Raw genomic sequence first — 283172 nt, 5'->3', positions numbered from 1 at the left:
GTTTTAAGAAAATGTATTTTTTTCATCTAAAATATTCATTTAAAATTTTCTCTTAGAGTATTACTAACATTATAGCAGTAATAATTATAAAAACAAAGCTCTTAACTATAATTTTGTCATGCAATCACAGTCACAAAGTTTGTCCGTGTTGCATGCTCCAACATATTCTTACTTACTCTACAAACATATTGGAGCGCGTTAGAGTGAGTAGAAGCATGTTGGAGCATGCGATGCGAACAAACGTACATACAAATGTCAAATATTTTTTTCTCAATGTACAAACATTGACCGTAACGATTGCAGCACTTATTGCAGCGCTCGGCCGTTATACGATGTTCGATCGAAATTTTTGCGTTCCAGGCGTTCGATTGACACACATAATCGCGGATTATGCACTTGCGAACGAGCGCGATGTTTCTCTTCATTTCGATATTACGATGTTGCGCGATACTATTTTGAACGATGTTTGAAATTTCTTTGGTATCAAGTAATCGCGGTTAATGTACTGACAATGAGATGCATACACTAACCCTATAATAATGACAGCATTGATTCGTCCGACTCTCTCGATGCTCACGGGCGGGATTGATCGAGATTTCTCCACCACGGGTGTTCGGATGACACGAATAATTGCGGATCATCGCGAACGAGACGCGGAGATCGCGAAACATTTCACCTGTCGGCCTCGTCATATCGTCGATCCCATTACCGGAAAGTTCGCACTACGCGAGTCAAGTGTAAATGCCGCGTCGCGTCATACCACGCGAATCAAGCGAGATTGTCAACCCTGCCTCCTGCCGCTTGACCCCCCCTCCCTCCTCCCACTCTTTCGCTCGTTAAACATTATGACGTATCACAAGAATAAGAACATTCTATACTGACCACCATCGCTGGTCGTTAATGATATTCGCGAGACACTCTCTGTTCGTCGCGATTGATAAGATTATGCGGAATTCTCGAAAATACGCTACGCCGATACGTATCCTCTCTCTCCTCTCTCTCTCTCTCTCTCTTACAGCATTGATCGCAGCGTCGATTCGTTCCCAGTGCTCACGGGCAAGATTGATCGGGATTTTGCTCGGATTTCTGTACCATATATGGGCGCCCGGATGGTACGAACAATCGCAGATCAGGGCTTCGGACGAGGCGCGGGAATCGCCAGACCTCTCACCTGTCAACTTTGTCAAGTGCGTCACCGATCCCGTTACTGGAAAACGTCGCACTACGCGAATCAAGTGTAGGTGCCGCGTCGCGTCGTACCACGCTAATCAAGGCTAATCAAGTGAAGTTGTCACCCCTGCCTCCCGCCCCGCCTCCTCACCTTCTCAGGCGAGTTAATATGGCTATCGTGCGTTCCATCTCGTCGTGTTTCGACCGAGTGCTACTTCCCTCGGACATTGTCGCGTATGTACGTATTGCTAGAATAACTAGAAGATTCCACGCTGATCACCGTCGCTGGTCGGCAACGATATTCGCGAGATACTCGTCGCGGTTGACGCTCGATCTCTTTGTCGACGCTCGGTCGCTAGCGATGCAGTTACGCGGGTTCCCAGAAATTGGCGCGCGTGTGTACGCATTCCACCAGCGCTTCGCGACGCAGGATTGCGTGTTTACGCATAACACGACCGATGTTTTGCTCCACGCCTTGTCGGATTCGGTGACCTTCGTGCGACGAAACGCGAAACGGGCCCGGAGATCGTCGCAATTTGTGACCGTCGGAAGGACGAACTGAAAGTTACGTGTGAAGGTTAAGTCGCACGGTGTGGTCAGCACTTGACGAGTGCGCGCCAATATTTCGGTCAAGTGTATACATGGCTGACGGCTCGTGGGCACGTTCACCCGGGGTCTCGCAGAACGACCACGAAAGGGCCAATTGATCACACGATCGGACGCGATAACGGTTTCGAGACAACGCGGTGCGACGACAGCTTGCTGGGCTTCAGAAACGTCGTTCGGATGCACCCAGATATCACTTTATCCTTGTTTAATGCTTTTGGCATGCAACAAGGATGAAATGATGTCTCTAATGTTTCCGAACGCAGCCCTGGCGGTGGCGTCGCGTGTCGTCGTCGTCGTCGTCGTCGTCGTCGGTCCGCGAGAAGAGGAGAGATCGTTCGCTCGCGCTTGCATTCCTCTGTATTACCGGTAACAATGTGACCTGTGGCACACATCACGGATCACATCTTGCTCTTTTTTAATCAGGTATTTTGATTACATTTACTTTTTTGTAATCGGGGCAGAATTTTCAATATTTTGTATTTTATATTTTAAATGTTTTGTGCCAGCCCTGTTTGTAATAATTAGATCTCGATCCACTTGACTATCTCTCAATGATTGAAGGTTTTTAAATTCATCAATTATTTGCACTCACTCTTTTTTAATCTTCAAGTAGATCAGTGCCCAGTTGACACAATTTGTAACTGCTATATAATTTGGGAATACTTTATAAATATTTGATGAAATTTTATCATAATTACATGTATCTATTGCTTTCTCTTGTATAATATAAATTTGAAATGCTACATATTACATAAGAAGTGTGTGATGCTTTGATGCATAGAATTTAAATATTGGATTTATATAGATTTTATATAATACAGTAATTAATTATAATAAAATGATGTACAGATACCATCTTCATTACTTTTGAAAAAGGATGAAATAACTACAATGTTGCTACAATGTTGCTTTTATATTATATAAAGTGTGATGCTAAAACTTATGGTTATTATATAGTGAACACATAACTGTGTCAACTAGGTGCTAACAACACCCCAAAGAAATATTGGTGTCATATTTTTTATTAGTATATAATGTTATATTTAAATTTACATTACATTCTTAGGAGTTAAATTCATAGGAGATAGAGCAATGTAAAAAAAATGAAATTTTAGTCTTGTGGACAATACTTTCTATTTTTCTTTTTCAGAATGAGGTTTCTAATTCTGCATTTCTTCGTTCCCTGAGGTGCTGTGGCTACCCCATCTACCTACTTGAAGGTTAATCAGCTATTTTAATCACATTACCTTCTTAAACAGAACTAGATAAAAAATGTTTCAAATATAAAATATTAGCAATTTTTTAATTTGTAATACAAATATTACTTATTTACAAAATACAACTATTTTTTTTATTTTAAATTCAAATTGCTAGTATTTTTTATTTTAAATATTTTGTGGCCAGTCCTGTTTATAATAATTATTAGATCTTGATTCACTTAACTGTTTTTCGATGATTAAAAGTTTTAGCTTCAATTACACTTACTCCTGCTTAATCAGATATTTTAATGACATTTACTTTGTAATCAGGGCTGAGAAATTGCCAGTATTTTGTATTGTGTAATTCGAATACTAAGTTTTCCGATGTTTTGTATTTTATATTTCAAATACTTGGTGCTCAGCTTTGTAATAATTACTAAATCTCAATCTACTTGACTGTCTCTCAATGATTAAAACTTCAGGTTTATAAATTAATTTGATTATGTGTGACTAATGTTGGATTAATAACTGCTCGACAATTATCTGTAATCATTAGTTGTTAGGATATGAGATTTTTGAATGGTCATAACGAAAACTCATTATAAAGACAATTACACTTTGTTAATGGAATACATTATTGTTTTGTAAATGTCACATTATTGCAATGTTATTATCATTATAAAATATTATGTCAGAAGTACAGAAAAGCAAGTTTGAGCAGTGATTAGTTAAAAAGTTAAATGTTAAAAACTTAACAATTAATTTGGTATGATTTAATTTTTAACTTTAACTAATTTTTGAAACATAAACTTTAATTTAGTAACTTTTCTTAAATTAAAAATTTAAGTTAGAGGGAAAAAATTTAAAAAAATACATTTCTACGTAAAAAAACAATATTTCTTTATTATTTTATATAAACTTGATTTACAAATAAAATATAAAATTTGTTTGATTTATATTATAACTATTTTTTGACTTTAAAAAAATTAAGCATTTCTAATTCAATATGAATAATGCTTTACAAAAGTAACTTGTAATTTTAATTAATTTAATCTTAACTTAACTTTGGAGTTTTTTTTCAAGTTACTTTTAACGTAATTAAATTAATTTTATAAGTCACATTGATTTAATTTAATTTAAAAAATATATTTACTTACCCAACCCTGCAGAAAAGTGTTTCAGTCCTAGTTCAATCATATTCACGAATGCTATTGATAATTCAAATATATTGGAACCATCGAAGGGAGTAGTATTATTCATATCTTCGCTGCCGTTTTATCGCTTTTTATCGTTTTTGAATGCAAGGGTACACTTGCTTGTTTCAGGACGGTTTTCTACCCCCACGGATTTACAGGTATTTCGGCGGGGTTAATAATCCGTAGCTCGATAATAACGATCCCTAGCTGGGGATAGGACCGCGGCAAAAATGCGGCCACCCCCCGCCTCGATCCTCGTGTCGGGACGACGACATCGTAGCATTAGTAAAAACGCGATATTGTCTGACTCAACAGGTTGCCGCCACCCCCGCACCCGCAGCTGGCGGCAGCCGAGTTGCCACCCTGCACGCGCCGTCAGCTTTGTATTAAATAAACCTGACGCTGGGGTGATCTCTCTCCCTTTTGTCGGACTTGTCGGGCGGAGAGAGTCACCCACGTACAGCCCATTAGTGACGTTATTAAGTATCTAATTCAGTGTTTTTTTGTTGATCTTTCGCGAAATGAAACATCGTATTTCCTGAGCGTCTTCGCAATAGTCTCTTCAAGAAGACCGATTCGTCTTAATTTGGGTTACATCAACGTAAAAAAATTTTACTTACGACAGCGGAGATCGCAGTTAGAGACAAGTGGTGAATAGAAATATCCGTGAAATAATTGATCATTAAACGCAAAATCAAATCTATTAATTACTAAATATTGTTTACATATAATACAAAATTTTTTTTACAGATGCAAATGTTTAGAGGACTGGAGCAGTCGTCCATCGTACCGAAAATACAGCGAAAACACGGTAATGGTGCATCTGTCAATGTGAGTACTTATATTTATTTTCTATTTGTTCTTGATTTAATACATGCATTTTAACGCTTTACCATTATGACAAAAAAGGTTGAAAGTTTGGAAAACAAAGAAGAAATAACAATTAACTTTGTCTCAATTGCATTTTATTATTACACTGCATTACATTCACGTTCTTTAACAAATTATATTTAAATTTCATTATTATTAATGTAAATAAAAAGAATATTGCTTTTATTTATTATTTTAATTATGTAAACAGGAAATATATTTCAAAATCAATAGATAAAAATCTTTCAGCCTTTTAAAGAGAAACCGTTCTCTCTCGAACGCTTTTGTGCCTGTTCTCAATCTCGCAAACACGAGAGCAGCATCATTACGAAAGGGACTCGCCATGTGCAATCCACGGTCGACCTGAGTGCTCGAAAATCCCAATCAGCTGCTCGCCAGATATTCGAGCAAACAAGGGATTCGCTCTGACAATAGAACTGTGCTCTTCTCGTCTGCGTTACGTTCGCGCGTGCTCGGTTGCACATGCGTGCGTATTTTCCAAGACGCGTTCTCTGGTATGCATGTGAGATCATGGAAATTTGAGAGCCTCACTAGAATTTCGTGTCACGTCAACACATGTCCTTACAATGTCCGATTTACATAAGAAATTCAGTTATTTAGTGCGAAATTTGTGTAAGTCCATCACTCCATGAAAGAGTCGAAAAATTATTTGCGTTTTATTACTGTTTTTAATTCAAGAAAAATAAAACTTATAATCCGATCCAATTTATATTTAAGATTGCCATAAATACGACTTTGAGACGCTTTCAGCGTTTATTGCTACATAAAAGTTTAAAATCATTCATGACCGGACCTAAAACGAACGAATATAAGAACTACAAATACAAGTGACTACCTTTCTAAAAAAATTTTGTTAGTTACACAAACGTGTGAAAAAAAGTCTTTGAATTCAATTTGTGCTTTAGATCAAAGCACAAAATATCACGTAAATGAAAAATTAATCTCTAATTGTTTTTAAGAAAAGAATCTTGAAAAAATATTTATTAGTAACTAAACAATTCTTTCTATTAAACTTACGCGTTTCTTTTACAAGAAAAGTAGCTAATCTCTTTTTTTTACAGTTTTGTTGTCATTTTTAATTTATTGAACAAAGAATTGTTTGAAGGAGGACAATTGAGCTACTTAAAAAAAAAAAGAAAGTTTTAATTTTCTCAAGAAATGAATAGTTCTATTTTACTGTGAAAGTCGCTCTTTTGAACGTTTGTTAGGATGCCTGTCCATGGCTTTCTGTATCGTATTTCTTAACCCTTTCCTGCCGCATTTGTTCTCCCTTTCATTGTGCCTATGAAAATCCATCGAGAAACTTCTCTCTGCTGTAATTCATCTTTCGAAGCGTCCTGGCGCGCCCCTAACGAAAGGCCCCGTTTCGTTTTAAAACCGTAAAAATCTGCAACGACCGTTTCATTTCCCCTATCCGTTGACGTTATTTCTCTCTCCTCCTCCCTCCCACCGCCTCGATGATCATCCTCAAACACGCACGGACGGTCTCCTCTTCACGAAATCCAACTCTTGCCGACTCTCCCCACGTTCCCACGGAATCCTTTTTCCCGAAAATACGTTCGTTCTTCACTTGCTCTCCTTTCCTCTTCTTTTCATATGCCTCTCGCTCTTTCGTGCACACACATATGTTACCCGAGGGTTGCCTATGCCTGGTTAAAAGAATCTGCGTCGCGGCAAAAAAAAAGACTCGCGCGTATTGTCACGGTGAAATCCGTTTTACGGGCAAATCTTGATGGACGTGAAAACGAAACAGCGGCTCTCTGGGTGGCGAAAACTCCGGCGAGAGGCACGTAAATCTGAAAGTGAAACGACTACGCATGAGAAAACAAAAACCTTTTTTGGAGCAACGAAATTCTGTACTTTATCGTAATATTAATAAATAATAAATAAATTTAAAAAAGTTGCCGCAATATAATATAATCAGGTCTTTTATTGAATTTAATGTTGATTTTTTTCATGGTAAAAATTTAGTCAATTATGGAAATAAATTTAAACTAGTTTTCTTACATAATAGGACACGTGCGAAATTTACAGAATTTTATGATATAACTAAAAATTTCGAGATTGCTTATTTATTTACTTTGCGAATTCAACTTTTCGAAATTTGCTGTACATGTTTCTCAATATTTATATAATATATCTATTATATAAAACAATTTTCATATATATCTATTTATTTGAAGGGTATAATATTTTAGTTTGTTAATATATTTAAAATTTTGTGATAATGAATCCTTGAAATGAAGATAGTTTTGTGTCTAGGTTATCTCTAAATCCGTATATTGTTCCTCTTTACTTGTAATTGTCGGCGCTGCGAACAAAAGGGAAGGAAAATCTTCCCGAAAATTTAAGACGACACTCGTCGGGGTATCCGGCGGTCGGCAAACCCATAAAATCGTCCAACCGGAAGGGGGTGTCTCCGGGAGGGTCGGTGGCGGGGTGCAAGTGCACGGAATCCTGGATAAGGTCCTCGGGGCTCCTCATTCATGAGCGCACTTTGCGCTCCTTCCTCTTCTTCCCGCCAATCTATAGGCAGGATATCCTCGGGACTCTCTGTTGAATCGTCGACCTACATTCCGCGAGAATGCATCTCCTCCCTTTCCTTCTATCATCGTCGGCTGCATGGGAATGCGAACGCTTCTTTGCAGCGCGAGATTTTACGTTAAATCACCTTCTAAAGTACGAAGTTTATTTATTGGAGTATTTTTACCTTTACGGAATATATAACGCGCAAATGCGAAAACATGATTTAGCTTGATGGGAAAAATTGTATTAGAATAAATAACACATAAACTTTATGCAAGTTCAAGTATAAAAACCTTATATAAGAGAATATATTTAGCCCAAGAAGTACATCTAAACCGTATTGTGTTTGAACTCCATTAGAAATACGTTAAAAATAGATTCGTTGCCACGATTGGAGATTTAATAACAAGTTTCTGCCATTTGAGGAAATAAATTTAGTATCAATAACCAGCACAAGTAATATCAAGATATCTTATTTAAATTGCATTTTTATTCTTTGGAATTCTGAAGTTAAATGGGAATAAAACAATACAATACGAATAGAAGTTTTACAATAAATTTTAGAATCTCGTATATAGTCTTTATTACTCGTCTTCAAAGTGGCAACTTTTGAAATTGATCGAACATTAGATAACCGTTCGATAAAGCTGAACTATATCTATTGATCGCTAGCGTATTCCCAAAAGTGGATGAAACACTTTGGCACGACGAAGCCAAAGCGGAAGCAGCCGTCGATGCGGCTCAGTACGACGTATGTGTACCTGTGTTTATCGACAACCTGTCGTTCCGACCTGCGGGCCACGCCGAAGGGCAGTAGCCGCCCTTTTCTCCCTGGAGTTTACGTGAGGCAAACTATCGCGTTACACGTCCGCAAGTGTGTATTCGTATAAAATTAGTATCGTATCAAAGCTTCAATTACGGTATAAAGTTGTGTACTAACTCACGCCAGTAGTCTGTCGGGAAATTACAGCTGCACACCGACGTGAAACGTTGTATACGTCCTTCGTCGACGGTTGCTGAACGGAAAAAACCATGATTATCTATTATGAAAATGGCATTCGCGAGTTTGATGCAACATCGACGATTTAAGCGCAGTTTCGCAACTTATTAGTAGAATCAATTTACGCGTTCGTATTATAAATTTACGTGACTTCTCGTAGGTAACAAATTAATACGCATCAACGTAGATACGTCAAGTAAAGCTAATATCATGTACACGTGAGGATTAATCATTATTATTATACATGTGAATCTAAAATGAAATTCAAACCACGTTTACCGTGCACGTGTTCGCCGCGACATCAAATATTCAGTTACATAAGCGCGATAGGTAAATTCAACGTATTTAGATAAATCGCTTCCGCCCTTTATCCCATTCATTTCTCTACGGCAAACGGTTTCTTTATTACGAATTTACGTCCTCGTCGGATCAGATATAATTTCGATAACGTCGTTATCACATCGAACGATCCGACAACCGCGCGAATCGACGCTCAGGTCGACAGCTCGTAACGGGCTATCGACAACCTGTCGTTCTGGGGGCCCTGGGACTTGGTTAAAGGGCCAAGGAAGAGTCGCTCGTCTCTCACGAACAGGCCCTTACGAAAGGCGCCTCCTCCTCTCCGGAGGAAGTTATGTTAAGAAGCCCGTCCAACTCGCTCACACGCGCTGTACGCTTCTGTATGTGTGACGAGCGACCTTTTTGTCACTGCTCTCTGCGGTTCTGGTCGCAGTGGTCGCGTGCCGGAATCTCTCCCTCTCTCTCTTTCTTTCCCGTATGCTCTCTCCCTCTTTCTTCTTCTCTGTTTATACCTTTCTCTCTCTTTGGGATAGGCCTAACCTGCGAGTGCGAGGGTCAATCGAGGATTAACCTGGTTACCCCCAGGTTGATACAGGAAGTGACCAAAGCCGCAGGTGCCCTCAGATTTTCCATGAAATGGGGACACCACGTGTCATTGAATGAATTGTCGTACGGTAGCGCATTTTTTACAGCACGCACGATTTGATGATCGTGTGGATGCATTTGTTACAGATGAAATTGGAACACAACACGTGCGCCTCATTTTTCTTTCTGATTTATACTTCACGGCGATTCTACTGAATTCTACTGAATTCTACTGAAAAAATTTTGCATTTGAAGAAAAGTTATTATACATTTACATTTGTAATAAGTTTGCTGAATGCGGAAATTTAGCATTGAGTGAATTTTAATTAAATCTCGCAATGAATACATTTCTCCGTTTACTTTAGCGTATGGGTTTTCGGATAAGTTGCAATGTTGCAAGTTTCGTCGGAATTCAGTTATACTTTGAATTTCTACGACTACGGAGAGATACGAGTAAAATTTCACGATCGCGATTTTCTATTTATTCGTCGCAACACCTCGCGGCATAAAATATTCCGAAACGAAATACGCGCGTATTTTCCAATATTTCTATTCAGATTCACATCCAATCTTTTTTTATATATGTCGAATATATATAAAATATGAGATACATATTGCGTCCAAAATACAACTTTTCCCTTATTTAATATATTGAAATATTAAAGATACAATAAAATTATATTTTTATCTTAATCTTCTCTTTGCTTTTTCACTAGCATAAACTTGGCGTAATTTCTGCGCGTACAATTTATCTTTATACGTGCAATCGATTTTCTATTATTATGAATAAACATGCGTATTTATTCTTATTTATTTTCTTTAAAATATAGATTTTTAAATCTGATGATATCATCACTATATATCAGTAATATTTTCCATTCCTTTTTTTCTTTATTTCGATAAATATCGAGAAACGAACGCGTCGCCCATATAGTTAATGTCAAACGATGAAATCTGATAAATACAGTAAAATTTCTAATCAAATATGCGATAGAATTTTTTATTAAATAAAATTCACGATATACATTCCAAAAAGACACCGGAAACTCGGATTGTGTAAAATCCATCGCTGGTATCTAGATTGCCAGTATAATTTACGAGACAACGATCGCGCGCTTGGCTGTGAGCGCGTCTCATTAAGCACTTCCTCGATAATTATTACTTAGGACCCTGTATATCGTTTTCTTTCGCGAGGAAAGAACCAGACTCGAGTATATTACATGCCATGTTCTTGATGCAATGTATTGACGGGTTTCGAAAAATTAATGGAAATTATTAGTAATCTAAATGTTGTTTGATAATTTTTTTCCGTTTTGCTCGAATGTTTTTTTTTTTTTTTCATATATTGTAAAATGTTTTATTTCCAATACGTGAAAACCTTGCTCCCCCGCTGTTTTCAGTTCTCTTTCGTCACGCGTTGAGAATCTGCTGCCACGTTGTTACTCCCGACATAAAGTTTACAAGGGGTTGAAGTAAAATCGGCCTTTATTGGCTTTGCGCTGCGTTTGCCGGAAGTGCCGGGCAGTAAAGCAATTAAATCCGAGTTCTACCTCTCCTTCCCCGTTCTCACTCTTCTGCGGCTTTGTCTCCTCGGAACGGCCGCAATTTCGAGCTCTAAACGGAAAATTGTAGATCGTAAAAACAACAAACACTTCTTTTTTGTAGTAACGCATTTTTTGTAAAAAGTAGTTACAAGTAATATGCGTTTGGAAATTTCTAAAGCACAATAGCATATTTTTTCCTATTGCATCTTTGTGCAATGGACTTGCATTAATATCGCATTCTAGTTTCTCACACAATTAGAGAAAATACGCTAGAGAATTGCGTTACTCGATTATTTGAAATAATGTACGTGTACATGTGTTCGAAACTAGTAAGCGCAATATTGAGATTAAGTTGAGTTGAAATATGATAATCGAGATTTTATAATATCTCATTTCTATGCGATATCGCGAAACGCGTTAATCAATCCTGGCCGAATTAGAGCGTGCAACGGCGTATAGTAATTTATTTTCATCCCAGACGCGCGTCTTCCCGTCTCTGCCGAGAAACGTTACGCTAACAAACATTAATTTGCGCCTCACGGTCGATGTATCGAATTATTGCGGGCTTTCGAGAGGTCTGCCCTTCCCGCGTCGCTTAGGCCAATCGTGAATCAAATCGCATTAGCCTCGCAGATGCATATTCATGGGAAACGTATGGCGGATTACGTAGGTTCCGTTGCACCCCGCCTACCGAGCGACGATGGGGTGTTTTGCATTCCCCCCCTCAGAAAGGGGTTCCCGCGTCATATTTATCGAAGTAAAACGACGCGGTTAGACGGAATTGGTCTTTTCTCCATCGCTTTCTCTCTCCCTTACTTTCTCATTCTCTGTCTCGTTCCCTTTTGATTTCGAGAACGGCGGTCGCGCCCTCGTCGAACGTTCCAACGGACAGAATTTGATCAATTTACAAGCCTTCGCGGTACCGCGCGTGAGGAGATAACGAGCCCTTTTATTTCTCGGCGAGAAAAATTATCTAACGATAGCGAACGTAACTTCGAAATAAATCGTCAAAAACGTTAATTTAATGTGCAAATATTTTGATATTTGTTCATCGAGAAACGTGTGAAAGACTGGAATAATCAAAAGCCTTATGAAAAGATAAAGAAACGTGTGTTTGGTAATTAATAAATATACAATTGACAAAAGTTTATAATATCGATCAAGATATTTTTTTATTATTAGTCTGTAGAGCGACGCATTTCGTATAAAGCTATTGGCATACCGAATTTGAAATTTATTTCATAAGCAAGTAAATTACTCGATAAATCGCTCGACAATATTCCTTGACTAATCGTACACCATAGATGTATCCATTGCCTGCGATAAAATTTACTCGGTTGCACCTGATGATCCATGACAAATTGAAGCCGAGTCATCGCCGCAGATATTCTACGAACTGCGGCGGGCGGCGGGAAGGAGGGGGGGGGGAGGAGAAAAAAAAGGTTGTACGATTATCCGAAGTTCATCGGTTCTCTTCACGAACTCGTGAGCTCGCTAAGCCACGCATTAGAAACATCCGAGCGGAGTTATTCAGGTCGCGCGACTCGTTTTCTCCTTCCTCTGGCTTCTCTTCAGCTCGTGCGAGCACACAGACGCGGAGTGTGTCCTGTCTGATCGCGAATGCTCCCGGAGGATTATGGGACGCCGGAATGACGAGGCGACAGTCCTCCAGATCTTTTTCTCCCCTCTGCTCTGCCCTCCTCCTTACCAGGTCCATTCTTCCGTCGGTTACGCGGACATTGTGTCATCCAAAGGATTAAGCTTGGCCCATCTGGAAGCCACGAGGGTCGCCACAAATGCATCGCGAATCGTGCGAGATTTTATGAGAGATTTTAATATAACGTTTAAATCTCTCTTTTGCAGAGAATATAACGCAAATAGGAACACGCATCAGCTATGATAATGCAGAAGAAATCTTGATACGTCGTCCATCGAATTTTGTACTCTTTATCATTAGCCACCACAAAAGTTTCATTATCATTAAATGTATAATGATGAAACATTGTGTGGATTAAACAAGAATATGGTTTATTCGTCTCATTGTTAATACGTTGGATTGTTTTTACTTTGCGTTGTTATTTAACTTTATATCATTCGAAATTTTATGTTGGGTGGCATTTACTTTCTATTAACGTTTTAGAAAGTTTCGCTCGTAGTGTCGGTCATCAATGACCACTAGGATTCCTATTGAAAAGTCAGTTACTGGTTACCATTCATGTTAACAAAGGACACTCAGCCGTTTTGGGACATGTAACCGCATGAAAGCGTGTAACGTTAAATGGCCGCAAGATCTGAGAATGTATTCTGAGGCGCGTAAAAGCACTCCAAGATTCGTCACACAATGTAGAAATTGAAATTGAGAAAAGAATTAACCAGTCTTGATATTCGTGGTGACGACAGGAGAGAGAACGATGGGATGGTCCCGAAACACGGTGAAAACGCATACAGACGAAACGCGGAGGCACGAGGAACGAAATCCCGACCAGCGACAATCTCCCCCGGGACGCTAATGAATCTTGCCCTTAATGAATCCATTCCGTGGCCGTGTGGAGATCTCGAGATAACGTTGATGGATACTCTCACGTGCGACTCCTTCCAGAGAGACGGCGACGGAGATTGTGTGTCGTCTCACCACGCGACTTCCTCCCGAAAAAACTTGACCATGACGGACGAAAGCCATTCTCCCAAATGTTTAAGAATGCACAAATGTGCTGCATGCTTTCGGAAAACAGGCAGTTCTCGCGAGAAACAAAGTTGCAACGGCAAATTACCTTCATTGATTTTTCGATTCAAGTTCTCTACTCGTAACGCAAATAAGGCGAAGGAATAATAAATATTACGCATATTCATGAGTCTTTCGTGGCATCAAACATTTTATATAATTTCTACAAAAAATATTTTAAAATTTTATTAATATCTTATTAATCTGTTCCATGTTTAATTTATATTGTAATTAGAAATATTAAATATAAATCACACTATCATAATAATGGCGATAATATTCATCTTTTTTTGTAACATTTGTAATTATTTTGTTTAATTAGGCAGTGTCGTATATCGTTAAGCCAAATTAAAATATATGTAAATTTAAAAAAATTGAACTTTGGAAATACAATTGTCTGTTTTGGTTGGCGGGTTCTTGCTGATGGTCCGAACCCTTCGACATGGATGCAGCTTTACGTGTGTGCGTGCAGCCCGTCGAGAAGAATAACATCGGCGCCTTTCGTCATGGGGGATTGGGTATCGGGAATTTTTCTTTGATTTAGTCGAGCCGTTCGAATACATCGTCAAGTATAGGCTGGAGGTTAAACGATTTATAAGACGCTGTTAGAAAATTTATAGAACAAGATGAATAATGTGTGTACGGTTTTTTAAATCACATCTGCTGTCAATTTTAATTGTTAAAAGGAGAGAGAAATTACAGAGAGAAAATACTAACATATCCCGTTTATTAAAAGAAATGTATATATTTATAATTTCAAGAATGATGACTGCAACAAATTACAATAAACGGTAAAGTTTGTTATCATACTGGATAATTGAAAAATTGAAGAAGTCGAAAGATGCTTCTTTCACCAACTGCTACAACAGATAAATAAATAATACCATAAGCTTGAGTAAACGTGTTAAGGGGCACGTTGCGTCAACATTTCATTCCCGAAATCGGCTCAATTTCTTCGCGTGAGTCTAATTGCGCGATCATCGGGAATACCTGCGAAACAATTGTACGAAGGCGCGCGTAGGGAGGGGGCGAGGAGTGCAGGACAGATACAGACGCGGCGAAGGAGCAAGCGTCTCCTGCGAGCTCTCTCGGCCACGTTGCTCGCCGGTCTCTGTTATTTGCCGAGCGATCATCGGGCGAAGTTTCGCGGAGGCAGCTCGAGTGCCGGCTACGAGATTGCTAGCCGTCCGCGCCGCGCGGCGTAATTACCAAAAATCAAGCAAGAAGACCGAAAAGCCATCAGCGGCTACGGCCGGCGTGTTTCTGCAATTTTGGCGCGGGGCCATTGACATGCGCTCGCGCGCACTGAAACTAATACAAAGCCAGGTATATGCCGCATCGCCCGATGAGAGGGGGTGGAAGGGACGAAGGGTCAGCAAATGAAGAAACGAGAAAGATGGGGACGTCTACGCGACGATGTCGTTAGACTTTATGATGTATGCTTTCTCCGCGTGGTTGACGACCGCGCCGTATGTAAAGATCACTGATGTGATCTTTTCCACGCGCGTCTCAATTAACGTTAATTTCTAATTGATAACGCGAGGAAAATCGACAATTTTGAAACGCTTTGAGACACTTACTAGCCCCCTTTCTTCTTTTCTCAATAATTTCTTTTAATATAATTTTTCAATTTTTAATCAATTTTATAAAGAATCAAAAACGTAGAAAATGTAAGAGAAATTATACTGAGATTAATATATTTTATTATTTATTTATTTTGTATACAGAGGTAAGAACTAATGTAAGAAGCAAAGTAGAATATAAATTTTCTGAAGTCAGAGAGGCTCGATACACATCTTCAAAAGGACAATTTGAAAAAAAAAAAGACGTTGAGTTGAACGTTAAATGTTAAATTTAATCAATGTTTTTAATTTGGAAAGAACGTTTACAATTGAAAATTATCTAGACGAAATTATTTTTACAATGTGACTTAGTTTTTTTTTATGTCATATCTTTAAATCGCGTTTGAACGATGGATTTTTTTTTAATATAATGTTTAAATTTTTATGAATTTTTATGAATTTTATAAAACGTTAAAAAAAACAAATGTAAGAGAGCAATTATTACTCTGAGATTAATACATTCTATTATTTATTTGATATGACGTTCAATTCTGTTCAAATTTGCATCGTATAATAGAGAGACGCGTAAAGCATTGAATGCCGATAGGAGAAACAGAGATGGGAGAAACACTGAAAAATTCGAAGAAGAAAGAAACGCAAGAACGTCGGCACAATAATGTCGACACGAGAAGGGGAAGCGTCATCCTTCGAGAAGTTTTCGGCTTAGCCTTTTGCCTCTTTCCTGAGCCTTCCTCGGATCCATTCCTCTTTCTCTTTCGCTTCTCTCTTTCTTCCCTTTTTCGTTTTCCTCCGCCCTCGGGCGAATTTCCAGCGTGCCACCCGCTGCGTTTTTTTCTTTACCTGACGGACAATGGTAGTCCAACCGTTCGCAGTGACAATCGTACGGAAATCGTGACGGTTTTAGTGTCGCCCGAGATCCATCCATGCCAAATGCGTACCGGCTGCATTCAGCTGGCAATGTGTTTCTTTATCTGTCTTTTTGCATCTCACGCCGGTCGTCGCGTCGCCACGTGAAAACCTACGTACGAATTTTCTCGCGATATTTCACCCACGCGCGGACACTTTCCAATGGAACCCGGATCGTTTCTGCTCGGAGATAAGATTTTGAGGAATGGCTATTCTTTCTTGGAACCGGTCAGCAGTCTGGGTAGTTTATTTCATACGCCACTCGGCGGGTGTTCCACTTTTCAAATTTTGGAACTTTGCGCATCCATGACTTTGCATGAGCGCGCTGTATGTAGTCCATACATCTTTAATATTCACTGGATTTGAGTCGTAAGCAATATTTTTCTCCTGGGTAGAAAAGAAAATGGACAAATTTTTGTATAAAGAGTTACATGAAATATACGCCGTATGAAAATCTCTAAGCGACTTTATCAAAACAAAGTCAATTTGATATGCTCCTGGTTTTCACAATTATTATTTAATACCTGTTATTTATGTATCTATCATTCGTACGCATAATACTACTACATCTTTTTCTGAAAACGTATTCCGAATTTTATTAGATATTCGTAATGCGACACATCACACAATTTGCGATTGTAATTTTTAACGAAAATCGCATATCTCTCTAGAGCTATTCTACAAGTTTTCGAAATCAGCGATGTCCGTCGCTCGATATGCTAACGGGAAACTGTTTCGTTTGGCAATTCTTAAATATTAAATTCGTTGAGAATAATTTTCGCTGGACCTTTTCGCCTCGTATCCCTCATTGAGACTCCGTTACAGAAATCTACGTTCGGACTTACAAGCGGCGGGGTGAAAGAACAGGGGAGGTTGAAAAACAAATCCTGGGTTCTTGGCTCTCCTGGGAGCGTCCCTTTTACACGTATATATGTGACACCTCTCTCGGACCCTATCTCTCTTTCTCTTCCCTTTCTCGGTCTCTTTATTCCTTCCTTTCTCTCCTGATATGCCGTACGTAGATGGGCGACGACTGACGTCTCGTCGGGAATAACGTAAATAATTCCGAGTTGAACGCGAGGTACCACCGACGCGAACGACGACGTACGACCGACGCTCGGGAATTTATTCCGCGCTTTCTACGTGGGAATCGAGAGACGCGAGCTCCCGCGACGTTTGACAGAACGAGTCTCATTGTTTCCATAATGAAGCAGCCGATTTCTCCCGTCGCCGTTTGTCCCGCAATGTGATACGACGCGGTGATAGTTTGTATCATGGTATTGCACGCTCTGTGCCAACAATATCGTCACGATTACGAGAGTCGACAAAAATGTTCGAGGAAGGGCAAGAATTCGCTTAAATAAAACTTTCAAAAAACTTAATAGAGCAGCCCATATTTAATTATGGCACTTTTATTCATTATTTTCGTGGAATTATATCTACGTAGAAAGCTAAATTCGTTTTAACAAAAAAAATGACTGAATTTAAGTTACAATCTTCTTACGATGAAACTTGCGAGCGACGAGATTGCGAATAATATTTGTAGCTTTGCGACGTATATTTCTTCTTTTGTCACAAAGTGCCGACCTTATCGCAGTTCTCTCTGACGAATGGTTTTAATTAATCCGATTAATTTACCGTAGCGGCACTACATACGCTCTGCACCTAAGCGCGTCGCTTATCTCCGCGTCATAACCAGGCTTCCTAATTTAATAACATCATCCACCACGACGTATTACGATTATGAGGTTTAATCCTCATCGTTGCGGCCGAAGCGTAACAGCGACTAAAGTCCGGCGCAATAAAAATAAATCAGGCGCAACTCTCCCACTGAGATTTGGAAAATCCTGCCCATTACCGGCGGTCGCTGCTAATCGCGACTTCGAGAAATTTCCTCCGCAAATGTGGGGAAAACCACGAAACGGTATAAAAGCAGACCGGCGAACGGCCGTGCGAAAAAGAGAGAAAGAGAGAGAGGTCGAGAAAAGGAGGAAACGCAGGCAGGATGCAGGCTGCACGTGTTCGCAAAATGTCCTCGCTAAGGTTCTGACGGCAGCTCCCTATACACACAATGCCCTTTACGGCAGCGTCGCGGAGGGTAAAGGGAGAGAGGAAGAGTGGGACGCGTGAGGACGTCATTTTTCTCATCCCCGACGAGCCTTGCGCGCAGAAATATGCTCGCATGGTTGCAATTAGTCGAGCGCCGGGCAAAAAGGAGAACGCCAAGCGTTCGCCGCCAGGAAGTAGTTGTTAATCTTCGTATGTCGTAATGGCGGACGAAGTAATGTCTCTCCTTATGAAAAGTGTATCTCGGCGCACTTAGCCGTGAGCATGAAAAAAAAGCAACCTCCGAGCGGATTTTCCCTTTAACGCGCAAAACGGGGATTTACCCTTAGGTGTTTATGTACTCTTGGACTATACATGCACCGCAATTACAATGTGTGACTTTCATTACACACTTTTAACAGTTTATACATAATTTATACCTAATTTGTATTATATCAAGGCAAATTTCTCAATTAACGTCTTAATTCCTGTCAAGGTGATATGTTCAGGTTCCTTAGTCGCTCAATGTTATTGTATAATCCCTTTCAGGAGGGGAAAGGGTTAATATAGATGTTAGTAAGCATCAAGTATTATTAAATTAATTTTAATTTAATAACAGTGATATTACTAGCTCTTATTCGATCATAACTGTGTTGTATGACCGAAAGTAACGGCGCGCAGTTTGGTTGAGTCTGAGAAAGTATATAAAAATCACACGTATATATAAAGCACTAAGATCTAACTATGACCGAATAGGCCTTCTTATTTGAAATTGTATTATTGCATAATGTTAGTGATCATCTGGAGGCTATATTGAGTTGGTTTTGAATTGTCTAGAAGAATATTGTACAATATTATTGAATTATATAATATATATAACTTGAGATTGTCAATGAAATATCTAATACTAGATATTAAATTATTATTGAATAATTGTAATAAATTATATAAGTATGTTTCAAGTCTAAATGTAATCTGCTGTGACGAGAAAATCCCTCTAAATCGTGCTGTTATGCGATTCCTAGAAGATCGTGTTTCTGTGTGCAGAAAATGGAAATCTGAACATTTTTGAAGTTAAGCTCTAATCCTTAGCGGCCTGAACAAATAGTTCAGGCGTAGGGCCGTCAAAGATGACTAATGATGCGAATCCTCCAATGTAGCGGAAACTTGTACGAGAAAATTATAAAAACTCTCGGTGAGACGACTGTCTGGATATTAATGACGCACGATTTCGACAAACAACAGAAGCCGATACATTAGGTCTGTCATTCTAAAACGCATTTATCTAATATTGATTATGCCAAGAAAGAGGGAATTAAAGGTTTCTTTTTTTTACTCGGAAGAATAGAAACTATTCGCAACAACGAGGATCGTGAGACATTCAAAAATTTCAGATCCTGAAGTACGCTTTTGAAGTTCTTGAAACAGACACGAAAATTTTAAATGCAATAAAATATTTTTACAATTTATTGCTAGAGAATTTCCTCGCCACCGTTTATTATTAATTACCAAAAGCTCAGTGATCTTCCAGCAGCGTTCTAAAATATTTTTACCGCGTTGATTTTTTCTCATAATTTAACGTCGCGTTCTCGTTTATTTTCAATTTATTTACCATATCCTCTTGAATCGAGGAGAACTGTGCGCAATTTGCCAAGCTCAACAATCTTCAACTTGCAAGCTTCGCAAGCCGAGTTACCCGACGTAGGAAGAGTCCAGGGATCTGAAGGTGGTGGTGGCCGAAGTGTGTGGCTATCGATCACCGGTCCACCCCTGTGGGCGATGGTCTCTTCCTCGCTTACTCCCCCGTTTTCTCTTGCCCTTCACTTCCCTCCACCTCAACCTCATCTACAACCTGCTCTTATCCTCATCCCCTCGAGTTACACCGAATTTACCTAACGTAGGCGCGATGGCCTAGCTCCCTTCCTTGTTTCTTCCTCGCTTCCTCCTCTACCCTTCGCTATCTCTCCCTCGTTCGTGGTATACCCTTCTCTGTCTTCCGCGCCGATTCTCTCCCCTGGTGCCAACGTCTCCATAGCCCTGGACCCTTTGAGAACCATCCTCGAGGAGGCCTAGAGTGGTTAGATCGGGAGGGAACGAGAACGGAGGAGAGGGGTATGGACGAGAGGAAGGGAGAAAGAGAGACAGCTTGTTATGGACGTGATGGACCCTTCGCTCGTCGTTGCTCTAAGCGAGCGAGGAAGGGCGAGGGAGGGAAGCTTTTAGAGCTTGGAATATTCACGAGACCAAGGCTTGGACAAGCGAAACACGTCTCTCCTACGCGCCCCTGATATCTCGCTTCTTTCGATGTCGGCGCCACGGAATCAAATCGAGAGGGTCAAGATCGACTAAGCTGATTCCTCATATCCCTGAAGCGCATGCTGATATTTACTTTTCTTCTAGATAAAATCACAAATGCGGTATAATCACAAATAATCGAAATTGTTCTTTATTGTTTCCGGATGTATGCGCCTAATGTGAATCAATCTGTGTATATACGTTTTTGAAATTTCTCTTACAAAAAATATTTTTTAAATTGCTCTTTAAAATGAAAAGTTCTTCCAGAAGAGGATACAAAATTCTCGTGTTTACTCGGATGCGCGCCAATTTTCGAGACGAATCGGCGCGTTGGCGTAAACCGGCTGTCTTTTGATTTCATATTCAGGGAACGTGGTAGTGGCGAGTCGCATCCAGCTCCAGGACACAAGCTCCAGGAGGAAGGACTTCTCTGGCAATCAACAGCGGTCCGCAGGACTGTTTGCCTTCGCGCGTGATTGGCGCCTTGCTTTGCCGCTCCTATTTGGTCCACCGTTAAGGTTCCTTCGCGTCTGCACGTTTATTGACATTTTCTGTCGACAACGCGTAGAACTCACAGGTTGTGTCCGCTACAGATTGATTTAAGTATAGAAATTTTAAAGAAACCTACGTTGGAGTAACAAAAATGCAATTAACATGTCTTTATCGAGTAATTTTGTACACACACGCACGCACACACACATGCATAAACAGATGGATATTTCAATAATTGACAAAATAAAAATTAATAAATATTAAATAATTATCCACAATATATACAAATAAAATATTTAAGTAATATTAAGAACACACATTTTTCGAGTCATGATAAAACAGACATATTACTTCACAAGGAGAAAGAATGAAAAAATTAAATAAAAATTATTACGTCCAAAATGTCTGCGCTAGTTGAATTGACGAAAGAACAAAATACATTATTAGAAAAGTTGTGTGTTGAGAAATATTAAAAAATTATTAATTCATTTTAGTAAATATGTACAATATTTGAAAATGTTTGATTGAATACGTATATCGAATACTAAATTATGCTGATATCAATCCTTATATCTGAGTCGGTATATCTTCTGTATTTAAATTACTGCGTATAACAACCACATGTTTAAAGCTGCGTGCACACACGCACGTGTCACGGATATTTCTCCATGGGGAGGCACGATTGTCTGATATGCATACGATTGTTACGCGAGACCCGCTATTAACGACGGCACACGCTGTCTCTCAGACGCGTACGTTTCAGGCTCGCTGTCGGATGCATTAAACAAAAGGACACATTGTAACGGTTTGTCCCGCAAAACAACCGCGATGTAAAGGCGTATGTGCGCGCAGCTTTAAAGAGACCGGTCGCGCGACACGTGTAGCAGCGTACAAATCGTGCGCGGCCGAAGAAAGTGGCCGCCATGTGTTCCCAGGATTTATAGAGCTCCTTTGGAACTAGCTGTAGCCATCCACGGCGTGCGAGAATTTTCCGAAGCTATATACCATTCCACGCGCGTGTGCGCTCTTCCGTGTGCGTGTGTGCGCGAACGCACGTACTCACGCACGTGTGCACATACGTGTACGCGCGATATGAGGTCCTGTAGGAATTCACCGGGGGACGTAAATTCTCCTGTGTTCTCCGTCTTTCTCTTTCTCTCTCGCTCTCGATCCTCCTTCCTACCCTTTCTCTCTATCTCTGCCCCCCCTCTCTCTCTCTCTCTCTCTCTCTCTCTCTCTGTCGTACACCCTCCTACGCTCGTAGCTACCCTCGGGTGGACTTTAGAATCCACCCCCTTATAGCCGGCCGCTCGACGAGCCGCCCCATCTCCCTGGCCATCGTTGCTGCCGCCTCCAGCGACAACATTCTGCAGTCCGGCGAGGGTGACCACCCCTACGAAGAGCGCCGAACATCGCAGTGACGCTCAAATGTTAAAACGACGAGAAACTGCGAGCCCCGATCGTCTTAGACAAGACTTTCTGAGCTTGTAAACTTACGAGCGTTAGTTACTGCTATCTTGCAAGGTCGTTTATACACAAGACATAAACTGCGTTAAAATAACGTAAAATATTCAAAAACTTCAAGAAATCAATTAATTTAAGTATGCAACACATACACACGCACACATATCAAATAAGTAAATAATATTTACTATCGTGTTTCTTCTAGTGAAGAATTTAACCGAAATCAAACTTGGAGCATGATGCAGTATAACGAATAGATTTTGAGAGAGAGAGAGAGAGAGAGAGAGAGACAGTGTTTAATATTTCTAATCACATTTGTAATCAAATTTGGAAACACTTAGGTGAAATATATTTTAAAACGTTGCTCAAATTCTGTTTGATTTTTGAGGAAGGATCGCATGTATTAGATAATTTGCCAATCTTATTAAATTGAGTACTAAATCAGAAGCAACTATGAAGAGGGGAGGGAATTGCGCATATTCTCGAGATCTTACATGCATTAACAATCCAATTGATGTGAGATAAAGGTAACTGCTATGAATACGGGCCTTAAATTTTCTAACGCTAGCAATCTTTTTTCGATGTTTTTTGAATTTTTGCACAAGTCATTTCCAAGATTGGGGTAGAATGGGGTGAACTGATAGGTCGATGCACACCAAAAAGAGCCGGCGGCGATATTGATAAAAGCTACGTCGCTTAACCGGGTTCATTCCGCGCGCTCGCAGATTCCGTTCACGTACGCGCGGAGAACATCCTGAGCCCAGTAAGTGGCGTATGGAGATATCCAGAGGGGTTCGGATAGCTCGGATGGTTCGCAAGGGTGCCAGCAGGATGGCGCCGGGAGAGGAGAGGGAAACAGGTGGACGGATGTGGGGGGACAGGAAAGACGCGAGGGCGAGGACGACCGGCAAGGACGAGGTGTAGGAAACGGAGAGGAATGGCGCACACGGGAGAAAGGCAAGGGGTGAGCGAGAAAGGGAAATGCGGGAGGTGGAGAGACGGCATCGAGAAATGCGGACTTGGAAGACCGTTCTCTGGACTCTCGTCCAATGCCTCTCCATGTCGCCGCGTCCCCCTCGCCGCCGTTCTCTCGCACCCTGTATTCAAACTACGTCAATACTACGCGCGATTCGGGTGTCCTGATGCGTGGAAAAAGGTAGATTGTCGCGCGAGGTGGACGAAAGAAACACCGGCTGTGTGTCGGAGGCTTTCATCCAAGGCTTAGCGAACGATTGTTTTAAGAGTAGAGTCAAAAAGTATATTGTATCTCACGAGATACGTTCTTTTGCATATATGACGGAAGCTGAAGAGAAAGCTCTTGCATTGAGTAGATGGCTCGTGACGATAAACGGGTCTCTACAAACGATGACGACCGGCAATCTTGCGCGATCTCGTCAAAGATTCGCTGCCGTCGCGGTAAGAAGCTGTGCTAATGCCACAGACTTGTCGCTACTAGTCAGAGTAGGGACTGGCATACTGACACAGTAACGTCCTACATTGTTAACCGACGAGAGAAAGAGAGAGAGAGAGAGAGAGAGAGAGAGAGATAGCGCGCTCAAGGACACACGGCCAGGTCGCGCACGGAATTGACTAGGAGCAAAAATTAGTCGGCTGTCGCTCGAGCGTGGAATTAGTCCGCGACTCGCGATCGGACTCGGCCTTCGGGCCAAATGGGCGTTTCCTTGGCGAGGATTGAATCACCAAAATCGTGAGCGCCGTTGATCGAAAAATTTTCGCTCAATTTAAAATTCACAGCAGAATATTATACTATGACATTGGAACGCCACGAAGAAGCTGACAAGTGTTAGTAATTTTATGAGGGGAGCAGTATTTCGTTTAAAACTGAATTGTACTTCGAATCGATTGTCTAAATATATAAATTCCGAGAGACAATATTTCTTGAAGGATAAGTTTAATACTGTATATTATACAGTTTTAACTTTCATATCTGGGTTTCTTCAAGTTTCAAGGAAACTTATTTTATAATATTCAGAAGAATATATCAAATGTTTCTTTACAATTTAGAATAAAATGCAAAAATAATTGATTATTAAGGATAATATAAAGTCGAACGGAAATGTTTTAAATGCTTGAGACCATTGGGGGAATGCCGATAAATATTTGTGTTATTCTTTTTTTTTTATTGGAATTTCGGTATCGCTACTTGTGGCATCAATTTGTGACGGAGGATGAAAGAGGCATTCAATTGAGACGGAGTTGTTACGTAAAGAAGTACAGCTGTTGCTTTGGTTCTTTTCCTTCGCGAAAGTCCTGAATTTATTTATCTCACGGCACAGCTTCCAGGCAGGATGGGGGTCCCGGACCCCGTTGTTTGCCCGAGACAAAGAAAGCGTTCATTAGGGAAACGCCATTAGCGGCGAACTTCTTTTCCTCCTCCCCCGCCCATTTTTTCTTCTTGTTCCTCATCTTTTTCGTTTGGTTTTCGAAAGGACCCGTCGATACGACGAACATGGAGTTTTTCCGCACTCACCAATGTGAATCTAATAAATTAATATAATATGAAGTTAATATGACTAATATTTTATTTATTATCGCGTATAAAAATGTACAAGTTAAATAAAGCCTCGTGTATTGGATCAATAATTAATCGAAAATCAGAAAACACTCGTGTTTCGCGTGTAGCTCGCGTTCTCACCGGAACGGACGTGGTTCTGCCTTCGGTACTCGCTCATTACTCGCTTCGTATAACGACCTCGACGCGATCGTGCGCCGGCTTTCTTCTTCCTATCTTTCCGCTCGTCTCGAAGTCTTCGTCTGCAGCCGATCGGAATCGGCCGATAGCGGCGACATCGACGCCGTAAATTACGGCGATCGACGCTGGCGTTGCTCGGCTACGTCTACGCGGGACTGAAGAAAGCAGGCATCTCCCGCTAGTACTTCCAGCCACGCGTAGATACCGCGGATAAGGTGAATCCGTGTCGATCCACTCCGTGGCTCGTGTTCCTACCTCGGCCTCGCGAGATGCCAGATAAATCGACGGCGAGCGACGACGTTGCGTACGGCGTGAACAAAGAAGCGAAAATACGCAGCCGAGGGATACACAAAATATGATGCCCTCGTTCTTTACTTTATTATCTTGGGGAAAGAAATACAATTTAAAAAGCAACGTAAATGCAGTTCCGCGCATCGAAACGTTTTTCTCTCGAAACTTATCGCGATGACGCAGTCGACGGCCTGTAATTTAAGCTGGAAGTCGTGCGACTCTCAATTTTTCCTTGGCTACGTCTATTACGTTACGCAAGATGCGATACACGAACGATCTTCGATGTTTGCGTGGCGTCTTACGTGTGTAACGGGGCTGTTCTAATCAAATACGAATTCGTTCCACCTTCGAACGCTACATTACGTGGTGAACTCGGAGATTAGTCATTGACGTCGGGATTTCTCTCTCCTCTTATTTTCGGTGATCGATCATCTGCCTGTGCCATCTGCAACGAAAAATATATCGCCGGCAGGTGAGGCGAGTTTCGTTCTATGAGCGTGTTTCCGCCTACTAGACCGCCCTTGGCGCACGGTGTTGCAGCAAGTGCGTTTTTCACCAAAAACTAGGCAGAAATCATGGTAGCTGTAATAAAGGGCGAGACGAGAAATAGCATTTGCGTTTGTCATTTTTTAAATAAATAAATCAACATCAATTTACAGAAACTTCTGCTTGAATCAACATTGTTTACCGGAAATCAAATAATTTTTTGAAATATATTGAAGAAAAAATATAAATTGAATACTTTTCACGTAGAATATTTTACTAAAAAAATTAAAAAAATATTAATACTAAATATATATTTTATAATTCATTTGTTATAAAAATAATTTTCATGTTTTTTAAATATACATATATGTATAGAATTTTACGTCTCAACGTAGAGAATGGTTACACATATATATAATTCCAAAATTGTTGGAACGAAATGTTATTAGCGTTGGCTCGTAAAATAATTCTGTTTAGGACATTCTTGGTATCTACACAAAAGAAATACTAGAAGAATTTTTGGATTGCTCACTAATGCCAGTCACAGCAGGAGGCACTCCTGCTACGCCCAGATTTCCCAGATTTTCGCAGATTCCACTCGCAGGTAATTAGATCCATGGTATTTTCAGTAACATAGCATCTAATTAACGGTTCCATCTATTTTTTATCTCCAATCTTTTGCAAAAATGGAACATTTTTTATTGCCTACTACTAGTTACAAAACAATACAGAATACAACAGATTATTTATACTCTGAGAGAAAAAATTTCTAATTTTTAATAAATATTTATTCGAATAGTACTAATGAAATATTTATTTACGGTACATAAATGTTTATTCTATAAGAAAAAATGATGCTTAAATTAGTAGTTCTTGTACTGAATAAATATATATTTACATGTAGTAAATATTTCATTAGCACTATTCGAATAAATATTTTTTAAAATTTAGTAACTTTTCCCCTGGTGTATTAAATTTAGCATTGATTTTTCAATGAATTAGCAATTACTTTGTGTTTTCAATTCTTGGATAAGATGTTACTTTATTACTCTTCGAACGTGCACTGCATTTTAAAATGACAATCTTCACAATTTTTTTAAATGCGCTATACTTCTGTGACCTGTTTCTTTAAATATCTGTCTCGGTGCGATTTAATTAAAGTATTTCCCCAAATTGTTCTGATTACGGTCCAATATGGAGAAAGAGTGACCGCGAGCGGCTCGAATTCTTTTTATCCCATTGACTAGCATTTAATTTAGAAACACCGTGCAATTAACGTGCCTCGCTTGAACCGCCGTTGTCAGATACGCGAGGATAGACGATTTCCATGTTTTGTTGCGCCTTTTCGGATCTATTCGGACTATCGAGGGGGTGGGGCGACGCCGAGTGACGTTGACTGACGTCCCGACGGACGTTTCTCATTATTTTGAATAGTAGAAAATCAACGAGCCTCCGGCTCGCACGCGTTGTCGGACCCGGATTCGATCCCGTTTCGAATGGCCAAAGCCGACGGACTCCCATTTTCGACTCCAGCAAACGCACAATGCCTCTTGATCGTGCAAGCAACGCTTTTCCTTGGAAAGACACTTATATAAATGGAAACTGTGTAGAAGCAGAAATGATTGGGCATGCAACTGTGTTTGGTCATTTCTTTCTTTTCGACAATTCGCTACGCACGAAACGATCACCATAATTTACGTCGTTGCGTAAAATTTCATTTTTTTTTTCAAATGTTTGTTTCTTTATACACAAAAGAGACTAGTTATTTAGAAGATGTATGTATTTATTGAGGTGGCGCTATATATATATTTATTAGAAAACTGTTCTTTATGAGAAGAGCACAAGAATATAGAAGAAGAAGAAAACTTCCATCCGTAATTCTGTTAAATTTACGAATCTTACACGCATCTCAAATTATTAACATAAATTACACTTTCATACAATTTTCACAACATTATATTTTTGTAGGATCTAAAATCTTCATTCTTCTTTTTTTATCTTATTGAAAATTTCTGCCTTTGTTAATTAGCTTTAATTAACACAACAGATTATTATAAAAATTTTGAAACGACGGTAAAATTTAAAGAGCAGTTTAATATGGATGAGAAATATGCTACTCTCCGTAGGAAATTATTCCATCGGCAATACATCAGTTTGACTCAAGATGGTAGAAAATTCGAATTCATCCCCGGCGAACGTTAATTGCTTATGGAACGAAGGTGCGATGGCTTTTAATAGAATGGATATAGATGATAGCGATTTGAGCCTCTCATTGATAGAACATAAATTTTCTCAAACTTCCCTCGATGTGCTGCACCCCTTCTCTCCCCACGTGCCCGAGAGAGAAAAGAGAGAGGAGGACTTCTGATAATTATTTCCAACGGCGCGCGCGACGTTCGCAACGCGCGCGGCGACGCGTACAAATCTCATCGGGTCCTTTACATTTTCCCGTGATATTTCAATCCGAATTTGCATTCCCCGTGGAAAATCCGTAGGGTTTTCTCTCTCCCCGTTCCGCCCCGTGAGGCATGAGAAATGTGCCGCTTCTTTTCCGTTGCCCCTACTCGTCCACCCACCCACCCAGCCACCACTCACCTCTCTTGCTCACTCATCTCCCTCCCTTTCGTGCGCGGTCGCTCTCTTTTTTCCTCAAAATAAACCCGAAACCCCGCTTCCGTCTGCGGACCACGAATACTAGGCGGTACATATATTTCTTCTATTGTCTAGCCCCGGAGTTTCCTATTGTTTCTAGAAATTTATCGCTTCACGGTAAGTTTGGCCACGCAGAAGCGGGTGCTTTCATCTTGAGGCGCGGATAAGAGGAAGATTAAGAGGAAGAGAGACCGAGAGACAAAATTGGAAGGAAAGACCGAATAAACTATGAGGGGAAGGGTGGCGGTAGGCGCGAGCGAGGAGCGGGGGAGATAGGAGATAGATCCAACCGGCGATAATTAGTACTTCTACGAAATTATTTATGCCCGGAATAAATCAGGGGAAAGCTTAATTGCTTTCCACCACGACTGACGACGACGACGACGAGGACGACGACGAGGACGAGAACGAGGACGAGGACGATGGCGTGCGCGCGCACCGATACCGGACTCGAGGCGCTTCCTCCAGTTGGATTTTTGTTTTCGTTTCGCCACGCCGAGGCGCGAGAACGAAGAGAAAATCCGAAGAGTTATTGGAAGGGTAATCGTTCCGGGACGATTATTTCGTACGGGAATTTATCTCGCGCGCCCGTTGCAAGGCGCGACGGCGGAGGTATCATATTTTTTTCGTCCTCTCCCTCCCCCTTCGACTATCCTCGAATAGTTTTCTCACTTTTATTCGCTACGGTGGATCCTCGCAGACTCCCACGGCAGCCGCGTGAATATCCGTGACGCATCGAGTCATTAGTGGCCGGCGCCGATATGATATATCGACACGTCGGGTTCCTAATTTCGTTCGGTAATGGGTTACGAATTCATTATCGCGCTGCCCGTTCGCTTGAAAAATAAATTCCATTTCCGTTAATGCTGTTACTGCAATAGTTGAGCAAAGCACAGCGTGAATAACGCAGGCTCTGCAGCAGGATGACGAACGGTCCATTTTGTTTCGTCAGAGATGCTTCGGTGGCACCATTTTAAGTCGCGACTCGGCATTCTGCACGAGCTTCACCCCGTCCCTATTTAAATCAATAAAATTTATCAATTATCGTTTCATTAATAATTAAGCGCGTCGTTCCGTCTGCCGTTGACAAATAGAAACGGTACGAAAGATATTATTTCGGTATAACGGCAAACTTATAGCGACTTATACCGAAGCGATTAGAAACCCCGTTCGTTGAGAGAAACTGATTTAGTGATCTTGAATTTGATAACGATCATAAATTTAAATTTTAATTTTACTCGGAGAAACCTCAATTTTCAGAGACAGAGATAAACGGGAAAAGAGAGACGGAGAGCTCTGACTCAATTGGCAGACGTTAATGAGACTTTCCTATCGGTTCCGAGGTGTGTAATCATCGGTCATAAAGACTTGCTGGCAGCATATTTGTAAAACCGCAAAGAAGCGGGCGAAGAAATGAAGAGCCGAGAAAGAGTATAGAGACTATCTCTTTCTTTCTCTCTCCTTCTCTCTCCCTCTCTTTTCGTCTCTTCACTTTTGTCTTACAAAAGTCGATTTATACATTCTGATGATTTTATTTCGTAAAGTGAAGGAAACGTCTACGTAACTCTTCCACGATGGCGCGTTCGAAAAACGGAGGGGGTGGGAGAAACTCGAAGGGCTCCGTTGCCGCGTCGCGTCGTGTGGGTAGCCAAAGGGAGCAGAGGGAAGAAGCCTTGGCAACAGGTTTCACCCCCGTGGCTGCCTGCGATGCACTCTTCCCTTCTCCCCCTCCCTACGTCCTATGTTCCTTTCGAAAAACATCGCTTTTCCCAACGCCAGGCATCGGCATGCGTCTTTCGCGGGAAACCGGTTTTCCTCCGTTAAATCCGCCGACGAGTTTCCTTGCGAGTTTCCCTGCCTCCCCACCAGTTACGGGTCTTCTCTTTCGACATTTATCTGCGTGCGAGCGTTCTTCAAAATGGTGCACTCCATTGGGATGCAGAATATATCGACGCCACGTTACGAAGGGGAGGGTGGCTAGCACAGCGTGAACCAAACGGTTTTCTAGGATAGATTAATGAAGTTTTTCCTATTTTCAACGTTTCCTTTCTTCCTTCTCTTTTCAAGTGTTCTTTTGTTTTAGAAGAGAATGTGCAAAAGCATGAAAAACCTTGGAAATTTAGCAGAAAAGTAATCCATTTGATAAAAAAGATATCACAATTATACACGATAATAAATATAATGTCACTTCCATGTCGTTAAAATGACACGATGTACACTTGTAATTTCGAAGATATATTCTATACGAACTCGGCAATCGTGCTACATCTGTGATAAAAAAAAAACGTGTTTGCTGTATTAAAAAAAAATAAAACTTGCTTTAGAGAATGTGTAGCCATTTACTAGTATTTTTTTTTTTGCTGGAAAGAGGAAAGAAAAACTGGAAAAGAGACTGAAATAAGTTGACGGGCGATGGAAGAAGGGAGGCATTATGGGGGAGGAAGGTAGAGAAATCGAAGCCGACATTGTGGAAGCCTCCGTTACAAGATCGTAACTTAGCCACTTTAGAGTTTCTCCGTTCGTAGTGCGCCATTAGGCGTTTCTCTCTTCAGAAAAATAAATCTTCTCTGCCAGGAATTCCACGTACCGTCGAGTCGTAGCACGACGAGTCGGCACCCCTACTCGGACAAATGGACTCGTCTAGTGGGGGTGGCTGGCTCGACCATCCCTCCCCTCTTTCGCTTTGCCGTTTCAGGTTCTTCTACGATCCTAGAAAATCTTCTTCGCTAAAAATTTCTTCTCAAAATTGCGCTCACACCGTGAACTCACGTTTGCCGTTCTCTTTTGTTTCATCATTTTTATCCGCTCTTTAATATTATTTGACAAAATTTGATGGTTTTAAGTTTTAACAAATACATTCGTCTGCAGTACGTTTATGCAAGTCTTCGAAAGCATACAATGTCGTTATGTAGATGTTGGCAGACGTGGTGGAAACGTTGGTCGACACGGTGAGAACGTTGGTGGACGTGCGAAGAGCGCGGAACACATTAGGAACGGCATTTATACACATTTATACACTCACGCACATACATAAGACACACAGCACACACAAAAAATAAATTTCATCAAATAATTATTTCAGTTGATTTGCGATAATGCCATTTATCGTTATTTATCTATACAATATCTGTTCATAAAAACATGTTTATTAATACAAGTTGCAAAAATAAAAAATGATTTACATCTATCGTACTTTATTCAAATAACATATCTTGTTTATTAAAATATCTGATAATGCGAATCTTAAAAACAGTTTTTGCAGAAATAATCGGGAATGTTGCAGAACGAACTTTATGATACAATGTATTGTGCGTATTCTGCTATTATTTTCAAGTAGAAAATAAAATCTACCAAACGGAGCGCGCTACTCTGTTCTTCATAAAACAGGGATAATCTGTTAAGACACTTAAAAGTGAAGAAACTTGTAAAGGGCCCGGTGCAGCGTGAGCACCTTTTGCACGATCCGACGCGGCGCGCCAATATGACCGAGAAGATGCGCGAGATAACGAGACGGGCTAGGAGATTGGTTCTTCAACGGAGCGCCTCACACGTGAATGCGCGCGGATGCCCCCGACAAAGGAGAGATGTGGGTGGGGGGGCTTCGCCGGAAAATTTGAAAAATAATCCCGCTGCACATCCCTCCCCGTGTCTCCAGGCTCCAAGGCTCCAGACTCCGCCTGGCGAATATTTTCGTGCGACGCGGCGACGCCTGCGCATCTAGCCGAATGAATGGACGCCAGGCTGCACAATCGCGGCATTGTCCGTGCCTGGGAGTGCACCTCGATGCACCTACGGGGGAATAATATTTACTTCCGGCCGCGCAACAGAGAGGCTCCCTCGCCGACGTCGTTCGCGCGACGCGGGACACCGACGACACCACGAGCTTTTTCCTTTCGCGTAACGTGAAACTCCCCTTCCGTCCTCCTGCGCCGGCAACGCGAATTTCGCTTAGTTTTCACGATGCTGGAACGGCGACGGGCATTCAAAGCGGGCGCCGCGAGAGGGTGGCAAGGGTAAAAAAATTACACGTTCCCGATTTAATCCGATTTGACGGGCACGCCCCCGGTACCCGGCAAATTGCGCGTCAATGCACACTTTTCTCACCGCAACCCCTTTTTCGGTTTGCTGGCTGTTGTCCGCGGGGTGCAACTGTTGCACTACCGTTATTGTATCCCGTGCGCGCCGTTGTAATTTGTACGCTCGTAGCCGTCGAAGCCTTTCACGGCGGATAAGAATAGTGTGATTTATCTGAACGTCAGAACGTCGACTAGACTACGCAATTACATACTTCGAACGGTATTTCTTTAGATTATTGACTGTGGTGAAATGCAAGAAATACGTGCGTCAACAAGTTTGCGACATAAGCTTACCAAGTCTCCGTGTTTTAAAAGCACTAACGTATATAAAAATATGTTTTAAAAAAGATGCGTATATTTTTACTTCAATATTATAAAACCACATTTTCATTTTGGAAAGCTCTTAATATAATACCCCTTCAAATATTGATATTATAAGGCGCATTTACACAAAAAAAATTTAGTATCAAATCAACAATTCATTGTTTCATATAAGCAAGAATATAAAATCTTGGAAAAATTTATAATCTTAAACAGACGTAATGTGCTTACATCAAAAAAGTTTTTCTCTTTATGTAAGCAAATTGTGTCTGTTTAAGATTATAAATTCTTCCAAGAATATTTTATATTTTTGCTTATATATGAAACAAAGATTTTTAATTTGATACTAAATTTTTTTCTGTGCACATTTTTATTTTGGAAAGTTCTTAATATAATATAATACCTCTTCAAATGTTGATATTATAAGGCGCATTTACATAGAAAAAAAATTTAGTATTAAATAAAAAAAATTATTGTTTTATATATGTATAAGTAAAAATATAAAATTTTGGAAAAATTTATACTCTTAAACAGACATAATTTGCTTGCACAAAGAGAAAAATTTTTTTCATCTAAGCAAATTATGTCTGTTTAAGATTATAATTTTTTCCAAGATTTTATATTCTTGCTTATATATGAAACAATGAATTGTTGATTTGATATTAATTTTTTTTTCTGTGTACTCTTAAAAAATTTTTCGAGGAACGCGCAACGGGACCTTGAAAATTTGCAATTCGCATTGGTATAACAGATCTCTACAAAGGTCCGCGATACATCTATATGCGAGTCTTGAAAAGCGTCACTGTGGTAAACGTGGTGGAAACGTTGGTCGACGCGATGAAAACGTTGGTGGACGTGCAAAGAGCACGAAACACAAAGAATGCACGCATACATTCACAAACTTACGAGCATACTCACATGATTACTATTAAACAAAAATTTTACGCGATTATTCCGTATTTTCCATATTTTCGTAAAAATAATTCAGTTTATTGTAGAACAGATTTTATTACGATTCATCCGCATTTTCTGCGTCTGCATGGGGTTCATCATCTTAACCTGTGGATATTTTCAGAGTCTCAAGGCACCGTGATATAATCGCGAGTTTCAGGGAAAAAATGTGCATTATACTATAGTGCGCGAACCATTTTTGCCGACGCGGTAATTGAACGTACGACCTTGACATTAACGCGGCGAAATAATGAGAGTGATTCCGGAGGCGCGTGGAGAGAGAAAGAAGGAGAGTCATACGAAATCGCAAGCATTTATTGTTGTGCGTAAGAAGCATTGATGTACACCGCGAGCATTGCCGACATTGATAGAGAGAGAGAGAGAGAGAGAGAGAAGCTACCGAGCTAAAAGTGCAATCTGAGTTGCAAAACGCAACGGAGGCATGAGGAGGCATTACGCCGCTCGCAAATTACCACGGGAGTAATCATAATGCGATCGTAATGCAACGCGAATGACTTGATTTCCAGCACGGGGGCTTCGACGTTGCGAGACAGGCCGCCGTCATTGCGGACAATTAGCGATTATCGGCGGTTACGCATAATTATTTGTCGCAACGCGAATTCGAAAGTTCGCAATTCGCATCGATTTGATCAGATCGATGCATCGAATGTCCGCGGTGCGTCCATGCAAGTCCTCGGAAGCGTCACTGCCGTGATATAGGCATGGGTAGACGTGATGGAAACGTTGGTGGACGTGCGAAGAGCTGGCGGCACGTCAAGAATGACATAAATTTGTACACTCACGCGCGTACATAAAATGCACGTGTTTACATAAAAATAAATGAATTCAAGAAATTGTAACCAGATATGTGCAGCCATTATTTTTATCTTGTAAGAGTTATATCTCGTAGTTTCTGTTTACAATGTTCATGCCTCATATTCGCGGAGCGAAGTGATTTTTCTTCTTTTGCTCTTTAAAAAAAAAAAAAAAAACTTTGTATTTCTATTTCGGCAATATATCACTCTTAGCAAATAGTAAATATGTCATATTCTGCGCGACAAAAGTTCTGAAAACCGGCGAGTACGCGTTCACCGTGGCTTTACTATCTTACCGTTTTATTGCCATGTTTTATTGTCGCCGGTTGGTCTCGTAAAATAAAACTCTCTGGAGCGTACTGCCACGGGTCCTCCGGGAGTGCATGGAAACACGCACTTTTCGTGCGCACAAACAGTGCGTATTCGTCACATGTTCGTTCGAGCGAACGTTTTCGGGTGGGTTAGTAAAACTCGACGAGCAGAAGAAAAGGAGATGAAAGATCCTCCGAAACGAAAAGAGTGGCGAGGAGAACCGAAAGAAAGAAGCGGGGACCTTGGAGGAGCCTGCGTGCACCTATACAAACAGAGCGCCTCGTCGAAAAAGCAAATATTTTGTTGTGATGCAAGAATTCACGACGCTATAACGGGGGCCTACGGCGAACCGCGGGGGGATTTGCAGTAATTTGAAGAATTATCAGTTGTAATAGCGAACGCAGTTACGTGACTAACGTCTATTTCTATCAATGTAGATTAACTTAATCTCGGTTTAACTTGCTCTTTATCTTGTTCCAATTCTTAGAACTAATTCTTTTTCTAATTCTTAGAAGAAGATAAAGAAAAAGTTGAACCGAGAGATCAACGAAGTTGATCCACGTTGATGGAAATAGACGTAAAGGGGAGCTATAAAGTCGAAAATATCCTTCGGCCGCAAGCCAAAGAGCGTAGAAATTGAAAATTGATATTCCGCTGCATAAATTTCAATATCAGATTCTCTAAACGCCGCCGATTCATATTACAATGTAAGATTCATTGGCAAACATGCCATCTATCTTTTTTTTTAAATAACCTTGGCTGCGCCCAGTCGCGATTATTCAATTTTTAAGAGCGAACGTGCGCGCGTCTCAAAAAACAAGCGTGGGAAATCAGAATCTTTTGTATTACGTTATTTCTTTTTTTTTATATACCGAATTGGTACTCTAATTGGGGTTTTTTTATACGTTGAAGATAATATACGTCTTGTTATTTTGGCTTTTTAAAATTTCCATTGAAACTTCGAGCTCGGTCTACCGTAATTTATTATCGTTCCGCCCGCAGTTACAGCGATTTTGTACAGTTCTATTGCTATCATAATGGCGAGTTCTCATGCTGCTCGCGGTGTTCGACAATAGATGCAACGCTGCGAAATCCCTTACCACCCGCGTCGCATTCTGTGACTAAGCTGGAACACATCGTCCGAAATCTTTAGAAAACTACGCGTTGTTCGCCGGGTATAAATTTCCGCTGTGTCATTCGCTATAATCGCCAAACGATTTTCCCGAGCTCTCCTAGATCTGATCATTTTTTTGCAAAGAAAATTTCTAGCTTGAAAACGTCGAAAGTGATTTATTCAACGAATTTCGATTTCTATTGTTGAATCAAAACCGTTTCAATGTTTTTTTTTTTTTTCCAAATCGATTGTCTACTTTCGCCGGATTAAATGTCCTCTGGTCTAAAATTTACTTTCTTTATGTCTTTTCAGATTTAATTTTAATTTAACTTTGTTTATAAATTATTCTTACGACAGTGCATCCTTACAAAATCATTTACATTTTCACAAAATTAACGCAAAAGGTATAGAAGTTTTATTTATAAAGAGTAACAATAAATGTTATAAAGAATTGCATTTTTTTATTAGAATTACAATTAAACTTGCTATATAAACTAATTAAAAGTATTGGCGCAATTATTCGTGTATATAAAAATTCTCAAGTTTCATAAACGATCTTCGTTCAATTCAGCCATCATCAGCGAGATTCTCTTAATCCGACTTTTTATTAGATTCAACGTTTTCTCCTCGACATGCAAAATGCAGGGCGCTTGGGAAGGCGCCGTTACTCGACGCCTACGGCCGCATTCGTTCGCGTTCAGCCGAGCCGATATATTAAACCGACGTGGCGTTTGCGGTGGCCGTGACCGCGACGGTTACGTTCCCGGTAGGACGAACGGAAAGCGAGACGCCGAAATGATCCCATTTCCGCGGGAATCGCTCCGTTTCACAAAGCGCGACTTATCGGGTGCGCGCTTGCGGTGGTGAATGCAGCGGCAGCGGCAGCGGCCTGTTGCAACCTGTTGCGGGTGTACGGACGGCGGCGGCGGCGGGCGGTGTAAGGACGTCGTAAACGTACGGTAATAACGCGAAACGGGGAACGGGGAGTGCCGTTAGTAATTTTAGCGCTGCATCTGGCGGCGTTTACGGCGCCGCGGCAATGACATTTTTATCGTTCGCACCGCGGGAACGTCTTCATCTGACCGGCGCGCCGGCCGTGGCCGTGGCCGTGGCCGGGGTTGCCCTCGCGTCTCGTGGGGCCGCGATTAAAGTCGCGTAAACGTAATTGCGCCCCGATAATCGGAGACCTCGTAGATCGCCGTCGCGGCCACGTACCGCCGACTCGTTCCACAAGCGAGTTCCATTAGCACCTCCGATACCAATAGCGACGTTCGGGCGTTCGGGAATTTAAGAGCGAACGTTTACGACCTCGTTAACTTCGCGTTACCGCCGTGCACGCATCATAAATTGCAATAATTGTAATGCACCGGATGATATTCTCGATGTATGCTGTTTGCTGCTTATGTTGAAACGTTCAGATGATCCATGCTATCTGTATAGCTTCCCTTTGTGAGATAAAGATAAGTGCGTGTACACCTACGCACCTGTGCACTATTATTTCTGTTGTCTTATCGCATTGAAATTTTTGGATTATCTATTTTCAAATACTTCGGAAAACAGATTTTGTATTACTTTTGTATACTGACTTCGAAATTATGTTATGCTTTCTCAGGCAGTCGTACTTTTTCTTGGAACTTTGCACGTTTATTATCAAATGACACATCTTCACGATTGTAAGTACGATTTTGTCGAGATACGGCTTTTTGGAGAACAAACATTTTCGACGTCTCAATATGTGATTTCGTTTCCGTGTAACCGAGATCTCGTAAATTTTATGTGAAATGTTCGCGTTGATCGAGAGAAAAAAAAACCTGCACCGGTTGCTCCTCGTATTTCGGAGCAACATGAGAGATGTAAAACGCAGCGCCGCTTCTTCCAGTGAAGTGAACAAATAAAACAAAAAGACGAAATAGGAACCCACGTAGTCGTATGAAGATTTTAATCAGCGCCAGCCGCAAGAAACTGACTCATTGACTCGGCATTCGGTCGGAAAACGTGAGATCTTGCGAGACGCGATATCCGATAGAGCCGTGCAGGAATTTTCTATAAGATATGCGGTGCCGAAACGTTCAAGATCATTTTGGACTTAAAATATAGCTGGTAATTCTGGACAAAAAAAAACTTGCGCACTAATTACCGCACAAACACTTTCACGAGTGTTTAACATTATGTACTAGATATACGTGTTTTCGAAAGTAATAAAACAATAAGAAAGGACTGACTACTCCCGATAGTTATGTAACACAAATTTTCTTTATAAGGTACTTGAGCCGAATAAGGCCGACTTTTAAATTTAAAAACGCACTTTATGTTTCAAATATATGTACGCTTAAAAGATGTGTCATAAGAAGTAGATGAAGAGGGACTGGGGAATTAATACCGGTACAACATGTTTCTTCAGTGCAATAAAAACTTGTAACAAAGTGAGTAAATCAGCCGTTTTTATAAAAATTTGTTATAAATTTAATAAGTATACATTATTTCATGGTTTATTACAACATATTATAATATTATTCAACTTTCTAACTATAGAAAACAATTAATATATATATATATTTTTTTAATAAGTATGCTTTTTAATAAAAAATGTATTATTAAATAAGATCTACTTATACATTTATTGTTATAGCCATTGCCATTTCTTTATTATATATGTGGCTTGCAACAGAGAATAACTATTTTCAATGACTAACTTTGTATAAGTTTAAATTGCACTCAAATACCAAAAATTTCTTTTAAAGTTAAAATATTAATTATAGATCAAATTAAAAATAATTGCAACGTTTTACAATAAAATAGATCCTAAAGAATTTCGTGTTTGTAATTAATAATTATTTTAAAAGTGAGTTGGAAAATAATGTTCAATTCCTTTGTTATTTTCACTTTATTTTTAATTCCGGCCTTATTAAAAGCCCAAAAATTTAATAAGGCCCAATGTCAGAGTTTAAAAAATTTCTTTTTTATTTAAAAATGTTTTATATACAAGATAATTTTATTTTGGTGAGTGATTGATATAAACATTTTATTCTCATTTAGTTTATTTCAATATCTTTATCAATAGAATTTATAAAAAAAATAAAATAAGTTAGGTGGTCCTTATTCGGCTCAGGTATCTTATCATCGTCAATAAACGTATAACACTGTCCAATTTTCGAAACATTTTATTTTCGGTCATACATAAAGATTATATTCGTAAATGCGAGAGCGTTTCTTCATATATTTATCGTAAATTTATAATTATTATAGATGCAAAATGTCACCAACATCGATCTCCTACAGCATCCCCTTAATTCTCGGAACTAAACGTTACATATTAATACTGATAAAAACATTATCTGCTTGGATAATTAAAGAAGTAAAAACCTTATATGTTGCATGTTGCATCTTGCTGGAACAGGCATAGTTCGTATAAATCGACAAAAAACGTTTTCCATCGAAGTGAAAGGCTTCTAGAAATCTTCATGTACCTCATCAACTTTGTAATTTGTATATAACTCATGTAAAAAGGAAAGAAAAGGAAAATGTAGCAGTAGTGTTTACTATGTTAGTTTTTAGGGCTCCTTTTGTCAAACGCCATTTTTTGCTTGTCTTATGAAAAACTTGACAAAATTTATTGCACAATTCGAAAGAATATTATAAAAACTGCTACATCATCTGATTGAAAACACTGTTTAATTTGTATTTACGTTTCCAAAATTTTATTTTTAATTTCTATTCAGGAGGTACAACCCAAAAGCAAAGTGATAGGTCGGTATATTGGCGATCTTCCTCTACGCATTAAGATTTTCGTCCGGTATGTCTCCTGCTTGAAATCGTCTGTTCGAGATCGATTCGTCACGAAATCGCGTCCTCGAATGGTATCTCGGGACACGCTGTAATCGATGTCGAGCTTAAGGAAGGCTGAATGAACTTCTCTCTAGAAATAAGCGGCGAGAAAGGGGAAGGGGGTGGGAGGGAAGGCCCAGAAAGGCGCCGCGTGCACGCGGGGAACGCATTATACATGCGATCAAAGAGGGAGCAAGAGCGCGAGTACATGAGAACATGTCGGACAATGCCTGTCATCTCATTCACGTCAAGTGAGCTCGAGGACTACCAACTTCAGCTGGTACTTCGTAGCGTGGATCAAATTGCGTCTCAATTCGTGCACCGACTTTTCTTTTTAGCGCCGCCTTCATCTTCTTCTTCTTCTTCATCTTGTTCCTACCGTCCCCTTTCTCCGGTTCTTTCCTCATCCTCCTTCTCCGCACGCACGCACCGTTCTTTTCGTCTCTAATCTCGCACTATATTGTGGACCGTCCACGAGAAGTCGTTCAACCGTGCGCGATCGAATCGAAAAACGAGGAGGACGCGGCGCGTAGCGTTCGGTGTTGACTCGCCGAATTGCAGAAATCGCGTCGTGTTTTTTCTGATTGATCCGACGAAATTCACGAAGTTGTTTTCGTTCGATTTGATTTTCGAAGATATATTCCAAAAAGTGGATTCCGAAAGATATACTTTACAATATCTTGATATCTCGTTTCGAACAGCACTGATTAATTTCTATTACAATTAATCAGCGATTGTAAAGAATCTGAGGGCCACTTTAACCAAGCTCTGATTAATCTAATCGACCGATCGATCCGTTAAAATTAACTAATCGCATTCGTCTGTTGTATGAAATAACAAATGCGATTGGTCGGTCCGATTAAATTAATCGGAGTTTGGTTGAAGCGACCCTAAAGAATTGATCCCGAGAAATGGAATTGTACGTTGATCATATCGGATTTTTCTTCGTCGCAAAATATTTCGCTTCGTGTTCAGACGTAACTCGATTTGCCTTTCATCCTGCGATACGTTTCGATATCGCGATCGCGCCGTCACGCCATTTACATCGGAATAGCCCCGCGTCGACTCCGATATTAACGCGGGCTCGTATTTCATATTTAGGTTCGAACTTAGGGAAGGCTCGTCTCCGTAGGCCGTTGGTGCATACCGGTCCATCGGAATCCGAAAGATTTGCAGTTTCATGCACCGACGTTGCCACGATCGCCGCCTTTTTTCTCGCTTTCTCCAACACTCGCGCCTCCTCTTCTAATTCGCCGTCCGGCGCACGAAAACGTGTTTCTGATTTCGTTCTCCGTTTCTTATTTCTTTAATTCCGTGCTATACATTTTATACAGGCACGTTACGCATACTCTCACGCGCAGTGATTCACAGTGTATACACATGACAGCATCGTCATTCAAATTCAGAGCTGAAACGACTTGTCAAGTCATTTAATTATCCAATATACTTATGAATTGCTAAAATCATCAAGAACTCCCGCGTAATCCTTTCAGCATCACGCATTAATGCAAAATATCTTAATTGATTCCAAGTGCAACAAGATAATAATGCACCATGTAATTTTAAAATTATTCTTGCGCCATTTGATAAACAAAGAATCAAGATAAAGTTGCTGATGTTAGAAACTTGAGAAAAAAAAATGTGGGACGGATTGTTCAACGTAAAAAAATATTTAATCTTTAAACTATCATGTGAAGAAAAGATATCTTCTCGATATCTATCAATTCCGACCATTTTTTTATTTATTTAAAATGATTAATAAAATCTCAAAAAATTTATGAACATACTTTCAAGTGCCTGGAACAAATATGTATCTATATTTCATTTTAGAAAAAAATTAAATGTAGTATGACTTAATTACCTTGAAAGTTTCGAGAAATTTTCATGGCTAGAAATCGATCGGACACGGAATGTCCGGTAATCTTAAGGGATAATAAGATTTCAGCTTGTATGAAATTTTAGATCAAATTTACGAAATTTGCTGTTTTTTTTTGTATTGAAAATAATATGAAAACATTAACTATAACCTTCAATTATATTGCTCATTTTCTAAGAGCGAGTTGTCAAGTTTTATTTTCCATTTTTAGGTCTAAACATGTACGAGTATGTGTATGTATAAAAAGAATACAAGTAAAATATAGATTCTTCATTCTTGCAAGATATTTTCTTACTAAAATAAAACAAATTTCTTATTAATAATAAGATGACAATTTTTAGAAAACACATTTGCGGAAACACTGGACATTACTTCATTGACCAAGACTAAATTTATGGCCTTTGTATATCTAGTTTATGTTTATTGGTACCCATAAATAGAGTTCTAACAAAAAAAAAGAAACCGTGACAAAAACTTTGGAACGTATTTTAAAAGGATAAGCAAACATTGCCCTTTATTGTCCAAGACAATCGACGTGAGCTATAAACATTTGACTATCTTTAATGATCTCTCTAAACATTATGAGAATTTATGACTTATCAATGTTACAGTTTTTCTGTGCGATTCATTGGCGCGAAGCGCTGCTAGAATGTATGCGCTTAAAATGTTACTACAAATTGAAAGTACGATAATATTTTAACGCTCTAACCTTACGTTGCGACCAAACGTGCACGGGTCTCCGGGATGCTGAGCGCAAAGGGTTAGAACCTGTATTTCACGGTGCCGAGGGAAAGGGAACCAGCGCCGAGCGGCGAATTATTCTGCGACGCCGGCGATCACGATCTATTCCCCGCGGCACGTTAATTCTTTTCTCGGGCCCGGCTATTCTTCTGCGATCGCGGGGCACGCCGCGAGTCGAAACACGTTCCTGGAACGCCTATTCATCGCGCCGGATTTTTCGGACGATGCCGAGTTCGGCGAGCCGGAGAACGCCGGTTCTCCCAATCAGCGTCGATTCAGATTTCCAGTCCCCCGCGGGTACGCGGGGCACGCTGCCGAGTCCCTGCTTTTCCAGGCCCGGTCGCCAACACGCCCGGCATTCATTAATAAAGACATCGATATGGTTGGTGTGGATTTAAGTGGCGGAGACGCGAAAAACCGCCGCAAGGGTATTGTGTTACACGAGTGCGAGAAAAGAATTAAAAAAGGGAAGGGATATACATTCTGTCTTTTTAATCAAATTTGAATCACATTTTTATTTTTAGTATTAAATATAGCTGCAATTACTCAATTCATGATTCAATTAAAACAAAACGAAACTATAAACCGAATATCTATTCGCAACCATCGCTAAATCATTCGTTAGCATTTTTAAGTTTTATAAATTCACAGAGCTTTTCACAATAGGTATAGAAGTGGACGAATATATTTTAACAAAGTTATATAAATTATTTTAAACGAGCTATTGCGAGTTTACAGTTTACAGCCTTGAGAATTGCCTTTGTTCCCACGATGTCACTTAAAATTTAAGATTTAAATCCTATTGTCTAGCTTGAAAGTTATTTCCTGATTTTTTTTTTTAATTTTACATTTTGTGTATACTTAATGATATTATATCAGAGATAACGTGTAAAATAAAAAAAATTTTTTGCATCTTCTATCTCGAATGTAACAAAGCTTCACAAATTTTTACCTAACTTATTATTCCCCAAAAAAAGTACTTGCGCACTAATTACTGGTTAAAAACGCATCGCGTAATTTAGCGCGCTAATAAACTAGCCTGGTTTTTCGAGCCAAGTGTATGCCGCGAGCCGCTTTTTCTCCGGCTACTAATTCTCTAGCCGCTAGTAAAAAAGCATCGTGTACACCGGGCTAAAGCCGAGTCTGGTTCCGCTCGGAAGGAGCTCGGGTTCCTCGAGTCGCCATTAATACGAGAGCTTTTCTGGGAAGCGGGGCGCGAAATTTATCGGGCAATATAATTTTATCGTTTGCTCGCGCCCGCCGCGCCGCTCGCGACGCGGTGTAGCCGCGCTTGTAACATCGCAGTCGATTCGAGCGGGCGGCGCGGTGCGGCGCGGCGCGGCGATGCGAGCGCGGCATTACGCGCTAAATAATAATCGATGCGCGCGAAGTTAACGTCCGAAGTTCGAGAAAAGTCATTAGCTTCGGCCGACCAAGCGTTAGATTATTAATGGAGCGAGTCTCGCGAACTACTGGCGCTTCCCGACGTTTGACGTATTACGAGGGCGCTGAGTTATGAGGGTTGTCGTTTTTAACTAATAAGCAATACCGACCGCGTATTGCGTGCGAGTGTGAGCGCGTTCCTGGATTAACCCTTAACCCGCGCGCATGTCACGAACTATGACCGTCGGGTATCTGAAACCTTCGCAGGCTGCAGTTGCAAATTGCCAGCAAATTTTATTCTAATTAACTTGGAAGGAGAGAGAGAGAGAGAGAGAGAGAGAAATTAAAAATATTTTAAGTATTATGTCTTTGAATAAATAAGAATAAAAGCGAATGCGCCTGGGCAATATTCACATTTTAATCTTTTATGATCTTTTATACGTCTAAGTAGCCAAGTCAAATCTCGAGAAAACACATTATCACTAAATACAACGAGGGGAAAATTACTAAATTTTAATAAATATTTATTCAAAGTATTTAATGAAATATTTATGTAGTAATTAATGTAAATTATATATTTAGTACAACTAACTAATTTAAATGTTACTTTTTCTTATAGAATAAATATTTATGTGTACAAGTAAATATTTTATTAATACTGCTCGAATAAATATTCATTAAACTTGAGGACTTTTTTTCTCCTCAGTGCACATATTGAAATATATACATATAATATTTTACAAAAAAGAAAATATCTTGAACGATTACGGGTGGAAGCAAATGTCGCACTGAAAAGGTCATAAAAATTGATTTCGTAATTAGATTCTTCAATAATTTAATGCACGATGATAATAAAAAGTTTCTAGAGTCAAATTACGATGCCGTATAATCTTGGAGTGCCCGAAAGTATCTTGCTGCTCCGGGCGATAAAATGTCGTGGCTTTAATCGAGGGGAACAAAGGGGACGATAGAAATTAAGAAGAAAGTGCTCCTATAAGAACCCGCGGCCACCACGTCGCGCCGCGTCGCCTCGGCCAAAGGTCGAGAAATAACGATGCTCCTTATGCGAAATTATATTTGCATTTAAGACGATAATATCCGCCGCGCGCGGCGAGTGTGCGGCTCTAAGCCACTCTCCCCGTTATATTAATCGCGACGCTGCTTTCCCGTGGACAGGGGAATACACGCGGTAAGAATTCCAATCCGCGCCATAAAGAGGGAATCCGAAGCTACACTTACGCATAATATTTTCTCGCAGTCGTAAAGTCTCGCGGCCGCGCGATAAATTCCTAATTTTATTCGCGCCGGTCCAAATTCTTATCGCGTCGGCGACACGGTGACAGCTTTTCATTTTAAGGACGGTCCGCCGAATTCCATCCGTGATTTCGACTGCAATCGCTGACTTCATACACAAAATTCAGAATCCGTCTTTCAGATGGCTACGAATTTACCTTTTAAACTGCGGTATCTATCCCACTTAAAGAACATTTGATGGGAGATTGTGTTTAGCGCGTCGTCTTCATCTTTGACTTGATTGCTCTGCAATTCAGTGAGTAAAAAAATTAACGTTTCGATAATGCGAATTTTAAGACTCAGTTTAAAATGTATTAAATGTTTCTATGTCAAAGTGAAATTTTTATATCAGATAGGAAGACTCCTCCATCATCTCTACGTTTAAATGCTGATCGTTCGAACAAAGTTACACATTAAAAAAAAAGTACACTGAGAAACAAATTTGCTGAAATTAAAAAAATACATTTGTAGTCATATGCAAGCCTATAGTTTACTAAATTAAACAAAAAATAGTAAATAAAAATAAGGAAAATGTTTCTTAATTTTAATAAATCATATGTGTTTGCGTACGACTGTAAACGCCTTTTTTAAATTTTAGCAAAATTTTTGTTCAGTGTACTAACATTTTTTAATAGCGCTACGTCGTTCTCCTTTGCTTCCTCGACTAGTTCGAGTTTCACATTCGAATTTTTCGTACGTCGGGATTCCTGACTTTAGAGCATTAAAACGTAACGTCACAAACCGCGTGGCGTAGAAAAAGGAGGTTCACGACGCGACGAAAACTGGTTTCGCTCTCTGAGTCACCGTCTATAATGACGAACCGCAGGAACGCGCTGGAGATTCACTGCTCCGCTACGCGACTTTTCGTATCACAGCGAGAGAAACGGAGATGTGCGTTGCGAGTATCTCTCTCTCTCTCTCTCTGTGTGTGAAAGTGAGAGGGAAAAAAAGCAGAAGAGCGAGAGAGAGAAAGAGAGCCTAGGACGAGGAAGCATGGTGAGAACATGGCTGTGATTTCCGGTCGTTAAGACGTCCGAGCCTGTCGAATAAACGATGTTAACTTCTATACGGAGTCATAAACTGATTTATCTGCCCGATCGATTCAACATTATGACTAACCATTTGCTTGCAGACCTTTTTCGTTCTAATCGAGCCACATAAAATGTACTAGATATACTTGCAATAAGTGTAGGTATTCAGATAAAATAGCGTTGATATGTAAATAAAATATTTTAAAATGGGGTAAAGTTTTTTTAGTTGGATATTTGACAAGTAAGATAAATGATTCAATAATTGGTGTTTGATCTAAAATATTAAAAATAACGAATGCATGAAATTTCTATGGTTTTATAATTTTTTTATAATATCACTCACATTCTAATTTGCTTAAAAATCCAAAGCACATCTGAACTCCGCTATCTATCGCCTTGTCCATAGTTGGAATTTAAAGGAAACATAAGAATATTAATGATATGTTACACATATCTGTTAAATTGATAAATTAAGTATCGGATTAAAAATAAACGGAACTTTGGAGAAAAAGAACGTGGTGAAGAATCATCGACGAAGTTTCTTGATAGGAGATACGATCCTCTTCGAGCGATGAGGAAATATTCATTGCAGAAAGTAACGGTGAATTTCGCCGTTAAAGGCCGCGTAACTAAATAATACAGGGCCGAATTGCCTCGGATCGTCCTGGGAAATGAGCGATTTGACCAAAAAGGAAGGCGGATCCACCTCCATCGAGTTCGAGTTTCATTCCATTCGAACGCCGCGAAGCTCGCTTGATCTTCTTCTTCTTTATGCAGTCTCCCCTACACTTTCCGAAAGATACCCCGTTAGATGGTACGTAAAGAGGTTCTGAATTCAAGGGAGCGCGTGAGAAGAAACGAGGTCCCGTTATCCTTCGCGCAACCCTTCCAATCTCTCTCGTCAAGCTTTCTTTCTTTTCTACCAGCGCGGCAGAATAGGCGAAAGCTGGCACGGGGGGCTTATACAGGCTTCATAAGAAATCCCCGGATTTCTCTTAAGATTACAAATCCGAGTTACTTCCTGTAAATTGACTGTTGGAATTACGGAAAGGCATTTAACTGTTATTCAGCGCCTCCCTTATTATTCACTAAATCGAAACGGGATTTCGGCAAAAATGAGAACGCCGAGAATTAATGAGAACTTTAATGAAATTAACTTAAGCTAACGGGAGGGGGAGGGGAGAGACATTATTATGATAGTACTTTGGAGTGTTTTCTGAATAAATACTACGCACAAATATCCACTTGAAACGCTAATTGCTCTTCAGTCCGTGATAAGCGCTGAATCGCGCTTCTCATATTTAACATCGGGCGCTGATTGCGGAACGTGAATGCTACGGTCTTCGCGTCGTCTTCGCTTCGCAGCTAATCTTTCCGGATTTGTCAAAACGCGATACGACGGCTTATCAGCCGGCCGTATCTCGAACCTGCCGTAATGTGGGCCGAGAAAACGTCGCACATTCCCCCAAGAAGGAAAGATCGCGACGGCGTAATCTCATAATTAAGATAATCTTATTTCCCCGAGTCCCGGACTCGGAGAGCGGCTCCGGGTTGTTCGCGAGGATATTAGAAAACCGCCTAAGCAAGGACATTAAGAATGCGATGCACCTGAGGGGAAATTATCGATAATGGTACGGTCGTTTTCTCTCATTCATTACATGTTATCGTGGAGATAATAACAGTACTGGCCGGCAATATAATGATAGCGGGACGCCGGGGTATTTACCTTATCCTTCCAGTTCCATGCTCGCGTTCGCAGGCATTCATTTTACGGGGCGCAACAATTAAACGATTCCGGGGGTCCGCGGCCGTTTATGTCGTTGCGAATATTAATTATTGTTATTCGCGCGCCCGCGATACCTCCCCGCGATAACAAAATATCGGCTGTCCGCCGGTAATTTATCAGCGGCACGTCAATACGGCGACTTCCGAGCTGCCAATTAGGAGGACATTGTTAGGAATTACAGTCATAAACGTAGCCCCGTACACCGGCCGGCCACTGATTTATCGCACTGATTACCGACGATTATCGACGAATTTCAATCGCGCGCGAACGACCTGACGAATTTATGGAACCCCGATCCTCGACGATTCAGGATTTAGCGATGTACGCGATTATCGAATGGGGGGGCATTGACCTTCTTTGTATTGAAATATCGAAGAATATCTGACGAGATAAAAGCGCCGTTTTAATCAAAGGCGAACAATAGGGACGATAGAAGGACCGCGCTCGCGGAAGAATCATCGATTACGCGTCTGATTAAATGTCTTATTTCATTAACGTTGGCGCTAAGCTGTCTCTTTAAACTCGACTTCTGCTCTCACCGTTCGTACGAAGACGAAGACTGATCTATAAAATTCACAATCGACGACCGGTTCGGGTAAACTCGTTAAGCGTAATCGCGCTCGAACGTGTCGCGGCCGAGATTGATCGAATAAACGAGAACGAGGCCTCATCTCTCCCGAGGTATAAATATGTCGTCGCCGGATTACGTCGAGTAACCGATTTCACGGGTATCTCGCCTAATCGTGGTGGTGTTCCGCGTGCGGTTCATGAATAAAATATGCGGGCGCCAGCGGTCGCCGCCGCCGCCGTCGTCGCCTGTGAGAGCTCCGAGAGCTCTCTGGACCCTTTAAGAGAAACAGAGAAGGAGAGTGAGCGAGAGAGAAGACTATTAACTGATACATCATAAAGTGCCGTTTACGGCGTCGGCACCGTTATTATTCATGAGCGAGCGTTACGACAACGACGACGTGACATCGCGCACCCCGGCGTAATGAATCCCCCGTAATGAGACAGATGTTTGCGCGCGTCGAGCTTTTGCACCTCCCGGAGAGCTCGCTGGATTTACAGGCTGCTGGGTCCCTCCACGTTCGCCACGTTCGGTCCCAGGTGGGACGAGATGGTTGAAAACGACGCGACGGCGCGCGGCGGACGAACGAGGACGGGGAGCAGCGAGCGAGCGTGGAGCGCGTCCCGCGCTCCAATTTGGCGCCAATTTACCATTTCGTGCCGAGATAAATCGTTGCGTAATGACAGGGACCGGGATACGTCAACTTAAACATATTCGAAAATTGACAATGCCAGCCGTCATTCAGAGTCGTTCCGCATCGACTTCAGTATCCGCGCGAGCGACGTCTACCGAACATCGCGGAGGCTCGCGAAGGACGTGCCTCGCGCCGCGCCGCGCGGCTGGATTTTAATCGAATTTATAAATTCGCCGGGAATTATGCGTCGAGTAATTCGTTCGACGTGGAATAATTCATTCTCTGTAATTATGCCCGTACGTTCCGGCGCGAGTTTCCCAGCCGCGGTTGGTCCAGACACGTTCGATTATTAATTGGCTTATAATGTTTAATTACGGGAATAACAGTGATGCGGATAAAATCGATGGATACCTCGAAAACACCGAGATCCCGCGTACGAGATTGTTTGAGCAAGGTAAATTAAACCTGAGGCGGTGCAGAGGATGGTTTTTTGTATCCGATATCTTTTAATTTGCTGAAAACGCGCTTGACAGACACATAAACGTTTAACAAACTGCGACTCTTCCCTTTTCTTTTTGCTTATAATATTGTTTGTATTATAGGAATGTTAATTATAAGTAATGATTTGCGCTTGAATTGGCCGCGTCGATTATCGTTACAAAGAATTAAACATATAATAAAAGTAAACACATTTTGTCTCTTTCAATATCGTACGTTTTCATACTCATTACAGTAATTTATCGTCGGCTGTGCATTTGATCGTTGTTGTTAATCACAAATATTTAAAAAATCGTCAAAACATCGTCAAAACATCGAAGAAAGCAATTACCTGTAATTCGCGACGTGACAAGCGAATTCTCTCTCTCTCTCTCTTTCTATCTCTATCTCTATCTGGCTGTCTTTCACGAGTCCGTCCCACTTCGCGTATTAATTTCCGCAAACGGTTTTAACAATCGCGGCATTATCACGCGGCTTCGGAAGCTACGCGTACATACACGCGATGACGTTCATGAATGAACGAAGCTTACGGTGCAGTATTTCCCCGGCGCGATGAATCACGTCGTAATGAAACATCGGGGCGTCGCGCTCGCAGGTGTTTGCGCAAGGTGAGATTGCGCTTCGAGCCGGCACGATAATAACCGCAATATTATGACGGCGGGCCACCGGGCTACTATGTTTATCGGCGATCTGTCGCATTTGCATGCGGGAACGAGTGCGTACGAGGCACTTAACTCGAATGCCCGGCGATCGGTACATATAATTTTCATCGCAATCGCCGTGCGATCTCGCCAATTTGTATCTCTGGCTGAAGCGCGGGAACATCGGCGCGGCGCGCTCAGTGGACGCACGTACGCAATCGTACGAAATGGGGATTTAGACGTAAGACCCGCAAAACGAGATCTAAATCTTTAACACTTGCCCGGGCGAAGCGCTATTATTAGCGGTTTCGCGAACGATCGAGTCGAACGACTAAAGACCGTCGTTAGCGTTTATGTTAAACGCTATCTGGGAGAATCGAACGTCGAGAATGCGCGTGCTGTTCACCCGGGGCTATGGCTTTCGGGTCGTATTAATATTTGCAAAATAGGTGTTGTTATCCGGATTTTATTACCCGACTTGAAGACTGAGCTTTCGCGTGCCAGGACGATTTGTCGATTTACCACGATATTCGTCGGCATCTATCGATATTTGTTAACTCGAAATTGTCAATTCAGAATTTTTGTAGTATTAATTGTGCGACACATTGTATGAACATTTTTTATGATGTTGCACAACAGCAAATTTTTACACTGTGAATTTGAAAGAATAAGAATATTTTGTTACATGTATTCGGGTATTTTGAAATTTTAAACTTCATTTTGATAAATTAGTCATTAATGTTAAAATAAATTGCTATAAAACGTAAACACGAAAATGTATCTATTATCATTTTACAAGAATTCTGTGTAAAATATCTACTTAGATACATCACCATGTTGTATTTCTTTTTCAAGAAAAACTTTATCGCGACGCCTTCATAGATTATAATTATTCCACATCTTCGAAAAAAAAGCGTATATTTTATCTGAGAATGAAATCTCTTTTAAATAAGCGTGCTCTAAATCAGATAAGAATTATCGCTTGGTAGACCTTGATAAATTGTTAAAGATTAAGTATTGTAAAAGAAATCGTATTAAAATCTCGAATAAGCAAGTGACTCACTGTGAGAGCAATGATTTTACCTCTTCTGACTCATCGACTACCTTCTGGGATACGCAATAAAACGAAGCTACCCTTTGCACGAGCGAATCGCGGCAGGTCGTGGATCCGGGCCGGGATCCCGGTTGCATCCTGACTGCATCTTACTTTTTCGCGTGAGGTGCCGAAAGGGCGTCTGGGCTGTTCGTGGTCGGGGCTATCGAACGGGGGCAGAGGAAGAACCCCGTCGTCCCTCGGCACGTGGCGGTCGCGTATTTCAATAATAGCAGGAATTAAAGCTGGGGCTTCCTTCCTCGACCACGTTCCGCTTTCTTTCCTTCCCAGGCCACTCTTCTCTACCGGGTTCTTCCTCCTAAAGGTTCTTTTTCGGCACATAATCGGGACTAACGCGTGCCCTGTGCAGGCCTGAACCGCGACAACTTTTGCCACACTTTCTTGCGGCCTCCGCACGTTTTTCATTCCTTCTTCTTTTATTTACTTTCCTTTTAAGAGAATTGCTGACCCTCGGTCTACACAAATCATGATCCTGTGCAACTCTCCAACATCTGTTAATTTTACGAATTTAAAAATAATCTGCTATTGTGTAAAAGAAACCAAACCATTTTGTTTTACACATTTACATATTGTATATATTATATATTTTTATATAATAAATAATAAATTTTTATCACAAATATAAATACAAATGGTGAATACAAAAAATCGTAAATCTATTTTAAAGTTTAATTGCAATTTAATATAATTTATGAATCGGTTGACTTTTTAACACAAAAAAAGGCTACATTTTTTTTCTTGTAACCGAGACAAACCTATCTCATTCTTCCATTTCTTCTGCATTGTGCTGCCTATTACATGAATTCCGCAGGTAGCCTAGCATTTTGATTACGCCACAAGTGGCGTCAAACGTTCTGATGAAACTTTTACCTACCCCGTTTCGCTCCCTTGCCCAGGTAGACACGAGAATTTTATTGCAACAGGTTGTATCGTTGGTTCAACGGCCTATTGCATCCACCTGCGCACATCGTGTAGTCAAAAAGATCGTAACGCATAGTTACTTCGATCGTATGACCGGACATGTTGTTTACTAAAAATTACTCGTGTTTTGTATAAAATACAATAGTACAGTCACCTGCGGCAAGGTCACGTGATGACAAGAAAACGAATGACACTTTCACTAAAGAAAATTCAGAGGACTCACGAGATTTAACAAGTCGAGGGAGAGGGCTAATGCGAGTCAAACGTTGTTGTTAATGCGTTTAAAAAAATTCCGTGTCTATTAGATAGCTTCTATTAAATATCGCTAATTTTAATTAAATATTGTATATTAATTCAGTGATACATAAATTATTAATTATCTATCTAAGAAGAAAGCATGCTGCGCCTTTTGCAAAAATCATTCCATTAATATAGATTTTGATAAAGCGCGAAATATAATTTTGAAAAGAATTTTGAATATCTTTTTGCTATCAAGTTTTTTCACGGTAGAATATTCTATAGAAACGATTTTTATATATATGCAGGGTGTTTATATTATACATATATACATGTTTCCAGTAAATCTATTTAGAATATCTGTTGTTTTTAATAATATGGAAAAATTTAAGAGATAAGTTGTTTAATTCAAATATTATTAAATAATAGGCAACATTTTTTCTTATTTATTATTTTACAAGATTTTGAAATTACATTTTTTTTTTTTTAATGAGTATTTGTGTTAAATGTGATTTTTTAATGTTTAAGGTTTTTTTTAAATCAATATATATAGTTGAATTTGTTTTTTTTTATGAACTATAATTATTACATTAACAAAAATGTTGATTTTTAAATGGTATCGAGTTACAGAAAATATTCCATATTACGAAAATTCTAGATCGAATAATTAAGTTCATCCAGACTCGATAATAGCTACGAATTCTCAAGATGCCACAACTGTGCACGCATATATGAACGGTGCGTGTGTGCGTGTACGCGCACACACCCCGCCATGTGATAAGTGCGTAGCGTCGCAACTTCCACGGCGGAAGAAAAATTGAGCGGCCGCCTTCGAGCGTGTTCCTGGAATTGAATCAAACAAGTGTTACCACCCTCTTCGAGTATAATATATCTTCTAACATTCAGCGGAGGGACCGAGACGGATAGCTCCCGTGCCAGGATATACCTGATCCCACGTGGAGATCCCGCGCCGCGCGGCGTCTCGCGCTTTCCTTTTTGCGCCGCCGTACCGTTGCACGTCGCCGAAATTAATGCCCGTACTCCCTCCGAAGTCGCCCGTGGTATGTGGATTTTGATATTGTATTAACGCTTTCCTCGCGAGCGACGGGACGCGCATCCCGCCGCCGGTTCCCGCCGTGTCATCTACAAATGTCCGGAATTTACTTTAGAGATAGTTCGCGAGAAAGACGTATCTGTCCACATTTACGCAAATGCCAAGTATAATGGGCTACGAACCGGCGAAATACAACGACAGATTTAGCGAACATGATGGATCGTGCGTTTCATGGAAAACGAAATTATTCAGCTCTTCGTGCTACAATAAAAATATTGTTGTAAAAATATACGATGAAATGACGATGTTAGGCTTAATTTATGTTAGAGTGCGGCGGCTCAGAAATAAGAAGACTTTTTAATCGTCAAAGTTTTGATGACAATCGTATTCGGTGACGATCGGCAATATAAACGTAAATCTGTGCCCTTAATAAATATTATTGAATCACTTATGAGAGAATCAGTTATTTTCGTTCTTGTAAAAGTAAGCTGCGGACACGGTAGATGTCTTATCTCGCGTCGGAAATTCTTCGAGGGAAGATCAATAAATCGATAGCCGAAGATGAGGAGTAACATCGACGGCGCAGAAGGAACGCAGAAGGAAGCGCAGGGAAGAAGAGGCAGGACGAAGGGATGCGCGGGGGTGTTCCTCGAGAGCTATAATAGCACGAAACATAATCCCCGAGTGAATCTAACGAGTCCTGGAGGAGCGAGCTGAACGCCGAAAAAAGGAACCGTGGAAAAAAAAGGAGCTCTCGGAGGTCTGGAGCGACGAAGAGGAAGATTCTATTTTCGTGCGTTGGAGCGGGAAAGACAACGCGCGTCGTCGCGAGAGGGAGAGGGATGACAGGACAGCGGGGGACCGAGGATGAAGGGAGACAAGGAGAGCAGAAAGGAAAGAAAGAGACGGAGACGGAGGCAGAAAGAGAGGGAGAGCAGTCGAACCAGGTTTGGCGCCTCTCCGATCATTCTTCAGTCTAGCGCAACGACTCACCGGCATTTTTTGCCGCCCCAACAGAGGAGACGTAAAATTGCTCTAATGGCGGACCAAAGAGAAAAGCCCTGCTCCAACAGGTACTTATCTTTTTCCCGACTTCGTGTGTCCCTCCGCCATCGCCACCCTTAATCGCCAGAAACATAGATCCCCGTTAACGACGTCGCAGCGTCGTGATTCTATGTGGAAGAATTCTCTTTTCTATGCCTATTTAGTGTCCTTTAAACTGATAACGTCGCAAGCATTGTTGTTCGTATCCCATGACGATAACGGATGCTATCTCTAAAAGTTCTAACAAAGAAGATGTTATCTGTCTCACAAAGCGAGATTATGCACGAAATGCTTTTTCGATGATTTCATTACTTTAAACGTACCTTTTTTTCATTTTGACAACCTATCAATCTAGCAGCGGGGGAATGACGGCACACATTGTCTAAAATCGACGCATGAAACAGCATTAAGATATCTTGAAGATATTTCATAAAGAACTCCGAAAGATATTTTTAAGTTGTCTTGTACGTCGATTTTAGATACTCTGCTCGCTAGGAAGCTATTCCATTTAATGCGTTTTAATTTAATCGCCGCATAAAATCATTTTAATATCAAATGTGCTTCTCTTATGGACATAAATGTTTCTAGCGGCTGCAAGATGGAAGATTCTATCTCAAAATTATAAACTTTTTTGCTAATCCGCTGGAGATCCGCAACGTGATTTACACGTATGTATTACTATAATGCGCGAGCTCACCGCAATATTACCGCCGAGCTTTTTCCGCTCCCGTTTTGTCTCTTATTATTGTCAATTAACCCGGTCGCGGTGAGGGATCGCTGAGAGATCGGTGAAGCATGAACGAACGTAGCGCAGCAGAGGGAGAACGGTTGAGAGTTATATGGACGAACTATAATCCTCTAAGACCGTCGTCATTATGTCTACATCGTGGGTACGCGAGCGGGGCCCATTATCTCGTTTACGTCACGAAGACATCGTCTCGCGTTCGTGCCCGGTGCAATTCAGAAAATCACTAAGAAATAATAAGTCAGCAAATCTCTCTCTCCCGGGCTGTGCGGTCCTCTCCAGCCGATAGTAATTACCCCGCGGGATATGTACGTAGAAATATCTACATCGTTCACCGGGGAGTCACGAGAGATCTTCATGTGCCGCAAAAGTCTTCCTACTTCGCCGCATGTCCCTTGTGTTTTCAGGGTCGACGAGCGGACTAGCAGCGGTTAGCCAGTGCTTAACTCTTGGTTCCTCGACATGTTGTTGGCTTAAGCTTTTGATATTTATCGGATATCTGAGGATAAAATTACTACTTTTCCTCTGACAATCTTGAAATTTCTCATGGAATTAGAGTTATCGTCATTCAATCTAAATACGGAAATTAACGTCGCGCAATAGCCCAATAAATCGTTGAAACGATCTATTTCTTTACCCAAGTAGTTTTATTTAAATTAAAGTCTTTTTTCATCGTCATTCGCGAATTAATCTCCCTGATAATTTTATATGATTTCGAAGGTTACTTCAAAAAGATTAAAAAGATAAAAATTTGATTATTTTTACTGCGACTATACGGCTGCGTAGTCGGCAGCGATAGATATCTTTTAAACGGGTATCAGCTCTCTCGTGGTGGTACGTAAAAAGAAATCTATAACATAGGTGGCATAAGTGGGTCACTGTCGCTTTCAATTAGGCGCGAAGCGGCGTGCGCGAACGGCAGAGGAGCTTCCTTTCGCACATTTGGCGGCGACATCTCAGACGGGCAAAAAGCGACGACCCTCCGCGAACCGACATCTCGTTCTCCCTTTTTCCATCTCCATTAGGCAATCCCTCGTGTCCCTCCTTCGGGGGATCTGAAACTTTGAGAAAGGTCAGACGAGCTCGCGGCGCTTCTACCTTCCGCTCAGTCCGTGTTCGAGGATGCTGTCGTCCACGATGTCACTGTGTCACACCATGTTCACGTTACAAATGTGTCTATTGCCTTCTGAACTAATTAATGTCCAATCTGACTTTGTCTCACGTGCACGCAAATCCAACAGCATAGTTGCAGCATCATGTTTGGTCAACTTAATAATACATTTCAACATGTTAATTCGCTTAATCATCTTAATCATCTACGTATCTATCTATATCATTGTCCGTTAAGTGTGCAAGCGATATCGATCTTTATTTCTCTTTATCATCTACGTCTCGCTCTTGTGAGCCACACAACGAATCATAAATATTGTTGTATTCTAAAGAAGGATTAATCCTTATTTCTCTTTCATCAGTCTTCGAGGATGAACTCGAGGAGTTCAGTTTACGCGTATCGCACATGAGCATGATTCGCAAGGTAGGGGATCTCGCGAGAGAGGAGAGAGGGAGATTGGAAGAGAGGGAACGATGGAGACGGAAGGTGAAGCTATGGTCGGAGCCCACGACCATAGACTACGGCGATGGTCGTGGTGAAGAGATACACTTTTTGTGGGTTTCTAGGCCGCCAAGGAGCGAATGAATGAACACGGCTCTTCGTAATCCATTCATGCTTCAAGAGGGTTCATTCTCCCTCCCGCCCCTCTAGCTCGTTGGAGATGGACGAGAGTGGAGGAAGCGAAGGAGAGCGACAGTGAGCAAGAAGAAGAGAAGAAAGAGGAGGGGGAGGAGGAGGAGGAAAGAGACCCCTCATCTTGCCGGGATCCTTCCTTGTAACTCGTGCTGTTATATTTTGTTTGTCTGCTTCTGAGGAACCCTCCGGACCTCTTCTTCTTCTCCGTCTCCTTCTTCTCCTCCCACTGTTCTTCTTCCTTCTGTTTCCCCTTTTCTCCCTCGTGTTAGACCTCACTTAGACCCTGGGATCTGGGTCAGATTATATGTATACAACTTGTTGAGGCGTTGGGCTCATCGAGGATATCTAGGGCTATCCTCGCACCTCCTTCATCGGATGCACAATTCGCAAATTGAATTACACGCTGATGCCGTTCCCTGGCCGGCGCATGTTCTTCTCGGAACAATTTACCGAAAGTTTAGTCAAGAAAGATGATTCTCGCAATATTAACGCGTACAAGATCTCTTGTTGATTTCTCGCTTTCTCATTTTGGAACGATCGCCTTTCAACAGTGACTAAATTGTTTGCGATTTTCCTTACGAATAAATTTTTATTGGATGATTAACTACGGTTGTTATTTAGCAGGATTGCTTCCTTTTTAATCTGTATAGTTAGATTGACAAATTTAAGATCACTTTCTGTTTTATTGGCCATTAATTTGATTTTCTTATTCAACTGATAGTGAGTGGATTTTTTCTATTTCTAATTCTAGAAAAAAATTATAACAAAATTGTTTATCATTTAATGCGTGTTAATTATGCTCTAATAAGTCGTATAATTCGATCTCCATATTCATACGAAATATCAATGTTTAATATTTTTATTCGTATTTTATATTTATCGCACATTAATATTTATCATTTGTTATTTACTGTATCCGACATTTATCCCATGCTTCGTGCATTTTTATTATTTTTTATATCGGTCCTTACGGCAATTGGCGCGAGACGCACGCCATTTCCAGACGCGCCCAATTAATTCGGCAAACCCGGCAATTAACGAAATTATTAATAAAAATCCTAATGAACCTAAATCAGCGGTGATAGAAGCCTTCCTGTGCGGTCGGTGCCGAGCCATTGTACTCGTAATATACGCTTTAATAAGCGTCTTTCGAACTGTATGCCAATTGGCGGCGGCACTAAAATTTGACTGATGTCAAAAGAGGCAATAAGTACCTAATATTTCATGATATGCATTTATTTTATGAAAATTTTATGACTGATTAATAAAATAGATGAATTTTAATAAATATATCTATGTTGAAGAGATGTGTATTAAAAATTAAAGAATAAAATTAGAGAAAATATACTAGCTTATTAGAGTGTAACCTTACTTTTTGTAACAATCAATGAAATTAATCCAATTATTATTTAAAATAATATATTGACATAAGAAAGATAACATTATATTTTTACATTGCATTTATTTTTATCTTTATATTTATGTTATGAAAATTAATTTTACATCTGCCGCTTTCGCATAAAAAAGTGATTTAAGAGAAATTTAAAAAGGTGATAATTAATTTAAATCGTTAAATATTTCCATAAATCTTTTATTTCAATTTAATGCTGTCAACGTGCATTTAAATTTATTATCCGTCGAAACGTTGGAATTCGAAATAAATCAGTCACGAAATAAATCACGTGTTAACAGGGTGCATTAATGATGTTTATTGTCGAGGCATTCGTAAAAATGGAAAGCGGGAGTCGGGAGATGCGCAGCGCGCGAACGTTTCTCCGGCTTCTCGTCTGATAGGTTACGGACGATAATAATTCCATGCGACGTCGAGACGAGAGTAATTGCCGGAAGGAAGGACCGGATACCGTACAGAGAATACGGGAGGGTGGAGACGAAGAAGACGTGGAACGCGAAATGGCGGGAACGTCGTCCGTACGGAACGAGTGAGACCACGCACAACTAAGATTATATTCTCATTAACTCGCCTCCGCTGTGAAGCAGAAAATGCATCGAGACGAAAGGAAATTGCTTGAGCCCAGAAGATACAGAATATTCGAAGCTTTTGGGCGTCTTCATTCGATTGTGTGAACCTGTTGTCGAATATCTGACAGATAATAACTCAATTATCTCAAAATAAACGTGAGATTTCTCAGGATAATTTTTGGAATTTGTGTATAAAAGAAATTAGCAATCGAAAATAATTGGAGAAAGAAGGAATAAAACGCAGTTAATTACCGGAACGAATAGATGTATTAGAATCCATCAGAAAATATTACATGCGAAGTAACCATGACCTTTGGAATTTTACTGAAACATTGAATTCGTAGCCGGAAAGTCATCGGAGTTCGTTTTCCACTCGGCTAGCGCGGTCCTGGAGATTGATGGAAGCGAGGTTAGTGACGGGGAAATTGAAATTCTCCCTCCTCCGCCCGGTCGTCCCTCGATCGTGAGAATATATACCGGCGGAATTGTAGAAATGCTTCCGAACAGATCGATCGCATTAAAATAAATGAAACGAAAATCCGAAACGAAAACACGGCTAACCAGCTCACAACGGAAGTGGAGGAAAAAGTCTTATTTCACCGACGATTACGCATACGATAACTTTTCTTCTATTGGATTTGCCCGAGCGAATCTTATTCTTCGCGCTTGCGATACAAATTCATTCGGACGATGCAACGTATAAAAAGATCATTTTTTGAAGCAAAAGTCCGAATGGGAAATTAATTTTGAGTGATTGTACGGCTAGTAGATTTAATTGAAGATACATCACTTGACTTTCGTGGTCGAGCGAAGATTTATATAAAGCGTGAAAAAAGGCGTCGACGCCGGAAACAAAGCGAGAGGAAAAAGCCGCGAGTCTAAGGGGAAAAAAAAATCGGATAACAAGAGAGCCACTGTGAAATCCGTCGGGCCGACACTGGCATAATCGAATTATTCTTCTTATGAATTAACATGTGCGCCGCCGTGACGTCACGTCGTTCCGAGATAAGCGTCGAAAAGGCACTTTGAGATTAGAGGAGGAATTTTTGTCGGCGGTCGAGTCAGCGAGATTTCGTATCGGGGAGAATAAAAAAAAGAAGAGAGGAGGAGAAGAAAAGAGAATTCCGTGGAAGACGCCACGAAATTGGCAGTCTAATAAAAGGAGCCAAGAGAAATCGACTGCCACGGATCGATTCGAGACTGCATTTTCATCGTGATAACGATCGCTCATCAAGGATGTATCTACTACTTCTTTTATCTCTCCTCGACTCTTCCCTCCTCTCCCCTCCGTTTGCCGCTGCTAGATTTCTCGGTGCGATAATCATTTTTGAAGTGTCGTTTTCTTCATTATTTCACCGTCCATTAACGAAATTTGTTTGCAACAGATAAACGGTCGTGCGTCTAATTTATGTACGGCTATCTCGCCAAGATCACTAATTTATTCTGCTTTTATTGAGACGCGATCTATTTAGGGGAATTCACCGGATCCACAAAAATAAAATGCTATATACGATTAATTAGTTCCTCCCAAATAAATATTCTTAATTAAAGTGAGTTATATTTTTAATACAGCGCCAATCAAGAAATTGTTCTCCCAGCTACGAAAAGATTGTTAATAGCACGCAAACGTAAAAATTGGCAGAGTTAACTTTTACGTTTAGCCGACCTAAACAAAAAACCTTATCTTCACAAGTTAGAAATTCACTTAAGGGACGAATCTGGTATCTTAATTTTAAACTCCACGAGCGACGTGCTCGTGCATTCGAACAAAATGCATTTGATAACGATAAATTTAAATAATTCATTTCCAAGATAATAACATCTAATTAAGAAGATCGAAGATTCAAAGGACTGCCCAAACCATTTGTTGCATTCGTGTGGATTTAACGTACGAAAAGTGCAACAATTTGAATGCACAATTGTACGCGCTCGAGAAGGACTGTTGTTAAATTAATTTACAAATCACCTCAACGGAGCTATTTTCATTTTGGCATTACGACTTTAGAGGGAATCCGACTCCAGAGCACGCAACAAGCAAAATCCTTTCTTTCTCCTCCTTTATCTCTCCTCTATCTTTTTTTTTTTTTTTTTCCTAACAACGCGGCACACACAAGCAACGTACCAATTCCCTATCTGACACCCTTCCCTCGCTTCTCTACCTCTCTCGCCCTCGCTCCTCGTTATATCCGACAGAAAAGAAGAGAGAAACGCGATGGTGAGAGGAGGCGTCGCAGTCTCATCAGCGGAGCACAAAGTCCCCTTTGTTTTCCGATTCCGCGATCTTCCGCGAACGTCGATTGCGGTCGGCGCGACCATTCGCGCGTTTTTGCACCCCCGGCCGACCGGGTAAACACCGGGTTAATCGATGCCGAGAATAGGGAGAAGCAGACGAACGAAGGCGGGCGAGAAATAGAAAAGAAAAGCGGTGGAAAACTTGACGCGACCAAGTGAGCGGATGAAAGGAGCAGGACACGCCGCAGGGTGGTAAAATGGGAAGAGAAAGTCGAAGAAATGATAGGGCGAGGGAGAATGGTAGGGCGAGGCGGTCATAAAGGTGGCCGTAGGGTACGAGTGACTATAAATATTGTAAAGGGATCATTATTTATGGTAATTTGATCCAAGGGAAAGGACTCTTTGCGATTAGAACTTACACGCTTTCGCGTTGTTTCACGCTGTCCCTCCGCCTTTCTTGACTCTCCCTTGGCGACACGCAAAGGATAGTTATTTGCGGACGAAATATCGATTGTCATCCTGACTGATCGGATGTGGAATTTAATTAAGCGATAATCGCAGGTAATGAGTTATTCTTTAGGTCAACTGTGCCGCAACCCGCGGAAAATCTTTTCCTTGAAAAACTTGAAGAAATACGTCCTGAGAAGAAAGTGTTTATTGTTGATATTAGATCGGTCGTTTTTATGAAATAAAATAGAATAGAATACGTGAATTTCGGGATTATTGCAGCTTAACTCGAGAATAGTCACTTTACATCCCAGTGTCAGAAAAATAGAACTCGCATCACATTTTTTTTACTGATCCAAAATGCATACTTACCTTTTATTCGAAGATGCCGAGACCCAATCGGTACAATAAAAACAAGTTATGTGTTCTTATATGTTCATAATTAGCGATTTCTTAAAATTAACTAGGGTGTAGAAATTCTAGATTCTAAATAATCGTTTACGTTATTAAAAAAATCAATCAAGTACTAAAAAATTGATATTACAAATTTGAAATAATAATAAATTTGAATGATATTTGAAGCAAGAATATTATAAACTATTAATATCTTTATACAATACAAAAAGTTTATACCATTTTTTTAATAAATGTTTATTTTTATCGAAAAGTAATTTTTATATTTACATAATCTAACAAACAAATATAATAAAAATAAACTTTAATTTCTGCAAGAGCAATACAATATAAATAACTTTATAACGACTTACAATTAGCCTCATTTTAAATTGCTATAAAATGGATATTATATATTTCGTTTTTTATTTCTAATAATGATTCTTTATGAACTTTTAAATATATAACAATCTTAACGAAAAATTGTAATATATAAGCATTTTCTTGACTGATTTATTGAAACATTTTTTAGAAACATTGTCATAATAAGCTACTTCTTGTTTGTTTAATATTTCCATGGTTTTTTTATTTACTTTTTTTCAAAAGATATTTAATTTATATCTTTAAATACTAATAAATCAGAAAATAATCAATAATATACAATATGGGTTATTAAAAATTATTTCAGGTGATCATTTATGTAAAAAAAAAATTGGATGACTATTTCTCGGTTGAATACAAGTATCAATAACACGGGAAAAATATAAAAGGAAGCGGTAATATTATAATAATATCAAAACTATGTTACAATGAAAAGAAGAAGAATAGTCCTATCTCAGAAATAAATTGACATAGTAATTTACATATAGATGTTGCGAAAGATTGCTGCGAAAGACAATGATATTCGCCGATAACTTATACGAGTCATTCATCTTGAAATCATTATAAGTCGTATTGATCTCCGCTGAGAAAATTTATAAGAGTCATTTATTTTAAAGCGATCGTGTTTTGAAAGTCTCGCTAAAGTATCGCATGGATTTGCACACCCGCATCTCATTACTTGTTTATTATATTTCAAAAATTGATTTACGACTCCCGTGATAAACGGCTCCCGCATTGTTCGGCCAAACGCTATTCTACCGGCCGTTATAAAGTAACGAAACTTGGACGGAGGTGAAAAAAAGCCCTTTGAGAAGGTGGTGGTATAATCTAGCCGGTAGAAAACAGAAATTCCATTACGGCGCGTTAAAAAGGTGAACGATGCAATCGCGTGCATAAAGAAAGGAATACCGCGAAGAAAAACCGCGGCGCGACTGCGAGGCGGCCGGAGCGAAGAAGCGTGGCGAATAAAGTGGCAGGACCAGGAGGAGAGACGCAGGATAAAGGGGAGTAGAGGTCGATCCTCCGCGCGCAGGATCCGCGGCGAAATCGGCGCTCAGGAACGGCCATGAACCATTTTCGCCCTACGAAGAAGCGAGAGAGAAAGAGGGAAAGAGAGGGTAAGGGTATGAGAGAGAGAGAGAGAGAGAGAGAACAGCGCAACGCGGCGCAGCACAGACAAAATAAAAATGCGATGGCCGCCTCGTGAGAGTGGGAGGAAGAAGCGAAGGAGGAAAGTAAAGAGAAGATGAACAGAGAAAGAGAGAGAGAGAGAGAGAAGGAGAGGCGAGCCGGCCAACTTCTCTCACCCGGTTTGGGCCCAGCTCTTGGCCTTCCATGAAGTCAGCCTAGACGCGATTCTCATCTCGCGCGCTGCTCCACCACGAAACTCGTACGATGGTCTCTCTTTTTCGGCCCCGCTTCCTCTTCTTCTCGTTCCTCTTGATCGGCATACTGCCCTCTCTTCCTCCCTTCCATCCCTTTCTCATTATTCCGTCTCCTTTTACCTCCTTTTGCTCATCGTGATCGAAGGCGAGAAGAACCGAAACGACGATATTCCACCTTCCCCTCTCCACTCCTCCTTTCCTTCTTCCCCTCGCCCGGTCGGTCGCGATTTATTAGACGAGCTAATTAATAGGCCGCCTCGAAGTATCTGCGCGTACATTTTCTCTCTCTCTCTCTCTCTCTCTCTCTCTCTCTCTCTTGCGCGTGCTTGCGCGCGTGTTCGTAGAAATCGAATCGACGATTGCGATTTATTGCCGCCCGCGAAAGATTCACGATTCCACGGGTGATTTCGCCGACCGACGCGAGCTCGGTCTTCCCACTTACGGTTATCGGCGTCGGAAAAGAAGAGGCGGTTTTTGTGGCGATTCCGAGCGAAACCTAGAAACTCCACGCCGCGATTGTGTGGCATCTTTACCGAGAAGCTCGCGTTTCCGGCTTATGGTCCCTGTTGCTCTGGTCTGCGTTGAGTAAACTGTTAAACGAGACAAATGGCCGCGGAGGTACGTTAAATCCTTCTGAAGAGGACCCATAAAAATAATTATCGAAAAATTGAACCGTCCTGTACAGCAGTTTTGTTTCTCGCGTAAAAAGTCGTATTTACTTTATGTCGTTTAACATAAAATCTTCATTATATTCCGAACAATTTTTATAAAAAGTTACAATAGAACGTATGCGTGTGTATGATAATGACACTGTTAAATATGTAATCATTCAATATTAATTTAAGTTTTATTTTTTTTTTATGGTTACTGTTAGAATTAGGATTTATGACTCGCATCAGTATTTGTCGGTTCCTAGATATTTTTTCGATTAAATGTTAAAAGTAGCAAAAACTAAATAGCTTCTTATTAAGTTTATAACATTCTTGTACATGCTAATGAACTTAATATTCCTTCGCGAAAATTAAATATAGGCAATCGCACAATGTAACAAATTTAAAAATATTTTAGGCTAATTCTAGATTTTTGGCATTTTTGTTTGAATAGGAATTATGAATTAATTTTTTTACAAATTATTGTGCAGAGACTGAATGCTAATTCAAGACTCGATCAAAATCCACTCTCACTTCGGTTAAATTAGTTAAAAAGAAACCAACGGCTCGAGCTATCGTGTCAATTACCGTGAGTCCGATAAGTTATTCTGACGCACACATTTTTTTTTCTTAAATTTTAAATTAAAACTGATGAAATTTACATTAAGATTTCATTCATTATGAAAAGAATTTCTATTATTTATCCAACTTCCAGAGTATTTTATTTATCTTTGCTGCTTAAAAGAAAAACAAGACGGATGCGTTATTGAGTGTAGGAAAAAAAAAGATTGAAATCTCTCAGAGAAAGGATTAGTTCGGGCGCGTGCGAACAGAAACTTTGACAAGCTAAAAACACGAGGGGAGCAGGTAGGGAAATCATCGAGCTATTATGTGCTTTACGATATATGTATATTTAAAGCCACAACGGAGCATCCAGCATGGAACACGGGATCTCGAGCGAAACACTTTCGAGAGGAAACCCACGCGAACTAACTTCGCGTTTCCGGCCGTTCCAGCCTCTCGCCTCTCGACGCTGTCTTCGAACTCGTGTCACGAGTAGTGAGTCGCACGCTATTGCAATTTAGCGTGAAGTCTAACGTGGCGTTCGCACCGACGGCGACGCAGCGAACGTCGTGCTTCACCGATTCCTTCCTTACGTTCGATGGACCTTGAAGATCCTTCTTGCTCCCCTCGTTCTTCGTCGTCCTCCTGCCATTCTCCTCCGCCTCTTCCTCCGCTCGCTTTTCGTTCTCCTCGTCCTCCTCCTCCTCCTCCTCTTCCACTGGACTCTCGTCGTCGCCGACTTTGCATCTCGACCGACCGTGATACTTCATCGCGATCCGAATGGCGTGAGTCACTTCCGGGCTCGGGGAGCACGGCGGAGTACACATGACCTCCTCCTTCCTGCGAATGTTAATTCGTAGATCCTTCGGTATCTCGGAGCATATGCAGTCGTCGCCTGTGTCTTGCGGTCCGGTCTGTCCTTCGCGACTCGGTCCTGAAATTCGATATTGCCATCCGAGAATTTCGACATTTGCTCCTTCTAAGCCGGCTCCTCTCTCTCTCTCTCTCTCTCTCTCGCATGCCAGCCGGAAAAATTTCGACAAATCGTCACGGAATCGCGAAAGGCGCCGACGTGAATTTCAAGGTCCGTTTACGACGATCCTGCGGCGCGCGTCCCTGAAATCCGATCTCGAGCTCTCGCCGGCTAGGATCGATCTTTAAAAGTAAGCGAGCTGTAGATGCTCCGAAAGACCTCTCACGGAGTAAGTCGAGCGGAGATGGATAAAAAAAAAACAAAAAACGACGTCTCTTTCGTCATGGATAAAATGGCGTGAAGAAAAAAGTGGTAATTAAATGTAAAGCCGATAAATGCGAAAATGTGTGGACTTTTTACTTTCGTGTTCCTCGTCGCGTTCTTATAATCCGTAAACACGGTCGACTCTCCAAGGACAATTAAGTCACAATCGACTAATTTGAAGGCGACATCATCCGGGTTACACTTGATTTAATCTGAAAATCCCTCATCTTGTTCTAAAGATTCCGAGCACAGAAATTGTTACAGGGATTGTGTTACGCGTGGACCTGCATCCAGGAGACTGCAACCCTATTTTCTTCTATGCAATGCACATCATATTGTATAGGGTGACACGCTATATGCCCCTCTTACACTTGAACGAATATTTGAATCCAACTTATTTTTAAAAGAAATTTGATAAAATCAATAAAAAAATGTTTAAAATAATATATTAATATTGTGAAAGCCATAGCTATTTGCACATTGAAAAAAAAATGCTGTAACATGAATTAAAACGTAATTTGATTCAACTAAATTTTATTCATTCAACTATATTTGTTACTGTCTCGACTTTTAATCTTTTTGTTTCATTAATGCTGTTATTGAATCAACAAGATATTTTCCATTGAATCGGTGCTGCTCATTCAACAGCATTTTTTTCCGTGTAAAATGACACGCATTGCCGTTCTTATCTTAAAAGAAAACTAGTCTGACCTTCGATAATGTTTCTCGTGCATTCCTCGAGAGTGGCAGGCGCTTTTGTACATTCCAGAGATCCGGTGCCCTTTTTGCTATTGCAACGGTATTTCCGAGACACGCTGCTTCTACACGTGCGTCCTTCCTTCTCTCTATCCTTTCCGACTTCCGTGACCCTCTTCAAAAATTCGTCCAAGATATCATCCTTATCTTTCACAACTTCATTGGACTCGTCACGTCTCGAGCGCGCATTTGCTTGAGACTCTATTAAGGGTATCGGCGATTCCGGAAGCTCCAAGGACACTATTGTTAAAAAAGCCGGGTTCTCCTTTCGGATCCTCTCCAGCCAAGATCTATAGCTAGAGACATAAATTAAATGGTAAAAAGGTTAAAGATGGGTATATGACCCAAATGTAATAAGAATACTATGTTTTAATACTATATAATTTTATAATACAGTACTTTATTTATACTGCGCTTTGTTTAAATCTAAACGTGCCCAAGATATAATTCCAATGCTTTTCATATTTAAGAAACTTGAATCCATAAAAACATTGAGTGAACAGTTGGAAATGTCGTAACTGCCGAGATTGGAAAGTTTCAACGGCAGCATAAGGCATTGAAGAGAAAACGCTATCGTCTAACGTTCGCGAAGAAATAAAAGTGAAGACATGTCTTTCGTGAGATGCCGAGCGAAGGGCCGCAGGGCTCGTGTCACGACGAAGTTAGCAACACTTCTCGCTTCGTTCACTTTGTAATGATCGCTCGCCACGATGATTGCACGTGGACGGCGCAGAAAGGGTTCGTAACGACAACGAGAAAGGGTACTCGCCCTCCTCGACTTCAGACAACTGGATAACTAGATGTGATTGCGGAGCCTGGAGGGCACGACACTTCAAAGAGGAAACGCCGAGAAGAAGGACGTAAATGTGCGGCAACAGAAGAAACAAGACGAATTTCTCGATGGAAGGAACGAGCGAAAGTGAAACGTGAAAAGGAGACCGAAATCGTTCAAAGATAAGACGAAATGAAAAGATGCAAAATATAATAGGGAAAGTAGAAATAATTCTGTAAAATATTTGTACAAGTTCTGTATCAAGAAAAAAAAAGAAATGAGAAAATAAAAGTGAATCGAAGAAGGAGAGTTGTAAAGTTCTCGGAGCGAGAAGCATTTGAAAGAGTGAAAAATGGGAAGAGCAGAAATGAAAGCGATAAGAGAGCAACGAGAGGATGTGGAGGGAAAGTCTTGGGAACAAGTGGAATAAATAAATGGGAAACGAGAGGAGCAAGGTCGAGGAAGAAGTTCGAATGCACGAGGAAGAGGTCGGGAGAAAATATGCAAGAAGAAGAGGAAGACCTTGAACTTCGAAAACGAAGATGCAAGAACGACTGAAGAAAAAGATTAAAAGGGAGACGAAGCGGAGAACTGGTTGAAAGAAAGGAGGTCTCGAGAAGATTACGACCTTGAACCGCAAGCTGAACAAGAAGAGGGGATGAAAAAATATAGCGAGAGCAAAAAGGCGGGCTCGCGCGATGGAGAATGAAGCGCGGGAAGAGCTCGAGGGGAAAAATAATACCCTGGACACCGAAAATAATCATGGCGAGAGATGATTCGGTAAATTTATCAGTGCGGCGCGCTGTTGTCCTTTTTCTTACGCTCGTCCGTTCAGAAAAAGATAAATATCGCAACTGCAAACAAAATATAATGAAAATATAATTTTGTTTTATTGACTACCTAAATTTCATTAAGGATAAATATTAAAGTGAAATCCAAATAGATTTTTATGGAAAAAAAAATCAGAATGCGGATAAAAACCACGAGGGAAATAATGTTGGAAATAACGGTGACAAAAAGTAGCAAGTTAATTAAAAGAAGCGACGATATTGGCTTCTTTAAGAGAACGTAAATATAATTTATACGATATCTCGGAATGCATATATGCATAGGTTTTCATTAACAAACACTTGAGTTTACATTTATTTTGAGATTTTTTCCAATCGGAAATCTAATTAAGTTTGTATATAAACGTGATGACCGTACATTCTTAGTTTTACCCTATTATTAAAGCAATTGGCACACCTCGTTTGTCAGGACAATTCCAATAATATCACGAACAAGAAAAAAAAAACACTTGACGTGATCTGCGATCTGCAAACTGCTTCAGATTACTGAATTGAGCAACAGCTCTAATTGCCGAGAGGGCAAAGATCGTGTTCCATGAGGCGTAGCCGGTCGCTTGGTAAGACTTCCAGGGAAAGGAAGGAGAAAACACGCGGATCAAAGGGAATACAGACGGAACGTGGGAGAATTCGGCGGCGACGGAGACGGGGGGTGGGAGGGGGCGGCCGCTTCGCGGGAAACGAGAGCACGTTCCAAAGTCGCAATAAACCCGAGTAACATTGCCCGGATCTCGCGCGGAGGTCAGGTTCGCCGCGTTACGAGGAAGATCGAAGATCGGGAGGAAGGGCGGCGCGCGAGAGAGCGAGACGTCTGCGGCGAGGGGGAGGAAGATCAAACTTTGATGATAATGATGTACCGATACTGCTCGTATTTTAATGCGAGAACCGCTTTAATAACGTTATGGTACCGGCTCACGGCGATCGCCCGTGAGGCTTTATTAAGTCGCAGCAGCGATCGTCCGTCCGGCGGACCGACCGTTAAATTTTAGTACATTTAATTACGGGGTCCTAGCGAGAGTGTTTATCGTGAACAACGCGACTTCGCTAGACCTCGGCTTGCGCGTACCCGGCCGTCGCCTCGAGAAGTTCGACTCTTTAGCACAACTATGTTAATTCGTACATGGTCAATGTTAATCCTTCGATAACCAGGCAGGATTGATTAGTTATCTCTTCTGCTTTCTCTTCTCCTAGTAGATTATTAAAGTACGTGAGATATTAAAGAGAGAAGAGGGTATGCGAAAAATTCTTTTTCATTTGAGCAATATTTTTCAACTTCTTCAGTGTCTATAAATGGAAATTTAAATGCGAAATTTAAACACGACGTCAATGATATGTTAAACGATCTTCTCTAAATATAGACGAAACCTGCGAAAATTCTTTGAAACCAGTTTCTCGATGGCTTAATTGCCGGTTTGTATTATAGTACAGGTGGTAGAGGAGCTGCAGGTGCAGAGATCTAACTTGTCAATCATCGCCCGTGAACCGATCGCAAATCGCTAGCGAGGTCGGCTGTAAATTTGTCGACGAGAGATTTCTCAACGATCTCGAGCTCGGTGTTAAATCTCGAATATCCGCTCCGATACCTCGAAGATCCTCGCGTCAAGCGGGCGCAACCACTACGAGGATGACAGATATGGCGCGCTGGAGACGGCGACCTTGAACCGGACGGTTCCCTCCTTCTGGGATCCTCGAGCGTTAGGCGCCGAATGTAGAGTCCTGGCACCTCCTCCGCAAGGTGATGTCTTCTCCTGTACGAAGCCACAGTGACTAGCCCAGTCGATTCTCACCATCGATCATCCCTCTTCTTTTTACCGCGGCAACAACGAGCTCCGAACTTGGTCCAGACGAGCGACCTTGAACCGCGGCCGCGCCTTCTTTTTTCTCGGACGAGCGCTCGGACGCGATCTCGCGCGGCATCTTCATCGGGCGAGCTTGACCCTCCGTCGGCCTCGTCGTTTGTCACTGCCGTTTCTCCCTGGAAGTAATTCGGACAATTTTTGACAGACTGAATTAAATAATCGAATCGTATCGTTATTTTATTTACTTGTTAAAAAACTATTGTAACATATATTGCAATAAGTTAATAATGGGTTTCCAATTCGAGTTTTATTATTGAAAAATAGTAGTCATATACTAAGGCCCGGTTTTTTATTATCTAGTTTAACTTATGGTTAAACTTAACTTGAAGTTTTAGCCAATAAGCTTCACCTATGGCATCATCATGGATAAAGCTCATTAGGTAAAACATCAGGTAAAATTTAACCATCAGTTAATCAGATAATGAAAAACCGAGCCTAAGAGTGAAGACCAAAATTGGTATCTTAAAACAAAAAATATTTCCCTGTTTTTTGTTTGCAGAAACAAACTTCGCTGTTGCTTAAATTAAACCCTTAATTATTGGAAATTTTTTAATTTTATATTTTATATTTCTATTGTACATATTTAGCTTCGATTATTGCTGTCCGCTTCGATTTTAAATTGTTATATTAAATTCGTGAGTTTTATAGAGTTTCACTTTTTAAGCGACTAAAAATAATAGATTGCAATACAATTAGCATAATTTCTATTAGCATAATTTCTATGAAAGCAACAAAAAAAAATAATGTGATGTTAAAAAACGAAAGATGAAAGAGAACCGCACGAGAGAGAATAAGAGGAAGTATGTGCAAGATGAAGAAAGGAGAAGTTAACTGTCCCCTGCAATCCAGTCAGTCAGTTAGTCACTCAGTCAGGACCCCGCGGCAAGTAGCTGACAGTCGTGTGAGCGAAAACTAATCTATTCCACACCTCGATTACGTTGCCGACCGCGGGAATTAAAATTCAGAATAGCCTGCTAAACAACGCTTTAATGCTGTCCGATTCTTAATGCGGACCGATCCAGGCTGACGAAGGGGCCCGATCGCCACCTCCCGACCGACAACGCTGGACCACCCGCTAATCCAAAACGATCCGGAATCGCGGCTCAGATCTTACGAGATACGATTGACGAATGCGCATAATTAATTGGCGCTTCGATCCTATTTCTAGAATCGAGGAAAGTTACGATCGCGGAGAAGATTAGACACTCTCGTCGAGCTCTTATTATTTTATAACACGTAAAATATTTGTAGTTTCATAAATTGCATAATTATATTTACATTGCATTATACACGTATGTTAATAACACACCTGTGCGTCTTTAAACTAAAATATATTGCGCCGCCAATAATTTACCTCAGTTTTAAGCTACAGTTTACAACCGAATTATTCGTAAAATCCAAAAAGCTGGACACCAAAGTACTCATATTTTTGTATTAGGTCTCCGTAAATTCAATATCTTAGATTCTGAAAATAACTGGCGTCGATGTATTCATATTGGACTATATTTCTGCTATATTTCGTGCAATATAACGTAACGCTCTAAATAAGGGGATGTCGCAGAAGTATTTACGAGGTGCGCAATTTATGGCCGGGCAAAGGCACAGCGGGCGAGGAGAGGCCGGGACCGTCCTCGCGAGAAAGTGCCGTGCCGTAGCGATCTCGTGCCTAATCGAACGAAATAATCGAGTCCGTGTAACCCGAGCCTCTCACGGAATCCGTCAGTTCGCCGTGCTCGATTAGCGTGGCGAATCGATAATGAGCGCGTTTCAATTTTAATAGTCGTCAAGTTTGTTATCCGGTCGTCGAATAAGGTGAGGCCCGCGGGGGCCGCGTTTCGCGTTTCGATCGAAAGGGGAGAGAAAAAGGACATAAACGCGTGAGCGCCCGCGCGCGCGCGCGCGCGAGGGCAACTCCTCCCCGCGATTCCGCTCGGCTCGCGTAACTCGATCTGCACGAACACCTACGAAATCAAATTATACTGCCTGGACACGCCGTGAATTTTAATCGGCGGCCTAATCTGGCCGGATCGCCCTGTTGCATACCTCGATAGTACGATCGTATATCGATCGTATATTTTCACGATCATAGGCCCGCATTCTCACCGCGCAGTTAGCGCTAAACGCAACCATCTGACTCTCGTCTCGCGCCGCACCGTGGCTGCGCGAACGTGCTGCGATTTTCGTGTGTAGGCAAAATAAAATTCAGAAAGCCAGGCGGCCACATTTTTAGACGGCGAAATAAAACGAGTCTCCTGAATCTCGCGTTTGAAGACGATCGTTTTGCTTTTTATTAAAATAAACCTGGAGCAGGGTATTCGTTATAATAATCTCTCTCTCCTCGAAGAAAAAGAGAACGAAGCGGATGTTTCTTTTGCAATTTAAAGATATGATCGACTTCGCCGTTGTTCTAGATTTAACGACGACTAGAGAATTGTCCTCCAAATTGATACCACCGAGATACTCGCGATCGGCGTGCATCGTGGGTGGACCGAGACACCAGAAACCGGCGCGTAATAAAAAACAAAGACGCGCGGGGGAGGCGAAAGACACCGGTAGGCGAAATAAAGAAGAAGAAAAAGCGGTGCGCGCAGGGAGAAAGATGCTGATCTCTTCGCGGAATATGTTTACGTTAAAGGCGAGCCCGAATGGAAAAAAAGGACGGGACGAACCGCAAACTGCTTAACGAGTTCCGCGCTCCCCCGCGTCGTCTTTTCGCTCTTCTACACGAGCTGCGCTGTACGCATGCACGCACACGACCGTGTACCGACACGCGCGGTAGCGATGGGGAGGTTTGTCTTACCGGTATTTACCTTGTCTTTCAAGCAAACTCGAAATAAAAGCCATGGCTTCTAGTTAGGAAGGATCTGCGGGAAAGAGACTAAAAAAAAAAAACTAGATGTTGAATGAGAACAAAAACGATACTCGTCATTATAAATATTAAAAATAATAAGGGAACGGTATACAAATATTATAAAAATTTCTGGAATAAGAGTAGGTAGAGAACAATTTTCTAAGATAATTATCTAGTGTTTGTTCACGAAGTTCCATGGCGGGGGCATGTCTAATTATATCATTTAAGATTATAGTAGTAAAAAAATAACGGTTGTACGTAAAAAAAAAACTGAAATTTTCGTGAGATGCATTCGAAATGACTCGCGAGAGTATCGGCGCCATCGCTACATCCTGCGATTCCTCACGACCACCTCTGGACACACGCACTCACACGTGCGCGCGGGGCGGGAGACGACCCGGGCACTGTTACGAGAACGTCGTGTACGACCCCCGGGCGAATTTTAATTTTCACGAGCACGGCGCCCGTGTATTGTCATTAGACGGTCCTCGGACGAAGGATCGGCCAGGGTTGCAGGGGGCGAGAGGGTAAGGGGAAGGGGGCTGCGTGGCGGAAAGTCAAGCCACGAGTTATGGCGGGGGTGGGAGGCCACGGTGTTATTAGATTTCTTGCAAATTACTCGCGCGTCCCATTAACGAGTCCCATCTGTCTGGATTACCCGGACGGCTCGGGCGAGCCTCGCGATTTAAAGCGCCCCCGCCGCCCCCTTTCTTTCTTTTCCGTCCCCCGTCCCCCTCCCCCGCGCCCGCCCTTCGCCGGCACGCCGATAACTTCCGCTCATGCGAAGAAACGGGCTAGACGGCAATCAAATTGATATTCGTTAGGAAGAACACAGACGGCAGGGGCAGGGATGAAGGGGAAGGGGGATTATAATCAATTGATGGATAGTTCGACGGGGGTTCCATTGAAGGTTGAAACGATCTCACACTTCGCAGGTATAATTTCCTTACTTTCGCAATATTGATATACCGGGATTTAACGCCGAGTGCGATGTACTTTATCCTTAATAGTCGTGCTTAGAAGATAAATATCCTGCGCTCCAAGCAATTTGACTCGAAATAATAAACGCGCAATGGAAGATTGATTTTGCACGGCGCGCGATGTGCCACGGGAAAGAATGAAGAGAAGCGAACGGGGTACGCCGGACAATGAATCTGCCGGTCGGCAGCGCGAAGCGGCATTAGGCGGTCCACGTAGCCGAATTAAATCAGTCCCAGAAGCCGGTGCTGCGCGCGGAGGACCACCCAGGCGATCGTGAGGTCCGCGATATCGTATCGATCTTCGCCATGACCCGGAGCGCGAGGGCGAGGACGAGGGGGAGAGGGAGGGGGGAGAGGAACGTGAAAAGACGGAGGAGGGAAAAACAAGGCAATTTCCGAAAGGAAACACGTGAAATCGATAGTCAACCGAGTTCGCCTATGCCCTCGGGAATTTTACGACTTTCTGCCGCGCGTGGAAAAGTCACGACCATGCGAAACTCCCTCCGCTCGCGCGGAGAAAACGGCCGAGAAAAATATGGCCGGAAGAAAGAGCGAGGGAGTAAGGGAAGGAAAGGAAAAGGGGAAAGGCGGATGTAAGGAGATAGCGCGCGGGCGAGATTGGAAAACGAGATGGCTCGCGGTTAAAACTTCCGCGCGCAAAACGTTACGATATCCTTCCGAGTTCACAGCGCGTTACCCCGTAACCATTCGCGTGCGCAAGCTCCCTCGGACGCGCAAGCCATAGATTTATTTATTAAATATGTTATTTAACAAAGTATCATTGAAGATATGAGTTTCTTTTAGTTCGAAATTATTTTATTATTATTTTTTTGCAACAATAATTATTTATAAATAATTTATAAATAAAAATAAAAGCACTTGCACAGAAAAAATCAGGGTAAGGTCGCCTATTACGGGATAGGTTCTTAATATGAGGTAATGAGGTTTTTGCTACATTAATAAATGCCTGTGGTTGATACCATCAGAAACTTATTACTCTTGGGGTGAAATTTATTTGGTAGAAAATTTATTATTATTAGATCATGCGTACAGTCGTTGAAAAAAAATTTGTTGAAATTGGATGTTGTCACGTCATTTATTGAGATGAGTTTACTGGTGGTAACGTTCTAGCATTGACAATGCTTTGAAAATTTTATAAATCGCTTTTATTTATTACTTGAACACATGTTTAAAATCTGAAGTCGATCCTCTAACTGGTTCAAGGGTTATTCAACTTTAAATTTTGCATGTGGTCTTATGATGTAGCAATACATTTCCACTTATGTCAACGAAATTATAAAGAAGCAGCATTGCCAATATTCTGAAACTTTGGTTATGAGTAAATAAAATACTAAGCAATATTTCTAAAAAAAAATTTATATTGATTTATTAACTTGTTATTAAGATATCAATGATAACGACGCAAAATTCCGGGCTACATAACCACGCTTCGACCGCTCGCAAATATCATGTTAATGATATTTATTTAAATATCTCATGGATTTTTAGATAGCATCCGATATACATTAAATGTTATCAATATGCGTCTAACTTTTTCATTTCTTACAGTTGATTTCAGGTAAAATTCATATCCAAAAGTTTTTTGCCGACGATCGTAAAAATTGCAAAATATACAAATATATTCATTCGAATATCACGTTAACTGGCATTATTTAAGTCCTATACATGATACGAGCACATATGGTGCACGTCTTTATTATGAGTTATAAAAACATAGAATTTCATCAATTTCTTTATGTAACTTTTGTCTGAGATCGTAAGGCAGAACATCCTTAAAATTTTGTTTATTATAAAATAAACAAATATTGATAATATATTCTGTCTACAGTGATAGAGTAAAGTCGTATTAATAAAAAAAAAAAAAATGGGGTGTGATGGTTTGCTTCATTATAAGTATTAGATTTGATGATCGTGAAACCGTAAAGCGTGTAACTCATAATATGAGACACTCAATAATCCCCATGTATTATTGCGTATTCTTACTGTGAAAGCTTTTTAAAATGCTATAATAAAGTTTTTTATTAAGGATTTTCGAATTATGAGGCTTGAAAGTTATGACTTTTAGCATTAGCACTGAGACTTTAAAATATCTCGAAGAGAATAGATTTTGGAGAAAAATGTTACGTACGAAAGTTTTTGAGTATCAAAAGAGCCATTTGATTGGTCAACTAGATTTTTAGTCTGGAGCCTAATTTGAACTTAGTAAGATCCAAATCGATCAGACTCATCTCATAAAAAAACCTTTGTGTCTCATATTAGGAACCTTTTTTTTGAACTAGCAAAAATCAGCAATTTTGATAAAAAATTTTGTACACAACAAAGTACAACTATTATCGCTAACTTATTGTCAACTTTTGTCGATGGAACTTAAATATATTTACTATAATGTTGATATAAAAATAGGAGTTAATGGTACAAATTAAATAAATTATAAGCTTTTAAAAAAAAGGTATCTCATAATAGGCGACTTAATCTTATTAAATCAACGATTCATTGTTTCATATATAAGCAAGAATGTAAAATCTTGAAAGAATATATAATCTTGAACATACATAATTTACTAGCATGAAGAAATTTTGTTTCTTTATGCAAGCAAATTGTGTCTGTTTAAGATTGTGAATTCTTTCAAGATTTTATATTCTTATGAAACAATGAATTATTGATTTGATACAAATTTTTCTCTGGGTACGTCAGAAAAGTCACGCGAGCACTTACGGGATGATGGGCGGCCGTCCGCAGAGAAGTGAATACAGTATACGATGCATCAAATTGCCGTGCGTTAATGCCGGACATTCCTAATTCCGCGAACATGGAAATTCGTACTCTGCGTTAGTACACAACATTAGCAACAGTGCTAAGCCAAACATGCTAAGTCCGGCAGCGCACGCAATTCTCGTGCGCTCGCCTGAAACGTCGTACCGGGATATTCCGCGTTTGTATGCAACTCGCTTCGCACACGTTGCGATGCTTCATTTCAGAAACGTAAAATTAACTTGTCTTTCTCTCTTTCTCTCCGCTGGGCGCGACGAAAGTGGAAAATGCGTAATTAAGCGGAAAAGCGCAGACAACGTTGCATAAATTATGCAACGTGAAATATAATTACGCTCTTATAACAGTTTTTTTTTTTTTTTTTTTCAACTCTGCAGAGAAAAGAAATTTAAGAGTTTATCGTGACTTCCAAACCTAGTTTATATACCACTCGTATACGTACCAATTTTTATTTCTGTTGATTTTTACTCATTCAACGCTTTGTTCCTTTTCGACTGTGTCTAGATAGAATAATATACCGTTTCGTCCTAATCGATCTCGTCCGGCACTAAGCGCTCGATTTGGACGGTGCTCAGCGCGATGGAGATTCCGGAATTTCGAAATCCCCGTGCGGCTCCCGAATCCGTTGGGCACGGTTTATTTATCGAGACCGAAGGGCCCTCCTCGATCGGTTCCAAAAAGCAGCGATCGTTGGCCGAGAAAAGGAAAGCAAGAGAGAAAGAGAGAGAGACGACGATCTTACACGCTGTGATCCGTCCAACGCGAACTTAGGCGTCGCACCGACTATGTAATTTCGATTCGCTGTTCCGCGAAACTCGCCGGTAATTGAGCAAATTGGCAATCCTGCCAATCAATCGCTAAATATCAAGGATAGCGCGATCGTTCTCGCGTGTGCCCGCTCGCTCACTCACACTCGGCACATACTCGCGCGCGAGTCTCGCGCGCGCCGCCGATCGCTCCTGTCATCCTTTTGCCCAGCAGGCTCTCCTCGACGTCTAACATTTAATCGAGAGATTTCCGGGAAATAAAAAGGCGGCGGCGACAGCGTCTTACGCAACGCGATTTGTCCCGATACTCGACGTTCGCCTTCGCCAGCCGCTTTTGTTTCATCCGCCACCGCCGACCTGCGGTCTATTTCGTAAAACCTGATATGCGGTTAATGACAGTAATAAGAAATAGTTTTTGCTATACGGGTCTTAAAGTGATGGATAGAAGCTATGAGAAGGATGATATACAACACGCTATTCTACGAAAAAATTACGAGGAAAATACTAAAAAAGTCAGACTTATAAAATTAATTCCACTACTTTATTAATTTATGAATAAGTCAGCGAGTAAAAAAAAAGATATTTTAAGTGACTTGTTCCACTTCTTTCATTATTCAGAGCTTCATTAAATTGACGATGGATTTTACAATCAGTCTGATGAGGTAAACTTTTTTTTATTCCAAAAACAATTATGGAATTATCATATTTTTTACTAGATTCTTCAAGATGTCAACGAAAAATTAATTTATATAAGATATACTCAAAGATATTAAATTCCGTTAGTTTATTTTACTTTCTATCGATTTCTTTTTTTATAGAAAGTAAAAAATGGTTCTATGGAAATTATTTGATATCTTCTCGTAGATCCGTTACAAATGTTAATAAATTCGACATCGCTCGATTTCGCCATGATTAACATGGTCTGTCAATTTTTAATTTATTTCGGTCCACAACTCCACACCCATGGCGGTCGCCGCGCCGTTCACTTCGACGAATTTGCAGATTTTGAGAAAGAGACGCGCCTAAGGAGTCGTGTTACAACATCCGAAAATTGAATTGTGAGAGAACGATCAACTTCAGAGAATCTGAAGTGGCTTTTGAAAGGAGAGAATATAGACGTAGACCATCTTACAGACGTAGATTATTCTATTCTATTCTCTGTTGCGCGAGACACGTATTCGAGTGGAACGAACAAAAAAAAGTCGCTACAAAGTACGCAACGATGCTGCTGCATCGAAAATATTTAATAGGATTAAAATTTTTCGGTTTAGCGAACGCAGCCGATCGCATTAACTTCCTCAATGCCACGTCTTGTTTGCTAGCGTGGTCGGTTGATTGTCACGTTTCTTTAGTTGACGTAACAGTGGTTTTGAATAAACACATTGGTAGCGTAACAAAAACTAATAGCGTATCCCCTTCCTTTTTTTTCTGGATTCGCCAGTTTTTTGTTGCTTAATAATTATAGAACTCGCGGCAGCCGTGGAAGCCCATTTTTGAAAGACGCGTTTTTTCATTATGATCAACAGTATCGCTGACAATGTAGAAATCATCAATAACGTCGAACGGTAGACTTGACGTTTTTTCGCACTAACGACATGTAAAAAAAAAATGAGAGAGAAAAGAAAAGAGCCACCAGGAATCGATCCAATCACGCAGACTATGTTGCGCAGATCGATGACTTGCACGTCGCAGATAAAGTCATAATGCAACAGAGCGTTCGGCTATTTCGCTCTTGTTTTCCGAATAGCTGCATCCAGCGGCTGCAATAACAGATGACTCGACGGAATTTTTATGTTAAAAGAATATGTTAACATATTAATTGCGCGCGGCAAGCGATGCCCGCTGAATTTGAAATCGCAGTCAGTGAATAAGAGCGCACGGAAAAATTTATAGCATAAATCGAACTACTATTTACCACGGTATAACATTGTGATAAATTTTCGTGCTAACACTACTCTGTACTAGTAGATATTAATTTAATGGGAATTTTCTATGAAATTAATTTATCGAAAACTTATATGTACATGCGCTATAATTAATGATTACTGCAACTATAAAATTTGTATTCTCTTTAAAATCGATAACTTGGAACGCATCGGCGGAGAACAGTTACGTACCGACGTGATCCATTCGTTTGTTCGTTCACCAGCTGAAGACACTTTTCGATTCAGTGAGGTGTGCGCGCTTTTATTAACTTTTATTGGTTTTTCGTTGTCGACAGGTCAATGTCGACAGTTGATCGACGTGTCGGGGGCGGCTCCAACGAGAGCGACATCGGCGCGCGACAGGTTTACGCACCTCAACACCGATAAGCCGGTCGATATTGGAGACGAAACCCGAACGCGGGAGAACGATGCACGGGGTCGGTCAAAAAATGAGGGTTGCTTCGCGAGTCACGTCTGAGCACGGACTGGCGTGCTCGGCCTTCGCCGTGCGGCCACCCTCGCTCGGGCTCGTATTATCGAATGGTCTCTGTGTGCACACCTGCCCGGCATTTCGATATACCTATATATCCGCCAGTACACACGGATTCCGTATACACAACTACAAACGCGCGCGAACTCGCGAGATTGACAAGGTAACCCTTAGACTCGCCCATTTGTGAAACTCCGCGTTGCGCGCAATTTAAGAATTTAATCAAGTTACACGGTGTAACTGTTGGCTCGTTCTCCATTTTAGTAAACCGCACGTCGAAATATTTCTCATTTAGTCTCGCTGAGAGATAACGAAATGTTTTTGTGTAAATCTACGTAATTCATTCAGGTTATTCGCGAGAGAGTATTCGGACGAGAGTTTATTTATAGCTCGTCACTTCGCGATACTTGAATTGAGAGATTGTCACATCGCCTGGAAGTTCTCGGATCATTTGCCGCCGTTGCCTTCCGTGTTGGCGACCATAAAACATAGCCGCGACATCACGAAATCCGACTGACTTCTCGGTCTCCCCTCGTCACATCCGGCGGCATGATAATAATTAGCACAATTAGGGGTACAGGGTGGGACGGTGCGCGGACCCTGTAAACTTTCGGCAATAATTTACGGGGCTTTTAGCGACTTGGCAGGAAGCAAGCCGCTACCTTGAGACTTACGAAGCCAGGCTTTTCCCAAATTGCACGAGTCGTCGCACGATAGCCCTTTAACATCCTAGAATTAGCTTTGCATTATTCATGGCACCGTGATTTTTGCTCGTCAACGATTTCTGACGTCTCAGACGTTTATCTGAGTCGTGCTGGAAAAAATGTATAACGAAAAAAAGTATTTAAGTATAAAATTATATATAATATTGACGTAGAAAAAAATAAGGCTATTCGAACAAGTGAAAAAATGTTATCTCTTCGTCTTTTAGTAATAAATTAATATTTATTGTTTTTTTTTTTTAATTTTTATTTAAATAAGTAAAAAAATTTTGTTTTTTTATTTTTTAGTAATAAATTAATATCTTTGTATTATTTACAAAAAACAAACGATCGAGATATTTTGACTCGATATGAGCGTCAATGTCTCTCTTGTACTTTTTAACATCGTTTTGTACAGATGCGTGTAATGTGTTTTAAAATAAATAACGTACGCATTAAGAGCTGAAATTTGTCAGTTTCCGAAGAGATTTGCAACTTGCGCGCAATGCGCGCGTACGCACGTGAGCAGTCTCGTGTTCGCGAAGCGAAGGTCCCTGTACTGCTGTCTGCCACCGCATTATATATGTTCGTATACACGATATTATGATACCCCGGGCCCCCGGTAGACGTTGTTATGCCGAGAGACCGAGAGGGTAACTACCGTGCCTCGTGTTCCGCGTTTTTAGAACGCGGGACTCGAATACGCTGAAACACGAGTCGCGTGAGACGCCTTTCCCTCTTTCAATTCGATCGGTTAATTATAATCGCGCGAGTGAGGGTCGGCGATGTTACTGTCGGAATGTCCGAGATGAGCAAGGAGAGAGGAGTGATTATGGCGCGCGTAATTGCGAAACTGAAGAAAATTAACGCCGACGTGTAGTGTACGTTCCACGGCGGAAATGGACTTAATTCATCTTACTCTGTATGCGTTCTCGGTTGTCGATGAATTAAATGAGTATAATGATAGCGTGAGAAAAAGTTCGACTTATGAAATCTTTCATATCTCTCTCTCTCTCCCTCTCTCTCTCTCTCTCTCTCTCTTTCTTTACAGAAGCTAATTTACTATAAATATATTAAATTTAATTAATGCTGTACAATTGGAAAGTATACATAATTAATTCTTTTCCTTATAATTTACAAGAGAACTTCCTTTGAGGGAATCGTGTTTCAAGAAAATCTGCTCAAGACTAGATATTATCTCAGCCATATTCTTTATTATCCGTTATAAGAATGAATATGAAGGATAGAGGTAATGCAGATATAGAGAAGTGAAATAGAGGGCTTGGTTAGGGCTCTTATCATCGATCGCGCCGCAAAGTTCAACCGCGAAATGAGCCAAATGAGATCGATATAGCTAACGCCGGGCAATCTACGTGCTGCCAAGTGGCGCGATTCGCGCGATAATTGCTTGCGAACTGGCGAACCTTATTCCCTTTCACCCGCCTTCCTCCCTCGGCCGCCTGGCTCATTCGGAGCAGCTTTTCGCTCACCCATCACTCACGCTCGTTCGCGACTGCTCGTTTCTACTGACAATCCGAGCCCTCAAGAACCAGAGCCTGGCACGAAGAGCTCCATAACCCAAATCGCTTTCTTCTGAAGCACAGTTTGCTAACACGTCCGCGCGGATCCTTCTTGTCCCGATGTGCCGAACGGAAACTTCGCCCCAACAACAATCGATAATACCTAACGAACCCCGACGCGACGTAGTCTGCAGTTTACTCAACTTGAAAGCAACAGTGATACTGCACAGCTTTTAAAAGCTACAGAGATTCTATCACAGATTCTTTAGCTTGAAAGTATTTAACTGCAAGACTGACTACGGTAACGAAATGTTCTTTCTCCTTGTCTTCGACATTCTTGATGTAGAAATACAATAAATGATTGTAATGATGTAATAATAACTCGTAACTGTTCCAATCACTGCCACTTTTTTTCAATTGTAGCATTGGAATGAAAAGAATGAGAATGTTACGTATTATAAAAATGTTTTAATGTTAAACCTAAAACTATCATATAATCATAAGCAAATGGGAAGGCAATAATCGATATGTGCGATAGTGGGAAAACAATGTTCAGGATAGTAACTCTAAGGCTTATGTTTTACATTTTTATGTCTTTCGTTATATTTAAATAATTAATTTGCTCTTTTGTTTCTTTTACTTTGTGCATATTAAAACTTTTATATGAATAATGATGTAAAAAAATGTTAATATATATATTTTTTTTTAAATTACAAAATAAACACATCAACTGACAGTAAGTATTAAAGTAATTAGGGTAGCAGGTCTGTATTGCTAATTCTTTCTGGGAATTTTCTATTTTACAAATTTTGAAAATCTGAGGAACTCTTCCAAAGATCCCTATTTTTTTTTTCTTTTTCCAGAAACCACTAATACCCTCTCGAAAGTGAGCGATTCGTCTAACACGGTTACAGGTCATTAAATGGCCGTAATCGATGAAACGCCCCTGCTATCTCGTCGTAAATCACGGAAACGACATCGGATAGCCGGCCGGCTGTCATTTCCGACGAGCTCGCGAGTCCGTCGCTCGCGCTTCGTGCGAGTCGCGTGCTCGCCGATCGTAACGACGAGCGAAATGTTCAGCCGTGACGCGAAGTTATGGCTCGGCGCACGCGACAAGACTTCAGCGCGGCGATTTTCTTTTGTCACTCGTTATTACTCCGTGTCGTGCCGTCGTTAAAAGTGACGTGGGTGTCGGCCGTTGGATGACTTTCTGCGTTCCTCTAGCTCTTCGTTTCACCTAACTTTTCAAGCGATAAGTGCAGCGAAATCGATACCGGAACGCGGCGCAACGAGACAACGATAATTATTACTGGAAGAAAACCGTTTTTTTTTTTAAAGGTAACGTTTAAAAATTTCGAAAGGATCATAAAAATTAGGATCTTTAATATTGCTATATGAATACTGTATTCAAATTTTTTTCTCATTCCTCATCAAATGAGGATCTACGCGCTTTATTAATTCTGATCGATGATCCCTGTCGGTGCGCGAAAAGGAACAGCGTAAATTACGCTAATAGTTTCTCTCTTTTATCTTCGGGAAGGAGTATTGCGTCACGTCGACAGAGGTACGATTTACATTCACTAAACGCGGCATCAATTTTAATTACTCAGCCAGGCCAGATTGACGAGCCGGAGCCGAAGACATTTCCTCCTCTGCGGTAGTATCGAAACGAAGTCTGAAACGAGAGGTCGTAAAGTCGTCCACGCGGTCTCGAGACATTTCACGTAAAACTCTACGCGCCCATTAAAGACGAATTCCCAGAACGTTTTCTAACTAACTAAACGAACGAACAGTTCTCTCTGGCATAAACTATTTTTAATAACTGAAAATTTTCTTTTTTTTTTGTATGCATACCGAATGGCCGTTTCGTCGGAATAAAGAAGTGCCACTTTCGGAACAAATATACGAAGAGCGCGTCGTTTAAAGCCGTTGTCGTAAGAGCCAAGTGAATATTTTACTGTTCGCGCTTTTATGGCAGTTCTAGCCAAATAATTATCCGATCTATGTATAATATCTGTTCGATAAGTGTATCGTGACATTCATTGGTATTAACGATTTCGAGACTGGTATAGCGTTACCAGGCGTTGCGGAAAACGAGTAGTAACGGTAAAATACAAAGTCTTTTATAACACTTAGTAATTGGAAATTAGGCTAATGAGAGTCAGCGCGGGTAAAATTGCGCAATCGTATTAATATTATACAAATTATTTATTCATCTTTAAATTACAAATGAACGAACGTTTCGACTCGCTTTGGAGTCATCTTCAGCGTATCAAATATAAAAAATTCTGACCAATTACTAATTGTTTTAAATTTCGAGAGTTTTAAACTAATTTTAATCGTCTCTTGTAACGAGTTTCTCTTTAATAATGTAACTTAGTACGATCGTTTAATTATGACACGTTCCTATTTTTCATCATTGGAAAATTTGAATTCCGTTTCTATATTTTTTATATCTTTATGTGAATTTTTTTTCAGAAAGTATGCGAACCATTTATAAACTTTATACACATATTTTGTCTATAATTGAAATTGTTTGCTTGCAATTATGTATAAAAAATTTGAAATAAATCATCCATATACTTTTCGAAAAAAATTTACATAAAAATATTCTTTTTTTTTCTAAGTCTTAAAATGATAATGTTTCCTTAAGTACGAGATTTCAGTAACCAATAATTTGATGTTTGTTTCTAAGAATTGAATGCTTCGAAGCTGTATCACTTCGGCAAGAATTGTGAAAATACGGATTATATTCGGTCCCAGATGCAACTATTTTCTCGCACATTGAAAAGCAACTGCTTTTCTCATATATTGATCTTGGCAAACTTTACTCGTAACATCGACTTTAGAATCACGAAGCGGGAGTGTCGCTGGAACAACCCTGTCCCCTTCGACCCTCCTGCTCCAATAATATCGCAATTTTTTAACTCACAAACACGTCAAACACATACGCAAAATAATATCGGTCAACTTTGAAATAAAAATCAACACGAAAAATTGCGTATTAAACATTGTATTAAAACAAAAACAAAATTATTGGATCTAATTTTTTGACAGAATATGTTAATTTATATATACGTCTCTGTTATCTCTCTATCTTTTTATTATTGTGTGAAGTCATTCGTCGTAGAAGGAAATCGTAGAAAGCGTACGGGGGAATAAGACTCGGAATCGCAAGTATAACATTTTCGAATGTTTGACAAGCTACCGCCACCGAGGTCAGATTTCTCCCTTCACTTTGACTGAAATACGATTATGTAACTGTCGCATTACATTGACGCGATTTATTGGGCAAATTTATTAAAGAGCGGGACACACGTGCACCCAAGCGTTTATTGGATTATCGCGCGCGTGTGCATTTACGTAACGCGGGGAAGGAGTGAATTATGTTCGCTCTCAGCGAACAGCTTATGGCATTTATTAGAAGTCCGAGGGGTGCTCCAGAATTACGAGCTTCCAGTCGCGGTGCGCGGGACTCTCGCTTTTTCATTTATACGCTCGGTAAACGGCCGGTCGTTATCGGCCGACACCTTGGTCGGTTCTCAAGAATTTACTACCAACCCAGGGGGATGACGGGACTGTAACGATTACGGGGGATAATTTCCTACATAGATACCAGATTCTCCGGGGTTGTCCGGAGAAGGAGAGCTTCACGAAATAATCGAAGTACCATGTAACGCCGTTTCATAACAAAATGATCTTTCGTGACGATATCATTTCTTGTATTTCTTTACGTATACTTTTTGAGGATATACAAGTGTAGTAAACAAAATATAAGAGAAATATTAAGGAGAAATAATAAGTAATCAAAGATAATAGGGAAAGATACTTAATTTTGTTAATTATACCATTATAATTGCCAAAAAGTACAATTTGTATTTAAAAATAATTATTTTTGCAATAAGCAATCGAAGTTGATAGTGAAAAATACTTAATTTTATTAAGTATACGATTATAATTGTCAAAAAATATATTTCTTATTTAAAAAAAATTATTTTTGCAATAAATAAAAAGATTAATTACAATAATGTAATTGAATGAAGGAATTATTTACTACAATTAAATAATAGCAAGTAGTCGTGTACTAAATAAAAAGATATCGATTTAACTCTATTTGCAATGTAAATCGAAAAATTGAAAAAGTGGAAAAGCTGTGTTTATGAGATTCGAGTTTGTCGTCATTCACAATAGCAATCGATGGAATTAATTGGAAAATTTCGCATATAAGACGAATCGCAGAAAACGACTTCGCATGTCGAGGACGTTCAATCGAAAAGTTGGCCATCAAGCGTAATGCTTTTGATCTGCCAAGACTTCGAGAGGGCGAAGAGGGCCGTTAACGGTATCACAAAGAGCATATCCCTCTCTACTTTCTCTTCCCTTTGCTTCCTCTCTTCCAACGTCTCTCTCCCTTGCGAGGTCTCGCACAGAGAGAACCGCCTATAGTCAGCGATCGGATTGGCTCATTGAATTTTAAAATCTCAAATAGAGTTAGTGCAGACATCAGACGATTCGAGAAAGCTCGCGGTTACATCAAAATGCGGAATGTCTTTTAAACGATTTACGACGCGCACATTTTAAGGTTTTCAAATGCAGATTATAAATGCGAAGTAGAAAATCATATAGTTTTGTACGATTTTTTTCATCTCGCGCTAACGTATTTTCAATTATTATGGTAGATAAAAATGGCGCTCGCACACACAAATAAAATTGACATTTTATTAAGCGCAGTAGTAACGATTGATACTATTCAGACACGCGTTTGTCGAAGGCAAAGCTAATTATATAAACGAACTGCTTGACTCTCAGCGAAAAGATGTTTTCAATAAAAATGTTTCGCTTAGTTAATTAGGTTTTGAAACAATTATTAAATATGACTATTCTTTTTTTTGGTAGTAACTTAATAATAACTCGGGTATAAATTATACATTCTTCTTTTCTCGTTGTGTGCTATCTACAACTTCCATATTATTATGGTCATTATTGCTCATTAGTCATCACTACGACTTTGCTCAACATAATTTGTATGGAAAGGAAGAGCTTAGAGTTAAAATTCATGGTGCCACCTGGAACGTTGGTCCCATAAACCCAGCTCCGAAAGCGTACCTGAAATCACAATTATAGGGGTCAGCTCGGAATTCGTGAGGCTGAAGAGTTTATCTCGTTAAGCACGCAGTAGTAACGCATCACCATCGGCCAGACAGCATCAAATAAATCGCCCATCGACCTAGCTAACGACGCCCCGAACATATCTCTCGTTGAGGTAGGGTAGGTTCTCCTCCCTTTTTCTGACGGTGTCAGGAGCGAGGGTGGCCTAATTCGTCATATCGTTCTTCCTATCCCGGCAACCTCGGGACGCCATCAGGAAGCCTTATCTATCCCCACCGCCATCGCCGGACTTTATCGGCTGTTAAATTGCCGTTCCGTTAACGGCCGCGCCGCCGGAAGAAGAAGAACAAGAACAAGAAGAAGAAGCAACGGGGTACCCGGCGGGACGGGGGCGGGACGCGACCGATGGATTTTACGACGCGATCAAACGCGTCCGACGCTAATTGCCTTCTTTTTTTTAACGATCGCCGACGACCCAGCGCCGAACCAGACGGCGGAATTCGCGACGCGGACGCGAGTATCGACGACGGTGCGATTCCGCCGACCGGAAGTGGGGGATCGACTGTGTAGACTCTCCTCCGATCGGCCATTAATCGGTCCGGTAATATTAACGAGCGGGTGTATTTAACCGCACGACCGCTGTCCACGCAAAATGCTACTTCGTGCTTGAAACGGACCATCTACCTGCTAGACGATCGTCGTCGCGCAATAAAACCAACTAATGGATCTAGTAATGCCTCTAATATCGGTACTATGTAACGTTTAGAGTGAGCGCGATCGTTAACTACCGGATAGTTCGTAATAGGTTCCCGACTAGTTTTGGAGATAATTAGGAGGTTAAATTATTTGGGATTACGCAGATAACACTATCTTACGTTCTGTCTGACTTCTTTCTTCGTGAAATACGAACTTCGAGACAAACGAATTTTGTTAAGTACAAAAATCTGCTGAATCACATTCTTTTCTTGATTTTTTTTATTTTTTTTATTTTTTTTATTTTTTTATGCAAAACGTTCTTCGCCGTCACATTTGATTTCTTGTAGCAGAAATCACACAATGCAGTCAAACCTTAACAAAGTCCGCAAAGTAATTATCCTGAACGTATACGTGGAGGATTTTTTTTTCAATCGAACAAAAATAAAACCGAATGGAAAGATAGCGTATAAACCCAGTCACGTAAATGAATCTCACGCGTTCTTTTTAACACGAGATCTTTAAATAGACTTGACGTCAATGAAACAAAAAACTTTTCTCTTCAGTTTTCATTAAAATTGAGTAACTTTTTGCCACGTAGCGAAACATTTACATCTCGCCGATACTAAATGACGAAGTATCCAGGACAAAGTTCTTCACCTTAACGGCGTTTACGTTGCCCTCGCGACATTCTTTCGATTCCCTCGTTAAAATCGATGCCGCGGCATTCCTAATATTCACACGCATTTTCAAGCCGCAAGTGAGAAGTCCGGGTGCCGATGAAAGGGCGCTCGGCGAACCTCGCATGATTCGCCCCAATTATCCCAACATTTACCCGAACTACCACCGCATAGCCACACGCGCAACTCGCAGATGTCGGTTGGCCACACGCGAAAATTCGCACGAAAGTGGCCCGCAACGCCGTTTAATTGCTTTGCCAGAAACAGCCTGCAACGGGAACGCTCACGGCTACTTGCTCATGAATTAGTATATCTGAGAAGTATACATTGTCCGATGCAAGTGTGAGCGCTTTCCGGCGCAATGCATGTCATGAATACAGCAAAAGTTGGTGAATGAGACTACAGAATTTGAAATAGATGGAATTGGATTACGATTCACGGGTCGGAGAAAGTGTAATAATTGTGCATAACGATAATTGCTGTTCGTTCATCATATAAATTGATAGAACAAGTTCAAACGACTCGCGATTTTTAGTTTTGAGTTTAGTCATTGCTTCTTTGTACGATATACAATTCTTATAATTTAATAGAAGAAAAACTTTTCTCCTAGAGAAAGCATTTCTGGCCAGAGAAAAAGAAGTATTGTGCTGTATCCTGAACTCAAAGAATCGAATCTTCCGCGCCTTCCTCGAAACTTCAAGGATAGTCGGTGGCCGAGAAAGAGAAGCGAGAGCCGCGGGGGTGGCTTTAGGTGGCGCTCTCTGGCGTTGCCTCTGCCAATCGATACGAGGTTTCGAGGGTAGACGTATCTTCGAGATGGGGATTAGGGTGCGGCGACGTGCGGAGAAGTCGTCGCCGTCGTCGGTAGTGGCGGCAACGGGTATGGTGGAGCGACGGGGGTGGAAAGGAAGGAACGAGCGGCCGTGGAATCGCGAGGGTGAGCGCGGAGTCAGGCGGAGGTTGCAAAGAGGGTCGATTCAGCGCTGGACCAAGGTCCACTCTCACTTGCCGGCAGGGAGGGGAGAAGACGCCGGGACGAAGCGAGGGTTGATGTAGAAGGGTGCAACGCGGGGTGGCCGCGGCGGAGCCGTAGGGTGGCAAGGCAGGAGGAGGTGAGTGAGAGCGAATCGAGAGCGAGAGTGAGTCGGGCTGCCGAGCCGAGCCGAGCCAAAGGGGGTGAGACGCCAAAGGGTTCTCTCGCCCGGAGAAAGTGAACAGTGGTGGCCAACCCAGCTTTCACGCGAAAATCCCATTCTTACAAAATTCATTTTTCTTATTTAAGCAAATCAGTTTAATATAATAGTCGCGATGATAATAATAATAATAATAAACGTAATATTGAAGAACATTTTCTTACATATATGTGTGTGTGTATTATTTAAACATATAATTTTTGTCGCTGAAAACTAAAAAAAAATAAAACGGCCGTTTTTATTTTACAAAATAATTTAATTGGTATTTTTCAAATTAATTATTTTTGTTTTTATTCAAATTCTACAACCAGACTGAATGAGAAATGCGCGGCACCATTAGTTCGTCAAAATAAATTGTAGACTCTTTTAATTTTCGAGTGTGACTTGGAACGTGCAATTGCACGTCGCATAAATTGCATGAGTACTGCAGAAACGACGTGTCGTTTTACGCGATGCACGCAATTATTCTGCTCGTGCTGGACACACAGATATTCAGGGAATAGCAATTAGCCTTTAGTTTTCTACCTACTGTCGATTTTCACGCTTTTTATCACGTCCAGAACAAACAAGTATATCAACGACCGGATTCTTTTTTAGATGTTATTTTTTTTAATAAAATGTTTCTTGCTTTATATCGGCATGTCTACAATTAAAAAAAAAAAACAATTTGCGTCATATTTAATCCTATCATAACATCTTGCGAAAAATGATATACTATATTAAATTAATAAAATAAGTATTTGAAATGTCTGATTTAAATAATAATAATAATTTTTAAACACAATAATACTGAATAAAAATTTTGGAATGGATAATCTAAAAAGAATTCATTCATATTATTTCCCTGATATCTTAGTTCACCAACATCAAATTTAGTTCACAAATTCACTAATTTTATGTAAGAAGACGCTCAAGAAGTTACATTTAAAATGAAATCCTTTCAGTTTCAAAAAGAATGATGTAGCTCCTTTGAAAGGAACTACTTTATAAAGACGTTTTCAGAATAAGACCGATGCGTTCCAAAGAATTAACGATCTACAATTAAGCTTAATTGAAGTGAAAGGGATTGAGTTTTGGCGGAGGAAACTCGACGAGAGAATCCGATGCTTTTATCGGGCGTGAATAATATTCGGGCACAGAGTTACGCGGAGTGAATATCAGGTCTCTGAATAAGCTTTCCACGAAACGAAGCGATGGGTAGGAGGTGGTGTGAAATTTTTTGGTTATTGGACGACCACATCGTAGGCGGAATCCAAAAGAAGGGAATATTCGAGAGGGATTGGGAAAGGACGAGCATGCAAATGGACCGACGACCGACCGGTCGAATTTTCTCGGGGCACGTTCCCGGAATATACACGCGTGTGCGTATCGTAAGCGTGTGTATACGTAAACACGTAGGGGGTGTACGGATAGCGCGTTCCTCTCTTCCTCTCTGTCTTTCGCGTTCAGCTCCTTGTCCAGCTTCATCGTCCGCTCTCTCTCTCTCTCTTTTGCGTTCGTTTGCGGACACGTAGACCAACGTATTCGAGGAGGCGAGCGGCCATCCTTTCCGTACGAGGCGAAACTAAGGGGAAATTGACCGACGTGCAGTGGTTCTCCATGATCCAGGAAGCTGCGAAGTAACCGGCCTATCTTTGGAGTTACAGAATTTAATCCTGAATTTAGTTTGCAATTTTTAAACGACATGGAAGTTTTAAAAAGTGTCTTGAAAAACTTCTTGATAAATTTTGCCATGACATTGTATGTCAATAATTGGAATAATTTCAATAATTTAAGATTTTGTAAAACGCATTTGAAGAATTAAAAGAATTTTCAAATTCTATCTTAGAAAAAGACTGATGATATCTAGTGTTAAAATAGTTAACGCATTACATTAGTTTAAGGCATTTTATCGTTTATGTTAATATAACAATTTCTTTACATTTTTAAATGTAAAATACACGTATAACTAGAGTCTCGGAATTTTATAGAACTATATTTCTTACATGGAATTAATAAATCGAAAAATTGTAAGAAACGCCCCTGAAACAGAAGAAAAAATTTTCTTTTCTGCGAAAGCCTCAGTTCGTCTCGACGCAATGAGGATGCAAATCGCGAGGGTTTGCCGAGAGAGCTGACCGGCCAAGAGACAGCGGCGGGACGAAAGGAAGGAAGAAGTGTGGACCAGCCGCGGGGGTGCAGGGTGTAGAATGGTTCGTAGGTAGGGTGGCTTGATATCGGCGAGAAGGTGAGCTTCGGAACGCGATGTCCGGCCTGGTCCAGCCGGCAGGAGATGCGAGTATTGATCTAGGCTCAGACCTAACCCCCTCGGCCCTCTTCTTCCTCCCTCCTCCTCGGCAAACCCCGACCACCTCCTTCGTCTCCTCTAGCCTCGTCGCGAAGCCACCCCTGCCTGTTCCTGGAGGTCGCCGAGACCGAGGGAGGAAGAGAAAGTGCGGGAAGACAGGGGTTGGGTGTGAGGGATGGTAGACACGAGGAGGGCCGAAGGGCGGCACGAAAGAGGGTGGAGGACCTCGAAGTCCGGCTTGCCCGAGCTGGCCCCCTCGGCTACGCACGTTCACTCTCACCTCCTCCACCTCCGGCCGCCTACTCTTACGTTAGACACGTTGCAGTGGTGCTCATCCCCTCGTCTTAATCCTAGCAGGAGCGAGCTGAAAGAGCTTTACAAAATGGATTACATAAACAATTTTTATTTTTGTAACTTTTTGTCATTCCTTATCTTGAGAATTTTTAGTGCCGAAGAATAAAAATATACTCGAGTATCTTTACGAATTAATCTTTTAATCTTTTTTTTCCTCTACTATCATTTATTATAATTCTAGAATTTTTATCTAATTAATAAATTGTCTAGTAAATAATAAACTTGTAATAATAACGGTTTTATATACATGACCAAGTATCTTTCTCAACGTTTTCGATTCCTCTGAAGAGTTGTCTAAATTATCTACTTAAAAATGACCACAACACCAGATTTTTGCATCAAGATGCGTTATAAGATTTGTCGGGCTACAGAATGTTGTAACACGACCTTGAACGTGACTCTACAACTCGGAAGCACGATTAGCGATGGCGTTTATGGTCGGTGCACCAGTGGAGCGAGCGATGATAACGTCGCAACGAGTTACTCGAATCCCAATAAATCCAGCCCGCCCTTCGCGGCCTAGGAAGCCTGCATGAGCTCGCTCCGAGATTAGTATTAATTTATAGCGCTGGCAGATAGGATAGAATGCCAGTGGTGGCCGGCGAACGCTGGCCGAGAATGGAAAGGGTGGAAAGTGAAATTTCGCGGCCGCCGGAACAGGTCCGGGCCGCCATTTCCATTTTCCGCGCTGATAATTGCAAGCTGAGGATTCCGCTCTCGCGCGAATAGGCAAAGTTTGTTCCGTTTGCTAAACCGCTCGCACATTTCGTCGAGATAATGGAATAAGATAATCTAGATAATCACTAAAGTATTTGTTATTAATTAAAGTTAATAATTTGGGAATTACCCTTGGAAATTCTTCGTCGAAAAATTCCGCGCACCTGTCATTGAAAGAACACGTTACAAACCGACGATACACTCCTGCCGGTTGCGTGGCATTTTTTATCCTTTGCAATTTCGAACGTGGATTAAAAGATTCGTTCCCCTTTGGGAGCGGGCTTCCGGCTTTATCTTATTAAAGACGTAACAGAGACGCCAGTTAGGGATGGCACGCGGCGAGAAAGAAAAATGAAGAAAAGGCGACAACCTACCCCACGGACCATCGGTCATCGCCCAAAACCTCCCCGTCGTTTTTTTTTCCCACTCTCCGCTGCGCGATATCATCCTGTAATGAATCTGTCACGGAGCTGCGAGATTTCATTTCCTCCCTCTTTCTGGAGAGAACACGGCGAAATCATTTTTGCGACTCTAGACTTTGCAAGATGAATGATATCAATTTTTAGTCTGTTAATTGATAATATTACAGTTGATGAGGTATTCGAATATCACTTTGCACTCGTTGCGTCGTAAAATTAGAGAGAATTAGCTTGTGCTTCGTGAATTTTTTTTTTTATTACACACAAAACTACATTATGCAATCTTGGAAAGTTCTATAGTTTCCTTAAAAGTAAGATGTGAAGTTCTTTGAAAGTAAACGTGAATACAGAAATCTTGTGCTAAAACTCATCTTCACCGCGTATTTCGTATGTCTAATCGCCAGAGAGAGAAATGGAATTCGGTTTCTTGTCCGGCGATAAGAGCGGACTTGCTATTCCATTAATCGAATTACGCCAAGTACATCCTCGGAACTTCCGGCCGCGGCACTGGGGAGGAGTATCGGAAGTCCGAAGTCGTCGTGGGAATTGAAACCTCTCCGCGACGGGCGGCGAGCCGTGGTCGATCCCGAAGAAGCTTGCAAGGGACTCCGACCCACGACGAAGGAACCCAACGGTGGCGACCCAGTCCCGAAGACTTTGACCCACATCATATCGCTCGTTTTTGCTTCTCCGCCTCCGCCACCTTCCGAGTTCCTTCCCTCTCGAGACTATTATCTTAATCCCATACATCCTCTTTAAGAGACCTGCTCTCTCAAAGAGGACCGTCTTCTCGCCTCAGTGCTGATCTTACCGTCTCGCGTGTGACATTCTTTCTTCACTTCTTCGCGGATCTTTGATTGAAACATGGTAAGAGGAAAAACTAATAATACTTGAACAACCGATTGTTGATTTAATTACGATTACGACGCTATTATAATAATTGTTAACGTCATCATTGGACAATAGTCCAATTCTATTTCTCGTTAATTTTGATCGATCTACTCGGATATGTTCGCTGTTAATTTTACAAATACAAACATTGACAAATTTTGTTTTTAACAAAGATGGGTGAATTAATGATTATTGTTTGCACGGTAAACAAAATAACAGCGCCGACCGCAAACAGGTTCTTGAAAACACGTGTTGAATCCGAAGTGCCGCATTACGCACCGGAATGGCATCCACCGTGAAATTTACATTCACACAATATCGTAGGCGGTAAAGAGGAAGTTACCGCAACGAGCGGTGTCGTTTTCAAGGTCGGCGAAGTACAGGCCCGAGAGTGATAGTCGGGGACCACCAGCGGTCCGCCGGGGGCATGCACACTGACCGACATTCCTGTGGTCGCCGAGATCCTTGATGAGAAGGATCCTAGATCAAAAATCACGGCTGTTTCACACGCGTGGGACGATGGGATAAAAAAAAGATGGTAACAATTCGCGGTATTTAACTTTGGCGCCGTCGCTGAAAGGATTTCTTTCTTTTTTTTTTAATTCTGATATTATCTCTAAAAATAACTTGTCGAACCGAATCCATAAAGTTTCATTGATAAAAGTTTTCAAAATTATTACTTGACAGTTACTGTGAGCCGCGCATCGAAATGTGCATGTATAAAGAACGCGACAGTTTGTACCATATGCATTTCCCACGACTACATGTGTATCCGCAAGTTTTATGACGGAATATTGTAAAACGCTTATACCGCTGTAAAATCGGCCTACATGAAAATGGAAGCGTTTATAAGAAGCGACATGCGTCGCGCCGGAATAATTTACGCGTTCTCTCGCGGACTTACGAGACGCTTAAAGTGTCAGACAAGCTCGGGGGGCGCGAGCGTCTTCCCTCGTTCTCCTTTCCGCCCCGGAATCTTAATTCCGGTAAAACGTCTCTCGTATCGGTGATCGTAAAGCCGGCGGCACTTCCGCCGCAGGGATGTAGGGGACGTCGAGAGAAAGAGGGAGAAGACGAGAAGTGGCATGTCGAAACTCCACATCGACGAAGACGTGCGATCGCGACGTCAGGGATCGAGCTAGGGTGCCGCGAATTTATGCTGATTCGGCTCTCGCTGAACTTTCGGGTAATCAAACTTAATTGACTCCCGTCGCCGGATATACGAACTCGTTCGCGAAGTCGATAAAGTCCGGCGGAAAAATGAGCCTGGGCTCCCTCGTTTCCCTCTCCAAGACCTTTCCTAATTCCGTTATTTTGCCTTTTATTAATTTAGCCCTGAGAACTCCTTTAAGCCTTGATTTATGCGGTTTACGATCGAGTCCGGACTAATTGAAGACGTCTTTTGATGGTTCGAATTGCGCGAACGAAGATAATCCATATTATTTCAGAAAATTTTTAATTTTTAAAGTAAACTTCGATCTTTACCCTTTGCACAAATAATTGTTTTCGAAGAATGAAAAAGATTAATGGGAGGATTATAAAAAAAAAGGTGTCGCAGATTTCTCACAGCAATCCACAGTACACACATGACACTACCTAAGATCAGCAAGACACTAATCCTGTTCTTACTGGTTTTTTGTGGTACAGAATGGAATGTTTTGAAAGATCCAACTACCTATGTAAATCTTTTCCTTTAGACGATTTTACTTAACGATTGTTATTTTAGAAAATAAATTTTTAAATTCTTAGGCCAGCTCTCGCATTTCCTATTATACGAACGTTACACACCCGAGTATTAGGAAAGTTTTCAAGAAAACGTGTGCCTCTTTCGCAAGACGCACACTCCAGATATTCTGAAGAAGTAGAAATATAAATGAGTTACTGTATTTCTCGCTCTGAATCTTGCTTTTATCGACCAAGAGAGAAACAAGAAATCCTTTTTCTCTTCTTTTCCCGCTTGGAATAATTGCCGAGATCACCTCATTCCGCGGTCTCGCTGACGATCTTTCGCGGCGCGACGAGTTTGGCACGTTCTTGAGCAAGTGGCGCGGTTACCAGTTTAAAGTAGCTAACTCGACGTCGTCGTCGTCGTCGTCGTCGTCGTCGTCGTCGTCGTCGACGGCGACGACGACGGCGGCGGTGGCGGTTGCGGCGGCGGCGGCAACGGCGGTGTCGGCGAGCTCTACTCCTCGTAAAATTATCTGCAATAAAATCGTGATTTACGCCCGTGTTCCTGGAAAGCGGGCCGCTCAAACGCTTCATTCCGCGCTTCTCTCCTCCTCGCCCTCTCTCTCTCTCTCTCGTAGCTCGCGGGACGCCGAGGTCGAAGACGACGGGAACGACGCCGCCGTCAACGCCTTTCGGCGCACTCTCTGACCTTCCACGAGGATTATATTATCCTCGTGAATTCATCGGGGAACACGTCGGGAGCATCGCTGTGTGCCCGTATTCATTCGCGGACATCGTTTATTTATAGCGATCAGCGAAGAAAAAAAGTTGTTACTTTTATGATAAAACGTTATCGTTGTGCCATATCTTATCTTTGTACGCGATAAAGTTTGAAATTGCATTTCCTCGAGTCTGCCGAGTCTCTGCGGTTTACTCGTTCAAAGCTCGTTTAAAGCTCCTAGATTACAACCCTTAATTGCGCCGTAATACTTTTATATTAATATCGGATTCCGCGCTGGCAATTTGATAGACCGTAATAATATTTTATTAACGCAATTTTATATCGCGCCGCGCCGAAGTTACGGCCCTCGAAAACGCGGACGCGGTGACGCAACGAGGCGCGAGGAAGGAGGGAAACACATTTTATGCGCGCACGTGGGACACTTTTGCAGAATTTGGAAAGCAAGGAAGACGGAAATTTCGGAGGGAGCACACTCGACATCGGGCGAGAGTGTAACAGCCTCCCTCGTCCCTCCCTCCCTCCCTCCCTCGCTCGCCAATACCGGCGCGCGTAAACGCTCGAGGGTCGCGCGCATGACGTAAACGCAAAGGAGAACGCAGGACTGCCGTAAGTCGTAAAAAGAATCCCATAAAACGGTACCCCCCCCCCTCCCCCTCCCCCAGCAATTTCGTATATTTACGTCAATCTTCCTTATGTTACGAAGTAGCACACCAAACGTAATACGTACGATCGCCATAACTTCGCGGAAGAGCCGCCCCACTTGCTGCGAATAATTGTCTCCAGCGATTATTGCTTACAATATTGTACACCGAGTCCCCTATAGGTCACGGATTGGCGAGGCATTACCGATAATACTCTTGCCGACCACACTCTTGAGTTGAGAAGCATTTGGACACGAAATGTTTGACACGTGACACATTTGTAAGCGAGATGAGGCACGTAATCGTATCGATAATCCAGAGTCGAGATGATTGATGCGCTACGGTTTAACAGCAAGATGTCTACCGTGTATAACAACTTCTATGTAATTTATGAAATGATTCAGCGTATCCATGCAGATGTTCCTCGTCTTTCATTCAATCGTGCGACATTGAATTATTTCTATCAAAACTGATTCAGTGGTGGGACGCGTTGCGAGAAAAAGGTCAGATTGCTGAAGAAAACATCAGATGCGATTTACAAGCTTCCTTGTTTTCGTGACTCGTTTGTGAATCAATCTAACAATGAAAGTTCATATAGCTAGCTTAAATTCAGTTAGAAAACGTATTTGAAGTTATATTGTAGATTTATTATGCTTGATACGATATTCTTTTTCTCTCATAAAAATAAATATATGTACACTAGAGCCTCCCATATCCGAAGTTTCATTATTCGAATACTTAATATCCGAACGTTTTACTATCCGAATGTTTTAATTAACATGTTGTGAAATTAATTTTGTTTTTTTTACGTAAAGAATTTTAGTTTTTTTTTTTTAATATATGCATTTATGAAATATTTGAATATATGAAACTTTAATTTTTAACAAAAAGGACGTATATATTCAATATATCTTTTTTTGTTAAAAATTTAAGTTTCTGTTTGAATAAATGAAATTTAATATAAAAATACGTTTATTCTATTATCCGAAAATTCCGTTTTCCGCACAATTTTGTCTCCCTATTATTTCAGATATGGGAGGCTCTACTCTACTGTATGTAATTTTTTTATCCAAAATAGCAAAGTAAGGTATGATTAAGAGTAACAGTAGCATTCAAAATGAAAGCCGAAAATCAAAGCGGAAGTGTAACTTTAATTTCGTGTATTGAGCGTCCAGTGACCAGTCATCTTTTTTTTAGTAGCAACTTCATCCGGTTACGTATGCAGCAATGAGTATCCCATTTATGCGAATGAAATATTCCATCTGCTAATCGATTTTTCTACGAACCGACGTCAAGTGATTCAACATGGTCGCCCTTATCACGAACTTTTATCGGGCCAACTTAATTGCTAGCCGGTCGCGACAAAGAATCACTAACAAAGAACGCGACAGATGAATTATGAATCATGCTTGCTGACGCGAGGGCTATCGTTAATGTATTAGAATAAAAAAGAAAAGAGAGAGAGAGAGAGAGAGAGAAGGAGAGAATGTATCTGAGCGAATATTTGAGCCAGCAGCCACGGCTTTACGGTGAACCTTGGCTTACGCGGCGAGAAAAGCTGGAAAATTCAATACCGCGCAAGTTTATGTGTATCTACGAGCACGTCCCTCACACACGGCTTGAGAATATTAAAAACGAGGGCTTTTTATTAAGGCGCTTTTATGACCGGAAGCGTGCACCTTTTTGCCACTTATGTGCCCGCCGGCAGAAGGGTAAGCACTCGGTTTGAAATTCTAAAGGAGAAAAGGGAGGAAAGAGAGAAAGAAAACAATCATGTTAAAAGAGTTGGTGCGAAAGACGAAGAAGAGTGCAAAATATGTAAACAATAATAATTATAAATAAAGTATGATAGAAAACTTATAAAACTAGAAAAGCAATATTATCTCTTAACAGTTATTTGTTATTTTATAGCGCAATAAAAATATGATTTTTAAAATATAACCAGAGTTGAAAAAATCATATTATAATTTTTAAAGATATAAATATTTTTAACATTTTATTATATAGTAATAAAAGCATGATGTCTTTATTACTTTATTACTTTATGACCAACGGTTAATATTACCGATGGTTAATAAAATCTGAAGATATTTTGAATATTAAATTATATAAACATATAAAACAATAAATAAATTTTCTCTCTCATACATAATGTTATAAAAAAAAATTATAACGAAACATTAAAACTTTTATAAAAAAATATTTCTACGAAATCTTCATTCACTGTCGGTAATGGGAAACGCGCAGAATCTTTATTTATAATTTCTATATTGTAAAAATGTAAAAAATTTTAAGTTGCTCTTAAGAATAGAGATCGCACTTAAAACACAAAATTTCTGTAATGAAAGCGACGGATGCGGCAAAGGGAGAAAAAAGATGGTCATCGACCATTGAAATATACCAAAAATTTATTTACATAAAAACATGAATATAATACCTATAATATTTCAACTGCTGCGCATTTCTTTGTTCGCTCGGTACGCGTTATACCTAAACAACTGGCGTCGGGTCACGAAATAATGTCAGTATTGTCACAATTTTTTTTAAACACACCTGCACAAAGTGTATCCGAAACAACCTGCGATACGACCTAAAGTCTAACTGTTAAGCTACATCGAATCGATCTGACAGCGATGCGAACGCAGCGTCCGAGGTCCCTCGTCCTCGCGATAAATGACCGAAGCGATCTTCTCGAGCCGAAACAATTAAATCAAACGAAACACAGTGAAGCCCCATCTTCGCAAGATTCGTATTTCTTTCAAAGTCTTCGAAGGCTTGCTTTCGTTTCATCTTCACTTCACTTCTCGCAAACAGTGTAAACACGTTTGTATCATTGTTCAGCCGCGCGACATCACCGACAATAATTTCTTCTCGTGATACCATTCGTTACAATATGTACAGAAATATACGAACAACTTAAAGTATTTATTGAAAACAGGGCCGGCTCAAAACGCTCCCTCCTATTCTTATACAAATGTTTTTTAATGCGAGAAAAAATACATTTTTTTCATTAGCATAAACCAACTCATGAAAATTGTTACAGTGAAGGAAAACGCATTTCGCTTGATTTCGTAAACTTCTATAATTGATTAATCTTCTATAAGCCGACCCTTTAAATACAATAATCAAAATATTATAATTTTTCTGTTAGTAACCGATATAATCATTGCTGTGCCTTCGTCCCCTACAAGTTCCACTTGCCGATTGCACTAATCTTAACACGAAAGCTTCAATCAAATTATTGTTCGCTGGAAGTGGACGGTCGATTAACTCATCCATCCCATGAAAATTAAGCGACGGGCAGTACGCGTACATCGAATACTAAGCTACCTACACAGATTGCCTGGAGTGTTCAGCTCGGCGAAAGTTCCTTAAGGAATATAGATACAAAAGAAGTTTTCATCTCGGCACGCGCCAGCATTCCCAACGAGTCCCGTACCAGTCCCTCTTTCAGTTTACTTGGAATAGTCGGCGACGTGATCGCGCAACGAATTCGTGGAAACTTATTTAACGTAAAGAAAAATACAAAATTACATCAGAATATTAAATAAAAAAATTATTGCAGCGCTAGTAAAGAAACGAGTTCATCTCAAATCAGGATGGAAATAAAATTACATTTAAAAAAAAGACAAAATGAAAACGAAATATAAAATCCTGATAAATATAAAATTGACCGTCGAAATGTTTTCGATAAATTTGAAGAATGAGATTTCGCGGGTCGCATTTGAAGCGTGGAGACACTGGTAATCGTACTCGCGGGAAGTATATTTTAGAAATCCGTATGAAAAAGTCTCTGTAATTAATCTCTGTAAAGTCGATATATTAGTCTCAAAAATGTATTTATATTATTGGTTCAGTTTGATTAAACCGCGCGTAAGGCGGGGATATAGTTAAATCGACATCAACGGTTCCACTTTAAGTTAGTCTTTAGCTATTATTATTAAGTAATTCGATTGTGTATAACAATACAGATTCGTGCTCGCTTATGGCGCTCGCTCGAGAGAGCACGTTCCGGTGCGAGATCGTGCGGATCTCCTTGAAAATTGGGAAAATTTTCGCGCACAGGCACGGCGTGAAAATCGTAAAAATTGTACGGTGGCGCATTAAAAAACGACGCGAATTCTTTATAAAATTGGTAAATGCTCACGCACAGACACACACGGCATTTTCTTCCTTTTTGTTTTTTAGTAAATTGGAAAAATTCTCGCGCGCAGGCACGGCGTGAATATTCTTTTTAGAAAATTAGAAACGTGAGTGATGATGAATTAAAAGTGACTACCCAAGGCGGGTCGACAAGTCACTTGCAATAGTATCCCGCACACACGCAACATGGATTTTAGAAAGATGGAGAGACTATTGTAACTATGATCTTCTTGGACAGTTGGAAATATCGAAGAGTTAAAAATTGGAAATGATTGATCGGCTCGAAAACTTTGGTCAACAAACTATAATACTCGTAATGCTGAGCCTTGTAGTTTTCTACCCATATATTCGCGTACAACTACGGCGAAATATTTCTGTATCAAAATTTGTGGTCTTACAAAATACTTTCTACGGGTTGAATATCGCACGAACGCGCTTTCTCGAGTGGCTACAGATTTCGTATATAAAAATTTGACGATACACATGCTCCGTAAATCCGAAGAGTCGTTAACTTTCACATGTAAGTCATGCAAATGCGATACAAATCGAGATATAAAACTACATCAGCTACGCGACCTTGAAAAGGCTCGGCTAGTCGTTGCTGAAGATTCCATTGATGATCACAAACGGGAAGCTACGCACAATATTGTTCCTCGTCATTGGCTAGCGCGACGATCTTCGCGATCGCTCGACGCATATTTCGCTTTTCTCTCCTCTGGTCGGCGATGTGAGATGACCGCACGTATCTGGATCGCATTTTTTTTTTTGGTCTAATTCTAGAAATTGGATACTTGAAATAAGAGGAGTTAAGCAAATCGCCAAGATAAACGGGTATACGTATAACTAGCACATTCGTGCGTTTCTCTCGACAGCTTCATTTAAAGTATCCAAAAAATTTGTTATTATCTATCTAGTCTCCAGAGTTTAGCCGGTACATCGGAGACTCGACGAGAATTTCGACATTATTCTCATTTGATCCGCTTGGTTTTCAGAATGACGTCGTCAGTCTGAATTTCCCTCCGTTATCGAACGAAAAAGAAACGGAAAATGGCATAAACGAGATCTCGCGTCCTCGTTTTACGAGGCGTCACGCGCAGTTTGCTTCGACAACGAGCGAGAAAAGTTATCGTCACATAGTTCGATCGAGCACAGTCGATGAACGTACAAACAACGGACAACCGTAAATCCCGTCATCGTGAAGCGCGTTTCGATTGTATAATACAACTACACATATAGCATCCAAGTCGATATAGCGATGTAAACGCGCGTATATACTCAGTTTATATACATATATACCTATGCACAAGGATGTGATCGCAAAGGACCCTCTAGTCGCATAGAAGACGTCCGACAATGTTAATCTTCTTTGAAACCGTTGAAACAACACTTGTGCTGCGAAAAGGGTCACTTCCAGTTCGAGCTGAGATCAATTTTGCTTCGCGACTTTCTCGAGCGCTGCGGTTTATACGTTACAGAATATGCATTTCTTTCGTTATCATACTCTTTAGGAATACAGTCCGAATCATCAAGCTTTTTATTTCGAAAAATTCAAGAAGTAAGCGAAAACTCGAGATGAAAAATATATAATGTATTTATATATATATTACATTCTTATATTCTCATTTTTATTATTAAAGTATATTATTGTAAAATATTTTTGCGATACTTTTGAAGCAATATTTTTTTTTAAGCAAATGCCAAATGAATCTTGTTTTTTTTTTTTATTATTAAAAGTCGGTTTTGCAAAATTATTAAAAATTATATTCGAACATGATTATTATTTGACCGATTGATTATTTCTTCGAATCAAACTTGAGAATACTTCAACAGATTATTTGCACATATATATATTTTTATTTTATATTATTTATCACATCCAAGTATATTTGAGAAAATCGCAGACGAGGCAGTTAGCGGTTATAAAATTTGCGCGCAAGCAGAACTCTCGATTCTGCATAAAATTGTTAATTAGTCCCTACATTCTGCCTAAAAAAAATCGTGCGTTTTGTTGCGTCGCGTTGCTTCTCATCGCCTCCTTTTCTTCCTCACGCGATCTTCAAATCGCGGAAGAGCTTGGGTATGGTGCTTAAGATTTATATCACATCCTTCGTATGTGCGGCAGTGTTCCTTATGTTGATCGGCCATAACGCCATCGAATCTCTGTCGCGGGCTCGAATTCAATTTAGTTCGTTGCTCGATTCAAAAGAGCGTTTACGTTAGTTATCTTCCTGTTCGTATTCAGCTCCAAACGGCTATTGCGTTACGCAGGTCAAGAACTTCCGGTGAGGACGGTTCGTCAACATTTATGCTCTTGCACATGTAATTTGTCATGATAACCTCGTTTTTCGTAATTTCATTGTTGGTATTTTGAACGATTCCTTCTCATTGAACGTAGATAGGATTCTACGTTAATCTAGTTTTTTTCCAAAACTAAAGAGAACCATCCAGAATATATTTTCTTTTTAATTTCCATGTGCGCACATCCAATTCTTTTCTTTCAACTTCTCATTTGATTCTCAAGATCCAGCACAGAGTCCGGTAACAAAACTATATAAGTTTACCGGAAAAACATTTCTTTTCTCCCATTGATGACAGGGCTTCTCCCTAACAAGCTGGAGCGATGGACTCGATGTATCCGACATCCTGGAACAGTGACGAATCGTCGCGTCGATGGAACCGTCCTCTGTCTCCGTTCTCACTCTTTCCACCAACCGCAGAGACAGCAGTACCATCGCCTCTCGGGATGGGGCTGGATTATCTGCTATTGTCAGTGCATTGCTCTGGTGGTGGTGAGATGCGTAGTCTCGGCCCTCTTGGGCGGTGGTGGTGGCGGTCGTCTCTTTCCAGCAATCGCATTGACGATATTCATGCTACGATTCTCATCGGCGAACCTCACCGTCGTTTGCCTGGCTGGGCTAGATGCATACTCGACCGGCCCATTAGGATCCGTCGCGTATACATTTTCGTACAAGTTATCTGCGCCATAGTGTTCCTGTACCCAATTGGACACATTGGTCTCCCTATAATCAGCCACAGCGGGCGGCGGGTCTCGGAATCCGAGCACTTCGTGCGGCGTTGTCGTCGAGTCTAGCTTGCATTTCTGTGCAACCTGCCACTTCTTCCTCATCACTCTCTGGAGATCCTTGAGGAAATCACCCGGCGGCGCTTGATCAGATGCCGCTAATTTCTTTGGCGATGTAAGCCTAGTGCTGTCAGACCTTCTAGGTGGCGTCGGCTTTCGTTGCGGCAACGCGGGACTACCAGGTTCCTGTTGAGGCGGTAGATTGAATGAGATCTTTTTGCCAGTTCCGGTTTTTGACTTGGGCGACGTCGGTGGTTCTTGGATAGTCACTCGTCGTTGCGGCTGCGGACTGGAAGCGGCCTTCAACTCGGCCAGATAAGGCGGCGCTGCATAGTGACCAGTTCCTTGTTTCATAGCGCTACGTCGGACGGTGTCCATATTAGGATTCGGCCTGATCGGTTGAATCGTGTTATGGTGACCGGTCTGATATATCGATTCAACTTTGGAATTCTGCCGGCATGGGAGGCTCTGGGAATTGGTGAGTGGCGGCTGAGTGCCGTAAGCCGGTGGCGGTACGAAGGGCGGTGGCGATGTGAAATTAGGCGAGGTCGGAGTATAGGTCGGCGTGCTCGCCGTCGATCCTGGATAGGAACTGTGCGGAGAGGATACGGAATTGGCGGTGTTGTTCATATTATGAACGTTTGAAGATGCGTTTGAATTGTAATTCTGGATCGAGTTGCTGTTCAACGCAATACTATTTGTGTACATTTGATTAGATTGCGACCTGGGATTGGGAGTATGCGTGGGAGTGCTCTCAGGAGTTACAGAATTTGTAGGGGTGGACTGCTTAGGTCTAGCGCGACGTATCGTTCCGGTTTCGCCGACAAGCGGACTGGGTGGAGGCGGCAGAGATGCGAGACTCAACGAGGAGCCAGTGAGCTCCGGAGTGTTGCAAACCGGAAGTTCACCGGGCGCCGGTGGCGGTGGCAAAGAGTCCAGCGAGAGATTCGATCGGAACATTTCGGGTGGTGGTGGTGGAAGCGGCTCGCTGTCAGACTCGATTTCTTCAGCGACTCTCGAAGGCGACGGTGGTGGTGGCAGCGAGGTAATCGAATCCATCTGTACGACATACATTCATGTGATTACATTTGTTATTACGTATCGGGAAAACCTTAAATTCGTTCATGTGAAATTCCTTAATAATATAAATTACCATGCACGGTTGTATCGGACTCGTCGGTGTCTTCGAATCTTGATTCTCTGATCTGCTGTATCCCATAGGGCTCGCTCTCTCCCTCACCGGCGTGCCAGGTGGTACCGGACTGACGGGCGTCGCGTTTCCAGATCTGTGATGTCTTTTCAAGGTTCCGGATCCATCGGAATCAGTGCCACTTCGCCGACGACTGTGCCTTCTAGTTAGTGTGCTGGATCCTGAACTCGTCGGACTTGGACAGGAGTCCGGCTCGTCTCGAACAGTTTCACCGACTTCCTTCAATTGCCTCGTAATTGACGTAAGAGGTAATTTCGGATTCATAGACGGTTTTCGCTTTATTGTGCCGGTTGGGAACTCACCGCATTCGAAGGCCACCTGCGAACAATCAATATGTAAGAATTAAATAATTGTGATCTAGCAGTTATATAGAATAACAATGTTTTTTAATCGTATTTACCTCACAACTACTAGGTGCCCCGTCAGACAGGCATCCACTAGAGCTGGAGCTGCTCGCTCTGCTCAGCCTGCCATCGTTATTGTAGCTCTGCCGTTGTTCCGGATTATAACTTTGTCTCTGACCATCGTATTGTCTTGTCGTGGCGATTACCGTTTCATTACTATGCCTTGTGTTCTCCGCGAACTGTCTGGCGTTATCATTTGTCGTGTTATACTGGGTCTGATTCGGTGGCGTAGCAATAGAACTGACCGAGCACGATCTGGCGTGTGCTAACAAGTCCAGGTCTTCCTGTGCCAGTTCGTCCACGAGCGCCCGATAGTTCTCCATCAGCTGCCTACCGTACTTCGCTACGCGAATGCCAACCATCCATCGCTCCAAGGACGCATTGTCCTCCGCGCAAAGGAACTTGATGTACTTGGTGGATTTGGGTTGTTGCAACCGTGGATGCTTCACGGCGAAGCAAAAGTCGGTAGGAGCCTTGTATTTTTTCCGCCAACCAACGCCATAATAAACCTGGTTAACAATTATAAACAATATTCTTTATGAAAATCGATTCGCATGATTGTTAAACGAAGGACTTTATAGCAAATAAATAAAAGGATTTATAATCTTAGAAAAAGATAAAAGATATAATAGATGCAACTGCGATTACACTGCTAAAAACCATCGTAAAGAATAGGATAAATGACATATAGCATATGTATGATCGGCATTATTCTATGATGTATTGCTGACTGAGAAAAGATATGAATGCAGCATAAACCTGATTGACGTCGAAGGTTGCTAGACAGACGAGGTCTCGAGCGGTGCGCGCCTTCTCCTTCGGCCAGTAATAAAGACCGGAGGCTCGTAAGATGAAGTGATACCTCTTCCAGCCCTTCTTACTGTCTGATTTCAAGTACAGCGGACCCTCGACCTGGAAGCGAATGGTAATCGATGCAGAGGAGAAGTGGGATGTGTGTCAACGAACCCGTTGCCGTCGTTCGGTCCGGTTGCCAAGACGCAACGAGATCGTAAACACGTCGTCGTCCCGCCGCTGCTTACCTCGGGTACACCGACATTACTACTCGAAAAGAACTCCTCTAGTAGGATATTTCTCGAGTGGTCGTCGTACTCGCCACCGCCGCGATCTGTGGGACCGAGAAGAAATCGCTCGGGCGTGAGAAATAGCTGTGTTTTATCCGGTCTCTCGACGAAGAGCAACTTGTTTTTGGAGTCCCTGGTCCATAGCAAAAGATTCTCCACCAACAGTTCGTGATCCTCGTAAACTCTCTCTGAAAATTTCATCGATAACGCATTCATTATACATCCTGTCAGTTTGCAAGCCAAAAGTGCGGTAAAATCATCTTCTAAGACTCGCAATGTATTTCTTTCAGAAGAAGGTTCAATAAGTGATGAAAGGAATTAAACTTCATTCGCTATTGTACGTTTGTTTAAAGGCAGGGCTATGTTGTAACATAAATATTACTTCATATAGTAATTTTATAATATATTTTATATCATGTATAAAACTTTATATTCATTTTAATGTTATTTTTAGTAATGATGTATAAAAGGCATTCCAAGCATCGATTAGCAAATATCGATTAAAGTGAGAATGTCAACATTAAAATTTAATGTCGCTTGTAAATATTGCCTATAAGAGGAGAATTATTGCGTCACTAGTCTAGCAATTAGCGGTCGACAAATAGAAGATAATAGGCTCACCCATGAAGAGATCGGGTAAGTGTTCGACCACGGCCCACTTCGGATCCATTGGCACGTGGTTTTTGTCCGCGAGCAACCTACACACGTGCGCGACGCTCATCCCTTCGTCGACCAGGAGGCTTTTACCGCTGCCATCCAACGTAAACGCTTTGATGAAGAGCTTCTGTACGCTCGCCTCGCGCATCTTTTCCAACGCCAGGCGGATCTTCTCTGCCTTTGCTCTGCTCGCTGCATCTAAAGATAATTACAAATAAATTTACTCGCGACGATTCCCCGTTTGGTACAAATATAAATACAAACATAGATATAAATCCAAAAAATAGCTTGCTGTCCAAGTATTTTAAATGGATTGTAAAATAATATATGTATGTAGAACAAACGAAAGTTTAGAGAATCAGGATTTGGCAAAACTTGAATTAATTCCAATTTAATTAAAGTAAATCGATGGCTCAATTGATTAATCTGAAATTATCGATTACATCGCAAAGTGACAAAGACTCACCAACAAGTTGGTGTGGTTGCTGCTGAGGAGCTGTGTGCATGGCGGTCTGAGGTGGTTTGTGTCCGGAACCGCTACTACTCGCCGAACTTTCGCTAGACAGCATAGACACCGTGTCCGAGAATGCACTGTCGTTATCGGGACTATCAGTGCGTATACCTAGAACAAGATCAAATATAAACACACATATGTAATATAAAATAATTTAAGCTATGTACTTACAAATAATATGATTTATAAAATTAAAAATAATATAATGACATAAAGTAAATTGCTATGCATGATAAGCAACAAATTATTTTAATTGCGAATATGTCGCAAGAAAGTTTCTTCGGCATTCATGCACGTACCCCCTTCATTTTTGATGTCAGTGTTGTCGCTTGGATTGATCCTTGCACTGGTGGGTCGTCCTGGCCTTTGTGAATCTGGCGCGGGAGTGGCAGCGATGTCGCCGTCGCAACGTCGCTCCAAGGCGCACAATTCACCGAGGATCGCATCCAGGTCGACATCCTGGGAATCTGCAAAAATACCGCCCACGTGTGTTGTACATTTTATATGACGAAAGAAGACAAAAAGTACAGTCACTCTACATAATTACGGTAGAGAACGATAAAGCTTCGAATTTTTAACATTGAATAATTAAATCAATAATATATATATTAAAAAATTTACTTTGTTGAAATATTGTAGTATCTAGAATCTTTAATCTTTGTTTATACACCTCACTGTATTCTAAGATTGCATCGCCAAATCTGCATGTTAAGATACTTTCTGTTATTCGTCATCATCTTAAATGTACATTATCTCTTTACGATTGATCAAAGACTTCGCCACGCGATTTCTCAGGAAATTGTGAACTTGAGTATATCCCCAATATCCGTCCTTGTGCACGCTTGCACTGTATACACGCCATAATTACCACATATCACTATCAATATGTGATAGCACGCATACACAGAGCTCGTCACAGCAATTAGCGAAATTAGCAGTCTGCAATTCAACCGAGTATTTTGCACGCGAATGTTCAGTGTGTGCTGCACGTACTGTGCTCGAAAAAACGGCGTGAGGTGTGGTGATTACAATTTTTCACCAAGCTTTTATCATTCGAGAAATAACATTATATCATTTCGTATTCACAGAAAAGGCGATTTTTTTTTCGAAAAGACCAATTATTATCGATGATAACACGTACTATTGGAAATAATTAATAATCATGATAATGAAGGATGTAATTAGACTCGTGCAATTACGGTCAATCCAAATATGGGATAGTTCCGCAAATAACAAAGCGTAAAATTGTAAAATACTTATAAAAAAATAAAATTTAAAAGAATTATTTTTAACTGAAATTGAGGCATACGTAATCGCACTTGCTTCGCGGAGTGTTTCGTAATCACGTTGGATCTGAGTAGTAGTATGAATTTGTACAATTCACGGTAGGCGTGACACTTCGTCGAGTCGTAAAAGAGCAAGCGAGGACACCGTCGAAGACGCCTCTTTTGCTTTACTGATATCGCAAGTGTCAGGTTGCTACGAAAAAGTACGGCAGCGCGCGACACGATTAATTGATAACGTGCGAATTAGTGTCAAGACTGCTTTGACCAACGTAAAGTGGCCACGGTGAGACTGTCAGCTTCTCGAGCTCATCAAGGAGATTATGAGTAAACCAGAATCTTTGTGTAATTTTGGAACATTTATCAGGCGTGATGATTTAGTTGAAGAAAATTTATGTGATATCGTAAAATCAATGATATAAAATCTAAAAGCCATCGAGAAAGCGCTCATTGTCGTCATAATTTCCCTTTTTTATTTTTTATTTTTTTTTTATTTTTTTTTATTTTATTTTTTTTTTATTGGCAGACGCGACCGCGCCTCTTGATGACACTGTTAAATAGCAATATGACGATATAAGACATAAATATATCGAATTATATTTACATTTAATACACTAAAATAGGCTTACTCTCTCAGCTTCTATTTAATTTCTTATTCTTCTCATTTTAATTAAAGTAAGTTACTTTGATTAAAGTTTAATTCCCTTAATCTCGATACAGAGCACAATGGCGGAGCAGTGCCTCGCGCTCTTTGACATTCTGTTCTGCGTCTTAATTGATTGCAGGCGATTGTGTTCAACAGACGCGTGCAGTTTAGCGTGCAGTTTTCTGCAACTTTTCAGAACGCAACGCCACGGTCATCGGTGAGTGACGTTCACCCCGTGGAATGCGAACGATATCGCCGCGTGAATCGTCACGAGCGACGGCGACGTTACCGCGAAATCGCCAACGTCGACGTTGCGAATGCGAAGGAGAAGCCGGGGGAATCTTCCGAACGGTTTATCATGCAGATTCGCGCGCTCGTCGTCCGCCTCGAATTTCTCACGCGTTGCCCGCGGTGTCCGCGTTTTGTTCGCCATGGAGAACCGCCGAGGGAACTTGGAATTAATTATGGCATGCAATTCCAGCTGATTTGCGTTGCATAGACGCGTACCTATCATGAATATAGAAGAAGTCTCTCTTATTCCGATATATAACGGATTATATTAAAATTAATATTGGTTTAATCCGCCGCAATTTGCATCTCCTTTAAATACAGGGGCGATGTACGCGGCACTTAAAGCTGTGATCAGATAATCGTTACGCAGACTTTTTGTATTCCTGACGCGTACATTAAGACGGCGAGGTTGCGATTACGCATTGTAACATTAAGCTGCAAATGTGTCAGCTTTGGAAAATTAATAGTTTTGCAAATGACATGTGCGCGGCGTGGGGAATTCGCACCGCGGTGCGGCACGTTCCTGAAACGAGTTACGAGGCGCGGTGAATGAAAATGAAACCGGTATGTATGCGTTGCACTTTCCACGAGGCGCGGACGACGCGCAAGTTGCGAGTCGTACCCGGCGACTACCGTTACGGTGCGGCGCGGCGATGTTACGCGTACGCATCGTGACTCCGTCGTGCTTCGCAAACATCTCGACGTGGATAAACCTAAACCGGCCATCCGCGTTCAGAAGACATGGGCGAGAACATGTGAGTCACGACTTTCCGACACGAATGCTCTTTGACCATTTTCCGACGCGTCATCCATGACGGAATCCGTGATGGGAAAAGTGGGAAGCGTATGAAACTCGCGAGCAAAGCTTTTATCCATTTAACGTAGAGAATTCAGGAGAATAGACTTCAAAATAAGAAAATGTTGAGATACAAAAAAAAAGTACGCATTTTTCTGCAATAATGCAGCCAACTTTCCGTCAGGAAGTGACTAATTTGAATTGGTAATAAAGGAGCTGTGCAAACTTTTTGTAAGTAATCCGCCGTAGTGTAAAAAGTGCGAAATTGTGTGTTAACTCTTCAGACTAAGTTCGTCTTCAGCGAAAATTTAAGTCTTAATTGCCAAGGCTTCGCCGATGGCGAACCGTCCTAAATAATCACAAATTACATTTTCAACTTGTATTCACGCTTAAAATGCAGAAATGAAGATATTCATACTTTTCGTTTTTTTTCCTTTTCCAATTATGTCTATCTATCACCGAAAACATTTATTATTGTTTCTTTTATTTGTCTCACTTGAAAATTACATAAAAGTCTGCAAATTGTACAGATGAAAATTGTAAAGCCTGATCTACAATGTGCTCTTTGCGTTTTGTCTTGTCCTTTTTACTTTTTGTTTTGTGCTTTCTGCTTTTTATTTCCTTGCTTTGTGTATTTTTGTCACACGAAGCCGAGAGACATCGTCATGCACAAAAGGCAAGGATTTTTCTGCACAAAATTGGCAAACAATTCGCCAAAAGCTTCGTTTACTTGTATCTCAGCTTTATTTTCTTTATCAGACATATTTTTTATCAGACTATGTTCGATTCACCACGATACCGTGGTCGTATTTAACCTAACCAACATGTTTCTTTGTCTTTGTTGTCCGAGATAAAATTTGACGAACTTCAGAAAAGACAAGAAACACGTGATAAAAAACACGATTGTCGGTAAAACAGTGCGCGAAGAGACAAGAAAACAAGAGGCAAAAAGCATATTGTAGATCAGGCTTAAAAGTTAAATGAAAACATTTCAAGCGACGTCTTGCATAAACGAATTTTTGTTGCTCTTTTAAGGGCATTGAACTCGGCTGGTGGACTTTGTCCTGCTACTTAAAATGCTATGTAATCATTTTCACGAAGATAAGACGACCCCCTGTTATTTTTTTTTTTTTCTTTTACGTTTGTTTACACGGCTGTGAGATTTGCCGTGACAGTTTGCGCGAAAAGAAATAATACACATCCAGTATCGATCTCCTTTTCTATGATATGACAAGAGGGTAAAGAAAAATGAGAAATAAAGGATTGGGGAAAGGCACAATGCTGGCTTTTACGAGTCTTGTGGCTGCACCATTATCGGAAGAGGGTCGTCGGAAAAAGATAAATGTGTGTATTGGATAAACACGGGAATGGTCAAACGCATCTGTCAGATTTACCTTACACTAAATACATATTTCGGCGGAGAGAGAATTAATTTGTAATAAAAAAGCATTGTGTATTAATGATTAATTTATAATTTGTACGGCATTAATATTTAAACGTCTTAAAGGGTCTCTTAAAAATTTCAAATTTAAAACAATGAACAGAAAACTTACCGCGAAATAAATTAACATCTCCAAGTCAAAGTAAATTAACAATTAATTCGAAAGCTTTTGTACAAACCGCTGGCTTTCCAAAGTTTAATTCGCTAAGTAAACTTGTGGAAAAAAAGAGATTAAATAGCTCGCAATTATGAAAGATGGATTTTCAATCTAAGGCTTGTGAAATTTCTGCAGTTTGGTTTAATCATGAGGAGATTATACATCACTACGTAAGTTAATTAAATAAAATTTTAACTGATCCTATTAAAAGTTAAAAGATTTATGACGGTTACGAACGTTATCGTGCCGTTAATGTTTCTTTGTCGAGAATTCGCTTAAAACGGATAGTTTCCTGTAAAATTCATATTTGTGTATTTAAACGTCTCGATTCTAAAATGTATAAATATAAATAGTTGTAAAAGCTTATAAATAAACGGATTATCGAAAGCAACGAGCAAAATGGCGAACGTGAAACTTTAATCGAATCTATTTCTGCTGCAACAAGAATTGTTTCAATACAAGGCAGCTTTCTAAGTTGGAGTAAATTATCACATAGACGGATGCGTAAGTGTGACTCGGCTCGCCGCTAATTTACGAATTCTCGTCATCGCGCGGCGCTAAATTACAGCAAATTTAGTCGAGCGCATTGTCGAAAGCTGCGCTTTCCTTCGACCTGCACCGAACTCTTACGGCTTATCGAGCATCGCAATAAATTTTTACGATACAAACATTCAGGCGTTCAATCACCCTCCGCGAAATGAAACTGATAATGCGGACACGATTTATTTAAATTCTCGTTACAATCAAAACAACCGCCGATAGAATAAGAAACATCATCAATTTTACTGTTATTATTAAAGAAACGCTAATTTCTCTGCCGACTTCGATAACTTGCATTCTCATTGGCAACTCCGTCTGCTGCAAGTCGATTATTAATCACTGCTGCGGAGAAAATTTTCATTTCTGTACCTTTGACTGTGAGATAACCCAATATGCTCTCGTTGCTACCGAAATGCCCCAGCATCTTCCACCCTGTCGAACAAGGCGTCGATCCTCTCGAGTACAATGCCGTTTTCCGTGCGATCGCAGTTAGGATCGCACCCCGATGAGCCTCTCATCGGAGCGAAAAAGCATCGTCATCCGATCATCGTCACGAACGATCACAACGTCCGCGTTTTGCATAATCACTTTTCCATTTAACCGAGAATTTATTTACCGAATTATCACTTCATAATCGTAGGCGATTTGAAATCGGTGTAACACAAATTTTTACAGCTACATTGAGATCTCTGCTTTCGAAACGTCCATCGTTTGAGTGATTAACAACGCCGTTTTTAATCTTTTTTTCCATTAGCAAGTAATTCTTGAATAAAATACCAAACGTTGAAAGTAAAGATGTTACATCGCGACGAGAAAGTCAGGTGGACGCGGATTTTCATAGGACAAATACGTTCGCGACATGTTCAATTGATAGCTAATCGATGTTAAATAAACATTTCCATTCTATCTATATCAAAGCTGTAATTACGAATAAGTTGAAATTAATTAACTCTCTGACAATGAAATTTTCATTTAACCAAATAGTATTCCAAAGCGTCGCATGAGACAAAAATATTCCCGTTTATAATGTCACTCGTTAATTTTCAAAGAAAGAAGCCGTTAGAATAAAACGAATTTCTGGAATTTATCTGCGGCAAGCACACTATCGCGACGTTCAGGAAAAGTGTAAAGCGCACGGTGGTTTCGACCCTCTCCCCGAAGGTGCACCGGAGGGTTAATCCCGAGTGTCCGATCGAGCAGAGTCACGACGATGCACTGTCGACGAAGGGATACAAGCCACACGGTGAACACGATGCGCACGTCGCGTGCGACGGCACTATACTAAAGGCCTTAAGGTGAATATACTCGCCTCTCGCCGCGAGTTTTCCGCGCGGACGCACGTCGCGCCTGCGTGTGGGTGCCTCGTTGCCTTTGTGTGGCGTGCGTGCGATTTACGTACGTTAAAAAGGGCTGAGAGTGCATCGGTTGACTTACGTAAACGCCTATTGACTATAAATAAAGCTCCCCTTGGAAACTGTGGCGCCGTTTCGCCTCATCAAAAATGTTCCATCGATCGAAGATATGCTTTTTAAATCTTTTCAAACGGCAATCGACGCCTCGTGTATCGGTCATTTCGCGATAAAGGGTTGTCGATGCCTGAAGCATGAGAACCTCTGTGAAAACTTGATGGAATTCATGGAATCCCTTTGAGCATGGCGATCCTGTAGATAATGCAGGATGAGTCATCAAGGGACAGAGTATTCAGATACTTTTATATGATTTATAAAAATATACCAACCGCGATTTGGACTCGAAATTATTTTCTCGGCATAAAAGATTTTATTCTTCTCGAAAATAGCTGACGATATCCTGCGTTTTTAATTATCATTTGCGGACGAAATTTTGTCACGCACACCGGCTACCGAAGCTTACTCGCTTTAATTAACCACTTGCACTCTAAGTGTCACATTTATGTCACGCGGTAGGAACACGCGTATGCACGATTATGCGTGCGAAAGGGTTGAACGCGCCATTGACTTACGCAAGCTTTTATGAACGCCATAAATAACACAGTATATACCCCCCTCCCTCCCTGGACAGTAATGACATAATTTTATACAATATTACGATGTCACACACGCATTGCGTATGTGTGTGAATTTAATATTTTAAATAATATTCTCAAAATGTATTTTTGAAACATAGTAAACGTGCCCGCGATAATTGTGTTGCATAAATTGGATCGTATAGTAATGGCGGGCTTCGATTACGAAACGTTTAACGAGTCGAGCATAAATCGAGCATTGAGCATTGAGCGATATCACAATCGACGAATACACGGATCAGAGAGTTCGGTATTGATTAAAGTCCGGGCGCCAGAATGACGATTTGATAAATGGTAAAGACGACGTCGGCGTATGAGAGTGCATCGAGGCGTTCATCCCACCGATCCGCGTGTCATTGATACGGAGGAGACGTCCATCCGTCGGCGGAGCAACGAATAACGTGGAAAAATAGTGAATTGATGTCGATATATTTATCGGCGCCTCGCTAACGCGATCGCGTTGGTCTTGTACCGAGGGAAAATTCAATGGAAGAGATATTGAAAATATCTATCGCGCGATACTCTTGTTCCTCGAATCGTTTAATGTACCGTTTAGTCGTACGATGTTATGTTATTGTACTGTATCGTTGTCAAAACGTCGAATGACTTCCAGCCGGCCGCAAGTCCCGCATGAGACGGTGTAATAATGTCACTTAATAAATATGCATCATTTCAGTTCTCGTGGACAGCTTCAATTTCTACCTTTCAGCGCCCTTTTAACGCGTCGTGAATCCTAATTTACGCGCGAAACAACGGCCGGCGATCAGCGCGATCGCGCGATTCGACACGTCGCAATTAGTCGAGTAGAACGAATCGGCTCGCGACGATCGGGATCGCTTTTTACCGCGCGCGGATGGACTTTTTTTACTTTCCCCGATCGCGATCGCGAACGAGGAAGGAAGGAGGGTTCGTTCACCCTGCCGATTATGCGAATATACGCAAACGCGCTTGATAACGCAGTAACCTAGATTAATTGAGCTGCATAAATCAGTCGCGCCGCGCCGCGCCGCGCCGCTTCTTCGGCTACGAATATTTTCGCGCTATTTTCGCAAACGCCTCTCTCGCTTCGATAAGCTAGCGCGTAAACGCCAGCTTAGCTGCATAAATCATACTCGACCCCTTCCCTCTGACCCGCGTGTATGATGTAATACGATCGGCAAGTTCCACCGTCCGTCCGGCGTATTAATTATAAACTGATCTTTACACTGTGTACTTTCCCGAGGTGGAATTACGCGGCGTCTCGTTTAACGCTTCGGATCGTGCGCCTACACTTAATCAATGTATTACAAGCAGACTTAATTGTTAAGCGTTAAAAAGAAATATATGTCAGTTAGTTTGTTCGATAGATTATGGTATTGGCGTTTCGTTTCAATATTTCTTAATTAAACGAGTGATATCTTGCTCTCCAATAAACATACTCCGCACCTCGTGGGAAATATCTATTTCAGCGCTGTCGGGCTCTCCAGCGCTCGATTGTTAATTAAAAGTTATGCTTTCCACCGAACGTGATGACTAATAAACGTTCGCACTTCTGAGAATATTTCAGCGAAGTTCGATAAACGTACGCGATCGGAAATTTCTCATCTAATTTAATTTCACGTTCGAAATTATATTAACTGGCTAAAATAATCTTCACATGTTCTCGGCGATTAGAAAGATGTTAGACTGTAATACTGAGTTCACGTGTTGAACATGTTGTGTGCAGTAACTTCGTTTTGCTCGTAATCGATTGCAACCGTAGTTGCTGCAGTCATTGCGCAACTTACTTTCATCGCGTGCTTTCATCTCGGATAGCGATTTTCGCGATAACGCATCGGGAGAGATATTTTTCTGCTTTCTGAAATTTATTATTAATTCCAAACTTTCAAGCAAAGTTTCGTTCTCCCGATAAAACTTTAATTGCACGAGATAAAACGGATTCGAGAGGCTCTTCGAATAGCGGAGGCTGCGAAGAAAAGTAAATGCCCGCGCGTCCTTCCCCGTTTAATTACTCCGCATTCGAAATTCATCAAAATCAAACCGGGACACTTTCAAGCGCCTCCTTCTCCGCAATTAAACGAGCGCAATTACTAAATTAATTATCCGGCGCGTCGGACGCCGAATTTAATCGATCACTCTCCGACGGGTCCCGATCGAGTTTGCCGGACTGCGAAGAAAAAAGTGGAATCGATTAATTAACGATCGCGCGTACACGTGAGAAAATGTAAGTGTTAATGAAAGTGCATGCGGACAAGCCTTGCGTACCTTTTATTGGCACGATGTACGATCGACGCGAGGACGTTCGTACAGTCGTTGCCTCGCGTTTAAGCCGAATTCGATGGTAGGTGGAAACCGGTCTCCATCGCATCGCGCCGCGTTGTCCGAACGACGAGATGACGGATAAAAGCGATTAACCACTCGCGCGCGCGCGCTGCACCGGTTCGTTTTCCGCTCAGGCTGTTTTCCACGCGGCGTGAAATCGGAAAAGTGCCGGATGCCGATGCACGCACTCGCCTGTGGCTAATACATATTTACGCACTCGGTAAACCTCGCACTTTCTACGAGATAGCGACCGTTGCGAGTAGCCGCTGCGAGCAGCGCATTATTGCCCCCTGCACCCAATAGAAAACGCAACGGAAAGATTTGCGAGGAGATTCCGCGAGGAGACTGCCGTAGAAAATTTTATACCTACAAATTTCCACATAGCGATTTTGCTGAAAAGAATTGCAAAATGATTGCTGTATTTCACTTTCTACAATTACAATGGCGCAGGTAATATTACAAGTGCCTGCGTGTAATGTTCGGAGTAAATATATCTTACAATTAATAGCCTGGAGCCTAATAGATTTTTCGCGAGCAACTGACCGACTTTTTGCACTTTTTTTTTCCTCATTCTATTTTTTCGTAAAACGCCCGTGGTGAGATTCCTGCTCGCTTCTAATTGGCAGCTGATACATCGCGGGAAACGAACGACACTTGCAATGGACCTCGCATGTCGTAATTACCGCCGGCAATTTGTCCGAGCTGCCGGCGGGCAGATTGATTTCCGTCAATGTCGATGACGGTTCGATCGGCGTTTTGCCAGCAACGTTTGCGACTCCGTGAAAGCAATCTCGTTCGCCCCCGTGGATCCTGCATTATCTGCTTACTCGCATCTGTTTTTAATGCAATTTTCGTTTGTACATTTCTCCATTGACAAGGTAAAATTGTAAAAGTATTGCGTTCGCAGATCTAACATGGCTGATTGCAAAGCACTTTATGCATCCTTTTACATTTTTACTTCAACTCACGGTAGCTTAATTTCCTCCTTTATTTAGCCGGTCGTTTCAAATTAGCAGAACGTGCATTAGGGAGCGACGATATTTCTATGTTTGAAAGGGACGTAGAAGTTTCTATGATACGGAGCCATGCAAAAAATGGAAGATATGAAAAAATAATAAGAGGGAAGATAAAGAGGGGGAACCCAAGGTCGAACTACGATCGCGTGTCCAAATGGACTTTGTTTAATTAACTAATGAGCCTCGCCCTCCGTGACGTGACTTGGCTTTGGTTCGACAGATGCACCCTTCGTTGCGTGTCAAGTTTTGTCAGGGCACACGTGGATGCGTCGGAACAGAAAATCGCCAGTTAAACATGAAAGAATTACGTGGTAATTGAATCATTTGCATCTTTAACCCGCGGTCATTGCCTAGAGCATTGAAATCTAAAGGAACATTAACAGATGGTAAAAATCCTTCGGTCGATGTGAAGTAAAAAAGCCTGTCAGCGGTTTCTCTATTTATTTTATTATAATTTATGTAGTATTATTAATTCATTGTTGTATTTTAATAATCTTTTTGTTTTAATAAAACAAAAATTTTTTAAATCTCGGAATTAAATTAAGATTATAATAAATGTACATCTTTGCAAATGGAAAGAGAACAAAAATTTAATGAAACTATTATAATTGTGAGAACGTCAATGGTCACTACATGTCGTATTTCTTAATTTCAATGAGAATATCGCGAATTCCCAGATAATTAAACAAACTATCGAGAGTGTGTATTGAATCGCCGGAGAAAGAAACGTAATTAAAGGTTAAACGTTGAATAATAATCTTGGAATTGCTGCCGCGCGACGTGCAGCTCAAGACGCAGTCATACACAACCGTATTGCAATCATTAGAACTGCACCGCCGTGAAACTGAAAGTCGTAATAGCAGTCGTTTGAGTCTGTCGCAACAGTGGTCTAATCCACTGTGCATTTTTCACAATACTCTACCGTTATTACTCTACCGTCTTGATAAAAACGGTAGCAAAGACATTAAACAGAAATATAAACTACGTTCTCCTTTCTTGTTCCTTAAGGAAAACAATTATTAAGTAAAGAGCATAAAATAAAATATATTTCGTAATCTTCATACGTAACTCTCTTCCGCTAAAAGTATCTTGGAATAAATCTTTGTCATAAGTCATGTCATCCTGCCGCTTCCTCGATGTCTGTCTCAATTCTCGCGGGCGGAAGAACGTTCTCGGATTAGAAGAAACAATCTCTCGGAGAGAATATATTAAAGCGTTGAAAGGGAGTCTCCTCTCCGTCTTAGCAAATACGGCGCCGCGGCGGAGACACAGTACCGAAATGGAGAGTGAATTCAACGAGCATTCGCGGAGAAGCCATTGCGACAACTTGAGCTACGGCGAGACTTAAACGAAGACATTAGACGTCGAATGGGGAGAGAGGAAACATCGTCGTAATATTCACAAACCCGAGGAAATCGACGACGCCGTGGAGACACTGCATTTTCTCGCGTCCTTAATAAAATTTTGACAAGCGTGGATAACGTGCATTGGATTAGACAAGGACATGACGAAAGAGGCGCTGTTTTTCAGCGAGACTTTATGAGTCGGTACTAGAAGGAGAGAAACTTGAGTCAAGTTTGTGAATTACGAAACGAAGCAGCGATTGCGGGGAATTCGAAAATTTTCCTCGAATCTCGGTATTTTCGGAATCGAGTAATTTTATTTGAATTCAATATTCTGTAAAATCTTATTGGATTATTTTGCAATTTGTAATCTGCGCGTTTCGTCCTCTTATTTCTGGTAAATCTATTTATTGGTGATCGGCGAAGAAGCCCAAGTCTTTTTTCTTCCTCTTAACTCCCGAATTAAGTCACGTGCAAAATCGTGCCACTATTCTCACCTGAGTAATTTCAGCTGTTCTTTAATTAAAAAGATAATAATATTAAACCGTTCATATCTCAAAATATAAATCTTTTATCTGACATCTTTATCTAACTTAATATGCTTTTAAGACGAAATTCAAGTAACAACGCCTACAAATATCTACATCTCTCAACGAAGATAGCGGAAGAAATAGCACGGTGAAGTCATCAAGGCATCACACAAAGGAAGCGAGAAGGAAAGAACGAAAGGAGGAGAGAAGACGGGAAGTCTCGGTGAATATTCAGTGAGCTGAACAAGGAAGCAGATGATGCGGGGGTGGCTTAAAGAGAGATGACATTAAATGGGAACATTAGTAGGAATGTCAAACGAGGCAATGACATTCTCTTGTTCGCTCATAATTTTCATGATATCCGCTCTGGATCTTATGAATTTATTTATTATTATAATACACATCAACATTTTCTACTCATTTATATTACTTGCTGGCATTATTATTTGCGAAATTTTAGAATATTTTATCATCGCTCGGGACAAGCGTATTGACTTTGTTATAAAATTATACCTATATATTAATTTTGAAAAATATATTGGGATATAGAATCGATTGTTCAATTTGTTAATAAGTCTTGCGCTTACGATCCTAAATTAATTTATTATAATATTAATTCTTCTAGGCAAATAAAAGTAAACATATACAAAACAATTCTATAAGAAATGGAGAAAGAAGTAGAGCGAAAAAAATAAAGATTATATTTATAGTTTCATCGAACATCTCTAGAAGTACCGCGTTCAATCGACGAGAATTATCATCGTGCTGCCCTACGCTCGAATAAGTGGAGACGTTTGACGGTTTGATATGATGATTTATGAGCGTACAAGGAGAATTGATGCGTTCGTCGACATTGATCCCGTTAACGACAACGATCGCTTCTATCCTACGGATTCCTGTAAATCGGCAGGAGCCGTTAAAATAGCATCCGGTTGCGCTCGACACGGTCGCGCGAGATGAAACAGCGAGACGCGTTTCAATGGCGATCGCGAGCTATGAAATTACGGAGAGCACCAAGACAGAATCGTGAATCTCCGTAGAATAATCGAGCGAACAAAATGGTCGGCTTGTAGGTGAAGCTACTTATTACTCTATAATTTCAGCATGACTTTCAGATGCCGAGCCATAGGCATCGGAGCCATAGACGACGGAGGAAATTGCAAGGAAGCGCACTCTTTTGCATTTTTAAGAGAGAAGGAGAATTCAATTAAAATCCGCTGCTTTATTAATTTTATCGATATTGTTATCGATATTCGCTAAAAATTGTATAATGCCAAGTAGAAAATGATTGTGAAAAAGATATCCGATAATGATGATTATGAATATAAAAAAAAAGAGAAAAAAATAAAGAGATATAGTGGAAAAACATGGCGTGAACGATTTTAATGAATTAATTAACTAACTTAACCGACACACTTTGCCTGCTTTTACAATCAGAGCCTGCTATCTCATTATCTTTGCATAATTCAGGATAACCGTTTCCTATTTTCCTACCTTGTTCTGGATTTTGTTCTTTTTTTCTTCCGTCGGTGATGCACTCCGCCGACTTTGTGGCCATTGATACTCTCGGCGTAGCCTCATAAATAATTAAATATTCTGCGCGGCACGCCGCATAAATTACTCTTAGCGCGTTTAACGGATAATTAAGTCTTTCCGCGCGAATAAATTACTTGTCACGCTTGAATTCGAATTACCGAGCATCGTCCGAAAATCTGGCAAATATATTCGTCTACATTTGTTCGATTAATTAATTAATGACGAGAGAGATTTAAATAGAATCGTGGACAGGGGGATTAAAAAAAAATACAGCGAATTCCCGCAGCAAATTTTGCAACAATTACTTTTAGATATTGATAAACGGTGCAAATTGAATTTTCAGAGGCGAGCGTTAAAAAGCGCAAATTAACGGGCGGCAGTTAACATAGCGCGGCCGCGAAATGGTTTCATACGATCGTGCGAGAGAGGAAACGTGGAAACGTGCGCGAGCAATAAAATACCCGCGGGCTGTGCCCAGGGTAAAACCAGCGAAAAGGAACCGTGAATGGCCGCGATGCATTAAACATTCCCGCCTCGTTTCCCGACGGCGTCGTTCACTTCGTAGACGGATTCGTACCACTGGTACGAACCTTCCGCGCCCGATGCCTTATTGATATTCTCGCCGGTAACGACGGTCAAAACTCTCGCAAATAGATTGAGATCCGATTACGCTAATGCACACGCATTACCATTAATTTAACGACGTTACGTGGCCGCTTCGTTACGTCGCTTCGCGAAGCCGCACGCGATACGCTCGTGTCGATTGTATGTATCTTATTCGCAATCGGAATTAAAGAAATTTCACGTCGCAATTAAAGCGGATTTAATACGGTCGGTGATGCCCCGTCATGACCGCACTCGCGGACCAAATCCCATCGCTGGAACTTAATTTCTCAATTCCGCGCTCAAGAGAGGAAAGTTACCTCTGTCAGATTCAGAGAAGGCGACGAAAAAATCCGTTTCGACGCTGATTTCACAGATTTCCCGCGAAACCGCGCGACACTCGCAATTACGTCACGCGACGTATCCATCAGTTTTTCGCCGAGAGCGAACGGTCGTTACGATTTCGTTCGCAACCCTTCGAGGATGCTTTACGAGCGCGATTCACCGGTGCTACCGTAATCGTAATGTTGCGCTTTACGGGCGCTTTATCGCGCGCGCGTGACTTTGCGTCGATTCGCCGTGATTTAAGGGTGGCCCCTCGCGAGAGAATATTGCCGGTGGATTCCAATAGCAGCGGGCCCGTCTAGACTCGGTGTTGCTCACCCAGGATGCACGGGCTTGCAATATCAGTTTAACGATGTCAACGTGGAGCGTAAGAATGTCCTCGAGCTTACGAAAGTGCCGTTGGCTATGGGGACCATAAAGAACCGGCAACGATACCGTACGACGCATCTGTTCAGCTCGTTACAGGTTGATGGAAATTTCGTTTTTATTCAACATATAAAATAAATCTTTTCCAAAAAAATATATACATGTATGTTTATAAAATATTTGACGAAATCGAATGCGAATATTTTTTAGAGAGAGAGAGAGAGAGAGAGAGAGAGATGGGGGAATTTCTTCTCGATATTAGTAACAAGTCATGATGTCGTCTTATCCGAGAAATACCAGAAGTGCGAACAAATTGCGAAAATAGGAAAGACGCGTGCAGTTTAGCAGCGCGGATTGCAGCGACGCCCGTCTGGCGTGCTATTTTAATGCGGGAGATGATCGATTAAGTATTCCACGTGCGGCAAGGCGCGTGGCCGTAATTGAATGCACGTCTCAGGATTTTTCACGCATCGCGAAACCCAAGCATCACGCCCTGAAAATACCGTAACGAGAATTCCGACGACTTACGGTGGGGGTTTGTTTCATCGTGCTTTACGATCTACCGACTACTGCGGGCGTCAGTAGTTCTCAAATTGAAATGCGAGAACGTTTCGTAAACTCTTGAAATCTCCAAAATTGTGAAGTTTTAATTTAAAATGTGTAAAACTTTAATTTGTATCTATTCATATTTCAGGTGTCTTTCAGTAAGTTATTTTGCATTTACAATGCCTTGATACAGAATAATTTTTGGTTCCGGAATTTAATTTCACAACATTGCAAGTTCCCGTTTTCTGTGGTGCACGCGTCAGAGACACGGGTATATCAATATTCACGATTATTTTGGTTAAATCATGAATTTGTGAAAATAACTCTTCCGATGAAACGGAGATATATTGAGTTAACTAAATATTATACCAATTCTGGATGCATAAATAAAATCAAAACGCAACGTCCAAACCCCGAAATGTTTAAAGCGAGAGCAGCAGAGGAGCCTGAGCACCTCTGCCGTACGGTGTGTGAAATACTAAGGCCATACGCGTGTCACGCTTAGGGGCCACAGTTCCCAGATGAATCATTAGCCGGAGAGGCAAAAATAATAATCCTACCTCTGCGATAAATCTACCCCATTATATGTAACTCTCGATCTTTGCATCGCACAACAACAATATATCACCGTATCGATTGTCCGCCCCCAGGTTCTGCATCGAGCGAGTCGAGAGCTTGCAGCGGTAACGACGCAGAGATGAAGAAAGATCGCTATGGCTACGCACGCACGCATGCACGTACGCTCTTTCGCGAATCTTCCGGCGCAAGCCGAACCGCCTGTTCCTCCGCGTGTAATCGCGTTTCGCGCAGTTATACTCGTATGCACGCGTGGGCGAAGGTGAGGTATGAGAACAGAAATCGAGAGGGAGAATCGTGATTGCAACGGCGTATAATGAGAGGGCAATATTCATAGAATCACGAGGCGGATAAAGCAGAATGTTTATAAATGTATAGAATAAAAATATTAAAAAAAAACAAATACATCTCGCTTGTTTTGATTAATCGCGGTATGTTATAACATATACGAATAAATAAAAAAAAAAGGTAGAGGAAATTTATACTCGAGCGCGAACTATTTTCCAAATGAACAATCGGGTGAGTATTATTATCGGAACTGGAAATATCTCAAAGGCAAATACATTGGATTATATGGACGATCAAAGCCGACCGCAAATTAATTTCATGCCGCTCGAGAAAGCAGCAGTCAATCGACCATGGGGGCGGCATAAAGTCGAACCGGTAATAGCCGCCTAAACCGGAAACAAATGGCCGAAATAAATTTTTGCGACAGGAAGATATGTATCCGCGTCTCGTTAGCCGGCTCGCCGATCGATCTTTGTCGCGCGATTAATGTCTCCTCGGAGCGAAATCCGCGTAGAAGCTGTGCAAGAGAAAGAGGGAGAGAGCCGCGCAGGAAGCGTCTGAAAAATTCATCGCAGGAGACGACCGCTTCCTGCCTTCGCGGGAAATCGAGGAGGAACGAACGATGAAACTGGAATGCGTGCGAATATTCAGGGCAACGAAATAACGAAAGAAGAGCTGCCGATCGATCTGCGGGCTTCCACCATCTACTTGTTGGGGCGAGGAAAATCGAGCGTGGAGAGAAAAAAAAGCGGGCGGAAAATCAGGGAGAAGTCATCAGGCGATCCGGACGGCTCGAGTGGTTGACACACACACACACACACACACACACACACACACACACACACACACACACACGTCGTTCAAAGCGACTTTTCGTCCCACGCACTCGGGGGACACGCATCTCTGGCACGTGTGAAGATCGCCGACAGATCGAGTGACTTTTCCGGGAGGAAAGCGGGGTCGATAAACCCCGAGCGAGCGAGTACTTACCTTCGAGATTCGCCATGGAGAACCTGTAGCTGTCGATCCTCGGTGTGTTGATGTCCGAGTTAAAGGGCCTGAGAGTCGCCGAGCTCACATTTTCAAGACCCTGCAACACGAAAGGTAGCAAACACGTTAGCTTTACTCCCATTGCAATCAAGGAATGTGACTTGTCGCAGCGCGTTAAGCAAACTAGGGGCAATGACCGTCTGTCCTCTCAAAGGGATTCGTTGATGGGGAAGATTAAAAGTCTCGCTTCTATCCTAAATGGCCTAATAAATGTAGTAATAGATTTATAAGAAAATACACGAATATTGAAACAGTAACTTTAATGTTTTTGACAAATCATGAATGTAAGATATTTTCTTTTTTTTACGATCAATACGAGTTTCATCTTTAACTTCTTTTTTAAATCAAGTTTGTATGGCGAAGCAGACACGCGAATATATTCTTGGATGCCTGAGTTGCCAGGCACGAAAAATGTGGTGTCATGTACCGCGTAGTGGAAAAAAGTGATATTCAAATCGAATCCGCATCGGGAAGTAACCTCGGAATTTCCCCGACCTTCTCGTCTTAGAAATCCAAGTCGATCCGTCTTAGAAATCCAAGTAATCCTTTCGGAATTCTTTCACATTTCCAATCTCCAAATGCGGATGAGATTCGTTCGATCGAAGTACTCGCGCTCGTAAAGAGACTTCCCGGCACGTGCGACTTTTTTCATTCTTTTATAAAATAAAATGGTTAAACTGTATTTCGTGTGACACATTTTTTTTTTTTTTTTTTTCATATCACAGAGAAATTTCGCTGTAGACACGTGCACATCGAACGCGCGAACATAAATCTTCTAAAAAAATAATAACAAAATTAACCAAGCCAACCATTGGCAATTTTTATATGTTCAAGCAGCTAATAAAAATATTCCGCACTTCAAGAAACAAAACAACAGCTGAGTTTTAAGCAGTTTATTTTTAAAACTGTTGCTGCGCAAAATGTCCCACTTTGGGTCTCGTGATCCTCTCGTATTTTTATTAGAGGTAACTCTTATTAGAGATAGAAACTTTATTTTTAACAGCAACTCTTCCGCAAGATAAAAATAAGTAGCCTTTGTGTTATCGTTAAGTCGGTACGAAGTTGATTAGCGGCCTCTTCCTTTCAACGTGCCGCACGATAAAATCCATGCCAGCGACGAGAACGGAGGAGAACGTTGCTCCTCAGCTTCTGAGGATAGCGTCAACGGATAACGTGCCTTCTATAATCGTGCGCGGGCATGCTTTTATATGGGCGACCTGACTGGGCATGCATCGATAACCCGTATCTAGAGAGGTACGGAGTTATGGTGAACGACCTGGTGGTCACTACTGGGTCACTGAAGTTTAATGCGCGAACTAGGTAGCTCGATACAATGTAAATAGACCGCACTACCACCTTGATGTCAAAAGGAAACTGGCGCGTCGTAAATTGTCTAGAAGAATTTATAAACAGCGGCAATGGAAGCATGAATACACAAGCGCGCATTGTTCTCTGAGCATTGCGAAATTATAGTTAGCAGCCCGGGAGTTCGTTTAGGTATAGACCTGAAGTCCCGTGTGTGTATGTGTGTTAATCACCAGATATTTCAGATGCAGAATATTTGTTTCAATACACAACCACAGAGAATTTCACGATATTATATTATTACAAATTACACGTGCCACACGACCTCAATTGCGGTTTGCAAACGCGCCAGTGTATTTGATATAATTCATAAAATGAAGATATATTTAAAGGGTGAGGGGGAGAAGGATATTCCTCGGCAAATTTTCCAAATTGTTAATCACGCTCGTTTATTATTTTATTATCGTAAATTTATATCATTTTGTTCCTTTGTGAGAAACAATTATAAAATAAAAAGGAAAACCATTTACAATTCCGTTGACGTTTGCATTTAAAGGCACCTATATCGCTATCTGTGGTATAATTTTTTTCGGACTGTCAAATTTTTAATTGCATTCATGGCTCGTGTTCGCTTCCTGGATCCGATACTTGTACCGTATCGGCGATGAGCTCGGTGTGGGTGTGGTGAACGACCCGTTAACCATCATTCGGCCAACCGACGCAACAATTAGATCCGCACGGATAATGCTCTTCCTGTAACGCGAAACCCGCGGACGTTACGCCCGTGTCTCGTTTCGTGCGTATTCACGTATTCCGTACTATCACCGGTTACATTAAACTCTGGAACTCGACAACGCTATTCCATAGTTTTTAATAATATTCTATCGCGATCTTATCGTGATCTTCATTCCAACCTTCCGAGAGAGAGCGAGAGAGAGAGAGAGAGAGAGAGGAAGAGATAAATAAAATTGTTAAAATATAAATGTATAATATAATAATGGTAATAAACTGGAATTTCTGACACAAAATATTATGTGTAGTACGCAGTATTAAAGCCTTATAACAAGGAGATAATAAAAGTTAGGCAAGGTGTGCAGTTGAAAAATTTTACTAAACGACAGAGAATTCCACAAAAGAGAACCACGCGGAAAATTGAGACGCTTCTCGAATGCTTTAAAAATATTACTTTTTAAGCATCGATTCTTCAGTTTATCGCAGCATTATCCAGCAGAAATAGTTGGAAACGAGGCGTCGTTTAACGTTATCGTGAAACTTCAACCGGGCTCCTTTGGGACCTTTATCGCCACATGCGAGCGATTTGCATAGCCAAATGTAAATCCATGAGACGTGCGTCGTATGTATGTACTCACATCTTCCTGCGCCTTATGGCTCTTCCATCGAAATAGCCTGTCCATTTGGCAGGCGGTGGAATCGCGATTATTCCCTCAAACTTTGCGGAAGATTACTTGGCGCCCGCAACTCGTGCGGCTTCATCGACGCCCGGACGTCGCACGTGGACGGCTTCGTTAACACTCGACATATTTCGATTTTGGACGGATCGAGACGGTCGAACGGTCCGCCTTGCAGTTACCCTCTTTCAATAAGCATGGTGTTTCCAAGGATAACAACGTAACGGCACTATTATAACATTTAAATCGCCAAGAAACTAAAGACGGCGTTATTAACACCGCGCTTTCTGCAATCTTTTTTTTTTTCAAAAAGGGAATCGTTTCAAGTGTCTGATCATTTTTTCAATCTTGTAATAGTGGCACTACTCCTCACTATGATTTTATATCGCTTTCGTGAATCTTTTCATAACAGATTTTTTCCATTGCGTAAATATATTCAGACGTTTGAATGGAATTTTAAAATTTAATGAGAAACTTTCTTTGCTTTATTTAATGTTAGAAATTTCCATAGTCAAGAGTAATTGGGTTGAATTAATGAGAGTTCTGTAAAAAAAAAATCATCTTCAAGGTAGAATCTGAGCTATTCTGTCTACAGCCACTATTACTGTTAACCTCGCTGCTGTAGGATTAATTAGATCGCAACGCACGGGTTGAAGGGAACGGACGGCTGGAAACGCGCGGACGGACGCGGTATCGCGGCTGTCGTTGTGATACGAGCACTGGATGCTGATCCGCGAGGGATTCAACGTGGAGGCCGGTCGGTCCACGTCCCACTCGCCCTCTCGATTCCCTCCGCCGCATAGAGGACGGCACCGAGGACCTCTCCGCCTCCCTTTCTCTCTCTCTCTTTCTTTCTCTTTCTCGTTCTCTCGATTCCTGGCATCAGAAGCGCCTGCGCGCCTATCGATTCCGTCGGTTCCCGCAGGAACACCGGACGCAACGCCTTGTTCCCTGCGTATCATTCTAGTCAGAACACTACAGTGTCCTTGGCCGGCGATCCTTTTACCGAAGAATGGAATTTTTTCTTAGCCAAGTCCAAGAAAGCTTTGCGAAACTTGGAAATTGCACGGAAGTTCTTCGAAAACATTCTTAGAGATACGAAACTTCCGACGAGAATGTAATTATTTTCGATTTGTCAAACTCTAAACAAAAAAGAATACGAAATAATACGATCTCTCAAATAATCTTCAAGTAGAAATCTTTAAATTTTTTATTGTATTAATATTATATAATGAGAACAATATTGTTATTAATTTTAGACATCGATAATATACTGTAACAAACCAATTTTCTTATCGTTAAAATAACTGTAATTCTCTGCTGTATTAACAACAAAGGCTTTACCGTATCGTAAGCGTATATTTTGTCTGCTATTTTATCCCGGCGCGTCGGTGAACAAACCGATAGCCCTGTTTACAACCACGATTGCGTGCATTCGCATCCCCTGCGGCAATCACGTTACAAGAAGGTGGGACTTTGAATTAATCCTCGACGAGCTTGCCTCGAGAGGGATGACATGTCGAGCGAAGTGATTCGACGATCATTCAAATGCAGTATTGTCAATCGATACGATTAGTAATAAATACGATATGTAAATATATCGTGTATTTACATTATTAAAATATAATGCTATAGTTGAGCGCGATTTATCTTTATAAATTTTATACAGTGCGATGAACTGTAACTATTTAATTAATTTTTTCCTTGGGACGAAAGAACAGCGCGCCTACTGTCGATCAATTACTGATGGACTACTGATATTTTTGTGTAATTTGCGTAATTAATATATCTGAATCGCAAATGTTTATATATTTGTGTAACTCGCAATTTTTTTAGATATTAAAAAAAACCACTTTTACCTCATTCTCTTTTGCTTTTCCGTATTATAAAACAATTTAATTGTCTCCAATAGTGTATCAAGGTTTGATTTTAGAAGAATAATAGCCGCACTCAGTCGCATTGTGAAGAGCATCCGTGTGTGCGAGCACTTACACGTGTCCGATAAATACATTCATGGAGGCATACGAACCCTTTCACGTCAATCGCTAACGTTGCAATCCGATTCTTCCACTCCGAAAAATATCGTCCGTCTCGCAAACGTTTAACAGAACAAATCGTTTAGAGTTCGGCTGACGAATTCGATGAAATCAACACAATATACAATCGTCTTTAAACTCGAGTCTTTGAACGAAGTTAAAATTTGCTTAGTTGAAAAGTTTATGAAGCTTGCGAAGTTCCTTCACGAGTCCCGCGCGCAATTTCGCCAAGTGGCTGAGAACACGGCGGCGCGTATTCTGGTCTAGAAATCCCAGAAACGTGGCAGAAGCAGAGGATGCAAAGGGAAAGGGTAATTATAGACTCGTTGCCGAGGCCGGCGGTGCTCCCTACGGGACTCTCACACTCTTCGTTTTGCGAGCAACGAGAAAAACGAATCCGATTCGAAACCGAGGCCGCGTGTATCTTCCTCGCGCTTTTAATGCTAAATGTAGCTCTGATTTTTCCCACATCAACATTGAAATATTTCAAGGAGAAACTTTGTTACCGTGTTTCTTCAATGATCTTGCAAATATTGAAAATGAAAAAGTTTTTTGTACCTACGATTGGAATAAAAGAAACCCGTATCTTTTAACAGCATAAAATAACAGCATAATTTGTACGATACTGAACATTTTAAAAAAATTATTCAATGATACAAAAATCTTTGTACATTTTTCGTATTTTGTGGAAGAAATTATATTACATTTCGGAAATGTCAAATGTGCACAAAGTTTAATTCAGAGTTTAATTCAATAATAATATTGGACTCCATAGTGTTCTTGTGGACGGAGCGCGTGTTAGGAGCGCTGCTGCACAATAGCCCGTATTGAATACATACAATAACTTTACCACGGAAGCCCGTGGACTGTTTGAGTGTTCTCGCGATTCAGGAAATCATCTTGTCGTACGTCGTTCTTCGACAGAGAAATATTCGCGATGTTCGAGGGACGTCGTCGGCCGGCTGCGAAACACGTTGAAGAATAAATATGCATCGCGACGACACACTCACGTGCTTCCATCACGTGTTTACATATCCGGTGCAAAGACGCGTCCGCGTCTATACTGGCATTTCAAAGCTATTGCATAAATTTTCATTCAGGAATTTTTCTAATAATTTTGAAAAATCGGTTTACCCTTGAATTTGTGAATACTCTTGAATCTAATTTATTCTCTATATCTGTAAAATTAAAAAAAAATGTTGAGAAAAATTATGCATTTTTATAAATTGTGTTGTATTTAGCACGTCTGTCGTAATGTGATTTTGAGACGATTTCTTCACATTTTTATTAAGTTCGAAATTGAAGTCTGCGCGATGCAGCAGGTTGCCCCGTATGTACACACACCCACATGTATTGATACGAGAAAAACCTATCGTTACTTACGATTCCCGATACAATGCACGCTGCATTAGGGACATGCGCACGCACGATGTCATCGCACCTTCTCGAAGATAAGATGTTACAGCGCGCGTGGCCCTTCGCGCGGACGAGCGTGAAATCTCAACAGACATCGCGAACAATACCCACGTAATGCATAGCCTCCTTTCAGAGGTGCCCATCGGAAAAATAAACAATGAGAAAAATTTCGAGGTCATCTGTATGTGTGGAAAAAAGAAAGGAACCGGTCGTCCTCCGTGCTATAGAGTGAGAATAAATTTCTTTGATTAAAACAACTTGATCGTGTGACACAAATTATTTGCAATGCTAGGATTTTGATAAAGTGATGAGTTCGATGATACATTTCATAAAGAGTTCGTGACAAAATCTTGAAAAATTTTATTATCTATTAATTTATCACTCATTGGTGAAGTTTATGTATTATATAATCTTTTTAATCAAACGTCCTTCAGATTTAGTAATTAAATATATTTCGAAATTATACATAGTCTTTCTATTTCTTAATTTTCTTAGTCCTTCATCAGACTGCGAATCGTAGAAGCGACTGTTTCGACAAATCAGACGCTCCTAATCGGCCTTATAATTCTAATCAAGCAACCCTAGCGTCAAATTCACGGGAAGTTACGGTCCGGAAGAAGCGCTCCTTTCAAGTTCGCCGCTTATCACCGTGCGATCCTTGCGAGGGAACGAGGAACATCCTGCCGGTTCGTGCGGTAAATTAGATCGATCTCGCCTCTGAAATCGTCGTACCGATGCTGGTCGAGGCCTAACCGTGCTACTTACTCACTTCCCTTAGTTACGTGGGTACCAGCAGAGATTCCGACAAGTCTCAATCAAAATAATTCGTTAACATCCGCGTTCGTATGGTCGTCTAACTCGTTTGTCAGTACGCATTGCGGTATCAACAAGAGCTTTGCTGTCATAATTCGTTTCGGAATGTATACAGAACATCGAAATGTATACTGACCAATCAAACTTTTTTGCAACGATAAGTATCACGATTAGCTAGCAATGAAGCGCGTTTATAAGATAGTGCTACACATTTTGATATTTCGCTGGCACAATGTAAAAATATCAATCCAAATATATAATAAATTAAATATCTAACAACAAAGTGCTACAAGATATATTTCTTCGACATTTTTATTCCTAGTTCATTTTACGAGTTTATTTAACGAGATTACGTTGATTAAATGACTTCCTTTTAATGGTAGTTCTCGATAATGGCTTTTTTTTTTATAGAACAACTTTATCGATATTTCTCTATTTTTACCCATTATCTCTAACGTTTTCCCTTCTGTGTGAATGTATAGGGAGACAGTTCTGATGAATGAGATCGAATCTTCAGTTCCGGTAAAAATACTGCCCTAATATTCATCGCGCTGACTCGATCTCGTCTTTTGTAATCTGTCGCGACGAGGGTACCCGCAGTATCATCAATCGCGGACACCCTATCAAGTGTATCAATAGCGAAGTGTTACAAAAGCGCTTGCCAGCATTATCGGGTGTCATTAGCATGCCTTAATGATTGCATCCGGATAAAAAGTTATAACCATTTGTTATTATTAATCATGACAATTATGTATCAATTAAACGTGCTTATTTATTGAATACTACAACGATGTATTACTCGTACGTTAAAAATGCCAGCTAACACAATCCCAACGTATCACGTGTAACTTCAAAATTGTTCAAAGTTCATGAAGACTGATAATACGATAACCTGACAATTAATTAATTTGTTAATGGAATAAGGAGACAAGCGTAAAAACAAACATTCTGTTTGTTGTATCTTGAGGTTATCAAATGTAAAGTTCAACGTGTGAAATAAACATTCAATAAAAACGTAGCGTGTAATTTAATATCGCGCGTTATGGAGCGCTGACCGAGGCTTGCCATTCATCCATTTATATTTTCACGTGTCTCTGCATTTCAATTGAGTCGATTAATTTTGACACCTAATAAAGGTGTCTCTCCAAATCACAGTATCTATAATCAGTGATTTGCAACTTGAAAGTGGATAGCGCAATGCACACACTATTCAGAGATCACACGCGGCGAACTGATATTTCGTGATGAATGCTCCGCACACGCGTTTCTCGCGCGATTGCCGCTGTATACCTTTTTGAAATTGCCGCATCCGAATTATATACGATCAAACTCGCGATAACGCGCGTTTCGGTCGAGCTCGCACTCGGTGATTCGTGCTTTATCTTTGGTTCACCGCCGCGCGACCGGCGAGCCCGTCGAGTTCGCTCGGGTCGGGTATTATTCGTCCTGATAAAACGGTGTTTGAAGAACCGGAACGTAGGGTTCCGGTAACTCCGGTTTCTGGTAACGATTTATCGGTCACACCGGTAGCGAGCGATCAACGCGTTCTGCGCTTGCAAAATACGTCGACAAGATTCATATCCGGCACCACGCAGATGTTTGCAAGCTCTCGAGCTCCCGTAATTTTATTTTGATGAGAAAATATTGCACTTCCTGCTCGCGCGCTAGTAAAATATAGTTCCCATAATGATGTCAATAAAATTCTACGTTTAACCCGCGTTAGATGAGCGATAATGCTCCAATAATGCCACCGAGGCTAATTAATTGAACGACGACGCAATTAACTGATTGATTGTTATATAATAAAATTACGTCTACCTTTAATTTGGACACGTATTCAATTACGTGATTTCCGGATTTGGGAAATCGACTTCGTTATCTTTTGAAATACAGAAATTTAATTTCAACGAGCGTGGCTTAGCTCGACCGGATGTAATCTCGGCCGATACAGAACGCCTTAATAATGCTAATGGACACGCGAATCCACCCGCGTCGGGAAGAGATATAAAACATGACGGAAAAAAAGAGAACTTGGCGAAATCAAGGATACCGCTACATTATTAAAAGAACCACGCATCAGGAAGTCGCCGTCGTTTTTTTTTTTTTTTTCAATCCACTGAAACATCTACAGCGAGCACGTGAAGATATATGTAGTTACTAATCTTGCTCGCTCGCTATTACACATCCGCCTTTCACGATTGTACTCGATCGGACGAATTATTAATCTGATCTAGTTCGCTTACTCGAGCGTTCAAATCGTCGAATTAATCTATTTGTTAGTTCCAATTTTTTACACACCTGACAGATGAAAATTATTGAATCGCAAGAGATGTCCGATAAGAGAATCTCGGAGATTTTCAGAGTGATTTCTAGCGTCGTTAATTTCGATCGTTCGCAAATATTGGTTTTTCTTCGAAGATCGCGTTACCTATATCGCGTTAGATTCTTGTTAAAATGTTTGTCTATTTCCTGCGATAATATCTTCGCCTGATTTTTATTCAGTCGACTATTATCACACCTGAGACACACAATTAGGACAAGATATATCGAGATAGAATTTTTTCGCAGAGAGCAGCGATCGGCGATATATTACGTCGCTTCGACGACTGCGGTGAAATAAAAAGCCAACGGAATCGTCTCGTTATAGAACAGCGTGATAAAAGGCCCGGTTGCCCCTTGAACCGGCAAACCGCTACGCTACCGTCCCTTCGCTACGATTTAACGAGCCGAGCGTTAAGATTGGCTTCGTTGAACGTCGAGTGTGCTTCGCAGCCGCTGCATTTCTCGGCTGCGCGCGCGAACCGTCCGTCGCGTCGGACGCATCGAAAGAAAAAGTGCAAGCGCTATCCGACGACTCCGCGCGTATGCGCGCGCCCTTCCCCGATCCTTCCATAAAAAAAAAAGAAAGGAGAAAAATACGGTCGGAAGATAGAGGCGCCGTTATGCCTAGCGATGGATGGCCGGCGGCGGCTCTGGCGTAACACAATGGGCAAACAGGATGCCGGTTATCTACGCGACGTAGTCCACCGTGATAAAAACGTCCGCGAGTCATCGCGTCCACATGCCCCCACGGCTCCGAAAGCGCTCGATAATCGATATTAATATTTATGAAAAAAGAATGGTATCGCAGCTGGGGAAGACAGGTGTGATGTTGACAAGGAAAGTGCCCTGCGTGTTATCGACGGTAAGAAAAAAAGAAAAAGTGGAAAGGCGCAAAAGGAAGATTGATTTCGTAAAGACGTAATTGCAGCTCACGTAACGCGTAAACTCCGCGCGATGAACACGCTAACGCTGCGTAATTATATTCGATGAACCGTGTGTACGCAAGATATCTGGATACAACGAGTGTTCTATGGTGAAGTGACACGAAATTCTCATCGTGATATTAATGCTCTATATTAGAATTTAATATTGGAAACTGGATATCAATATTCATGTCGTCGTTCATTAAAATTCAACATTGATATCACGCACGAATAATTTATGTACACCCGAAATAGTAATATTGAATAATTATATGTATTTCGTGACGCACCGACGATACTGTCGAGAGATGTATGCTTCGTAACTTTCAACGCAGAGCACTCCCCCCCCTCTCTCTCTCTCTCTCGCTCTCTCTCTCTCTCTCTTCTTAAGGGTGTTCGCTTCCCCGAGAATTGACTTCTTCTAATTACAATTTCGCCTCCGCTCCCAAGCATAAAAACAGAGCAATAACGTCGAGCAATAACGATGAAAAATGTTTCGGTTAACGCTGTTGATGTTGGGCATCAGAGGGCTGGATTTATGACGGTTGCTTAATTAGCAATGACCCAGTAATTAAGCAAGCTCGCCCGGGGGGGCGAGTTGAAAGTTTTGCGATTCGTAATAAGGGATACCGTTATAAAGCCCGTGGCTTCGGGGTATCCGTTGGAAATTAAACCCGCGTCTCCACGCCCGTTGCACGTGGGTATATGTACCTTTACGCGGATGCGCGCATTCACATGAACAGGGCCCTTCCTCTCGCTCCGCTCCGTTAGAATACAGGGCATCTCCGTAATCACGTCTCCCCTTCCCCTGCGCGGACGGGGAAACAACAAAGATGCCATTACCGCAGTAATTGAAGTCGTTAATTATTTTATAAACTACGTCAAATTGATTAGCGGAGTCCCCCACGTCGCTCTTCATGGTTATTCTGCTCCCGTCGCGCTCAGGATCAGCGGCACAAACCGTAGACTCGCGCGAGCGTAATTTTATCGGTCGGATTCACGCCGGTTTCGCTGGCGCGCCAAGATAAAGCCGTGTTTTAGTTGTCGGATCGGACGTTCTAATTCCAACTTCCAACACGTAGAATTCTGCAAGGCAACTGGAACGTCGCTTTCAACGAGAGACCTCCTACCTACGGAAATACTCTATTCTCGATTGTGAACGTTCGAAGGGGGAGGGGGAGGAGTTTATCTTTTGCCACATTGCCAATTAAAATGTAGATCTGCATTTTGTCTGGCAGCGCTACGTGGCTGCATTGTTTCCACGAAAGGTCAACAAGCGCGAGTATAAGTATAGTGACGCAAACGGTCTCTCGCAATTTCCCGTAGTCTCTTCGCGACCGCCTTCGGCAATTGAACGATATTGGATCCGTGCGGAACGGAGAATTGACTCGTTTCGCGGAAATGGCTATTTCGCTCGCGACGCGACTCGCGCTCACGCTCGCGCATAGATGCTCCAATTCGCTCGTAATTGCATCGAACGTCGAGCGGCGAACCGTCTTTTCCGTACGACCTCCTCCAGCTCGTCGACGACGACGACGCGACGCGACGCGATGGTGATCTCGATGGACGCGCGCCCGCGCACTCGTTCTCTCACGAAATGTCATTTGGCATGTCGCGTGCATCGGACGAAGCGTATAATAGAAAACTAACTCACTTTCTCACGTTTCTGTAGAGAGTTAATTTTACATCGTTACTGGATCCGACGCCCAGAAATGTCCTGTTTCATGCATTTGAGATGTTATCTGATTTCACATCGCGATTCCGTATTCACGCCCACGTGATCTCGAACGACCGCTCTCGTTATCCTAATTTTCAGATTGTGAAAATTGTCGTTCGACTTGAGATTGGGAGGCGACACGCGGCTTTAAAAATAACGGTACAGTGTTGTTGGTACTGTCGAAGGCTCGTGTCAAAAAAAAAAAAGTCATTTCGAGTCGCCCACGATTCCCTTTCGCCCACCGCGATGCAACAGCTTACCGTTCCCCTCGCTGCAGCTTGCAATGAACTTCCGTTCGTCAGGCACGTCCCATCGCGTATCCATGCATCCCAATCATAGGTCTGTGGCCCGACGTCGGTTTAAATATAGCAGACTCCTCTATAGCGTCGTCTTACGAAAGATCGGACTCGCCAGAGTACGACAGGAAACGAACGCGAAGTCCTTGCGACACGCTCACAGCTCCAATAATCACAAAGTTTTCAAAAAGATCTTCGAAAAACAAAGAAATCTTACTTTTTTTTTATAAATCCTGAACAATTGCGCTTATGTAAAAATTTGTGGACTGCAAATTAATGTGACATTTTAATTAAAAGAGACAATATAAATTAAACTGTAAATTGACGTAATAAAAATTGTAATTATTATTACATATTGGAAATTGAGAATTATTAATTATCTCTTGTTCGACGAATTATTAAATTTTTGTCGGCTTTAGAGTTCATGTGTACATGAGAAACGGTACAGCTGTTGGTCATACGCGCGCGCACATACATAAAAATAGAGAAGAGAGATTATATATATTCTGTTCCGAATATATACGGGGAACGTATTGGACTTATCCCTTAACAAACGGGTGCCGGAACCAAAAGCGGAAGCGAAAGTATTGGCAGGCTGATCTCGAATTAGGCTCAGACTGCGTGTCACGTGTTGTTTGTCACACGCCAAAAAGAAAAAAAGAATTCAGCCTACAAGCCGTTACAAAAATACAAGCGGATGAATTACAAAAATATCGAGATGGTTTTCCATTCCATTAGAGAACAATTCTCTACACAGCAGCAGAGATTATTTTATTTTTTCATTTACAGCGTGCCTATATTTCTCCTTATAATATCAGGAACGCAATCTTTGTATGTAAATACAAAAATGTTTGAATATCTTTCCTCTTTTTTTTTTTTGTTTAAGCGAATACTACAGGGTAGCCGTAAAGATACGCAAGTTTTCAACTTTGCGCTATTTAAAAACTTGTAATAAAGTAATGCTGTTGCTATGGGAATCATATATAACACGTATGGGATTTTATTAACACCATTTGATGAGTACATTGTCATTTTTAAAATGGCGTCAACTTGTACTGTTCATCTGATCGAGTAAAGATTGTCCAGCTCTTTTACCAAAATGGATCAAGCGGAGCGGCGACAGTTAGGGCATATCGTACCCAAGTGAACCGTCAATCAAGCATTCAGCAATCAACTGTAATGCAACCCCCAAACAGTGGAAGAACTCAAAGAAGTCATTGAACGACTCATTCGTGAAATCCCTGAAGCAACGATGGAGGCCGTTACATGAAATGTTTTCAAGCGCTTGGAGTATGTATCCAGGCCAATGACGGCCATTTTGAAAATATTTACTATTAGGAATAATAAATCCCATACATTTTTTGTCATTAAAAAAAAATTGAATAAATTATCTTGAATAGTTTTGGAGTTATTAAAGTTTTAAAACTTGCGTAGCTTTCTGGCTACCCTGTACGTTCAACGTAGAAGTGTAGAAAAGATTGATATAATTCTCATTTCTTGTTGTCAAATTTAACACAATGTAATCATAGAGGACTATGATTTCGGGTGAATGCGGCATTGATAAAAATTACGTGTCGACGGAGAGAACTCGTGAGGAGAACGAGAGAAAGAGAGAGATCAAAGTCGCCGACTATAAATAGATCGCGGAGCGGAGAGAGACCGATGGAAGAGTCGGCTTCTATTCTAAGCCGACCATAGGTTGGTTACCTCGCTGCCACCCACCGGCCCTGACCGTCAAAGAAACTGCATCCGTTGTTGCGAGTTGCGTTTTCGCAAGAGAGACGAGAGAGAGAGAGAGAGAGAAGGGGGCAGAAATTGCGTTTTTACGAGAAAGGATATAAAAAGAATGGAATGTTGCACTTATTTACTTGCTCTCGTAACTCTCCGGACATACGCAATAATAAAGATAAGCGACACGAAGGACATCCGGTTGGGTTCTAGGTCATCCGAGATAGATCTTCGTCCCATGCTGAACTGAACGTGACGATCTGTCATGCAACAACATTGCTCTTTAGCAAAAAAATAAAAAAAAAACATTCATGGATGCGATCACGGTTGAATGAATAAAACGCAGAACCGCAGTAGTAAAAATGTAAATATGAAATGTGCCTGCGGACATTTATATAATACGAATGTTCATGTCATTATTCAGCTTCGTTAGAATTAATAGAACGTATCCCATCGCGCAATTGACATTTCCCTGATAAAAAAAAATCGTAAAGACGAAAGTTCCAGGTATTCTGTTACTCGTATAATACGGATTCTATCTGTATTCCATTCTATTCTAATGTCCTCCCGCGACAGTACTCTGAAATAAAGCGACGACCGTGTGCACGGAGAAAGGGTGACGCAGAGTAACGTCGCGAGTGCGGATAAATCTTGGCACGGGTCCGCGTAAACGTCCGCGCGACGATGCGGCGTCTGGACGCTCAATGGCGGATTTCGCGCTTGAATCATCGGACATCCGCGACTCGAGAGTACGCCTGCCTCGGCGATGATGCACCGTCCGAGCGTTACGGAACGCACCTCTCCAGAGAGCAGCGATTGTGCCTATGTAAATAAGCATGCCCCGGCACCCCGCTTACCACCGAATAATGAACCGAATGCGTAAGACACAATGAAGAGATAAAATGAGAGGTAAAAAGTTAATTGATCTTTCCGCGGCGTTGAATGTCTTTCTGTCAAATCCTTATTCTACGCAGTAAAAAATTGTGCGTCCATATGTTGAAATTTTCTTGTGTTACCACGTTTTGATTACCACTTCAATGTAAAATTAATATACCACTGATAAGTTATTATTTTGATAACATTCTCATGTGTTGCACTTATGTCAACTTTATAAATTAACACTTTGCGTATGTCTCTTGGAAATGGCATATTATTTTGAGTACTTTTAACACAAAATTATTTTAAATAATTGACATGTCTCAAAATTAATTTAACATGATTATTTGGAGATTTACTTCAACGTTTTAGAATGTTAAAAGTACTCAAAATAATATTCCATTTCCTATGAGTTATTGTAACTACTCTTCCATGTAGTTTTTAAATAATTTATATGTAACACATAATTTATATGTATATCACATTTAAAGTCATAATAACGTAAATAAATGTAAATTATTGTGTCAATTATTTAACATTTTTAATTTGTCAATAAGTAACACAATGAACAAGAGTTCTTTTAACTTAAAATGTAGAGTGGACTTTTTGGGACATGCAAAAAAAGGTTAAAATTAGCATTTTATTTTTAACTGTATATCTATATATCGCGATTTCCTAATTTAAATTTTATGTTTCTCCTTAGCGCCGTTTTAGCTTCATTTCTCATAAAAAAATCTGTTACATTTTCCCAGAATACAGCCTGATTTTTGCGGCCAAGTTTTACGCGCTGGAAAGGACGCATTTGACTTTGATGGGCGGAAATTACATTTATTCTCGTCAGCCTTGTCTTTTTAAAAATATTTCGTCTCTGGTTATCGTAAGGACGGAACTCCTCAAAGAAAGTTTGTTTGCTCTAACATTGCAGTATACGCCGCCTCGACCGCGTTGCTCGACCTTTGAGACTCGACCATAAGTTTCGCCAAGATACACCCTTAATTAGCTTTCTAGGAACTTTTCGCAGTATCCCGCGGCAAGCACACTCGACGGCGTAGCGTCGTAATTTCTATGTCTAGAATAAGCGGCATATTCGAAAGTTATTAATATACGTAAGGAGATACTTCAGAAGTGAATACTCGTTAGTTTTGAGAGAGTTGATAAGAACCATTTCTCCCAATAGAGCAAGTGAGAAATTTATCAATATTACGTTGCAGAAAGTTCAAGTATGGCATGGTATTAGACATCGTTCTTAAAGATTTATAGTCGTATGACTCGGAACTACCGGATCGTAGATCAACGTTCTTTTCGCAATAAATAATTCCTAAGTCGGTCATCTTTTGTAGACTCGTGTAGATCTCGCCGATCTTCAGAACGGGGCCCGAATTCATTATCCACAGGATAGCGAGAAACGACTCCCCGCGACGGACCCCCGACGAATCGTCCGTGAGATTTCTCGAAAGTCGGCTCGCACAGAGCGCGGACCTTGAAGAGCCGCCGCGTGAATAAAACCACGACGATGTAACCGGTGAAGCTACCGCTGAGTCATCGGAAGCGGCAGAAAGGACCAACAAAGGGGCGTTTAACGAAAACGCGGGTGGCCGTCTATTTGCCGCGGAATCCGAAAGCTTTCCTGACGTGGTGAGGTGAGGTGAGGTGAGGCGATCGTATTCTGATGACGAGGAAGCGATTGACCGCAAAGGACCTCCCGTGTCACCGGCCATTGTGGACCACCGCACGTAAATGTATTCTCGTGTCTCCGTTCCCTCGCCGCAAAGAGTAGAACGAAGATTTTGTATAACATCGCGTAAATCTTAGAAATAAATTGCCGCCTGGCGAGCGGTATTGGTCTTCGAAAGCCGCGGCGACGGTAACTCAAACAGAAGTTTAACTGCGACATTTAGAGGTGTTAACAAAGTAAAAGAATTTAAAAAAGAATTGATATTTCTTATTCGGAAAACTCTGTTGCGTCTTTATGGCAGAAATTGTATTTTGTTCTGGTCGTAAATCATGTGTATCACGCTGCACTCTTGGAGAGTGTGGCTGAAGTATAAAGTGATATACTGCGAGATAGATTGCCAGCGTCTCGAAATATCGCGTCTTTTTATTACTACGGTCCGCAGTGTTTCAGGCAGGGACGTAAAATCGAGTGTTACGTAAAGCGATGCATCGACTTTACATGCTTCGTCGTCGTCGTCGTCGTCGTCGTCGTCGTTGAGTCGAGTGCATGGGTGGTAGACGTTTTTACTGCTACCGTAAAGGGCGAAGCCCCCCCAAGGGTTCTACGAGCGGCGAAGGGTCCGGAAAAGCGCGATGTACCATTGCGTAAACGACCAGAAGGGACTTTCAAACACTCGATTTTCTGCTCGTTTCCCCGAGATTCACACCGAAAAAAAGCACATCGTAAACAGTGACGGGAAACTTAAGGAGAAGCTCTAAATAGATCTATGATCAGTGATATCTCAAACTCTCACTAGCAAAAAATGTTTTATTGCTTTCCTTCGTGTTTACGATTTGTCTCGCAATCATATTTGTTTATGGAAATTACTAAGACCCGGTTTTTCATTATCTAGTTAACTTATGGTTAAATTTAATTTGAAGTTTTAGCCAATAAGCTTCATTCATGGCATCATCATGGATGAAGTCCATTGGATAAAACATCAGGTAAACATTCACCATAAGTTAACCAGATAATGAAAAACCGAGCGCCTAAATGTAGGTCTATACCTATGTACGTGCACGTGTGTATTCTTATCGAAGTTCAAATTACGCTTAAAAGCGCAAAATAAAATTCCATCAGCGTCATAATGAAGACACTGTAAAATGTATATCTTGCGTTTTTCTGTCCGCGGAATGCAAATCGCGTTATGCCATCAATAATGTCGAGAATAAGAATAATAATGTTGCAAAAATATCCTTACCTACGACGCGTAGTATCTGCGACCATCTTTCCTGAATAAAATACATTGAATATTCAAAGAGGTTTCCGCGTTCGCTACTGCAACGTGACCGAGCTACCGATAAGGTCCATTATTACTATGCGGTATTAAAGTATCCCATTCAATAATTCGTTGTCTTCTCCCGCGTCATATCTCGAGATCTTTTTCTCCTTTTTTTTTAAACAAAACTTTAAAAGAACTGACAGCGAGAGAGAGAGAGAGAGAGAGAGAGAGATTCTGACGTGCACGCGAATAATATCCGATGGAATGGAATTTTATTATAAACTGTCGTGCACCCTGCGTATAATTATACCTGTCGACTTTCTCTTTTTCCGAAGTAGTTGATAAATGAAGCAATAAGTATTTTTCACGCGAGTGACATGGAAAATTTATGATCTTCGAAAATACTTGTATATTCTGAAAAGAAGAGATTGGGAGACACTGCCCGACACGATCCAAACAAGCCACTCTATTCATTTTCATTCTGATCGCACGCGCGTCACAGAGGCGACAAAAGCGCACCTCGAAGAGGAAACAGCGACGGACTGTCTGGACAAGCGGAAGTGACCACTGGCTGATGCGACACGGTCCTCTATCCGTTTAAACCGTGACCGTACAATACAATCGCTCCGTCCATCTCCAATAATCCTAACTCATCGATCCCAAGATAGCGTGTTGCAAAAAAAAACAAAAATAAATTTTATTTATGTCCGAAAAAATTCAAAACCTTTATAAATGTTACAATTACATAGCCAAACAAAAAAGAAAAAGTATCATGTCCGAGAGATTAGGCCCATGTATCCCTATATGTATTTTGAGGCTCTGACACCGAAATGACTTCAGAATTGACATCAGATCAAGATTTTTTTTATCAAGCTGAATAGTGTGTAATTTTAAGGAATGTTTGGCAATTTTTTGAGGGTAATAAAAATCCTGATCTGATGGCACAATTCTAGGGTCACATTCGGTTTCAGAGCCTCAAAATACATAGGTCTAATCTCTCGAACATGTTTTTTATGTGGCTGTGTTATTAATACTTGTAATTTTTGTTGCGCTTTTTGTAAAGGACAATGTTCCTAGAATAAAAGATAATTACGAAAAACTGCGAGAGACGAGAGTATGTTGAACTTATCTCAATTTTTAAAATTGGAGCGCACTTTAATTTTAAGGAGGAATCCGCAAGTTCGCAGACGACGAAAAAATAAATACCAGCTGCTTAACTCGAACGTATACCGCTCGAGGGCTAATTTAGTGCTCCGTTATTTCAACTTGGCTCTTCTCTCGTACTTACTTCGCACGGAATAAAACCACGTGGCGCATTTCCCGCGAGAGACATACTAATATTGTCACATGCCTGGTCGATGCTATGGCTGCCGTAAAACCCGATATACCTCCTCTCACATGTTGCTCGCTCACTCCACGCGACGGGGACAAGAGACTCCGGTATTCATCGTCTCGTTTCGAGGACTACTAGACGAGGAGCTGGCTAACACGCCCACGGCCCTTGATATTTTTACGCGGTTAGGCGTGGCCCTCCGTCCGACCCCTCTCGCCACCCTCGTCGTGACCCTCTTATATGAGTCCATACGACGGGAACGAGCGAGTAGAAATGCCGTTTGTTATAACTTATTGTGCCGATGCGCGTGGCTCGTCCCTCCGTGTTTACGTTGGCCGTCTCGCCCACACGATGCCCTCTCCGCATTTTTCACCCAGTACATTCCGCCCCGTGTTGTTGTAACGAGGGTTGTTGGCCCGAACAGCCTTTTTTCCCCTTCTCCCTCCGCTCAAATTTCAATGTCCAGTTTTCATTTTTTTCAGAACCGATGCTTAAAACTTTAGACGATCCAGATGCCGTATTGTCTTATTTATTTCTTTGAGAGGATGTCTTTCTCGAAAAAAAAAATTTTTTTAACAAATCGCGGGACACGACAGTTCAATTATTCGATGTTATCAAAAGTAAATGTTTCTGAAAAAATTCTTGTGTAATATTTTATATGCGGATATTTATTAAGAAATAGAAATTGATGTTGATTTCAGAACACTTTATCTAATATATCTAATTGTAAGCTATAATTTGAAACAAGTAAAATATGTTGAAAAAGCGTGTAAATTAAAAATTTTTAATGAAATAAAATTAAAAAAAACCATGAATTTTGCATTGAGCTTCTGTCAGATTTTAAAATACATAATGGGATACGAAATCATCTTGACAATGCCCGATTGTATTGATCGTCCCTTTTCGCGAACCGCGTCAAACGGCCATGTTTCTCCTAAATTTCCAATTAATCTCGGGCCACGAGGGACACACGTCGACGATAAACTCGCATTATCTACCCCCGACAGAGACGCGAATTTATTCCGCCCGACGCGGTCACTTTAACGTCGCAGCCGCACGCAGTCGCCGAGGGAAGGTTGCTACAGACTAATCGCACTATCCTGCGTGCGCAGAGAAGTTGCGTGTCTCTGAAATTTATGCACAGGCACGCACCAATGTTGCCATCGCGCATACTGTTGCAAGAAATTTCTGGAAACATGTTGTCCCTTATTTTTATTATAGAAAGACTTTTCTTCCTCCCAAACTGTGTCGCTTCAAAAATGAGAAAGAATATGTGTACAAGATAAAAATGTATTATACATCTTTATTAAAAATGATTAAAATTTGTTGTTTTTATGTCGAAACGAATTATTTCTTGGAAAATTAGAGGGTAAAGTAATTAAAGTAATACGCAGAGTTATGCGTGCAAAGCGCGCAAGGGTCAAGCGACACGCGTGTCAACGCTCTCGCCGTCCGACAATGTTGGATTATTTTCAGGAAACGTCAAATAATTAATCACTCTTGAATTGTAAAGACTCCGGCGAGACGTCTGTAAACGGGCACCGTTTCACTTCGAGTTCTCTATGCGCAAGTCTAACGGAACGACTCGTGGCGTGGCCGCGGGGCACTCTAGGTCCTTCGTTATGCGCTTCTAAACCCGCCTAATCCGAATATAAGATATTGTATTTTACGGCGTAATCCAGCGGACAATGCGCGCCGCTATCGTGAGGAATAACTTTTAAGCCCGACGAGAAAACTTTTAGGTGGAAGTGTGAAATGAAGCGCGCGCGCGCGTCGTTCGCTTAAGGACTAGCTCCGCGCTAATAGCGTCATCGGCTCTCCTTGCAATTCCTTCGCGCTCGAACGCGCCGCAACGAGATGCAAATCGACAGAGCCGAACGTTAAAATCGCGAGGGTGTGCCAAGATAACATAATCACGCACGCTCAATTATTATAAAGCGAAGTACTCGCGCGCGACAACTTCTTTCTTTTACGTTACGATGTACAGAATATCGTGTATAGAATATCAATTTCGCGCGACTGAGCGATGTGGAAGGTTCTCCGCAACCCTCTTCTCGTGCGCCTATAAATTTCAAATAGGTTTAGCTTTGGCAAAAATGTCAAAGCGCCAATCGCTAGCCCTCGAACTATAAGATCGGCAATGCGAAAAGTTTCGCGGAATTTACCTCGGAAGGAAATACGGGATAGTAAAATCTTTTCATTGATAGGGGGTTACACATAAGAGAGAATGTCCAAAAAAAAAAATGTGGGCTGAAAGACTTTAGATTGGTCAAACGATTTTGCGAACTCGAGACATCTTGTATGTGATGATTGATTAAAATATTGGCGACTATTAAGTGAATTAAAATTAGATCTTCACGCGCAGAGGGTTCTTGAGGTCAATAGGCAAAAACCGTGTCGACCGCTGTCAACACTGTTGTCCGAGACAGCTGCGGGACTTTCGGATATAGGCTTAGCTCGATGGGGCTTAGAGCGAAGACAACCGATCGCGAATTAAATGCAAGCCACGAAGGCAATTTGCCGCGGCAGCTGCTCGACATCTGCCGAATGCATTCCGCTCGTAACCTTCGCGATCTAAGCGTACAAATAGTTATCCAGCGGAGCTAACGCGAGCTCGGCGCTCGATAAAGGATTGCGTGAGGATTCGCGCCCCACGACGGCGATCTCTTATAAATGGACGGAGATAAGGAAACAATCAAGACGAACTAGTCAGAATTAACGATTAGATCTCTACCGGCGAAAATATCATTTCAATGGAGCCTTTCGTTACTGTCATACATTTTTAATTAAATTCTAATTGAACTGCGCGGATCATTTATGTCGATAATCGTGCGTTTAACTTATAAAGCTACTCGTTTATCGTGAGCGCATAGGCTAGAACGAAGATACAGCCGAGCGATAGTCCGATCTGTACATTCTCTTTCAGTTTGCGGAGATTGTGAATCTAGCAATCTATTGATCTACAACAAGTTCCTAACAATTTATAGACCAACAGGTTTTCAGATCAAGCAATCTATAAATTTATATATCTGTAGATATCTGTAAATGCATCTTCTCAAATTTATCGCTGCACACATAGATCCATGATTAGGTCGACCGAATATGTCATCTATTAACTTGGATGTATAACCTTCTATTATATGCAAATGTATAGGCAAAGCCAATTTGGTAGATAAGCAATTAGACTATCAATGTTAAACAGACGGAACGCTCTTGTTTGGAATTTTTTAATTTACTATCGGAAAACTAGTGCACGTCTTATTTCTACCAAAGTTATTGTTTATCAAGATCATTGCAGAAGAATAACTCGCTTCGTGACTCGGAGATTGATTATGCTATGAGCATAATAACACAGTTGACAACGATCGTGAAATCGACCGCGCCTCTGGGCACGATAATATAGTCGAAAGCACGAAAAGATCAGTCGACGTTACGTAAGATACCATCAGCGCGGGTAATGAATATTCCGATGAGGGGGGGGGGACCTTTTTTAATTGGCAGTAAGCGATATCTTCGCGCGTATCGACGATCATAACGCGTCCGTAACGACGTCAGACGATCTCAAGCTCGGTCTCGACAATAAAGAAATTTTTTTTTATCTCGTTTCAAATTAAGATATAAATGAAAAATGAGTTTCAGCTTTCGCTATCTTGTACCATCTACATCAAGCGCGTACATAGTCTTGTTCTTAATCTTGTTCTTATTTTCTTCTTATTATTCCAAATTGTATCTTACTTTTCCTCGAATATTTATTGCGCTATCGCTCATATAAACGCGTGTATATGGGCGTGCGTGACGTGTAAGTGCATGTGAACATCTGCAGTGTGTTGGGAGCTCGCTAAGCCTAAATGACTGCGCGGATCAGTCATCCCTGCGGGAAGGCAATAATTATGCCGTAAAGACAGCGTCGAGGGACGGTTTCGTGTCAATGAAATCGTGTCTCTCCGCCGAAAATAAAAATGCCCTTCGGCGATATATAGGGCGAGGACGATAAAAATAAATGCAGCCGGAGGGTGCTCGGGGCGATAACAGATTGAGCAGTAAAGACAACGTCCAACGACTGCGAGAAATAGATTTAACAGGGGGAAGAAAAGTACGATGTAATTCGATGAATTTATCAGCGATAAGCCGAAAATTATTGATACTTGAAAAAAATTCTAGTGATTCACGAACAAAAGTATACGATATCGATTTTGCATTTAATATCTTAAAACTTTTCACCAAGGCAAATATGTTTTGATCCATCCTGTACGTGCATTCTCCCTGACTCTCTCAAAGGCCAGACACAATGACCGGAATAAGGAATAGGGAACGGGAAATAAGGAAGGTAGTTCGATATGTTGAGTAAGGAACGTTTTATATATATTGAACTGCCTTCCTCATTCCCGTTCCCTGTTCCCCGTTCCGTCCATTGTGTCCGGCCCTTCAATCTTTCCAGGTCGCGATCGGCCGTGCATCGAGGATAGCAATAGCTTATCGGTCGTTCGATCTGCCCGAATCGATTAGTCAGGCTCGCGCTTGCGACAGCAGGAAGTTAAGAGAGCGTGGGAAGCGAAAGCGAGCGGGGCTGAAAATGCAAGCTGGCACGCGGGAGCTTCGTGACTCGGTGCGAAAAGCTCGGCTCGCGGCAGCTTGACGTGACCGAGCACGGTCGACCAGATCGGTTGACCATGACCTCGCAAACCTTTCTATCTCCCATCTCCGGCACCTCGTTCGCTCTCTGCCTTTCCCTTCCTCCTTTTTTCCTAACTTTTGGGTCTCTACCCATCTCTCGAGAGGTTTTTGTTTGATCCCCGAAAACTATGGAAATAATTTTTTTTTCCTTCTGAATTTTTTCCGATGGTCAAACAATGAAATAGAATTTCGTGCATTTTTCTAATATTCTACATGTGTCACAAACATGTAGGACACGAGTGCCTACTCTGTCATTCAATTACATAAATATACCTTCAGGGGCAGATGGAGCTGAACAATAGGCGAACTACGATATGTTAAATATTAAAGTGCCTTCGCTTGTATGGCGCCCATGGGACGCGATTCGCCCTGGCACCCCGCGGAAAAACGCATCATGCGGAATGACGAACGATCCGCGAGTCCGTCGCACTCCGAGGCACTCCTCGCACCACTCGTTTCGGTCGATTAATCCGGCTTGAATGAGGTGCGGCGGCGGCGGCGTCGGTATTTCCGTGCGAAAAAGCACCCCTTTGTCAAGTACGAGCACAACGGCGGAATTGAATGACGGACAGGAGAAGTTCCCGTAATCCTCTTATTGTCTCTTCGTCGTCTTCTTCATCTTCGTCTCCCAGCGACGATGTCGTTCTAATAAATTGAGCGCGATTATTCTGTCGAAGATGTTCGAGGCATTTGAGCGTGGCGAGTGTTCGTGCACTTTCGCAAATGATACCGAACTCGTCATTTCATCACGATAACATTCATTGTGTAAGATTAATCGGTGTAGAAGCGCATGGAACAGTTTCGAAGGCGTTTTGTCGGATGTAACTCACGAGTCATGCGAGCGAAAAATGTCAGCGAACTTATAGCGGTTCAATTTAAACGGAGACGCAGTTTTCGTCGATTGAAACAGATGCTTATTGCGCCGGCCCTGAGCCCGCGTCGGCGATACGGAGGGACACGAGAGGGATCCCGGCGAGAGGAATCACACAAAAGAGCAGAGGGCTACAGAGAGAGAGAGATAAGTACTGCCCGTCCGTCGGCGCACCCATTAGAGACACATGTGGCTTTTCTGAACAACGGATCTGGGGCCCTCGTAATGTTCCCCGGGATAAGAAGAAACGACTCGAGAGGATTAACGCGCTCCCAAAAACGCATAGCGTGATCACGCGGAATGACACCATTGATCAACATTCTCGCTTTTCTGCCCAACAGTAAACGCAACCCTTTAAAGAAAAGAAAAGAGTATTCCGTTCGAAAATTGAATAAAATATATTTTATATTAATTAACCCTCAGCTGACCACACTATATTGGATTCGATATTTTGCCACACATGGGTGTACGTCACCCAACCATTTTCAACTGCGTATATCTCGGTTGAAATGCATAGAATTTGAACAATTTTTTCTTTAATGGATTCGACAGAAGAAAAAGACTAAACAGGTGCGAAAATCGAGAAGTTGAATATATTCGAAATATTCAAAAAAGAAGAAGCAAACGATTTATGAATGCCAAGCATTTTTGTAAAATAACTCGGGTGTACGACACCCAGTGTGTCAGCTGAGGGTTAAATTCGCTAATTTTTAATATGATTATCATGTATGATGATCAACGTCTTCTGTTAACATCTTTTGCGTGCGGAAGTCGATTACATATGTTTCGTAATAACGTAAGTTCAGGAGAAGACATGAAATACACGTGGTTTTAAGCAAAATCGTTATCCCCGAAGAAACCTTGCGCTTCTTCTGCTGACGAACGCAGAACGGCGAACAACGTTAATGTATTCCGATGATACGCGTGTTTTCATAGTTCGCGTTTTCATTTACGCTGGCGCGGCCGGCGCGGCGTCTCGCGTTACGCTCTTATTCCGCGGCGAGGTTACAACGAGAAAGGTGATATCCCCGACGAGCGGGGTTATCTTGGCGATTGTGCCGCACAATGGAGAGAGCACGGGCGCGAAGTGGCGCTCGTTAAATGCAGAATGGCAATACCGGAAAGAGAGACGGCGGCGTTTAGCGTAAATTCTGTTAGGCTGTTTACGACGCGCTCCTCGCCTTATCGGCCAATAACACTCTCGACGCGTGTAGGCAGGAATAATTTTCGCGCGTTAGCGCGACACACGCATTTGTAAAGAGGAGTTAGAAATTTAGTTACTTTCCTCATACCCAGGAAGCTAACAATTTCCCGTCCGCACTTAATTATACTCGTGTGACAGTTCCGAATTGTTCCATGGCTAATTAACGTTAAGGTGATCCTGTAATTGCCGTAAGACGAGTGGGATGATCGTATAATTATAAGGGGGCTTACCGTCAGATGTGTGTTACGGGGTTTTAATTGACGGGGTACCAACGAGAGATAATCACGAGGGCGAGGTTTTGCGACTTGTCGTCGATAACGCGACATTTTTAATTGACCGCGATCGTTCGAAGAAACCTCGCGGGAGCCTTTGTGACGGTGTGGTCTTGCATTGGATCTGGCTGAGCATCGGCTCCTTAGGCACTGGAGCAGTCTCCGCTTGGTGATAAATGGCATTCCGGAGCGAGGAGACCTAATCAGCTCAGGTAAAGGATCCTGCGCCTTATATACGAATTCCTGAAAGCGACAACGGTACCTTCGATTGAATTTACACCGCTGTAAATCAGCTACCTAAGAAATCATCTCATTGTCAGTATGCATAGAGCCGAATCTTGCTTCTCTACTATGTCAACCCGCCATTGTGCAGCTTTCGTCAATTATCTTTGATCGATTGTTGCCTTTCTATTACAAATATGTAAGCCGACAATTAGAATCATCGACATATCGCGTTCGATATATTCTGATAATGTATAAACAATATACTTTATAACTCTTTATTTAATAAAACGTCATTTTACTACTTCAAAAATGCACAATATTTAAGAAAAGTATTTAAGAAAAAGCAGAGAATCAATGTCAAATTTTATGTTGAAAAAAATATGACAATGCAGTTATGAAAATGTTGAAGAATGTTTAACGCAAAACATTATTACTTAATCTTGTTCGAACTTTGTTGCCATACAACAACTAATTTTGAAATAAAATTACAAAATCGACGAAAAACATTATAATCAGCACTTCGAACAGTTCAAACCCGGTCATAATTGGACGAGATGTTTTTAATGCGAGGCTAGCGTTTTTTTGGTATTGCGCGCACGTTTAAATACGACGGGCAGATGTTCGTTTAAGCGATTCGACAGGCGAGAATGGCGTACGTGGAATTGATTCCCCGACTTGTTCGCGTATATTTTGCGAGGCCCGCTCGAAGATTATGCGAGGCCACTACGATGGTGTAAAAACCTCGTCGACTTGGCGTGGGCGAAGGGTTATTATTGCCCGGCGCCAGACATGAGGGATCCCCATGCTAAGAACGATTTCGAATGAAGGAGTACCAGAGGCGCAGAAGACAGACGAATTACGGGACATCGTATAATTCGCAAGACAAGCAAAATCAGGAGAACGAAATGGTCTTACTGAAGAAACGTTCTGTCTTACTGAAGAAATATTATAAAAATTGTAAAAAAAAAAATCATACAGAATTTTTGTTTATCAAAGAGAAAATTCTAAATGTTTCTTGAGTTAGCTTTATATGTTTAAGAAGACTCGAGTAAATTAATATAATGTTCAAGCGACACATATTATACTGTTAATTATATAAAACAATATATTTAAATATTAGGAACGAAAGAAATATCATATCTACGATTCAAAACGTTTGAGATAAATAAAAAGCAGAACGTGCAAAAGACGAATAGGTTTCATTACGAGCTTACGAGAAGCTCGTGCCAATTCCCTATTACAGAAAATAAGAAAATGACATGGAAGGTGCTCTAGGGGCGTATTTCCGTGCGGCATCGATCGATTGGACAATGACGGCAGATAACCTACGCCCTCGCGATCTCGAAGGGATGGACCCGAATCGCGGTCCCCTCGCTGTCTCTGCAATAATAATCACCTGAAAGTGCATTCTCTCGTCTACTCGTGGTCAACACGAAGACATAAATCCATCTTCGAAGGGATCGAGCCACGTAATCTCTTTCCGACATCGAAAGCCGTCCGTCAAATCGTACGGGGCAGATGTGAGGTTTTTTAGATTATATTGAATAGAAAATATTTCGTGATAAAATTCAGAATCATGCTTCAGCGATGTAAAAGCGAATTCCCTTGTATGTCGGCTCGATCGGACGCTGTCACATCTCTGTCACTTTTAAGAATTTCATGGCATTTCCAGGTCGCAAATTAAATTTTAAATTAAACTTCGAATATAATGTTAAGTTTCAATTACAGATTACAATTGCAGATTAAAAATTAGAATTGAGGTGACGCTCGTTTGAATTCGATAAAGGTAAGGTCTTATTATTTATGCATTTGCGCCTCTTCAAGAAATTGGTTCTCCAATGCACCATATGTAAAATACGCATCCTGTTACGAAAGTAAAGGATGAGGTAAAAAGAATAAAAATAATGGGATTAATTCGTTCGCCAAGAGACCGTGATGACACCCGTGCCACCACATGTGGATTAGATCTCTTTCTTGTCTGCACCACGTGTGGATTAGATACTGTTCTTTTTATTTTGATGCCACGCAGCGACGCTGTCTATCCCATTTACCGTGCTAACGAGGGATCTAAATATAGTGGAGAAACACGAATCTTTTAGTGTCGAAACAATACGAAAGTAGTGACAATGCAAATAAGTAGAAAAAGATATTGTATAATTCTCCAATTCATATTCCGAGATACTTTTAATCTTTTATTCTATCGAAAAAATAATATTTGTATTTTTTACGATTTACTTCATTTTTATGAGAATTTTTTTTTAAGTTTCAAAGAAACGAATAGTTATTTCTTAAACAAAAAGAAAAATAGAATTATGTCACTTGGTATTAAAAGGTGAATAAAAATAAATAAGTAAAGAAGAAGAATGCAGAGAAATAAAGACCGCCCTTTGCAGTCAACTTCACTATAATCCCCAAATCACAGGCACGACACGAAGTGTGAACCGCTACTCATTCCCATTATTTCTCCGAAAGCGCACAATAGTTCTTTCTTTCCTAAAATTCAGCCATGACACGGCGACACTGATCGTCCGTGACGACTCGTCGCCCTCAAAAGACAGCGGTGGCTGCAAAGTCGTAACGAGCACAAAGTCACAAACAGTGACGGGCAGGCACCTGAACTGCACGCGCCCGATATGGTGCATCTTTCTTCCCGCTGTCGCTACGGATTATGATAATGCTCGTTTAGTCGCTGGCAACACGGTAGGGTCGACGAACAGATTCGGCGGCCAAAGGGGAGTCACGGGTGGCGAATTTCCCGATGCGAGAGACAGCCGAAAAACAGGGGTGGTGGCAACCCGGATGAGTCATACTTCATCCCCGACGACCGATGGGGTAGAATGATGACTGGTCGCCTATCATCCCCTCTTCCCTTCCCCTCCCCCGTTTGCTGCCTGCGGACGAGCTTGGAGCAACAGACACCCTCGCTCTATTTTCCTCTCTCTTTCTCTCTCCCTCTTCCGACTCTCTCCATCGATTCTACCTTGATATTATTTTATCTCTTTCTCTTCCTCTCTTTACCTTTCCGATTGAAATTATATTTCAATCTCCGGGCAACCCCCATTGTTTCGGCACGCACTGTCTATCTGACGATAACGTGAACTTGTCATTCTGTACAATACGAGAACTTTCATTACTTAATGTAAACTTCCAAGGGATAACTTTACGAATTTTGTTGAGTTCGTGCGATGTTGAGATAAACTTGGATTAGCGCAGGAGGGAACTCAGATATATTTTAATACTTTGAGTGTGTTTAGGGAAACTTTCAGATTAGTTTTCTCGTCTCCAAAAATTTGATGGATTGGATCATCCATTTATAATAATAATATTTGCTTTCCGAACATGTACTTTTGTACTATTATTTATAAAAAAAATTAAACATTTCACTATCACGCGGAATGCTAGTCCGCGAAATCCATAATAAATAATTACATTAATGGGTATTTCTTAACACGCGGTCGCCGAATTTTACGCGATGCACGCACTCGATAAATTCAGCTTTCGTTATAAACTTTCGTGGTAGCAATTTTGCGATGCGTATCGCACGCGAAGCGTTAAAACGCTCGTATCATACTGCCCATTATTCCCGGCTTTTGACAGCATATGCTATTGACCATTTAGTCTGCCGGGCTTATCTACCGCTGCCTACGTTACCGCCTGTCTCCTGCGCCTTCCCGCGATTCACTTCCGGCTGATACGATCGTCCAATGAGATAACAGGAAGCGGATTGACGAGATACCGGCGCATACGCAGCGGAAGACAAGGTGGAAAACCTCGTCGGGTATTCCGCTCAGGAGACGTCTAATCCTACCGAGAGACGAGGGATCGATGTTTCGGTTTTGACTAACAAATTTCAAGTGTCGCTATAGCCGATCCTCTTTTTCCTCCCCCTTCCCTTTCTCCTCTTCCTCTTTCTTCTTCGAGGGCGCAGCTGGCGCTGAATCATCGTGGCCCCTCGAAAACACCTCGGCGTTGCCAAGGTTTCCGAAGTGGCTTCAAGTAACTTATCATCTGCTCTTATCAAGATGGTAGAAAGAAGGTGGAGAGAAGGAAAGAACAGGCGGTCACCGCTGGTCACCAGAAAATACGAATTTGCGCGACTTCCGTAAAGCGCAATCCCGATAATCACTGGACGTTTCGACCGGCCAACTTCCTCCCTTAATTTCCGGCCGAGTCGGCATGTCGCCAGAATCCAACAGAAATTGTCTAGACCGAGTGCCATTTCGCATCCCCTTTCAGTCGTGGATCCTTTAAAGACAATCTCGCGATTTTTTTTTTGACAGAAAGTTTTAAGTAGGAGTCCATCTGTCGTACAATTTTAATTTTTCAAATCAAATCTGTCAAGTTCTCTTGCTAATTTAAGATCGTCAATAAATCAATTGTTCATATTGTTTTAGTTAAGGTGTTAAAAACTAAAAAATTAATCGAAATGTTTTGCAAAATCGCATTTTCGTTTACTCGCCAACGTGAATAGCTAGATCAGTGGCATCGTTTCCAAGTGGTTAGATATCACGGCGTTAATATAAAGAAAGGATGATACGTGGCCCCATCGACCCCTTCTGTCTCGATTTTTTCGCATAATTCTCTGATTTATCGCCGCGAGCGGCTTTTTGTCCTCGTTAAACGTTTGCGCGTAGCGCACGCACGTTGGCTCGCATGCAATTCCGCCCCGAGCGAGCAAAGTGACTCCGCCAGCGGTTAGTAATTCAAGCGGTCACTTCGGAGGCAACAATGGACGTAACAGTAGATTCGCCGTAATTTTACACTCGAACCCATTTTCTCGGTACCCGTTTAAGCCCGGTTCGCACAACGTTATATTCGTTAACGACACGTTAGGCAAAGTGTCCATATGTGAAGTAAAAACACATCTGTTTATATCATATGTAGAAAAGTATAATTTATCAGTGCAGTGCAAGTCAAAATCGTTGCCAAAAGGGATATTCAGTTACTTTCGTTAAATTAAAGTTTGATATTGATATTTTGTATTTTATTTTATTTTTTTTAGACTCTGATATTTTTAAACGAATCTAATACACGAATTCGTAGCGTTTTCAAATAAAGCAAAATTTTCGCTGTCGAAACAACAGATAGATAAATAAATAATATTTGTGCAATGTTAAATTTATACTGTGCCGTTACAACAATATCAAGTAATAACAAAAAGTGCTGGAAAAATTGTTGCGTAATACAAGCTTCGGACCTCATGCAGGTTCGAAACGAATGACAGGGGTTGAGAAAAAAAGGGCACGTAGCGGCGACACGTAACTGAAAGCCCTAACGGTCAGCATCCGCCCCGGCAATTACCTGGAGAAAATTTGATGCTCTCCCGAACGGCACGTTGCAATTTGAGTACGACAGATGCTGCGATAGATTGCTCGGCAGGGAGGGGGTGGTCGGCAATCTCGCGGAAGAGCTCGCAAAAAACCACGAACGCAATAATTGCTCGCGTAATCGAGAGGACGCGGAGATACGATTGCGCATTTAGCGCGGACTCACGAACTATCGATATTCGCGAACGTCCGACGTGCGATATACGCATTAAACCCGACCGCCGCCAATGATTATTACGACCATGGCGAGCGGCCGATAAGGGCGTTATTATTAACATTCATGGACGCGTCGGGAGATACGGCGAAGATCACGATGCCCGCTCGTGTACAACCGTTATTAAAGGAGAGTGCATCTCGACGAGGGAGACCTCGTACTCTCCAAACCGGGATATGCAAATTTCCACCTTGACCAGGCCGGGCGAGAAGCGACGATATTCGGCGATGTATCTTTAACCAATTTGCATTGTGCAATTGCTATAAATACTAATTTTACCCCGCCTCGATCATGCGGCGCAGTTATATTTCAATAAGTGCGCATATGTAATGTGATATAATTAATACATATATCAAGTTTCATTATACAAACAGCCCGATAAATATGCATGTTGACGCCGTTATCCCTGTGCATACGAAGTGTCCGCATGCGTTTCACGATGATTCATAGTAAAATTGAAACAGCAACGCTTCCCGCAAGAGACGATCGAATCAATCCCTCGAATGATCGCAAATAGAATAACGGCATCTCACGAAATCTCACGTACCATTCCCTCGTCTATCGACGCGTCCTCCTCGAAGTAACACTCGTCGTCGTCTTCCGGTGTCAAGATGTTGGGAACTTCCCGCGACTCCTCCTTGACATCCTGCCTTCTCATCCAATCCATGATGGGATAACCTAGTTTTCCTTGGAATCTCTGGAGTCGAAGACGTCGAGTCTTTCTGGCTTCCGATTCAGGTCCTCCGAATCACGTGTCTCGCGCCATCGCTGTCGACGCGTCTATCACTTTCGGTTCGTCGCGTAATGAAGTGAAATCAAGTGTGATTTCGGCGCGGAAAGCACGAGTTAGTCTCTTCTTATCGTTCATCAGCCGCGCTCCGATTATGCGGAAGTTACGCGAGCGACGGCGGTTGACATTTGCGAAATGTCAAACCTCGTCCTGCCAGTCGGCTGGAATATCGTGCTAACGAGAAGGACACGTTTCTCGAGATTGCGGCCGAGAGGGACGCGATCGATAGTGCACTTCTCTCGGCCTCGCGGTTCGCACGTGCTCCGCGCGGTGCGGCTCGCCGGGGAAACGCAGAAAAACAGCCGACACGCGCCCGATCGTTGGCACTCCGGTTCGCACTCGCACGTCTTCGCGTTCCTCCCGAACTCGTCTCAGGTATTTCAGCGACTGCGAGCTCGTCGATTCGAAGACCGCGCGAACCCGGATTCGAGGGAAATCTTGGTCGACCTCCGAGAATCCTTCCGCCTGCAAGCTCAACGTCGACAGCGAGTTCGTCGGCACTCGTCAAGTCGGCACTCGTCAATGTCACCTCGTGAACTTCGGCAACCCGACGTTGCCGCGGAGCTGAAAGTTGCAGGAGGTGGGAGTCGAGAAATCGATTTGCGACCCGCCTAATTACGAATTTACATTGGCGAAAGTGCCGCACGTTACTGGTCGTTTCTAATTACGATTCACCACGATGAGCTCGTTGTTGCCTTCGTCAGCGATCTTGGAAAGTCCAGCTGAAGTTCAGTATCAGGAACGATGGTCGATAGGCGCGCAATCTCGTCCAGCGGGAGGATAAGCGAAGGAGCGAAGGAAACGACGTCGTTAAAACTGCACGGCGGCGACGTTGTTGCGCGTCACGTAGTATAGTTATATATTTTATATATATATATACATACGTAGAGAAAGACACACATACACGATAGAATCGCGAGATTATGCGAGAGACGCGCGCGCAGTCTCGCATGTGCACACGAGCGAGCCACGGCCGCGGTGCAGCTGCAACTGTGTGTGCAGGCTGGGAATGCTGGAGGTGGTATGGAGGCGGTTCGGTGGGCGCACTCGCTGCCTGGTCTCTCTGTTCTCTTTCCCTGTCTCTCTCGTTCCATTTCGCTCTCTTTCCATCTCTCTCCGTTTCTCTCTCTGCCTTCCTCTTTCCCCTGTCCTGTTCCCGCTTCTCCCCATCCCTCGTCTGTTCCCCCGAATAGTCCCCCTTTCTTCTTTCTCCCTCTAACTCGCTTCATCCGTCTGCTCCCTGCTCTGGCTTCTCTATTCACCTCTCTCTTTCTCTTTCTACCTTCAAAACTCCCGCTGGGTCTCTCTCCTTCTCTTCCCGAGGGTAGCCTAACTCTGTCTCCGTCGCTGTCACTCCGGAGAACCAGGCACTCGTCTTTTCACTTCCCCTTTGCCCTCTTCTCCCTCTTTCTTCTCGAAACGCCACGATTGTATTTTTAATCTTGGAAGATTAAGCTCCCCCCACCTTGAAATGACACCATCTCGTTATTTCTTTTCTTTCCCTGATTCCTCTTGGCCACCTTCCCGATTTTGCTTTTCTTTCTTTTTCGAAATCAGCTTCTTCCTCTTGATTCCTTTCGTTAAGTTTCGTTTTTCACTGATTTTTCGGCCCATCTCCTTTATCCGTACAATTCGCCAATTCAATCGTCTCTAGTTGTCGTTATAATCAGAATTGCTTATTCTCATCTCTCTCTCTCTCTCTCTTTCTTCGTGTTCTTTACCTTCTCTCTCTCTCTCTCTCTCTTCCCCGCCCCCCTCCTTGCCCACGGTGACTTTCTCTTTTCTTCTCCTTAAACACTCTCATTATCTCATTCCTTCTCGTTCCAACATTCATTCCATCATTTCTCTTTCTTCAATTTATTTTCCTAGAGTTATCTTCTCGTTTTACGCCTCTTTGTTCTTCTTCTTTCTTTGTCTCTGAAGTTGGAAAGCAATGCCAGCAGCAGATAGAGCTAAATAGAAAAGAGAAGAGAATGCAGAGGAAGAGCAAAGAAAAGAGAGCATCTCAGTGAGGGGGTGGCGATGGTTCGTTGCGATTCTTCGTCTCTCTTTATGCAGCCAGCATCCCCTATAGAAATCTCTTTCTCTCTCTCTCTCTCTGTCTCTATCTATCTATCTATCTCTCTCTTTTGGTGCCTCATCCACCTCTACCATGACGCTCCCCTCTCTATGAGTTCCATGACCCCTTCTCTTCCGCACGTCGCTGCCATGGGTTCAGGGACGATCCCTCTTGAGTGAAGACCCAGGCGCTATCCTGGGAGATCCCAAACAGCAGCTTTGTTTTTATAGATTCACCTAGATTCGTATCGCTTGGGATCAACTCTTTAATTTTAAATGTATAAACGAGGGAGAAGTCTAACCGAATAAACAACCGAATAGATTTTGGGGAGAAGATACATGTCGAAAATGCTGCGCTTCGAATATTGTTATCTCACAAAATAAAGTAATAGAAATTTTAACTTTGTCACTTAACTAAAATTATTTCTCCTGTGATGCCGTGTAATATTTAGTACGTCGTTATTTTCAAAAGGACAAATTTTGTGAAAGCAAATTCTAATTAAAGAATCAAACAGTTATAGCTCTAGATGTGCGTGTATAGCTACAAAACAGTTTTTATTTACTTAAAATTTTAGTACTTAAAATTTATTTAAAATTGTTCTTAGTAAAATAATGTTAGATAATTGGCCTTTCGGATATATGCTACCAAGACACACGATAATTAATTGCACCGGAGTATGCAGTGGAGTATGCGTAGCCTTATCATCACGATAGGTCGAGAAATTCTCTCGCGCGGGAGGCTATACAATGTGTAGGTACCATCTCGATCTCGCTCCTGTACACATGGGTACGTCGACATCGGAGAACCACACGCACGCGAGTGTGCCTATCATAAAATCGATAATCGACGACGCCTTTCAGGTACGGAAAACATTGCGTAAGCAACATTTTCGGCGGTCATGCGTCATTGCACCGTAATGAAGTGTGGCACATCCTTGGGGCTTCCTTGGAGCAAAAGGGAGTGTGTTGATTTTTGCCTGCTCTGAAACTGCTCATCTTTACGGAATCCCGATGGTACCGTAACAGGCAAGAAGTGTCGTTTCATCAGTTCTCACGATATACAGTTTTTAAAAATTAGTAAAGAAATCGGGCAAGATTACTACACGATCTTTTGAGGGACCTGCGGTTCGAGTCTCGTTAGTTTCCATAGAGATCCACTTTTGAAAGGGAGAGGACCAGCGGGTCCCAGCAAGCACGATGAGAACGTAGTGCGCTAACCTAGGGTACAAGGCATGAGAGAGAAAGATGGATAGAAGAGAAAAGAGGAGAGAACGACAATGTCCCTGAGAAGGATAAACGTGTCGCATGAAATAAAGAGAGATGGTTTACAGTAACGTATCAAGCAATTTGTGGAATGCATTTGGAAATGATTACATTTTTAGAAATGATTAAATTTAACGCTCCATTAGCCATTCGTGGGATCCATTTGACCTTTACATTTCTTATTTTCGAACTATCCTCAGACTTTAAAGACATTGATCTTTTTCTTCCGATTTTGAGTGATCGAAAATTTAATGTAATTATTATAAAATCAATAATTGTATATGCATACAATTTGATTAATATGTAAAATTATTCTATGAATTTTAAGCGTGTTCGAAATTTTCACATAAATTTTCACGTAATTGCTTGAAAGCACTGCTTGTATTGCATGCTGCAGATGATGTCAAAGGAGACAAGACAAGCTCATCATTTAACAACTTGATAGAACCTTTTCTTAATCATATAGTTATGTGATGACGCAGCGTTATGGAACCCAAAATTTTTCCCCCTTGAAATTGACCATCAGTTCTCGAGTTCCATCGCGGTGACTGTTACGTCACTGAATCCGATGCAAGGCAGAAAGAGAGGGAATGGCAAAAAGGAAACCTAACGAGAGAAGAGCGAGAGACAGAGAGAGAAGAGAGAAAGGAAAAGAGAAAAGAGTGAGAGCAAGGAAGAAGAAAAGGGGAGATAGGGTGAGACGAGAAGGGTGAGAGACGTGATGCTGGAACGTGTGTTAGTCACGGGTTGCCCATAGCAACCCACGCGGCAAATGTACGCGTTATAGGCGCCTCGTACAGGCCACAACGTACAGGGTGTCTCAGAAGTCAGTTTCAATGAAAGGCGGAAAAATTATTTAAAAAAATATATATCGCTGATATTTCTTTTATTATACGCGATTAAAAGCAACAAAATTTCGATTGGCAAAAGGATTGGGATTCATCGAGAAATCGAAGAAATGATTTTTGTCACACCCTATATACGTTGCGTCCTACGTATCTACTATGTGCGTACGTCGCGAGCACGCGTGCGGGACGCACTTGCGTGATACGCACGCATGTGTTGCTAAAGTTAATTGATTTTGCCTCCGTCGTCGGTCGGCACGATGTTACCACTCGATCTGGCCACGCAACGAAACCGCATTATCGGCCATCAGACGCAGATGCCCGCGAAACATATCTGTGGACTGCTATCTAAGGCTGCGAGGGGTGAAAATGCCTCGTGTATCTTGTGTCTGCGTACTCGATAATGCGTTCTTCAGATCTGACAAGGCAAAACGTTTTTCGGATATTTAATGAAAGAAGCAACTTTTTACCCTCAAGATATATCTTTTCATCTCACAGGTCAAAATCGCTATTTTAACTTTCAGTTATGCAGCTCTTTTCTAAAAGTGTCCAGACAAAAAAGAATGCTGAGTCCTCGTTTACAAAACTCCGGGACAATGCTACACGCCCAGCAGACAGCGTGCGAACACTTGATGCTGAGCTCAAACGTGACTTCACATAGATGAAAAGTAGCACAATTGCGATTTCACTCGATATTGATACGTACAAGCGTTTGCGACGTGATGAAAATTTTACCGGGACTCTTTGATCCCCACAGGTTCAGTATGCCTGTGTAATTACGCGCACATTTAAGAAAGGAAGACACAAACAGCACGAAATATTTCTAATCTTCGCTGTGTTTCTTCCTAACCATCGGGTATCCCGTAGAAACATGCGATTGACTTTCAACTGATTTTTCTACGGCAAATCGGTCTACTAATGACTAACATTATAAGCGAACGTAGTATGGAGTCTGGAGTGACTGGAGTGCAGCGAATGTATCAATGCACGCATTATGTTAAGTAGGCTCAGGTAACACAGCTTTTTTTTACCTTATTCCTTTTGCAAGCGAATCCCTTGCGTAATACAACTCGCTCGGCGAGCTGATCGTTGGACAAAGGTTGATATGATCGCAAGGAGCAATAAAATGACCGACTAACTTTCATGCCGTTGCACCTCAACCTTCTGCATTACGCGCGTTGTCGTTTCGTATCGCGATATTTCGGAGATATTTTAATTATTTTTGAAAGAAAAATCTTATTTCTTTCGACGCTGGTTGAAAATCGTATTCCATATCGCTGATAAAGATGCATCGTACGTGAGATCAATTATACAGCGAGAATGTGTAACATATATCTGTAAAGATTATAAAATTCTTTGAGTAAAGTCTACTCTATGTGACCAAAGATTTCGCAATTTTATAAAATTCTAAAGAATTATTCTGAAATTTAACCAATAATTAAAAATGATTAATTAACACGTCTTTTTAGTCTATAGTTAAAATCTATTGATAATTTATAATACTTTGTTCGATTTTTAACGCCTGAAAGTGGTAAAGGTTTCGGTATACTACTTGGAATAAGAAACGCGAAGGCGGCAGCCGGAAGTCGAAAGAGAGACAATCCCGTTGCTTGGAGAGTTGTAACGAATCCAACAAAAAATGTCGAAGCCACGCATAAATTAAGTGTACAAAGACGGTTCAGTTTAGCATCTTCACGCTGAAATTTTGGAGGAGGACGTTTATGTCGCTTATAAACCTCAGACTCCTCGCTCGTATAAATAAAAGAGAACAGGAGAGAATCTAGATATTATTAACGTGACACGTAGCGAGTTGTCGATCGATCAAGCCTGAACCAAGGAAATGCATTAAGCGTTTCGAAAGCCCGCGAACATATCGGAGGAAAAAAAAGTAGGAGTCGCGCGAGTGAGTCCTTCCTCCCGACACATTGTTCCCATTCGCACCTATCTGGGGCTTTGAGCCACGAATCGTCTCGTTAGCTCCCACGCTTGCGAAGAATTCGAGGCTTTCGTGTACCGGGCCCATTCTCATCCCACATTCGATGCTGCATCCGCATTTACATACCAAGTTAAAACGTGTAATGTTATGTAGATATAAGATACTGTTGTTTTGGTAAAATGTAAGAGGTCGACGGCACCTCGAATGTACTCGCTCGCGCGTGTTCCACTTTTTTATCACGTCACGTTTCGTTAAAACGAATAAATACATCGAAATTTTATTATCTTTTCGACTTCGGAATATGTGCTGCGCGAATTCAATCAATTTAATTAATTCCAAATCAATTCCAAGTTATTTAAGATCATGTGATAGACGTTTAAGAATTCTAAATTCTAATAATGGAATGTCAAATGGCAAACCACAAATAGTTAAAATTATGACACCAACGACAGTTAATGTTCGATTACTTTGTTCAGCTGGATCTAAAAAGAGCGACAGCCGGTTAATCAAAGCTGCCGGAGACGAGAGACATCGTTGTATTACATATGTTACTTAAAATTCGCAATTAATCAGGCCGTTCCATAAGAAGCTTATGCAACGCTCTCGTTGCATCATCGACAATTATTCCGCCGTATCGCGCGTTATTGAATGCGCGAAAGCTTCTCATATCCCGCGAGGAACGCGCGCGTTATTTCATCAGTGTATGATGACACCTGTACCCGTTTTCACGTCTGAGCCCAATTCGGCGCCAGACGCAATAAAATCGCCGACTACTATTGGCATTCGCGTTGATATAAATTTTCCGCGCGACTACTTGAGAAACGATTTCGTCTGCAATTTTTGTTACTAGCGCAAAATTAATAAAATTATTCAATCTAACAGATTTTTATGCGAAATCTACTTTCCCATATTTTGCAGATATTTTGTTTTAAATTTGTCATACTTTAAATGGTTTTTGATTTAAACATTTCTTTCCGCTTGAAAAAAGGAACGCGTTTTTCTCATTTCTGCTTTTCTCAAGTTTCCAGAGGCATGTTGAAACAAACAAGGATTGCAATAAATTGCCCTTTTCGCAATGCTCCGCGCGAAGTAAAATTGGTTCAAAAGACCGCTTATCTCGGCGCACTGGCCGACTAGCAATTTCATTTCTGCCGCTCGACGATTTGTTTTAATCAGGCCGTTATATCGCCTCTCGTCCCCTGCCCCGTTGTTCTGTCGTTCACACCGGTTTGCGCCGCCTTCAATTTGCGGCGCCGTCTCTCTACGGAATGTCTTCTAATAATCGCTAATTAGAGTTAATAGCGTGCACGCCAGCCACCCGCCGCGTCATATCGCCGCGTCAAGAACGATTCGCGATCGTCTAGTTTCCAAGAAACTCGAAGGCACTTTAATGACGATAATAATAAAAAAGACAATACAAGAAATTGAAAGAAAGACTAGAATTACGATCAAATAATGATATAAAATAATGAGAGACTGTATTCGTACAGCGACAACATTTATAACTTCATCTCGTAAATGTTTAAATCTATAAGGTTAATTCGTAATTAGAAAGACTGCGAACAAAGAAGGTAATTCGTTATATTTGCTACGTATATTTCTAAATAGATTTAAAGAGTGCATTTTGTCCAATTTTGTTATTTAACATTAAATAGCAAAAAAAAAATAGAAAATAAGAGTGCACCATTTATTATCGAGTCGTCTGTTCATTTTTATTTCGAGAATAAACGCGTGAACTTTCGGTCGTGCTGACTGCGTGTTTTACACATCACCTATAAATCGATATGCAACTCGTTACATAGTAGGTATGATGAGTTGCCCTTTTCGTGCCGTGATGATACATGATACCCTGATGGTTACTTGGTTGATTAGCTTGAAAGCGAGCTTGAAAGCGGAATTTATCGGGCAAAATTATCAAATTAATTGCAATGAATACGAACGCGAAAGTAAATCGAGCCGTCGGGATGTAAATTACATCAGGCGCTCACGCTCGGATTAATAATATAGTAACGACATTTTTGTCAAAACGTACCAGCCTTCGGCTGTAATTATAACAAAATTAGCATACTAGATGCAGGTACTAATTGCGCAATTCAAAGGGAATGTCTCGTATGAATGCAGTATGATTTAAACGGGAGGCTACCAGCAAAAGCGGAAGATGAAAAAAGCGCGTTAAAAAAAGATTTGCGTAACGTTACGAACGATACCGCTCAGGGTACTTTGTCCTGTAAGTCTCGATAAACTTAGAAATAATGTTTCCTCGAACGAAAGTATCTTTCCTTAACTTTCTAATTTCGGTCATTAAATATTGCGATTCGTCTAAAACGGTCTCGATTTTCAATATAATTATCCAAGAATTTCTAATTCTACACTCCAGGAAACGAAACTTTTAATTGAGATAAATTTGGTCAAAATAAGATATAAGAGATTGATCGATATATATATTTATACCGAGCGTATAAAAACCGCAAGAATAAATTAGATTTCTTGTCACACGTCTCGACAATTTAATCCTAAGAAGAATTGTGAGACGAGTAGCTCGATAAATGATGCAAACGCAATTTTGCCGCTTCTTTCTCGCATCGAAGTAAAGTAGCGTATTCTCACTTCAAATTTTAACTAACGTTTCACACGTAACTCGCCGAGCGGGTTCTAACAGGGGCCTAAGGGCCATTGACTGGGGGCAAGAGGGGGCCTAAATCGCTGTGGCACGATACGCAGGAATGCGCCGGGATATCTCGCGACGCGGGGAGACGAAGAGGATAGCGGAGGAGGATCTCGCGGCGGCGCGGGAGGATGAAGAAGAGAAAGAGAGAGAGAGCAGAAGGAGGAACGGGTTGAAAACTAAAAAAAAGAAAAGAAAAAAGACGAGAACAAAGGGCGGCGGAGGTACACAAATTGCAGCGGTGAAAAAAAGCACGCGCGTTCTCTCCGCAGCGCGCTCCAATTCTTCCTCTTCTCGTTCCGTTTCTTCTCTCGCAATCTCGAGGGAAAACTATTGTCTATATGCGAGCATCCTTGCTGAGGAAGAAATTTTACGATTCGTCTAAAACGGCCTCGGCCTCGCCGATTGCAACCTCGCGGGCGACCTGATTTCACGAATATAAACCGCGCGCTGATTAACGCGCTGCTTTGCGATATTTTTCCTCGAGGAGGAAAAATCACGCTTGACAAACTGGCAAACATGACTGGAAAAAATTGGCAACGTTTGATTGGTTTTTTTTTTGTAATTCGAAAAACTGATACGTTTAATAGTAGTGTGAGTTGCATAAATATTTTTAGAGTCGACTGCAGTGATCGTGCTGAATTGAACGAGAATAGAATATAACGAAGAAAACGTAACGACGGAACAAAATATAATATAGATATATATTGTGTAAAATATTTCTCATTTCTTTTGGCTCGGAATTTAGGATAAAGACTATCCATATCTTCCGATGATAAAATTAAAATTTATCGTGTGTATAATTAGCGAGAAACAACAATGGCTATTTATCGGATATCGCGTGTTGCGAGGCGCGTGTTATATCGTAATTATCGTGATTAATTGTAAACGAGCAGATTAATTGATACTGATATTTCATGTAACGTCAGGATTAAATAGATCGTATCGGCGCGCGTTGAATATTGTTCGTATTACTCGCAGACTTTAACAAGTTCGAGCCTGCCGCCAGTCAAATTCCTGCGGACTCCGCGATGTCCTTGACCGCAGACAAAATTTCTTCCCTCGGTAGGAAAGGCGCGCTCGGTTCGACGCAAACCGCGCAACGAATATTTTCGCGTTAACGTTCGCGAGTTCCGCAAAAAGGCACCTCGCGTCCGTACGCGCTCTCTATATTTATGTGCATATTCATAAACTCATTCTCGCTGGTTAAAATTCTCTCTACCCGGGGGAAAAAAAAAATCTTCGTCTATGGATAACGGCCAATCGGCGGCTGGTAAAGAGGCTACTCGGATAATAGAGGTGAACGACATCGAATCACCGTGTTTACCGGCTATAATATTGATCGCAATCAATTTCTATGGATTTCGTGGCCATTATACTTTACATTAACGGAATTAGATTCCATTAAATTTTTACGCTGACTCCCCCGCTTATCTTTGATCTAAAAGTAAAATAAGAGATTTTAGAGACAAATAAATATTTCCGGGATAGATTTTTTTTTTTTCAAAATCGAACCATCTCTCGTTACGTCTTATGCTTGGCAAGTCGATGTCGCAATCTGTTCTTTCATACTTGGCGCTTTAAAGATACGACACGGTTATCCTTAAAAAAATTATACGCACGTTTTTCCGATGGACGAATGATTTCGGAATACCAGAATACCACGGCGGCGCGCGGTGGAGCGGCCGTTCGAGAGAACTCGTCGGAAAAAGAGATCGGGATCCGACAAAAGCATTTCTAATGGACACTGGGCATCCCGCGGAACACCTTATAAGGCAAACCTCGAGAGTCGGTCTCTGCCTTTCGGTCCAGGCAGGCACCATGAGAGAATCCGAGGTGGCGGCGCCGAGGCGCCTCACCGTTGCCGGATTTAGACCGAAAAAGAAAAGAAGAAATAACGCGATGCTTTTGGGAAGAACGAAAAGAACGAGTGGAAACGTGATACAGGCGCGGGGTGGATCGAACGTATCGATAGCAGAAGAAACGACGCAGTGATCTTCGCGCATTTACATGAGAGATGAGTGAATTTTTATTAAATCGCGTATGTACGAATGATCGACTGAAGACGATCGAATATCAGGTTGCAATCGTGTCGCTGCGTTTCGCTGTGTTCTGACGAGAGAAGCGACGAAATCTTATCTCGTTAGTCGGGCCATTGGTTACATGCGTTACCATCGAGGAAAGGACGAAAGCGCTAATTAATCGACTAAGGATGCACCCCTGGCGCACGACGTTGCGTCCGAGCTAAAGTCGTGTGGCGTCGTAAATTGTACGGACAAATGCATGCATACGAATACGGCGCGACGCCCGCCGCCGTAGCCGGCATACATATGCAAACTGCATGACGCATTCGTATTCATGTATGTAGATTCGAGACGATCCGAATCCTTTGAGGATCAATTGGCTGACTGGTCTATGCGACGCGATGTTCTTAACTCAATACGAGACAAGGACATTCATATTTAGCGACGTGTTATTGATTTTCGTAAAGTGGTATAAAAATATTAAATGTGCGATTGAAACTATCGCAAGGCATGTATAAAAAAAGAAAATAACAATGTATGATTGCGGAGGCTTGAGTCTTCGAATTTTGTCGTGCGTTGATGCGTTAAATGCATCAACGCACGACAAAATTTCGATTAAAATCCATACAAATTATCTTGTTCCTCCCCATAAATAATTTAATCTACTTTTGTAATTTAATAGTTTTTTTTTATTACAAAGACATTGTAAAATATATCTGCTTTATTCTCCTCCAGAAAAAATCAAAACTCAAGCGTGATCAGAACTCTATATTCGTATCGCAAAATCATTTTATTCGTACGATAGATTCCGCGACACTTTCAATACGAATTTCCATGTACCAGGCGATCCCAATGCTTTTATCGGCATTTTATCTATTCCTAGCCTTACCGTATGCAGTTGGTCCTTGATCAGCAAGGGTCGAGCGGCGATCCTCGTGGACTTCGTTCTCCGCACAGACATCACGCTGACGTCCCTGGGTCCCGACACTATTCTCGGCATGGTGTTCGATCTAACCAACCGATACTCATCCCCCGAGTGCCTGCTTCTCTTCTTAAATGTGCCGCACAACATGCTCGCGATGTCGTCCCGATTAAGCTACCGAAACCTTATTAGATTCCCGCTGGCGTCATCCAAGCGAAATCGAATGTGTCCAAACTATCGCACGAGATCTCTCGTTCTTCAAAATCGCAAAGACTAACGCGTCTTAAATATAATTAATCATTTGCGAATGTATTATTTCTTAAGTCACCAGATGGACTTTCTCTAGGATTTAGCACCGTAAAGTTTAAGAAGGTTCTTCAACTTCAGTCTTTTAAACAGCAGAATCAATTACTAATCAATTTCAATCGAATTTCGAGCACTCGCGAATATTTGTCGAAAATGTTCGCACGCTGCAATTGTTATCGACAGTGACTAAGTAAAACTTATTTGAATTGGAATTGAATTCATGTTTTTCCAGCACAATTTTTTTGTGGAAGAAAGATTTTCTTACTGATATTATAAAACAATCAGAATTCACGAGCACAATTCGTTCGATCAGAAAATGTCCTTCACGCAAGTTGCTTCCGAACGTTTTTTTCTCGGCCAAGTACGATGGCGCCGTCTGCAGACTCCTGCATCTATTTAACCTTCGGCCCCAACCGTACTCTCTGCGAACCTGGCTGATCCCCTTTGCTTCGAGCGTCCGTTCTGTTTCTATTACCTTTAAGTGTTCGGTTTTCGATGTCTCCTTTCAGATCTTTCTGTTTTTCTCTTTTTCATGCAAACACCTACGTTATTAGCTAATCGTACGGCACAGTGGGTGGGCTTCGAAATCGTTGAGGTGATCGATCTGAATTGGACTGGAATAGTAACCGGACTTGGTTAGTCGCAATCGGTTGTCGACTCGCGCTAGGTCTCGATCGTACTGCTCGAGGAGTCGCGATAGAACACTTTTTACCCCACCACTACTTCTTCGACTCCCTTCACTTCCTTTCGATAAGCCTCTTCGATGCAATTTTATCTTTTACGAGATTTTATGTGATCCCACGCGGGGAGCGTTTACCCGAGTCGCTAAGTGTATGACGTAATTGGAGAACTCTGCAAACCTGCTCTTCCTCCTCCTCTCTCCTCGTTGTTGTTGCTATTATTTCTTCTATTCAATGCGACGGATGGCCCCGCACCTGAAGTGTCCAGGCGCGTTTTCGGGCTGCTCGATACTCAATTAATGTAATCTCAGCCAGCTCGAGTCGCAGTGAGAGCCGAGAGTCGACTGAAGGCATAAGGCTCTGGTCGTAGGCTCGTCGAAGGAACCCCACCACGTTGATTTCAGCAACACCCGGCACCCGGCCCGACCGGACGACCCGGTCGCGTGGCGCTCGGCACAGATATGCAGTGTCTCTCAAAATCATCTCTGGATTTTCGCAACGCTTCGTCTCTGCTTCGATCTATTTCTAATAAAGCTTTGATAAAGCTTCTGATAAAGAATCTCGACAGTTTTTTTATAATATTTAGAGCTGATGTCTTAAAGAGAACAGTATCAATTTTTATATTTGCGGAACATTGAAACAAAAAATTACGTTTTAAGTACAACTGAAAACATTATGTGCGATTCCTTTCAAATTCCAGAAGGATGAATATCGATTCGCTTGCATTTCATATAATAATGTAAGATTAAAATTATATAAGAATCATTCCAAGACTTCGAAGAAATATAATAATTAAAAAAGAGCATTCGCGCAATTTTTAAAAAGAAAGTCCACGTCTTCTTCGATTATTCGCCCTTTTTCATTCATATTTACCAAGCAACAAAATTCCGTAATCTCATTGAGCACGGAGGTTAATAGTATTCTATTTCCCACGAAGAGTACTTCATTGCACAACGTTCTCAGGAGTCTCACTTATAAATAAATGAACCTCGAAGGATTCATTACGCGCGAGAATAGTTCCAACGCGACCTACTTACTTCCGCGCTTATCCAATTTCCAAATCGGAAGTTCCGTTCGGAACATCAAGGACCTTGACATCTAGTAGAATAAAACGGGCCAGCTGAGGAAACTTGATACCTATATAACACCATCTGTCTCTTCTCCATCGCAAAGGTATTTATGCAACGGATACAAGCCTATAGAAATAGAAATAATAAATATCGCATATCCGGTTTTCCGGGAATAAAGCACGTTGTGATGATATTATAGAGCTGTAATAATTACATGATAAAAACTGTGATAAAACGTTAGCATATATGTATATGTATAAAAATGCAAAAATAATGGTAGAGAAAATTGCGATTGTTCTGGTAAAAACACATTTTAATTGTCAAAATTGGAAACTGGTTAGGATTATTTGTTTCGTAACAAAAACCGCCGCGTTGCGGAAATGAGAAAAATCTGTCGGCTGATTAAATTGCCAAGGAGTAACCGCGAATTCAAAAAGAGAAGAAAAAAATACACCTGCTTACTTATATAAGTTCGCAGAACTTCGCACGTAATCCTACGTTCAAAGGTCCTTTTCGCAAAGTGTGAATATATTGCGGTTTGCTTGGCCCAACTCGTTTCTCGTTGCGGCGAAGACGTGTCATTTTCTTGGTTTTTGCGTTTGATCACGAGTTTCGAACGTTTCCTGTGGAAGTCGCGTGATTATCTGGCTTAATGGCATTGACACGCGCACTTATGTATATTCACAAGAATTTACACACACTTAAATGGAAACGCAAAGAAAAGTTGAATTCAACTTTTTCAAAATTATATTTAAACATAATTTTATTGTCATTTAGAATCAATAAAGTATAATAAGAAATACGTTTCACATAGGCACAGGAATATTCAAATTGTTAATAATCTCTTCTATCATCTGCCATTTTGTTTAAATATTTATATGAAGATATATGTACAACTTTGAAATCTTGAAAAGTTTAATGCGACACTTATAATCTTGATGTAAAATAAAGAGTTTCTATTTTTTTTTTCCAATCAAAAGTGCTAATTACTGTTACAATAGCTTAATCAAAAATGACGAGGAATTCATAGTTTCTTTTCTCCACATAACGCAGTCAACTTAATGATGAGGACTTCATGATGGGAATAATTTTTTTGTCCATTAAATTGAATTGAGTGAATTCAATTGAGCGACGAAGAAAAAACAAAATTACGAGGGCCATTTGATAACATAACAAACCGGCTTTGATCCGGCTGAGTACCGCGTTTATGACTAACGAAAAACTCAGGTGAACGGTGCATTTACATTAGAATCGATATAAGGGCATATGATTATACGTATAGCGCGGCCGATGTGCACACAATGAAGGGTGTTCCGCGGCACCCTTCGCCTGCGAAAATGGACGTGTAATTTCGGCGTGAGTCATGCGAAGCCCTCAAGATGGCTAAATAAATGACGCGGCATAAGTTAGTCCTGAACTTTCTCAACTGGTACTTGTCGAACAAACTTTTCAACATACGTGTCTCGCAGATGTCAAGAAGTTTGAGAGGAGATACCCTGAGAAGTATAAAGTGGTCAATTATGCATGTAAATTACAAGGTTTTGTACAAATGGGAGAAAATTTAATTTTAACGATGAGCGTAACTGTAGCGAAATACGTTTAACTGGACTGTAAATATTTTTAAACGTCGCGAACGATACAGCTTGGGGTGTAATTTATATCGAAACTGAATCAATGACAATTATGAGAAGAGATGCGTTTCAACATTTTCTAATTTCGAGCGTTTCAATTTTAAGTGACAAAATATCTTCCGAATGTTAAACGAGAATGTACTTCCTATATTTTACTGCTCTCCTGGTATACTTTTTATACCGTAAGTTAAACATGACAAAAAGAAATATCGTACGAGATTTCTAGTGTCGTAATTCGACGAATGTGAATTAACGGAACACATCCCTCTCCAGCGAGATCGTTCTACGATGACAAACACAACGCGTTTCAACCGTCTCCGTTACGTTGGCCGAAAATCCAAAACGCTGCCGCACTTTGTCAACATCATCCCAGCTCTAATTCTCGAGCGTGTCGCTTCTAAAGTTATATCGCTAGATATAGATAGATGAAGGGAGTAGTTCTAATAAAACACCACCACGAGTTGGACAAAGCAGCCCAATTTCAAAATGCTTCGCGCGTCACGTGTTTCGCTGCGTTATAGTTGTACTTTCTTAATCTTCAGAACCAAAGTTTTAACAAATATATAAGAATGTATCTCTCTATACTTAGTAGAAACTTTTAATCAGTTTGTAAACTGCAATAAATTATATATAATTTAAATTCAGCTTTCTATCTGCACGACGGGTTTGTATCGTACGCCTAATGTTACTTTTTGTTGAGAGTATCAGCTTCATTTTTTATGTGGTCCAATATTCGCGAGTACAATTTCCAAAAATTTGAGAATCCCTGAACCCCTTCAGGTTTTTACCTGAAGGATACGCATGCGCTGCGACCGACAGATGTTTCCTCCTCGCCAACTGTTGCGCTCCGCGTTTGGGAGAGGTGAGAGGAGAGGCTGCATCTGATTTACCAAAAGAAAAAAGAAGAGAAGAGAAACGGGAGAAAAAGGAAAGAAAACTTCATTGCCCCCGCGTCCCTTGCATCAGTTCGTGCTCGCCCTTTTTTTGCCGCAGAACCTTCGAAGAAAAGATGCCCACTCATATATGAGGGTGGTCCACCCTTATCTAACCCACATGAATGCAACTCTCGTATCATTAGGCTCGATCGCCGATAACGCATACTCGACACACTCGTGTATGAAATTGAAACTTATCGCATATTTTGTAATAATCGTCTCGAAAAGAACATTTTTGGCTTAACAAGATTTCAAATAATCCAACATCAGTTAATAATAAAAAAAAAAAACGATAAAAGATAAAAATGTAAAATTGTTTCTTAAAATTTACATCATATAATATGTAAAAAGATACGTTACGATCTTGTTAATAATTATCAATTTTAAATGTGCGAATTATGAAAAAATATTATTTAACGAAATGTCGCTTGTGAAAATTCTTTTATCAAAATTCTACTTTAGTTTCAAGATATAGGTTCTTCCAACATCGTTCTATTCTACCTATTCTTTCTTTAAAAAAATACATGGTTTTTAAAATCTATATCTAGCTCTTCAATTGATCTATCTATTATCGCGGTTCTTTCTTCTTCTTTCGGTGTATTAGAGTACGAAAAAATGTTGCCGTTTTAGATAAGAATTTCTGCATCTTTCTGAGCGTAAAACGCGAAAGGATCATACGCGCGATGTGACTTTCGTTTACTCAGCAGGTAACCATGAGTCCAGAGGAGTCGGCCGCGGCCGCCACCTGCCCTGGCTCGCGTCGCGTCGCATCGCAGATCCTGGCGATCGCGCAATTCGAATGTAACGTCGCGCGTTGCGCTACGAGATTTATCGCGCATGCAGCCAGGGCCGACGGTAGGCCCTTCTCGTAGCGGCTTATTAAGCGGCGGTAAACCGCACGGCGGAGATCCACGCCGATCTTGAAACCGGTCACGACGCGCGCGTATATCAGCAGCGCACCTCTCGGCACCACCTGCCGGTCGTTTCGCCTTCTTCCCCCTCGTTCGCTTCACCTGATCGCGGTCCTCTTGCAGCGGGCACCCGCAGACGAACGAACACCTTCGCCGTCCGTCTTTCGTGGCCCGGGCCACATTATCCACTCTCTTTTCGCGATTGGCCGCTTAACATCACGCGGATTGTTCGTTACTCGACATCGGATATTCATTTTAGGAATATCCAGTAAGCCTCTTTGCTTTATCAGACCACACGTGTCACATGATGAAAAAAAAAAATCGTCAATAGTGTTAGAGAATTTATTTATCATACATTTATTTTTATTTATCATACGTAAAAATGAAAAAGAAAAAGAGAAACAACGAAGAGACAAAAAAAATTGTATATTGTATACCTGACACGGTTAGATCACGAAATAAAAGTAATTTATAAAAATTCAATATTTCTTCGTCTAAAAAAATTCTACGTGCATATATTAATAATATTTAACATGCATTCATATGAATCATTACGTATAAATTATGTTCTTAATTTTATATTCTTCTGTATCAGTTTATCAGAAAAATTCTGTCTCATACTTTCCATCTCTACTATAGTCTCTTCTACTCTTACATTTTTTGAGAACGACGAATCAGCACAGTTTAAAATTAATTTAACTTTAATAAATTCGTAAACGAGCCTTTCCCTTGGAAAAGATTCAATTTGACGTATTCTTTTTTCATATTCGTCAGTATACTATCTTCCTTGTGACATAATTTCAAGAAAAAAAATTCACAAATAATACGCACAATTATTGATTATTTTGAAAGGTTTTGCAAAAGGTGCAATAATCCTTTCTTTCTCTCCCTCCGGCGATATTCTCTTCATATTCCTTGGCAAAAGTACAACGAGTTCGCTTATAGTCACGAGCCTCGTGCCCGTCGGGCCTGTCCTTTCTCGCTTTTTTTTCCTCTTCTTGCTCCTCATCATTCTCTCCGTTCGCTCGCCGACGGGATATACGCCGTTCAAATCTCGGTCTTCGTCGAGGGGGAGGCGATTGCTTAACGACGCCAACCACCTGCCCCGAAAAGAGGAACACGTGCTGCTACTACGAGGCAGCTGCAACCCAGAGGACGATGGATATATGCGCCAGGACGAGGCTTAAGCTGTTCAAAGTGTCGAGAGCGCGCAGCTAAAGGACAGACCAGGCGAGTGTATATTTCTTTCTATCTCGATCTGTCATAAATTGACATTTCATCCTACGAATCTTCAAAGGCAAATTATTGTGTGTCTAAAAAGAATCCAAAATAAAATAAATTCTTTTTAATTCAAATTTTTTAAATTTTAATTTTATTTCATGGACCGCGTTACATTTTTTGTTTTATTTGTTACTAATTTATTTTTTACTATTTTATTATTTATTAGCTGTTTTTTATTTACTTATTTATTGAATTGTTTGTTCACCGTTGGCGTGTTCATCTCAAAAATTAACATTGAAGACTCAAAATGGGATTTCTGTGATTCGCAATAATTAACCGGATTACTAATGAATAATCTACTAATATATTTATATTTTTAAGTTTCAATGATGAAGACTCTGTGTAGTAAGAAACGCGTTTAAATGTATCCGTAACTAATTTTATTCCGGTTTTATAATTAATAATAGTGTTATAAATTTTCTCTAATTGTATTATTATGCGGAATAAATACTGCTCGTTAAAGGCCTAATTGTCTATCTTTATTATTATTCCCTTACACTGAGCTTGACTTTATTGAGATTATTTAAAATATATTCTATTTTATTCTATATTGTCTTATCACGACTGTGACTCACAAACGCGAGCAATCAATTACGGAATTCTAAAGACGATTTCTGTAATAACAACGTTAATTAATAATTATAATATTAATGTTTTATGCACACTATTGTAATAAAATATAAAATTAACTTAGATATAATCTTTTTTTTATTTATCCTTCCGAACAACCCAAAAAAATTCCTTGCTTTTAAAAAGGGCATCAACTTTTTGACAAAGGATACGTTTGCACGATGCACAGAACTATCTGGGAGGCTGCAGAAATTAAATGTATTCGTCCACACGGAAAATGCTGCGTCAAAGATAATATCTCACGTCGCATAAGATTTATCTGACAAGATTAGAGACTAGCGCAACAGATGGCAAGCAGGACGCGTGGCTGAACTCACCACAGAATTTTTGTTTTTCATTCGCTTACCTTCTCGAGAGATGTGTGAAAGAAAATTAGAAAATTAATTCAAGTGTTACAATAATTAATCATACAGTGTCGTGATAATTTATTCATTTATCATTAATGATTAATAAGGTATAAAACATTCAGATCACATTACGACGTCATAAATAAAAAATAGACATTGTTAATAATTCTTATTCTCAGAGTGTGCTGAAATTAAGTATTTTTTAATAAATTAATATTTTAGTATTATTTATATGAATCAACTCATTATTAATTAATATGTCGAGAATAATCCAAAATATTTCTTACATGCATTTTAAGGAATTAACATATTCTATTCTAAATTTTACCTAAAAACCAATTTAAAGGCTCTCTTCCTAAATACGCGTGAAATATTCTTAAAAACGAAATTTTCAGACCTTTCGGCGATATTTTCTCGTCACCGTGCATGGAAACACGCGCGATACGAAACGATTTTTTCCGTCTTTTCTCGATGCTCGCTTTTCTTATTTTACCAGCGCGTTGATAACGGTTCATCTGACCCCAAGAGAGAAACCGACGAAAACAGAAGCCCCGAAGAGGAGACACGGAAATGAGGATCGCTTTACGGCACACGTTTCTCGAGGATGGACGAGCGGGAAGAAGGTCGACCAAACTGCACAGCTGCCCTTAGGCACGTGCAGCGCGTTGCTACCTGAGCGATTCTCTCGCATTTCCCTCCGTCTTTCTCTCTTTCTCTCTCTCTTGGATTACCTGAAGAGCTCGAGCTAGTTTTCTCAATAGAAAAGGAAAAAAAGCGCGAATAGTGTGCGCTGAATGTCGGAATAAGCAAATGACCCGATGTCATTCATAGTTTTACAGCAGAGAGAATACATCTAACATAGACGTTGGTTCTTCAACTTCAACAAGTAAACGAAATAATTAATTAACTTTGCGTCTCTTTTTACACATGCAACTAAAAAGTTGTGTCTATAAAAATCAAAGCTTTTATAATTTAAGTTTATAATACTTGTTTAACTCTTAAGATATTATCTAAAAAAAGACACCTTGTTCGTAACTCGCGTTCGATCAGTTTTTCATCTATTTGAAGTGGTTAAAAAAGTTTCTGAAAATTAACAAATTATATTTTTAAGTTTTTAGAACAAATGTCTGTACTTTGAGAAAAAGAAACAAAATATAATATAATTTAATTATTTTCAAAATTTCGAGAAACTTCCATGAATAAAAATTACTCAGACATGGGGGATATCCATGATGGTATTTATGGGAAATTTTTATTAACGAGACAATAGAACACGATTTCCTGAATGTGTAAACGGATTTGGAATTGAGAACATTTTTTCCAACGTAATCTTCTTTGACTGTTAATTAAAAATATTACTTGACTTTGCCGAAGAAACGTCGAGTCGATCTTAACGAAGTTTATACGTTATCGTATGGTGGAGTCTTGAGAGCACCAAGATCAAGAGGTCACCTAATTTTCTTCTCCACACGATGTTTAGGCTTTTCGAAAGGCATAATTGCGGCCAGGGGTCATTGCTGATGGATCTGTACGCTTTAAAATTGACGATAATCTCATGGCCGTTCGTATACTGTGTAATACACGTCCCAGATTGATAATCCGATAATTAAGCCTTTATTTTTTTAAGTGGATAATTTTTTGCGTGTGCTTAAACCTCGCCCCATATGTGGACAATTATTAAAGATATTATTCCACTGCGATTAATTAAGAGGATGCTAAAGTACCATGAATTATCGACATTTACAGTGCACTAAATATCTTCAAATTGGCGTTACAGAATCACAAAAATTTGTTTTAGAATTAAAATACGCGTAAAAAGAAAGTGCGCTGAAGTCAATTTTACAAGAAAATCGAACAAAAGTTTATAAATCATTAAAAATTCACTCGTATAGCCATCACCTGAGGTTAACTTTACTTTAACAGAGAAGTTGTGTAGCTCGTACGTACAAAATGATAGTAGAGCGCACTTCAGAAAACATGCACGAATAACACTGACCGCGTGAAATTACGATTAAACATCTAACAAAAAAGATATCTTAATGTGCTTTTACCTCATGCGTATTTCGTTCAGCGAAGCTAAACTGTCATAAACAGAGCAGTATGGTAGTCAACAGTAGTTGATAGGATTTTTCGCTGATGGCGAAATAATCAAAAAACAAAGACAGATCTATGCAATGGACAAAGAGCAATAGCCTGGTCTTGCTCGAAAAATAATTAGCAGTGATCTGTAGGACCGACGTTGAGGAAGTTCTTCTGTTACTTTAGCATCCTCTTAAGGGGATGCTAAAGTTGTTCTTTTTTACCGACTGAACGTTAATTTTCGGGCATGCCGTTCTTCTAATTACATTTACAGATTTAAAAATCCTTTTCCACAATTAAAGTATAGACAGTAATGTATAATGGACGCTATATAAGGATAATGAAAACGAAAAAAATTAGAAAATTATTCTCAATTTTTTTTATTTTTCTTATCCTTATATAGCGTCCATTATACATTACTGTCTATACTTTAATTGTGGAAAAGGATTTTTAAATCTGTAAATGCAATTAGAAGAACGGCATGCCCGAAAATTAACGTTTGATCGATAAAAAAAGACGACTTTAGCATCACCTTAAGAAGAAAACACGAAAAACGGAGGAATAAGAATAAATGTAAATAACACTCGTTACATAATAGAACTATTTATGCTAATATGCTATGAGTATGTTAAGAGCGGTGTTTAATTAAAAAATCCGTTATGACAATTGACAAAAATAATTTTCTCTACAATTCTACACTTGAGATATTTCAAAGACGACACGCACGAATATCCCTAGAGTTTCTCTAGATCAACGAAAGAATAGCGAACAAGTACCATGCCGGATACAGCAATATTACGGAACAAAGGCTTTCATTGGCCTCGGTTGCGATTAAGGATGGCCACGAAGTCCCGGCGCGGATGCGGATACTACGAAGCCCGCATGTTAATAGCCACCGGAAGCTCTTAACCATTTGTCTATTTCGCCGCGAGGCACGGCTCGCCGTTCGCACTCGCTCCGATTTGCCCTCATTATACGAACGATCAAATGATATAATGAACGATTTAGCCTCTTGAGCCTTATCAGTCTCCGTAATGGGACGTAGCTTGTCATGCCGTACCGTGAATTCGATAATTACAAGTTTGGCGTGCCTGCCATGGGATCGTGAGACTTATCAATCAAATCGGCGATTGAAGAACAGCCATATTACGAACCCTGCAGGTTTTTGATGAAGGTACATTTTTCATTCGCGGTACGTTGGGTAAAAAATACAAATTGCTTCTACACGTTCTCTTTACGAAAAATTCATATTTGTGCGAGCTCTATCAGAACGATCTCATCGGGACCTTATTTTAACAATTTTTAATCGCTTCTCGTTTAAATACATTATTAAAATTTTAATTTTTGTAACACAATTTTTATCGTCTCTTAAATGTCTCTTAAAAAGTATCTAACAATTTTTTAAATGTTGTATAAAGAAATTATTGAAGGGATGTATCATCAAAATTCTGTCTTTTTTACGTACAAAAAGTTATACAAAATATCGATCTTAATTTTCACTATTCTTCTATATATATAAAAATATGTAGAATCTAGTTTTTATTCTTCTCATTTTTAAATTAAATATCTAAAATGTTTATAGCGCTACTTATGAAAGCGTTTGTATATTACTGTACTCGATGCATAAATGTACGAGTATCCGTTAAACAGATTCGTACGTTCGCTAATTGTAAGCCCAAATAACTGTGCGGATTAATCACTCTTCTACGGGACCATCAAGATTTTTTTCCCGATCAACATTTTCTCTCTAATGAAGATATCAGCTCCACACGTGTTCCAACTGCGAAACCATGAAGAGAGAAACATGTTAAGGCTGAAACCTGCATTACCAGTGTCGAAGCAAGAAACTGCCTGTTGTCGGTAACGTATGCAGTAAAGATAGTATAGTTTTCAAGATAATCGTTCCTAGTGAGAACCAGATGACGTAAGAGATATTTAAACAATTACCGAAGATAACGCAAATAATTTTTTCACGACGTATGATTGGAAATTTTATATAACCAATTTTTAATTAAATAATTTCAGGCGTTTGTCAGTTGCTGATTAAAAAGAGATGAGTCTTTTTACGTAATAAATAAATCTAAAAATAAAAAATATTAATTGTCGCAGAAACAATTTTTATCGTAGCGATATAACCCAAAAAACGAATGTCAAGTCAGTTAATTTAATATTTCATTTTTATAATATTCATTACAAAGGTGCATGGTAATAAAAATATACTCTACTTTCATTAAAGCAAAAATAAATAAATTGTCTTCATTCTCTTCTTTTATATTGTTATAAAAATACAAACAGCACTATTTTTTAATCGTCCAAATTACTATATCTAAAAGTACAAGAAATTTAAATTCTGCTCTTTTGATGAAAAAAAAAAAAAAAAAAATTAATTGACTATCTCACGGAAAATGTCGAGCGTCCAGAGATAATTTTATGAATCTGCAGAGACAACACGTTTGTGTCGCGCGTCTTCTGAGAAAAGCTATTATGCAATTTAGCGGGACACAGTAATTTCGTGTGTGAGGCTCCGCGCAAAATGTTCCGGTCCCCGAGCGGAATGTGACTGCAAATTGGACACCTCGGTGTACTCGCGTTACAGTACATTCGTGACACGCGAATTATCCCAAAGCGCGTTTCACGTCTCGCTGGAACGACCAACCAATGTGCACGATAATGCATCCAGCACCGTAACGCCCTAATCATCACGAATAATTCACGGAGTGTAGAAACGAAACAGAAAAATGAAAAAAATAAAATGTTATTTCCGTAAAGAAGAAAAAAACATCACAAAAGATGGATATTCAGTATCTCGTGCGCTTTATCCTTCGATCTGGCGTACTCCGCTTGATTTAAATGCGCATAGTTTAATTCTATAGTTTTACCTTTATTGAAAGATAGATAGAAAACAACAATATACATGTTGTTTACTTTTCTCTTGGTTATTTATTGGCTTTTTAAGTTTTATGTTAAAGCTACGCAATCTTGCATCTCAAGGTTTGGTTAGACACTTCACAAGAAGGCGTTCTAGAGTGCACGATAAAACTGACGATGACCCGGTTCTGACTAATAGTATTTCGCAAGATACTTCAGCGTTCTGTTCCAACGCTCTCTCGAATGTTCTGTGGCCACGTAGAGGTCAGCGACCACAGTTGCAACGTTATCCGTTCCGCGTTGCCAGACTATCGATCTGTACACAGGCGCCTTGACCGACCTCCGTTGCATCGCCAAGTGCAAGTGCAAGCAAAAGCTCTCTTTCGCTTTGTCTCTCTTTCTCTGTTGCCTCTTGCGTTATATCCCAGAGCGATCTCGAAATAAAAGTGAAAGAAATAAGAGGAAAGCAACAGGGCGAAGAGAAAGCACGGACGATTGCTTGTTTATCGTTCTTGACGCGACGCAACTCGTGAAACGCCACGAGGTTTGCACGCGAGATCCATAGGAAATTCATATCTCGATAACGATTCAATGCCGTAAGCGTTTATTACTCATCGAAATGAGCATTCGACGATCATGTGATCGCGATGACAAAGTTCAGCTGACGAACTGCGAGAAAATGTCAGACAAATCACCTTTCCACAAGTCACCTCTATCCTCGTCTGTTATGATTTTTTTTTTATTTTTTTTTTTTTAGCAATTTGTTCGTAAACAACTCGGTTCGAATCTCGAGGAGCATCGAACGACAAACGCAAATACAGAAATGGGGTTGACACATATTTGACGGTATTTACCGATAGGAGTTATCTACCAATATCTTCCGATCGATCGTTCACTTTATATTTCCCCGATCGCGATTTTGACTTCCGTGAAGTAAACATCGCGTGATGGCGGGGCAATGACACCCAATTGCTCGGCTATCGATTCGCCGGACCTTCGCCGCGAAACGACCAAGTGCAAGTGGATATGCTCGCGCACTTCTACTCATCCATCTTTCACCGACTAGACTCGATTCTCGAGTGTCCATTCGTCGTGCGCCGTCGGCTTGCAGAAAGGTTCAAGGTTACTCGTTACGGTTTCACTTTCAGCGAATACTTTTACTCCTCGAGGACGAGGCGTCGTGTTCGCAATCAGATCAGCCACGATCGTAATTAAGACTCACCCTAGTTCACCAGAAGCCGCGGGTTTCGTGAGAGACGTTCAAGATATAATTCGTACGAGGAATATTTCTATTTTTAAATCACATCCAATCGAACTTGATGGCCATTGGTCCTCACTGAGGTCCAAGTCATTGTTCATCGACGACGTCAAGGGACAACTTTTTAAACTGACTAGAATCATATTTAAAATATATAGAAAGAGATAGTTTATCAGATAAAACGTTAATTAGAACATGGTTTAACAAAACAGCGCGTACACGGTGTTCCTTCAATTTAATAATATCCTGCGACTCTCTTTATGAGGTTATAGTCTTAAAAATACAATCTACGCTCGAGAAGACCTATGAACTCGTCTGTATGCAAAATAGGAGATACTCAACAGGTATCAAGAGAAAGCCCGAGGAAAAACGAATTCGCTGTACAAGTTGACAATATTAAAGTTTTTAAGACAGGATAATATGACAAAGATTTGTTCGAAGTTCTGCTGAAAAGCTCATTACGGCAAATAGCAGGAGGAAAGCGATGTCCAAAAAAAAAAAAGAAATGAAATGTCCGCGGAATAAGTTGTCGCTAGTTTCTGCGGATTAATCTAAAAATTTCTTTGTCACTCCGACAAAGCGGCGGAAGGAGGGGAAGGACTTTTACCAAGTGAATGCACGAACTTTTACCGCCTGGAACTAACGACAAAGGAAATTCTCGAACTTCGTAACAACGTTGTGCGGATCGCGCGTTGCCGACTATTCGGTAAAATCGCGTCTGCGAGCGTGCTGAAAGTCGCTAACACAACTAATAATATAACAGAGGATCCGTCAGGAAAGCGATTATCCGCGATTTAATGAAATTAGAGACGACCACAGGACAGGCCACGAGCTTCTAGGCAGGAAGCGCTAAAAGCACTCAGCAAGAACGAACGTTGGTCTACTCGTTGAACAAAGTTCGCGTCGTAATCACTCGGACACGTCAATTGCCGGCAATTCTGTCGTTTTGCGTTCGCTATTGCGCAAATCGCGAAGATCGTGAGCCAGAAAGATACGCAAACAATGAATCTGTTTTATGCCTCTACGCCAATTCGAAAAACCTTCGACCGAATTATATGAAATTATGTAAAATTTTTACGATGAAATGTTCATGTCTAGAAGGTAGGGTAATAAAATGTGGCATTGCTGTATTAATAAATAAACGTATTGCAAATATTTTAATTACGATATTGAACTATTGGAACTACGCTGAAAAAAAGGTTTTTCATGTACGAATAAATATAATAATTTTAACGTCATTTCCTTAATTTAAATAACTATTAACTAGTATAAATTGATTTATTTTTAAACTTAGGAAATATTTGTTTTAAATCAAGAAAAAGATATTAAGATAAATATTAAAATAAACATTTACTAAAAAAAAATTTTGTAGCGTTATAAATAATTACATAATCGAACGATTTCGTCCAGATTTATTCGCAACATTTACATTTTTCTATTTACGGATTTATGAATTTTTTTGTTTATCGATAATACGGTTCACACGCGCGCATTTTGTTATGTAAAATCATAATCCACTTGTCAGCATGCTCCACAGTCGTCGACTACTTCAAATATACAATCGCAGACATGCATGGAAACACGTGCACGCTTTTCAAGGAAGTAAACTCACGTCAGCGACTTCTCGTGCGACTAGCTACTAGCAAATCATTTAGACCACGCGCCAATTGACACCAATTGAGAAGCGTGTACTCAAGAGAGGCAGTTAGTCAGCTGCCTCTTCATTGGATCGCCTCGTCTTTCAAACTAATCAGATCGAAATTTCTTGCCTGACAGCGATTCTACTTCAGTCCCCACATACCGTCTCGTAACAGAGACGTCTAATTAAAGACGTCCAATTTGTACCATGGCCTACCGTTTTATTTAACGTTTAACGATTACTTAAATTAGATGCAGTATATTTACTTCATCACGAACATAAAGATTGTAATTGATCATCGTAGCCTAAGGTCATGTTATGTATAATAGTTTCAAGGCATGTATAGTTCTGTATATCATTTACGATCAATTGCCGTAACATGCACTAATATTTGCAATTTCGTATGTATCTCTGAGTTACATATGTGCTTTGTATAATTAATAGATAGTATGTCATATGATGTTTGCAATTGTGCAGAATATTCAACAGTACGCCTGCTGTTCACGATGAATTAATATTGCTGCTATGAGAGAATTTTAGGGTCGGTTTTTCGGTTTGTATTATTACACAAACTGTTTTCGCGGAAAGGAAAAAATTTATTTTTCCAATTTTCTTCAGACGCTTAGAATATTTATGATTGTTTCACGGAACGTTTAGCTGCCTACACGCTGTTAACACAACGGCGGTTGTTCGCGGGTTCGTGACCGTAAAATAGCTAACGAAGAAACCACGTGAAGAGAAATATAAACTCACCACAGTCAGGCTGTCCAACTCGCCCAGCCACTCGTTCAGAAGCTGTTCAGGATCTGTCTCGTTGTCACTATCCTCGGCTTCTTCCTCGTATCGCTCCATGGCGAGCCGATCGTCCGTTGAATCGTTTTTCCTGCACAGAAAATTCAAATCGTCAGATTTTTCCTTCAAAATATTTATTTCCGTCAAGATATTATTTTTTATTTTATATAAAATCTGGTGTATAGATGATTTTTATGGAGAGAGGAATTCCATATACAAGAAATTCTCTATATCGCAGTAATTTAATTGCGTGAGTTTAAAATAAAATGCAAATGCGCAATATTGCCACACTGAATTTGTAGAAATTAAAGCAACTGCAATAAAATTCGATAAAATAACAGGAGATCGCTGGCAAGCGCGACGCTTTTACCGAAATTGGCTTTTACCGATTTGCTTTATAAAATAGTGCTCTGACAACATTTTGCGAGTACGTTTCTTTAACAGAGCGCACCGTTGTGTTATTACCAATTTGAATATAGAGTACAGAAATAGCCAAGTGAATATCCAAGTGGCTATAGAAATATGGAAAATTGTAGAATTCGGGAAATTATGGAAATTTAGGAAATATCATATCTCGCATAATTCTGCGTCGACGCCATACGTCGCCTTCGCTTTGCGCTGCACGCAAGTATGTCATCGACAAATATGTACTGTCTACGTAATACGTAGCTTTGTTCGCTCGAGGGTAACTCGCGGTTACTAGCTGCGATGGCGCGGAATTGTTGACGAAACATTTAGTAGTGTTGAACGGGCCTTGGCCCGAAATTTCCGTTAATGGCATCGCGAAGCTGTGATCGTAGAAACGCGAGCATAAATGTCGCTTTGTCACAATTCCTTTTCATTAACTCGTATAATTAGATATGCTCGTGCCGCAAATTAAAACGTGGAATTCCGCTTCGTTGTAATTAGTTAACCCCGAAGCACACACATCTACACTCGTCTTGTTTAAATTCGGTAAAATATCTTATTGGATGTGGAAGTAATTAAATATGGAGGCTATTCAATTAAACAACATAGTTAAATATGACGCAGACGTAAAATAATACAATTATATGTAAAATAAGTCAGCGAGACTGTTAGTAATTGTCTAAATTTAATTTTGAGACGAATAATGGATATAAATGTTAAATAACAAGAGTAAACGTAATTTATACAAATAATATCTTGTTTCTATAATATTAATCGCTACAGCGAGTTCAGATGTATTTCGCAATAACAAGCGGACATATTATTTTCCACCGAGCGCGATACAAATATGCAAAATGGGTTAAGGTGAAATGGCGTGCATTCCGGAATTAAAAAACAGCAGGTAAATGTCAAGAATTAAGCCGTAATTACAGACGGTGCTAACGAGACATTAGATTAATTTGTCGCGGCCGTCCATCGCGGTCAAGTGCGCACGACGCCATTACCAGTAATTAATTTAATCGCCCGATTGTCTCGAGAGAAATCAACTCATTGCGCCGCGTCCTCTCCCCACTTTGCACTATTCCGACAAAACGCATCCCCCGTTTGTGGCGTGCACTTGCGCACAGACCGGTCCTCCCCTGCGTCGCAACGATTGCAGGTGGACCGTATCGATTCCATTAATTCGATTCTCGTTAGGCATCACTCCGGGTAAATGCACGCGTACGACGGTTAATTATTTCGATACCGTCACGCCGCAGCAATGCAACCGTTTGCCTCCGCTGTCTCCTTTCGAGGGACCTTCGGTACCAGCGAGATCTTACCTCAACCGCATAGTTCTGTGATTAGCCAATCGCATTTCCGCGATTAAGCGATATCGGTATTAGAATTTCTAATTCGTAAAATGCACTTCCTGCAGCGCGAAGAGTTTGAGACTAAAAATATTCACGAAAATATTCTCATTGTGGAAACGCATTTCACGAATGTTTTTCAACATTTGTAATTACATGACACTTTGGTTGACAAATAGTTAATAATCTATAATTATCTACATCTCGTATGCACGTGTAAAGAATTGAGGTCTAAAGAAAAAAAAAAAAAAAAAAAAAAAAAAAATTCCGCCGCAGTGGTATTCTTATTTCTAACGTTTCATTGTCAGGTGGCAACTTGCGAAAAGGCTGATACTTGAGGCTCTCGTGGCAGCGCGTGTGGGAAAATAGCAGCGATCCGTGTGGGTCACTTTTAGATAGAAAAGAACTCGCGGGTGCATGCCCGAGCTGAATGGCGCATCGCCGGGCGGTTTTTGCATAAACACGCCACGCCACGCCACACCACGCCACGCAGGTGCAGTGTAATCGTCTCGCGGTCGGGGCGGAATAGCGTTGCATTCCACCGAAGTAGCGCGAAACTGCGCCGCTAATTGCAGCAGGGAGAAGGAGACGGGAGCGAGAGAGGAACGGGTTTACGGTGCACTGGACGAGGTGTCCTTGCAAGGTTTACACCGCGATAGAGCGGCCATAGTAGCGCGGATCGCGGAACACGCGCAGCAAGGACGGAAAATGCATAGCGCGTCGGCTTGCCGGACGATGTAACTTTCTTGTCGCCGGGACGAGCGTAGAAAATGTCATACTCGCGACACTCCGCGATCGTTCAGCACTTCTTATTTCGACGACATGTAAACGCTAATACGACTTGATAATGTGATTTCCTCTTCCATATAATATTCGATAACCGTAAGGTATCATTTAACTATCGCTTCTCATTTGCGTAATGGAGGATGAAATAATAAGACGCGAGAGAGATACGAAATTCTCAATAAAGTTGAAACATACTTGTAATATGTGTAACATTGTATAATACATTTTGAAAAAAATTTCAATCCGCTGTCGCGTTACTTTTGAATTTTATGTAGTTCAATCAACTTTGTACATTTAGCACAGGTGTGCGAATCAAGGTTTTTTGATGCTGAATCGAATCGAACCGAATTAACAACATTTCACTCAATTGAATTGAATCAAATTAAAACGCTAAAACGTGTTACAATGTAACTTTTAATTAACAACATACTGTTATATTGAATTTTAATACTGTTATATTGAATTTTAATACATAGATTCCTATGTAAGAAAAATAATATTGATTATATGATATCCAAACGACATAAAGACGTCTTATGACTCAATTTTAGATTTTGTGTTCTTTGTATGTAAGTCACTTAAAATATGATTTTATAAGATTGTCAATGTACATCATTTTTGCATTCAAAACTCTTAGATTCAAAAATTCCGAATAATTCAAATTTGAACCACAGAGATGCAAATCCAAATCGAATAATTCTCTAACATACAAGTGCAATAAAAAATTTAGTTTTAGTAATTTATCATGTTGTTCATAATAATGTTATTATTTCTAATTGTTATCAAAGTATAAAAGTGTAGAAACAGCTCTTGAAAGCACATTGCTAAATAATTACCAAAAATTAAAAAATTTCTAACTTTCTAATCTCGTCGATGCGAAAATTATAAAAATTCTAGTTGAGCGGAAGGAAGCACATTGAATAAAATCAAAGAGTGCAATAAAAAATTTAATTTTAGTAATTTATCACGTTGTTCATAGTACTGTTATTATTTCTAATTGTCATTAAAGTATAAAAATAAGTGTAGAAATAGCTCTTGAGAGCACACTGCTAAATAATTATCAAAAATTAGAAAATTTCTAACTTTCTAATCTCGATAGGAAAAGTTATAAAAATTTTAGTTGAGCGGAAGGTAGCGTATTGAATAAAATCAAAAAGAGAGGAAACAACGCAAATTGATGGAACAACGCAATACGGCACCAATGGGTAAGCGCCATGGGTGTGCGTACATGAAACATAGACCGAGATATCGATTGCTCGATTAATAATGCAACGAGCAGACAAAGCACTCCCGTTTCTCCAGCAGCGGCGACATAACCGATGTTGCAGCTAGACGGCTCAGGACGGCTTGTCTTTCAGCCGAAGAAACGGGTTCCTACATCGATAACGAGGCGCCTCTTCGACTATGTACGGTTCATCCCTCATGCGACCAGAGTGATCGATCGTGTCAGAGCGGCAAACAGCTTTATTCAGACTCCAACGAAGTAATCGTGAAACTGCTGAATCTCTAACGCAACTCGCACGCCTCCTTTCCCTTTCTTCACGTGATTCTGTGAGAGCATTATAAATCGACAGCTAATAACACTGACAGTTCTGGTTATAGATATTCCGATTCCGCAACGGTAGAATTCAAGTTAAAATGGTTAGAAGGAGAGAACGAACTTCAGTATACAGGAATTCTTTGAAACGCTCCGATACGGCGGTGTTATCAACAAGTCAATCTCAACCGAGATATCGTACCACAACGCTTGTAAGAAGCGTTTATCGTCGAATTAGTGATATCTTCTCGCTTGCGAAGGGTATAGCAGAATGACTTACCAGAAATCCCTTCGCGAAACGAGTGTACTCGAGATATCGTGAGGATCAACGCGAGGGATGAGCTTCTTGGCGAAAATGCCTCAGGGATTCACGCGAGCGAGGCGGCAGGGAACGAAAGAGACTGTCGTCGAATCGACATGTTGGCATGCGATGACTCGTAATCGAGTTTATAGCAAGGTCGATGCGACACGGAAACATATCGGTATTGATCGAGTTAAAAGATATCCGAGCCGATATCATGGAACTGGAACAACCAGTATCGTTTAGCTCGTAGGTAATAAGAAGAAAATCCGATACGAGACGAGATATCGAACGTTTTGTACGTTTTTTCACTTTTATTTATGAAATACTTTTTTTTTAGGTACATTTGATTCAACATAAAATTGGAGTAATTTTAAATCTCCGTTACGCAAAATACGCGAGAGTTACAAAATAAAACAGGTAAAAATTTGCTGCTAATCTTTTTATTTTGCATGCTACTTGATTAAATTATCTGCGTAAACATAATAGAACGCACGACTAACGAAACTATTAAGTTGTGATTTAATGTTAATTTTATCGTAAATTGTGTGATGCGCAACTACATTAGGTGATAAAGGTACAAGCGGTGTTTGCAGGAAAATTGCGAGCGCCTCGCATTCCTGTCGGCAATGGCGGAAGTCACCCTCGGGAAGGATGCACCGTCTTTCCTCGAGCCTTATCTCCTCTTTCACGCAGGGTCCTCTCCGTGCAACGCCCCGATTCGATCGATCCTCACCTTCTAGCGTTCGTGTTCAGATCTGCCTTATGGAACACAAGCTTGCCCCGCCGCAAAGAAATTCCGCGGACACGGAAACGAGGGTCGAGAAAACCCGGAACGATGGATTCAACGGATCTCTCTCCTTCCGAGGGTGCTCGAAGGGTGTCCGATGACTCACGTGTGTACTCGGGGAAACCCTCCACCGACTGTTCAAAAGTTTCTCCGAAAAAGGATTCCTCGGGAGGGATGTGCGAAGCCCCGACAAACTGGTCGCGAAATTAGAAAAGTGAAACAAGGCACCGAAAATGCCATCGTTGCTAAATTGCAATTTATCCTTTCAATCGACTGAGCTCCATATTAAATCATATTAAAGCACGTTCGTTCGAAATAAATGTTCGTTATTTATACGCGTTTTTACTGCTCGTCAAATTGTTTTTAATTGTTTTCATAACTCGAGAGTTATTCGTTTCATAATATTCTCATCATCAAAACTTGACCGTGAATTACGGCTTGTTATACTTTTCAATCGTTATTCTCGGAGTCACGGCTTCCTGAAGCTTCGCATGTGCGTCATCCCAGAATAAAACGTTGACGACACTATCGTTTTTATCCGGCGAACCGAATCAATAGCCGCTGTTCCAGAATAACGGTGTAAGCACCAGTTATGCCATGGTAAATTATTCATGGCCGATTCTTTACGTGCAGTTGTGATTGTCGAAACTTTTTTAGAAGCTCTTTCAGCAAATACTGTACACTGGTTCGAGTGATGCACTATATGGGTGCTACTTCGGCGGTGTCGCTCGATAAGCACCGTCCGTCGTTGCCCATGGCGATGCTAAATAATAGCCCAGCGGTTTTCGTACCACCTTCGAGAAGATACCGCGGTCCGCGTCGGGAGAGCGATTAAAGACAATTTGCACGGAGCGACGCGATTGTCTCGGCACGCAAGGCACGCGTCCGGAAAGACAGATATTAATCCTTCCGGATTGTTGCGTGCCGTCCGCAAGAAAAGGGACGTGCGGTTTATCGTAAATTAACAAATAATTTCGTTTTTATGATATCTATTTATTGGATCGTTGTACGTGAAATAGCGTCAGTTTTACGGCAAGAAGTTCTGACAATTTATGTAAATAATCTGTTGAGGGAAATTATCCATTTACCCGTTATAAAGATACTTTTCCCATTAATTTTCTTTGTGTCAAAATAAAAGTTGTTCTTTACTTTAAATTTCAATTAAAAAATCACGCTCGTTTTTCTTAATATTGCAGGAATCTGCCTGCCATTCTTTTCGATATCTTTATAAAGAAATATCAAACTTTTTTACATCGTACTTGAGAAAATGCGTAACTTTTGGAACATCCTGTACAACAGTAAGTATTACGGTAGACAATGACGGCATCCTTAACGCGACAGTGTCATCTTATACAAGCAACTAGTGCTATGTATCCAATATTTCACGCCTCACGCGAGCGACTGAGCAAAAGATTCCGGCGTGTTAATCCACGGACAATGATGCGATATTTGAATTACAAATGCGCGACGAATGCAATTTGGTTAGGAGGTATCTTCTCCCAGGGATCTCATACGCATTTTCGCTAACAACAAAGATATATCGCCTATTCTGAAATCATACATAAATCATGCATTAACATTCATTGCGGAAGTATTACCGTCAATTATTTCCAAAGTGATTATCGAGCATTGCGATAATGTTTTCTTTAATTATTATTGTTTATTCCAACAACTAGACCAACTAATTATTGTGTGTAGTCACACATTATATTTCTAATACATATTTACATATGGAAAAAATGGTGTGTTAACAGTATTAGCCAACCGCAATTTAATTAAAAATAATTTTGTTAATTTATAGTAATAATGAAACAACATTTTATTAAAAGAGGAACGTGACGTACGTGAAATATATGAAAATGTTAAATACGAAAAAGAAAAGGAATAAACACTATAAATTATATTAATTTAATAAATAAAAAAGAAAGTTTTATAATTTAGTAATATGACGTGAACAACGAGTGAAATTATTTAGCTAAAAAGTTGCGGACGATTAAATAACGAAGAATAAATAGGTATTTGACGCTGTTTTTGCCGCGATCCATATGCTCCGAAATATAAGAAATATATAACAGCGAGGATATAGCTCCTTGCTTCATTTGCCAAAAACAATAACGTCGTATATCTTAGCGTTTTTAGACCTTGGAAACTTTAATTGGCGATAAATACATTCCACAGAAAACTCTTAAGCATCATACATCATCGATAATCTTGATTGAACGAGACATTTGTCGTGATCGAAACCAATACCAAGAATAGCTACGATGTAATATGTACGCAATAATTATAAAATATTCATGTTAACAGAGATATGTTAAATTATTAATGGCAGTGATAATGCTGTGAATTTCGACCTATGATTATCTAAAAATGTTTTAAATGTCTCAGAATTATTTTAATGCTCAACGAATTGCGATTCGAAAGTTTATAATTAACGATGAAGAAGACGCTGTTTATCAAGAATTTCCATCGTATCCATTTGCTGCAGTGCTTGTGTGTGCGTGTAATAGAAGTGATACGTGCAATTCTTGCGCAATGTAAGAAAGTGCACAGAAATGAATGGTAAAGTTGCAACTCTAGACTTTAACAGGAAACAATGCGATACCGGTGAAAATGAAGATACGTGAGATTTTCGCGAGAGATCAAATGGATTGAAATTTCGCCGATAGGTACGCCAAACTGGCCGCGAATCTTTTTTTTGCGCAAAACTTTTTCACTTTTTTTCATGACTTTCATAAAACTGTTTTTATACAGAATTAAAAGAAAGGAAAGAATTAAATATCAATTAACGTCGAGCTGATTAAGTTTTACAAGAAAGAATGGATTTTAATGAATTTTATATAGATTCTCGTACGTTCTCTTCCGTTCTCCCGTTTCGTTCTCCTCGTTTCGTTTCGATGCACTCCATATTCGTTCGCTCCCCACCGACTTGTTACGCTCTTCTTCCTTTTGTGGCGCCTTCGACGCCGCGTTACGCACTTTCGCGATTCTCCTCCTTGTCGGAGGACGATCTCGAAAGAGAAAGAGCTCTGCCGAGCTTGGCAATGAGAGCGAGATAGCGACGAAGTGAAAGGAGGAACTATATGAACAAAGGGACAGAACTGACTTGACTCGCGGAAGTACAATGAAATAAACGTTTGCGAAAAGATCGACCTCGAACTCCTTTGAGTACCAGATTGAGAACGTTTTGGATTGCCTATACAACTGAAAATAATGGGAAAATTAACAGATATGTGTTACCTACAATTCGCGATCCGACAAATTGCGAGCCATTCATTTTTATACGAGTAACACTTTGAACAATAAAATTAATAGCTAATTTTTGCGCGTGAGAGAAGGCAGTGCCGTATATAAAGCAAAATAATTTTCTTTGGCGATTTATTAGATACAACTTTTCTCATAATTTTCTAGTAATAACCTTTAATCGATTAAATGAATTATTAATTGTAACGTCGCGAATAGGTCGCGATGCCAAAATACTTCAGTGCGTGACTCGTTGTTTTTTCAGCAATGGTAATAGTTGATATAGGGTTGCTCTCGTGCATCACTTGCGAAGGCAAGTATCCGAAAGGCTCATTCATATTTCCCCTTGTTAATAAGTCGGCGGGTATCTGGCTCATCGGAATCGGCATGAATGCCAAGACTGTTCTACATCGCGTGTTCCGGCTCGCCAGGCGATGACGTCGAATAACGGCGACGCGACGCGGCGTCATGTTTGCGCTGCACCGCAAACGCGCTCTCGCAAAATACGACGCAAACGATATCCGGTTTCAAGTATCGATTGCATACAAGCGTTTTTCCCTTCTGATTTGCGTGTACTCTGTCGCTGATAATCGTACGTATCAATTTAAGACTCATCCTTCGTATGAGCGAAATATTTAATGGCAGAGTGGAGCTATAAAAGGAGAGAAAAAGCTATTGATCGCGTGAAACTGAACGGAAAACTATTTTCAAAGCTTGCAAACTATGTATGCAAGCTATATCGAAATTGTATGTAATAAAATTGCAAATCTATAACGTAAAACGGACGCTTTTATATTCTTTTTATTTTTGTGACAGTGTAGTCACATCCGGCGAAAATAATCTGAACATTTGTTCGGGCATCTCAGACTGACGAATGAATCTCGCTCCTCGTGATTCATTCGAAAAATAATCCGGTTTGGCGAACGAAAGACGTTTCGTGGAAAAATCACAATATTGACGGCTTTCCAGCAGCCATGCCTAAGCGCCGATCCGCACATGTGAAGATTTCCACGAAGAAACGAATCACAGACCCAATCCTTTACCAAGAATAGTGTGCAAGATTCTATAACGAGAGCAGTTTACGTTACGCAAGAGCGACGAAATAATCGCGCGATCTGTCATCGCGAACGGACTTTCCATCACGTCACCATAATTTTAAACGAGTTCTAGTGGCGTGCGATTTATTTTTCGATTAATTAGCATTCTGTATTACGTAACCAGCGAAAGAGTTATATTATCAATCGCATTCGCGAAATCGTGACCTATATACCTAAATAAATTATATAGGAATTCCTGGTGATGTAATAATTCATATATGTATACATACGTTTCAACACGACCTATCAAACCTTATATATATCGTATTAAAGTTGCTAGAATTTATACAGGGTAGCCGTAAAGGTACGCAAGTTTTAAATTTTGCGCTATTTAAAAACTTGTACTGAAGTAATGCTGTTGCTATGGGAATCATGTATAACACATATAGGATTTTATCATGGAGGTAAGAATATCTGGAGCATAAAGACAAACCATGCTTCCTAAGACGTAAGGAAGATTCAGTCACGGCTATCTTGCTTAGGAACACATTTTCATTTTTTTTTCGGTTTTATTTCCTATTATTTCTTGTTTTATATTTGAATGTATTAGCGTTACTAAACAACTATCGCTTTTCTAGTAATAACCAATTAATGAGTGTTCCTATCCAAGATGGCGACTAATGATTCCCCTTCCGTATTTGGAGTCATGCCCCTCGCCTATGATTCTCTTTACATGCTCCCTCCAGATATTCTTACCTCCATGGATTTTATTTACACCATTTGATGAGCATATGGTCATTTTCAAAATGGCGTCAACTCTCTCTGTTCATCTGATCGAGTAAAGATTGTCTAGCTCTTTTACCAAAATAGATCAAGCGGAGCGGCGACAATTAGAGCATACCGTACCCAAGTGGACCGTCAATCAAGCATTCAGCAATCAACTGTAATGCAACCCCTAAACAGTGGAAGAATTCAAAGAAGGCATCACACGACTCATTCGTGAAATCCCTGAAGCAACGATGGAGATTATGTGGAATTTTTTCAAGCGCTTGGAGTATGTCATCCAGGCCAATGGCGGCCATTTTGAAAATATTTACCATTAGGAATAATAAATCCCATACATTTTTTGTCATTAAAAAAAAATTTGAATAAATTGTCTTGAATAGTTTTGGAGTTATTAAAGTTTTAAAACTTGCGTAGCTTTCTGGCTACCCTGTAAATAATTCCAGAATTTGACAAAAGTTCAACGTGAGATTGAGTCAAAATGCAACAAGGTAAATGACTCTAGACGATTGTTGCATTTTCATAATATATACATATCTAAATATGATAAACTAATATATTTCGCGTAATGTTATCCTGACTTGTGTGTTCTATAAACCGTTGACACATGGGACAACGAAAATTGTTTAGATATACGCCATTTTAGTTTTCAACGGTTCATCCGCGTCTGGAGCTTGAGGATGGTAAATCATTCATGATCCTGAAAGCAAATGCGATGATCGAAAGAAAGTCGCGCACGGACGAAATAAACTCGGAGTTACGAATACACGACTCAACAGTGAATGAACGATTGTCGAGACATATCGCGCGCGCGGGTAACTCAATATACAGACAATCGAGATATAACGCCAAGACGTGCCGCCAATCGTGAATGACTCTTTGTTCGGGGCGGAGGATCATTTGCGTCTAGTCAGCGATTAATTTCTACGAGGAACGATGCGAGTATCTCTTTGATTACTTTGCCGTTGCGCGTTTCTTCAGTTTTGTCGAATAATCGCCGCGCGTTTCCGCCCATCGTATATTAGCGAAAGCCTTTTCCGAAATAAATCGCAGATGCGCTCGCGCGCATAAACAGATTTTTTTCAAAACAGCGCGCAGCGCCAGCGTGTAAGGGAAAATCGTGCGTTCATAGTACTAATCAACTATTATCAACCCGGTTACAGAATCAGTGCAAACGCTGCATAGTTATCGAAACGGTTAAATCGACCTTTAAGTGTAAGATGGCTTTGCGAGAGGAACGCAGCGAGCGACCGAGCAGCATGAATATTTAATCCCTCGAGGGGGATTAAATATCGCGAGAACGACGTCCCGGCTCGCGGAAAGCCGCGACTGCATTTAATTGCGAGCGGAGTCTCTCGCGGGAGATAAAGGAAATATTTCAAAGCTCGTCGGGGTAGGACCGATGTCGCGGGGAACGCGATTCTGCATTCGCCCGGCGCATCCATCCGTCCGCCCTCGAAGAATTTCCCCAGGCGGAGCGCCGCGCCGCGCCGCGCGGCAGACGAAAAACGAAGAGAACGACGGCGCGGGCGAAGGAGAACAGATCGTGGAATACAGGAATAGCTGCGCCATACGCGGACTACCGTCCGCGCGCGCCGCTCCGTGTACCGGGTGCTGCCGCTTCTAAATATAGAATTTCGATCGCGTTACCCGCGTTACCCACGTTACTTGACGAGAGCCGCACATCCGGTCTGGATATCCTGCGCGCGATCGCCTGTTCTCGAGACCATCGGCTCCATGACTCTCAGCCGAGATGTAAATCTTGTGCGATCTGAATCTTATCGGATGTGGGGGAACCGCGCCGCGTCGCGCCGCTGGCTGTATTCGGCTATATATATAGTGCTTACGATTGTTACTAGATTTTAGACGAAATCTAGCAGCTCCACCGATACGTTCGGGAACATTCGTTTTTCATCCGATATTTCGCCATACATGCGTATTCAACAATATCGGAGTAAGGATACTTTACTGTCAATTAGCGATAATCATGCTGCGCGAACGGTGTTCTCTTATTTCGGAAAAGTTACGTGTAAAAGAGTCAAGTCGCTTTTCGTAAGAGGCTATTTAGATTCATCTGTAGAACGTTCCCTTGCTTGTTCGTCTTTAATGAGACCAGAAGTTCTCTCCGATTCACTCTTTAATTAACTTATACTTGGAGACGCAGTAGATAGTATCGAAAGGAACCTTATTACTTTAATTTTCATTTCTAATGAAGTTTCAGGCTCACTTAACGATACATTTAGGTATCGATTCTCCTCGGTATATATATATATTTTTTTTTTTTTTTCAATTATCTCACAGATAACCCCAGAGGTTGAAAGCAAAAGGGATCTAAAGCATAATCGTGCGCGGCTCTCGTTCCTCGCGGCCAAATTTCCTCGAAAGGGAAGGAGGGAAGAAAAACCTCTTTCAGCGCTTATCGCGCGCGACCACGGCGATGTTCTTTAAGAAGAATTATGCACGAAGTACAGAGGTATCGCTGCGAGGTGCGTTGACCCTCGAAATCGATATTTCTATTAGGCTCCGTATCAGCGTCCGTCCGCTAAAGCCAGCGTTTGTAGTCCTGCTCTTCTCCTCTCTCATTTCCCCTATCGTTTCATCCATCTCTCTTTCCTCCTGCCTTGTCCTTCTCTCTTACGCTCTCCGCTCGTCTGCCTCTCGGTCTCTCGCACGGCGGCGGCCGGTGCGTTTGCACGAATGCCCGCGTTGCGTGACGAGCCGGCTTTGACGCAGCCGCAGAATCATAACCGCGGTAGAAAACTCCTTGGCCAAGACCACTGACCTTTCCTCTCCCCGCGATTCAGGATATGGAAACGTTTCGAGGACTTTCTAATCCGCGGATACATCGCCCGCAGAAAACAATCGATTCTCGATCGACATCGAGGCGATAAACTCATATATAGGCGTTCCTCTTTCCGATCTAAAACCGCACAGGACACGAAAAATCAGCACAGCATAGCGAGAAACCATATATGCTTAATGTAAAAATTTTCAATGAAATACGTATTGTATATTTTGTAAAAAAAAAAAAAATAGAGAAAAGGTTTTATAGAAACGATTACATAATTCTGCACGCAACTTTTATCATATTGAACATGTGTAACTGTTTCAATAAAAGTGATTACTTGTGTCGTTTTCTTAGATTTCCATCAACATTGCTAATGTCTTCGAAATCTTGACAAACGATAAATTGTTGAATTTATCGTATCTTTCCGCCCTTCTTTGTGCTCCGTTACACAGCGCTAATATTTCCTATTTACACGTGTATCTCGTGTTTCGAAATAAAACGCGATTGATTGGCGAGTACACATGCGTACGCATAATACGCACCGATATGCGCAAGTGAAATCGGACTGTATCAGTATACGTACTGCGGAAATGATCTCATGTAACCGACGATATTATCGTAGCACACGGAGCTCCGGACGCTCTTAATGCACGTATGATTTTCGAAGCGTATTAATCCAGTTTCGCATCCAGAGAGCCGCGTGCACCTCTTCACCAGATAATGGAATCGACATTCGAGCCGTACTCGAGAATGCACGCTTCTCCGATCTGTGATACATTTTTATCTAACGCGATTCAATGAACTGAGATCTGATTCAAACGATTGAAGAGGCCGATACATTCGATAGCATGATTTGAGAGCATGAACTCTATATGATTTTTTTTTTGTGTACGCGTATTCTGTTGCCATTATCTATATATTAAATCTGAAACTTTACTCGGAAATTTAATATAGAGAATGGCAACAGAATTTATAATGTGTGTATATATATAAAAAAAAATGACACTCTTCGAAGAACTTCTTAAGATATAAAATTGTCAACATTACCTACGCTAAAAAAAAAAAGGTCTTGCAAGTACAGCCATAATTTTTTGGCTTGAAAAAAATAACTTAGGTAAATAAATAATTATCAAATATTGTGAGATTATCAATGTTTGATACTTAATCTAAATAATAGAGACGGAATTTATATTTAAACTGTTTGTAAAATTTAGAAAGAAAATGTGTTTGTGTGTTTGTGTTAAGCCAATCATACTAATTAAAATATGATTATATAATTGGTCGTGCGACTTAAATTTTTTAGAAGGTATTGTTAAATGTTACTACTATACATTTTATATGTGGCAAACAATTCTTTTTAACAGATACAAAAAATAGCGAGAAATCTAGCTACATCAGCAAAATATTTTTTTGGGTATATATACTCCTGCTTTAAAACTAAAATTGTTGATAATAAATTTAAACTGCTATAAAGTTTTATATATTTATAACGCATTTTTATTTTTATTCCGATCTAACGGCGATAAATTTATTTACTGAATTTGGTGTTACGAAAAAATATAGAAAGCGATTTAGTTTTGCAAAATTTTAGCTTTCTTTGTATGCATCGATATAGTATTTATTTTCGGAATACTAAATATGAGTTATTTGCAATCTTCGGTATTAAAATATGTATAAAGAAATTCGGTTCACACGAAAGATTATTCTGTAAGGAAATCTTGCAACCTGCATAGAGTCACGTTCTTTTAGTTCCAATCAATGTTCGGATGCATTCCTGGCCTTATTTGGCCACCATTACACCTTTCAAGAGATTCCACGATAATATATCCTCGAAAATTTCATACAACTTCTCTCGTAGATCAATTATTTCATTATTTGAAGAAGACACTGAAAATAAAGTTTTTTATATTCAAATAAATATATTTATTTTAATATTATTTCCTTGATTTGAATAAATATTAGTTATTATAACAAAATAACTTATCTTTAAACTTGAGAAATACTTTTTTAATCAAGAGAATGATTTTAAAATAAATATGTTTACTTGAACATAAAAAAATTTGCAGCATAGAACATAAATCAATATAACAAAAGACGAAACACAAGATTCATTTGAGAAACAATTTGTTCTAATCTTCATTTTTCATTTCTTAACGTCCAATATTCGATAATTCTGTAATTGTGATCTAATTAAAAAAACAATTAATAATAATTGACACCGAATGGATAAGAGAATGCATGTAATACGAAAGAGTTAGACTTCTTATGCATACTATCTCTCTATAGTCTAAAAGTTATAAATGACAATTCAGTGAGCATTCTATAAATTATACGCCGACTGACAGACTTAAATTCTTCACGTGGAAGGAACAGTGAAGATCCTTTCATCGAAATATGAGCGAACGCGAAGTAGGTCATTGTTGTAAACTTGAATGCAAACTATGAAAAAGCGCGCATACAACAGAGAGTCAGGGTCGCGTAAAAGATCGAGGGGATCGTCGATCTCTCCTCGAGCGAGCGTTTACGCACGGACGAACCTGTAATAGCGCAGAACGCTCTCGGACAACCTGCGGCGATCGGAGTGGAAAGACAAGAGGATTGCTAGGAGACAGCGAGAAAGAGCGGGATGAATAGAAATGTACGTACGAGTACATATCTGGATATTCAGAAGAAGAGAGAAAGGGAGAGATATCGAGCAGGGAGAAACCGTTATATATACGTAACTGCGCTCTAAGTGCATCGATCGCGATGTAAACGTCGTAATCGGATTCCCACCTAAATCGCAAATCTGTGCCTTGGACATTACGCAAATAGGCTTAGCGACGCGCATGACCGCGACGCACAGCGAGTTTCCGACGGAATCGCAACGCGAGGGTACATAGCTGGAGTTAAGGATCTCGACTTTGTCGAACCAGTGAACGAGACGCGTAAAACATGTTTCGATTCTTGGCCGTCATGTAACGTGACAATAAATGATAAAACTTGTAAGTGATTCTGCTGACTTGCTTTTCTTCATAAAACTGGATCTTTAAATATACATTTCTACGATCCAAATCTCTGTTTTTAGAAAAATTCTATAGGATTCTGTAGGATACATAATTTCAACAATCTTTTTTAGATAAGATTAGTTTTTTTTAGATAAAGCTACTTCGTGATGCAAGAGTCTTTTATCTTTTTTATTACGCAACAAATACTATTTATTTTCTCTACATAAACTATTTGCTAACTCTAATTATACGAGAATATATTATACATAAAGAAAAAGTTTCCATTTTCTCACTAACAATTTTCTTGTTAGGATATATTTTTTACGGATCTTTTTTTTCATGTTTATCATTTTCTTTAAAGGCCGCAGCTGAATATTTATCATATTTATGATTTCATTTAAAGGCTGCAGCTGATGCTAAATTACTCTCATTCTAACTCGTAATGTATTCAGAAACTGTCATGATAATACTAAATGGCTCTAAAGTTACGCATTTGCATATTAAATGCGAAAATCAAATATTCGTGGAAAGGACATTTAAAAAAAAGATTAAAGTAAACCTTGATAAATTATAGTTTCCTCGAGACTTTCGTTTTGCAGCAAGCTGACGTAGGAAAGCTGCGAAAGCTCCGTCAAGATCATGGACTTGCTAATTCCGGCTATTGCATTATGTGCTCATTAATTCCATCGTGCTCGTGGCAAATTTTCCACTTAATTCACTTCATTAATCTCACTGTGATCAAGCAAACGGTACGATTAATTCTACTCATGTATTATTCATTGTTGTAAATCGCTGAATCGTGTACTCACATCTATTCGATCGTTTACTTCGATTATAGATACGAAAAGCTTTACGATCCATTGTCCTCAAGTTTTTCAATATTCTAAATTAGAAAAATTAATTTTTTTTTTATTATGAACAAATACAATCAAATCCTCTTCTCAAATAACTTTTTTTTTAAACAAAAGGAAATCGTTCTGACTTCAATAAAGATTAGGTATTTTTTTTTTTTTCGATTATCGCTCAGTCACCCTCGTCGAGACTCTTTGATTTCCGGCGTAAAAGTTGCAAAACACAGACGATAAACATCGTCACCTGAGGCTAAATGTCGCACGTTCGGATATTTATTCTTCGAGTGAGTCAAATGTTGCACCGAGGGTGATCGAACCCATATCGACCGTCTGGTCGATGATGTCAGAGCGAGATACCCCGAGCGAGAAACAAGAGAGCGTTGTCGCGACGTAAGTGATCGCGATTCGCGAACGGGAAAGCGTCGCTACCTGAGGCGAAACGCGCGGTGCAACTGCAGTTGCAAGTGCGCGCGAGATAAGAGCCACCGGCTACAGAAAATAGTCGCCGAGCGACCTTTATCAATCGCGACATCGAACGAACGAACGGCAGGTTCGGCGCGGAATCGGGTGTGAACTGAACCGGTATGCCAACTTCTAAAGGTGCGCTTACGAAGATTCGGCGCACATTTTTAATAAAAGAATAATAAAATCAATTACGTTTTATTGCGCCATAGAATATCACGAATACGTTCAAAAAAAATGTATGACGAAGGAATTTATTCGCAGCGAGCCAAATTACCCCGCTATCGATGCGAAAAGGAGCATACGATCGTTCATTCATGGGCCTCGATATCGTTCGTTCTTACGGCGTAAGTGCACCTTAACGGCGAACGCCCCGGTGGTACTCGAGTGCTCGCTTTACGCGCGCACCTGATCCACGTGGGCGCCATAATCGTTTCACCGATCGGTTTCTGCCCACGCTTTCCACATCTTGTCAAAAATAAGACCCGAACAACTCGCGCGCGTGTCGTATACGATCACCAAAACTGGCGGGAAGCCAGATTTCTAATTTTGAAAGCGCATGGAAAGCACGATTCCGGTATTTTTCGTAGATTAACAAGTGACCTGAATAATGAATATGTTAATTTGATGTTATATTTTATGTAAATTTTAATACGATACTCTTTGCATTAAATGAATTCAGTGAGTCTTGTTTCGATTTTCAACTACAGCTAAAAACAATTTCATTCTAGTTTGTTTATGTAATAAAATTTGAAATTGATTGTTTTCTTTTTTATGCTTGAGTTGTGTCCAACTTTGAAGAAATAAATTTATTCGTCGCAAAACAAATTTTTGTTTATCTCAGACTTCAACAAATAATGTATTTTTTTTTATGCAACCTAAACATATTATATAACCCGACGATTTTTTTTTTTTTCTTATCTAAAATAAATCGCTTGATAAATCTTTCTATTAAATCTCTTGTTCTAAATTTAATTTGTAAAGTTTAATATATTGCGATTTAAGTTCTATTTGCCTATTAATTCTTCAAATCAATTAAATCGTATGCAATTCAATTGAAAAATTAATAATTTTCTTATTTAAATATACTTTTTGCCGTTTAACATTTTTGTTTAATCGCAAAATTCACGATCAGCAAAGCCCTTAACGGGCTTTAGAGTTCCTTTCGTTACAACGTGTGAAGTTTCATGTTACGAGAAAGGTGTGGTTTCTAGAGTGACGGTAAGATGAGCCACTTTGTGGAATGAACGAAGCCAATTTCATCTCTGAATAAGGATGTGCACACATTCGAAAAACTGATTTCCGCGATGATGAGCATCTCGGATTTTCCAACTAGGGTTATATTGCATACTTCGAAACCGAAAGCTATTCCTTTACTTTTTTTTCTCCATATTAATCTAAATTTCTCTGTTACAAACATATGAAAACATGATCCCTAAATTTAATCATAACGCTACTAGTATTTTTGATATAAAAATTTCGTGATATTTGAAAATGAAAATAGAATTATAAAATAAATTTCGTGATTATCTTTTTTTTTTTTAAATTTTGATTCTATGGAGAGGCAAGACGATTTTTTTTCTTTTTACTGAAAAAACGTCTCTTCACCTCTTTATCACTCCACCTCTCGACCTGGAATTTCAAAATCAATAGACGCCCGTCGGCGGCGTGACGAATGTCCAGCGATGTAACACAACGCGTACCATTGACCTTTTACACCGGGACCAAACCGGCGGGAGTGAAGTAACGACGAAGCGAATCGCCGTCACGGCTCCAATTCAGCCGATAACGAAGCGCTGATTATCGTGGGACGGAGTGCATACCGCCAATTGTAAATCTCTTGTCCGCAATGTGTCTAATGTATGTATTACGTGAGAAATCGATGCGTATATATAATCATAACTAATAAACATTATGTTAATAATTTCTCGTCGAAACGTCTGCGACATTGAGAAGAAATTATTAACATAATGTTATTCAGTTATGCATTTTAATTTGTTAAAAATGCATAACTGAAATTATACAAATTGCATTTTATTCTTGATCGATTTGTTATTCCGCGCAAGTCAGTTCATTAAACAAATTATTTATTCTTAGCGTTATATAAATATATAAAGTTGAACAAAAATGACATTTTACGCATTTTTCTTTAGAATCTTTTTTTCAACCTGTTCTTCAACCTTATCACTGAAAAGCAATTACGTGAAATGCTCTCTTGACGTCGTGTCGAGAACAATTCCGAGTATCGCGACGCTATTAGACGACACTTAATTCTGTGTATGTTTATTGAGATAGGAACATTTATTTGCTGATGGCAATGCTCACAGTAGAACTGAATTATTAAGTGCGGTCGTCTCGGTTAGCCGCAGTCGCTACGTGCGCAAAGAAAGCAAATAAACGCAAAAGCCGTAAGGCAATCGGCGTGCATTGTTAGCTGACGTGATCTGTCTCTGAACGCTTGCATTACGATACCAGTCACATTCTCATGCTTGGAATATTGTAATCCGGGGGATAAACTGTGCGGAATTTTCGCGTATAAGCTCGAGTATTAGTGGGACTTAGCAGGTTAACTCGAAGTACAGCTAGCTGAATGATTACATCTCGGCCCTAAGCGGAAAGAAATTGAAATAAGAAATACAATAATTGAGATAAAAAGAAACTACTATTAACCGCGTTATAAATATTCATGACGCATCAGTGTATACTTATAGTTTTGCTAAGAATTGTGAAATCAATCTCTGGATAAGAAATTTCGATACCGAATTTTACGGAAAATAATTCTTTTTTCTTTTTTCTTATAATTGGTACTGATTATGAAATTATTGTCATACAAAATTTTCATTTCTTTGCCTTTGTACAAAGCCTTACTAGCAATCTATAGTTGTTTGCGCAACTATAAATTGCTTTGTCCGCAAACTCTCCGATCAATTCGGCATCATTTTTGCTCCAAAAAGAATTTCAATTTTGCTGAATTATAACAGAGGAAGAAACTAGTATTAAGAATTACTCCGCAATTTCCATTAATCTCTGGAACAATTAGATATCATTGTGTATTTGCGCGTTCGTTATTGACGGATTATTTGCCCGTGGCGGACAACGCGCGACCGAGAAAGCGACGTGTTTGACAATCCGATCGATAGAAGACCGGCCACCATAAACGGTTTAACATAGGTACGACAAACAAATCACCGTCGGAAGTCCGATAATGCCGATTGACGGCATCGGCGTAGCAAACATTCGTTCCGCGGCTAATGGTCGCCGCTCGACGAACGTCGGGGCATGAAACGCGCGCGTTTGTCGCTCGCGAAATTTAATCACCGCTTCATTTAACGTTACGCTTAATTATTTCCGAACGACATGCGTGAAATATGAACGTGTTTTACGTTCGGCTTTCTAAACGCATTCAATCTCCTGCGACACGACACTTTGAAACTTCAGTTGCGCGCGCGCCGCGTGCGCCAAAGGCTAAAAGAAACGAATGCCGATTAATTAATTCCTCATCGCACGCAATCCGTTTGCAAGCGACAATGCATTACCGCTGATAACTCGAAAAAAAACTCCAAATTAATTAATTGCGATGGATTAGCTTGTGGATTTAGATATCATCGCTGTCGTGTCGACGTCAATGCGGTGAGAGGAAAATTAGCGTGTTTATTAAAAGCATATAATACGCTTAAATGATAAGATTATACATTTAAAGAAATTCCCTTTTCAATTTTATATAAAGACACTTTCGAAATTAATGCATATCACTCGCATCGGGGATGAGCACGAGAATATTCCAAGATTAAAGCATAGAAATTAGATGAATGTGTCGCGTAAATATATTTTTTTCTTGGGTAAAAAAAATGTATTTTGTCATCGTCACTGATCTTTCAGTAATTAATTTGAGAAGTGTGGAAATTTCAGTCTACACGTTTTTCAGGACGAAGCGTATAATGCAGACAAAGATGGAAATACCGTTTTACTACGTGGCTGCGTTGTGGCACGTCCAACCGAAATAGAAATACGAGTTTACATGAGGCGTCACGTTAATTACGTTAATTGGAGGTGGCATCGTTCCGCATCGACGTTTCGCACAGCATTTTGTTTCATTAGACGCTGGCGCGATGCTTCCCGAGTCTATAAATGCAAATGTGGCCTGACTCGGCCGAGCTCGCGTCAAAGAGGACAATCTCAATTTGAATTCTCCTGCGTGAACTCACGTAGTTTCGCGCTTACGCGTGCGGAACATTAATTTCGCCTACAACGACGCAGCGTTTCCCACGCACAGCTGACTACGGGCAATACACTTGTCATACGATCAGAACTCGCTAAACGGAGACGACGAATGCTGCGTCTCGCTTTCTCTCTCTATAGAAGTAAAATGTATTCGACTCATCCATTTTCTGCTACCACTTTCGGGCGTCCGAGTATAATTGTGACATCACCGGACACTCAAAAATTCAGAGGAACCTAATGGCGAGCCTTTGAAATCCCTCCGTTCACGATCAACGAAGCCTTCGTAATGAAGATAGCGTGCGACCCGATACGTCATATATTGCATAAGGGTAACTGTATTAATTAAGCGCGAGGGATAGACGGCGGGGGAGACGCGTATTTTCCCTACGTCCATTTGTTCCCTCGCTCATTCGCGCGGCCGAGGAATGTCATCGGATATCTCTATATATCATCGTAAACTTCCAATTTACCGGAAACGAAGGTGACACGCGATACCATCGGAATTTCTCATTCCATTTTCACTCATCGATATCGAATCTATTACTTCCGGTGAAAATTTTCCATTTTTCCGCGAGAGAAACGTGGTCTCCGATATTAATACGAAAGGTCTCTCCCTAATTTATTGGATATTATGGAATCAAATTTATAGCTTCATGTAAACGAGGGAGTGCAAGCAAGAGTAACAGAAAGCGCAAGGGGGTGAAGCGCAAGAGAGCGCTTTAGGAAAAAAAAAATATATATATTTCTTTCCCTACACTTCGGGAGTTCGCGTCAATAAATTTTCTCAAAACAAGTATTCTACCGAAAATACGTCAAAATATTTTACAGTTGAACAACAGACGTGTCGAAACTTTCACTGAACGAAAACGAGTTCACATTGTCAGCGAAGGTGGCGTGTGTTGTATGTCGTGGATACACGTTTTACGAATATTAACGATTACCATCCCGTCTAAACATGCAAAACAGCAATCGTCTTGAGCTACACGTGCACAAACGCATATGTAGTCATCGCTCGTCCGAAACAACTTCCCCTCTCGGCCCTTTGAAATGCAGATACAGGCGCGCCGTATGGACCGTTCCTGTACGTATTTTACGCAGAAGCGCACTTCTCGTGCGAGCATACGTCTTTGATGTAGTTAGCAACAGTCCTTTTTCTTATTAAAAAAATGTGAATAAGAGATGAACTTTAATTTTCGCTATCCTTTGTTTATAATCTTCTTATTTTTTTCTTAAATTAAATTTTATTTTGCCATTTTGTTTTTCAAAATATTTATGTCACTCGCAAAAGAAAATGTATGTATGTGGATGTGCACGATATAAATATATGTGTCTTGAACTCGTGAGTTTGATAAGTCCGATATAACTGCGCGGATCAGCCACCCCTGCGAAATGGTGAGCAACATGAAGAGCCGCATCAACTCGCAACGAAAGTGTTACGTTTTGTTACACTTTTCTCGTGAAATTAACAAGTTTCTTACTGTTTGGGAAAAATGTGAAAAAAATCATTGATTTTACATAAACACTCTGACCGAGTTACACGGACGTGAACCTTTTCGCTTGTCAGCGTGAACGTCGCGCGACGACTTGAGTGCAATTGCATCGCTCGACTCGTGCGGGCGTCACGATGTTTGCACACCGCATTCCGGCGTTCTTTCAACACTCCGTCGACTAACGAAGGGCGCGAAGGGAAACCTTACCGATAAGTCGATAGAGACGATATATTCCATGCGATTTTCCTACTAACCGTGACCGGTTTTTTCTTTCATATCAAGGAATCACGGCGTATGCATCGATTGTTAGTCCGCGAACCGAGCACGATTTTTATTTCAAAGATATTTTAGAACGTACACGAAAGGAACGGTTTTGTTAAAGTATCTAAAAATTTAGCTGGTCACAGATCTAAAAATAATTTTGTTAGACCATTAAAATACGGAACATTTAAGTCGATAGCTAAAATGTCAAAAGCAGCATTGCACATCATGATTGAGTGTTCTACATAATTAATTGGTTCAACATTATTTTCAGATCTGTATCTAGCTAAATTTTTAGACACTTTGGTACAACTGTTCTTTCCAGATAAATGTAGATGGTTAATTTATGCAAAATCTCTTCTTTAAATAGTTAGCTTTCGTTTTGTTATATTCCCAAACTGTCTGTTCTAAATTTAAAAATATTATATGGAATTAATCTCTCGAGTTAATAAATGTATTTAAAAAGAAACATATACGTTTTTCCATATTTATATAATAATGTTGTCAAGTTTGAAAAATTAAAATCAGATTATGAAAACATTTACTGAAATATATCCAGTCTCGGAGGATTGCCAGTCGCGAAAATAAATAATCGTTATGGGAATTTTTGACGGAAAAAGCTGTCGACTGAAAAGATCAAGGGGTTAATCTCCCAGTCATCCAGGCGGGGATGGAGCCTGGTCTTTTATATAGCTAATAAAACGTCACCGAGCAGCTTCAGCCCTCCGATCGTTCCCTGAAGCGCAAAGATCTCTTTGACTCGCGCTAATCCCGTTAATTGTCGCATAGACTTAACGCATCGGCGAATTTTCCCATGGAAAGTATTTCCGCCAGCTTTCACACAATGAACGCAGAGTATCTTAACGTTATCGCCGCGTCAACATGTCATTAACTTTGTCGCGCAATCTATTTGTGACTGCCTATGCGCCCGCAAAGCCTTATCGTTCGATATGAAAGTAAATTGTACAGAATAGATCAAGAATCTCTTTATTGCCGATGGAAAACTCGCACATTTGTAATAGGTTATATTCTCGGCAATAAAGTATCGATAGTAATCTATCTGTGCATAAAAAGTAAAATCACTATTTTGTACATTTAGAAATTCTTACAATTTGATAATATTTAACGTATTTTCTAGAGTTTACTACTAATTAACAATTCCTACAATTCCGCAATTCCTACGACATTCCATATAACTATCTACACACACGTACATAGTTTTCAGATGAAAACAAACATATTTCCATTTCCCATAAATTAATTTAAAGTATTATTTAATTACATTAGATTTATTGCAGCTTCTTTTTTACGATAATTCCTTTTGATCTTTATCTATTTTTTATTGATATGTTTTAGAAAAGTCTGTTGATTTAATATCGAAAAGAGGAAGGTACAGAAGACCGAGAGTCAAAAAATATAACCGCCAAGTATAAAAGCGTGACCCCCGTATAGCGTTAAATCATCCGGAAGAGTAGGTTATCTCTCAAAGAATAAAACATTGATCGTGTACGACGGCGCTTATACTTTGCCCTTATGCCCTCCGTCTGAAGAGCTCGTGGTACCTAATTGGTCGAAAGGGAAGAAGGCACTCGAAACTCTCGGTGTGCTCGATCGCGATTTGCGGTGGCATCGTTTTAATTAAGCCCGGTAATTAATCGTTCCTCGAGAACGACGAAAGCTCGCGCTTTCTTCCTCCACGTCCTCGATCTTTCTCCCCCCGAGTCGTTATCAGTGCGAATATAGCTTCATTCCAGAGCAGAAATACGTATGACTGTACGTCGCTCGACCCGAGACCGGAAAGCGTGATAAAAAATGATTATGCGTCAGCTTCGCGATTATTAAAACGATACTTTGTCGTTGCTTTATGTTATACCGTTTCTAGAAATGAAATGGATTTTAAGAAACTACGTCGATCGTAGATATTTTCTATTAAAAACCCTCTTAAATAATGACAGTTCTTTATTTGTTCTTTCGTGTTAATATCTGTAAATTAGTTTAATTAATTAATTATAAACTTCCAAATTAAATAATTTGGAAATTTCATTTAACGTATTATTATACGCTATTAAATTCATTTTATGCAAAATATCATTCAACTGTTTTTCTTTAAGCGAATGTTGTATATATTCCTCGATTTTTATTTCAATTGGTTTTAATAACTAAGGCCCGTATTTAGAACGCGCTTATAAAGATGTGCATTTTTCTGTCATTCTATCTTTAATATTCACATTACAATGACAAAAAAGCGCGCTAACATCTTTATAAACGCGCTTTAAATACGAGCGTAAAAGCGTATACGATAAGGTTCAGGACACCCTATAGATGAAATGATTGTGCATCTCTCTAGCTTGCAACATGACCAAAGTTGGGCACGTTTCCTAAGATTTATGATTTGTTCAGCCGGTCACCCTAATCGTACGTAACATTTATGAACTCCGACCCGCGTTTCCATAAATTGTTCAGCGTGATGTTAACTCTGGACACAAGATATTCCTCTCAACGTCGTAATAACGGTTCGTGAATCTACCTGTACACACCTACGCAAGCGCAGAAGTGTGGGCACGTGAGTTTCCGCCTCTGCATTTCCTTATCAGGCAAACCGTATGCGTTACGATACGTTAAAAGTTATAAAACGCATTTCTTCTAATCACGTTGTTACACTAAATGAGGAAAAACTGAGAAAGCAAATGTGGTGAAAACCAAATGAAGGAAGACATCTCTCTTTACCGCGAATAATAAAGAAATGAAAGAAAGAGGTATGAGTAGTATTACAGTTGTCTTAATATATTGAAAATTAAGAAAAATTATAAACATTCAAAAAATATACATGTTATACTACGTTACGTATATATTATATTTTCCGCACACGTGTTTTTATATTCATAGAATATTAAGAACTAAATTGGAGTAACGCGAAAATGCATGACTGATGTAGTGGAAAATCTGATCGGGGACAGTGACTGACAATTAAAATATCGCGGTAGGGAGTTAAAGCTTAATTAACGAGCCGACGTCGTCGATAAAAGCGAATAGAAGTGAAAGGGGCAGCGGAAGTGGAGATGTCGAAATGTCGATGCGGAGTGCCTGTCAATCGGAATTAAATGGCTTAATGCCGCCTCCGATGCGCCTACCCGTGTACACACAAGTGCAGAAACGACAACGCGTCCCCGCGCACTTACACTGAGCGGACCAATTTTTCCATTAACATCGAAGGCTGCGTACTTTTTCATTTGCATAATTAAGCGCGTGGCGCAATTGCTTCGCAGGTTCGCAAAGAACGGAAGGGATCGGTGAGCATTTCAACGTTATGAAATCTTCTTGCGAACGCAGGGGAACACACGGAACGTCGTTAATAAACCCGACTGTACCTACTGTCGAGCAATACGCGCAACATTTAGTCTCAGAGCTGTAACCGAAGCTTTTTGCTAGCGCGCCTGCGGCGAGCATTTGGTATTATCTCTGTCAACGTAACAAATAAAATAATTACGAGCGCCATAACAAACAAACGTTCTCTCTAAACCCAGAAGATACGATTAAATAATTTTTAGCTATGGCTTACGCACAATTCAAACTGTTCTCGTGACTTTGAGCAATTAAGATATTATTGTACACGTCAAAGTGAGTTTAAATTAGACGACGCCTTAGAATTAACTCGCGCGTGGCAGATGCTGGTACTGTCACATATCTCACTTGTAGCCGTATTTATTTCATCACGTTGGCTGAACGTGAACGTAAGTAGAAGAAACACGTGGGTGAACTATAAACGCGCCAAGCACTCTCGGTCATTACGGAAAATCGTAAATTGGGAAAACATTACGAAAGGTTTCCAAGGGTAACTCCTGTACCACGTAGAGTAAAAAATTCTTTTTTCTAAATTAAGAAAAAGTAAAATAAAAGATTTCTTCGGCCAAGAAAAAAATGCGATTTCAATATTATAAACAAAAAAAAAGCAATTTTCTAGCGTAATTTTTATAAAGCTCTTAGCATTCAAGGCATTTACATCGCATCACATAATTTTTCGTTGCATTTTAAACGTGATTCAAGTTTCGTGCAAACACCTATCCGAGGTTAATCTACCTTCACGCTCTTCGTTATCGCAGCTTCCGGACAAACAACGCTTAAGCGACAGCAGAGACGACGAGCATAAACGCGATAATAATTGCGACGGGCGAATGGTAATTTGCTCGCGCACCTTCATCCTTATCAAGGGAATAACAGGACGACAACGCTACTATCTCAAGCGGCGTTTCCGCGCAGAAACGATTCTTCGTTTCCACGCCGTTACACGTTGCATCTCGCGGCAGACAACGGGCTGGACAAAAACGTCGGTGCAGCAATCATCGCTGCACAAGGGAACCGCGCGAAAATGGCACGTCCTACCTCCGCTAGCTTTGTCTCGAGTCCTCGCCTTGAGTTTTAGTACCAACCGCTCGCCAAGGGCAAAGGAAAGGGCCATCGAGTCGGAGAGGTAGCTAGCTAACAGTAAGACAACGAAGGAGACTGAAGAACGTCGCTCGGGCATTCTCGTTTTTATACAGTCTCTACGCGTCAGAAGGAATGTACATAAATTTATCGTTTCGCTATGATAATTCATCATTCTATCATTTTATGTTACCAGAGATGATGTGAGAGATAATTGCTATCGAATTACCGAGCTATAGAACTCTTTATTCGCCAATTTATGGCGTATGATTTATGTGATCTCTCGCTATAAGACAATATCCCCGATCATTCAAAGCAAACGAAGTTAACGTATCGACTTGTTTTACCGCGGACGATCATTTTGATGGGGCATTGTTTGCTCCATCGTCCACTCCTCTTTCACTGTGGACGACTCGTCAAGAGCGAACCCGTGTAAACTCGCCTTTAATGGAATAAGGAGGAACGATCTCGCTTCCTCTCGCTGGCCTCTCCTCGTGTTCTCTCTCCTCACCTTTCTCTTCGTGCGACCACGGGGGCGAAGCATTGTGCTATCGATCGTTTTCTCATTCCCGAGGCACGGGAGAGCACGTATCGCGGCACGACGTGAATTCGTGACTCTCGCATGAGGATCGATCGATCTCGGGTCCACCAGGCGCGCAAAAGGCACGCGGGTGGACAGGGGAGAAAAATCGATTGGAAGATCGCGAACGAAGGAACGAACGAAAAGAGCGAGCGGGACGATCTAATAATACGGCAAGCGTGTACATTAACGTACTTCCGTGAGAGCGTCGTTAAGGGCGCCGAGAGAAACCGGAAAGTCGACAGCGGAGACGAAAGAGGGGGAGGGAGGGCGAGGTAGGGCGTGTGTGAACGAGGAGGCCCAGGAGTAAATTTAGACGGGCGCCTTCTGGTCGCGGCAGCTGCGGAAACGCGTCGATGAATCGACACTCTTAAACGCCTCTAATGCGAGTGGGAAATTGTCGAATTTTAACCCTTTCGCGGATCAAATGAAAAATCGAGTCTGCTTGCTCTTAAAACGGTGTAGAGAAAATCACCATAAAAAATTAAGATAATTATACAACAAATCTTTACACAACGGAAAGAGCTAAGAAGTACTCGTCCAGTTTCTTCGTTGCTTTTATCTTCTCGAAGTAAACTCGACGCGATGAATAATGTGGCCGCGTGGAGAATAAATAATTTCCTTAAAATAGAAACTTTTCGCGGAATGCGGAAGACTTGACGAATGTTTTCTGAATTGAATGCGTTCAAGATATGCCTACTGACATTATTATTCGCGGATAAGATTGCAACAGAAATTTATGCCACCATTAGATATCATGAATACTTAATATCACGTTTTCACACCTCGAGAAAAGATCGCGAATGTAGACGACACCGCTGAAATCACGCTTTTACAACCAGCGGCCGATATAATCGCATTCCATTTTCACTGCGACAAGCGTTCGCCGAGCTCAACGCCGGCACGAGTGCATAATAATCGCCTCGCCTCCCGTCGCGAACAACCCTATCTGACGGTAATTTCGCAGAATGAGGTGCATCATTATGGAGCGCGCGACGCAGCCGTGCGCATTGTATAATTCAATACAAGCTCCGAGTGCAAACTCGAAGCTGCATTCGCCAAGTTTCCAAATTACCGAGCCGATGAACGTGACGAGAGCAGAAGTGATTCAGATGAGATCGTCGTGCACGCGGTGCGCACCGACACATTTGCAAAATGGAATTTAGCCTGTCGAATTATCCTATCGTCGCTGTGCGGTTACAAGAAAAAATATTGGCGTAATTTAGGCAACGATTACATATCGTTTGGACGAAAAACCATTACCGTTGAAAGGCTCGAAGTTCTATCAGTTTTTAAAACAAATGTTATTTAAATGCGAACTTACAAATACACGATTCGTCGGAATGCTGATCGGACCTGGCGATTTTCCAAGCGTAAAGTTAGCGACAAGTTCATGAAGACGCATGGCAAATTATAACTCGCTTACCTAAATGACGCGATTAAGGAAAAATATGGAAACGGCACACGCGAGTGCGAGGGGTCGCGGAAAGCCGGGCACGAAACGGAGGGGGATACGTCAGCAGAAGTTATCGCGGCACGCGTGCGACGTGAAATTAATGTCGGGATCGCGTGCAGACCGCCGAAACACGAGGGTTGCACCTGCACGTCACAGCTCTAAAAAGCAGTGAAGGCACGCGCACCGAACGAACGCCCTTTATTTCTTTATCTTCGTCGTCCCTTACAAGAACAACCGTTTCTGTCCTCGTGAAGCGCGAATTACGTACTTACGACGATCAACGATTTCCGATTCTCTAAATTGTCATGTTAGAACAAACTAGCGAGAGGAAACAGCGGCGATGAATTAAATGTTCCCGAGAAACTGCGTTGCGCAAAAATGCGTACTTTTTAAATTTAAATTTCTTTCATGGGGCGTCAAGTTCCGCAGCCCCTAATTTCGGGTAAGATTTCACGGGTAGAAATTAGTTTTTTTTACTAAGTTTTTATTAAGTCTCAAATTCTCATTGCTCTTTTTCTCGCCGCTCACTGGCACGAGCCAAATATTCTTTTCTTTTGAATAGGATTTTTCTCAAAAGGGCGCGTGAATTCTCTTCAAAGAAAACCTTTTAGTCTCGGATCCTGAAAAAAATTCAAAACCCGCTACGAGAAACGTCTCACGAAAAATCTCGTGCTGCGTAGGGGTGCAACGTATGGCGTTGCATGCCCGGTACATTACCGGAGGGCCGCGAACGTAAAAGTGACTCTGTAGCGGTGCGGAGAGGGTGCGCAGATAAACCTTGTAAACATTCGCGATAAAAGCGTCCCCGGGAGGGAACTAGATGGGAAAGACGAGTGCCGCAAGAACCCTGTCGACAGCAATATTATCCGAAGATTCGGGACGGCCGAAAGAAAAAGAGAAAGAAGGTTAGGGATTTTGTTGTCTTTCGATGTAAACCCGTATGGGAGGGTTCAGTCGAGTGACGGCGAAGATGAGGAGACCGAGTTTGCGAATCCTTAGTGCGGAAAATAATCCTCGATTAATCCTTTAATCTCACAAGGAAGCTTTAATCAAGGCTTCGCCGAAAGAGGATAGTATATTATGCGCGTCACGAAGCAGAAAGATCGATAGACAGTGAAAATAACGACGAATAATGTATGCACAAACATGCATATATGTATTCTATTTCGTACAATACGTTTGAATACGAACAACGTGTTTGTATTCACATCAGAGAAATATCTTTCAATAAAAACAGTTAATGAAAATTATTTATTGCGTTATGTACTATATTATATAATAGTCAAGCACATACTCTTTGCAAAAATGATTATTAAACTGATTTTATTGATAAGCACTTTAAACTTTTCATTTAAAAATATTTATAATAAATATGTAATAAATATGTAAAACGCGCAATACATTTGTGCGATAAAAATTGAAGCGCTACGCGATGATTCAGAAATTATTAATTTATATTGAACCAGGTATACATGATGTATTTGATGTGTTCCGTAATATAGAGAGATAACGCGGGGCTCTGAAACAATAATCTGCTGTCAAAAATACAAGGAATCGTTATATCGGTGACAGAGGATAACCGGCGCATTTATCACCGTATGCAGCAGTTGTGCTTCATCCGATGTTTGCGTATGTTTTATATACGTGTACGTGTCAGTGTGTTTTACAATCCAGATAAAGTAATATTTGCAAACGCAGTGCATGATAAGAGCCCAGGATCCCGATATGCTGATCGCTCGCTTTGTATATTCCGAGCTTTGCACGACGCGACCATGACTCGAAATCAATTAATAAATGATTTTATCTAATCACAATTACCTTTAATCTTTCAGCTGGCTTTTGACTTTTATGAACTAGCAAAGAGAAACAAAAGATTGTTGCATTAAAATCTAAATCAACCAATATTAGAAAAGCTGCCGAAGAAATCGTAACTATGTGTTTAAAAAATATAACAATTAATTTTATATATATATAGTTCCGGATTCTCGAAATTTAAACACAATTAATAATTGGAAAATAGGCTAATGAGAGTCAGCGCGGGTAAAAGTGCGCAATCACAAGTATTAAAATTAAATGATTTATTTATTTCTAAATTACAAACGAACGAACGTTTTGACTCGCTTCGGAGTCATAACTAAATGAAACGAATAAATAAATGATTTAATTTTAATACTTGTGATGGCGCACTTTTACCCGCGCTGACTCTCATTAATCTATTTTCCAATTATTAATTGTGTTTAAAAAATATAAATCAGGAAATGTAAATAATTTAAAGAAATTTTCTTTTCTTACACAGGTCTTTCCTAAAAATGAAATTGCTCTAGAGTGTAGAACTCGTTGAGGAAATATATGATACGAAGAATACACATCCGATTATCATTCACGTGAGGTTTTATATTCATTCTATTCACGAAGATATCTTTCTCGTAACCGTAATAAATTAGACTCTTCAGTCAAAAAGCTGACAAGAGACGAAACGAGCCTGTTGGAACCGCTTTAAGAGTTACTTTTATTGGGTATTTTTTCTTTCCGTCTAGGTACTTTGAACTGAGCGCCGCGGAAAAGGGTGTGTTACATCCCACACACGCATTCACACGCTCATTCGCACTTACATACATGTTACTTTTACACAGGCAAACCAAATAGAGTTTCATACAGATGCACTACGTACGCGAGACGTACCGAGTTTCGCGCACAGGAAGCAAGTCAATTTATATACACACGTATATACGAAAGCAAGAGAGCGAATTTTATACACATTCGTGTGTACATGTGCGAGAGTGAGCGCAAGTGTATACGTGGCAAAAAGGCTCTTTCTCGTCTCCGCGTCCGAAGCATTTCGTTGCTAAAGAGTATCGCCGCGGAAAGAGTGAGCTCTATTAATAGACGATGCACTTATATAGTGTGATCAGAATCGTGTACGAGAAATAAGCTGAGAGAAATGAGAAAATAATTGAATGTAAAGTCGATATTTGTCAATTATATAAATATAATAAATGGTTCCAAAGAATGATTACAAGACAAATTGAGCTCAACGTTGCATATTGGTTTGCAACGACTATGTATATTCATAACACTAAAAATCATTTGCCAATGTATTAAGAAATCTAAAGCCGAGGAAAGGATGTTCAATATTGATCTTGCACAATTCCGAGAGGAATGCAATGAACGCGATGGAATTTTTTGATGAAGTATGAATATCGAGAAAAGCGAGAAAAACGGAGCGAAAGAGACGCTGCGAGAACTTTATCGATCGGCGGTAACTCAATATCCTTGAAAAGCGCACAATGCACCGTAATTGCGATGGGGGTCACGAGCAAGGTCAATAACCGCGTACAATCCGCGCCAAAATGGTATTTTCGCAAATTTACAAATTACATTTAAGAGATGTACGTAAAATGCCTCGTAAAAGATTTAAAAAGTTCACAAGATTTCATTAGAATGATACGAGATAATTTTACGATACTTCCAACGTAGTCCATTTAATTGAAAATAGGCTAATAATCTAAAACTCGCATTTATAGTTATTCTATGTTACTGTTATTTGAAGTCTGGTCTAAACCGGTCTCAAAAGCGTATCGACTAATAGGTAAAATTCAGAGTGAAATTTCACATCTGTTGTGTGTGAGATCGCGGGCGGCTAAATAATTATGTTCCAATTTGAAATAAATGGAAAATCGAAACAATTATTCACCTATAACGTTATAAAATCAAGTTGCCAACAAATATAAATGGATAGGCTGTAATAATAGATTCAGATTGAAATTCGCGCGTCATGAAAACAATTAATAATTATTAACTCGTTTTTATTAGATAAATTAATTGGGATACATACACCTTATATATAGATATATATAATATAGAGCTTTTACAAATTAATTCTAACTATAAAACAGCACGATTTGTTACTCACCGAACCGACGTGCAGCGGCGAAGTTGCGATGCAAACTATATTGAATCTATAAAATGCAAAATACACATGTTGAAATTATAATACTACTTCAATGCAATTATAATTAACGTTTCGGAAAATAATTGTAGCGCGCACGAAATAGGTATAGACCGCTAAATTGGATTAACCATGATTCGCGATTCATATGAAATTCGCGAAAATTTGTCGTTCGCTAGATCAGCAGAACTCCCACACTGCTCGCGATTCACCGTTTATGTAGTGCAACTTTATACACCAACTAACACGGATAGACAAATTTGTGATGATTCTTTTGATTTGTGTGGTCATCCTTTGATTTCGTCAAAAAACCATTCCGCTCGCGAATTGGTACGAACAATGAATGGCAAATGCCGCAACAAATCCGCGCGCCTATCTACGCTGTTCACGAATCGCAAAGCATGAATTATCTAACTTGAATCGCGAAATCTAAATAAAATTCTGCGATCACGTATATGTTAGATGCAATGATAAATAATAAAATACTCACTCTGTATTCGATTTCGCCGTTGTCCAAGTGCCTCCCAGACCTCCTCTCAGATTTTTTCGTCGCACAAGTTCGTTCGCTCACGAAAACGCACAGTTAATTACACAGTTCGCGCGCGCTCTAATTATTTCAAGGAGAATTGTGCGGCACTTTAAACGGCACTCCCCACGTTATCTGCACGACAACACGCACTTTACTGCATTGCGAACTTTACTACTGCGCGCGATACAATATTGACGCACAAATCCCAAAATATGCATATAAACAGTATATCATGGCTGTCCATCATTAATATCACACGATCCGATATGCCCACGTATACGTAATACACCACGCTCTCGAACCAAAAATAGTGGGCGAACTACGTTTCAGTCGACGAGAAAGTCGAAGCGTGACGCGAGATCCATTTGGATTCGAACGGAAAAGAGATTTGTCCGTAAGTATCGCGATGAAATTTGCACTTTCCGTCAGTCTTATTTCTTTCAACTAATGTAATAATACTTTCAATTTGGAAAAAATCAAGTAAAAGAAACGATTTCTTCACTAACATAATTTTTTTGCGGGCGTCACAAATTAAATTGACAAACAATTTAATAAATTTTGATGCTAAGAAGCATCTATAAAATCCTCACTCTCTGAAAAAAAAAACTGTATTATTAGTTGATCATAAAGGATGCTTTTATTTCATTATCAATACTTTTCGAGAAGTGATAATATCACGTGAATCCTGCCACAGTACGAATGTCACAGTACGACAACGATGATACCGAATGTAAATAGCGTGCTAGATGACGTCAAAACCAACGACCGCAAAGAAATTTGTTGTAAATAAAAGTGTATGGTCCCGCTTGTGCGAATGCTCTACCGTTTGTATTTCAAATTGATATCGACGAACGGGTTAACGTCGTACACCCCTCGTTCTACGAACTCATATCGCAATAAGGTGTAAGACAACTGGTTTCTGCTTGATTAAGAAGAATGGAAAGATGAGAGGGGGAGGAAGAAACTCGATAGCCATATAGTGATTTGAATCTTAACTCGGCGAATATGTGACCTGAATGTATAATTGTTAAAATTTTAACTATATGTATTTAATTTTTTTACGTAAAAGTTTCAATTATTTTTAATTATTTTGCTTGAACAGAATTATTAAATCTAAAGTAGAAAAGAAAAATTATTTTTGTTTTAAGAATATACACTTGTTTAAATTAATTATGATTTCTTTCAAATTTTTGCTCGATTAGAGTAAAAAAAGTATGATTTTAATATGTGAAAAAAATCAGATTAAATTACTGCAAAAAATATAGCAAATAATTTTTGTTTTTAATTTATTGAAAGTTATTAAATTTTTATAAAATAAATAATTATAAATTAATTATCTGAAAATAAGATAAGTAATAGCTTTAAATTAATACTTCTCGAATCAAATTGCAGGTAATTTTATTTTCCAAAAAAAACATTAGATTTTTCATTGATACGTTTATATCATATCTAAAAAAATTAATTTCGAGCATACGGGCAGAAAATTATAATTATGATACAGAATATAATAAAGGACACTACAATTCTTTAGAAATATATTTCTTCTGTCAGATTATTCTCATGAATAATTTCATTCAACTGAATATTTAAATTATTAACAGGCGATCGAATATAAATAACGGCGTATGGTATGACGTCAAGGACAAACAACCGCATCAGAATATTTATTGTGAAAAAATGCGTACCTGACCTTTGGTATTTGTATTTAAATTAATAAATTTTTCATATTATTTTTCGTATTATTTTCAAGATATATTTGAAAGGTATGCAATTTTTCTCGATTCAATAGACACTCGATTAATGCGAGATTAAATAATTACTGGTATAAAATGTAAAATATAAATATATTCTTTTTCAAGAATTAAATATTTAAATGCCGAAAACAATAAAATTATTTAATCCTTAAAATTCTTATTTCCAAAAAAAAAATGTAAATTTGCATGTTTCTAAATGAGAAAGTTGATGGAAATATTAGAAATATTTTTGCGTCTAATTATTTTTTTTTCCTGCACGTAAAAATAATTTTATGTCTTTACCGTAAAAGTTATAATAAAACATCAACTGGTCAATAACACCTATATCAAACGAGAGAATGTTGCTTGAAAATATCTATTTGCGGCGATAAAACGAGGAATCGGGACACTCCACTATGTTGTCAGTATTTTATCGCTAACTTTCGTAATTCACTACTTGAGTGATCATTTTCGACACAAGAGTATTCCCACATAAATACGCTACTCGATGCACATAAATACGCTACTGTTCTCTCTCTTGTAGCGTGAGAGAACATACGATTCACCGCGTGAAATTAACAAACAGTCGCTTACAAACGACATTGTTAATGTATAAAGACATGTTAATGTATAAAGTGCATTGTTAGCAGTAATAGCTATTCGTAATTAATAAAATCAATGTTTGTATGCATATTGATATTATATCGAGATGCATATAATACAGAAGAAACTTTAATTTCAATAAAAATAAAAGGATTTCTGTAATAGTCAATTTTGCAAACAAAAAAAATTATCTAGTTTAATCTAGTTATCGGATAAATTAATCACGTAACGATAATATTTCATTAATTTAAATAAATGCCAAACGTTCTGTCTCTGCCTGCATTATCAAGTAACGTAGCCATGCAATAATTGGAATAGAGTTCAATAGAGTCATGCCGAAATCCGCTTTGAAATCGCGTTTTGAAACCCACGATTATTACAAGCCCGCCTAGCGTTATCGTCATTAATATGATTATCATTGTCGTCATTAGCGCGGATGCTGCATGCCGTGCACGAACCCGCAATCTCTTCGCGAAATCATCGGCAACGCATGGCCGTGTCTCGGTAGCGACTTTCCGCTTCCGGTACGACCGTAATCGGCAACGAAGATTCTCTCACTGGATACTATTTCCAAGCTCGAACCCGATAAACAGCGTTATATCTAATGGCTCTCGATAAGAAACATTCAGTAATACGAAGGAACAATTTCCGGGTCGACCTTGCTCACGTTAAACTCCGACATGAACTCCCTGGGATTCAAATAAATTTGAATTAAATTGCTCAACTAATCTTCCTGCCATATTAAAGATATTTTTACCGAGGCGCATATATGAACTTGCATCGGTACTCTGAAAATAGAAAATTTTTAATTATAATCATACATAATTAATATATAAAATGCAATGCATGTGTAAAAAAAAGATACGGTTATTTGAACATGGTACACGGAGATAAAAAATTACTAAATTTTAATAAATATTTATTTGAATAGTAATAATAAAACATTTACTTAAGACACATAAATATTTATTCGATAAAAAAAATGAGAGTCAAATTAAATTCGTAGTTCTTGTATTAAATATATATTTATATTTAGTAAATTTTTTATCAGTATTATTCGAATAAATATTAATTAAAATTCAGTAATTTTTCCCTCGGTGTACCGAAACGCACTTGACAATATAATAAATTATATTCCAATTATTTTACAGTTACGTTGCTCGAATGCGTATACAGAGACAGAACATTTGGCCTTTATTTAAAACTTAATGAGATAAAATTAGTTCATCCACTATAACGCTTTAAAACTAGATAATCTCTTTGCAAAATTAATTATACAGATATCCTTTTATTTTTATTACAATTAAAGTGAATTGTATTCAAATATGTATGTATTTCCTTTTCTTCGCGCATAGCACTGAATGATTAAATACCAATTCTCTTCCCTGTCTACATCCAAATGTGGAGAAGCCTGAACGTTCTATTGCGCGTGATCGCGAGTTTTACGAGTATTCGTGTTCGTAAAATTTTATTCTGATCAACTTATCCTTTCCAGTCGCTCAAATTTTCCGTGCTGCGATTGCTTGCCCGAAACGATTTCGTAACTCTCGGCGCCAGGTTATCTCGTTACTCAAAACCAACTTGATATACCTTTCCCGTGCATCGACTTCTGTACGCTACACACGTCACCGCGCACGTCTGTCGCATGTGTGGCAATGTCAAAGTTAACCTTGCCCATTTGTACTAACCTTCATGCTCGATTGGCCGAACGCGGAAACGCGAGGAAATCGCGGTCGCAAATTGAGGAAACATATCAAGTATTTTACGAGTCTGACACGTGATTTTACTCAGACCTCGATACCTTTAACTTCCATCTAAAACCTTCCAACAAAATGCCGTAAAATTTCATTTGTTGAGAGCATTAAAATCACGTGGTTCAAGTGAACGTTTATCTCGATTTTCAGCATTAAATACGACTCGAAGTCCCCCATTTTACATAAAATGTGTATAAAATCAGGTAAAAGTAATGATCTAATTGTTTATAAAAAAAAAGAGGTAGAACACGATTAAAGGGAGAGTAGAAAAGATCGTACACATCGAACGTGTTAGTCAAGCGCTTCAGATTGCACAATGGATCGAGACAGCTTCCACTGCGATTATAAAGAAAATTAATGGCAAAAATAAGGATGTAGGCATAGACTCCACAGGCTGTCGCCTTCCAAGTCGATTCCCCCCCACCTCCCCCGTGCGTTTTCCGGATCGTTAAACATCATGTCGAGTAAGCGTGTCGCTCATTGACCCTCGTATCCCAAGGATGCCCGATGGAAATCGACTAGTGGAGAGACGTCATCGCGCAAAATGGTCCCGTGAAATAATTGCTGTTTCAAAACGCCGCGATTCGAGGACTCTTCTCGTGTGTTCTCTCTCGATAAAAGAAAAAAAAAAAAAGAAATAACATGCCGAACGACGTGTCAACTATTTTAGATCTCGAATATATTTCCCCGACTCTCTTTCATCATGTTTGCAAAAGGTGCGCGTTTCTCCATTATTACCGCGATCTCTCGAAAACCGAGCATCGTCGTTTGAACAAAATTCTACAAAGATACGAGAGTCTCTCATTATACTCGGAGGCACGCGCGAGTGTCACTCGAGACAAGATGAGGAACTTCACGATTTTCTCTGCGATGATAAATAGACTAAACGTGCAGTGAAGTTCCTATGATCTCGTTATGCTTATATATGAAATTGGTCCTTTACTCAATAATAAAGTTACAGATGAATGTCTTCTGAACGTTTCCTAAATTACCTAGTATCTTCTGCGAAGCAAAATATATTTCACAATGAAGAATGGCATGTTCTTTCGAAATGCTGAATTTATTTCTTCACGCACGCTGAAGAGAAAAAACTTCTAAATTTTAATAAATATTTGTTTGAGTAGTTACAAAGAAATATTTACTTGCAAAGCATAAATATTTACTCAATAAAAAAATAGTAGCTGAATTAAATTTGTGGTTCTTATATTAAATAAATATTCATTTATTTTTAGTACATATTTTATTGCAACTATTGAAACAAATATTTATTAAAAATTATTAATTTTTTTCTCTCAATGTATTTCTGTGCAATTCCCTAATTTAATATGTATTTAACTCAGTATTTTAAAAAGTAGATGCGTAATATTATTAAATTAACCAAACTCTGCAGAAAAGAATCAGTTACAAGAAAATATCATTACGTTCTTTTTCTGCAATTACACGATCCGATCATTAATCTTTCGTGGTCCAACATTTGCTTTCTCTCTAGTCTAGCCAGGTTTCTAGTGCCTGATAAGATTTTTGGACTCCAAAATGTCTGAAAAATTTCTATATTAAGTACATATTTCCAACAATCCAGAATGCGATTTCACAATCGCTTGACTCAAAACGTTTTCTACTTTTTTTATACGTGTCCAAATTTGAGGAAGAACGATTCAAAATTTGAAGATTTTTCTGGATTTTCCAATCTTCACATTCCCAGTTGTACCACGGAGTGTTAATTTTAATTTATTGACACTTGGTGTACACACACATTGTTTTTCGCCACCTTCTCTATGCACGTTGGATTACGACACCTTTTGAGTTAACTTTTATTATTTTTACAAGTCCAACAAATTCAACGATTCTTCTACTTTAACTTTCCTGGAAAATATTTGCGTGGTTGTTTATTTAAAAAATAGTATGTAAAAATAATGTTTTTAAAAGAAATATTGTGTTTTTTACTCGTTTTTATTGTTTTAAGCGTTTAAAATATTGTATAAATTAAGCCTGATCTACAATATGCTTTTTGCTTCCTATTTCTTGCTTTTTGCCTCTTGCTTTCTTGTCTCTTCGCGCACTGTTTTACCGACAATCGTGTTTTTTATCACGTGTTTCTTGTCTTTTCTGAAATTCGTCAAATTTTATCTCGGACAACAAAGACAAAGAAACTTGTTGGTTAGGTTAAATACGACCACGGTATCGTGGTGAATCGAACATAGTCTAGATAAAAAATATGTCTGATAAAGAAAATAAAGCTGAGATACAAGTAAACGAAGCTTTTGGCGAATTGTTTGCTACTTTTGCGCAGAAAAATCCTTGCCTTTTGTGCATGACGATGTCTCTCGGCTTTATGTGACAAAAATACAAAGCAAGGAAACAAAAAGCAGAAAGCACAAAACAAAAAGCAAAAAGGACAAGACAAAACGCAAAGAGCACATTGTAGATCAGGCTTTAAAGTCGGTCGTGTTAAAAACTCGTGTTTCAAACATGAAAAAAACATTGTGTTTTTCATTTACATATTTTTACTGTTTCAAACATATAATATGTTATATCATGTGTTCCAAAACAATAAAAATTTAATCAAAACAATGTTTCTTTCATGTTTAAAACGTGATTTTTGCCAACTCTAATTTATACAATGTTTAAAACATGTTTAAAACAATAAAAATATATAAACAAAAAATACAATTTTTTTTTTAATTTTTATCAACTCTGATGATACCTAAACGTTAAACAAATTACAGTGTTCAAGGTTTTTCAAATAAAAGAAACCCTCGGGACAAAATTGTCGAATCATGTGTACAGAGTGTCGAAATAGATAACGTCCTAAATATTTTTTTTTAACTTTTTTTCTCAATCTAAACATTCTTATAGATAACGTATTTACCTATTTCGTAGAGACGATTTTATATTATTCTCGACTATCTGTGTCCGAATACGAAGACCTGTCCCAAACGTCCTATCTAAATAAACGCGCAGGTAACGAGACGTACAAGCGAGATACATTGTCGAGAGAATCGCGTCTCTCTCTCTCCGTCTTCGTTGCGGAGTCTTCGGAGCGAAGAGAGTAATAATAATTCGCAAGCGTAATAATCGTTCATCGATCGACTTGCTCCTTTCGCAAGCGTGCGGGCTTTGCACTTTTCGCAAAAGTTCACGAGGCCGCCGCGAGACCGAGACGTCGACGTCTCGGAAGGTCAGCCTCCTCGTGAATCCTCGCGTAGAGTTCGTGTACCGAAATGAAATCCACGTTACTCACCGAGGGATGACTCGTCGCGTACTCCCGTCCTCTCTCCCTCTTCCCTCCCTCTCTTCTCACTCTCTTTCTCTCTCTCTCTCTCTCCTCACACGCTGCTGTAGCTCCGCCGAATCCGTCTGGCGTCGTAAACTCGACGATACCGTCGCACACCTTCGTCACGCACTACGCGTCCTGTGCGGAACGGCGCGAATTTCGTAGGCGAAATTTCGGGACACGCGGAAACGACGCGCGACGACGGACGCGTCGTAGTAACGTCGCGGTGTCGCACGGGGTCCCCGGGAACCGTCTCCGTCTCTCTTTCTCCCTTTCCCTCTCGCGAGGCCGAGCGGACCGTGCGCGGAGAGATACGATATCGATACAAACCTCGGGCCGTCATGCACTGACTGCCGGCGCCCGCCGCCGCCGTCGCGGCAGCCTTTCCTCGCGCGGCTCGCGCATGTCGTCATCGGGCGCGCGCGCACATCCGCCAAGTTCGAACGGGGACCTCGCCGTCGCTCCGCGCCGCGCCAGCGGCCTCTGCCGCCGCGTCGCGGAAGCTCCACATTTTAATCGTCGATCGCGAAATGTCGACGCAACCCTTTCGGCGATGCATCTTTCTTCTCTGATCTGGGAAATTAGATTACTGTTTATTGTTTTATTGAGTATGTATTACCATTCGGTACAGTAAAAGTTTGGTCATCGGCAATCGGAGGAAAAATATTGCCTCTCTCTCTTTCTCCATTTTCGGATACTTGCAGCTTATCGAGCAAAGCTTGTCGCGACGTGGATGCAACGGGCTCTGATCAGTATTAATTATACCGTGAATCCTTGGAAATATAAAGCCCTTTCTATTAAATTGGGACAACAATGTATATTCCAAATTGGCGTAGCTTTCCATTTTATCTGCGCAAGGAACTTCCGCGTCTTTCTCGCGCGATGACCGTTGGATAACTGTAGTCCGCAATTCACGCCGCAGGTACTCGGTGTTATCGACGCACGGTACTTACTTCTCGCGGCTGTTTTCAAACTCGCCGCGCGACTCCCCGCGAGGTATCCGCATTCCCATGAAAGCGGCCGAATAGTTCCCCTTGCCGGTATCGTCGAACACGACTCTGTCGTGGACGATCCAGCGATCGTAACGGATCTCCGCGATGAGACGAAAGCCGAGTTTCAGGGTCAACGACTGGCTCAGCCCTGACGTGAAGACGCCGCCGATGGCCGGCACGTCCAGGGTGGACGCGACTTTGACGCAGGCCTTCAGCAGGGCTGCTCCGACGCCTTTTCCTTGGTAAGACGGATGAACACAGAAAACGCGAAGGTGAAGGTACGCGTCGCAGCCGAGCTCCTCGTGCGCATTCGCTTGTTTGATCACAGCGTTGATCAGGCCCATGATCTTCTCCAGAGCGTCCCCATCGAAATCCTGAACAAATCGAACACATTTCCTTGCATACCCGTAATTTGCTCGCTATTTGTCTAGAGTCGTCTTAGAACGGATGCTACTTATAATCTCACATTTAACCCTTTCAGTCACGTAACTCGGAAGCGTCATATGCATGCTATTATAGGTTTCCGCTGAATTCAAATTTTTTTAATTTTAAATGGAAGATTCAAATACTCCAAAAATTAAATCTATGCATGGATGCGTTCAAATTTGAGATATAAGTTTTCGAGCACACTGATTACAAAAAAATGTTAATAAAAAATTCATTATTTAATTATTGTAAAATAACAAATTTGCGATGTTCTATCCTGTTGGATTTGTCACATTTGATCTATATAGATTCATCATTTTAAATACAAAATTTTAATAGAAAATTTGAAATTAATAGCGTCAAAGACCTTTGTGTATAAATACGCAACCCGTAAACTTTTCAAGTTATCGAAAATTACATTTATTCGTAGAAACTTATATTTTTTCAAATTTATGCTGTAAAGAGTTGAAAATTGAACTGCAAAAAATTGACAAAAAATATTTTATTCCTTAGAGTATCTACTTTATTTTTTTTTTAAGTGTACGTTTATCTAGGATAATTCACGTATAAATAAATTTAACGTAAAAAAGATAACACTTTTTGAATATTAAGATTTGTTTATAACAATAAAAGCAACAACAATATTAAACCATGACCATTGGAGAATCAACATTGAACTAAAGGTTCAATATTGTTGTCGAAAACACCAAAAGTTCAATAACATTAATAAATATTGCATGATGTAATTAAAAATATATAAGGTGTCACATTGTACATGATACGTTGCGACTGAAAGGATTAAGGTCGTCTTAAGCACAATAATTTAGAGATACTATTTACTATCATTTCTTGAATGTTAAAAGACCATCTAAGGACACACTAAAGACGATCTTAAATATAAAATCGAACTACGAATATCGATCTCCAGTCTTTCCGTTTGGTGATAAAAAGAAAAGCTCTTTGCGCACAATGTGATAGCAATGTTAATATTAGCGCATATCAAGACTTTTAATCGCTCATTATTCTCATTAATCAGAGACGTACTTGGACTCGATTATACGTGTCACTTTTATCCGAATAGCTGTTGATTCGCACAACAGTTACTCCAACGACTCGCCCCGATGCCCGACTGAGCGCGACCAAACTGAGAGTGTCCTTCATCCATGTCCTCAAAAGGTCTAGGTACGCTTTGACGGATGCCTGATCTTGCAGCAAAGAGATTGCTTTGCACATCGGCTCTTCCCGGAAAAAATGATGCTGCGAAAAAGTCGATAACCTTTATTTTAACTGCAACATTCGCGAGAAACGATTAAATCTCCTATTTTCTGTTGTTCTTAATCAATTAAATTATTACTGAGAGAGCGAGACGACGCCGAAATGAAATCGGTCACAAATCTATTTGATACCTTTACAAGAGTTCTTCGAAATAGTGCGTTTTCTTAATCAAGCTTGAGTAAGCATATTATAATAATGACGCGAGTAATAAGCGAGATAAGTGTGATTTTCTAACCGGATTGTCAGGAAAACATTTTGCAAATGAGAGGAATAGGAAAACGCGGAATAAGGAAAAATTGTCGTTGACGCATTTTCGCACGATCGAAACTTGTTAACTAATTGCGCGTTAAACTATTCTACGCGAGCTTGTTACAGCTTCTCTTTAGTTTTTCTCGCTACTGAACTTTTATCAGACGTAGAGCTTCCTCGTACTGCGCTTCCTTGAGATCCTGTATTTTGCATATCTCCGGTGAATCCCACTCTAAAGGTGCATACATTCTCGCTTCCATCTCAATAATTTCGTTCTTTTTTTCCTCATTCATATTTAATGTTCTTTCAATTAAATATTAAAACTTACAAGTCTTGCTAAGTTGGAAACAATAATTTATTTTATTGACAACGAACAGATATCACCATTAATTAAACGTGTCTCTGTGAAATTTTTCTTGTCAATCCGTAGTTTGAAGCGAATTGAAGTAAGGTCTTAGTTTTTCTTTGCACCATCACACTTTCATCTCTTTTTTAAAAAAAGATAATGAAAATCGATTATTATACTTTCTTAATTATGATGAGAAATTAATATCAAAAGTATATTAATCAAATTTCGTTGAGTCTGAAGAAGTTTAAATAAACATGAATATCGTGCGTTCGTGGAAAATGTAATCTGTCAAGACTACTTCTCGTCTTGCATTTATATATCAATATCTATAACCTTTTTTATCGCGTTAAAAATGCTGATACCATGAATATTAATGCAGCAATCGTTTCATGTGAAAAAAATTTACACATAAAATTAATGATATCTAATATTAAAGTAAATAACCGACAGAGATTGCTGTATAAAGTTGCGTAGAAGAATGTCGTAATATGGAAAGGTAAAGAGAAACCTTGCTGAAATTCTGAACTGTACGTTACTCCACAGCTTGTATAACACTACCGATCGTATTACCGTCATCTTTTTCATTCAATCTACTCTTATCGCGAGATAAAAATATACTCTTGGCTATATTGATATAGAAAATTTATTATTATATCATTTTAAATGACAAAATTATTTTTACAGATTACACAATCTTGTACCATTTCTGTGTTATTTTGGCACAATTTTTATATAATAATGTATAATGTACATACAAATACATATACATATGTATCATTATCATAGAAAAAAAACCTATTTGGTCACTAACGTTTAAAATACTATTTCACATGTTAAACGATAGTTTATAGTCTTTAATTATCAAATCTGGTTCTAACTCCATTTCGACTAAATGGGCCTTTTCCTGTGATAATGCTTGTATGTTATACTAATTGTATTTATATTAAAATATCAATTATGTGTTATTATATTATAATTGTTACGTCTGGCGTACAAAAATTTCTTTCTTTTTCCGCGCCATCTGTACATACATAAAAATAATTTTCAATTTACTTGATATGATATTGTATATAATGAAAAATTTGAAACATAAAAACAAGTTTAACATAATTAGCATCTTTGAATTGGAATGAATAATTAAAACTTGAGCGGTTACGTATAGCCGATAACTTTCTGTAATATTTTTCTTACTTTTTTCTTGATATATTTAAAAATAGAAATAATAATAAAACAATAAATTTAAGATCGCATGATGATTGCGTGTACTGGTCGCTATTGCGCTGTACACGACAAACCGAGATTACCACGAAAATCATACACGGAATCTAAGGAATTCGTCCCGCGGTACTCGCACGCGCCATCTCCGAGCCTCGCGAGCGCCACGTTACTCGCGTGCCCTGATTCCTTCTATCTTTCCAAGATGATTAAAAATAGTAACAACAATAAAACAATAAGTTTTAAATCGTATAACAATTTTTTGTATACACTGCTACCGCACAGTATACGTCAAATCAAAATAATTTAAAAATTAGAGCTATTAAAATTATCTGATGATTTGAGATAAAGAAAAAGTTAAATTATATAGAGATACCAGTAAAACATTGACTCTTTAATCGCAAAACAATTGCATGCTACCATCGCACTGTGCACGTTAAATTAAGATAACGGCATACAATATAACTCGAAAAATATTTGATTAATATAGTTGAGACGGTGCATGTTTATTTTTTACTAAATTCTCTACCGGATGTAACTATAAAACTTGTAAGAATAACTATCCGAACTATTTTTTTCATGTGATAAAAATAAAAATTTTATGCGAAAATTTGATATTTTTTTCAAAACTGCGTAGAATTTTTATTTTAGTACTTTTTACTATCGGATTAGGTTCTTTCGGTGTGCAATTTTATCAGAAAGACGTAACAATTGGTGACAGTAATTACAAAAATAAAAATTACGCCCCGGTCTTAAAACCGCGGACGTAACAATAATATTATAATAACATAATAATGTTGTATTATAATATAATAATATATACATATACAATTATAGTAACATTTTTAACATTTAATACGTGCTAGTAAATAATTACATTTAAAAAATAAAAAAAAAAGAATATTGTTAAACAAAGAAGTGCAGCTAAACAACACAAATGTATCGTGCGTTTCGTAAATTTCATATCATTACAATAAAATATTTTCAATGTATAATTATAATCTAAGAAGCATTTGCAATAACTGTAATTAATTTATTTTACAAAACAAATCAATTGTAATTGAAAAAAATGAACAAATTCTGAAAATTTATTTTAAGATTCTTATAATCATACTAATGTAAGATGCTTTGGACTTAATTGTGCAAATACACAAATTACAATTCGTCCTTTTTTAAGCGTCTAAATTTATTGCCACCGGATGTGATTCGACGTGTTAAGGTATCCCAAAATGTCATTCTCTGCCAGAGAAGACCATGTCCCATAGTAATATTGTCTGGACTGTTTAGATGTAGATATTCCGGTGCATAATTTGTTTTTACGGGCTTCCATTTTAATGGAATCGTTTTTGTAATTTTTGGCGTAGGGTTTCTACAAGAATATTTCATTAGAAATGTTTTATTAACGAAATTCTTTTTATAATTTTATCTTATCGAAAGAAAATCTCATAATCAAAGAAAAAAAAAATCGAACAAGAAACACAAGATTAACAGTTAAACGCTCTAATTTTCTTTGCACTAACCTATTTTAGCATTAATTATAATAAAATTTTGTTACGATAAAAATTTTCAACATTTTATTTATATTTAATTTGATTTATAGCCTTTTGCTAATTAAATATTAACACTTACCCGGAATTTGCAAAGTTATACCAAAGACTAGTCATGATATCGATCATTTTATGATCGTTCTCGGACAGTGGCGTATTCGGGAATAATTGTTCACCCACAGGGAACAAATACTGCAGATCATCCGCGTGCACTACTCCATAATCTCTTGTGGGATCGCCAAATATCGTGCTGAAGGACACGCTTCCTTCGTATGAGAAGTAATAATAAAAGACTGGTGATGTTTGATTTACAATAAAAGATTGTACAGCTTCGTGAGCACCGTGATTAAACCATGAGTCACTATACATCTGTAAAATCATATTAATAAACATTATGAGACTAAGCATTAATAAACATGATTTTGCTAAGTTAACTCTGCGTAGTTATGACGCAATTACAAATATTAATTATGTTTATAATAATTACACAATTATAAATTTTCCAATATAATATAATGTATGAAAATATTTGCTGTATCGACATCTATAATTTAAAAAAAGGAGGAGAAAAAGAAAGTCTATACTCTATCATAGGCTATAATTATCAATTAGAATATCAAATACATCTATTATTTTTTTAATAAATACAATATATTTGAGTTATAAAATCTGTTAAAACAATTCAAATATTGACATCGATTATTAAGATATCTGTATGATACGCAAGCTTTCAGTGAATCAAATGTAAAGTCATATATTTCTTAACACATTAGATATTAATATTTCAAATTATACTATTATGTGAACTCACATTGATGAGTTTGAATCTGGAATCATCGCTGTGGTCGATAGGATCAGAGTTGAAATAAAAATCACGAATGGTGGCGGTTATCTCATCTTGCAAAGCCCCTTTCGTGTTGTATCTGTCATTATAAAATAAGCTTATAGGCGCAATATTGTTAAAGTTATTCTCCAATTCGTCCACTTGGCCACGTCCGTAAATACCTGAAAAGCGTTGCGCACATAAATATTTTCTTTGTTGGCACTTTAATTATACATATAATTTATAGAAAATTTCAAAAATAATGTTACTTAATTCAATGATGCCTGAAAACACGTTACATGAATTAAAAAGCTAATTACTCGATACGGTAATTGAATTTATCTGCTACTTGAGAAAAGTAATGGAGACTTTAATAAGATTTTTGAAATTATACTCTTTACTGAGGAATTTTTGGGACTTCTACATTTTAAAAATCGACATCGTTAAACTGTCATTAACGACTACTTCAATCAACTCTGATTAACTTGATCAGCAGTATTAACCATCTTTTATATATCAATTTATATTAAAACAATAAAACATCAATAAAATTTATTATAAAGAAAAAATAAAAAAATTTAGCGCCTTGCTCTAATAATGAACTGTTTTCCTTTCCATGTTGGCAACACTGCTGATCGAGTTAATCGTCGATTAAAGTTAATTGGAGTTGGTTGAAGTGGATTTGCTTCTGTCAAACTAAATTCGAGCTTCTACCTGCTACTTTTAGAGCTCCTTCTTGCGAAGTGGTCCCCGTCATCCAGGGTATATCGAGAGAGCGACCATTTTGTACGGAAATTAAAGGATCCTCTATCAGGAAGGCACCTTCATGTTTGGGTTCAATTACCGGTCGGAATGGTATCATTGGGCAGTAACCAAATTTCTGTGATAAGGTAATTGATAATTAAATTTAATGATGAAAAACGAAGAGTTATACCGAACATACTTGTAGAGAAATAAGAGTAAGTTGTTTTGTTGAATGACAATAAAAAATAAAGAAGCGTATGTTTGCCAAGAATGCAAAATAAAATTCTACCAAACACGTAAGAATTTTTAATGCAGCACATAGGCATTCGAGATTTTTTGATATTATAATCAGTTTTTTTGCATTTCTTACAAAGATTTTGTAAGAAATCTATACTGGTAGTGCTGCTTGTTTTGTATTTTAATATGAGCCGATAAAGATATCTGAGATACACAGACATGAATTAAAACATCGAATACATATTATTATACGCGGAAAGCATAAATACGTGTTCGCCAAACTGGTTTTTCTTGTGTTATCTGCATATGTTTATCCATTACCTTAATTCCATACTTATCTTTGAAACATAACACGTATGAAAATTAATCATAAAAATTTCCGCTTATCCATTATTCATAAAAATTTTAAGTAAACAAAATTTTATCATCTCATTATCAGAATTTATGTTAAAATTTCTAACATAATCAACAAATCTGGCGAGCAACTTTATTATTAGACAATATAAAATAGCAAATTAAAGGATTTTAGAGTAACCATTAATGATGGCCTTTCAACTTCGTTTTAATTTCACATTAAGGCACACCTACTCTAAAGTGGTAAGCGACGCGAAACCATTGCGTGACTGTTCGTGGATAATTTACATGCACTTGTATCGATGAAGTGTCTACCTGTCAGCGCACGTAATTTCTGGGACTGATGCACGTGCAGATATAGAACTTATCTCGTGGTTGCACTCTTAATAGCTGCGCATGAATGCATTTGATATATTTTAAGTAAGGGAGTTCATGTAAAACGTGAACATTGCGAGTCAGGCGTGAAGTCTTTTACGTATAACCGAGATTGTATCAATGATGATAAGTGACCCAGATACATAACATATTATATTAGATACATTAAGCGCAACTTTCACATAACTTTATTAATTTCACGCGAACGTGACCAACGGTTTTTACATCGGTATGCACACATGTACGAACGATTAAACACCGATTGGCATCTACGCTAATCCTTCCAGATAGATGTCGAAATAAATAACGAGAACGAAGCTATTCGACGATATTTAAAGTAATTTAGCATTCAGATCTAATAGCAGCAACTGTTTTGCTATGCAAAAAATACCTGTGATGTCGATCAAATTTTATTACCTGGAAAAGACGATCGGTGCCGATGATCTCCTGCGCGCTCTTCGTTTGTAGGCATTTGATGAGTTCTTTAGAATCCTCGAAGTTGCATCCTAAATGTTCACCCACCATCATAGCCTTCTTTCTGGCAGTACCTGGTGACGTTAAAGTCCACGGGTTGTAGAAGGTGCCACTCTGAGAAATAGCGCGATGAAAAAGTCCTGCGTGATTCAGAAAAACATAAACAATTCCTGATCATTAAAACGAGTTATGCCAATTGAGAGCATGATATTGCAAAAGATCATATTACTAATGATGCTCAAATGCATCATTAAGAAGAGTTAAAATTTATTAAAGTAAAGCTCCACAGATTTAAATACATATATTTTTTTCAGTAATAAGAAATGGTAAAATTTGAAATCGATTCGTTGAGCTCCAGATTTGCAGTTTACATCTTGAGATCATTAACATTATTAACTACTTCCAGGAAGAAAATCGCAATACTTTGAAACACGTTTCTTCAGAGATTGATTAAAAATTCGCAATTACGAATCGCGACGTAAATTGAAATTGATATTATGCATGCACGTGTGAAGTAATATTATGCAAGCGATCGATTACGCAACATTTAATGACAACAGAACACGAGATGAATCGTAGAATCGAGAATCAGTTTTTACAATAAAACGTACAATAGCGTGCAGTATTTGCTATACATCTTGTTACGTCGAGGAAAATTTTCGTAGTAATCGATATGCTTTTCGAGACAAATACAATTACACAATTTAGATTAATTAACGTGTACCGCTGTTGTAAAAAATTTTAAAAAATTCAACATGTATTTTTTTTTTTAATTTATATCAGCCTTTACATTTATACCTATTTTCTAATTTTTTGCTGCAAAATATTTCTTTATTTTAATCAACACTTATATTTTCCAGTACGTATTCTTTTTTTTTTACTTTCATATTCTGCATTTATTTATAATGTTACCGCCAATTAATGTAATTTATTTAAAAAAGCATTTGTTACAGAAAAATATTGCTAAAGTTTTACCTTCTGAAAGAGGGCTGACCATATGATAATGAACACTTGCACCGCCTGCGCTTTCACCGAAAATAGTTACTCTATTTGGATCACCGTTAAAGAAAGCGATATTCTCGTGCACCCATCGCAGAGTTTGTTGCTGATCTTTTAATCCTAAATTTCCTGGACATTCCAGATCCTCCGTACTCAAGAAGCCCAGCGATCCGAGTCTATTGTGAGAAATTTATGTATTGTTATCTACAGAGCCGTAGCTAGAACGAATTTTGTGAGGATGCCTGGGGAAAAGTAGAGTGCTTACAATTTAATCAAAATAACATTTTAGGATATCAATTTAAAGTCTTTTTAAAAAACTAAAGAATATATTAATATAAAAATTACAAAAACAAAATAATGTATTACGTCTAGGTACAAAGAAAACGACTTTTATTGCATTTATGCATACCAATACAATAAAAAAACTCTTAACATTAAAAAAGCGAAAGATTGTGTAAAGACACGTTATTTGTTGTGTTTAGAAGGAAACAAAAGAATATTAGAGGGTGCTGGGCACCCTCTGACACCCTCCTAGCTACGGTCCTGATTATCTATGTGTTGTTATTTAATTAGAATCCACCCGTTTCTTTTTTGTCATCAATGTTATTGTTTTCTTATAAAATTGCCGCTCTTTTACTTTCAATTTTTATATGAAAGCAAATGTGTCATTTATGCAATATTTCTATTTATCATATTTAATATAAAAAAATATAATTGCGTCAATATAATTGCGAAAAATAAGATTGCATGATGAAAAATCTGATGCATAGCGTCAGACTTAAAATATAAATCCTTGCTTCATTACCGGAAGTTGACGGTAACAAGAACGACATCAAAGTCCATCAGGAACTTAGGTCCGTAATAGTCTGAGTGACCGGCTCCAGCGACCCAGCCTCCGCCGTGGAACCATAGCAAGACCGGGAATCCGCCGAAAGCTTCTCGCCGCAATTGTTTCAGATCATGATCGGAACTAGGGTCGTCTTCGATGCAATGTATGCACGGCGTGTAAACGTTCAGATAAAGACAATCCTCTTCGCCGACAATCTCCTCTTGATAGACGTAGATGTTCCGTTGTGTGCATATTCCCGCGTTTTTCGTAGCATCTCGGGTGCCGTTCCATGCGGCCGGGGGTTGCGGTGGCTTTGGAGAGAACCAGGGTTGGATAAGATCAAATATTTTTTTAACTAAATCAAATTAAAGTTAATGGCTTATAAAATTAATTTAATTACGTTAAAAGTTACATAAACAAGGAACTAATTCAATTAAAAAAAAAATTTGCAAGCAGCAAATAATATTTAAAAAAATATTTTTAAAACATTTGAAAATTATTATTAAAAACGTTAAAAATAGTAAGTCCCTTTTATTTCATTAAAAAACGTCTATGTTATTGAAAGGATAAATTTTTTACGTTTGGAAAACGTTTATTTCAATACGAGAGAGAGAGAGAGAGGGGGGGGGAGGAGGAGAGAAAATGTATTTTTTAATATTAAATGAATTTTTTTAAATATTTTTTAACCCGTAATGGTCACACTTCTAAATAATAACATAATGATCACATGGGGTCCCCTGGACCCCCCTGCATAAAATCAGTCGCCATTTGCCAACTTTTTGATATTTCGTCGCAAAAATTTTACTGGACATACCTTGAGGTCTATTCTTTATCATCTAATAATTTTTTTTTAATTAGAATTTAACATAGTATTTAACATAGTATTTAATTAGAATTTAACATAGTAAAAAAAAATCAAATAGAAAAAACTGCAAAATTTGATTTTTTTACAAAACCATTTATAAAATTTTTTATTTTTGCGATAATTCAACAAAAATTTAGGAATATTCTCAAGAGAGTATACTTTCAGATAAAAATTAGTTTCATAGAAGGTTGTTTGATTTTGAATGGTCTGTCTATTCTTAAAGTTAGAAGAAGGACGCGTGGAGTCTTTTGGATCCCGTGTGACTAGTACGGGTTAATATATCTGAAACGAATATGTTTGAAATTTAGAGTACTTTTAACAACATTAAATGTTTTTTAATGTACTTGCTTTTGTTACATTACATTAAATTCTGTCAATTTTTGACAGTGTGATTTATCAAACACCTTTAATATTTTATTTTTAAATTAAATTTAAATAAAATAAGAAAGAAATATTGTTTTTGTGGGGATATACTTTTACTTTTATAATTCTTTTTCATTTATATAATAGATAAATTTTTAACATGGAAAGATAATTAATAAATTAAATAATAAAATTCTTGGGGGACCGCTCGTGTTTTGAATAAACAAAAAGTATAATATTAGAAACGGTCAATTTTAACGAGCACAATTAAATAAGCAATTTTAGTTTACAATAATATAATTTAGTTAAGTAGTACAATTAATTAGAGACGACGTTTCGGCTTTACTTAGCCTTCATCAGCCTATAAAGTATATGTAATAATTAAAAGTTTAATTTGTTTCAATTATCTGGAGATTACAATTTTTCCTACATTCTCTTTTTCTGAAAAACATCGTGTATCGCATACCGTCTATGACTATTTTGGATGGCGAACGGACAATCGTGCATCCAATGTTTGTGTGTGTGTGTGTGTGTGTGTGTGTATATGTATGTCCAAGTGTTGAATCTTCTCAGCAGTACTGACTTTTTTTTTCCCCTCCTTTGCATGATGGGAATTCACGACATGATGAAAAATCACTCGCGGCTCCATATGCAAGTTATTTTTCAAACGTAGTGTTTGCCGCGTTTGTTCTCTATATAATAAATTAAAGTTTGTGTTTCAAAAATAACTAGTTAAAGTAAAAAATTAAATTATTAAAAATTAACCAGTTAAAAGTTATTAACTTTTTAACTAGTTACTATCCAACGCCGTGTGCATTGTGTGATATAATGAAAATTTGATGTATTATTTTCTTTAACATTTTGATTTTTAATATTATATATTTTTATTATTAATACATTAAAATCAGATATGTTAACAATTTAATTATCCAATTTATAATAATTTACATATTTTACACATTTTTATTGTCTACATAAAAAAGGTTTGTGTAAACATTACGTATTTATTTACGTAAAAAACCCGTATAGACGTAATCTTGAAGTACGTGGCATAATTCTGATTATCAGATTGCAGACGCAGCGACAACGCCACCGCAGCTAATGCGCACAGAGGGGAACGTACTACACGCGTGCACTGAATGCGCACAGTGCGCACACTTCGCATTAGCTGTGGAGAGGATGCTGCTGCGTCCAACAGTGTGGCGCAGTGGCGCTGGTGGCGGAAACGGACCGGTGAGCGGAAACGAAACGGACTGGTGGGCAAGCGGAAACGGACCGGTGGGTGCTGGTGGGCGAGTGGTGTTATTTCGTGTTATCGCGCAAGTGTGTATTGCATCGATCGTGTAATCGACCCCTTTGCGGAAATCTACGAGACGCCGAGACACCGAACGCCGAGACACCGATAACAATTCGAGCTGCGAGCTGCCGGGGATGTTTATGTCGCAGGTTCGTCAAAGACAAACAGAACACCTCGCGTAGGTTGTGTCGCGCGATGTGCCCAAGCAAAACAGGAAGTAAAAGATGTCGTTAAAGTGACTGCAGAACGATTGTTAAAAGTAATTTTTTGATCAATCACGATTCACCTCGATATCATTTTGACGTTATTGTGACTCGGTCTGCTTGGGTGGTTCCCGGCATTTCTCGATCCTCTTTTCGCGTTAACGGGCACAAAAATGACACAAGAATGTGCGGAAACATCGGGGGGAGGGGGATATGTTGGTTGGGAGCAATTATCGAAAAACGTTGAAAAAGCGTGCCTGGGTACGATGCGCAGCGTCGTCGGCATAGTGTAAAAGCGATGCTCGCTGCCAACTTCCGAGGATTCCGTCTAACCGCGTTGCTCGCCGCGATCGAACGTCGAACGTGACGAATCGAGTATCTCGCGATTATTGTGTGTTCGGCGATGATGATAGGTGTCACAGAATCTCATTCGCATCATCGTCCCCTTCGATATAGATCATGGTAATATCGCATTCGATGAAAGCTGCGCTCGATCACGCGTGTTACGGTGGCCATGTTCACGGTGATCTGACACCCGGTACCAACGTGGATCGCTACATCGGATTGCGTAAAGCCCGTATCACACTACGCATTGAAGATTGAGATTGAAGATTAAAGATTGAAATTTGACCAATCAAAACAAGGAAATTTTAACTCCTTTTATTTTGATTGGCCAAAGCTCAATCTTTAATCTTCAATTTTCAATGCGTAGTCTGATACGGGCTTAACGCGACGCGACAGCCATATTTGATTAGCGTAAAGCCTATTGCACAATGAAAAGCACAGGCAGTAGAAACAGGGAATATCAACAGGCAATAGATTTCAACCAATCAGAAGCCGCGAAAAATATCTGCGAATCAATCAGAAGTTGCGAAATCTATTGGCTATTGCTATTCCCTGTTCTTATTGTCTGTGCTTTTTATTGTGCAATAAGCGTAATACACAATTTCAGAGCCTTGTCAGCGGATCTCCGCGCGCATTTGGAAGTGCATAATCGGCGATTATTAGTGTCATCCAGACGAATACGCTAGTGATGCAGACATCCCGATCAATCGTTGTGAGCATCGAGGGTTTGCATTCCAGTACATTATCGCGGTTATGTTAAGTGATTTCAAATCGTTCAAAGTAATGTCGCATAATGATGCGGAAACATCAGTCAGGAGTAAATTGATCGAGAGAATATGTGTGGCGACAGTTTTGCAAATTTTCCGCGTAACCGTGTCACTCGCGATCGAACGTTGAACACGAATAAAATTTTTTCGTGAATATATTCGTCGATGGCTGACGATAACAGAATCTTATTCGCGTCATTAATCTCGTTCAATATATTTTTCATCAACGTTGCCTTTTGACAAAAATAACATTCGATCACGCGCGGAATAGCAGTCATTTACTTCGCATGTTTCGACGATATTAGATTCGCGTGGTGCAACATGGGGACTATATTTGACTCGCGTAGTACAGATTCGGGAGGCAAACGATTACGTAGCGGGTCGACAGGTGAAATGTACTTCGTGAACTTCGCACTCGTTTGCAAGTGCATAATCCACGATTATTTGCGTCATCCAGATGCCAGTGATGCAGACATCCCGAGCATCGAGGAGACTGAATCCGTCGAACGCTGCAGTCAATGCTGTGATGCAGATTACCGTAAGTATTTGCATGCAGTACATTATCACGGTTATGTTATTTGACTCCAAACCGTTCAAAATAGTATCGCGTAATAATAAACTAGAAATGTTGAGGAAACGTCAATCGGGAACAAATTATCGACAAAATATGCGTAGCAACAGTTTCGCGAATTTTCAAAAATTCCGCGTGTACAGAAAAAAATTTAGTATTAAACCAACAATTCATTGTTTCATGTATAAGCAAGAATATAAAATTTCTTGGCAGAATTTATAATCTTAAACGAACATAATTTGTTTACATGAAGAGAAAAATTTTCTCCATGCAAGCAAATTATGTCTGTTCAAGATTATAAATTTTTCTAACATTTTATATTCTTGCTGATATAGAAACAATAAATTGTGGATTTGATCTTGATTTTTTTCTGTGTAATCGTGTCAATCGCTCGCGGTCGAGCATCGAACATCCAGCATGAACAAATACGATATTGTCGTGAATGTTGTTTATTCGTTAATGACTGGCGATAAACTTTAGGATCTTATTCGTCATCGTCTTATTTAATATCTATAAATTCCGTCAATGTCGCATTTAACAGAACCAGCGTTCGATCACGCGCAACATGGCAGTCTTATTTAATTCGCATGCAAATTTCCGGTGATATTAGATTCGCGTAATACAACGCGGCAGTCATATTTGACTCGCGTAGTACGAATTCGTGAGCGGATCAGTAACTTAGCGGGTCGACAAGTGAAATGTATTTTGCGATCTCCGCGCTCGTTTGCAAATGCGTAATCGTGCCATCCGGACGCCGGCGATGCAGAAATCCTCGATCAATCGTCATAAACATCGTCGGAGGTAAATCTGTCGAACAGTTTCGATCAGTACTGTGATTGTTACGATCGGTATTTGCAGTACGTTATCGCGGTTATACTTGATATTAAGCGACTCCAATTTGTTAGTATCGAATAGTATCGCGGAAAAATTACACGTAATATCAGAAATGGCAAAAGAACATATCGGTTGGAAGCAAATTATCGGAAAATAGCGGAAAAATATGTATAGATAGCGCGATAAAGTGAAACGCGATAGAAATTCTCAAGCGGCAGACAATGCGATTTTTCCTGCTGGATTACTTCCGGCTTGGTGAAATTTTAGAAATACACTGGCAACTCGTAGTATTTTTAGGAATTTACTAGATCGCTAGCAATGCAACGGAAAAAATCGTATCGTTTTCCACGAGCTTAAGAGATTGGACACATCATGTCTTAAATATATCTATTTGATGTAACTATCTCATTTTATCTTAAATGCTTCGTACATTATGACGAAGCAATTAAAAGTTGTCTAAACGGTGTTCAGTTTCCAGGGTTGGATAAGTTAATATTTTTTTAAATTAAAGTTAATGACTTACAAAATTAATTTACTTACATTAAAAGTTATATTAACAAAAAAAATTAACTCGATTAAATGTTACGTTAAAATTAAATTAAGTTAAATAAAAAATTAATTTTGGAAAACATTATTTGTATTAAATTAAAGTCGTAATTTTTTAAAGTCAGATTATCTATTCCATATTATAAATAACTATAATATAGGTCCTTAAATAAATTTAATACTTTATTTGTATAAATTAAGTGTATAAAATTATAAAGAAATATTTTTTGTTATTTATTTTCTGGAAATTATTTTATGGAAATGTGCATTTTTTTATCATTATTTTCTTCTTTACATAGAGACAATTTTTTAACTTAGGAAAAAAGTTAATATTTATGTTTTTAAAATAACTTGCTGAAGTTAAAAATTAAGTCATTAAATAATTTAAAATTAACTTTTTAACTTTATTATTTAACTTTTAACTTTTTAATTAATTACTGTCTAACCCTGCCAGTCTCTTATTTGAGGATTTTCAGAGCGTGAAAGTTTCACGCGACCATCACGTTATGTGTAAATGCGACATATACTGATAATAATTCAACGTGCGACAGTTTTATGAAGTGATCTTCATACGATCGTAGTATTACTTCATTATCGATTTTTTATAGATAAATTATAGGGTTTTTTAATTCGATTGATTGGTCGTATTAAATAGAACTTTATTTTATGGAAACTGCATTTGCACAAAATGTGATTATTTAATGTGACTATTTAATAAATTTAAAAACGCTTTATATGCATGAATCAATTAAAATGTGTGTTGCTATATGTGTGTAATAGTATTAATTTATATGATAAAATATGTAGTAATTGGCATTAATTTAATAGCATGTATTAAGTGATAGTGACCACGAAAGTTATCGTTGCTAAAAATCTTAAATAAACTGAGATATAGTAAAATAAATAAAATGTGAAATAAGTGCAGGAGTGCCGAAAAGATAACGGGCATCGATTATACGTAACATATATATCGCGACGGTAGTGAAGAAGTTTTGTAAAGTAAATTTCAAAATGGGCTTAAATCGATCGTCCATCGCACCTGGAAAAATCACCAGTTCTTGGGAAATTCACCAGCGGGACGCAGCGACTGGTGAGTAAACTATTCATCATATTCGCACTTGCTCTTTGTAATTAAATTGAAGTTATTTTCAATTTTTTACAAATTTTAATGAATTACTCAAATCAATTTAATGAATTAATTTGATAGAGATAATAATTTACGAAGTATTTCTATTTTAAAATATCTCTCAAAATATCTATTACTCGATACAGTTTTTAATTTACAAAATATATACGTAATTATATATTTAACAATAAATGAGATATTCCAAATGTGGGCGATGAGCATTGAGATTGCGCTAAATTGAAAACGATTATTCCATGTAATTACAGAGCAAGAATAATTATAAACTAATAAATTGAACTTAAATTAGTTGACGTGTCTTGGTTTCTATTTTCGTATTCGCTTATGAAAATTTGCTCTATATTTTCTTAAGATAAGTGTCAAGTTTTCTGAACTCGAAACTAGCGAAATTAGATAATATTATACGCATCGCTGGATATGCCATGATCTTATGAAATAGACGTCGGGTAAAATGCAAGAAGCATTCCTTGTTAAATGACGAAAGCAGTCAACCAGCAGAATATTTAATGCAAGCAAAGTACGATTAGCATGATTTCTGATACGTGCGATACGTCTCGCTTGAATTAAAAATTAAATTCCAACGATTATTAGTTCTGCATCATGATTTCCTAATATACATTGCGAAATGTATCATAAAATCTTTATAAATTCTACAGGGCAATCTTTTCAATAATCATCTTCTCTGTCGTAAACCCATTTTAAAAATTTTATCTTTCGATTACGTTAAATTTTCTTGCTTCTGTTAATTAAGCACAATAGAATTCGTTGATAATATATAAGATTGCAAACTATTTTACGTATATTGCAGAATAATTTTTAAAAATCTTTCAATGTTAAATTTTTTGTCGAACAATTTTCTAATTGGATATATTTTCTCAGCTGTCTTGAAACATACGAGTATTTTCAAACTCTCTATTATCACAAGTGATGAACACTTGACAAAGCATAGATAAGCTCAGCTTATTTTATCCACAAATTTAATTTATTGAATCTATCTTTCATTATTATTATCTCCAAAAAATGCAATGTAAATTTACATTACAAATTGTGACATAAAATAATAATATAATTAATATATTGAATAATAATATAATTGATTTCCAATAATATTAGTAACACGTGCAAATCTAACAAGTGACGCGCAAAATACATTGCCAAGGCAGGACATCACGCGAATACAAAGTGATCAATAAGATTGCGATTTCGTTGCATCCTGTATCTATTTACTGAGGCTGAGGCTCTTCTTTATAGTAGACTCGTGCTCAGAAAGAATTATTACATTTATCCGATTATAACGCAGTTTTTTTTTTACTTTTGCGAAACAGCAGAAAGTATGTCGTGTGCAGTTATTCTATTTGAATTGATCTAAGAAAGCGTGATGTCGGCGTTCGAAATTAGTTGCAACAGAGCGGCGGCGCGTAATTGCGTGGAAAAAAAAACGTACGATGCATAAACCGGAGGAAAAGGACGTTTTCGTTATTACGATGCGTAATTGTTGCATACTAATTGCCGCGAAAGTCCCTGACGCAGCTTTTCGAGCAATTGCACGAGAGGCGTAATTTATTATAAATCATTAGGGACACAGCAAGCAGGTTTAGTTAATTAATTATAATATTCCACGCTCTTTTTCAGCCGTAATCTAAAGAGCTGTAATTAGCTCATACAAGTTTATGCAATCACTTTTAAGGCGTGAAAATAAGTTCCGACAAATATTTATCTTGACGTGCATATGTTGCAAGCACGTATACTTTTAAAAATAAATTGTTAAGTCGCACGTTCAGATATTAATATATTCTAAGTATATTTTACGCTCACGCGAAAAAATATACTTAGAATTAGCTAGAAATATGTCTACAGATTTTAGTTGGCCATTTTAAAAATACCTATATTTTATTTCTGACTCCTCGTCTGTATTTAAAAAAACGTCTAAACTTTAATTCCGCAAATTCAAATTACGGTTGAATCGAATTCAATCCAAGGATGAAATTTCTCAACTTCGTGTTTGCGTCTCGCAAAAAGAAAGCAAGATATTTTTACCTTGAATCTGAGTTCTCCGAGTGGCGGTGCAGCGTAGGGAATTCCCAGAAATGCGTAAATGTCTCTTCCATGTCGGGTGGGCATTGTCGTGCCACGCAGCATGCCATTTAGCGTTTTTACAGTTAGACTGTCACCACGGACAATATCCGCATTAAGTGCGAAAACGCAAATAATGCCTAACTGAATCAATATGTTACTTTGATATTCCCTCATTTTTAACATTCTTGAAGCGTACAGTCTCCACCATACAGCCTCAGACCATTAAGAGATTTCGCGACGAGATCTGTAAACAATATTGTTAATATAAAATATTTATCATGAAGTGTAAACATATAAAATGGAAATTTAATTGTAAACGCAAAAATACAAATATAAGTATAAATGCACGTATCTAAATAATTATAAAAAGATATTAAAGTTTTTATATAAAAGCTTCTATTGCGTTCGACTATTAAACAGTTATAATATATATAATAATTAAAATACTATTACATATAACTGTTTCTACATAAAAAAAAAAATTTACAAAAGTATTTTTTATTTGTGACAATAATAGCCATTTTATGATGATGAAAATTCTTATAACTTATTGTTTTTTAAAACATAAACAATCTGAACTATGTATTAATACTTTAATTTAAATTATATTACATGGGCACTAAGGCAAAATGTACAACGTAAACAAAATATAAACGTTGATTCTTTGAAGACATATACATAAATAGAAATATACAAACAGCATTTAGACATTAATAGAAAAAATTTGAAAATATGGAAATAATCCCGTCTACACTAGATTAGAATACGACACACGGAGAAAGTGAAACTATTGTATGCCTATACATCGTGTTACAGAGATTGATAATTTTTAGCAACTAAGTAAGCCACGATGCATGTCAAAGAAACTGGTTTCAAGTCGTAAATGCAAAGTAGTATTATGTAAAGGAAAAAATTTCAAGATCAATGACGAAAGAGTTATGAAATACAACAGGGGCAATCTATAATTGTAAATGTCAATGGATTATATAGACTTTGAAAATAATGAGAAATCACTGAGATGATATCAATTAATAAGTCAATATGTCAATATTAAACACACTTCTGCACTTTTAATTTGTTTTTTTCTGCTACATCTCTGGAATAGACATTGAAAAATTATCATCTTAAATCTTGAAAAAAAAAAAAAACTGCTATTATTTACCATATATTTTCAAAATTTGATGCTTTTTTCTAGTTTAGTATTTTTCAAATATATACTGTGTAACGAGTAATTTCTACGTCGATAATGTACGATCTTCACGATTTGTTTATTTTTTGAAGCACATTTTTAAAAAACACAAGTGATACAACCACAATTACGAAAAATGATTTTTACAAGATATCTATCACTCAAAGATTTCATCATTATTTAAAAATATATATATTTCCATATGTCACTGATTAGATTTATTTATAAGAATAATTAATACTAGAAACAAAAACAAAAAATTAAGCAAATTTACGTTTTGCACAGGCATGCAATAAGAATACAAGTGTAAATAATTGTAAAAAATATTTCATAAGAAAGTTTCACAGATTGACACAGACTTACAGCAGAAAATACGTTATTTTTGTGTAGTCTCTCTAACGTCCAAATATCCGATAGTAAGACAAAAAGCGAAGAGATTATTGGCAGATTATGAGAATTATAGTGTTAGTAATAGCTCTCGACAATAAATCGAATGAAGTTGATATAATGACAGGGTATACCGTGCGGTTTCGTGAGTGTATCGAGGAACGCGCGCGTTTGTCGAAGGTAGGATTAAGACTGTCTCAGGAGAGAGTCGTTCGTTGGGTTATTATCGATGATGGTAATTGACGTCACACTGACGAGCACAAATGTTTCTGGTAACTTCCTTTTCGATTTAACCTGTTTATCCTGAGGAATGGTTTTCCTCGTTGATTATGTTTTTTTTTAATTATGCTAATTAATATGATTAATACGTTTAAATAGATAAACTGTACTTTTCAATGTTAATTAATATAACACAAATTATAATTTTTTTAATTACAAGAGAATTCTTGTCATCTTTTTCACAATTTTAATGGAACATAAGAAAACAATTAAAATATTACAATTAAAAAATATTAAATTAAGAATGCTTGCTTGTATAAATTTAATTTATATTAGTACGTCTTGTCCTATATTTATTATGATTCTATTGTTTAGATATACGAGCGTATTGATTTGTATTTTGAATTTAATTTACATTAGCTTGACATTATCATATTAACTATTCTGTAAACCGTGAATTTATTGAATTTAGTTGTTTTTTTAAACTTTATCATTTATAGAGATATTTAATCCGCAAATACGGCATTTTCTTACATTTCTAGGCAAAAACAAAATAAGCAAGAAATATATTAAAAATGTAAATCACAGAAACGTTAATATTCTATAAATAATTTTTTGGAAAAATATTAGATATTCTTTGAGAGATCATGTTTATTGTAAACTTTATATACTTTCTCTATACTAAAAATATGATTATTTTCTTCATGAAAAGTATAAATCATTAGATATTTTTAGAATTAATAGTTACTATACATTTTTAAAAATATGCCTATTTGTAATATATATATTTTTTAAAAGTTTGTATTTGAAATCAAGGGTGCAATTAAAGACATTATACATGTGTGTAAGAAAAACAAAATTTTTAATCACTGTAGAATTTACATTGATATTTTATTTTATCGAATTTTAATCTTGTTTATAAATTTTATTAGTAAACAATTTAATTTGATTTAAGAAAACTTGTCACTATGTTTACGTAATAAATATCACAAAATAATGTAATTCATAATAACATTATTATCATTAAATAACCATTTCAAAATTATTTCAATAAACGACAGTTATTGTATTCGAATTGTCTTGCTTTTAAATGTAATACTCTAAGAAAAATAAATAATATATTATGGTTTACATGTCTCACCTTGTACGAGTCAATTCCAAACACATAAGAAAAAATAATTTTTGACCACATATTTGTCAACGATATGAAATTATCTCTTAATTTTAGAGATCATCGTAAATAAAATAATCATATATCTAACGGTCAAACATTGTGTGAATCAACACACAAGTGTCCGATATTCTAATCTAACGAGGCCCGACTTAAACTTTGTTATCACAGATTTTACCAAACTTAAAATAAGTTGTAGTATATCCCTCACACTATTACACAGTATAATAACTGTTGCCAATAGTTTGCAAGAAATTATTATTTAAAGTTTACCGTGTGCCCGGAAAAAAATGTATATTTGTTAATTTAACACATCCACCGCAAAAAATCAGAACGACATCTATGCTACACAGAGAAAACGATTTTTTCAAACTTAATAAATTTCATTGTATCTAAACAAATTTGTTATTTAGAATGGTCTAAACAAACCAATGTTTGAATTAATATGTATGATTATTTGAATTTGAAACAATATATGTCTTTGTCTTAAATAAATCATTTGTTTGAAACGAAAGATATATTCTTAATATATTTTACCATTTTCATAAAAATAAATTATTTGTTTCATTGTTTGTATACTTATGGTAATCAAATAATATATTTGATTGAAATATATTACTTCAAATAATGGTATTACTCTTGTCAAATAATAGAAATTTTTTTAACGAAACAACAAAATTTTCATTTAAACAAATAATGTTTTGTATAAGCATATGTTATTTCAATGAAACAAATTTTAATCAAATAAATAGGAATACTGAATCTAAAGAAACCTTTTTCTCTGTGTAAAATTAAGTGCTTTTTATGTGCTAATTATGTTTAGCAAAAAATCATGATTGAAAGTGGGGTTGCTAGTTCAGCGTTAAGCCAGCACCCACTTACTATAATTATTTATAAAATCCAAAAATTAATACACTAGAATTAAATGCTTTTTATGTGTTTTTCAAATATGTATATACAGACAAATGTTTGTACTTTTGACTAAAAAATTGTCCCCGAAGTACGCATCCGCCTTTCCGACACAAGAGTAAAATGTCAGTAAAAAACCAGATACCATTGATCTAAATTCCAAAACTTTCCTCTATTTATGTGCTTTCGAAATATGTATAATTAAAGTTTTGTGTTCTTGCACGCGTTTACATCGGAGGTGTCTTTTCGATCAAAGGGGATGAGCACAAAAATTTCATTGTGCATATTTCGAAAGCACATAAATAGAGGAAAGTTTTAGGACTGACACCAATTTGACATCTGCTTTTTTACTGGCACTTTATTCTTGTATCGGAAAGGTGGATGCGTACTTCGGGGATGATTTTTTGGTCAAAGGGGTTGAGTGCGAACATTTGTATATATTTGGAAAGGACATAAAAAGCATTTAATTCTAGTATATTAATTTTTGGATTTTATAAATAATTACAGTAAATGAGTGCTGGCTTAACGTTAAGCTAGCAAACCCCACTTTCAATCGTGATCCGCGTAAAAAGAACGTCGATTCCATGTTCCCTGTTCTCATCGTACACAATTATACACGATCATATGCAATCGTGCACAGATGTCATCATTCAGAGACAAAATCCATACATGATGATGTCTAATTGCATGTGGTTCGTTTATGCATGTTCATAGAGGACCATTTTTTTCCTGGGTGCCTATTATACTGAGCCGATAGAAGTCATTACCGTACATTAAACATAGGCTGCGTTCCGAAATTCAATGCCAGAGTACTGAAAATCTATAGTTTACGTTACGTGTACACGTTACGAAACACATAGCTACTCTACACCAACCGCATGTAATAAATACAATCTACAATAATGACCTCTATCGACTCGGTATAATAGACATACGGTAAACTTTAAATTAATTTCTTGTAAACTATTGCGCATTGGCAACAGTTATACTATGTAGTAATGTGAGGGGTACTACACATATTTCTTTGGCAAAATCTCTGATATCCAAGGTTGGGTCTCCCCTTGTAAGATATTTCTAGAAAAATTTTCATTTTTCAGTCTTTTAATGATGTAAATAAAATTTCTAGAATATATAATTATAATGCGTAACTGAACGCTATACAAAACAGCTATATCAGCACAAAATACAAATAAAAACGAGGAAACAAAAGCAGTAATCGTCTCTGTCGGTTAATTCTTCAGTAGCACAACGTATACGCGTTTTATATGTTTCGCGTCTTAAATCTGCCAGTACCATCCGTCGGTTTCAATAATTTCTACTTACGTACATCACAGTTAGCATTGCAGTTACGTTAACAGTGTACGGTATTCTAAAATAGCATTATCAGTCACCGACAAAAGTTAGTAGATGGTACTACGAATCATAGTGAAATAATTTTCCAGAAATTATCCGATAATGCCTTTGGACTCGAACTCTTCTTTTTAATCTTGTACTGTCGTAAGAATGACTGATAATCATTACAATCCAAGCCCAATATATTACATTTACATATTGTCTACACTCACACTCGCGTTTTTGCAAGTAACAGTGAAATAAACATTTGAGAAAAAAAATGAAAAGTATAATTAAATATAAGTTCAATAATAAAAGTATGAACAAGATTTGTACTTGAAATGGACGTAAAATAGCGAAAGCTGAAGTTCATATTTTATTTATCTACAAGTTTTAATTTAAAAAAATTTTATCTTGTATCCTCTAAAGTTACTTTTGAATTCATTGCATCGGAAGTTGATCCTACGTGAAGAGTGGCTATGAGTGTATTATGTGTGTATGTGTGTGTGGAATGGGGTTTTACCCCTTATGAAAAGGGTGGAGAGTGAGGCCGTCCAAACTTGGACGCGCCATTTTGTAAAGAAACGAAATAATACAATAAATATTCTTATATTTTTGTAATCATAAAATTATTAGGATCGAGATTAAATAAAATAGATTTCTATATACATCTTGTGTTTTCAAATGTACAAAAAAAAAGGGAAAAAATACGTAATGTATTTGTAATGTATCTGCTTTAATAATATTGAATCAATCTTGCATATAAAATATTAAATTCCGAAGGGCTTATTATCTTATATATAATCTCATAGATTATTTTTATAAAATATTTTGATAATTACAAGTATTGCATCAAATATTAAAAATAAATTTTGGTTTTTGAATTACATTTTAGTCGCTGGAAATTTAAAAGATATATTAATTGTATGTAAAAAGAAATATTTAGTTTTTTTAATATGAAAGCAAGTAGCAATTTTTTTTTAATTCTCATAATTGTACGCGAAGATTTTAACTAAATAATTGTGGATATAAATTAAAAAATCTTGGATATAACACGCATTGTGTAGTTTAAAATACAGTCTGTTTGATAAGAGCGTATACGGCAATATTTGAAAACTATTTGAGACAATGAATTAAAAAAAAATACACATATACTATATGATATAGACTAGGATGCTTTAATTAATAAGTTGTCCAGTAATCTCCATTATTAATAATTGCCTGGCATCTCCGAGGCAATTTTCGACTAATTTTATAGCATAATTTTGTGGCAAACCTCCAAATAAATCAAATCTATCGAAATAACTGCTTGACGGTCCAAATCTTTTTCCCTTGGAGCTTGATGGATCGAAGAATTTACCCAAACAGAATTTCCGTCCGTAAAAATTACCTGGTCTCATTCGCGGTTCCAATTGTCTTTCGTCCAAGTGAGTCTTTTCGATGTGTTTTTTTTTTTTTTTTTTTTACATTAGCAATTTCTTCAATGCTTCGAAATTTTACTTCATGGGCCAGTAAACGTTTTCTTATAGTGTCACACGACACATTTAGACCCATTTTACGCAAAATTACTTGCCCTCCACGCAATGATAGACTAGAATTCTTCTCTAATATCCATAAAATCACTTTGTCCTCTTTTTTTGTCGTTACTTGAGCAGAATCACGATTTGGCAGGTTATCGACGTTTTCTACGTTGGAATAGCGTTTTACCCATTTCCTTTCGAATGCAAACTCAAAAATACGGCTTCGTAACATGATGCGTACGCGGTACTCGTGACGAAATATGTTCTTCTGTGCCCAAGATCAAACGACAATTGAGGTTTTCTTTTTAAAGCATCTTGGGGGAGGCATCCCTCTATCTGATCGCATTCGAATCACTTTTCTAACGGTTTCCAAGAAAAAGTTTTGCCGCACACGCTCTTATCAAACAGACTGTAGGTTAGATTAAAATGTAATTTACTGTACTGGAAGGTTTAATTGCAAATAAATTATTAATAATTATCATTAAAAGTCAAAATATTTTATGTAATATTTATAATAAATTGCACATTATAATTTTTCTGTCCCAATCGGTGGCGCCGCCTGCAGTTCGTAAGATTGCATTCCTTCCCACCATTTTCTCCGTTGCATCACACATTCTTGCTCTTTGCACTTTAATAACAAATAATAGAATACAAGACACATATTTTGTGCAATTTTTCTAATTAATTATCTTAACAAATGTGTCTACTTTATGTACAGCCATACATACAGTCTTGATTAATTTATTTAATGGTAATTTTGATAATAAAAAACACATCAGGATATATCCTTATATCAGGATTATATCAGCATTCGAGTCTAATTTAATTTTTATGAACTTTAATGAATCGATTTTATAGAATACTATTTAAGGCATTTATTATTTCTATATGGGCTTATTTATTTTTATATTGGACATTAAAACTGTTGTATTAATTGTAGTTATTTTATTTAAAGAATATTTTATATTTTCTTATCGCTCATTTTTATTGAAGGTATCTTTTTAATCTTTTATTAAGTTTTCTTTTTAGAAAAAAATATATTTTCTAAACGATAAGAAAACGATCTCGAATGCATTGGGGAAAAAATGGTTGCAATTAGTTTAATTATAATTGAATATATTTTTGGTGCCAATTATATATTTATTGTCGTTTAATTATGCAAATTAATTATTAATTATTATTACTACATACCTAAATAGTAAAAGAATGTTTAAATATAATTATATTCACTACAATGGTGATTGTATTTATTATATAAAAATGTTTATTTTTACCATTCATATTTTGATATTTTACTATATTAATATTTGCATTATATTGTAATTTATCGAAAAATATTTTCATTGTAAGGATAAATTATTATTACTGGCATAGTGATAACTATAAAAATGAAATTTCTATTTACCATGCAATTATAGTCGCAAATACCAAACACTTTTCTCTCAATGTGAAAGAGCCACGCTAATTTAATTAAAAATTGTTTTATATTTATTTCCAAATTATATAAAACGTTTAATAAATAATTTTTTTGTAAATAAATAAAAAGGAATAATAGGGAAAAGAAATTAATGATCTTTTTTTGTAATTAATGTATACGTAACAATTAACGTGCAATTAATCTTTTGTCTTTTTATACCTTCTGCTCTTTTTAAGTGCATTAAACTGCGCTAAGTTAAACGCTTAAGTGAATTTTAATTAGAAGACTTTTATTGCATTTCTGGGCAGGTTTACGTGCTTGTCGGTATCGGTTTCAAAATCCCATAGAATATCCGCGGCGGCCATAAGAACGGGCCCGCGGAATATTCATGGAGCCTGGGCCCGAATTCTAGGGGACGCTAGCGCTCGTTGAGCGACTATTTCGCAGAAATAGTATAATTCTGCTGGCTGTAAAGGTTAAACGAGGGTTCTCGGCCTTCAATTATCGGAGACCGTCCGCAGGCAGCAACATGCCGGAATATTCTTAAGGCGTCCGACTTTCGGCGATCGGCTCGACTAGAGAGTCTCATAACTACGGCCGGTCGTTTTAACGTTTACGACCTGCGAGCCTATAACTCGTAAAACGTCGATCGGATTTGACGCCCGCGTTAACTGAAAAAATCGGCTTGCTGCGCAGTGAATAATGGAGAATGTATGACGACGTTCAGAACGAGCTTTATTATTTAATTAGGGACGAAACTACGGGCGAGTCTCTTGGAAACGCAAAAAGTATCAAAAGCTGGAAAAGAAAATTCTTCAACTTTTGATATTTATTGCCCTAACAATAGAAAGATTCATCAGTATTGTGCGACAATGTTTCACGTTAAATCGAGCGCAAATGCCGCTTTGTTGCTTATGAAAAATTCAAGATACCCTATGAGAAAGATCCATTTTCTAAAAGCACATAAACTTCAACGACTAGTTTAACATAATAGTTATACGATGCTGAGTGATTCTGTTTTCATTTTTAACTTCTTATGGCGATCGTTGAATCTCATTAGCTTCGTTGAATAGTGATTATAAAAACGATTTTTTTTTTATATTACGAATATTTAATCTCTATACACTGAGAGAAAAAGAATTTCTAAATTTTAATAAATATTTGAATAATGAAATATGTACTTACGGTACATAAATACTTATTCTATAAAAAAAAAGATGCATAAATTAGTGATTTTTATGCTAAATATATATATTTAACAAATCTTTTATTACTATTATTCGAATAAGTATTTATTAAAGTTTAGCAGTTTTTCTTTTAATATATTAAGCGTAACTTCAAGTCGCTCAAAAAGAGGTGACTGTGTAAATAATGGAAGAAAATTAATCGAGAGTACAAAGTACTTTGTAGATAAGAGTAGATGGAATGATGAAAAGAGATTAGATAAGCAGAAACACAAAATTAAATATAAATTTATTCAAAAATATATTAGTAATGATACGATAAATATTATCATTTATATTATATTTATATTATCATTTATATTTATTTTGTAATCAATGCGAAACAATAATTTCTTTGTTAGTACAAACTTTTTGCGTAAATCAAACAACATTGATACTCAAAGACTTATTACTTTTATCGTTTTTAATATGTGTAATTTTTTTAACTCTTTTTGCCGCCTATAAAGAAATGACTGATGACAAAATAGGAACAAACTATTTTTATATAGTCAAATTAAAGAAAAACTTATTCTAACTACTATAATTGAGAAGTTCCAAGTTTAAGCAACGAAAAACTCGCGTGCATTTTACAAGATATATCCTTAACATAAACGAGATTGAACGTTTGATTCCTTCCGTAGTTTTCTTTCGACTTTAAGCGAAGGAAAGGGAAAGTGTCGGCTCCATCATCCAGGAGGGTTCATCCCCACTCCATCTGTGCAAACCCCCTTTTTCCTTTCTTCTTGCTATAGCGTCTCCAACACGTCGGGAAAACCGGCACGCGGGTCCTCTCGGCAGCAAAGGTTGCTCAAGACGTTGCCAGTGGCAACCGATAAAATTGCGGAAGACCCTCCTGATCCCCTTTCGAAGAAACTTGCCAGGAATTTCTTCCGATCAGCCCATTGAACGAGCTTATTAAGAATGATCGACACCGTTAGAATTGCTAGAAACGTCGACAAAAATGGATTTCTTCCTTTATTTTTACTGTAGAAGTAAAAGAACTTTTTCAAGTGCTTCCAAAATGTTTTTCAAAATATTCCCTTTTTAATTCCATTTTTTTTATTTTAATTAAAAATATCTCTTCTTTTTTTATTTAAAATATTTATCTTTAATTGTAGTAAAATATAAGTAAGTTATTTAATTTAAATTTGACAGTGAATTAAGAAAGTTAAATCGATGATTCTTCTTTTCGTATAATTCGTGTTTTCAAAAATAAAACACAATATTAAATATTTCTCAGAAAACAAACTTAAATATCGATGTAAGACATTGCTTTTATTCAATCACACGTCGAGCCTAACATTAAGTATAGAAATTTGTTAAAAAATTATTAAATAAACAAGAGATCATCAAGAAAATAAAATCCATTGTGGCTGGCTATTTTTGAAAGACGGAAGCCATGATTTACGAAAGCAGCAGAGAGGGGAAGCTATCGACCCCTTGCATTAGGTCGGGAAAATACAAACGGGGTCGATATTGAGAAGCTAGAAAGGGGAAGCGAATTAACTCTCCGAAAAGCTCCAATATGTCCCACGAGTTTTCCACGAGGTACGTGAACGTAATGATAAAACTCGCGAGGCAAGCTACAGAAAGACGTGAAAAGTATTCTTACAAATCGATCACAATTTTTTGAGCAAAACAAGTAGTTTAAGAGCATAAAATATTTTTATTATACAGTAATATAAATTAATTGTATCTCGAAGTACATGTGCGTATTTAAAATAAAATTAGAAACGTATACTCCTTTTTCTTGATTTTATTATTAGTTAACGTTACTTATGCACTTAAAAAGCATTTTCCTGATTATAAGTGCGTCGATAATATCAAATCTATCCAAATTTTGCCGATGATTTATAAATATCTACGCTTCTGCGTGTATGAGATAGATAAAAGTATGGTAATGGGTTTCACGTGTTTCGTTCTCCGAAAAACGATTGGTGTCCTGAGTTCAGGAAGGACATCGGCCCGGTTTCCACCGACCGCGTGCGGTGAGCATGTAGAATCGAAATTCAAAGAGGGGGCACGCCATTTACAATCGAACCTAAAAAAAAAAAGGAGGAGAAGGGAACGAACGATGAACAAACGGATCCGCGATATACAGACGCGATTCCCCGCTCTTCGGGGTCGTTAGCCCTTTTCGGATTTAGGTCGCCGCCCTAAGGGCGCTTAACTTCCGTATCGTCGATGGGAAAATTCGTACGGCTACGAACACGCGCCGCAAATTTTTCGTGATTCTCCCACGCGCGCAAGATGGCGGATTATATTCATGAGAGCTATTATTTTCCTGCTATGGGGTATTAATCTGTAACGTGACTCATAAAGATATTAGTCATATCTAGTAGGAGCAACCGAGAACGTCCGAAAATTACTAAATAGCAATCGAGTTTCGTCAGTAACATTATTAATAAAATCTGACGAGTGAATTCGAGTATTACAAATCGCTCTTTTAAATCCTCTCTCTTTCTCTCGTTCCTCTCTCCTCGGTACATTTTCTAAATCACTGGCTATTTTAGTCATTCTTTCCTGCAGTTTTGGTTATACTGATCATCCATGCAATAGTTAATTCTCACCACAGAATCTCTCGTGTGACCTAAATATCTTTCTGTTAGCGTACGCGCTCGTTTAGAACATTTCGGGCACACGATAATAAATCGCTTGCACGCAGATAGGCATACGGCTAGCGTAACCACACGTGCAAGTGCCTACGAAACTAGAGATCTTGTTAGCCATTCACTGTACCTGGCACGCCCATTCATCCCCCTCACCAATACCTTTACAAGAAAGTTTCTCGTGGAGTACTTCCGGGTTGGAAACTAACTTGCCGAACCGTTAAGAAATCAAAAATAACCGTCTACTTACTTATTTACATATTCTCCCCATATAAGATCATCGCAAATTTATTACATGTCTCTACTAAATGACTAGAGAAGAATTTCATTAATAGACTGAATGATAGAGCGAGATTAAAATTAAATTTTAGTTGAAAATCAAATATACTATATATTTACATATACACTGGGAGAAAAAATTTCTAAATTTTTATGAATATTCATTTCGAATAGTACTAATAAAATATTTACCTACGGTACATAAATATTTTCTTTCTAAGACAAAATGATACTTAAATTAAACTAGTGGTGTTTGTACTAAATAAATATATATTTACATTTAGTAAATATTTTACTAGTACTATTTGGAATAGATATTTATTAAAATTTTAGTAATTTTTTCCTTAGTGTACTTTATCTAGGTTTTACTTTTGACTTAACATTATTTTATTCTTTGTACATGATTAAATAAATTTTTTTTTTTTTTCAGGAGAAAAAAAGCTATAAAATAAGTAAAGTTTTCTAATATGATTTATTTTACTTCACTTTTCTTAGAAACAAAATAAATTCTTCATTATCTAACAATAAGTTACGAGATCAAACAAAATTTGAAATGTATAGTATAATATTCTCGAAATTAGAATCTAAAACAGAACCGATAATTTTTTATATATAATAAAATGGAGTAAAATGCAAAATATTTTAATCATCATTAAAGAAGAGAAAAGAGAATTAAATCATTGTTTTAAAATAAAAATCAGTAGAAAAGAATAGAAACAAACGGAGAAAATAAAAAAAAAACATGTGTTTATGTGTTTCACAATTTCGTAATTTCAATTTGAGTACTTCAATGCATATTTATTTACAGTTCTTGATCATGAATTATTTGTTATTAGCAATATGACAAATCAATATTACAACTTTTTTTCTTCGCTTCTTTATCGCTTGCATTATTTAAATTTTATAATTTCACAAAGTGCCTTATCTACGATTCTAAATGCCACTCATTTTTTTCTTGATTTTGTTATTCTGTGTTTATTTTATTGTTATTAATCGATGATTTTTCTCCGTGATTGAATTAAGCATAATTTCTAAGCATATGTCACACTATATCGTTAAAACTTTATACCTACAGATAAATCGAAAAACCAAAAAAAAAGAGAAAGGAAAAAAGGGCAATATTAGAAAATTTCATTTATTGTTTGACGAGTGTTGGAAACTTATTCTGAAAAAGAAAGGAAAACGGTATACATACATCTACAACACTAGTCTAAAGTGCTGTTAACTTAAAGACTCAAATACGCATTTATACCCGTTCACATACACGCGACGACCAATCCCAAGCATGTCGGCTTCTAAGAATTCATAGGCGTAGGATCAGCTCTAAAAGAACTAGAAAATCGATCTACATAACTTTTCCCAAAAATAAAGTTATATATGAAATATAATTAATATATTATTCGAAATAGATTTTTTGAGTGCAATTCGACAGAAAATGGAATAAAGATAAGATTAAAAGTTTTTTTTTATTATAAGAACATGCTTAAAACTGTTTTAAAATTTCATGAAGTTATTGACAAGTTAAATATTCATTCTATTTATTAACAAATAATCTTGGTAATTACTAACAATTTCCATATTATTATTAAAAAACTGCCGTACGATTGAAAATTTCAATAAAATTTATATTTAAAAAAATATTTTGTTTTTATTTTCTTTTTAGTCTTTAGCAAGACACGTGGATAAAAGTAGATAAAATTCAATCACGTGGAGTTCACAACACCCTGAAATAAAAATTCCTGAGATTTAATATAAATGCAATAGTATTTTTTATTTTTTTTTATTATTCATAGGGATATAACTGGGCACTATATTTTTTAAAAAAATTTACATTTTTATATCTGGAGTCCAAGAAACCTCATGTGCTTTGTGAAAAATTAAATTTCTTTGTAAATTGTAAAAGTATCAAAATATATAAATTTTGAAGTGTCCATGTAAAAAATGTACAAATTTATATTAAAAAAATGTTTTTTGAATGTATCCCTTTTTTTATTTAATATTACATTTCAAATGCAAGTTATTGATTGAGAAATTATGACAAAAGTCGTTTTGCATTCATAATATCTATTATGTCAATTAGAAAGATTTTGAAAATTTTTTTGTGTATGTATGATTTTTGCTTCGCATATAATTTTTTTTACCTCATCTTATTTTATAAATATTACTTATTTTTATATGATATTTAAAGCAGATTTATAGTAAAAATATCTGTTTTTCTCGCTTTATAATACTCTTTCCATTTTACATATGTTTTTTGCTTAATTTATTATTGTAATAATAAATTAATATTTTATATAAATATTATTGTATTAAAAATGTTATTTTTTAGACATTACATATTAAATATATAATTAGAAGATTTTATAACATGGACATTTTTTTTAAATTTAATTTTCCTCCAAGTTTTGATCTTACTTAATTTTATATTTATTGCAATCGTGACTAAGATTATACTGCCGGAAACGAAGCCTGCGTTTCCCGCGTCGAGTTTTCGTGACGGGGAAAAAATGTGGGGAGCTGGTGGAAGGAAAAAGGAGAGCTGGAGGGTAGGAACGCGCAAGGGTGGGACGTATCTGGGAGCAGGAAAATTTTTTTCACAATTCGAACGTTGTGTGGCAGAGCAGAAGCCGAGAGAAGGTAGGCGAGTGAGGTGGTGGAAGGGACGGAGGGGTTGAAGTTTAGGAAAAAAAGGAGAAATAAATAAAACCACTCCTCGGTGACGTTCCTCGCGGGGTGGTCAGACGGAGGGTGCGTTAGCCCGCGCTTTTTCGGCACGAGCTACCTCGCAGGTTCTAATTGGTCGATAGGTAGGCAGCCATCTTCCGAATGGGCGTAGCCGACGGTTAATGCGGGGTGACTCACCCTGCACACCGAAAAGTGCCTATACCTCTCGGCCACCAACCCCCTCTCGCTTTCATCGACCCTCTCGCTTCGTCTCTATTTGTCTCTATCTAAACCTTTTCCGTGAATAAACGCCCTCTCTTTTTCCACGCTTGTCTTTCTCTTCCTGTCTCCCTTCATTTTGCTAACGCTTCGATCTTTTTCCAATCCGATGTTTACCTTTATTTATCTTTTTAAGACGCGCCGATGTATTTTTAATTGTGCATTACATTCCGTATTTTAACTTTATTTAATTTTAATTTCGCTCTTGTTCTTCCACGACTTTTTTTCTTAATCTCCAATTAGAAGTAACGATTCTTTTCGCTATATATTGATATACAGATATACAGATAAATATTTATTTTCTGAAATTTTTAATTTATTATTTATTATATTTTACTATTTTACTGAGAAAGCTACTTTCACTTACTTTTTTAAATCTTTTTCTCATTGCATATATTTTCAGATTATTTATATGACCTAATATTAAAATATATGCGATGAGAGAAAGATTACAAAAAGTAAGTGAAAATAGTTTTCTCAGTAAAATTTTAAAATATAATAAGTAATAAATTAAAAATTTCAGAAAATAAATATTTATCTGTATATATTATATAATTTCTTGTACAAATACAGATTTACCAGCATTAAAATTTTTCTTATAGTATTCAGTCACTTCATTTTTATCTGATGCATAGATATTAAAATATTGTTTCCTACTGTGATGACAAAAACTCTTTCTCAAATATCTTTTTTCCAACTTCTTTCTTTTTACATTTTATTCTCATTTACGTACTTCTTTTTTTCACTTTATTTTACCTAGTTTCTCTTAATTGTTTCCTCGTAATCTTTCATTTAATTGCACTGTGTTGTCCGACTTTTCATTGGATATTTCGACACTTTCGCCTATGATTCAACGCTTTTCCCTTTCTCCTTCGATGTCTCCTTTGCTGTCCTCGTTCTTCATCTATCTCACTCGACTCACTGCCTTCTGTCCCCTGCTATCTTTTGCTACCCTCCTTCGGCGCTCACGCTGTGCTCACTCCCTGAGACTTTCACGGTCGCCACCACCCTTGAAACATCTACACAACCATGATTGAAGCGGGGGAAGGGTGGAGGGAGAATCACCCAGAACAACTTTCCCTTGCCGATTTCCAGCACGTTGGTATAGGGGAGGGAGCATAAGGCTAGCTTACTACAACGCCACTGATTCTGGCGACCACGATTCGAATTTTTCTACAGATTCACCATTTGCTTTCCCTCATTTTCGGATAAATACTTTCTGAGATTGTAATTTTGGGAAGGATATACAATTCTTGTTTTTTTTTTTTTTATGATATTAGTCTTTGTGGTATTACAGTGTACATTCGTTTCGCATGCCATTTCTATTTGTTTACTGAAAACCGCTTTTGCGAATAAAGTACTGTATATTCCTCTTATTTATCTGAAAAAGTCTATGTTAAATCGATAGTCGCATCTCTCGAAGTTTATTGTTGACGCTTTTCCGTAATGCTGATTGCTTCTCCCGTTGTGCTTACTTCGTGTGCTGCTATCATTGCGGAACTTTTGACAATTATGCGTATCAAGAGTTAATGTGTGTATTGAATAAAGTAATTTGTAAATTATAAAAAGTGTGTATTGCGCGCGTAGCGCGCGCCTAGTCAAATTGCTAGTCAAATAAAAAAAGAAAAAAATGATAAAACGGAATAACAGAGTGAAACCAGAGATATCTTTTCAACGCAACATTAACAAATATAATTTAATCGCGCTTTCTGTGAAGCTCAGTAAGCATATAATATACAGAACGTACAAATGTCCATTGCACTCTGAATGCGCCAGGCGTGAACTGCATTATCTTTTAGCTAGGCGGTATTGCGCCACCACGAGGCAGTATTTCACCAATACGGCATCAAACACATACACCGCACACGATGCACAGTACTCGTGTGAAAAATACGTGAATGTGCATTGCCCTCCCCTCTTTCCCACCACTAATGCATCCGCCAATGGATGGAGGCAACAAATGAGCGATGCATACGGGCATCGCTCCTCTCAGAATTGTATAATATTGGACAATATTATGCATAAATATGGATAGGTTAATTAATTCTCGTAAATGGAAAATGTTTTATATTTACACAATTTTATTAAAGAGTGTTCATAAAAGCTTGATTTAATTTAGTTAAATAAATTTATTGTATTGCACACACATATAGAGAATATAATGATCGATTTTGAAATTAGATTTTTATTATAATTTAATTAACATGAAAGAAATAATTGACTTAATTAAAAGAATGTATGCAAGTTTTAATTACATTTTTAAGAAGTGTATAATATGAAAAAAATATGTAAAAATATAGAAAAAAAGAACAAGATCATAACTATATTACGCGCACAAACAAGTTTAAGTTACGTCTTTGTACGTAATCTCGAATTGTAAAATAAGGATATTATTTGTCATCTACGTCAATAGCACGTGAAGCCGATAGATTTGTAAAAATCCTATAGGTCATCGATACCGAATATGTCAAGTCTCGTCTCCTAGAAAGCAAAACAACTTTCGTGCAATAATGAAGCAATGGAAGTCATAACAAGACCATAAAAACCGAAAATAACTGAAGCACTTCGCTATTTATTTTTGTGTATAATGTACGAATGATCTGATAGGGACGAATATAGTCTACACGTGGCCCATGCACCGATACAACGACACTGCTATAAAGTGCATTATCCCCCTTCTATCCCCACTCGCGCGCATCATCTCCCTCTCCCGATGCAGCCCCTCCAATGACCATGAAACCACCACCATCGCTATCGTTGCACGGCGCTTGTTGGTTCCCCTCGCGATGCCGGCAGCGACGAGTTGCATGCGACATGCAATTTACCGATGCACGCCGTCGATTCGAGGACAAAAGAGGGGACCGCCGCAAGGGCGCCTCCCCTACTCACTCCCTCTTTTTAAAGCGCACCGTCGTACGACTTCCGGGGAGCTGGAGGATTATGTCCGCGATCTCCACCAATCCAACGCACAACGACAATTCGGTGCGTGTGCACGTGCATCACGTTGCATCACCCGGCATCGGGTGCATTTTGTTACCATTAATCTTGATCAAAATCGGTTAAAATTTGCTTTGTGATTACGAGGATCAAAATAATTTTCTTTTAGCAGAAAGTTTTTTTGCATAACAATACTAGAGAACATACATATGCATTATAACAGTTTTAAAGGTTCGAGGAAAAACTAGTTCCCTCTTTTTTTCCAATTTTTCCGCGAATTTTTTTCGATTTTTTTCTCAAAGGGTAGAACAATTCATTGGAAAAATTCAAACCGTGTTGTATTATAGTGGTACCTCATCGGTATCAAGTTACCTATTTTACGATGTGACTTCTTAACCTTAGCTCGCCACGCTTATTTTTAAGTCCATAGTTTGCTATATCCCGATTCGTGAGACAGTTCGATTTTTTGTCTTGTCACTTTCATTCTAATTAATATTTAAAAAAATTAGAAATAAAAAGACTAATAAGAGTATATCGCGGTTGTTAATGCGTAAGATAAAATAGTTTATTTTCTTCACAACAACGTAAAACGTTTCGACTCCACTTCGAGTCTCATTGTCAGCTACCATACTACGTTACAAAATATTTTTATTTCCAATTTTTTGACAATTTGAGAGTACCATTTGGTGTGATTTTGATTTAATATTTCAAAGCTTCTATTGTAAAAATTGAAAATAGCTTAAATACCATGCTCATAAGATAATAATAGATCGAGAGGATAATTTGAAACAATTTTACAAAAATATATACAGGAAAAAGTAAATTATAAAACGAGATTAAACTTCAGGAGTTTACAGGATCAGAGTATGGCGAACTAAAGTTAAAAATTGTTTTAATAAGAAATAACTAGAAAATATGTATAAAGTTAAATTAATGTTAGTTTCTGTTCGTAAAGTTTTTTCTTTTTATTTATGATAATGTAAGTAAGAGGGAAACACAAAACAAACCACAAAAATAAATAAAAACAGAATTAATGTATTTTTTAAATTAAATAAAACGCATGTCTCTTGATAATTGCTAATATTCAAAATTCTTCACAAAATCATTAACATAAATATTAAATTAAATTAGTCTTTAAAGTTATTAGGATTACATTCGTTCTTACAATAGTTTGTTAATAATTAATAATTGTTGAACTTCATGTGATGTAATATTTCAAATATGAACATGAAAATTAACTCAATATTAATATCAGCGCTTATATGTATTGTCTTATTTTAATAATATCATAAAAATAGGTAGCATGTTATTCACGTAGCAAAAACAGCATTTTTTCGAAATTTTTCAGAAAAAAAACTGGAAATTTTTTTTCAGCTATTTGAAAAAAGCGTGGTTTTTTTTTAACTATAATGTACACAAACTAGGCTACAACATTATACTCTCTTTTATTTATTTCAAATGTATTTCTTTTTTCTCTATAAATAAGAAAAAATATTTTTCTTATTTTTTATAGATATAAAAAATCATATATATGTTTTAACTACAATTATATTTTAATAATTCTCTTTCTCATTGCATACCAAAAGAAAATATATTTAAGGATAAGCTTTTATACACAATAAAAGCTCACATCTTACTTTTGGGATACAAGATTAACATAAAATTCATAATTAGTAAATAATAAAGGAATAAAGTTTATCGCTGATTTCTTTTAATAATACCGTACATTGTATAAAACAAACAATTATAACATTCTGAAAAAAATCACACATAGTAAAACTGTATTTTACTTTTAATGCATCAACAGTTTTATTTACAGTATTTCATAAATTATACAAACTATTACTGCTTTTTATGATATTTCATAAATTATACAAGCGATTACTGCCTTTTAATCATCATTTCAATATCTTAATGTTCATCAAATATTAAACAAAGACAAATAATGCTTACAAGCGCTGTGAGAGCTAAAGTGAAAGCAGCCATGGTATTTTATAAATTGTATTATGTTTTTATATGGAAGTTGTTATCTTTTTACGACGGAATAAAAAATGAAATTTTTTTACAAACAATCTTTATTGGCTTACAATAACTTTGTCAATAAACAATCATGCATATCTACAATGATTTGTATGAATCACGTACTTTTTCTCAATTTTCTTATTTATGTTTTTCACTATTGTTTTTTCTACATTCATTACTTTGTCTCTTTTTTTTTTTAATATTGGTTTTTTAAAATATAGATAGTTATGCGTTAAAAGCGTCAATAACTGCAACTGAGAATAAAATTTATTAAATATATTTAAATTACAATAATCATTAAATTTTCAATTTGCATCTTTTTAATTTCTTGACTTTAATAAACCAATAATACAATAAGTTTTCAACAAAATTTAGTGAAGTTGCGTTTGCGATCGCGAATTTTAGACCGCCATTCGTACGCTGCAACCATAACTGGCGCCCCAATCTGCCCCTTTGCTTACCGTATGCATAGAAGCGCATGTACGTGCATATACTCACACATAAAATCGCCAAATACATCATTGAATGATCTCAGTACATGTTATTAAAAAATTATTTTTTTATTGATTATAACATAAATAAAAATTATAATTTAAAACTAATACATGATCAATAAAATATTGTATACTCTAGTAAAGTCAATTTAATTTGTACAATCTCAATTACGTTATTATAAATATTTATTTTTATTTGACGTATTTTTTAAAAGAAAGAAGATAAAATTCGCGAAAGATATTTTTTTTTCCAAAAAACTATGTCATCGTTTAAATAGCAATAACACAATTCAACAAAAAATGATTTTTTTTATCATAAAAATGAGACTAATTATTTCTTACAGTTTTTTTTAAATGTTGAATACGTGAATTCGAGTTCTAAATTATTTTATCACGTTACACAATCTTGAGATATTTGTAATCAAAGTTACAAAAAAGCTATTTTCACGTCTTTATTACGTTATATTCTATTGATTCCATTTTAAATTCATCAAATTTGACATTCTCAACAACCTAAAAAATCTTTTTAATTTTAAAGAAATATAATATGTAATCGAAAATTATTTGATAAATCGTCAATGATCTAATTTCTCAATTCTGATACCATATTTAATCATGAATTTTATTAATTATAAGCAACACCAAAAATTTCATTTAATGGTTGAAAGTCTTAACAACTTAATTTTGATTGCAATAAAGCTTCTCTAACATGTCACATAGTTATGACAACATGTGTGAAAGTTCTTTTTTACAGCTTTAACTGCAAGTTTCTTAAAATTAATGTAATGAAGTAATTAAAAATCAGAGTCATATTCAGTGTTTGTAAAAAACTATATGAAATGACTAGTTTTAGTCTATATAGATATATTATCCTATATATCTATGATCTTTTTTCTTAACTATGTAATGTATCAAACATATTAGGAAAAAAAGATATCAATTTTATAAATAATAAAATAGTACTTATAATTGATTATTTATTTAATAATATATAATCCTTATTATTTTTTACGATGATCATTCACTTATTTATTAATTTTTGAATGCCTTTCTCAAACGAGCTAACTGACTTTTGATTCTATAATATGACAATTTTCGATCACATATAACGAAATAAATGTAACAGGAACTTAGAGAATTAGTATGGAAGGTCATTCTTCATTTACCATATTCGGATTATCATCTTTTGCGGTTAATGCAATGATCGAAAGTATTTCTGAAGCATCTTTTACAAGAAAAAGCTTTGTAAAAACAAAATCATGTTTGAATTACTTTATCAACATTTTTCGAATCAAAGTTAGCTAGTTAAGTCCTTTGAGAAAGAAATAAAAATGAAATAAATGAACAATCATAGAAAATAATAGCACTACATTATTGAATAAATAATTAATTACATTAACAAAACTAAGTAATGTTATATTATTTATAAAAACAATGTTTTTCGGTCCATCTAATATCTCAGAAAATTTTTAACAAAAAATATTGTTTTATTTTAACATTCTATATCGCGAACACAGATATGAAAGTCATATAGACATTTGTTTTAAATGTAAATTCAATCTTTTGCTCTACACACAAAATCAAGATACGTTAACCGTCGGAATCGTAAATTGCCCCTATCATGTGATTATGTCATTTTAACACGGCGCGACCACAGAATAGATTACAAAAGTCTAGCCACTTTCCATCTGGTGTAGGACATGCAGGAAAGGTGGCTAGAAGCAACGTCTATATAGGATGCAACGGTCGGGAGAATTCAAATGGATGCAATAAAAGTTCGAATTAAGAGGCATTAGCAACGCGAGTCGCATGCAAGGAAAGATTAACTGTCAAGACACAAGGGAAGCGTTGTCACAAAAGCATTGCCATTGGATATTAAAACGTCCCTTTTACGAGTAATAAAATCTTAGGACAAGGGTTAGGATTTTTGCTAATAAAGATGCTTCTTTGAAATTGAGATAAAGAAAAAGAAAGCTGTTTTTAAAGAATAGAATAAGTAATTCAATTTAAATACACTTAGAATGTAACTTATTACAAATTTGACATTTTTTTTTGGTTTTTATTACGTATTATTTAACTTATTATAAGTTGTGGATGTCCACTACCTAAAATCTGGAAAAACCTGGAAAATCAGAGATTTTCCTAGAAACTTTCAAAGTTTTACATCTAAATTTCAATTTTATATCTTTCTAACAAAATTATTTCTTACATTTTTTTTATATTTAATGATGGAAAGCGCGGTAAACGTATCGACGGATACGTTTGCTCTATGAGATGACTGGAAAATTATGTAGTAGCTCAAAAGAGCAATTAATGTAATAACATTAAAAAATTTGTAGGTGTACAATGCGACAAAATTGGACTAATGTGAGAGGGTTACAAGATATAATTCTAAAATGTATTAAAAATCATTTATTGAGTACATTATCCTTTCTTAATAATTGTAATTTTATTTTTTGTATATATTTTTGTTACGTTTAATGTTGAAATAACATTGATTGTAATCCTTTGATAAATGTATTATCCAGACTAATTTTATAATTAATAACTATTACTTTCTTAGTTCCTAGTTCCTTAATATATATTATTCAATTAATATAATAATATCCAGTATTGTTCTAAATTAACGTTGTATGTTTTATCATCGTTCGAATTCTGTACTTTTGTACTTCTGATAGCTAGATCCACATACATATTGTAAACAGATTATTATGTAGCATTAGTTGATATTATTTCCTAATTTAATATTCAAATCTTAAATAACTTTGTGATTATACGTTTATAGAATGTTAAAAAGCGCATGTGTAATAAAATAAATTTATTTCAAAGATACATTTGAAAATTTTCTTATCCTGGAATTGGGATAAAAATTCTTTGAAAATCCTGACATTTTCATTGGGAATAGATTTACAAATTTCGAGTGGACACCCTATTATATCGACAATATTTAATTGCGTATTATTACAGAATGTCGATCGAAACAATAGAAATGTAATACATTAAAAATTTAAGCACAGTGACAATAACAAAATATTAATTATAACTATTTAATGCAATAAAAAAGAATCCAATTAAAATATTAATATTATACTTATATACATAAATTATTCTTAATTAAAATAGGAAAGGCTTTGAAGAACTAAGTCGAAATATGAATTAATTCCGTAAGAGCCAACACAAGATGTTCGTGTTCATTACGTTAGAATTCATATTTCGATAAATTATTCTGTTTTATTTTATTGATTATAATACTATTATTACAAATGTTAATTTTAATATACTGAAGCATAACAGCGTGCGCTACGAGCATGTCCTTTTTTCTACAGCGATTCACAAATTTAATTAATATTTATAATAATTAACCAATTATACAACTTTTTAATTTTGTAATTATAATTATGAACTAATTATGCAATTAGTATATTTATATTAATTAAACAATTATTAAATTAACAAATTTAGAAGCAATCGGAAACGTGGAAAACAGATTTCAAATTAGATATGCCAATTTCAAAATAGGAAAACATATTTTTTTACAATTGTAGAAAAGAATGAATAATCGTAGAAGCTGTAAGAGCTAACTGAAAACGTATACAACGATTTGTTAGTAGCACTTAAGCTTTTATAAATCTCTTGAAAATGTTTTTCGGATTGAAACATTTAGCTTCTGGTATTTATATTTATTAAATGCTATGAAAATATTGTATAAAGTTGCAGTGAAGAGAGAGAGAATTCATTGAAAAAAGTCAAAAAAGAAACTTCGCGAAGTGTACAATGACCATCTAATAAAACTCCAATAAAACTTGGAAGGTAGCTTGTTTTCGCGGGTCCTTCCTCATCCTCGGACGAGTGCCTTCACGGTAGTCGAAGACAAGGTGGCGGTACCTTCGCTAGAAAAAGGGCGAAGTAAAAAAAAAAGGGACGGAGAGGCGAAGCGAGGCATAAAGGAGCGAGCGAGAAAGAAAAGGAGAAATAGAGAATAAAAATGAGAAAGTGAGCGAGAAGGAGATAGGAATAGGTCCTTCAAAAAGGGAACTCCCGGCAGCCTCTCTGAATATTGTCATCGCGGGATCCATCCGTGAGATCCGCTTCTTTTGTGCACCGCCAACTTTTTTCTTCCGATTTCACGGCGGCATAATGGATTCCCCGATCCTTTGGATGCGCTCGTTACCACGGCATTCGTAACGGCCGCAGCTGCCTGGCTAGAACGCGATAGCGCAATATGTATATATAAATACATAGATCCTTGGTCTTGTATCTATTATTTTGGTGTACATGAAGCGTCGAATTGGCGATTTTGTGTTAATCTTTATTGTGAGAAAATTGTTATAGTAAGAGATTAAATTTTACTCTTCTTAAAGAGAATTTTATAAATGTCGTAATCTCATCGCGATAAAATCCACTTTGAAGACGAAATCAATCGAATATATGAACACTACGATCTCTTCCATTTCGGAAAAATTAATTATATTTAATCGAGTAAAATTTTTTTTAATTACTCATTTTTATTAAAACGAATATTTTGAAACTTTGACGACATAGGTTGCATTATAATAAAGATGCAAAAGATTATTTGTAACATATTTTATAATATGTAATATAAATATATTTGTGCTTTAATAGAGAAGAAGAGGGTAATATAGCACCCATTTTTATTTTATTAAATAACTTTTTATAATCAATATTTTATATTGAAACTTGAACGATTATATTCGTCAAAATGTTGTGTAACAGATGCTACACTCAAAATAATGAAATATTTATTACTTAGGACGTGATTTCCAATATTTTTTCTATCCTCTTCCCCCCGAGGACGAGGACGAGGACGAGGACGAGGACGAGGACGAGGACGGGGACGGGGACAACAATGTTGTCAAAAAGTATTGAATGACGGTCAAAGATTAATTTGAAACGTACGCCGCAATTGTAAATACGCGCTGCGACGGAGGACGCTCTCGCACAGCCCTTTGTTCCTCAGTCATAGCCGTGCTCTCAATCCGTGAGGTACTTCGCCGCCAATGAGTGATCAAGTGCGTAATAGAAAGTAATAATAATAAATATGGAATTTGGAGAAGAATCAATGCAGGAGTACCTGCACAATCTCTTCTCCCACTTCCCCAACGATATTCTACGCGAAGTGCTTGAAACAGCACGAGCTGTCCTGAACGGACATCCCCCTCCTCCTCCTCCTGTATACAACGAGGAAAGCGAGGAAGAAGAGGAAAGCGAAGAAGAAGAAGAAGCTGAAGAAGAAGAGGAAGCTGAAGAAGAGGAAGGAGCCCAACTTTACGCAAATAACCTCTACGAGATCTTCTCTATTCTACCAGATTTTATATTAATACATATAATTTTAACGGTACAACTCATCCTCCACGAGGAGGAGGGGGAAGAGGACTATTAGTGGTGGTGGTGGGAAGGAGGACAAAGACGAGACATAATTAGTGGTGGTGGTGGTGGGGTGGTGGTGGTGGCGGCGGTGGCGGCAGAAAGGTGACGGCGGGCCGCTGCGCTATCGATGGGGGTGGATGCAGGTGAAGAAGGTGAGTCTCAAAAATATTTTTATATATATATCCTTTGTCTCGCGCGGCGGCGGCGGCGGCGAAAAAAGGACAGTTCCGCGAATAATCACCGCGAATTTCAAGGGTGACGTCAGGCCCGCGATATTGCCCTGCGGTGACGTCAGGCCGCGAATTATATATTATGTCGGTTCTAACTCGGAAGCAATGAGGGTTCCCCCCCCATCCACCCCCTATCTACTTACATAAACAAATAACGGTTATTACTATCTACATAAATAGATAACGGTTATCACTGTTTATGTAAACAGATAAGGGTAAGTCCCGCCGCACCTACATTTTCCCCCGCGCACCCCCCCCCCCCTCGTGGCCCCGTAGTTAGATCCGGCATAGTCGTACTAACTACTGGTTTAGTTTCAAAAAACAGTATTTTGTTACAAAATTATATATTTTTAATTTTTTATTGTTTAGAATTTGCCTGATTTAGAATTTTCTTGTGTTCAGAGACTTTAGAGATATCATTGGAAATATCATTTTATCCTGTTTAACATTAAACAACAAACATGAAATGATCTTTGATTTTTCTGGACACCGCTCTTTAGAGTAACAATCGATTTATCTAAGAAATATTTTTGATATGAAAATTTCGCTTAAAAAATCATTAACAAATTTCCATGTTATTGTTTAACTCTACATAACTCGAAGTGTGTACAGCCGAATAAAAAGTTAAATGACGAAAAAACACTCGAGTGTACATACAATCGTGTAATAAGTTGTTCAAGTTCAAAAACAAGAGAAAGTTTGTGTAATTAAGTGGTAAAATATACCTTGAAAAAGTGTAGAAGTGTTCAAAAGTAAAAGTGCCTTATAACAATTGTGTACTGGCATATTAGCGCCACTAAAAAGCGGCGGGCTACTAAATGAATAATTTCATAAACAATTGTTAGAATTCGTCACCTAATAACGGAGATAACAGGGGTAGCTATAATGTTCACAGTAGCAATAATACCCTCTTCTCCTCTGTAAGAATTAAATATGAAAATTTTTATTTCATACAATTTATTTTTCTAATTAAAAAGGAAAATGCAAAAATCGATATGCCCGTGATCTTCATAAAGCAAACTAACGAAACCTGAGGTAGGGCGACTTCCATAAATAATGTAGGACGGTTCCTGCGTACGGAGAGAGGGAAACGCATCGATATACGCATGCTACGGCATATTTTGCCAGGGCTAGATCCGCTAGAGAAATAGGCAGGGACACGATGGTTAGGAAAAAGGGGTATAGGAGAGAAAGAGAGAAGGAAACCAAGGCAATGCCAGCTGCGCTACCATAACATAGCAAAAGGTCTAAGCACAGGAACCTACTACCAATAGGAGCCAACTGTTCATTAGACTGTTGGTACAGGCTGTTCCAAATTGTCCCTGTCGTTGAGCCTGCGAGGGTGTGCTTAAGTCATTTTATGTTAAAAGTTGTGGAGACGCCGGTGTACCGATCATTTTGCGGTGAAACCGAGTTCCGAGGTGACGTAAAGACGCTAGCCCCTTAATACATTTGCGGTCACGCTGCACGCCACTATAAATTGTCCTCGAAAATTAAGGTTCATCATCGGTAGCACTAGGACGACTTCTGTCTCCGTTGAACGTAAATTTTTAATGCCCCCTAAAGCAGCGGGTCTTAAATATATTCTTAAAAGATACGTTATTTTCCAAGGATTGAAAAGTGTGAGATCTGCTTTCAACTAATGCATAAATAAGTGATTTAACTCAAAGTTAGAAAAGAAATAGAAAAAAATAGTTTGTTTGCAGGAAGAAAATAATTTTTTTATTTGAATTAAGGCATATTCACATTGCATTTAGAATAACTATTGAATAAAAACTTATTTGGGTAAATTTGCATGCACAGAAAAAAAATTAATATCAAATCAACAATTTATTGTTTCATATTTAAGCAAGAATATAAAATTTTCTTGTAAGAATTTATAATCTTGAACAGACATAATTTGTTTACAACGAGAAAATTTTTCTCTTTGTGTAAGCAAATTATATCTGTTTAAGATTATAAATTCTTCCAAGAAGATTTTATATTCTTCTTGCTTATATATGAAACAATGAATTGTTGATTTAATACTAAAATGTTCAAGATGAAAAATTTATCATGACAAATTTACAAAGCAATTGTGAAACATTTGAATAGCTTCTATTTTTGTGTAATTGTACAGTAACGTATAGATTTTCAATGTCTGAAAAATGATAAGTTTAACAGCGAAATATTAACTTGCGAACTCAATTATATACTTATTGTTGTGTAAACTACAAGATAAAACATATTTCTGCCACGTGTTTTTATTGCAATCATAAATATTCGATACGAATAAGTTGCGTGAATGATAAGGATTATGCTGGAGACGGAATGCGTTTTCAATTGGGTTTAATTCTCTCGATATCGTATTTAATGTCTTGCTACGATCAAGTAAAACTCAAAAAAACTATACGATCTAAATGTGAAGTAGAAGTCTAATGGGCTGACTTCTTTCTCCACTACAACCGGAACGAAAAACGTTATTAGCGCGACAATGCGGACGCGAAGTTGGGCTAAAAAAGCCTCTAGCGACAGATGTGAGACGAAATTGCGTTCGCTGGAAACTGGTATAGAAACGGCAGCTGCTTCGCTGGCAAGTTAGAAATCTCCTAAACTGTCTTACCGATTGCTACAGTACTCTGATAATTCAAAGTTTAAAAATTAAAAAATATAAAAAAAATTAAGATATCCATATTTTAGAAAATGGAATTATTTATTTCAGTTACAATTTTTTTTAATATTATGGTATTATGCCATGGTAGTTAACAATTATTTAGTCTATTGAAATTTATACATCTTAATATAAAATGTATTTATATAAACGTGAAATAGTTCTTACTTTACAATTAAAAATAGATTTCAAACTTAATAAATGTTATAATTGCAAAATAATACGAAATATTTAGAAAGTAGTTTATTTAAAAGGGCATTTACCGATCGGTACATTAAAAGTTATGATTTCAGACTCTCTTGTATAAATAATTAATACTAAAAAACAGGATTATCTCGTAGACTTTTTTTGCAAAAATATATATGATATTTAGGTAACATTTAAGAAAAATATTGTGTGTGTACAATATTTCCATAAGTAAATTCTCTTTGTATAATATGTGTCGCTCGTGTATTCCTAAACTTTAGTGTCAAAAACAGGCCAATGACAAGCAGTAATTATAGTTGTTAAAAATTAAATATATTTTCTCACTTAGCACTCGAAATAAATAACGCGGGACTAGTTTCTGCCTTACTAAGGCCTTCTTCAACCGCTACATACAAAATATTCTGACAAATTAATTACGTATTAATTTAAATATTACATAAGTTAATTAAATGTTCTAAATTTCGGAGTCAAAGTTTGTAACATAAAACTGTATTTCTCGTCCTGTGTTGTTATCTTGTGTTGTTACTGCGTATTTGTTTCCATTATTCGTGTAGATCTTTATTGTATCTAGCTGTCATCGTGTAAGTGTGTCTATATCGATTTTATACAATTTTTCTTAGTGTGTATTACTAATCTTGATTGCTATTGTAATTAAAGACAAGTTACATACCAATTTGTTGGTTGAGATTTTGACGAAATTGACGTACATTTTTGTGGAGAGAGGAATGGTACAGACGTGCTTGTCGACAGATCGTGATCGACTAAACTTCGAGACTCCGCTAACGATTTTTCACAAGTATCGGTGTTGATCATAACATCGTTTCTTCGTCGTGTATCTCGAAAGTTACCGTTTTCGATTCTGTCTAATAAATCAAAATAAGATCTATCGAGATACTCGGTATCACTATTCAAATTGATGCTGTTCTTTTGGGTTTTTATGTGAATCATTTTAGAGATTAATATTTTGTAGTAATTTTGTTCATAATCTAAAATTTCCGGATTGTCCCAATCAAAACTATGATTGTATTCTATTCTATGTTCTGTGATTACCAGAAAATATACGTCAATTTCGTCAAAATCTCAACCAACAAATTAGTATGTAACTTGTTTTTAATTACAATAGCAATCAAGATTAGTAATACACACTAAGAAAAATTGTATAAAATCGATATAGACACACTTACACGACAGCTAGATACAATAAATAAAGATCTGCACGAATAATGGAAACAAATACGCAGTAACAACACAAGATAACAACACAGGACGAGAAATGCAGTTTTATGTTACAAACTTTGACTCCGGAATTTAGAACATTTAATTAACTTATGTAATATTTAAATTAATATGTAATTAATTTGTCAGAATATTTTGTATATAGCGGCTGAAGAAGGCCTTAGTAAGGCAGAAACTAGTCCCGCGTTATTTATTTCGAATGCTAAGTGAGAAAATATATTTAATTTTTAACAACTATAATTACTGCTCGTCATCGGCCATTTTGACACTAAAGCTTATAAATTCTCTTTATTCGAGAAATCTGAATGCGATAAGAAAGATTATATACTCGTACAAGTATATTTTAAATTATTTTTACAATAAAAATAATTGTTTACTAGAAATATTATTTTACATTTCAAGCAGTGCATGAATTTGCATTATAACCTACACAGGATAGACAAAATAATATGAACACCTAGGAAATACATTGCTTCTTTTTTTATTGATAACAGACTGTTCCATATTTAAAACCATTCGTTTTTAATACGGATTTTATTCTTGTTTGAAACAATCATACAATGCTTGAATAGTTACCAATTGAATGTTATACTTCTTTTAATAGAACGTCTTTCAATCGATTAGATAACCGGTGTTGGAGATAAATATGTGCTTGTTACACTATTTTTCAAAGTTGTCCTTTATTTTTCCATAACTTTAACATTTTTCCAAGTCAACATAATTGCCTGACTTAAATATCATAGAGTAATTGTGAGCAGTTTTGAAGGGCAGAGTGAAAAACAAATTTTCTATTTTCCCTTATCTCTTCAGCATCCACAATATCACAAAAAAAATCTGCAAAGAGAGATGATGAGCTCGTATTGTAATAAAATAAGTAGTTGCCCAGGTATTCGTATTATTTTATTTATCCCCTGTACGTGTATATATATCTATGTTAAAAGACATTTTATGTGAAAACGCAATCTGGTAAGCTGTTTTTAAAAATCAATGTACATTGAATAGAAATCACCATTGGGAATCAATACTGCTTTTCGTTCGGATGGCTATCAGAGAACATCGTTTGCCGAATTTTCTCTCTTTTCCAAATCTCACGGGAAATAGCTGCTCCTCCCTGGTGCATTCTGCCAAAAGCAGCCGGCCCATCGTGGGGGCAGATTGCACTCTTCGGCAGACCCGGCTGGAAACATTTGCCACATGGCGCAGCTGCGCAATCCATGAGACCGCGGTGCCTGTTTCTAATTCATTTTCCATTGGATTTTCCCTCATGTCCCTTTCATTCGATCGATACGACCGAAGAGTGTGTGAGAGAGAGAGAGAGAGAGAGAGAGAGGAGAGAGAGAGAGAGAGAGAGAGAGAGAGAGAGAGAGAGAGAGAGAGAGAGACAGAGAGAGAGAGACAGAGAGACAGAGATACTACGTCCTTCGAAAATCGAAAGGGCGGGTCAACAAGCAAACAGACAAACGAATATAATTTGTTAAAGAATTTATTTAAAAGGAAGTTACAACTATTTCTCAACATAATCTTGTATGTACGTGCGCAGTTTTGCGTGTGTGCGGTAACGGAGCAAGAGACAACATTTATGCCGTTGTACACGAATGCGTTTGCTCCATCTCGTCTTTAAGGTTTAAATATTATATTTGGGATCAACGCGCACATGTTTTTAAGACTCGTGGATATTTTTATGTTTTGTCCCAATACTTATATAGCACCTGAAATTATATTAAGAATAATTCTGTGATGAAAAAAATTATGAAAAATTTTCTCAATACTTTTTTTCTTAAGCTACATTCTAAAACATCCTCTCCGTTGAAAATTTTACTCAATATAATATAGTATACGTTACGTGTACATTTCTAAGTAAAATTTTCCTCGAAAAGGACGTTTTGAAACGTAGCTTTAGAACGTCTAATAGATTTTTCTCTGTAATTTATTAATTCCAGCTCTTTTATAATCTTATCCATACATAAAAATTTGCACGATTTACTATGCATAATTAATATACTTTACTACATTAGGCATACATTTTTCAAATATTTCAACAGATTTTATCATCAACTATAAAGAATACAAACAACGGCACGTCTTTCTATTCGATTTTACAATTGAACATCCATGTTTACAAATAAATTTTTGGAAAATTGAACTGAATCAAACTAAAAATTTTACTAAAAGCTATTTAATAATTAACTGACATTATTTCATAAAGAAACCACACGTGCGACATTGCAAACGTAGTTCTCCCTCTACTCTCTACTCGTGTTTACTTACTGAACCACCCTCGTGTAAGATATAATCGACGAAATTCGTCATATCGTCTCTATAGATTTAATTGTTGCAAATCCGGAGAAGCATAAAGGAAAAGTTAAGAAAACTAGAAACAATCACAAAAAATTGTTAAATGTTTCTAAATAATCCAACTAATTATATTTTATTATTTTATATTCCTATATGATAGTTTACTATTTATTATCGATAAAATTACTTTTGTTTTTACAGACATTATTTTTTGACTCCCTCAAGTATTTTATCAATAATTACTTTATATTACACAAATATTAAATAGAGCTTTAAAAAAAAAAGAATTTAATAATGGTGACTGCAGAGATAACTGATCCGCACTATCACTTTATCTTAGCAAAATCTTGACTACTAATCTGAGCTTAACACTACAGACAATCATTTTTACATCACGTACATTACACTTTTCCGAGTGATATATGAGAAAGAGTGAAAGCACAATATGATCTGATAACATGAATAAAGAATAGAAAAGGAAACATTGAGAAAACATGTTTCATAATTAATTATTCTACTAACATTGAAGGTCGGAAAGGAATTTTCTAAGAAAAAAAAAATTTGTTACTATTTCCTTTTCGTTTTTCTGAGTAGCACCGCGAACACGTGACGCGTGCTAACGTGAATTGTATATTGTTATGCGAATGGTGTCGTTGACGTCGCAGTAATTAAACCGCGGTCGCTGGCGGCTTCGAGTTCTCGCTTCTCGCTAATTAATCGTAATTTATTAACGATGTCTTTGCTCGGCGTTCGAGCACGGGCAGGTGAATAGAAACAACATGGGCGCGGTTTCTTCCTTTTTTCGTCCTCTTCCATGGCTTCGAGCACAGCACCCTGACCCTGGGCACACGGCCAGCTGTCTCACTCCACCCCTTTTGTGAGAGGCATACACTACTCTAAGAGTGGGATTTGTCTATCCTTGCGCAGGTAAAGAAGGAGAGAGAAAGAGAGAAAGAGAGCTTGTATGGTGCGCAAGGACGGCCGGATCGTCGGGCGAGAGAACCAGGGCGAAAGAACTTTTGTAGAGCCCGCGGAATAATTAGCATGCTCTCCTCGGCAGCCTAATTTTAATGGAACACCGACATA

General features: G+C 38.9%; 4 protein-coding genes and 1 long non-coding RNA gene across 13 annotated transcripts; 1 reads left to right on the top strand and 4 right to left on the bottom strand.

The window, feature by feature from the left end:
- Nucleotides 1–1309: 1309 nt before the first annotated feature.
- On the top strand, nucleotides 1310–5160 carry LOC120356991. The gene is made up of 3 exons (XR_005574198.1): nucleotides 1310–2202; nucleotides 2930–2999; nucleotides 4925–5160. It is a non-coding gene; the product is annotated as an uncharacterized LOC120356991 (long non-coding RNA).
- Nucleotides 5161–64316: 59156 nt separating this feature from the next.
- On the bottom strand, nucleotides 64317–70956 carry LOC113003130 (SPARC-like protein 1). The gene is made up of 4 exons (XM_026131198.2): nucleotides 70875–70956; nucleotides 70623–70821; nucleotides 67378–67718; nucleotides 64317–66363 (listed from the first exon to the last, which is right to left on the bottom strand). Exons 1-4 carry the CDS (start codon nucleotides 70954–70956, stop codon nucleotides 65855–65857), a joined length of 1131 nt encoding a protein of 376 aa, XP_025986983.1. The 3' UTR covers nucleotides 64317–65854.
- A 29753-nt stretch (nucleotides 70957–100709) lies between these two features.
- LOC105197401 (amyloid beta A4 precursor protein-binding family B member 1-interacting protein) lies at nucleotides 100710–229858 on the bottom strand. 7 transcript variants are annotated; one of them, XM_039446159.1, is made up of 12 exons: nucleotides 222128–222665; nucleotides 221602–221647; nucleotides 187898–188027; nucleotides 127050–127149; nucleotides 109711–109878; nucleotides 109364–109519; nucleotides 108862–109095; nucleotides 108199–108428; nucleotides 107918–108070; nucleotides 107155–107667; nucleotides 106698–107072; nucleotides 100710–106603 (listed from the first exon to the last, which is right to left on the bottom strand). In XM_039446159.1, the coding sequence occupies exons 3-12, from the start codon at nucleotides 187994–187996 to the stop codon at nucleotides 105230–105232; spliced, it is 3402 nt and encodes a 1133-aa protein (XP_039302093.1). In that variant the 5' UTR covers nucleotides 187997–188027; nucleotides 221602–221647; nucleotides 222128–222665; the 3' UTR covers nucleotides 100710–105229. The 7 variants fall into 7 exon arrangements, with proteins under 7 accessions (XP_039302093.1, XP_011162026.1, XP_039302092.1 ...); XM_011163724.3 differs by lacking the exons at nucleotides 221602–221647; nucleotides 222128–222665 and adding an exon at nucleotides 229498–229858; XM_039446158.1 differs by having other exon boundaries at nucleotides 221602–222665.
- Nucleotides 229580–232765, bottom strand: LOC120356913. The gene is made up of 3 exons (XM_039445798.1): nucleotides 232628–232765; nucleotides 231987–232205; nucleotides 229580–230941 (listed from the first exon to the last, which is right to left on the bottom strand). Exons 1-3 carry the CDS (start codon nucleotides 232763–232765, stop codon nucleotides 230480–230482), a joined length of 819 nt encoding a protein of 272 aa, XP_039301732.1. The 3' UTR covers nucleotides 229580–230479.
- Nucleotides 232766–233446: 681 nt separating this feature from the next.
- LOC105197400 (venom carboxylesterase-6) lies at nucleotides 233447–251225 on the bottom strand. 3 transcript variants are annotated; one of them, XM_011163721.3, is made up of 9 exons: nucleotides 251140–251225; nucleotides 249391–249673; nucleotides 240395–240729; nucleotides 239566–239765; nucleotides 238534–238730; nucleotides 237121–237286; nucleotides 236395–236588; nucleotides 235666–235952; nucleotides 235192–235405 (listed from the first exon to the last, which is right to left on the bottom strand). In XM_011163721.3, the coding sequence occupies exons 2-9, from the start codon at nucleotides 249610–249612 to the stop codon at nucleotides 235192–235194; spliced, it is 1815 nt and encodes a 604-aa protein (XP_011162023.2). In that variant the 5' UTR covers nucleotides 249613–249673; nucleotides 251140–251225. The 3 variants fall into 3 exon arrangements, with proteins under 3 accessions (XP_039302094.1, XP_011162023.2, XP_011162024.2); XM_011163722.3 differs by having other exon boundaries at nucleotides 250982–251197; XM_039446160.1 differs by lacking the exon at nucleotides 251140–251225 and having other exon boundaries at nucleotides 233447–235405; nucleotides 249391–249612.
- Between the last annotated feature and the right edge of the window lie 31947 nt (nucleotides 251226–283172).

The sequence above is a fragment of the Solenopsis invicta genome, chromosome 2 (genome assembly GCF_016802725.1).
Source record: "Solenopsis invicta isolate M01_SB chromosome 2, UNIL_Sinv_3.0, whole genome shotgun sequence".
NCBI lineage: Eukaryota > Metazoa > Arthropoda > Insecta > Hymenoptera > Formicidae > Solenopsis > Solenopsis invicta.
Note: the sequence above shows the minus strand (reverse complement) of the source record. Positions and strands in the feature narration are given on the sequence as shown.

Coding starts and splice junctions, on each gene's coding strand:
- LOC105197401 (XM_026131240.2), bottom strand. CDS start 171,659: ATGTTGTGCGGCACATTTAAGAAGAGAAGCAGGCACTCGGGGGATGAG. Junction 108,071..108,198: donor GTAATGTCGGTGTACCCGAG/GTAAGCAGCGGC, acceptor ATTCGCTTCCAG/GTCGAGGGTCCGCTGTACTT. Junction 107,668..107,917: donor CAACCTTCGACGTCAATCAG/GTTTATGCTGCA, acceptor ATTGTTAACCAG/GTTTATTATGGCGTTGGTTG.
- LOC120356913 (XM_039445798.1), bottom strand. CDS start 232,765: ATGAATGAGGAAAAAAAGAACGAAATTATTGAGATGGAAGCGAGAATG. Junction 232,206..232,627: donor AAGCTCTACGTCTGATAAAA/GTTCAGTAGCGA, acceptor ACTTTTTCGCAG/CATCATTTTTTCCGGGAAGA. Junction 230,942..231,986: donor ATAATCGAGTCCAAGTACGT/CTCTGATTAATG, acceptor CTAGACAAATAG/CGAGCAAATTACGGGTATGC.
- LOC105197400 (XM_011163721.3), bottom strand. CDS start 249,612: ATGTTAAAAATGAGGGAATATCAAAGTAACATATTGATTCAGTTAGGC. Junction 240,730..249,390: donor TCGGAGAACTCAGATTCAAG/GTAAAAATATCT, acceptor TTCTCTCCAAAG/CCACCGCAACCCCCGGCCGC. Junction 236,589..237,120: donor AGGAGCTCTAAAAGTAGCAG/GTAGAAGCTCGA, acceptor AACGCTTTTCAG/GTATTTACGGACGTGGCCAA.
- LOC113003130 (XM_026131198.2), bottom strand. CDS start 70,956: ATGCCGCGCGAGATCGCGTCCGAGCGCTCGTCCGAGAAAAAAGAAGGC. Junction 70,822..70,874: donor AGGTCGCTCGTCTGGACCAA/GTTCGGAGCTCG, acceptor ATCGATGGTGAG/AATCGACTGGGCTAGTCACT. Junction 67,719..70,622: donor TTGACGCGAGGATCTTCGAG/GTATCGGAGCGG, acceptor TTATGTCTCTAG/CTATAGATCTTGGCTGGAGA.